Source organism: Thunnus maccoyii, chromosome 17 (genome assembly GCF_910596095.1).
Source record: "Thunnus maccoyii chromosome 17, fThuMac1.1, whole genome shotgun sequence".
Lineage (NCBI taxonomy): Eukaryota > Metazoa > Chordata > Actinopteri > Scombriformes > Scombridae > Thunnus > Thunnus maccoyii.
The window spans coordinates 10,454,042-10,697,834 of record NC_056549.1 but is presented as its reverse complement, the minus strand read 5'-3'; the positions used below and the strand labels follow the sequence as shown (position 1 = coordinate 10,697,834).

Genomic DNA, 243,793 nt, shown 5'->3' with positions numbered 1-243,793 from the left:
TTTACATAAATTGTTTGTCCTTGTTTGACCTTGAAGATGGCCTAGTAGCCCGCAACCTACTACCATTTTAGGCTACATAATGTTTTTATAAATTTCAAATATGAAATAGCCATTCTTCATTCTTCTGTCCCGATACACCCAATAGCACCCTCAATCTAACAAATCTAGACTAGTGCAAGTGGCTGTTTCTTGATTTAATTCAAGAGATTAGGTGCTGCAGAAATGCAGGAAATTTGTTTTAAATTACTTTTTTGTCTGGTCTAGGTCTAATTTTTTCCTCCAAGAGACCTTCTGTTTACATACAGCGAGCCCGGTAGCTAACTATATTTATGTAATGCTCTTGACATGTTAACACATTTGTTACCTCAAGTTCTCTTTGAAGGATAGACAGCCTATACTGTCCTCTTTGTGACACCCAGGAACAGGTCCACAATCATTTTTTCTTTCTTTTCTTCTTCTTTTCAGAACACAAGACCACCAGCATTGCACATAGCGCTTTTGTAGCCATGATTGACATATTTCTTGATCCTCCTCCCTGACGACCTATGAACTTGCGCAAGTTCATGAACAATGATTGGTCGGGGTCATACTTTTAGTGTTGCCAGTCTCCTGGCCAAGACACAGCAAGAATTTATGGCACTATAATTGCCTAATCTGACATGGTGACCATAGTGGAAGACAAAAATATTGTGTAGTCTGATCCCGGCATTAGAGAGAATTCGGTTATCAACATTTGTTAGGCTCATTGGATGGTAGAAGCTACAGACATGATGGGGGGAGTATAGCTTTTTCGAGCGAGTGCAAATACATATTGGTGAATGTTGTTTTTAGAGAATCCTGAAACTTCTTGTAAAACTCAGGGCTGGCCCTGGGGCTGTCACACTCTGTAGGGAGTTCATGGCATCCACCACCTCCTCTTTAGCAATTGGTCTCCCCAAAGCACTGCCATCTGTGACAGAAAGAGAAGGGAGATTGATGTACTGTGGGTACATCTATAGGTTTTAGGTTTCTCGGCTCCATTCGAGGACATTTCTTCATCAAAAGCAAGCAATAACGTCAACAAAAAACCTTAGTTTAACTGCAGGAGTGAACTTTAAAATATGAATTTAGGGAGATTTGGGTAGGGAGCTATTCATCTTCGATCCTCTCAGTGTGACGATGTCACTGGAACCCTAACTAGCCGTTCTTGGATAATTTAATAAAACATAAGATGAAGAAAGAGACAGCATTCAAAGGGTGATATGAAGGTCTGAGTTTGTTTAAAACACTAGGCACACTAGACCTAAGAATAATAGTACATCTTCATTTTGGACAGATATTCTCAAAGTTAAGTTATTCTGTAAATTCTGAAACTCATAGTATTTAATGAAATAGATGCACTTATGGTGCCACTCCACTGGAATTCCTTATAGTAACTAAATCAGGATGGAAATAAGGAAAATGGACAGGAGATATATTGTATAAATTGGACTCTTTGACACCTGATGGGTATTGATCTCATGTTACTCTCAATGACCTGTTCAGGTTGTTAATGTAATGTCCCCCAGCAGCACTTCCAGGTCTGGTGTAATTTTTTTTTTTTTATGGTGTCATGATTTGTTTGTCACTGGTATTTCCCTTTTTTTCTCCATCAGTCATCTTCAATCAGAAAATGGAACTTAATTAAATGAAATTTTAAAAAATAAATAAATTACCTCATGAATTAATACATATGCACTGAGCTGAAATGTAAAAAAAGACAGCAACAACAAACTAGCTGCATAATTATCTAATACAGAGAGGAAAAAACAGCTATGCAAATACAGCCAGTTATCATCAGTAAATATCTCAATTACACAAACTCTGGCACACTGAACAAATTTCTTTATTGTGAATATGCACAAACACAAGTCAACAAAAGTGCATTTTCCTGTTCAACAGATATGTGTACAGGCCATCATTCAGTACATTGTATATACAGCGTTGTGCATTTGCCATTTTTCTGCAGTATATGTCCAATTTGTTTGCACTTTACTGATGCATGCCATAAAGTAAATGCCAATCAGCCATCTTTTATCTGAGCTTTATAATTCCCCCCTCTGATTCTTTGTGTAAAACACAACCCTTTAACAACCCTGCCCATATTATCCAAACCATTCTTCCTTCCAGGCCAGTTGTCTTCTAGTTCTTTTTTTTTTATTATCATAAACACACAAATGCTGCAAGCTGTTCTTCTTTCTCAAGCTCCAATTAGCCTAATCTGATTTTTATATGCAATTTTGCTAAACTGTGGGATATTAAAGTAAGTCCCTAATGGCCAGATTCATGTGGAAGAATCTCTTAATGTGTGACCCAGTCCATCTGTGCTGCATTATTAAAGTGCACCATATGTCAACAAGATAGAAATGTAGGGAAGTTATATGATGTGAAAGTTACAGAAGTTCAAGTTTTTGACAGTTATACAGTTTGCATAATGACAGCAGCTGGACGAAAAGCCATATTCATTGTTAAAACTTTACGAACAACTGGTTTTAGTATTCTTCTATGAATTCCCACAAGTCGTTGCTTAAGTTGTCAGTTCCAGGAGTAGACATTTGCACAGTCAGTGATATACAGTGTTTGTGCCATGCAGACCATAATTCAGAGCTGCATACCCTTTTCTGAGCATTCCAGTTGACCTGAAGCCCGTAATGCAACATGTACACGGAGAATGCCATGGGAATTGGGGACAGAGACATAAGCCAGTTTTCCACCGCATGGAATGGCACAACTCAACTCTACTCGCCTCTTTTGGTTTTCTATTGGGCAAAAGTGGTGGATACCTGGTACTTGGTACTTTTATCACCTCCGTTGAGGTTCCAAGTGAGCTCAGCTGATACTAAAGGTGACATGAAAACACTGTAGACCACTGATTTGTCAGAGAGAATCATCGCTAGAATCATCGCTTGCACGACCAGGGACATCCCGTGGTGGAAAATGACTGAATGAAAAGGGAAGAAGAGAAATGCAAATTAAACTATAATAGCGTCTGTTTCCGGAGTAAATCATCTGTTGAGTGTTTGATGGTTATTTATTTGTGCTTTAGGACGTAACCACCATGAAACAATCAGAAATTAATGTTTTATTTCTCTCTTTCACTGCTTTGTTCTCTCTACCGCCACTCCCTCTCCTCTCTCCAAAGTGAGGAGAAAAAAAGTCTTAATCATTTTTGTAATAAATCCAGTACTTAAAAGTAAATAGTAAATATAATAGTAAATAAAAGTTTTGTAATGAGTAACAAAGCGGACTGTCTTTGTCTCCATAGCAACGGTGGCTGGGTAATGCAGTCTTCTGCTATCTAAAACTGACAAAAAAACTTGATTTCTCAGGGTCAAAGGATAAATAATTAAAACAGATGGCCACAACATTAACCTATCATTAACCTATTGTACTGTTGAGTTATCAAGGACACTTTCGTGTTTTTGTGTTGAGAAATGTTGCAATATCATTAAAAGAAAACCTTAACAAAGGGAATTGACAGTCAGGAAAATACTTCCCAGCAGCAGGTCCTCCATTCTGCCCCCCGGACTGATGCGGACTGATAAAATTAAAATAAAGAAATAAAAACAAGGATAAAATCTTGTGATTAAATATTGAGTAATGTAGTGGTTATAGTTAAAAAAAAAAAAGAATAACAAATGAGAAAAACCAGTACAGCTTCTGTGCTCCCGAGTCCCAACTGACAACAACATGGCGCAGGCATGAAAGATACTTCCAATTGAAATATATTAATTTGAAAGTCACACTGAGTGTCATGAAAAAAAATGGAAAATTCATGCCCATGTACATGAATCTATAGATTATACTTTGTGACTATTTCATGTACTGCAGTGATACTGGGTTGCATCATGATAGTGGTATCAATCTTCTCGTTTAACTCTCAGCAAGAAAGCAAATAAGCATATTTCCTGAAATGTCGATATATTCTTTTAATGACAACTTAAAGGAAGGGGTCAAATAAGAACATAGACGTCATCACATACAGTCTCAACTCAAAGTCATCAATTCATTCCCGGACTGTTGCCCAGGAGCTCCCATTAGACCCACACGGGTTTCGTCTGAACCGTTTCCGAAAATGTTGCAGTCAGAGCTTTTCACCATTTTGCCTTCCAGCTTTGCTCTATCAGCAGATGAATTTTCTTGATGAGAACAACAAAACATCAGTCTCTGGAGGTGGAGGAGCTTGTGGTGGGAGGTACGCTGGAAGATGAAATATATGAAAGGGTTGTATACGGTGGAGCTCTTAGCGAAGAGGCAGGGTAAAAGGGTTACAAATGGAGTCATGTGGCCCTGCTCCTGGGAGTGAAACATGCTCCAGAAGCTGACAGCCACGTAGGGGGTCCAGGCAATAAGGAAACCTGTACTGATCATCACAGCCATCTGAAATAAGCACAGCAGATGGAACGGAGGCAAGAGAGGAGAAGAGAAGGGAAGGAGGAGAGAAATAGTACAAAATGAAACATCCGCAATAGCTGATAATCTCACTGTTTCTCTTCTGGTCACTGTTCTATTTATCCTGCTACATTGTTCACTACATTTACATACAGGTGTGCACACCACACTTTACTGTAAACGCCAGCAGTCACATCATGCCACAGACCCACCTTCGTAGTTCTGTTTTTCGTTTGTAATGGTACTTTTTCCTGTGTGCATGATGGTCGTGACTTTGTTGTATTTTTGTTTCTTTTTGTGTTAGCACTTTGGGCTGTGAGGAATGACATTTCGTGCCTGTATACTTGGTATGTGGAAATGACAAATAAACAAACTTGAACTTGCAGTTTTGACAGTTCATTGAGACTATTATTTCAAGCACTGGTGAAATAAATATGTTTGATGATACAAGTGAAAGGTTGTAAAGCCTGAAAGCAAAAATGCAGCATCATAATAACAGATAAAAGTTACTGCATCACATCAAAGAATTAAAACAGCTGGACAGTGATTTATGGTGAGTATTCATCATACTGATGATGGTTTTAGTGTAGCTAAATTTGTTTGCATAAGGGCAAATAAAAAATACTGGAGTGATCTAATATGATTCATTATATGTCTATACTAGATCTGTGTGATGATTTTGTTAAAATTTCCACTACATTATGTTAATCTGCAGTAACAACCTAACATCTCAGCACTGGTGATGGATAGACGTATCTTTAGAAACCATTGTGTTACCATGGCTACAAAACAGCAGGCCATCGTTCTGGTAGTAATTCAAATCAAGGAGATAAGTGAGGTGAATCGAGCCACTGTCCATCTCTTTGTAAGTGAGGGATGCAATTGCCTGACATATGTGATGGACAAAAAAGGCAAACGGTACTTGATGAGCAGGTTTATTAGCAATCCACGGAAAATTTCTACTTCACAATTCCCTATTGCAGTTTAATGCATAAAGAGTTATTCATTTGTGCTTTGACTATTCCACATCATTAATTTTCTTGTCTTCTCATCAAGGAATATCAAGGGATCAGAAGAGATCAAATGAGTTATTCCCATGTGAATATGAACTGCAAACCCATGTAAAAGATGAAAAAGCAGAGATTAATCTGCGGTCTGTACATTAGGGGCTTTATTCAACTCAGCACATATCACATGCTTGACTAACCAACCAAACCATAAAACATGACTCCCCCTGCACACAGAGATTTTTCAGAAGATTCTGAAAGTTTCCATATGATGAACAATTAAGTCCTCTGATTAAAAGAGAGTTTATTCTAACTGTTCGAGACCATACATTTCCTTAAAATAAAAAGATAAATGCTCAAAAAGTGTATTCTGTTTAGAAATTATGCACAGTGCAGGTTCAGTACATTCCACCTGGCGTTACATAACTTTGAGATGGTTCAGGGGGCAGTGAGGTTGCTAGATGCGGTAAATTTATTGACACGTAATAGATTCAACCTTCAGTGGTGTGGCTGGGGAGAAAGAGCAATAGAGTGAAAAAAAAAGACATATATTTTCTTTATTAAGTGGCCTGCCTTTCCACAAATGAAAAAACAGACTTGCCAATCAGGCAGTGCTGATAAATCCACCTCTTTGATCTACGGAGCACATTTAAGTATTTTGGTTAGAAAAAAATGCATTCGTGCGGGAGAACAAAGTGAAAATGAATATGACAGGTACAAACATGCATACAAACACGCACACACTCAGACGCACGCTCTCAACAGCCATGTCCGCAGGGCATTTGCTGCTACACAAACAAATCTGTTGTGTTCACAGAAACCCAGAAGCGTAAAACCCCAGAGTGGTGACCAGTCGGTGACCTTGTGCGCTCTGTCAAGCAACATCGGCACATCAGGGAAACACTTTCTCTTCTGATCTTTGTCAATCCCTCCTCTATTTCCTGCACTGTCATATTCCCTGCAGCCTGACCAAAGTTTGACTGCTGTGTTTGTGATAGATTTATGGTAAAAAGCAAAAGATTGGATTTTTAATTTGCTGCAACAAATGAACAAGTCAACACTTTCAAAATCAATTTTGTTATTGATTTAAAAGCTGGACGGCTTCGATGCTACATTCACAGTCAGTCACGACCTTTTAATTCAGTTTTAAGAATTAATAAAAATAGTAATAGCTTCAAAAATAAGCGAAGAATTTCAGGAAATGTGATTGTTTACCTTTTTATTTGATGTCACAGGTTAGCCCTCCTTCTCCCTCACTCTCTCTAATGCACACACTTTGACAAGCTCATTATTATGCACCCACACGTACACACAAATGCGCATAAGGAAGAGCACATATGTGGACATGCAATGTAAATGTTCAGATCAGATGCACACCTAGGGCTTGCAGATTGCACGAGGCATCTAACATGCTACTGATCACCAATACTGCTCACTTACAGAGGGAATGATAAGAGAGGGAGTTCTGCTGGTCTCATGAGAGCAACCACTCTTTATCTAGTTTCCTTTATTCTTAATCTGTAATGAAGTGTTGTGAGTAGCACAGTGCTGGTGACAATGGAGGTGGAACAAAAAAAGCGCTTTCTACCACTTGGGATATTTAGGGGCTGCTAGGGGCATATGTAAATTTTAGGCAATATCTTTTGTATATATTTTTTTATTATTGTAAACAAATTACATGAAAAGACTAAAACCAACAATGAGTTTATCCTACTAACAAGTAAGAACTGTGTAGCCAAAACCTAATATATCTTATTCTTCAATGCTCTGTTACCCAAAAAAATGAACCACAGCATTGCACTGTTCTTTCATTGCGATGAACACAGGCACTGTAGTTTATTTTGAGTCTGTCCCACATACACCATGATGCTGCCTTTAATACTTCCTGAAGCACTAAATGAGTGTCAAACATTATTAAGTGTGAAAATAGTCCCCAAGAATGACATTATTTACTCCCGTTGGAGTGCTAAAACATCAATTCACAGCTGTTTTAGGAGACTACTTAGCCTTTTTCAAGAAAAAAAAAACAGTGCTTACATATGTGACACATTTTTACATTTTTAGTTTGTCATTAAATATTTGTCATTGTATATTTGAAATATTGCTTAGAGTTAAATGAGAAGATCAATACCACTCTCATTTTTTGTTTGTTAAATATGGTGCAAGAGCCAGCAGGCAATTAGCTTAGCTTAGCGTAGCATGAAAACTTGAGGCAGGGGGAAACAGCAAGCTTGGCTCTGTTCAAAGTAAAACTAAATTGGCCTATAAGCATGTCTAAATTTGACTTAATTTGCATGCTGAACATGCTAGTGTGGTGATTTATTGAAAGGTTATTAGAAATTGTAAAGAATTCTAAATTAGTCATAAAACATGAAATGGTGCATTCGGCAATTAAGCTACCTACCTAGCCATTGTGCTAGAATATGTTGTTGATGTTTTAAAGTGTGCTGTATCTGAGCCGACCATGGTGAACCGATTGTATGACTGACCAGCATGTATAATCCAGGTACATATTTTAATGCTACTGTATTTGTCATATCATTTCTACTGTGTAACTTTGACAGCTCATACCCGTGTGAGCTGTGTCTGAACCAACTGTATTACTGACCCGTACATGTATTCTGTTCCTATCCAGACAATAAACAGCAGCACAGAAACAGACTCATATCTTCCACTACCCAATATACAGTAACACAGTGCAGAGTCTGGGCGTTGCTTAACTTGTCAGTTTAAGCTGTGTCTGCCAGAGCTCAGTTATGTCCAATTACTTTGGTAATAAGAAAACTATAAAATAAAACCAGCCTTATCCTTTGAGCAACCCTTTCCCATTGGTCCTCACATCCTTATTTATCTTGAATATTTAAAAAGCTGCCTCAAGTGTGAGGGGGGCAAAGGGGGAATGGTGGTATGAGGTGATTATTGCGTATCCACTAGATCAACTTTGTCAATGTTGTCATAGCAATCACTTTTATGTCTTCGCAAACCAAGTAGATCTATAAGCCTGTCAAATAATGCGCTTTGTCCAGATATAGCCTGAACATGACTGCAGTTTATGACAAATGATTCCCCCAGATTCCCCCCTACAGTTTGATGGGATGACTATAAAGCTTCAGCTTTATAAAAATCATGAAAAAAACATACAGCAGACTGGATATCTATTTTCAAAACATGTCTTCACCTGACAGCACATAGAAAAACATAAAATGAACAAGGCTGCTGCTGGGAAATATCTGCCAGCTATGAGGTTTTATGGGGAGTTTTGAGTGATTTAGACATTTAAATGCCTGGGGGGGACACATCATAGTTCTTATTTATAATATGGGTTGGCAATATATATTTGTATCTAAAAAATAAATGAATAAAAACTCTCTGTGTATATATATATACATATATATGATATCTAACCCAGAGCCCCAAAAAGACCAGCTGTGGTGACAAGTTTAGTTTCAAAATAGAGTATTAAGACTGACAGATATTCAGATTGTTGAGGTCCTGTTTCTTTTACTGATATTTGTTACTTATTTTTAAAACGTGTTTTCATTTCTCACTTTTTTTTTATTCCTTTTGCTGTTTACTTGCTTGCTTCTGTAAAGCACATTGTACTGCTTTGAAAGATGCTATTTATTATTTGTGGCCTGGAACATGCGTATAAAAGTCAATTTCTGAAACTTCACACACTCATCAGTTGTCTTTTGTCATGGTTCTGTCCCAGACTCTATGTCCCTGCACCAGTCCAATACTGCCCTCAGAGTTTTTCCCTGTTTTTTGAGACTGGACTGGGTGGAATAAGGAAGGATAAGATATGTTGTAGATTATATGAAAGGACCTCTTGAGATACTGTTGCTTATTGCATTGAACCTTCATCCAGACATCCAGACATTTTACTACCTAGTTCGTTATATATGTGCTCGATTAGAAGAGCAAACAGAACTGAAGTGTAATCTGAAAAACTTTTGCCTTCACCTGGTTTTGAGAATGTATTTCAGGCTGGTTTCTCTGAGCTGCCAGGTTTTGTTCTTATCATTCAGTTCACACTCCAAGTGGTGATATATCAGTTTTTCGGTAATAGAGCCAATCTATGTTTTGGACTTTACGGGTTACATGTCTCTCAGATTGTCTTGCAGCACACTTGGCTCTGTAGCGCAGGCTGCTTTTGTTTGCATTTGACCTGCTGGCGTTTTAGGCTTTCTTAAGCCTACTTAGTGTGTTTTTCTGGGTTTTAGTTTCTGTTTGCCCTGTGATTTTCCTCCTTTGTTGCCAGCCTGCTTTTCCCTCCATACTTCCCTCAACACCTGCCCTGCATCAGTCTCATTGGTCCTGCCCTGCTCCCTGTGTCTTTCATCAGCTCCTTCCCTGTTTTCCTGTTCCACCTGCACCTCATCCCTTCATCAGTTTAGTTTGTATTTAAGCCCTGGTTTTCAGTTTAGTGTTGTTGGATCCTCTGCTTTGTTACATGTTATTCAGTTTTGTTCTGCCTGCACTTGGTCTGTAATAAACATATATTCTTCAAATTCCTGTTGCCTGCAGTCTCCCGCATTTGGGTCAACCTGCTCCACTACTCCAGTCTACTACAGTCTTTAATTACTGTTAGGGACTAAGGACTTTTAATCACTATCTGCAGTTCACAAAAGAGGCCATGTAAGATTCTTGTCACCTGAGAATGTTGCAATGCAAATGAAAGAAAACAGGACAGATTCAATGCAGCATTGATTGTTTTATACTTACAAGAGTGATTTTCTTCTCAACGTTGCCGTATTGAAAATCATTGCTCTGGATGGATTGGTAAGCCCTGTGCAGCTTCCAGGCAATTCCAAAATAGGTGAAGAGAATAGTCAGACAGGGGAGGAATGTGCAGAGTACAGAAAGGGACATGATGAAGGTGGAGTGGTTTAGGGACTGCCCATAGCCCGTCCAGTCTATCGAGCAGGCAAGTCCGAAAGGCTCCGGCCCGTAGCTGCCCCATCCCAGCAAAGGAAACAATGCCCACAGGCCGGCATACAGCCAGATCCCACTGATCACAATACTGATGGTTCGCCTCTGGAACTTGACACCTGTGCACAAACAGATTTTAAATTCATATCAGTTTGTCAATTTTGTGCAAACTCTTACAAACATATGCAGTAACTAGGCAAAAAAGTGTGTATGTAGTCTTCTGTAAACCTCAAATGTGCACATCACCTCTTTCAGTAGCACTCACCAGCATGCAGTGAGGAGTCTGCAAGTGATAAAGATGCATTACATGCTACAGTTACAGTTAGTTCAGTCAGATACAACTGACCGTTTATAGCAAAAGGTTACACTGTTTGATTTGGTGGAAAATGCTCTGCTGTTTGAGGGAGCTTCTGAAAATGAAGCTAGAGAAAAATAGGAAAACTAATTTTCCCCTAGCAAACACAAACATGTATATAAGAGGTTAATAAAATCAACAACACCAAATGCTTAGTGCACAAGGAGGTGGGGGGGGGGGGGGGGGGGGGGGGGGAGGGAGCTGTTCTAGCAAACAGCATTGCCACAAGCATATCAGAAGAGTACATGCCTACCACTGTCATAGGAGAGACATATAAGAATGTACTGGGGATGCTTACGACTCATATGACCATCCCGGGTGAATCTAGAAGCCTTAAATCATCAGCAGATCAGAACATTATGAGTCTCAATAATGCAGGCAGAGCCTTAGGCTCTTTGGGTTTTTTAAAGCTTACTGGAATGTTTGTTTTGGAAAACTCAGTACAGGCTGCCTCTCTCCAATATGTATTTGCAATGATCAATTGTGCAAATAACATGAGGTCCAAAGCCTCCTTATGTGTTTGCTGACATTAGCATGCAGCTTGTGTATTGCCACTTGTGCGCAGCTATACCCATATCAATTTACTCTCATAACTAAGAATTCATCTTCAGTCAGACATCAATCCCACTGCAATCTCCCATCTGAAGTGCAAACTGACACCTGCTGTTCTTCTGCTCTATTACCTGTTATGTCACTTATCATGGTAGGCACTTATGTAAGTATGATTTTGTCTTTCATTTTCTTGCATTGTTTGTATATCTCCAACAAATGAAAGCTTGTGAAGGAAACTATCTGGTCCGTAAAATACTGGATATGAGAGAGGAAATGGAAATGAAAGTCAGCATATGTGGCTTTACAAGCCTATCTGGATATTTGGATGTCAAACTGCTCCCTGGGGGTGTTTTTTATATCACTATTTTAATCCACTGTAGCTATCTTCAGTGCTTCTTTGTGGCTGCTAAAACCTGAACTAATCACTCCATGTATGCTGTATATTCTCAAACCAGGTTTAGCTGTATTTAGCTTCATGTAGGCTATCATCTCTAACATCACGTATTTGAATTATGACTAAAATCATGTTAAATTTAATGAATTAAAGAATTTTTCCTCTTGCAGAAATGAAAAGCCTTAGTTTATTCTGTTAATATCCTTTCACACTTTTATGCTGTGCCTGTGGCAGCAGTGCAGGCTGCTACAACATTCAGAGGTTGCAATGCTGCTGCCTATTACTCAGGAACAGAGGTCCCATTGGTTATATGCCCACAAACAGATAGATAGAAGCTTGTAGATTTTATTAGTGTAATGACAGAACTCATGATACCAATTCATTTTTTGGGGGTCAGATATTGTCCTACTTACAATTCTATATCTATACAGACCATTCCCGGTAAGGGATACTGTAAGAGACAAGAATACTTAAGTTGATAGTATTATCATTCCCCACAGGTAACCCAGGTCAGTTAATATGCTGTGTGTACTCTATGACATTGCTTGGTGTTATAGAACAAACGGATATCAGTCTAAATGTCAGTTATAGCATCAGTTGTATCTATTATTCAGTAGACCATGCTGCGTGTACTGGTTGCCTGGGATCCTATTAAAACCAACTGCCTGGCGAGAATAAAGCATTCAGTGAATGGAAAGAAGACAGAACTCCCCCAAAAAGTGAGTCTTGTTCAGTGAGCTTAACTAAGATACGACTGGGAGTTAGTCAAACTATTACAGATCAATAAATCATGGGTGTAAAGATCAATCACGTAAAGTCCTGACTGTTAAATTACTTTTGACTTCGGCTCATGTAATTTGTTCAGTCTAATCGATAATACTGGTCAATAAAACGGAGGCTCATGTAATAGTTTGGGATCAGGTTTGGAAAATCAAAAGGTTTTCTTTATCATCAGATGTTCAGCTTTACAGCAGGGGATAATTCCCTGTGACCTTTGGTAAGATTGACTGCTTACTTCCAATATTGATTTCTTTAGGCCAACTAGTATTCACACTAAAAGCTGAACTGCTCTGATCTTCAAATCCCATCTGATTCTACACCTTAAAGCAAATTACACTACCTGTCTTGGGTGGACTTCCTGTTACCAGGTACCTGACCATCCCCATCACAGCCAGAGTCATGATGCTGGTTATGCTGAAGATCATGCCCATTAGGCCGTAGTAGAGGCATGAGGTGTCGCCTCCAATCCAGGCATGGTTAAAAGCAGAGGAAATGGACAGAGGATACATGCTGAGGGCCATGCCAATGTCCGTTACGGCCAGGTTCACTGTCAGCAGCTCTGGAGCTTTGAGCAGGGTGAGACGACGGGCTGCGTTGACCAGGACTGCTGCATTCCCCGAGATAGACAGGATGGCTGCAGGAAAGAATGTGAGAAGAATAGAGAAACAAGAGGCATCTCAAGATGTTTTAACTTATCCCTGTAGAAAAATTGGCTTCCCCTCATCCATTAGTGAAGGTCTGAAAGCATCGTCAGCATCAGAGCTACCACCCTGGGTCAGATAAGCATGCTTCAGTGGGAGCACTACCCAGATGGAGCTTGAGTGAAAACAGGTTTTAAGTGTGTATAGAAAGCCATTGATTACTTGGGGAACGACATGTTTAAGCCTCTCCAAGTGTGTTACTGAGAAAACCCCCTACATGACATCTCTTGTTATGACCCTGTTGTGTTCTACTTTAATTAATTTGCTCCGTTTTCCCTCTTTTCATCTGTTTCCGAGAGACATTTGTATTGCATGGAACAAGAGATTTTACAAATGTGATGTAAAGTGAGTGTACATCAGCAATCTGATCAAACAAAACACAACAATGATGTACTGTATGCAGTAGTTGATTATGTAGTTTTGCTGCGGATAATCATGCTTTTTGTCCTCAACTAGCAAAGGAAACATAGTTGGGAATGGCACTGCTATGGTTTCATGATGGTTCTTAAAAAAATACATTGACATCTTCCAACTTCAGTCCCTGCACTCAGCCTTTCACAACAAAGATGAAGATGCATCAGAGCATGCATTTATTGCTCACTGATCATCATGCACTCACTTATTTTCTTGTTCCTAACAGGCTGAGGAAGAATGTGAGGTTTTAATATGTTGTGTATTTTGAGATGTGATTCTTCTGTACTGTTGCATTGACGCATTATTTCAATACTTGTGACCCGCCCCCCGGTAAATTGAACAATTGTTTCTATTCTTCTGACATCAGTCGCTGTGGGTTTTTCTCCTCCCTAAGGCTCACTGACTGGTCGGTTCTCACACCACGCTTGGTTAACTCCAGACACTATAGAGCTCAAAATAGTGTGTGGAGGCTGGCTGTTTGTGAGATGTTGAGACTGGCAGGAATAATGATAAATGTTCTGCTATTTACTGTTTCCCCCGGCAGACCCATGCCACAAGGGACATATTATAGAGCTACTTCTCTATGTTCACAATCATTTGCAACACTCACAAAAAAGCAAAAAGAAAAAAAGGAAAAGAAAAGAGAGAATTTCAAATCACATATAGGATATGTATGTGCATATGCATATAATGGCATAATCTTGCTGGTCAGATAGACCTGAATCTGCTGAGTTAAGAGTCGTTCTGTGGAATCGGTGCCTTTTGTGTCCCTAAGAAATAATCAGTCATGATATTACTATAACAACAAATAACTATGTAATTTAAAATTATAAAATTACTGTCTTCTCTCCTCAAAATAACATCAAATTAAAGTCAATTAATTATTATTTGTATATGATCTTATTTTTAAACAGTGTTTTTGGTATAAATATATATTCATTTTGAAAAATATGTATCAATTTGTTGGCGTCCCCTGATTTCATGTCAACACTATAACCGTCACCAAAAAAGCAAGTTTCTCTCTGATGTACTATTTTTATGTTTTACCTGTATAAGGTTTGACCAGGAGGGATAACCATTACCATACTTACATATAAATCTAAACAATTATTTATTTCTCATAATATGATCAATATCTACAAGCAATAACCTTTCAAAGTACATAGCATGTGTTTTTTTTGTGAGCAAATCTTTATTTGCAAATGGCGCAGAAGTAACAGATACAAATAATTCAAGTGTTTTGCATTTACATAAATCCCCCCCCCCCCCCACCCCCCCCCCCCCCCCACCCCATCCCCTTCATCTTCCCTCCTCATAGCAGCATCGCTCTTAATGGCCCCCCTAACAACCCACCCTTAGGTCTCCCATGGACAGCTCAACCATATTTAATTAAGAGAGGTGTAACGTATAGTAATCCTCTGTTCCGGTGCTTGAAGTGGAAAAATAAGTAGCAGTATTCCCCTTATTCCCATGTTGTTGTGTGTATCAGCAAATAATTAAGTATTACATTCTGAATTTCTACAGTGAATAAAAGATACTAGGCAGGGACAGAGCTTGACTCTCAGCTCAAAGGGGGTGGAGCATTCTCAAGGGGCCCTTCTGATAGACGTTTTAAAATTCACAACCGTAAAATAACTGATATATCCTAACCTATTCATAAACACAAATTGTCACTTATTGAGCCAAGCAAGCTTATGTCGAAGAAAATATACAGTGAAGCCACTTTGTCAGACAAGCTTCTTCTGAAGAACATAAAAAAGAAAACTGGTTGCCAGTCATGTTCGAATGTTTCAGCACCGAGGACAATACATGGTGCTCTACATGCATCGATTCCTTGCGTTGAATCTTCTGCACACCAGAGAATACTTTCCGTCGCTGGCTTGTATGAGCACTGTAGTCAGCATAAAAATGCAGGTTCAGTATAGCATCATGATCTCCATGCTTGAGCAGGATCATGGTCTGTGGGATTTTTTCCTTCATGTGAGGGCTGTAAATCTAATGTGCTCTTTCTGTCTCGATACTTTTGGTGCCAAGTGAGGGTATCCATTTGGGAAGCATTTCCTGAAGAAATGCAATTGTGTTGTTACCCTCTCTGTAAGTGGCAATTCCTGTGATCCTTATGTTTTTTCTCCTGTTATGGTAATCAAACAGGTAAAAATTGTGCTGGAGTTCTTCAAGCCATGAGGTGTTGTCAAGTACTTTGTGTTTTATGGCCCTCGTCTCAGCTTGTACTCTACTAACTTAAGAAACCAAACCCCTAACAGCATCCATGTCGGCATTTAAATCTTTCAGCAGCTTTTTAACACTCTTTGACACTCTCAACTGCGTTATTAAATGTGCAGGTGACAACCACCTCTATGTGATCTTGCTGTTTGGCTAAGGCTAAAGAGATAGCTTCTTCTATGCTAGCATTGGTGGTTGCAGTCCTGTTAGCATTCTGTTGTTTTCGCTTTGCTGCTGGTGTTTGGTCAGCAAGCCAAACAGTTTCTTGTTGCTTGACATCTTATATAGTTTGCATGACCAAAGTACTGACAAAATGTGTTTTTGTGACCTTGACCTTTTTAGCTAACAATGAGCAAATTACCTTGAAATGCTCAACCCTGTTACTGTCAACCGTGGTACTTTCCCAAAGTAACAGATTTTGAAACTTTTTATCAGTGTTTACCAAGTTTCACTGTCTTTAAAGGTTAACCTTATAAAATTAAAACATTTTTAAGGGTCATCATGTATGTTTTATTGAGCTATTATCCATATCATTTAGTGAGGGTAGCATATGAACATCACCACATTTTTAGTTTGATTCCCATGCATCCTGTAGGTATTTAATGTAATGCAGTGATATTTCATATTAATATTAATGATGCACCGATTGAAATTTTCTTGGCTGATTCTGATTTCCAATCTGACCTACCGATTCTGTCTCTCTCCTCTGCTCCACTCTGCTCTCTGTCTCTGTGTCACGGATGTATAAAGAGCTGCACGTCTGTGTGTCTGCTTGACCGAGGGTAGGGCTGAGCTGCACACACACAGAGCAGATAGGCCACAGTGGACAGGATGACGCTCTGCATTCACACAAAATCCAGCAATGCGGCACCTTCCTGCAGGGTTGTGTGGAGGGGTGGGCTTGTTTATTTGTGCTTTAGAATGTAACTGCGGTGAAACAATCAGAAAATAACATTTTATTTATCTGACTCACGGGTTTGTTCTCACCAGCGCTGCTCACTCTTTTCATTCACTCTCTAGCTCGCCTGACCACCACTGCTTTGGATGCTGCGTGTTTACAAACACCAACAGACAAATCCTGCATAGTATACCTTTAACTACATCAGGCAGGAGCACCCAGCTGTAAAGATGCTGCATTTTCTAAGTGATGGTCCCTGCACACAATACCGGCAGTGGGGTAACTTCTACCTCTTTAGCACAGAAACTTTAGAAGAGATTTCACACAAGGAACATGGAATTTCTTTGAGGTGAACCATGGAGAGATTGCTCCTTATGGAATACAAAGGAGTGCTAAAGAGACAAGTAGATGACCTTCTCAGAAAAAGCCTTGACATAGCAGATGCGAGGTGTCTGTCTGAAGCATTGGCCAGAACAGACACATCCATCAAGCTGTTTTATGTGGAGGAGGAGGATATTGAGAGGGCAGTGCAGACCATGCCTCAGAACATCCCACTTGTTACTTCAACAATGCGCCTCCATCAGGTAGTCACACAGACAAGATGAGGCTGTGACGTCAGTTGCATGTGTGCAACCTTGAAGAGGCTTGATTGTGAAAGCCATGGCTCCCAGGTCTTCAGTTTTCCCTGTGACCAAACTCCAATTCAACCCAGTGTAATTGAATGGACCAGCCAAGAGGTTATCGGTAAGTGGTGTGTGGTCAGATACGATAGTGACTTCTACCTAAGGATTGTGATGACAACGGATGAGTCATACGCCCAGGTCAAATGCATGCACCGCATGGGGGAAAATCACTTTTTTGTACATGTTTGAGAGGATATCTCTATGATGATATAGTTTGTTTCATCCCTGCCCCCCTGCTAGTCACTGCCCGCTATATGGAGATCCACTGAGACATATGGTCAGATCTTATTCAGTAAAATGATATAGCCTTTACTGTGAAATATGTTATTGCCTTTGCTGAAATTTGTCACCTCTTTCACTGTGAAACTGAAGCTATTCACTTTGATATATGATGATAAGTTTGTATTGCTGTTCACAGTCTCATAACTGCTACAAAAACATTGTTATATGGTTACTATATAAGTTTGGTTTTTTTTTTACCTCATTGCCTTTGATGAAATTTGAGAATGTGTACCCTGTCATCCCTGTTACTCTGGTCAGTCCTGTACCTTAATGTCAATCCTGCTGTTGTCATTAATTGTATAAAAAATAATAATAATTAAAAAAAATTCAAATGGCCTTTCAACTCTTACCATTATATCTTGGAGTGGGCCAATCTTTCAAGAATTTTTTTCCAAAAATTTATTTTTTCTTAATAGACATGTGATCACCATCCAAAAATAGGGGTGCTCTTGATCAACTGAATGAAAAATATCATATTGAAAAAAAAATCCGAAATATGAAAATAACCTCAGTGAAAAGAGGGACCAATGTACTGCTCATATATGTGCAATCTATTACATATTTCAAATTAGAAATATAGTATATAGTAGAGCTTATGCCTGTAACAGGGTTGACAAAACTATCAAAACAGGAGAAAAACAGTCATAAAATATGAAATTACACAGCATGAGATGGCACAATACAATTTTTTGTCATTTTAAGCTGTCTTTACTCCTCGGCTATTTAAAAAATGTTGAATTATTTATTTTAAATTTTAACTTTTCAAAGTTGAAAAGGCACTGATTTCGTGGAATGACCCTTAAATGAGAAGATCAACACAACTCTCACATCTGTATGGTAAATATAACTCCCATTCGCAGCTAGTTAGCTTAAATTAGCATAAAGCCTGGAAACAGGGGGAAACCGCTAACTTGGCTCTTATGCAGGAACCAAAATCTACCAACCAAAGTTACTGCGCCCAGAAGTTGTCAAGCACATAACCCCATGTAAAAACACAAGTTGTTTTTACACTTTGGCTTTTGTACGGATTAAACAAACAAGATATAACGTTTTGATTATGGAGCTTTTCTTATAGCTTTGTGCTGTATAATACAAAAAAAGAGTCCGACAAAATGTTTACATAAAATTGTTGTAGCCTGTAGGCTTAGCTAATTCTCAAACTAAAAAATATACTGTAGCTTTCTCGAAAAAGAAGTTAAAATAGTCATAAATTTTGAATTTTCCAACATTAACCACATGTTGTGCATTTTTCATGCATATTTGAAAAGATAATAAGTGCAGTATATGCCTTGAGAGCCCAAGTATTCCCCTCAAGATCTGTTTGCCCCCCCATCCCTGCTTTCCACGCTAAGAGGAATGCAAGTGACTCTATATAACTATAAATATATATCAAAACATACAGTAGTCACTGCCAACAATTAATAAAAATCAAAATTATTTGGAATTTACTGATATAAAATTAAATTTGAAATCATGTAGTGATAATATGTAATAGTAACCAATAATATGTAAATGCAAAATACATCTTTACAATATTTAATATTTTCTGTCACTGCTGTGCAGCAAAGTGCTTACAGTGCATCTGATTCTAAAAATAGAAAGATATTTGACCATTAATTACAAAATTACTGCCAATGTTTTCTCCATTAAAAAGATTGGTGTGTGTGTGCAGGGTTCAACCTGCTTTACATAATATCTCTCTCTTACATAAGCTTGTGGAAATTTGATTGATACAATATGCAATATTCTGCTGGCATGTGTTCATTTTTTAAATAGTCCTTTTAATCAGTTAAAAAGCATACAAGGTTTTTGTCCCTCAGGCATGCTAATGGAATTTTCTCTCCTAGAGCAACCTTGAGTGATACGCATTCATGTCTTATTCATGAACTTTCTGTCATTATTATATCAGTGCAAGACATCAGTTTCAACAGTTTCAACATTTCTCAGTAAAGAACAGTTGTTTGCAGTCTAAATGAATCTGCCACATTTCTAAAGAAGAAAACTGAACAGTTGAATGTGCATCCTTTTGAGCTAAGGCATGGCCCTGAAACCCAAGTCAGTTAGTCAAGCAGGATTAGTGAGATTTGATTGCTTTAGCCTTCATCTGTATGGATAAATGGGAAGAACTAATCAGATTTTTAATGAGTGGACATGGTGTTATTAATATGAACTGAGTCTATTGGGAGACTTGTCCATTGGACATTAGACATTCCTCTGCTATTCAGAATTTCAAGTTTCTTTTCTGAGGTTTTGCAGCATAGCCTAATACTGTAGTTGCACCTAAACCCCTTGATTCCTGGGCTTTATCATGCCTCCTAAAAGTGTTCTTCTCTCTGGTCTTTACTTTCAGTTTTCTGATATTTTGACACACACTGACCATTACTGAAATTTACGAATATATTAAATGTACTACTTTCAACTTGTGAAAGTAAAACAACTTGCATTCATCTTATTTAAGTTCAACAAAGATACTGAGTCAAATTAGTTAATCAGGTAACTCAGAGAAACCAGGTTATGCAGGTAATCAGTGAATGTGTTGGCTGATTTTTTTTGTAGAGCAGGGTACAGAAGCTAAATTTTCTTTGTTTGCAATGAGAACTGTTATTGTTTATGTTTGAAAAATGTTTCACCACTGCAACTTTTTTGGTGTCTTGTAAGTCCATGTGGGCTGGACACTGGTATGTGCATGACACAATGACTGACTAACTGACTAACTAACTTTACATGCACTGTAACCCTGCTTATTTTAACTATATTGACAGAAGATCCTACTTTCTGAGTTTTTTTCTTATGAGTTTTTTTTTCTAACTGATGGCACAGAGAGGGCAGACAGAGTGGCGCTGTTCTTCACAGCGTGAAAGTGTGTTAATGTAATTAATGATCAAATGTTCAGCAGTGGAAATCAACTTATTTAGACTTCTGGAGGCTACTTTGTGTCAGTTTCAGTTTTTTTTTTTTTTTTTTAAATGCAAGGACACATTGATTTCAATGAATGCATCTTCTTCACTGAGAATACTGAAGTTCATTTTGAGATATTTCCTTTGAAACAACTACGAATGGAGGAAAAATCAAATATCTCAGTTTTCTTCCTTCATCAATGTAAGATGAAAGAAGAAAACTGCAATGGAATAAAGGAAATAAACTTAATGAATGTAGGAAATTGTCTATTAACAATCAAATTGTAAATCCTTGTTTATTTGTATTGTTGTATTGCATTGTAATTCCACATATCTTCTTGAAGGAATTTGACATTTACACTGGTGGATTACTGGGGACTCAGGATGATCCTCCAGTGGGTGTATGGTTGTGTGCCGTGCAAATGTATGTCACACAATGCAAATAATCACTTCTTTATTTAGCTTCAAGCATTATTACAGGATAATGTGGTTAATCATGTGGTGAATGATCTTTACAGACCATCAGTGTGCATAAACTCCTCAGACTCTTCAAGCAGGCAATAATAAAAGGCTCTCATGGTTGTGTGGGAAAAGACTCTCAGAAAAAACCTGGACCAGTTATCAGAATGCATTAGCAATGAACATCAGTCATAAAAGGCAGCTGCTGTCTTGTAAACTCATTAAACAAATTTATTATGGTGTAGTGTGAACGACATAACTGACATAGTACTGTAGTGTATTCGAATCACACAGGCGCGCACACACACATACACACACACACTCTTCAATGGCTATACTTTTGAAAGCTAGACTTTAAACTTAATTTATTTGATGTTTTGCGGTAGACATTTTGAGGTGATAGACTTGACTGGAGACAAGTTTCACAAACTATTGCCCCTTTGTAAGCCAAAAATGCTCTAACCTGTAATAATATCAACAATGTCTGTCTTGTCTTGTCTTTATTCAACTCAAGCTTCCAAGCAAAATTCAGAAGACACAATTCTGCAAAGTTTACAGGTATCTGGAGGATACAATTGGATTTTGCCTGACTCTGCTATCTTAGTCAAGCCTTAAAGTTGCATTAAATTTATTTTTTTTTGGGCACTAGGAGGGCAGAAAGGCATGACAAGCAGATGGGCTAACGTGTTAGCAAACAGGTCCGTCTAGCAGATAGGGAGGTGTATTAGCATTCTTTGTTTCTGACTACCTATTGAATGTAACCCCAATATTCACTCTCCTTTAAGCTCTAAATAGACCCTTTTCATGGCAGCAGGAAAAACACAGGTGTAAATAATAACACTAATGATGCCTCCATTCCATTAATTGTCCCAGTAAGCCATGTCAGTGAGTGAGCATACACAATACCAGAGCCTTGGAACAGGTTTAATGTAATGCAGCCTTCATTAATGTTATTAATTCCATCTGTGCTTTTCCTGCTGTGACAAGTCAAAATGTCTGCCGTTGTCCTTTAGCTTGCTAGATATTTGAGTATGTTTACCAGCCACCAGTGATGGGGGAAACAAAGCTTTCTGAAGCACTAAATCAATATGAAGCAATTGCATTGAAAATAGTTCACTGTTTTGAAGCATTTTATACATTCGAAATGGTGACATCTGCTGGGCGGCTATTGGTATTGCATCTGTATGGTTGAATTAAATCTAGAGATCAAACAGTCAGATTATAAACGGTTTTAGTGCTTTCTTTATTGTTGTTTTGTTAAAAAAATCTATATTAATAAAACAGGGCACTTTTAAACAGAGTCTACAGACTGAGACTCTCATCTCATATCCAAATACCAGCGCCACACCATAGATATAACACTAGATGCGATGTGTCATAATGACTTGCCATTCTGGGATGGCACCATATGGCAGCCATCTTACTTGGATCCAGTTTTAAACTTGCTATAATTGGAACCTATGGTGAAAGAGGCTTATGTTGTCTTTATAATCCTTGTATTTTTCTACCAATACACCAATAATGTTTTTATTCAAAGTAAAGAGCGTAAGACAACTGTGCCTGTCTAGAGTGAGCCAAAAAACAAAGATTCTGGTAGAACTTTGATTATTATAGCTCCAAGAAAACAAATCATGCTTTCAGTCATGAAGATAATCACATAATTGTACATTTATATTGCAGAAAATGATTTTCAATTTTGCCTGAACTTAATAAGTAAGAACTGTCTTTGGTATTCTGACTGGCTAAATACTACATTAAGCAATATCTTTTATGTAGAAATCCTAAATTGATTCAGTATTATGGTCTATACTGGCATGAAATGTAATCAGAAACACAAGAGAGAGACACACCTACTGTAATAAATTGATATATTTATTATATGTCATAGATTGTACATAAAGATATATTACTCCCTCTCTCTCTCTCTCTCTCTCTCTCTCTCTCTCTCTCTCTCTCTCTCTCTCTCTCACACACACACACACACGCAAACATACACACACAACTCAAGATTGCAACTGTTTATTTATAGCATTAATTGTTTTGTTTTTTATACATATTTGCGGAAAGCGTCAATTACAGAACGGAACAAAAACATGAACTTGTGTTAAATAACAATAGGTCTATAACATCTTCAATTGCTGTACCTATTAGATTGCATTTATTCATGTATAGCCTTTATTTATTTATTTATTTTTTACCTGCTACGCTATTTCAAAACACGTGAACATGTATGCATATGCAATAGCCTATTTTCACATATCAGTAATGTGTATGACCAGTGCGTAAGATTGAGTGGCATCTAGTGGAACAAACTTGGCAGAAATGGAATATAATATTCATAAATATATTTTAATCAAGTGTATAATCCCATAAAAATAAGAATTGTTGTGTTTTCATTACCTTAAAATGAGCCCTTTATATCTATATAGACAGTGGGTCTTTTTCAACAAAGCTTGTCATGTTGCAAATTTTACACACTGGTCCATTAACTGCTGTATGCATGGCATGAATTTCAAAGTCTAGTCCTATTTTATCTCAACTGCACCAGTTTCTCTGAGACGGCAAACCTATCTCAATTCATCATCATACATAATATGGCTACTGTAGGCCTATTATTATTCATCCATTAGACCCAATTAAATCGTGGGGTCTCCATATGCTCATTGAGCCATCACGTGACCACATGACAGTTTGAAAAGCACTTGACCTGAACTGCTGAATTACAAATCTCCTTTCTCTGACTGCATTACTTTACCTGATCAAGACATGGATTATTTTTTATTTGCTTCACTGAGAGAAAAATCGTGTAAAGGCATGTGTTAAGCTGACAACACGTGATGTTGATGCTGTAATACACTGTACAGTATGATGACTGATAGCAGGATTCAAGGCGGCTGCTACTGTTGTGGTGATTTGCCTGGGCTTCACTTTTTGTGTAGATTGTAATGTAACTGGCTTACTGGATTTGTCTTGAGCTAAATGGGATTAAGGAGTGAAGACAAACACTTCTCCTTGATTGGCATGGAATCAGCTGCTTAACGGTCAAATGTTAGGGTAATATTATTAACTTTTTTTTATAATGTTACTAAACGTGATTATAACTTATCTGTTTTGCTCAGATCAATAGATCAATGCTGTTGAGAGCTAGCAATCTGCAATAACTTTGCTAGTCCGTTAAGTTCATTGGCTGTATATAAATATTATATAATATTTATATACAGCCAATGGTTAAGTTACTTGGTAGCTCACAGTTTACTAACTTTTTTTAGTTTTAGTTGACCTATATGTAAAAAAAAAAAACCCAAAACTCTCATCTACTCTATACTGACATGTGGAGGTGATGACAGCCTCCCTGGTCTCTTTGGTCCTTTTAATAAAGCAATTAGGTGGCTCCAGATCTGAAAAGTGAAGTTAATGCGGAAGTGCCTTAAACCTGTGTTCTTTTTAATGGCCAGCAGGGGGCGACTCCACTGGTTGCAGAAAGAAGCCCGATTGTATGAAAGTCTTAGAGAAAATAACCCAACTTCTCTCTTGATTAATTACCTCAGTAAACACTTTACTAATGAGTTTATGGTCTCAATCGGTAGTTTCAAGTCTTATTCAATATAGCATGATGTTCATTTTGTAAATTATGGTACCATTTAGAGTAAAATAGACGATAAAGCAGCGTATGCTTTAGGACGTTGCTACCTTGTGATTGACAAGTAGTTACCAGGGCGACAACGTTGATAACGTGACGTAACCATGGTGAACCCCAGATTTTACAGAGTATATGCAAAGCTGCTCCTATTTCACATTGTATTTTCATTTCATGGAAGTTAATTGTAACAATTTGGTCGCCTAAAAAAGTCTTGTTCAGCATTTGGTTGTACTAAAAAAACCCTATAAGGAGTCGGCTGTTCAGTTTTTCTGGTAAGTATATTTTGTTTTAATGGTTTTAATCCTGTATTTCGCTAGCAAAAAATAGCATTAGCATTAGCATTATCATAGCTAACAATAGACTGTCAGTGCACCGTGCTAACCAAGCTAGCAGCTAGTGCAAGGGTCAGCTCCACCCTCTCGTCCAAATATGGTCACTTCTGGCTCCAAAAAATCCAAAATGGCGACGCTCAAAATGCCAAACTCGAGGCTCTAAAACGCAAATTCACCGTGGATGTATAAAGAGAAGTCCACTAACCAATGGGTGACGTCACGGTGCCTTATTTTTATACAGTCTGTGGATGAAGAGAGGCATCGAAACATCTTGCAACGATATTTTTTGCTTTGAAAGGTCGATACAGCATCGAGTAGTCTGCTTCAATCCTAACATCTCTACTAGCCACTTGGTAAATTTGTCTTCCATTTATTGCTAGGTTGGTAGTGCGCAGTGGCTGGCTGGAAATTGCCATCTTAACTATGTCACGGATATTGTTTTTCAGTGTTTTGTTATGTAATGTTTTACAGATGACATATTCTGGTATGATTACTGTACATGAAATGAAATGCAAATAGGTTTAAACCACTTCAACAAATGTAAGTTAATTTCCCTAAGGGTTAGCCTAATTGCAATGAGACACAGTCACGAAAAGCAAGGCCATCATTTTTGTAATTTGCTTCCTACAGTGCGGACAGATGACATTTTCGAAATTTCATAGTGAATGAGGGTTTGGGAATTTGATGTTCATACCTGTAGTAGGCCAACACCTGTAGTGACTGTAATTTGCCGTATGATTTGCACTGTAGCTGGCAAGTGAAGATAGCTACAGTGAGAAGTCACAACAGTAGTTGATAGAGTTTCCTCTGAGTCCAATATTTTTTTTCTACAGTAAAGTACATTTCAGTGCTGTTTATGTTTTGGCTTGGTTAAGTTTTTGGTCAGACTTATCATTACTAGATGGAAGTGATAACAAGAACTACAGGTATTCATGTCGGCAAAACTCAGATGTGACACTAATCTGTATTGATGAGTACTGGCTCAGTTAAAACTCTGGCATTCATGACTTACATGATCTAAGGAAAGTGTGTGTCATGACTACTTATTGTTAAATACTTATTGTCTCAGGGGAGGGAGGCTAAAGGGTGCAGTGAACAATACAGTAAATGAAAAAACAAAACAATGTGCTGAAATTGACTGAAATGTTCCATAGAGCAGCAAAATATAATTCTCTCTGGGTTTGGCACTCACACTTTACACATCAGTCACATAATTTTGTGTAGCTGTGTTGTTTCTCTCTGCTGATTGTGTTCGTCTTATGAATGTTTTTTGTTCTCAGGTCTCTCTTGGAAAAGAGATCTTAATCTCAATGAGACTGTCTGATTAAATAAAGATAAAATAAAATGAAATAAAAAAAAATCAATGTTCATTGATTTTACTGGCTTTGGTTTAGTTATCCCAGCTGTATGGAAATTTGGGATAAATCCAGCTGCTGAAAATACCTGCATGTAATGAACCCATGTCCATAATCACAGCTGATTCTTATTTTACTCCAGGTCTCTTGACAATAGCCTGTGACTGATGGGTACTGGATCACATATTGAAGTGTACTTCACAACCACCCCAACGGAAATGGCAACACAGGTGACCAAGTGCAGCTGTTTGAAGTCATGACTCACTCAGGGATTGCAAAGCAACACCAGCAGCAAGGAAATGAAGTGACTGAACTCCCCTCGGAGGTATATATATATAGATACACACACAAACACACATTTCTGTACTTCTGTGTGGAAATGGAAGTGTCTGCCAGCACTACGTGAACAATGGTTAATGTTGGTTCAGTATTTCAGCATGTTGGGTATTCATTGGATTTTCAGATCAAAGTAACACTGAAAGGTGGCATACAGTATGAATCTTACAGTCATCATTTCAATTCAGATGCAATGCACTGGTGATATCTTATGTATAATAGCATGATGTGAGAGTAAGTAAAATTGACATGACAACCAAAGTGGATGAGATACAAAGCTCTAATTCTTTGACTGTGAAAAGGATAGGGTTACCTTACATAATAATCAAATGCAGTGTGCTTGTACACCAGGTGACATGTTTAAAATGTTGATACTCAAGCCTTACCACCTCAGCTGAGTTTAATATAAGTTTTGAAGTTATAGGAACAAATATTAATGCAACTAAAGTGATATTGTATGGCTTATAAAATGAAACAATCATAAACAGGCAGACACTGAATTTGCACACTGAATTAAGGTTAATGAAGTAGTTCTTTCTCATGAGTCCTTAATGGTGTTTACCTTAGTCCCTGCATCTATTTGAAAGAGAAAGAGTCACTTTTCAGAAAACTATGAAAGCTCAAAATATTAGTTTTAGGAGACATTTCAGACCCCCCCCCCCTCACTACAGTCAGCACATTATGGCAGTGAAGTAATTAAGAAGTGTACTTACCAATTATTAACAGGTACATCCCTGCCCAGAAATCAACAGTAGGTGACAGTTTGGACATGTATTTATCATCCATGTTTGTCCAGTCAGTGGCAAAAACCAACACACAAATTACTTCAAAAATGAAAAAAAGAGAAAAACACCTTTAACAGCTTCTCATGTCTAGTCCCAAATGTATCTGTACTGAATGTTTGAAAAACTGAGCATATTGTCTCCTGTCTCCTCTGTCAGCCCACATATTCTTTCGGTGCGGTGCAGCATCTGACACCTAATATACAGGCATGACCGCATGGACAGTTTACCTACGGTACACAATGGCAGAAATGATCGACAGACTCCCCCTCCACCCTCCTTGTGCACAAGCCACACTGATATCCGCGCAATTGCAACTGTGCGTTCATGCACGCGCGCGCACACACACACACACACACACACACACACACAAACACAAACAAACACAAACACATGGAGCTAATGCAGATTATAATTATTAACAATCACTTCATGACACATTTTACTTGTCCCTCAAAAAACCACTCCACTAATTAATTAATGGATCAATTGCAAAATTACTTAAAATTAAATTAGGCTATACGTGAAACATAATTTTTTGTAGCTTAATTAATAAAAAAAATGAAGAAGGGACAGAGGCTTTATTGTCTGCTGTGCTTTTATTGAAGATTGAATTGAAGATAGAATGGGATTAATATCTTAGTCAGGGGGATTTATGGTGCAAGCCAGGCCGCTGTGTGTCCACGAATATAGTATAATATATGGGAGGTTGCATGTGTATGCACATGTGTATGACTGAGTCTTAGTAGGAAGGGGTTTTTGTAGATGTAGAAGGTCTAATTACTTCTTATGCAGAAACATAAACTATAACATAAACTTAATGCTTTACAATAGAAGAAAACCCTTCTCTGGTAGTTTGTGTTGATCCACTATAGTATGTATGTATCCGTGGTTTCTGTTTTATATGAATTCGTTTTTCAGACTGCCTTGGCTGTCTAGAATGGACATGGTTTTCCTTCTTTTCCTTTACATCAAGGTTTTAGAAGTTTAAGAAGTGTTTTATACTGGCTCAAGGGATAACTGAACCCTTAACCCTGCTCAATATAGCCTGCAGCATGTCTATACCTTGCACCTTCTCCACATTTATCCAAGTGATCTTTGCACCTCTTTATGTGTGAAAAGGGCAGTGAAAACATCAGAGTTCACATAGCGTCACTGTGAGGTATAAAAGTTCTGTCCATATTTGAGGGTGTAAGTGATTTTACTATGTACAAATGTCATATTGTCCTATATTTTCATATGCTGCAGTACTACCTGGAAGTGACATACTGGTTTAGGCATTAGCAAAACTGTGTGAAGAGAAGGAATATACAAGTCTTTAAACAAGTCTTTGTTTAAAGAGCTATACAAAAGCAGACTATGTTCAAGGCTCATGGACATTTTACAAGAATTTCTGAAGACTCCGTATACTTGTCAGTGAGTGTTTTATATAGTCTGCATGTACATGTACTGTATCTAAGTGTCATTGCCTGAATGTGATAAAAGCAGTCACAGCTTGGCAAAGAATGTCAGACCTTGCTAATGGAGTGAGTTTAAGGTGATAAAAAGCCATGTTTTGAGTCATTCATATACCTGTAGAAATAGGTATATTGTACACATATAAATTAAATAAAAAGGCAATATGTTAAATGGGCAAAAAATACTAATCTCTTGCGATCATCTCTGTATTTCCTATTTAGTCTTTGTATATATTTTAATGAGGTGCAAGTAAATGAACGTTATTACAGTGGCCGAGGGAGCTCAATGTACTACAACTTAAAAAAACACAGATGAACAAAAACATTTAAATAAAGAAAACATCCTAACCGCTTTGACAATACATACATATGTTACATTCAGAAAAAAAGCAAATAAATGAAATAAAGAAACAGAGAAACATAATTTGACGCTACGCAGTATACACGAATACAAATACTGAAAATGACAGAAATACAGAAATGCTGCAAGTTGTACAAAGAAACAAATGTTTTAAACACTAAAAACTGATCAACAAGCTAGTAATTACTGTAGTAAAATGCTAATGCTGTATAGCCTATACCTCCAAAACTAGTGATCAAAATAAATAACCAGAAACCATACAAAGAGAGACAGACAAAGAGGGAGAAAAAAAGACTGCTGTTTAGCTGTATCCTTTCTCATAGAGATCCAGAACACAGCAAGTCATCAATATCATAAGCAATGTTTATGTAAGTATCACCTGGAGAGTATCTGGCCTCTATCCTCTATCCAGCCCTTGATAGCATCCACATCAATATCACCACATGACTCCTCCAATATCACCAAATGCCTTCCACTTCAAATCTGCTTACTGTAACAGACATGCAGGCATGCACGCATACAGTGACACCTTCCATCACCATGCCGATAAGAACGCTTTGTTATCTGTGGCCTATTTATAGCGCTCAACTTTTACAGGCAAGTGAACTAATACATAAGGCATTACTGCATGGAAGGATCGGGTGTGGTCGATGAATGATGATACCTTCGAAATAAAGGTTTTGATTGTTTCATTACATTTGTAGTATTTTTGCAGATTTGGTTAATGGATAGGTTAGTTCAAGTCTGTCTTAAAACAATACTAACATGCCTATATGTACATTGAAAGATGCATGATGCATCTGCATGATGATGATGGTGATGATGAAGGGATGCCTACCTTAACCCACTTCAATGTAAGAGATACAGGACAAAACCCATAGTCCTTGTTCTGTGCTGTGAGCTAAGATTAGGCTTCAGCAGTCAAAATCACAAGTCTGAGTTTAGATCGGTGTCATCTAAAGCTAGTCTTTTTAGTACAAAATTCTCTGTAACTTTGGGAAATCCCCACTTGATTGATTAATCAAATGGAGACTGCTGAAGCCTCATCTTAGCTTCGGCTAAACATCTACAGTTCGAGTCTGGCCGGGGGACCTGTGTCACACGTCTTACCTTTTCTCTCTGTTTTTTGTTGCTCTTCAATGTTGATTGTCAAATAAAGACAAAATTCCAAAAAATAAACAATAACCACAACAACTAAAAAAAAGACTTTGGAATGTACAGTACTGGGTAAAGGTTTTAGGCACTTTAGATGTTTAGATTCTACATCATGCAATACCATCAGGGAGGTGTCTGACTGATCCTAAATGAGTCATAAACAACTATCTTTAGTGACAAGAAGAACAAGGTGTTTTACAACAGACGGTATGGCCTCCACAGAGTCCTGATCTCAACATCATGGAGTCAGTCTGTGCATAAAGAGACAGAAGCAGCTGAAAGCCTAAATCCACAGAAGTTCTCCAAGATGCTTGGAACAACCTACCTGCCCAGTACTGTACCTTGAAAAACTGTGTGCATGTGTACCGAGGAGAACTGGTGCTGTGTTAAAGGCAAAGTTCTGTTTACTGAATTTGGTATGAAGTTAATTGACAAATAAAAAGAATTCATGCCATTATTTTTGAAAGCATCCTAATTTTACTTGAGTGCCTAAAACCTTTGCACAGTAATATTATTTACTGATAAATGTTGGGGAAATACAGAGCTGTTGAAAACCTAGTTAACCATTAAGCTGGGATGATTGTAACCACACTGAGTACACTGTCACGATACAGCAGATGCACATATCCTCGTATTTCAATAAATAAGTATAGATAAATAATAGATACTAATAATGATAATGTTAGGAACATGGAAAAACTGAAGACATATTTTTCTTTTTGAATTTTCTGAAACTGTATAATTTGTCAGATACTAATGACGAGTCCTAAAGTTGAAGATCCCACAATCTATTAAATAAACCACAACAATATTATTTCCACATCTACTGTGGCACCGTAAATAATCCCTGTTAAAATTTATTGGTGTCAGCATTCTGTGACCACTAATGCAGATAAAGTTTCAATATTTATTTTTCACATAAATAATCACACTCATGCTCTTAAAAAACCCCTGAATACTTGAGGGAGGCATGATAAATTTAGTTTCCATGTGAGAGAGTAAAAACAACTTTGACAGCAGCGATGTTTTAACAGGGCAAGTGAATTTTGGCACCACCAAAGGCACTTTCCTATATTTCTTTTTCAGAGGTGTACATACAACCTAGCTTAATCAAGGCTGCTGCGCACAAAGGGGGTATTTGTTTAATCATTTTGGCACTGACAGAGGTATGCACAGACAAGCTGGACTCCATTCATACAGCCAACGCTTGTGTGTTGTCAGTGCACATGTGCCACGGGATCTTAAGCAACGATCAGGCTCATATGTATCACAAATATAGATCACAGATGTAGATAGGAGCCCGACCATGCAATGCTTTAAAAAACCGGCAGTAAAATCTTAAAATCTATTCTTTAACTCACACTTAACCAGTGATGGGCATCAAGGACTGGTGTGATGTGGCCACATCTCTTAGAACGTTTAAAAGCCTGGAACCAGGGTTTTGTATTAGTTGCAGCCTTAAGATTCACCTGCTAAGACCTGAATAAAGTACATTGCAGCAGTTAATGTCTGGATGACCTACTCTAGATCAGTAAATTAAAGGAATGACCTAATCTTGGTTAAATGTCTAAGCTGAAAAAAACAAGACTGCACCACATTAGTCACCTGAGCATCAAAAGACACCTCTGAATCAAAAATGACACCATCTTTTTTAATATTAGATAAGGCACACACAACAGATGTTGGTGTGTTAATAATGCTAGTGCTGGGGCCAGAGGGGTTGATTATAATCATTTCTGATTTGGAGTCATTCAACTGCAGAACATTTTGGACATCCAATTCTTAATTTCAGCAAGGCAGAACATAATGAAAGACTTTTTCAGGACATACAGTTGTGTATCATCCACATAGCAATGAAAATCAATGTTAGGTATTTGCATGATTTGCTCTGCTTGTCACTGATGCCAACAGTTTCAGATGTCTAATCAAGACATGTTGGTCCACTGTGTCAAAGGCTGAGCTGAAGTCAAGGAGAATTAAAACGGAGTACAGGCCTGTGTTGGCTTCAAGCAGTAGGTGATCCTAACCAGAGCACTCTGTAGAGAGTGAAAACCAGATTGAAATGTTTAAAAAAAATTGATGTTTGTTCATAAAAGATATCAATTGTGTAGAGACAGTTCTTTTTCTAAAATCTTGGATAAAAATGGCAACTTAGAAGTGGGTCTAAAATTATTTAAAACACAGGAAACCAGAGAGAGTTTTTTTTTGTTTATGGGTGTATTTTTCCATCATTCCTGTATGGGTGACTTTAAGTAAAGTAGCAGCCAGCTGGATTGCAGTTGTCTGAGAAATCCTTGTAGCCATTGATCCCAGATTACATTTCACTCACTCTGGATGCTCGTTTGATCAAGTAATAGGACAGACAACACTTTAGAGGTACAGTATCTGCCCTGCAGTCATTCAGTATGAAGCTGTCATTTATGTTATTTGCAACACAGTCACCCATAAAAGTCTAACCCTTACCTGTCAGACACAGCCTTAAAAGTGCAGTGCCATAATGACTTGCAGTAAAAAATAGCTACTCACTCAATGTCAGCGCAGTTTCCACTTTTACAGTATGCCCGCAGCCTTTGAGCAAAAGAGAAACCATGAGAGGAACCTGATCCCTGTTGACACAGTGTTTAAATGACAGTATTCCACAAACATGGAGGCAGTGGGCTTTCTCTTGGGACTTGTACAAGCCCACAGCTCCTGTGTACAGTTTAAATAGCTTGTAGATGATTAGAAGGATCAAATGGCCAAGGGATAAAACCACAAAGGGGTGCTCTGCTCCGTGTGAAAACATTAAGGTGCTCATTATGATTACTTACGACCTGTTGACTCACTAAAATTGCTGTGAAATTGGCCATACTGTTGAGGAATGCTGCGCCCAGACAGACAGTAATTGCATTTCCTGTTAATCTCTGAGTTTTTCTCTCTCTCTCTTTCCCTCTCTGTCTTTCTATGTGTGTGTATGTGTGTGTGACTGAACACCTATTTCAGCTGCCCTTGATCATTGAGTGTATAACTGAACTCACCGTTAAATAGTCAGAAGAAATGAATCAATATTGCACACATTACACTCGAATCAGGTTTTCATTTCTCGATAGGTATGGAATGTTTTTCATTATATTTTTATCATCATCATAAAAAACAGCTATGCCTAGACCTCACAAATTGACCTGACCCTATTAGGTTTAACTCAACTTTACAGAATTTTCTGATGCCATTGATTGCCACTGGAGCATTCACCTCAAGAAAAGTGATTTGAAAGCAGAGTACGGTGGTGTATGTACACATATGGCTCATATAAAAAGCTACTGCTGATGGGAAATGCAACTCCAGAAAATGGTTGACTGCATCAAGGCATTCTAATGGTACTGAGCTGAGAGAACAAGCTCACTCCTCCGTGTCCTGTTCGATATAACAGGGGTTTGGATGTATGCCATCACAAGGGGCTTGGCAGGATGCAGTGACTCGCTGAGGTTTGAAACCCCATTAAAAATTGTCACTTTATTTTAAGCAGCTGCCACACTTGTGAGTCCCACATCCTTCTGGAAAACCAATCAGAGCCCCAAAGCTGACTGGGGATTGGCCAAACGACATTCATACTATGATTGTCTGAGTTGTTAAAGATTGTTTCCCCTAGATGACTTTAGGGTAATGAAGCCCTTTAATTTTCTCGTCAGCTGAATTAAAGGCGTCTGTCCGGCGTGTTGTGTCTTGAGACGCTGGGAAGATTATTTATGAATCTTTCACTGCATACCTGACTAAACCATGATGGCTGTGTGTGTCGGCCAACTCTTAATCCCTACTAGATTTAGTAAATTTGCTACAGCTTGACAGCTTGACACTTTATAGCATGAACTGCATTTTCGTTGCCCACTGGAAGATACTTATCGGTGTCTTCTTGTCGTGTATCTGTCCACACTGTACATTTTATTCTCAGTAATTGTTTTATGGACATGTCTGCTTTATAGATAATACAGAGAGGATTTACAGAGAAGAGGATAAAGCAGGACAAAGGATGGGACCTGGACACAAATCAGTATATGCCAGGCCTGTGAGCATGCAGGGGACCAATAGTACATCGTGTGAACGAGGTCAGTGCCATAAGTGTATGAAGATCATCAATCATCCAGGGGAGAGCCAACCCTTTCACCAGACAAGAACATTGATAATGGATGATTTTTCAAAACCTTGTTCAGTTAGATTTTTTACATCCAATGCCAATATTTTAAAATTTATCGCTTTCTGCAATATTTGTGCATGGCAATGTTATGTTCAAGGTTAGGGCCTGTAACAAGACACAAAGTCTGATCTTTATAAATGGCACACTTAACATTAGCATTTGGCAGAGATCATGTGGTGTGGAATAGACCATAATTCCTAGGAATACTGAGCTGAGATAGGATGACTGGAAGTATTGTTTCAAGAGGCTGAGTGAAAACTGATTAAAGGGATAGTTCAGATTTTTTGAAGTGGGGTTATATAAGGTAGTTATCCATAGTCAGTGTATTACCTGCTGTAGATTTGGGTCGGCATGGAAGCTAAGCAAAGTACTGCTGTGGACGGGGGCAGCAGCAAAACATATTTTAGCCACCTAAATAAAGGCCCACCTAAAAAAATCAATATCAGTTTAAACCTGCAGTGCAGCGCTTTTACATATAAATGAAAGTCCATTACATTCAAGCCCTTGCCAAATGAGTTTACACAGTGCTGATTAAGCCTATCACTGCCAGGTAAATCTCTCTGTATTTCACATTATACAGAGTTTTTAGGTGTCGGATTTGTGCTGGCCAGATGAATGCATACTGTGCATGCTCTATGGGCAAAGCGTGCACACTAGAGACTTCACCAGCCGAGTGGCCATTTTATAGCAGAGAGATAACTTGAATAGGGATAAAATAATTTAATTCTCTTCTAGACTTTCCAAATGTTATCAGACTGAATGGATCAAATTCTGATAGTGAAATGAGTCATTTCGTGGGGGTTGTGTGACCCAGAAAATAATTTATCCACCGTTTTACAGTCGCAAGAGTAGGCTACGGTGAAGCCTAAAACATAAGCATGTGTCGACAGTATTTTTGCAATTACTCTCACTGCCAAAAGGGGGAGACCAAAGTCTTGCGCTTTAGCTTTAAGTGTATGCTATACTTGGAAAATCTTCACAGCTTTACCTTGCTGTCAGACAGATCTTTTCTTTTCTCAACCATAGAACTTCTGTATTCCTCCGCATGCCATGCACTGTATTACACTGCAGCAGCACTTTGTGACCCAAACAGCTGATGTGCAGCGCAATACAGTGCACGGCATGTGTGGGACTACGGAAGGTCTATGGTCGAGAAAGGAAAAGGCTGTCTTACCGCAACGTAAAGTGGTGAAAATATTCTAAATAATGTACAATTAAACTGATATTGATTTTTTAGGTGGGCTTTTTTTTAGGTGGCTAGCATACTTTTGCTGCTGGCCCCGTCCACAACAGTACATTGCTTAGCTTCGGTGCCGGTACTCCTGCCTGTCTGCCGACCCAAATCTATCGCAGGTAATACACCGACTATGGATAACGACCTCATACAGTCCCACTTCAAAATAATCCGAACTATCCCTTTAAAAACCTTTGTCTGTCAGCTGTTTGGTGCTAGGCAGATATAGTAACAGAATTTATCAGAGCTTTTGAATCACAGCAATAGTTTTGCAGAAGTTGTTGCCTTAAAACCAAAACAAAGAGTTGAAAGACACTAAAAAGGTCAGTAGAGCTGAGATGAAATGCAGAGAAAGGGGATAATTCTAAACTGTAGGTTTCTCACTATGAGCGTCCCATTTAACATTATACATAGTAATTTCATTCATTGTTAATGTAAAAATATCAGTTAGAGCAGCTTTAACTTAAAAAAGTTGACTGAAATTACATGTAAGTCTTACAGAATGGGATACTGAACAATACCTCAACAGTGGCTGTCTATTCTCTCTTTGTATTTCTGTCTCTGTCTGGATCTCTTGTACAGCCATACACATACATACACAAAGTCAGACAAACACACACTCATGTATGTGGAACGGTTTTGTCTCGCTTGCTGGACATCAAGCTGGCAATTTAGTCCTTATAGCATGCAGATGGTTGGTGTCACTCCAAGGTAAACCTCGGCTCTGCCAGACAGAGCGCGCACTACCTGCCAGCAGCCTCCACTCTATCATGGTCTAGTAGCGTCCACCAACCCTATGCTTCGCAGTGGGCGTCAGCCTAGCAAATCCATACACACAGTCTAGTTCCTGTTGTGCTTCTGTCCTCAAACGGCTAGAGATGAGTATAAACAAGCCCAGAAACCCAGATGTTTATTGTTACAGGTATATGCAGTCAAGGCCTAGCGACAGGGGGTGAAAACGCGACTGTTTATTTTATATCCAGTTCTGAAGTGTGCCTGGAGACACACGGAACAGGATGAATAACACATTTAGGAGGAAAGAAAAGACAAAAAGCAAAATAATCAACACTGGAGCAGAAAGATGGAGGGGGTGTGTGGAGGAATTTTGGCAGATTTTTGCAGCAGCAGCACAAAATAGCAAGACCAAAAAGTTACTAGAAACATGTCCCCTCAATGCTTGATAAAAAAAATATTTTAGAACTGGGAGAAATGGGGGAAAAGAAAGGCGAAACGCTTTTGTTTTTGTCTATGAAAGTAAAATGTTTAGCTAGGCTGAGTGCCAGCATGGAGGACGGCCTGCTGTAGTTCCCCTGTTCTGGTGGGCCATGAAGCAGAGGTCAGCTAAGTCTGCTGAAATCAAATCCAGTGTCTCCCACCCGCAACAACAATGTGGCAGAATAGCCTAAGGGTAATGACATGATTATGTTGTTGTGTTCTGGGGTAAATCTAACGAGAAGTTCGAGCCCTGCCCTCGCTGTCTCTCTGGATTACATAGACATGCAAGGCCTGCCTGAGCAAAAGCCAGGTGCCAAATCCTATCGCCTTGTGTGGCACAGAAAGAGCTGAATTAGCAGAACCTTGGCTAACTTTAGCCTGGTGTACTAAATGCGATTTCATACCTTCTTTCATGTTTGAAACCTGTTCGACATCTCTGTCAAACAGGCCTGTAGTATTCAGAGCTGATGACAAAAGCAGATATACTGCTCTGTCTTTTAAATGACATTATTCCTGCATAATGCTAATGAAACAACTCCCGGCTTTCAGTTTTTGCGGATCAGATGTAGTTAAATCAAACCTTTGTTGACTTGATAACACATTTGCTCAATACCACATGAATTTTAACTTCTTGACTGGAAGATCGCTTGATTCCAAACAGGACATATACGGTAATGGGGCCTACACACTGTACAGTGGATATAAAGCTGTTTGAAATGTTACACTGTTACAGGACCCTGCTTAATCAAAATGAGCCATGGTTTTCAGATGGTATTTAGATATGTAATGCTAACAAATGAGGCTTTGCTATTATGGTAACAGGCTCTTAATGTTATTTCAGCAGCCAAGTCCGTCTCTTTCTAGTGGTTAGAGGAGCTTAGACAGTTTCCTGAGGCATGGACTAAGCATGTTTGGGTATGCACATTCTCTTCTTAGCGTGTAATAGCAATATTATTGCCATGAAATATTGGTATGCAAAGTCCACGAATTCAGGATTCGACATGGCACCAGTTTGTATCTTCAGTGTGTTGTAGGACTTCTGTTGCATTTGAAATTGGAGTCATATTTGTCTGCACGTCTGGATCTTCTTAAAGTCTGCAGACACCACTTCACCACAATAGTCATCTGGACAAACATATCAAGATAATTGACAATGACTCCTATCAGTGATTAGATTTAGAATATCTCAAACCGCATATGATGTAAAATTCATCCCTTAGGCACTTAGAAAAAAGCGGTTTAATCTTGTTTTGTTCTTTTTTGTTTTTTTCCTCCACCTCACACACCTCTCCGCTCTACATCAAGGAGTGCATTTTTTCAGTCACGCCCCTGTGCTCCTGACAGGTAGCGGCTGCATGAGAGGACAGTTTGTCCTGCAGAGCTATGCAAGCTGCAGGGGCCCATGTTTGGCTTGGATGCAAATGAATAACATTGTATGGAGAGAGGAAATTAAAAATGCAGGGTTGTAATTTACTGGAGAGTGGAACTGATTTAAAAGCTTTTTTTTTTACTCGCCGCTTTACTTGAAGTTTTCCAAATATGCCACAGCTGAGTGTGAACTGAGCTTCGTTGTACTGGCAATAACAAGCCAAGCAAAGCTGCCAGCTCTCTACCTTACCCCCTCTTCCCATTACTTCTTGGCAAAGACAGGACCATGCTAAGGTAAGCCTTCATGAAATCCAAATGCTAGACATGCCTAACTGATTTCACATCTCAAGTAAAATGCAGCTTTATGCTATCATGAGACATGCAAAGGTATTTCCCCCTGCAGCTAGACTATGTGTGTACTATTTGCTAGCTTGCCACAGCGATGACTGATATCATGCTTCGCCCAAGCAACATTCTCACATTATTGGTCCCACAGTGAGCATGTGTTGCCTGTTTGTGGTCGCTGTGGGTGGTTCCCTGGTGTGACACAGGTAACAACAGATTAATAGTGTAATGAATTTAACTTTACAAGGTAATCAAGCTTCCATGAAATTGGAACACCTTCCTTTCACCTCTCTACTTAGGCTTGCCACTGACTCATAACACTAAATATTGAAGTGTTCTACATTTCTTCTCCAGTATCTCTGATTGGGTGTTGAGAGCAATCTTAACACCGACTAATGACTAATGACAATGAAAGAATTACATATTAGGAAAGAGTACCTCACTCAGGCTAGCTGCTGAGTTAAAGGAAACTGCACTTGGATTTTTTTTACGGCTTTCTCCCTTTATAAACCTCAAATTTGCTGCTGGGTAACTCAACCACTTCCTCCCTTCCTGTGAGATCAGGCAGTCAAGCAGGGTGAAGCCAAGCAGTGCAGGGGCTGCTGTGGCTTGCAAACAGCTGGCACAGTACTCACTATACCTTTGGCACCTGTGGGTGGGCGTCAACACTGTTGGCTAAACAAACAAGGCCATCATCCAGCTCTTACCGCAGTCATGAATGGAGAATGGATTCAGAGCGCCACCTGCAGCAGAGGAGGCCAAGTAGCAACAGATTTTGTTTACTTTTTCTTGTGCTGTAGTGTCAGGTCAAAAGAAGAGCCTGCTGATATCAAAATTACAATTCTACTACTCAGTGAGGAGGATTGGTATTGTTTTGGTAGCACTGTGATATAGAAGATTTTTTTGTTTTTGGTTTCGATCTTGCTGCTTTCCTGCAGATGGCGATGTTGTCCTGATTTGAGATTGTACTCTTGCACAGCCAAGGCCACTATGTGTGAGGCCTTTTTCCTAATTGGTAACTTTTAACAAGCCTATGCAAATGTCTCTCCCTGTCTCCATCTCCCATTCCCTCTTGGCCCCGGGCCTGATATCAAAGACTTTGTCACATGATGTTGAAAATAAAGTGCAGCTTAGGGAGGAGGTGACGAGTGGGGGTGGGGATTTTTTAGCTGAGGTGTGGCCAAGTTTCAGAGCCCATACGCCCACACAAGTGTCTGGGGAGAAAGTCAACTTCTAGGACAGAGAGGTAAACTAGATGGATGAAGTGGCAACTGATCTGTTTGCCTAAAACAAACACAAACTGGAATTTGCCTCCGTGATGGTCACATGGAAGACGTTAGGGCTGCAGGGGTGCACACCATTACCACCAGCGGAATTTTCCTAAAACAAGACAAGAGAGTCAAGGGCCAGATAGACAGAAATAAAACGAGCAAGTAGAGAAGGGGACCCTCCAGAGAGGAGTGAAACTTTCCACAGGTTCGCCATGTTTATGTGGGGCTGGCAGGGCCTGTGCTGAGGAAAGGATGCTGGGGAAGTCAGACTTGTTGCTGAGCAAGGTTCTTGTTCTCTTCCTCTGATCCTCTCACAGACTGCCTTTCTCCATCTTTTTTTCTCACTCAATGTCTCCCCTTCTCAGCTGCCGGTCCCTTCTTTGCCCTTCTCTACTCCATTCCCTCTGTTCTCACACCCAAGATGTGCTGATGTGTGTCTAAGAAAAGAGGGCATTAACAGCCTAGAAGGCAAGCCTGGGAACTAGCCAGTTTTCCCACTTTACACACCCCCACCCCTCCACTACCTCCCTTGTGATGACACAGCTTTTTCTTTTCCTTGATGGGAGCCCAGAACAATAGTGGACAAAGCTGAATCACAGACATTTTTGCTGGAGTAATAATTTTCAGACAAGAGATTTTAAAACAAGCGCATTTCATGGTGGCTGAAATAAATCAATAAGCGCAAATAAACGCAGCACAGTAGATCTTTTTTGTGTCAGGAAATATATCTGTATTACAATTTTAATGAAATTCCTGTTGAATATATTTAATTTTGATTGAGAGATCACTTTAAAGATAAGCAAACTCTTCCATAGCTTTCATACAATGACCATAGTGTAACCTCTGTCACCATCGCCTCATCTCCATCAGCACACAGACGTTTACTCTTCAGCTCTCAGCCCTGCCTCAGTCTCCAGAATGACAGGCACACTTGGAACTTTTGTATATGATAAACTATGTGATATGTAACCCCCACCAACCTCCCCTCCACCTTTTCCTCTTTCCCCTGCCTCTTCACATCCAGATTTTTTTTCTTTCCTTCCTTAATAAATCCTCCTCTCATATTTCTCCTTTTGCCCTTCACGTGTCCCCCCCCTCCCCCCCAGCTTCAGCCCCAGCGGCTGGCTCTCTGCCCATAGCTTAGGATGTGAGTGCCCAGCGACGCTGTGTGATCCCTGGGGATGGGGAACCAGTGAGGCAGGGGGGCTGCTGATGGTGGTCAGAGTCTGAATGAGCTGAGCGGCCGCAGGAGAAACCACAGCGTGTGTTTTTGTGTCATAGCGTGTGTGTTGGTGTGAACTCTCATCCCATGGGTCAACATACGGCGTCCTGCAGATCCAATAATGGCAGAGCAGACGCTTATACACGAACATACGCTAATGCACACACACACATTATGTGTTTGTGTCTGTTCAACAGCTCACAAGCGTAAGGCATCGCTAGTTTACTGCTGTTTAAAGCATTATGCGTCCAGCCAGTCTGAAGAGTGAGCCATTAGTTAGAAGTAGCTGTCATAAAGAGATTCCCTTGTCTAATAATGAGGTTTGTTAAGTTAGACCAAACAGGGCCACTGCTGCACACTGCGGTGAAGCTTGACCACTAAGCTTAACGTACTGAGCACTAAAGAGGCGAGTGCAAAATTAAAGTTGAAAAGAGTCTCTAATCTTAATGCATTGTGCAGTATAAACCTGACAGTTTGAGTCCATGGAGATTTGAAATGGAATGTTTGGATGACTGAAAATACATTAAAATACACTGCCAGTATCACTCAAAGTATAGAAAAATGGTATGTAAAAAAAATCGACCATTGTTGTCTAAGGTTACTGAAAGTACTATGGACCAAAAATCAAAAATATATTTGAAACCGATTCTGTGTTAATATTTTGGTACATCTTTATTATATAAAGCTCATACTGTATTTGTAATATCTTTTAAATCAAGAAATTGTTAAAATGTTCACAGATGTGGTAGAGTAATATAAAACATGCAACCAGGCACGTTTATAATGGATGGAGGCAATGTCATAGATTGCTGAGATGTGTGTATTAGATGTTCATGGCTTGTTGGCACTTTGGAAGTGACATATAAAATGTGTTTGTTTTTTTATGCATTGGAATAAACACCATATGCCCCAGTAGTATTAGCAGCAGGTTCACATTTTGAAGTTTTTTCCCACGTCTCATTCAATATTTTACATTATACACAGCTTTCAATAACAACTGGTCCGTTTTTTCTGGAGATTTCTTCTACTACAGGGGTTGACAATTAGAGGAAAGTTTCTTTACTTGATGTGCAATGTGTAAGTGTGTGGGTATGATGTAAAAAGATGTGTGGGTTATATAAAACAGGGTTTAACGAATAATGTTCTTATGTAGTATAGTTTTTGATCTTTCTATTATAGTACCATGAATACATTGAAGATGTATTCAGGAATTAATTAATTAAATATTCAAACAATCCTGCCTTGATAAATACTATGCACACATGTTTTCACTATATCCTGATCTTGTTTCTATGTAGGTGGCAGTGGTACATCTCCAATGCAACATAATGCCATGGGTGTTGTAATATCGCCGGCTTCATCTATCTGTTAAAGCAATGGCTTTTTATAGGTGTCTTTTATGTTAATGTTTATTAAATTTGCACGACATTTGGCACCTGGTGCATGAGAGGGAGCAGAGCACAGCAGTGACATAAAAATGTTATGATAAAGAGGAAGAAGACCGAAGCGTTGATTGATGACCATCTCGAGTGCGAGGGACACTAAACCCTGTGTCTCGCATTGAATCCACTAATAAATTACTTATTAAATTAATAATCATCACTTCTGCTGCCTGTTTTATAAACATTCACATTGTCGTTAAATGACATGATGTAGAGATCACAAGCTCTCATGCAGGTAGCATGAATGAACACTGAAAAAAATTGGGAGAGACTGCAGATTATTAGTGTGATTGTATAAAGGTTGTAGTTTTTTTTTTTATCTCTTTTGCCCTATTTGCACTGAGAGGGGAAAATTTTATAGACTGATTTGATAAGAGAAGAATCTCCTCCACAACTTTATTAGGCTCTTTCATAAATGATTCATTAATCAAGTGATTTTATTTTTTGTGTGCATTAGAAATTATGATAACATAAAGAGATCTATTACAGTGATCTTAGAAGGTGGGACATGACTCCCTCTCTTTCTCTGCATGTCTTACTTGTTGTTCTTCTTTGGTCTTGATGTTAATCAGACGGCATTCAGTTCAGACTTGTGCTGTTTTAAAAGTGATACAGAAATGTTGCCACGTCTGACCTAGTAAGACTGCTGTCATGACTTTTACATAAAAGTGACCAGATGCCTATTCAGACATGTGACCGACATGTTAAATTGCCATCAGATTAATTTGAAGGGGTGCATGTCTTATTGGGGCTAAAATGTCTCGATACAGAACAAATAGGCATCTCTGTGCTTCATACAATGTTTCTCTTCACTTTGTATAGCCAAGAATGGTTCATGATGGTTTGATAGTAACCACTAAAGAGGCAAACACAGTTGCTCCCTTCTCCTGTGTCAACACCCCTGATCTTGGGGTGGCGGTGGAGGGGTAGCAGTGGTTGTTTGACCTGTCATTGTATTAGTCCTGGCAGGTCTTAACAGGATTAGAACCCCCCAGTCTGCGCTAAAAGAGCAACAGAGAGAAAGTCAGAGAATAGTGACATAGAGAAGTTGTGCTTGTCATAATACACACATGTGTGAAGTAGACTGGATTAAAGTCTGACATATTCAAGGCCTGTAAGGAGTTTACATTTATATTGTGTGTGTGTGCGTGTGTGTGTGTGTGTGTGTGTGTGTGTGCGCGCGCGTGTGTGTGTGTGTTTTCATACATTGCTCAAGATAAGAGGCCCTGAATGTGGTGAAAAGCACCTCCCACGCCTCTTCACATATTCATTTGCTGTTTGTTTTTACAATTGCATTGTGGGACACTGTCGCCTAGCTGCCCCTGCTCCCAACTGTCAAACAAGATTATTGGATTGGGGTTGCCCCCTTCCTTTCTCAGCAACAGTGCTGAAGACTATTAAAAGACTTGGACTACAGCTTCCTCAGCCACACACACAAACGCACAAAGACACACACTTGCACACACACAGGGAAAGGCCAAAGACAAAATTTTTACGCAACACCACAGCAGAAATAGAGACATGAAGCCATAATAAATGAAAGTCTTTTAAAACAAAGACTCCACTATTTTGAGTACAAACATATCCAAGAAAGACTGTTTCCTTTCTTCAATGACCGAAACAAAGACTCCTTAAAAATTGCTCTTTATGGTTTTGAGTTGCATGGAGAAATTGGATTGGGGTTCAAAGTCGACTCACTGAAGGTCTTCCCAGTACAACAAGAACCATGACGCTTGAGAAATAGCATATGGCCTGAGACAAGAAAACATACTAAGTATTAGACTGGGTTCTGGAGTACAAACCTATGGAGGTACAAGGAGTATATCAGTTCTGGAGAGGTAAATGTCTCAGATTTACAGATTAAAACCTCCTAAATACTTATCAGCATGTGGTATGCTACCTCCTTTCCACTGCTCCTCTTAAATAATCTGGAAAGTGCATCAAGTGCACGCAGTTACCTTACCATCAAAAGCCCTGGATCATAATTCAGAGAGAAGTCCAGTCCAATTAATCTACATGCTTACTTCCCCAGCCAAGGCCAGGGTCGATGTGATCAAAATGCATGATTTGCGAGCGGGGTAAGCCTCCTCTGAAAGTGACCAGGCAGAAATAAATCCCACCAGAGACTCTTGGCCTGCTCCCCTGCATCAAGGCCTCAGGAGTTTGTTGTATTGCTTCTTTTTGAAACTGCATTGCTTGTAATGCAACTTAATTCTAAAACCTGCACTGTGGCAGGTTTGAAAAATGTCCTAGTACACTGAAAAACATCCCACCATAGAGAGTAGACATGTCACACATTACTCCCAGTCAGCCATAAATGATGTCACATCCTATTAGCCTTCCCTGGAAGTAGATCCTTTTCCTGTGTGAGTGTGTGTGTGTGTGTGTGTATGTGTGTGTGTGTTGGTTGGCTAGCTGTGGTGCTAAGTCAGAGTCCAGACACCTGGAGAGGAGAGAGCGAAAAAGAGAGGTATGGGAATAGTTGCTTCAACACAGGGAAAGGGGGGCAATAAAGGAGGATAAAGGATGAGAAGCCTGCTAGAAGTTGTAGCCGTAAATCAGCCTGTCTCAGGTCTGAGATTCGCAGAGGATCGACGCACTTGATTTATGAAGTCTTTATAACCGAGGGAGGTGGCATTACACGCAGCAAAGAGTTACAAATGGAGAGCCATTAACCTCTACCTGTGGCTGTCAGATTGATACAGTTTCCCTCTTATTCGGAGAAAAACTACCATCTGAGGCTGAGCAATGAGCTCTAGGAGTTATAACGCTCCATAAAGGTTAGATATTCTATATGGTCAGTGGTGGAAAAAGACCTACATGTAGCTCTCTGTCATCACTTGGTTGGAGAAAGTGAACCTTTTATTTCTTCTCTTTGAAAAGGGCAGTTGGACAGGTTACTTAACTCTTTAAAGTCTGCTTCCTGTGCATATTTCACACCGCAGCCAGTGGGAATCCTCATGAAAATGAAAAATCTCTGGAGCCGAAACAGCCTGTGTGTTCTTAATGATGAAGTAAGGCGACGGAGTAACACCAACAAAAGTGAAAGTGATAAATTCACCAGCTATGCTGTGAAAACACATCAAACCGAAAATCCCTTTTCCAAACATTCCAAGCTCGTTTGAGCACCTTTGCAGTTATTTGTTTTTTAATTCGTTCTCATGCATTTTAATAGATCCATTACCTATAAATATCCGAACATACACAGGGACGTATCCTTAACGGGGACCAAGAATAACAAGCCCAGGAAGGCTGAGATAGAGGGGGCTGTGTGTTCATTATGATATGCAGCATTCAATTGGCACATTAATTAAGAAGCTCGAGGCAGCAGTGGCAGGATGACGGACAGGCCAAGTCACTGGAGGCACGTCTGATACTCTGCCAAGTCCAGGCCTCGCTGTCCGGCTGCTGATTTATGGACAGAGCCAGAAGTCGGAAAAGTATCCAGGAGTCATATTTTTAGTGGGCGGTAGTGCTGTGCACATGTGCAGGGGCTTAAGCCGGCCCTGTGGGACGCCATTCATCTCTCATCACTGCCATGTTGATAACATCCTCCTCTATATGATACACACATCCCATCTAACACAGCACACATGCACTCAAATGCACACACTCAAGAGTGACCTGGTGGTGGTCAGCTTCCTACAAGTGGAGTCACATAAATACACAGCCAGTGTTTAGATGACTCTGGGTCTCTAGCATACTCTTTTTGTAATCCTTTTGTGAGATTGTGATTTGTGGATATTTAACAGGAAGTTATTGAGGAGTGTATAAAGCCCGGTTTCCTTCCTGCTCAGACAGCAGTGTAATTTGGCCATGTTTTAACAGCTCTACAGCTCCCTCTGTTTGGCCCCTTTTTTCACAATATTTCTCCCTCATGCGTCACTTCAATCCTTTTTAATCTCCACTTTTACAAAGCAATGAAAAATGAGAGGCCATTTTCATGCCAGCTGTCCCTTGATGTATTCTGGTCGTCAACTGCACATGTGCGAATAATGCTTTTCTGCTCTCATTTGAATATCAGAATGGCTGATTATGAAGGTGGCATGCGTGAGCACAACCCTTCAGGGGCAGAGAGCAAAAAGAAAAAGACAGAAAGATGAAAGGAGGCTCGAGTTAATAGCTATGGGTCTGGCAATGCATATGACACACAGGATTCTGAAATTATTCAGAGACAGCATCAGTAAACAATGTGATTAAGATGGTTACAATATTCAGTAGTTCCTTTATTATGCAGACGTTTGTGCTTAAGATACACTGTCAGTCTTTCTATCCAAAACAATATAAGGTGAGATACATTTATGGGTAGTAGGCTAGATCATGTGAATATTTCAACTGTTTTAGTATTAGGAAAGTTGTTTTGGTCTTTTTCTAATATTGGGTATTCATGTGTCATTTATTTAGACAAATCGATGACCATTGCTTTTTAATATAGTTATTTTATTTACTAAGTATGTTTCTGCCTGGATTGAGGGTAGTTTTTTGCTTGAATATTGTCTTTAGCACTTAGCTTCTCCTGTAGACTTGCCAAACATGGGCGCACTGAATATTAAACGTCAGGCTGCATCCCGGGGGTAGCTCAATTTGTTTCTCAGTGAAGTATGTGACTAAAAACACATCTAGTGACAGTTAAACCAGTCACAGCCGTACAATCTGAACAGTATACTGTGCAAACTTGTTTTTTTTATAAATCTTTTGAATTTTGTCGTGTTGTAAATTTGTAATATCTTTTGTGTTAAACCGAGGAAAATGAGATTAAAAACTTTGAATAGCAAGAGGTAATTAGATTTTCTAGTGGTCTACCACAGAAACATTGTATATTTGTATTGTATATTATATATAACTCTGTGTAAAGGGTGAATGAAAAAAATTGTGAATTATTCAAGATGCTATGTTTATTGATATTATTTTTTAAAATTGTTTTAGTTCCATATAGTAGCTTTAAAGTGGTTGTATCTAAACACAAAGACATATGCCATTAGAATAATTTGATAGATGTTATTATGACAAACCATTCCACACATATTGGCTTTAAATACATAATAATAAATGTGACCACATTTCCTACTGTCCGGTTTTTATGTCATCAATTCATATTCACGTATTCTCTCCTAACGTTGATCCTTTATAATGAGTTGTAAAGACAAATGCAAATGCAAACACACACACACACACACACACACATACACTCACACACAAAATCAAAAGTGAATTGCGTGTTACACAGCACTACATTTATCATACTAGATCAACACTTGGGAGTCATCTGATCTCAACATATAGAGAAAACAGAATGGTAATGTTGTGGTGATCGAAACACGCTGCATTTTTCATCAGTGTCAGATACCGGCAAGTGACAGGAGGCTGGAAACTGGCAGGAACGCTTGGCTCCATGACTGCACAGTAATGACCAGATGAAATGTATTAATGTATGCTGATCTGCTGCTGGTTCTGCTCACAATGTGTTGCTAAACCAGATGCTATTTGCTTGCATTCAACTTCCCTTTTCCTCTGAAAACCGGTGTTTTCAGCGTTGATGAATATTGTAAACGCGTAGGTGTGTTGAGAAGACGTTCTCATGATAAACAGATTCATTTTACTTCAATAAAGTCAAGACAAATGATATTAATATTGCACACAGTACTTGCTACTGAAAATATACAGTAATTGCTTTCATATGAATCCCACGCACAGCCTGCTGTACCAGGCTGGCACAATCTGATTGTTGCATTTTGGAAATTGATAAATGCTCTAATTTCTGTGGCACACAAACATGGAGCAGAATTATAATAAAATAATTTTGCCCTGCCCAATTTAAATAAATCATTTTGAAGTGATATCAGAAGAGAGCCAAAGATGTAATTAAACCCAGCTTTCATATTGACAAATGGAAAAAAAAAAGGAAACTGACTTTATTTCATTTGCCACTGGGATGGTGCCTCTTTAAGAATGAAAACCGCAAATTGCTCTCAACAATTCCTATACCTCTGGAGTTGACCACTTTAAAATTGGCCCGTTCAGAGATTATAAATATGGCTATTTGATGGCTCTGTTATTACGCCTGAGAGGGGGGAAGAGAGGGAGGGCTTGTGGCTGTAAGGACGGATGGTTTCTCTTGATGTGGGCGAGAGCTTTGAGCTTCCACACCACACGCTTCTGTGCTCTGCAACAGGAAAAACACAGGAGATCACTTCCAAATGAAAATGCACGTGCACGCGCTCATACACACTCCATATGCAGTCGATAGAGTGAAGTGATAAACAAAATAAACAGCTCGTCCCTCTGCCGCACAACACCCTAAGTGTTAGGCCGATGACAACGCCGCGTCCTGTTGCTATAAACAGTAGCTCCATAAATAATGTTTGCATGTTGGCGTTTTAATAGGTATACCTCTTTCCGTATGCGCTCACCTAATTTCATTCCCCTTAATCTTTAATGTGGGTTTTTATTGGGCCTTTGAACCGAAACAAAGACAAATTTTTATTCCTGCCTTCATTAAAAGACAATAAAGTTTTGCATCTTTATCCATGGTTTATCTTAAAATTGGTAATTATTTTTATGTATGTTGGTTGCCATCCCTTTTCTCTTTGTGTTCGTGTGTACAGTACACATGTGCACATGTGTGTATGGGACTTACATTAGGCCACAACAGCAAAGGTTGGCAGGAGCCTTGTATGCATCATAAGTCTTTATTGTCCCTGGTGAGCAGCATTTCCAGTAAACAGGGCCGTTACGGAGGCCAAGTCCCCATTTGTGTTTGTGTGCTACGAGGTCAAGAGTGGAGTCATGGAGTCAAACGGTGAATGGCAAAGAAGTTAATGCCACAGCAGGAATCCTTAACAATCTCGTTTTAACAAGAACCTAGGCTTGTTTTCTCTCTCTCTCTCTGGCCATCTCGCAAGTACACACACATTTCTCCCTCTCTTCTCCTTGCTGTGGGTAGTTGCTGCTAGGCTGACTCAGCCCTCCGCACTATTCTTGGGTCCTGACGAACAGTGTTGATGTAGCCTGTCTGATGGCCACACGCCATAAACCAGTCTTTGTTCCCTCTACCACTTCTGCTGAGGCAACGGCGTTCGCCCTCGCCTCTCCTCCCAAAACTGCTGCTTGACCGACCGACCAATTGATGAAGCGTAAGCAAACCACTTTAGATCAACAAAAGGAGTTTATCTTTCAGTAAGTGAGTGGGCCACTGTAGTGAAACGTGTACTACGCGACTGCAGAGGCCTGACATTAGATTAAAAATGACCACAAGTATCCTGATGTATTCCCGTGGCCTTCTGGGTCAAGACAACGTGTTAAGATGTTCCTCAGCAGAGGCCTCGGGATGATGATGAAAATCATTAATCAGCTAACTAGTCTGGTCGCTAAAGGGAAGAAGTGCTTTGATCCAGTATTGCCAGAGGCAGGAAGAGACTTCAGTATCTGAGTTGTCCAAGAGGAAATAGGATGGAAGAGAATGGTTTGATTGTGTGGGATCACTCCGTAATGAGGTTTATTATCAGACAGACAAGCATTAGACAGCTCTTACGACCGCAGTCTTAACAGTTAAATACATGACCATTCATTGTGGAGCTCCTTACCCCTCTCACTTTCATAGTTTCTCTGCGTCTTTCTCGCAGGGGCCAATTTGCTTCATTCCTTGAATCCAGTCAAATAAATACGGTAATAAACCGAGGGCGAGAGGAATGGCTCGGCAGTTTGCAAACTGCCTGTCTATACTGTCGTCCATTAAGATGTGAGATAAATTCAAAGCATGTCTGATATTAGCGCGGGGCGGCAGGGCTCAAACTCAAACCATCTGTCTGTGTGTAATCACGCAACGCACAGAGAGGGAAGGGTGAAAGGTATAACTGTCGCTGTGGAAGGCACACGTTGCTAATTATGGGTGTTGAGAGAAACAAAAAAGAGACTGCGGCGTCCCCGAAAATAGCGTAACCGTCATCATATTATCACATCTGAGAGGAAATTCACGTCGGTCCCCACTCTCAAAGGGACAAAGGGACCTTTAAACATCCTCGCCGTTACGCGATGCAGACACGAAGAGAATTCTGGGCTTGTGAAGCTCTGAACGAGGATGATTGATGGGATGCCTGAGGAAAGGGAAGAGACTTGATAGATAGTGTGTGAGAGTGACACAGAGAGAGACAGGGATGTGCTGACAGAAAGTGTTGATCTGACAGCAGCGAGATCAGGAGGTGTTTATCTGGTCTCTCTCTATGACCCACATGTCTGCATGCTGGGAAAGAGAGCACACACACACACACACACACACACACAGATCTGGCTACTGTCGCTCATCAGTCATCTTGGTAAGCAGACTCTGCCTTTTGATAGTTGACATGGCTGCCATCAGCTGGATGTGGAAAAAAGCAATAAGAGTGAGGAGTTTGAAATCTTATGCTCCATCGAAAGTATAACCAACTTCAGCAGATTGTGTGGAATGTTTGAAATGGAATGCAATCCTTAAAATAAGAGCCACAGACTACTTTTATCAGTTATATAAGGCTTAACAGATGCCAGCCACTAATCTAATGATGAATATCAAGTGCAGACTTTGTCAAAAGCTTTTATATTGAAGGTGTTGTGATTTTAGCAAATCTCTAGATCATTTTACCTCCTGAAATTGAAGGAGCTCGGGTAGCTGGTCATAATAAATTATGTCACATAAATCAATCCGCCGAGAAAAAAAAAAATAACTGTGGAAGAAAATCTCCATTCATGATGGGAAGAATGAATGCATTGTCTGAGCAGCACTGTACTTCACTGTACAGCGTTCCGCGTTAAAGAGACAAATCACCCCAGGCCTTCATGAGTGAAGCATAGTGGGAGGCCAAGATGAATACAGTACATTTCCCCTCTCTGTTTCCCTTTCAGCTAAAACATAGCAATTAAAAAGTCCCCATAGAAGCAGAGCTTGAAGGAGCCAGCAGCTCAGTGAGAGACACAGACCACGGCCTCTGCTCTAATTGAAACAGGGCCTAAAGTCTAACGGCAATACCCACATTTATTTATTTTCAGCCATTTAAAATGTCTGAGATCTTTGTCTCGGAGAGCTAATTGCTCCTTCCGACAGGAAGACAGTGAGTCAATGGGTAGTTTATGTACAAAGAGATTTTAATCTGATCCCTCTCCTTGTTTTCAGCCTCATGGAATCAGTAGAAAATATGGAAAGTATGAGAGTCTTTTCTCAGTGTTATAACAATACAGGATAATCCCCGACTGTTTTACTAAGGTTGGTAAATATTTAAAGTGTTTGCTGGGGTGTAAACTTTTGGTTATTGCTCTTGCAGCAGTAGAGAGTTTGTTTTGTTGTTGCCTGCATCTCTCCAGTCCATTACATCATGAGATCATTTGTTTGAAAGTTTGATTAGGGGTCTCAGAAAATCCACAAAAATGCACAAAATTGTCCGTCCTTTTTGGCCTGGCACATGCTGAATAAAAGCAGAAAAAAAAAAGAAAGCTCTGGGTGAAAGGAATGTAATCATGGTGCGTTCATGGCTGTCAGTGCACTGAAAGATCTTTTTAAAATCCCATCCGATGAGTCTCCCAGACCACTCCAGTAAAGTAGAAAATGGGAAATGTTATACTTTCTCTCTCATCGACCACACACTCGCTCGACTAGCTAAGTCACAGTGGAGCAGAGGCCACTTCTGGAGTAACCAGAGCTTTTGATTTCTTTGTGCTCCCCCTTTTTCATTTTTTCTTACTGTCTGCATTGTAAGACCTCTTGTGTGTATTCTAAGCATGTCTGCACACAATTTTACATGTGTGTGAAATTTTTTTTTCTTGCAGCTAACTCTTTGTTTCTCACTGAGCCTCGCTGCATCTGCTGCTGAATTAGCTGAACATCAGGTGAGCGGAGAGGAAGGAACCAAAGACATGGTCACTGGCTCTCGTCTGAGCACATCTGTCTGCCAGCTGTGCATGTGTTTACACCTGACCCCAGCCAAGTCACCGTCTGGGTCGCTCCCTCACTCTCCCCTTCGCATTACCTCCATCCACCACCACCCCACCCCCCCCCCCGTAAGGTTTTCCTTCCTTCTGTCGAGGAAACACTTCAGCCCTGGCTCATATGAGCTACTGCAGCAGTGCTCAGTGCCTCACCTCAATCACACACACGCCACCAAGCAGGCCCAGGCCGAGCTACCGCAAACTCTGAAAATTGGTTGCATTCAAAGGTGATTAAAGTAATCAAAGCAAACTGAGGTTATTGAAAAAAGGGGATCATATAAAATTTGCGGCAGAAAGCTAAGCCAGCGAGTGGTGGAAAAACTGTGATGGGATGGGACAGATTTCAGAGAGAGAAAAGGCAGATTCATGGTGGTCATATGTGTCATGGCTCACATATGACTGATACTGCAATTACTGCTTTTTCCCCAAACACAAGCATTGCATCATGTGCTTCTGCTTCAGCAAACAATACAAGAAATATACCATCATATTCACAGAGACATTTCTGTCCTTTCTTTATCCAAATGAAGCTGTTTTGAGAAGACAAGTGTTTACACTCGCATGGACAAGGGTAAGTCTCGGTTTGACTGATTACTAAACAATGCTAATCGCCATGATAAAAATGGAGCATTAAAATCAGCATTCGATAAACACGAGCCAGGGAGTCACCAGAAGATAGCCTTTGATACAAAGGGGTTTTTCCCCCCTCTTTGTTTTTTTTTTTTTGCTGTTCTGTAGGTGGCCAACCACTGGGCCGAGTTTGGAGTGTAGTGAGACTTTGGTTTAGAGAAGGACTTGGGGTTTTAGCTGTCATTTTGTGGAAACAAACAAATCTTGGTAATCAAAGTCACTGTTTGGAGCGAGTCAAAAGTCCCATTCCATCTTCTCTACCAACCATGGGTTGTTTCATTAAAGGAATTTGTATAGTATTCTAAGTGCTCTTTAGATTCCTCTGTTTACACTTCTCTGTTATGTTACAGCTATTGTTGGCCTCACAATTTATTTTTATTCTTTTTAAAAACCCTAAGAGTTGGCTGCTTATATACAGTTATATAACAGAAAATGCACAGAAACTACATAAAAATGACAAATAATGTAACTTATGGACCATTTAAACAATCAGTACCATTAAAAATATAATTCTGATCAGAAAATATAATTTAAAATATGATCTCTGTCACTTATATAACATTATAATTATTTACTTTTTCATGATAATATGAAGATACTCTGAATCTTTTGGGTGCCAAATAAAAGTACTCTAGTTTCCATCATTTGTTAAAAGTTAAACATTTTTTTTACCCCAATTATGTAAAGTCAGTGACTAAAAATACATCTCATTGAATCCTGTAAATACACTGTAATACTGCCGGTGTTGCTTCATGCGGGAATCATCACATTTTTTCTCAAAATCACTCCCATGCATAGGCCTTACAGTCATCGTCAGGGGCCAGGGGGTCTACGACAGCCGATGGGGGCCACATGGATGAGCACGGCCTGGTGAGCCAGACAGTTACGGATCGCTTGCTTTTAATTAGTGGCTTCACATGCAGTCCGTGTGGAGCTGCAAGCCCACCGCAAACGCATGGAAGATGTGACAGTTCCCCTTTTGGGAGACACGGCCCGGGGAAAGGCTCCGGCATTACTGCAGCGTCTCGACTAAACACAATGCCCAATGTGCACGCCAGACCCACGGCAATTAGCTTCTAAGGTTCCCCCTCGTTCTTTGCCTTCTCTCTTTCTTTTTAATGTCGGAGCTTGGAAAGGCTCAATATAATCAAGTCAAGAAAAGTTTATTCTGTTTAGAATTCCATCTGGTTCCAGGGGGGCTAATTTTAGCGGCGCGCAGGAGCGGTATGCAGTGAGGCTGCATGTACCATCCTACTTAGAGCGGTGGGGGGGAGAGCTCAAGGCAGACACCCAGGCTCCTAGGCAATAGACTGGCCGACTGGTGTTTCTAAACACTGCTGTAGCCGTTCTCCCATCACTCAGCACACCCTGTGTTCCAACAAAATGTGTCCCTCTGGCACTTACCACAGGATCCAAGACTCTTTCACCCCTTCCACCCCCCGATCCCTCTTGCCCCCTTCTCTTTCCTCACCCTTTCTTTTTGCACTGTATTGGTAACTTTTACTGTGTTTCAGTGGTTGACTATCACTTCAGCTGAGGGCTCTGCAAAGAGAATGACTGCGCTCCAAGCTGTGATACTTTGTGGTGATAGTGCTGATTGGATGTGGCACTTGAAATTACCTCGGTCTGACTACGCAGTCATTACGTACGCCTGCATCATTTACAAGCAAGACGGAACGGCACAATTCAATTCACAGGGAAAGTATTGTCTTTGTTTCTCTATATGATGTTTGCAGGATTGTGACAAAACATAACTCTAATTTCAGGGTTAAAAAGCAATGTCTCCGGCCTCTCAAAATGAACATGTACATATGGACTTTCCATTTAACAATATGTTCAAACATAATGTATTCATCAGTACCTGCACATGAGTAGAGTTTTACATATTACATATATATATATGTATATTATATATTTAAATTTTGTGTAAGTACAATTACCACAGTGCAGCGTGCTAATTAATCGCCACTTGCAGACGTATAGTCAGGTAAGGTACCACACCTGACTGAGCAGCTTTCATACTGTAAGGATCTTTTAGTTTGGTGAAAAATTATGGACTGTGTGACTGTGTGGATGTGGCTGCCTCATCCTTTCAGTTTGAATTTGACTGCACTGAGACGGGGAATAGAGGCAGACTTGTCCTCTGTCAGGCTTGCATTACACCAGAAGGGAAGCCTTTTCACGCCTAGCTGAAGAAACTTGAGAGAGCTTATATACGAGCTCTGTGGGACTCGGAGAGTCCAGTAGTGATTCAAACCGGTTAAGAATAACACACCCTCACCTACTAAGTACTGTTTGGGTTAATATTTTCTCTTTGGAAAAAAAAACTCTGGTCAGAGCACTGATTTGTTCCCGTCTCTGGACTATCATTTGTCATTTCACATTGTATGTCAGCATTTCACCCTCTGAAAACCCTGTGAATCCCTACTGACCATAAGTAGATTGTTTATGGTTTCACTAATTTGATTTCAGGGTATTTAATGGATCACGGACAAGGGCAGCAGCCACATAATCACTGCATTGAGGCATTTATACCCTCCATAATTAACAGCCTTATAGTGAAAACATCGTGGCTTTTTAACCATGAGATTATTTGTGCCCTGCTAATCAGAGAAATGTTTATTGCTCTCAACATACAGCTCAGGATATAAATATCAGTAATGTGTTCATTTCACATTTTTATGGTGGTGGTAAGAGAATTTTGTTTCCTGTAATTAATTAAGTTTAATTTGTGCAAACAGTGTAAATGGCTATTTAAAGAAAGAGAATGAGAATCACAGAGAGAGAGAGAAATAATACTTGATGATACATTCAAATACAGTACGCTATTAATAGCTAAGTAACCTACAAATCTGCTCCAACCACGTGTACGGATAAAAACAGTCATTTGTCCTTGATGTCGAGTTGTTCCTATAATTTTTTTTCTTTAAATAACCCCAAGGCGAAGTATGGATCGGTCATCAGAAAATGCCGTTATTAATCTCTGTCTGCAGTCTTAACAAATGAAGGCTACAATCATATGGAAACAATCTGGCCCTTGCCCTCGAAGAGACAGAAAACAGAGCCAAATGAAGAACATCCTTTCTCTTAAGACCTGTAATTTGTTTTTATTACCTATTAGGTAAAACACCTCATTTATCAATGTCAAACTTCTCACAAAATGATAGCTGTCCACATGTAAATCAGCTAATGCGATGTATGGTTCAGAATTAAGTGGGCTCTTTCTTATGAAATGCTCTACTCTGTGGGCTCAGTGACCCAGCTAAGCCACCCACGACCAGACGTTTTTCTTTCACAGGGCTGAGCTGGAAAACTGAGCAGAGAACACTTAAAAACAGAACTGATTAAGCACAGACCAAACTGTGTTTCTGTACCCCACACAGTAGAGCCAGGGACATGAGTGTGTGTGTGTGTGTGTGTGTGTGTGTGTGTGCGTGCTACAAGTCCAGGAATTAACACCGCATAACACTGAATAATATTAAACAAGAAAAGGCTGACGAATGGAGAATAAACTCAAATGAAATTCAATGCATATTCTATAAATGAGCTGATGATTCAGAGATCTTCACCTATTTTTTTCAAGGTGTTCTGGATACAGATTAAAAGTATTTTTTTTTTCCGTGTACTCCATCTGAAATAAACCTGTAACCTTATAACCACACAAAGATGTTCAATGTCAAGCTGCATACCCCCCTAATGCTGAGCTACACATTACACATACGCAATAAAACCTTTGATTCAGAGTACATTCGGTCCATCTACTGCAAATAACTGGCAACTTTATTTCTTAGTGACATATATACATATTTTTTCTGTTCATGAAAGCCTCATATAGCATTGCTTATAAGTTAAAACATGCCAGTCAGGCCGAGGAGGATTTTGTCAGCATATGTGGGAGTTTTTGGTGAAATCGCCCTGTCCGCCACTTTCCACAAGCGCCTTTATGATTACTTATTCAACTTATTACACACTATGCCATCATAAGCAACTCGGACCACTACTTTCAGCTAGGCAAAAGCATGATGAATGACAGGTCTCGTCTGAGCTGTGCCAAGTAACACAACTCAAAATACATGATACGGAACCATCCAATACTACTGTAGAGCATATCTGTCAGTCTGGCAGACCTCTCCAAAACAAGGACCACACATTCTTTATTAGAGCCAGTAAAATGTCCCAAAGACGTGGCTGGACTGTGCTTTCTGCCTAGCTACCATGAACAATAGTAGGATTGTGCTGCTCCTCTCTTTTTCTTTTTGTAGGCCTATTATTTTTTCAAGCATTTGTTATTCTCACTTAAACTACAGGCTGGCTCCACAAGTGGGCCACAGCGTCTCAGAACCGGGCCTGCTCAGGCCAGGAAAAACCCGGCGGAGCCAGACGAATAAAAAGCCAAAGCGCCGACGCCGTGCGGCTCCCAATCTGGTTCCTGTCAGGGGGACATCAAGGGAACACCCGCAACGCAATCTCCAAACGTCTCCCCTTCCTTTTCTCCCTCCCTGCTTCTCTCCTTCCATCTCTCCCCACCCTTCAAGCGATACGTCTTACAGATGACTGAACCATCGCCAAATGCTCCCAAAATGCTTTTTTTTCCTCCTCCATCCCTCTTTTTCCCCCTCTCGTGTCTCTGTGTTTGGAGCCAGCCCACATGGATTGGGATCAATTTAGGATGAAATGATAATTACCCTGTCAGTTTCAATTCTGACGTGATGAAGTGAGAAACAGGAAATGTAATAAACATAAATGGAATCTCAAGCTTTTGATTGGGAACGGAATTGAATCAGACTCCACAAACTTGGTCGAATTGTCAATTCCATGCCATCCCTGCTGAGAGACAGTTATACATTTATGCCTCATCTCACACCAAAATGCTGGATGAAGCATATTGCTGCAGATAATTACTGAATTCCACATTCAATACCGAGACTATATGCCTGTTACTGTTTAGTTTGGAACTTCATACATAAGAAATGATTCGTGTCACATCTTTCTAGAGAGAAAACTCAGAAGCCTTTTCCCTCCTCCAAAACGCTCCTTCAGCAGAAGCCACATATCTCAGTATATTTGATCACCGCATCCAGCACCTGAACTAAAGTGAGTTTGTCGTTTTCTAGCATATTTGGCGTTGCAAGATCAGTGATAGTGCGCGGCTAACGGTAGCCAGCTCTAACCCTGACATGTTGGCTGTTCCACAGCTGATGTATGGAGCTGATTCCTGGCGGGCCGCGCTGCGCTGCCTGGATTTGTTTAACCCGGCAGATCAACCTTCAGACAGGAGCATGTGTGCAGGTAATGGCTGCCAGATGAGGTGAGGCCAGCTCTTAGAGGCCTAGTGGATGCTACAGAGGAGGAACGAATAAAACACACTTGCACATGCATACAGCAACAAGCACAGCCCCTGGAACTGTTATGAGAGACAACAACAAATGTGCAAATAAAAGAGTCAATATTTAAAAGCATCACAACCCGCTCCCTATTTAGGCGGTTCATCAAAAGTTTAAGTTTTTGAATTTTCAAAATGTTGATACAAACCTGAACTAATTCTAGGCAGCATTTGCTGTTGTGATGCCAGTGTGGCTTCAAGCTTGAGCGTCGGCATGCTTACAGATGCCAGATAGTAAGAAGGGAATGAACACGGACTAAAGGCAAAGTTACGAGGCGGCGTCTGGACATTGGTCTGGGGGAACGGCTGCCTGACCAACCACAGTCTAGCAGGATGAACGGCCCCCTGTAATGAGGATACACTAGAACTAATAACTCTTTCCAGCTTGCATATTCATTCACAAAGCAAACAAATAAATGTCAAAGATTAAACACGGCGGGGGCATCTTTGGCACTTGCTACGACCACCCAAGAGGCCACAAGGGCTCCGAATGACGAACTTAGCCGATGACCACTCAAACAAAAATAAACAAAAACAACACACTCTAACTGGGGATGCAAATAATTAATTGGGCAAAGGGTTTAGTGCTAGAAAAGCTAATATTCTCAGTGAAAGCATCTTCAGCAGGGAAGATGAAAAAAAATCTGTCTGAGCTGTAGATGTTGGTGATTTTTAGAATTTTCAGTTTTAGTATCTGATTATATCTCTTTCACACTGTTTTACAGTGTGGCTTTTAGGGGCAAGCTAAAAGTAATTCTTTCCTCTAAACGTCATCATGTTCTAAACTGGTCAGCAAGACTGTAAATTAATTTGTTCCTTTCGCTGTACAGACAGTGAACTTGAGCAGTAAATTTCCAAGAGTAAGCTCGGAAAGGATGAAGGAGATCTATCTTACAAGCAATAATTAGTGAGTATGCCTCCTCTGATGGGTCAAATAAATCGCATTAGCCGCTACAACACAGTGATTAAAGGTCTGCTCAAGGACCTTTAACAGAAATGTAACTCTGGAAAGACGTACGGCGGACAGCGAGGGAGGTAAGATGTAGAGAAAAACACAAAAAAAGAGGAAACTGTACCACCCTGGCTCATGAGGCTGCTTTTATGAGCTGGCTTCTTGTAATTAAAAAAAAATGAACAGTGTAGCTGATATTTCATTTGACCTTCTGCGTGAGCGGTCGTAAGGCAAGGATACACCGGGGAGCTCCCCACATCTCCTGCAGTCTAATTTATAACGGCAACCCACCAAGCAGCAGCAACAGGAGAACAAACTAGACCCAGGGGTTTGATAAAGAAGCTTGGCGATGAAAAGGCCTCCGCTACCAGCAGCCACCCTCCCGCCTTGCACAAGCCAGAGAGCAGGAGAAGGGGAGTCAAGCCAAACTCTGCACCTGGCCTCTGCAGAGTCCGCCAAGTCTCTTTCCTGTTCCTGTTTCCTGTTATGACGTGTTTTTTTAATTTTTCTTTTTTTTTTCTTTTTTTTTTTCTGGCTCTGTAGTTTGGAGCAGGTAAAAGGGGCATTCAAGCATTGAAGCCACCTGGGACAGCAGGTTGAGGAAAGCACAGGGGAGTTCTGCTCTGGAACATGTCTGCAGGCAAATTATTCTGCCTTTACTGATTAGTCCGGCCAGCCTCTCACCTGGCAAACACAATATCACCATGTGACAGAACTATAACAGAGGTAACACTGTCAGTTAAGATATGTGAAACAGGGTCATGTTGTTAGCAGACATTTCAGGTATTATTATTATTCATATTAATGGATAATTATATTGGAGGGTTGGGGGGCCTTAATTATAACCTTATATTATTATTATTATTATTGTTATTATTAACCTACGTTATGTTATTATAATTCTTACCTAAAAGTCTAATATTTAACAATATTAGATTTTTTCTTAGCTGATGCTAATGGAAAACAGACTTTTTACAAGCATTTAATATCTGGGATATCTCGTGGGATTATGACCCACCAATTACTTTGGGACTGATTACATGTTTTTAATTTTGGTAGTATTGTGACACTGTTGGTACATTAAATTAGACCTTGCTGCTCTACATTGTTAATGTTATTTTGCACAAGTAGATATTACCTTTAAAAAAAACAAAAAACAAGGATCTTTCTTGAACATCATCCTATCTTCTTTTCATGTGTTTTCTGTGCCTCTCGACTTTAAAACCTGTAGGAAAAGGCTACTAATGTTTTGGTAAATTCACTACTCACATAGACAAACATAAATTCACTATACAGAAAACATTTTTATTATTAGAAATGTGTTTTTATTATTTCCAGTGGTGGAAAGTACTATACTTGAGTACAATTTTGAGGTACTTTATTTGAGTATATCCATATTCTGCAACTACTACAACTTTTACCTCCACTACTTTACAGATTAAGATTTTTACATACAAAACATACAGTTATTATACAAAGTATGATGCATTGCTCTGGATTAAACAGCCCATTAGAATATAACGCAGTAAAAAAATTACTTCAACCAGCTACTTGATTAAAATGCTGCTTACATGTTATGCATGATCCAACAATATGATAATATGTAATATATATAATGTGATATATGTACATAATTAATACTTTTACTTTTGATACATTTTCCTAATAATACTTGTATTAAGTTTTTAAAAAAAAAATTTAATTCATGATAATCATTGTTTACTCATTCATCCATGCACTTTAGCTGTGAATAAAGCCCTTTACTTGAACACTGGGTGGCACTGTGCAGGCTGATGCTGAGATCTTGGCAGCAGCTGATCAACAAAGCTGGAGATGGAGAGAAAGTGTAGCAGCCAATCTAACTGGTGGTCCATTCTCTCACCATCCTCCTGCATCAGCACAATGCTGGCTGAGATTTGGGCAATATTTAGCCATGAGAAAATATGAAACCGTGTTTCTATGGCGGTAGGCTGGAGTACACAAAAATCAGGAATGAAAACATTTTGGAAGAAATACCCCCCCTTCAGAAAACGGACTCACATTTCAGCAGCAGTGTACATAATAATTAGTCTGACCGCTCTTTTCCTCCTCTCTCTTCCTCTTGTCCTTATCCTGCTCCTCGCTTGCCTCCTCCATAAGACAGAAATAGACGGTTAGATTCCCATGCAGGGTGGCTCTGCTTTTTATTTAGGATGTGCTTTCACTGCATTTCTCTCCGAGTACTACATGTATAATGCTAATCAAAAATTTATGACAAAATCCACATCACATAAATGTGAGCTGTGCATGATTTTGTTTTTGAGCAACTAGGACGTTTGTATGTAACTACTTGTAAACATCAGCCTATATGTGTGTAGGTGTGTGTGTCATAGTATTAGGCATTAGAAAAGGAGCTTATTATTGAATGGAGTCTCTGTGAGGTTTTCGAGGCAGGAGGACATCTATTAGGAGGTTAGCAAAACACTATCAGCTAATACGACTTGTAATTACACCAGCAGTGAGGAAACGCAGCAAGCTAACACCAGTATGGAAACAATCTGACAATGCAAACACTGCAACTAAGCCACCGTGTGTGTATGTACATTTGTAAGCGTGTGTATGGGTGACTGAGTGCACGTATGTGTGTGTGTGGACAGAGGCCCACTCGCGCAGATTGTGGGTGTGCGAACTGTCAAATTGGAGTTGGGTGGGTGGGAGTGGAGGGAGCACATCTGGAGGGAATTTATTGTATAATTCAGTCTATTATTGCTGCGGTCGGTGCTTAAGGAGCACGCACACAATTACCGTCCACTCTGCAAGGCTACAAGTGGCCTCTGGCCTAAACTAATAAACTGTGGAGGAGGGTGGAGAGAGGAGAATTCATTTGAGGTTATCATCATCACACTCCTCTCTGCTACCTCTCACTCTGACACTTAGCAGAGTTTACAATAAATCAATGAGGAACACCTACTGTTCAGGCCCAGATTATGGTCAAATTAGATTTGAATCTGGGTTTAAAGGTTTGAATAAGACACACATTGCCAGAACAACACATGCCTCGTGAGGTTTGTTGAACCGATGCTCGAGTGTGTTGTTTTGAAGTATCGAAAATGTATATTTAAACTACTAATTTAAACTAAAATACTCTTGCTTATATCCTTTTCCTCTAATCTTTAATGTAAAACAATTAAAACACTGGTTAAGATGCATGCCATATAACCGCTACTTCCGCAGTTCGAATCTGGCTGCAGACGTTTGTTGCATGTCACCCCCCCCATCACTCTCTCCCTTTAATTCCTGTCATCTTTCCACTGCCCTCCCCCTCCAAAAAAAAGAGAACAATTGTAAAATGAATATTTCAATCTATGTAATGTATAGTGCTGTAACTAGTGATTATTTTCATTAATCTGTATATTATTTTCTCAGTTAATCAAATAATTGTTTTCTCTATAAAATGCCTCAGAGCTGACATATTGAGATTCCTTGATTTATACTGTCTAATACTCAAAGATATTCAGTTTACTATCATAAATGGCAAAGAAAAGCAATAAATCCTCACATTTGAGAAGCTGGAACCAGAGAATGTTTGGCATTTATGTTTGAAAAATGACTCAAGCAATTATCAAAATAACGCTGACTAATCTTTTGTCAATTGACAAATCAAATTTGTTCGACTAATGGTTTCAGCTCCAGTAACGTAATCACACAAACTAATGTTCCTTATTCACCGTTACAGTTCATGTCATTATCTGAATGCTTTTTGCAGCCCTCATGCTTCATGTGAAATATCCTGGGTGGTGCATTAAGTAGGTGCACGAGCAAGGGAACTCTATTGGTTTATGAGGTGATGTCTTTTCATATACATTAGTTCATATCATAAAATGGTCTGAAATAAAACCCACCTCGTCTTTTCCATTTCAGCAGCCTCTAGGAATAGACTGGTGAGGCGTCTAGGATAAAGACTTTACCAGGGGAAAAATCTGCTCAGGCCAGGCAGTATCTGGCTCAGCAGCCCCGAATGACCCGCAGTGTGTGTGTGTGTGTGTGTGTGTGTGTGTGTGTGTGTGTGTGTGTGTGTGTGTGTGTGTGTGTGATTTAGGAGCTCCTAACAGCGCTGGCGAGGAGCTCGTAACCCAGAACAATAAAGCGCTTCCCCTCCAAGCCTCCCGGCGGTGACCTCCGCTACAAGTTAAAGGTTCAACTAGCTACACGTGTCAGGGTTGTGACCTCTCACCCCCTCAGCGTCTCAGTCACTGCCTCTTTTTTTTTTCTGCCTCTTCTTTCCTGCTTTTTCACTATGACTATCTCCTTCTCCCTGCCACTTTCTCCTCACTGACAACCCGCCTACTGTACACCCACACTCTTTCCTCCCCCACAACACCTAATAACGTTCTCTCTTGCTGTCTACAAAAGTTTGGACTATTTCTTAACTGATTCATTAACTTACCAATCTGCATTTCTTTTTTTTTTGTTTTGTTTTGTTTTTTTCTGCGCAATCAAAAATGAATTCAGCTCCTATTTTGCCTATTTTGGCCAGGCAAGCTTCCAGAGTTGCATTCTACAGCCTGACAAAATTGCAGCTTACATTGCTTCACAGGAATTGCAGATACACAACACTTACAGTAGACACACACATGATGGTTCATGCAGGATGTTTTGTTATTCTCTAACCTGATTTCATAGGAACTACCTGACCCACCCTTTTTTCTGATTTGTTTTTTTTGCAACTGTCTGCAGAGGTTCTACAGGTTTTCATAGTTTGACATTTTGAGAAATGAGGCTTATCTGCTTACTTGCTTAGAATTAGATAAGGAGATTGATACTAATCTTATATCAATATGGTAAACATAAGGCTTCAGCCAACAGCCAGTTAGCTTAGCTTAGCAGTAAGTGTATTTGGCTGCTGTATGGCAGTTTGTGTTAGAGATAGATAGATAGATAATTCTGATCATTTAAATTCTACCACAGTTGCTTGAATTTTTTATTATCGGCTCTTGTTTTACAATACAACCACAGTATTCTGTCTCGCCCAAGAGGTGTGATGTCTGCCAGGTGCAGCGTAGTCCCCAGCCTGTGGAAACTCTACAGCAGAGGTTGGCAACGTTTTGGATGTTCCGTGCCACTTTACAATGTTTAAAGAAAAAAAAAATAGACCCGAATGCCAGTTCGTTTTCATAATGAGCATTTATCTATTTATTTATTTACTGCTGCATGTCTTCCCGTTTAGATTCTGCATGCCAAAAGATCTGTGCTCTACATACACTGTGTGGGTGTTTAGTGCGACCCTTGTCCCTGCTTTTCTTTGCTGAGCTGCATGATCTCCGGTCTGTATTTGGATACTTTCCTTCGGACACAGGACGTAAATGGTCCGTCGTCACTCGGCTGTGCGTGGGACTCAAAATTGGCTTCATATGTGAGAATATCTGTCGCACATATATGTGGATCCAAATGCTGAAATCATTGCAAAGACCACCTTCTTTAGAAAGTCAAAGCTTTCCCAACAGGCCAGAATGGAGGCCTCTTGATCAGTGTCGGCAGTGTTTTGCGCAGCTGTGTGATTTTAGATGCCCGCAGTGATGATGCATTGAGTTCTATCTGCTGCATTACAGACTCCTCAATCCCCTTCTACTGAAACAGGGACTCGCTGTTCTCCCTCAAGTGTGCCGGGGTTATCAAAAAGAAAACAATGTGCCGTGTTGCTGGAGGTCCTGAAATATGGCTCAACTCCAGCTCAAGCTCTCGCATGTACATGCTGACGTCATTGTGGTTAACAGTTTGATACCCTGACAGTTTCTTTAGGTGCTTGAAGTAACGAAGGTTCCACTTTGAATGTCCCGTGAGTAGACCCCAATCTTTGCCACAAATGCTGTCCATGCATCAAACAGAGCCAGCACTGTCTGGCCCGCGCCTTGCAGCTGTAGGTTGAACTTGTTGAGGTGGCCCGTGATAACCGTGAAGAACATGAGTTCTTCACAAGCCATGGCACAAGCCTTCACAAGCCTTTCACAAGCCTTCCCTGCCATGATGGGGGCTCCGTCGGTGGTAACAGCAGATATTTTCTTGATATCAACTCCTTTCTCCTCAAAATGATTAGTGAATGCTTTTGCCACATCCTCCCCTATAGTGGTACCATGCATGAGCTTTAAACAACAAAGTTCCTCGCGTATCTCTCCTTTGTCGCAAACACTGCTAGATGTGTAACGTTGTTTACATCCACACCCTCGTCAAGAGCTACGCTGAATAACGACACATCTTTCAATGCAAGAGTTTGCTGGTGCCTTACGTTTTCAGCCCTGTTGGTAATGCGACTTTACTGTTCTATTAGAAACAGGCATTTCTTTGTTCATGTTGATGATCGTGTCTTTGTTTGGTAACCCATCAAATATGACCTCTGAACTTATGAGAAAAAGCCCCCTTTATATACTCTCCATCAGAGAATGGATTCCCATGTTTGGCAATGCACTGCTCAATTTTATAGCTGCCCTCTAGCTTGGTTTTTGGCGGTACATAGGGTTGTAAACACACTGCTTTGCTTCCCATACTGGGCCACTGCCCTCTTGATTGATTCAGCTTTATAAGCCTCATCTTTGATGTTGTTCTCGTGCTTTGTTTCAAAATTATGTTTTACAATTCAGTGTTTCCCTTAGGTTGACTGCTTTGGAGCGGCGAGGGGGGGGGGAGCGAAGAGAGGGAAGATGACCAAAAAAATCCACAATAACGTAGGGTGTTATTGTGCTCGCACAGTGTGTGAGTGAAAATCATCAGTAGCTCGTTGATATTAATGATCGTCTGAAATTTTAGCAGCGGCACTCATAATTTTGCAGAGGCGGTGCGCCGCTGCTGAATGAATATAGGGGAAACACTTCACTTGAAGTTCGGCACAACATTATCTCAGCAGAGTCCTTTTGTGAAATAAATCCAATTTGAAAGAGGCGAATATTAGACAACCTATATTTTTTTGCTTCTGTCATCATCAGTTGTTCTTGAAATAAAGCAAAGAAGAAAGCTAGCTAGCTATCCTATGTTTTCACTACCGCTGTGATGCTGCTTTTGTCGGTAGGTCAGAAGGAGGTGGGAGGAGGGGCATGATAGACCACGTTAATTGTGTGCACTCACTTGCTGTCAAAAACAATGGTATATATTGAGACTATTTTGAGAATGAATTATTTCAATATTATTTTAAATCAAATTGTTCATTTATTTCACCATTAGACTTATATTTTATATTTAAATTTTTTTTTTTATTAAAACAAGTATATGAAGAATATTTTTTATTGAATTGCTGCCCATGTGCCCATGTTACTGGACTCGCGTGCCAGCGTGGGCACATGTGCCATAGGTTGCCGACCCTTGCACTACAGTATTTAACAATATTGAAATAGCTTGGGATGAAGTGAGTATTGATTCAGGAATGTGCTTGTGGCAGATCTCCACCCCTGATAATATAGGGTGTTTTTTTTCCCCAAGTGGTTTTGCCCACTTGTTTTTCTCTCTGTTTTTTTCACCCGTTGCAATGCTCTGTCACTCTTCCAGTAAATGTGTGCATATGTGTGTGTGTGTGTCTGTGTCTGTGTCTCTGTGTGTGTGTGTGTGTGTGTGTGTGTGTGTGTGTGTGTGTGTGTGTGTGTGTGTGTGTGTGCGCGCTTTAAGGAGGCTTGTTTTTATTCCGGTTGCTGTCTGTGTTTGTCGTTATACTATCTTTACAAGCCTTGGGTATTGAGTTGGAATGTAAAGTCACACATGTCCAAAGAACACAATAAGGTCTGCTGGTTACACTTCCTATGTGCAACCTCTGGGCTATGCATTATCCCCATTTATCTGGCTTATTCACATTACTACTATAAAAAAATGGTTAGCTTCTGTGGCCTATTGTGGTAAATGCCTACAGTGTGTGCTTCTGCCTTCAGCCATTACTATGTTTTCCTGGCCTGTTTTACAGTGAAACTGATTTTATAAGTTAAGACTAAATTGAGAATATTTGTTTTGGTTGCTGTTTATTACGATAATAATAGTGTAAATAAGATTTAGAGATTCGTTCGTTAACTGCTGTAATAAAGTTGTGCGGAATGATGGATTTTGTAGGTTCTCCAGGAATAAGAGAGGTAATTTTCAAAGATTATTATAGAACGGCAGCAAAGAAAAAAAACAAATTTGACAGCTATGACGTAAAAAGACACACTCTAGAATATCAAAGGACTGGAGGCACTTCAGAGGGAGATTAAACATGCAAAACGAGCAGGCAGCGTGTGTGTCCGTTTTACTACGGTTAAGTATACTTTATTCATTAAATACTGTGCCACAGCGTACAGTAGTCAAAATGATACCCTACTCTTTTGTCTGTCCCAATGTGCAATTTACACAGCTTGGTGATTTGGTCAGAGGGAGACCACACGATGAAGGGCGATAGACCACAGACCAAGTGGCAAAAGGACAGGAAATGTGCGATGAAATGTGCAATGTAGTGGATGAGGTCACCCACACGCAGCAACTAAAAATCAAGAGACTCGCAGCCTCTGAATTAAAGATAATAATTTTTGTGACCTACAACATTTGTGCCGCCACCGCTGAAAAATGTAGCCTATACTCGTCGACTTCCCCCCCCCACCCCCCGTTCTCAAAGCAAGCCTGAGTGCACATTAATTTAAGCTGAGTGTAGAGAGACCACATAAGAGGAGGACACAAACAGAAGCCAATTAGAGAACGATGGGAAAAAAACGACAAGAAAATAAATGTCACGAAACAGCTGCGGTCACTACTTGTGCGACAGTTAACAGGCTTTCATAAAAAGGGGAAAAGAAGAAACTCTCTACATATCTTGACAACTACAAGGGGATGTGGAGCAGCCACCAACACGCATTCCTCTTTTAGTTGGCTTTCTGTTTTTATTTTTCGCCTTTCTGTCACTTAAAAGGACTCAGGGTGTCTTTGTTCTCTGGGTAGCGTGGAAAAGCAGAGTTGGGTGTAATTGAGGTTTTTTTTTTTTTTGTGAGGATTGTGTGATTCAGAAGGCTGATACAGAGGATCAGAGAGCACCTGTGCTCACTCAAGTCCGCTGGCCAGAATATTGTAAAATACTTCTCAGTATCTACTCTCTTTACGAACATGAGAACGCGTCTGTGTGCGTTCTTTTAGATGTATATAGAACGTGTTTCTGTGTATCCCATCTTGTCGTTGTCAAAACTGTGACAAGCGTGCATGCTCAGTGTTATCCCATTCAAGTCGATTTCTTAGCCTCACCCATAGCGAGCAAACGGTCAGCAGAAAGACAGTTACAGTGTGCAAACCCCAGCTGCAGTCAAGTTTCAAAGGCTAAATGCTGTGTGTGGCAGAAATACACTCCAAATACAATCACTCAGAATCTTACTCTGTCAGGACCCATAAACAGTGGCTCCACAATTACCAACAATTACAGAGTAAACTTCCATCTACTGTTACCAAATGATTTTTTTGTGTTTTTCGGGGGCCTTATAAATGAATCTGTGTAAGAGCTGTTTGTTTTTTCATTGAGTCCAAGATCTTCTAATCCTGGAGCCCTTCAAAGTATTTACAGGAACAAGCCATAACAGGATCAGCCTCTGAACAAGGCAGGAGATCAAAGCGAGGGGCTGCTGCCGACATAAATATGGAAATAATATGACTCAGTGGGAACATAGGCTGTAGCAGAGCCTAGATTGGCAGACAAGGGAGAAAAAGATTGGTAGACACACGAGAGAGGAAGAGACTTGGTTTGAAGGCGACGCTGATTTTGTACATTTCTGTTTCGTGTAACTCAATTACTCGAGTTCAGTAGGTTTTTTTTTTTTTCAGTATTCCCCAGGAGCAATTTGTCTCGCAGTTTGCTGATTTTTCTTTGACCCAAACTCTACGTTGTGGGGGGTTCAAACCAGAAGGCTTTCTCTGTTGAGTGAGTTATGCCGCTTCATATAAAAATACTAATAATAACAGACAACAGAGGCATGCGGCAGAAACTTGGCAGATTTATTTATATGCAGGTAGTCAGAAACTTGTTAACAAACCATGACGCATTGGCAAACAGCACTCCATCTCTCCATCTCAAGGAAAACAGTAGCTCACAGCCCGCAGAATTCTGCTGACGGAACACTGGACATGACCCATGTTCATTTTCATAACCTTTGAAAATCACAAAGGAAATGTTGACGTCTAAAATCAACTAAAGTTCTGAGGAGTTGCTGACATAAACAAGACATAGAGCTTTAAGTAGTTTTAGGTAGTCTGTATATACAGAATACATACAGCAATTACAGACACATGCTGTACACTGCTGACATTCATTTATCAAGTGTTTTTAGTTTTTTTTTCATATTTATATAAGCGAACAAGGACTAGAACTGAACTTTTGAACCAAACACAGTGACATTGACAATGATACTGCATGCTATTAACTTTTTTGTATAATATACCACTTCTAGAAGGGCTGTCATAACCGATTTTGTTGATCTCCTTTTCTTTGTTTGGGTGTATCCTTTTTATTTTAATCTCTCCTCTCATTTTTTCTCTATCTCTCTACCCCCTCCTTACCTCATCAATTTTTGTCTCTCTTCCTCATTTTTTCCTCATACTCTAGACTCGCCTGTTTTCCTTTGTTTATTCCCTCTCTCGTCTATCTCCAATAGACAAAACAGGGAACGGTACGCAGGTAATAGGATTGTTTCCTCCATTTTGGACTCTCCATCCATTTTATTTCTGTCACCTCAAAGGTCAGCAATGTCAAGGTGATGTACAGTCGGTCAATGGCATGAATCTGCATGTCAGAATTCACTCCACATGAAAGCTGAATGCGGCAATTCCACTGAAACGAAATGATTTTTGTCACTGTTACAAATGCTGTAATGCGATCTGAGATAAAGACTGTACAACCTATTTTTTAACATGAGCTTTTTTTTTTCAAGACCAAATGGAGTGAAGCCTGTGAGTTAGTTCAGGCCAGCAACTCAAGTGCATTGCTACAGTCACACATGATATGCTCTACTTGCTGCATGACACATCCAACGCAACCTTTGCAGTAAGGCGGTCTATTTAAGCTGTCAGTGCTCAGCCATGCTGCTGCTACACTGCTCATTCTCAAACTCTGCTGTATCACTGCAACAACTGCACGCATCTTTAAGCAAGAGCACAGTTTTGACTGGACGGGACAGCAAACATGTTTGTGCCGTGTTCTCCCCGCTGCTGACGGTGGCATTCTTGACTCTGTTGTCAGCTGTTAGTCTTATCAGTGGTGTGCCTCAAACATGTACTTCAAGCTGATCTTGTGCTGATTGTTTCCTCATAAAAAAAAAGTGTTTCCTGTGGTGTGTACATCAGTGGTTGAGGTTAGGCCTTAGGTTAGATTATGGTTAGGCGTCACTGGGGTGAAGGCTAAAATTGGTTTTAGGTTAAGGTAAAGGGTAAAACACAAATTGATGTGGAATTTTACTTAACACCAGAAGTAAAGTTTCCCCTTCTGTTAGTGGGTTAGGACCACAGAAGCACTTCCCTGGGGGGTGGTATGTTAGATATTCCTCTCTCAGTACTCTCAAAGGCTGTGTTCAGACAGACACAAAATGCACATTTATTAATTTCAATACTTGCGTTGGGTCAGCCAGAATGTCAACATAGAGGGTTATGATTAAAAAATAATGAAGGGTCAGCCAAAAAGTTGAACTTCTGCCACAGTGTAATGCAGGGTCATCTGACAAGGGACTGTGTTCAAGTTCACATCTCTGGTAGATGCATTTGTTACGTAAATACCGGATCCTGCTATTTAAAGTACCTTGTAATTGTTGCAACAAACTATACTATGACTGTCACGGATAAAACCTTCCAGTAGTTGTATAATCCTGACTGATAGTATTATAAAGTATTATGCGGTGTCTGATAAGCCTCAAAACATACTCCAAACCAGCCTTTGTTTTTCAGTGTCTTGCCGGTACAGTAACAGGGCTGTTTTTGGTTGTCTGAATGCCGGTTAAAGCTCAAAACTTTTGTCAAGCTGTGAGCTTTAACAGCTCTCAAACCAAGATTGACAAAACATAAGTTTGCCACATCAGAGAGAGCCCACATATTGAACCTGAGTCATCCTTTTGTCAGCGTAAGACCAAACCATAGAAGGGTGGTGTGTCAAATTATTTCACTGAATTATATTTATGCTCCGCGGGCAGTCCTGATTATTCACTAAAACTTTCTATTAATCATCAGTTCTATTGGTTGATATTGTATCCATTAACTTCTTTCCCTGCTCAGTTATATCACAGATGTTTGAAATAATATTATATGTTCAGCCCTACACCATCTTATTGTTTTCTGTAGATTACTAACCCTCTAAAGTTTTAAATAATTATTTGTTTTTTTTTCACTTCCATAATCACAGTAGATGTTTATATGTGTGCTCAGTCTTGCGTGTGTGTTCACGTCTGTGTGTGTGTGCATTGATGTGTAGCTCGGTGTGTGTGTTTTCTGTTTGTGTGTGTGTGAGCGAGAGAGTGTGTGTGTGGGCGCGGGGCAAGAATTAAAGAGGCCCTGGGATGAATATGCAGAGCAGATGTAGCAGCCGAGCTCAAAGGCTTATGCCTGGAGCCCATTTGACACTGTAGGAAATGTCGTCTGTGGCAGAAGGCAAAGCGTCTGTGGGGTCACCAGGTTGAACTAATAACTGAGATCTTCAAAATGATATAAACATATACAGAAGTATAAATGCTTGACCCTTCCAGAGGAGCGTTTCTGTTTAACAGAATAATGGAGGCTGTTGCCATAAGTCTGGGAGTGCACTTTTATGACTTCCCCATTTAATTTCTGTTCCTAACATAAAGGCATTTGTAATATAATAAATGCCAGCAACTTCTAGGGGGAAAATCTATAATTCACTCCAGTTGGGTAATTTATTCCATTTGTTTAGTCACAAAGGGCTTTGGTCCGGATCAGGAAACTACAGAGACAACTGTCTTTCGAAAGCGAGCAGACTGGCCAGTGATCAGTCAGTTCCTCCGGAGCACAAACGAGGAAAGCGTTTCTCTGTAGTCTCAACAACGCCTCCGAACTCATGGGCCGTTTCTACACCATAAGGAAACTCCATGTCAGCGTTTCATCTCAGGACTCCCACTCTCTCACACAGCTCTACATCTTTCTCTGTCTCTCCCATGCTCCCTCCCTCTTCGTTTTTTTTTTTTTTCTCTCTCTCGCAAAAAAACACACACACACATGCCCATAAACAAGTAGAAAAAAAACATCCATTAAAATTCAGTGAAATGAAGCTTCAGCACCACAACATAATGCTAAGCAGCAAGGAAGAAGTGTTTGATTTAGCAGCTGGCCTGCATGCAGACAGTGTAGTAGGAGACTAGCCATTTAAACGGTGAGCTGCAGCCTAAAGGTTAGAGTGACCAGAAAGTTGCTGAAAGGCTGGAATGGCTGTCAGGCTGCCTTGTACAAGGTATTTCACCCTTATCCACTCCAGCCGAGCTGCTTTGTGGCCAGTAGTTGATGACTTTGGATATTTTTGCAGCTACCAGGTGTGAATGTGTGTAACTGTATAAATGTGAAGGAAGGTGTTGCTGAAAAGAGTGTGTATACTCTGCTGACTTTTGCTGGAAAAATAAAGACTTAAGAACAGTCTTAATTTTGTCAATGAAATCAATGACCTTTTTAAAAACCCAAAGTGCCTCTGAAAATGAAAACTGTGACAAAATGTATTACATTAACAAATAAAAAGTAAATGATAACGTAAAAACACGGATGAATAGCCAGATTAACTCATTACTGTTTACTTACTTACTTACTTACTGTTTATTTATCGACCTACATGCATCTGCAGAATCACTTTATATGTTCATGATTGGTTATACAGTATTCCCCACTGCCCAAGACTATTTAAAGCTAAATTGTAAAGCAACAACAACAACAACAAAAAAAACCCCATCCTGGATAAAGTAAAACCTGCGTTTCCAGCATGCCACAATTTATTATTTTGACGTTTTGCTGCACAGCTTTTGCTCTGCAGTAGAGAGCACAGGTAGCTGCAAAATTGCCAAGTGAGCAAGAATGATAGTGGGTGAACTACTTGAGTTTTGAAAGTGAAACGGGCAAGGCCAAGCAAACAGCACCTTTTCTGCTAACATCATGATAGACAAGAATATACATAATGTGAGCATCAACCATGGAGAAAGCCTTTACAGTGCTGAGAACACATAAACATTAAAAATGCACCACAGAAATTAGACTAAAACCAGATAAAAACTTTAATTGAGTCGAATATTCAGGGTTTTTTTTGCGTTTGGGATCACTGGCCAGCTGCTCAGCGCCAGATACTATTTCGGGTTTGTGTCACAGTCTTGAGTGATTGTGTTTATTTTTCTGGCAACAGAGGCACCAAATGTTAGTCTATGTAACTGAACAAAGACTGCATAAGTAGATTTGGTGTGGGACTTGGTATATTTGGACATCCACGCTTGTGTACAGTAGAGGCCCTGGAGCGCATTGCGGTGTGTATTTGTTTGCACCTGTCTGTCTCTGTAGTTATAACCTAGAAAGATGCAAGCTTCCATATGGGATAGAGACTAGAATAAGCTTCTTTTAAAAGTTTATCATAGTAATAAAAATATGACTTTTAAAACTCTTTAAAACATAGCTCTGTGTAACATCTGAGTTGTATTGGAGCTCACTGATCTGACTTAAATAATCTGAAATAAAGGGATAGTCAGTTTGAGAACGGACTCGTATGGCATCCTTCTGTGTCTGTCTTATATCATGTACTTATCACTGACCGATTCCTGTATAGTCAGTTTTACATCTTTCTGCAATCCATGGCATGGAGCTTCAGCTATCTATTGAAACCATGTGTCTCATATTAAAGACTTCCCTTCCACTTCAAATAAATCAGCCATAGTTGAAGTTCTAACTTTATTGCAGTTGTATTAGGCTGCGCCATCCTTCTCAAACTACTGCGTATACTCTTTTATTTCTGTATTAGAGCTCCTGTTTGCCTATTTAGACGTGCTAAAAGTACAACAGCTAGTTTCTAGTAATGTCGTTTTGTTGCAGAAGAAGTGGAAAATTCCATGTTTCCCTTTTTCATACACTCACCAAACTTAAATCTTGCATCAAATTCAAGATTTGCTTTGCTTAAGTTGATTTAAAAAGAAAACCCTTTCATCCTTTCATGACTGAATGCTCAAATAGTGGAAGGATCTATATTTAGGAGCGCTGTTTAGAAAGGAGCCGCCACAACCCCAAGTCACCCCACCCCGCCCGTGTCCCATCTCACCCCAGCCCATCCCCACAGTACCTCAGTCTACCCACTGCTTAACCCTCCCACTCATGCCTGCGCTCCTTCGCTCCCAAAGCTCTGCTGATACTTCTCTGTGATGAACTAATCTCCGAGGTGAGGGTCAGGCTGCAGGAGAGGATGACACGCCTCTGACTCTCCTCATCCATCCAGGCCTTTCATTACTAACCCCCATGCAGCTCCGTCTTCCGTGAAACCCCAACCTTATAGCCTCAGCCTCAGTCTCAACCTCAGCCCAGGGCCCTTAGACAGCCAGGCAGCCAGACCCCTCAGAGAGGCATGGTGCCTTTGTGTGGCTGCACTCCCCAGATTGTCTGCCTCCCATTATTCCCCCATTCAAGCTCCAAATCAAAGCCAGCTCACATATGAAATGCTTTTGAGGTTTAAAGCTTAACTATACCACTAGTACAACTACTGCAGCTACTATTACCGACACTGCATGATGGATCAATATTCATGCATGATTCCAACTGTGCAGAATTACAGGCGTAGTCCTCTGATGGCAGCTAATAATTCTAATATCAACAATATGTTTGTGTGTCAAACTAATTACATTGCAGTGATGGGAGATAAAATATGCACTAATATAATTTATTTGCATTAATAACTGCTCAGAATTTTGTGGCATGTCGTAATTAGAGTGTACCTTTTTTTTTTCATTCTCAGTTTGACAAGTGGTCAGTCAAACGAAGTGCGAGAGGGCTGGAGACTCCAGAGTACAGAGGGATTTTTGCAGCTCGCTCTTTATTTAATCTAGCGCAAGTGGAAATGAAATGACAGCTGTACCACGCTCATATACTCCCCTAACAGCGATGATGGATGCTTTTTGATTCTTTTTTTCAGATGTTCATTTTGCTATGGTGCCCTTTCAATAAATATTTTTAAGTCTGTCAGTTAATTCTGAAATTCCATCGATGAACTCTGTCCAGAAAAATAAACAGTGCAGCCACAGCAGTTGGCCTGGATGGGGAGTTGTTATTTTGTTCGGCCTATTGGCAGGAACTCTCCACAGAAATATTGCTTATTTTGCTTCGTTTCAGATTCAAGCTTCTGACAGTTTATGTGAAAAACTGCAAACTGTATTGCCATTTAAACACAACTGCTCCGCTCTGTAATTACAAGCTCCATTCACACAGATGAATGGGACAGACAGCCACAGAAAGAGGATTGTTCTTACAGGTTTTTTTTTTTTTTTTGATTGCTTAGGTACTATCTTTGAAACTATAGGCTATTTTTTGCAAAACTCTACACACTTACCACAAAACCTTACATCAAACCAGCAAAACATATACATCTCTCACAAAAGCAAACAATTCTCACAAAGCTCTTCAAACTCTTTTAAAAAGTTGTGTTTTTGCGTGAATACAGAACACACAAACCATCATTTGAATAAGCACATGAAGCACCAACTATGTACTGATAGTATAAACAAAAAACCTGTGGCTTTTGCTTTTTGTGTGTAGGGCGTAGGAGTTTGCAATAAAGTTTTGTCATACATGGATGTGTACTCCAAACATAACACACTATTAATACAAATAAGGGGAAAAAGTTATTTTTTTTTGTCAACATTTTCAAACACTCCTCAAACAACAAAAGTGAAGAAGAAGAAAATAAAAACATTCGTGTTTAGGCTAAATCTCGCCCTCTTTGTGGTTCTGGCCATAAGACTTTATCGACATCACATGTGATGTTGTCTTGAGCCAGGCAGTGTGGAAAGTATCGCCTGGAGTGCTGTATCCAGGCCTGGCATGACCCCTGATCGATGTCTCCACAAGCCTCCTCCGTTACCTGTAGAAGGGGTATGCACTGGTGGGGCTGGCGATCATGCACCTCCCAACGCCATGCAGGGAAGAATTCTTCAATAGGATTCGAGAACAGAGAGTATGGGGGGAGGATTAAGGGCGATGAAAAGTAGGTGACCTGTTAACCAATCGCAGCCCGGTGGAAACTAACATTGTCCCAGATGATAACGTACCTGGACTGTTCTGGACCATTGGTCATTAGGAATTAGTCTATTGTGTCCAGAAACGTGATAGTGTGCACAGTGTCGTATGGGCCTAGGATTGCATGATGGTGAAGGACGCCGTTTTGACTAATAGTCGTACACATTGTTATGTTGCCACCATGTTGTCCCAGGACATTGATGATGGCACGGTGTCCGATGATATTTCTGCTGTGGCCCCTTGTTTATGCATTTATGATGCACTGCATCTGCTTCGAGCTCCATGATTCTCTGAAAAAGACAAGACAACGTAGCACAGTACAAAAAGACAGAGATCAGTCAAAATGATGTAGGACCATACACTTCCAGATCCAGTACCAATGATGGGATACCTGCACATATTCATATCTCAGTTGTTTTACACGGTCTGAGTTTCTTCATCATCCTAATTCTATTGCATTTCAGTAGATGATACAGTGCAAAGAGACTCACTCTGTTGACATTTTGGAATATGGTGTTATCTGCCATTATGTGGTCCTGCGGTTCTCTGAGTCTGATGCAGGTATTTGCAATGACCATATTATATATACTGGTTTTCTTGCAGTTCTGTAAAAACATTTGAATGGTTTTAAATCGAGTACACGACATATTTCTGTATCAGTTAGACTGCAGCACTCACAGTTACTAAAGTTACTACATGTAACAGTATAGCCGCTCAGATTTGGTTGAACCCGTTGCCCAGGCTTCCTCATGGTCATCCCATGGTTGACAACATGGTCAACCACAGTCACTCTGATTTCAGTTATTGTGTTCCTGACTCACATTCCTCTTCCTCTTCCACATTCCCTCCTTCTTCCCCATCCTACTTCACCTCTTCCTTCTCCTCTTCCTCCTCCTCTTATTTCTTCACCTCTCCATCCTCCCCCTCCTTGTCATCCTACTCTTTCTCCTCGTCCTCCTCTAGTTCTCACCCCTTCAATATTGGCCTCCATTGTTGTCCAAACCAAATGTTTACCTGCGGCTTATTTATAGTGTTTAAGCTCTGATTTGTGAGTGAACTCATTATCTAAAAGTGTTTTCACATGTGGAAATGTGGAAATTCAACTGGCAAAATAGTGTAGCAATGTAGAGACCAGTGTTTACAGTTTGGTAAAGGAGAGTGTAAAGCAGGGGACGTGCATTCAGATTGGCACACCTGGTAAATGCATTGGCTACAAGTGTTAATGGATTCAGAGATAGTGCTTCAAGAATCACTGTTAGTGTTTAAGCATGTAAGATATACACATTGCTAAGATCTATAACAAATTGTGGTCATATTGCAATCAAGGAAAAAAAATGAAGTTCTCCTCCATATTATTTGTATTAATCCCTACTTGCTTTTTAAAGGTTGAACTGGAAACCATGGAAATCCCAAAAGGACAATTTGTTGAATAGTATTTGGGAAAACACTGTGGTGAAATTCAATGTCAGTTATGTCAGTCATAGTTCTTTATAAAGGATGTTGCAGTGTAGAGATGTTGACACAATCACCTCAAAAATGTCCTGCGTCAAAAAGGCAACTTTGTCGGGTGGTTCAGACCCAATCATCGGGCTTTGTTGTAAAAGTCATGAGTGGGCCAGTGGCCATAGTGGCCCACAACCCACTGAGTGGGCTCACTCCAAAATAGAATGGTACATTCCAAACCAATATAACAGCGGCAGTGCACCATCACAAGACCGCAGTAAATGGCAAAATTATTGTGCATACTTTCTGAGGCACGCCTAAAAAACCCCAGTGTCCACATGCACTCCCGCTAACATCAGGTAGTACTTAAATGTCCTTCGCCCTAATGTATGACTAAACATGCTGCCCCTTCACCAAGCTACCCTGATATGCAGAGAGGGACACTGCCATGCATGTGCTGCTTTCTCACCAGGCAATAAAGACACCCCGGCCTTCAATAACAGGATATGGTCTGCATTTCTCATTTTGCAAATGTGCACAAACAGCTCTTTAAAATAAAACGCAGCTTCTGTTTGATAAAAAAAGAAAAAACAAAGAGTCACAGAGCAGCCGCCCATGTCCTGGGAAACTTTGCTTTGTCGCTGTAGCATTTTCAAATGTTTTCCTCTCTAACTGTGCAGTCGGCTGCTTTCCCACTCTTGTGTTGTAAAAATCAGGAATGTCCCTGTTATAATGAAGCGCCTCTCTGAAAAGACAGGATGGGAGAAAATTGAATTAATGTTAATATGGCCATTAGGTTACCACCCAGCAGGAGAAATATGGCAAACCTCGGCCTCAGTTAATCACTTTGTTACACTCCAAACTTTCATCTGCATAGTTTTGGCCAGGAGCAGGGGGAGAAGGCAAACCCAGAGCTAAACCAGAGATCTGTCTGCAGCGTAGTCTGTCTTCCAACCACGCACTGAAAGCTCCTGGTGAACACACAAACTCTGCTGTGAGGTATCCTTGAGGAAAATATCCATTTACTTCACAGCAACACACAAAGGTGTGCCTCAAACTAGGCTGAAATAGAAAAGCTGACACATGCCGGCAGACTGGCTGCGTCAAATATACCTCCTGTTGCGAGTTCTCAAGGGTGAACGTATCTGCCAGTAGTTGTTGGCCTGCGGAGAGGCCATTGGATGAAAAGGAGTAGTGGCTTGGACTTAAGCTGTCAAAATTTTTAATTTAATCTTGGAAAACCTCCCCTCATACAAAAAATACGTAATACAGAGTTTTATGTCTGTTTGGCTTTAATTTGTTGCACAATTTATGGCCTGAATATTGAATTGAAACAGGTCCTTTAATTAGCTGTGCCATTATGAACTAAACAGCAACAGAAGCAATGAAATCGAGCATGTGGATGCAGCCACTGAATAGCTCAGATGCAACCTTACGTTCATTCACATTTCACAGATCTGAATCTCCCTGTAGCCTGTCAGAGTATTTGTATATATCCTAGGAATCATCTGTTGTATATCAAAAAGATCCACAGTTTCATCTGACAATGGGAGTAGCATCAACATCAATGTGTTCCAGATCTGGCAACCTGATAGCCTGCCTTTCTTCTGCCTGTAAACAGATCATCCATTCAAAGCCTCTACATTTTACTTAAGACCAGCCCAGGCTCAGTGTCCACTGACTGGTTCCACGTGTGTGCAGGCGGCACTGAGGTGTGTATGCATGTGGTCGTGTGTGTGTGTATGCGCAGACTCCACTAAGGGGGTCATGAGTCACTGGAACAGGGACGTGACTGATGCCCTCCCTAAGTCTTACTCTAATTACTGCTGAGGTGTTGGTGATTGCCCTGGTGACAATCCTGAGCTCGACTGGTGTGCTGTTTCAGCCCGCCAAGATGACACTGTCACAAAACCCAAGTCTGTAAGCTGTAATTGTGCATTTTCAAAAGTACTGCATTAGTCAATCACTACACACCTTGACGTTTGGATGTGCGTAGGTCGTGGCGAGCAGCGACCCTGTCAACTGCTCTAGTAATTGCTGCTGAGTAATGTTCTTGCTTTGGCTCGAATAGGGAAAAAAACTCACCAATAAATCTGGAGGCCATTTTAGGACGTCACCCAACAGGCTATGAGTTCACATGGGAAAAAGCTTGACTACTATAAGCCAAAGAAATGGCAAAGTTGAAACCATACAACTTTAACAACATCAAATTAAAGCTCTCATCAAAAGTTGGCCGCCGTGGAAAGAGGGTGAGAAGGCACAAAGTTGGCCAACAAAGCAGCACAGTTAGAGGAAATACCCACACCGCTGACTGCACAGAAGCACAGCCTCTAGTCATTTCCAATGCTTGCAAAGACAATGGGGATACGCTGAGGCTTAAGTAATAAGCCCAAAATGACTTCCAGAGCGGCAGGGCCTCTTCATTTCAGCGTGGCAGCGATGCAGGGAAATCAGAGCCACGCGAGTTGAGGGTTTCATGGAGGATCAAAGATCGTGATTAGCCTACACTGTCCATCTACCATTATGGGGAGATCTGCCGCCGATGGCAACCATATGCTGGCCGGATTAGCCTCTCCATCACAATCACTATTCAGGGGGAGAAGAGGAGAAGAGAAGAGAAGAGAAGAGAAGAGAAGAGAAGAGAAGAGAAGAGAAGAGAAGAGTGGAGGAGAGGAGAGGAGAGGAGAGAAAAGTGGAGCAGAAAGCAGAGGAATGGAGAGGAGAGCAGAACAGAGGTGAGAAGAGCCCAAAGAGACGTGGGAGGGGTGAGAGGAGTGGAGGTGGAGAGGTAGAAAACATCAAATGTCAGTCAGTGATGTGTGGCATAACACGTGTGCCCAATATGCAGGAAGCCTTTTGGCAGGTTTCCCTGACCTATATAGTCCGGAAGTTGGAGAAACTGCAGGCTGAAACAAGTCTTTCAACTTTTAAATGAGCCACAGTAGATGCTCTGTACTGCACATTTGGAATTTTAATAAAGCTGATACAAGTGAGCAGTGAAATAGTGTAATTTCTCAAGCTGTGCTTAAGGAGAAAGGTCATCTAATCCAGTCAAAAGTGTGACATTTCATTAAATACAAAATGGAAATTTAAATTTTCCTTACTTTTTAAGTAAGGGGTAACACCCGACAAGTTGTATGTTCCATGATTGTAATGGTGATCAGGGGCTCACAGCATTGGCTATGTTAGCTAACAGTTAGCATTTTAAGTTGTCCGTCATTTAACAACATTCTACATTTCAGAGGACCCATCGTGTTTTTAAGTTTGTATTTCTTCCGCTACATTAGCCCAGTTTGCTAACGTTAGCATTGACCCTCACTAGAATTTAGTTTTCTTTCATTTTGTTTCAAAACCTTCAAGTCATCTGCAACTTCTGCACACTCAGTGTTTTCGTCTATCCCACATTACGCAATCGTAATCTGTCTGTCTTATATGGGTCCAGATGTGGTGATGGCAAATGACCAGACTGTAAAAAAACAGTAAAGGGTAGTCTGGTAACTTCAGCCATCCGTATAGTACCATGTAATTTAAATCACGACACGGAGCAATATACAAAGTCACAAAATAATGTAGGGGGTGCTGAAATCACAGATGGGACTACGGGTCGGGATATGCTTGAAGAGGACTAGTTTGGTTCATACAGTGCGTGTCCAATCATGTCGGGAGGCAAAAGTGTTTGTAGTTGTTCAGCCACACTCAAAGGCAGGATGATAATCTTGCTTACATAGAAAGGGGCGAGATGCAATAATCATTAAAATATGGGAATAATGGCACACATTTTCGGACTCCCCCCCCCCCCCCCCCCCCCCCCCCTCATCTGACAAGCACTTCTGATGAAGCATACTGGCAACTTAAGCATCGGCTAAGGCTGCGTTTAGACCGACATTAGCTCTGTGTAAAAAAATGCAGCCCTCTCATTCATTTGAATGGTGAGTTGACGTAGCGGGGGGGTCAACACAGAGGGCTCCAGCATCACGACAAACAGTCGTCCGACAAAAAAAAGTTAACACAGGTTCAATTTTTGCTGCGACACAACGCAACGAGACACAACCACGGTCTATAGACACAACGCAACGCAACACGACGCAACGTCATTTGGCAAGGTGCTGTGTTGGCCTGTCGCATACGTGCGAGTGCATTTTCCTGGTGGATTACTTTGTAACGTGAACACTGTGTTTCTGCTGTTTACCTTTCCATCATCTCAACGAAAAAGAAAATAGTTGCCGCCATGATACTTTCCAAACTTTCTAAACTTTCCAAAGTTGTGAAATCTTGTCTGGGAGTATTTGTCATCTGATAAGCCTGTTAACACATTAATATGTAGCTCTAACTGGACTTCCTGGATCGCATTTCATTGTCTCATCTCACCAGTACAACACAGCCCACTGCATTGTTTTATCGCAAGGCTGTTGTCAGTCTGAATGCAGCCTAACAATGTTGGTCCCCCAGCTGGTTAACTGCTTGTGCTGCTCAGCCGTTGGAATTCATCTTACAAACTATTTTTAGTGCCCGTTGACTAAGATATTGCACCAATCAAATTACAGACTTCGTCAGTCAGTACCAAAAACAATACATTTTTCCTTTTGGCAATTAATTTTTTTTTTACAAAGTAAGGACACAAGTCAAATCATACACTGAGGTATAATGATTTCTTTGCGAAAATGAATTGTCATTTCAGTTCTACTTTAAGAGTTGAACCGTAGAAAATGAAAAATCTTTATAACTGTTTGTCAATTGTCTCTCTATCATTCTCTCTTCTGTCTCCTTCACCCGCTCTCCCAGCTCTGTGCCTGTTCCAGATTACTCAGATGAGCCGATGAGTCGTAAGGTTTAATGGGCCTCTCCTCTCTTTCATCAGCAGAGAGCCCAGTCATCACTACTGAGTGGAAAGCCTATGTTGGCTTGGCTGCTTTTGGGAATAGGAACGGGATTAAGTGATATCATACTGTTTAGCAGGGGATCTTCATCCCTTAGCAGCAGCCCTGAGATTCAGTCATGCCTTCAATAGGTGGGTAGTCATCGTGTCCTCCGATTTGGCTCTGCAAGCGGTGATATCTGCGTTGGTGATATTTTATCTCACAGCTGTCATGACAGTAAATTGAAATTAAAATGAAGGCATTTGTTAGAAATGGATGAGTCACTTGTATATCATAGAGGCACATTCATGCAGTTATATTACACACACACAGCATCTGCGACAGTCTGTCTTTCTGTTCTCCCCAGCTGAGAAAGTGAGTGGGTGGGAATACTCAGCCAATTCTCTTGAGGCCTGTTTTGCTTGAAGAGTCAGTTATCTGATGAAATAGTGTTTTGTGAAGCAGTAGTTATGGTTTATATTTTTTTATGTAAACCATTTAGTCTTGTTTCTTGTAATGGCACCAGTGGCGGGAGGACACTTGGCCCTGTGAAGTTTCTTAAAAGCATTTTGCACTGAGATCATGTTTGCACATTAGCTTATGGTGAAACTTAGATGAACTTACTGTAGCGCAAAGATGCTTAAGGGAAATCTGGCCCTGGTTATAAGAGAAGGTTAGAGCACATAACTGCTGCTGTGTAGAGACTTTATAGTAGCAGTTCACACTGGGGCTCAGATGGCTCCCTTGTGGCGTTTTAGCTCTCACAGTTAGTGTCAATTTTTAGAGCCTTGATACTGTGAAACCTGAACTCACAGAAGACAAGCACTATTATGCATAAATAGAGCGTCTCAGAGAAGTTCATTTCTTGCCGAATTTCACTTTACGCTGGAATAATATGACAGACATGTTCTCGTTCGTTTTGAGGTTTGCTTAAATTAATGAAATGAGGAGATACTGTACCTGAAACAACACAAAAGCATTGCGGTTCCTTTTAGAGGAAAGAATATTTGTGAATCTGGAGGGGTGGTTTGTGCCTGTGAATAAGCAGACCCTTCCATCCACCATTCCACTCTAATTAGGTGCAACAGATTCAATATAAACGTCACGGTATTTCATATAATCCTGCCCATTAAAATAAGAACCACCATTAGGGAACACTGATGTAATGACTGTTATGAATACAAGCAGTTCCAAATGTCAAATGTCATTTATCACGGCCACCCAAGTTTCTCCATGTTATTAAACCTATAGGAGGGTTACTTTAGGAGGATTATCAAACGTGTTCTTTACCAAACACACAAGCATAGAAATTGTAAAAGTGGAAGTATTATAGGTATTAAAATAACACATTTCCTAAATTGGTTAGTATAGTGTCTCTTTTGAAGTACTCACTTAAACTAGGCTTACTAACGCTTCATGTTTCGCCCTTCCAAAACAAACAATGCCAGGATAGAGTTGCGAAGTGGGAGGAGCCGCTGGTTCCCCATTCGGTATTCCCATTTCAAATATTTCTTTCAATTATATCGTCAGTGTTACCTGACGTAGAAACATGGGACATGGATTTTTTCAACTTTGCTTCTGAGAGAAATCACGCATTTTCCGTCAGTTTGGTACTAAAATACCCATGAGCTTTGCAATGAGGAAGGAGCCAGTCAGAGTCGCGAATCAGAGCGGTACTGAATTCAAAATGCTTCGTCTGTGCACTTGAGAACAAAACACAACATAGTTGGCCCAGAATTTAAAAGTACTATAGATTATGTTTTCAGTTTTCTCAACAGCGTAATCTTTGGCTACCTACCACCATTACCGCCCAGTGCACGTGACAGGAACTTTGTGACTGGATGTTTCTTGCCAAAACGCACTTAGTCGAGTCGAAGTTAACTTCTCCCCAGAAGTTTTTGTACCTTTGACTTTTTTAATCAAAGAACCAAATATTTTATAACGTAGTTGTTAATCTTTTGTACGGATGATTTAACTGGAAGAGTTTCATGTACATCCAAATAAGATCCAAATAAGATCACAGACAGGATCAGTGCCAGTTAGCAGGCTTCTCATGTTTGATTTTATCAGCTGTAGTCAATTAACCTTCATTTTGTGGGTTAGCTTACCTATAAAATTAAACTGTTGGCTGTTGTCTGGCAAACAATACAGTGTGTAGCATCAGCTGCCTGCGCAACTCATTTTTCAGCCTTGTATGTTTTAGGTAGATAGCAGTTGAGTACTGACTGACAGCTGTTAATGTAGCTTTTGTCACTAAATATTATTAACGATAAATTACCTGAGGTTTCTACTGACAGATCAACTTTTAGGCCTAAGTTCTTTGAAGCTGACATCAAGTAAAAGTCAGATATTATTTTTTGGTGAAGAAAAATGGATGTGCTTTATTGATCATTCTATTTTATCCTTATGGTTTCACAATTTCCTGAAAATGTTTTAACAGACATTAATTATATGTCTACAATATATAAAACATATATTCTTATTTCACTTTGATCATTTTGTAGCAATCAACTGATTTCTGTTTACTGTAAATATAGAAATGAGTAGAAAAATATTAATGGACCCATTTGCTCCCCTCCCAGAAAATCCTGGTTCAAACACTGTAAGTCTGTACACAACTAAAATAATTCTTAAACACACACACGGCTCATTACACATCCTCCTTGGAACTTTTCTCGAAAAATGCAGTTTGTTAATGACAACATGTTTTCTGTTTATGACTCTTGTGTTTTCTAAAATTGCACACAGTGTGTGCATGTGTTGAAATATTTTTTAGGTTTGCAAGCACGTATCTGTCCATGAGCAACTGCAGATTAACTCTGCATCATCAGTTAATGAATAACTTGTCATTCATGACGGAATTTACAACTTCTTTCAGTGCATTTGTACCAGGAATTGTATAGTGATTAAGTGTTGCTACATTTTCAAGTGAAAAACCAGAACTCGGGTAGATTGATTCATTCCCCTCATGCTGTAACTTTAGTAGTGCCTTCTGGAAACATCTATTCCTGTGGCTGGCTATCCAAAGGACAACACAAAAAGACACTTTAGAACATTTCATCAAATTTCATGACATGGAGAAAAATACAACAAGACAAATATTATTTTTAAGTTTATGACAGTTGACATTAACATTGATATATGAAGTGTAATGTGTAAGTTAGAAACTTCTTCAATTCTCAAATACGGCAAGGAATCTTCCAGAGGAAACGGCTTTAAAGATGAAATGTTCCTTCAAACTATTTTGAATGAATGTTGGTTCATTAAATATACTGGAAAATCACATTTTCTATGCTGGTCTGGAGCATAAAAGTCAAAAGGGAGAAAGATTTAGAATTCCAAATACAGACTGAGACAGATTTTGTCTTGTTTCTGTTATTTCAGTAGGATCAAATGGTTATACTGTACTTTGCTTGAGTTGCAGTCAGTAAACAGTACACATTGGACAGGCCGGAATGCTTCTGCATTTCCAAATGTAAGTTCTGATTAACTTCATAAACTTTGAAAAATCTCTTCCAGCGAAGAAAGGCTTATAGTTGTTGTGTAGTTGATGATGTCTGTGCAGACATAAAGTGGGTCTTCCCCACCCTGACTCTTTGGGAAGACACCATGGGGAAAACTGTAAATCTATCATGTGCAAGACTTTCAACAATTTAGTCACCCTTTGAAATTTGCCTTGATGAGCAGTAATTGCCATCCAGACCCTTCCATCATCTGCACACTTTCATGTCCCCTCAGTGGGTCTTGAATCATGGCATCTCGTGGTCTCCTAAATGGCCCTTGGGGTGTCTGATCTCTGAGAGAAGACCACCAAAATTGCAAAACTTTGGCACCCAAGAAGGCCCTCTGGTGTGCCCATTAAATCATCTTACCCTATTCCCATCTCAATATAGCCATGTATTTCTGAACAAGATAAATATTTGACTAATACATACTGTAGGTGCAGCACTGGGCTCAGGCCAAAAACACCACTATCAAAACACCAGTGAAAGAGGAGCATTCACCAGTCGCTGATTATTGCAGATGCAGCGTTTGCACATCTCTGATAAGCCAGGATTCTGATTTTGTCACAGTGATTGAAGTCAAATACTACATCCTGAGGAAAACATCTAACACTGACCTAAAGCCACAAAGTCAGCCTTTGTATTTTGATTATTTATTGGTACAAATTAAGACCTTACAAAATAACATCTCGACATCTAAAAACTATGCCTGGTACTTACCCTTTTGGCATAGCCAAAGGACTATTTGATAATGAAATAGAAAAATTATTGCTTGCAAAATGTCCTTGGTTTCAAAAGAAACGTAGTCTAAGATTGTTATATTCAGAGCAGTTCCTTCAATTACAAACTGTTTCAAAAATATCAGATATAATGTGGAAAAAATAAACACTGATAATTTGTTGAGAGACAATTTTGAAATGTTTACGGTATCTCAGTTACATAATGCCTTTTGGGTTGTCGTCCAATTGGAGAGACACTGCTGGCTTTCATTAGCAGCAGGCATTTTTCTCCATCATATTGAGCGATGCTGCCAGAAGTCTGTGCTTCTGAAAACATTGCAGGGCTCTGCCAACAAGTAACCCCCCCCCCTCCACCTCTCCCCTCAAGGCGCAGCCAGAGCGGGGCCAGATTGCTGAAAGGCAGCACAGGCAGTGTGGCCCTTCTCCAAGCCTGGCCACTTTGGAAATCGCCACACGCAAGTGCTGGCCTCCCTGTCGGTGGCGTGATGGGGTCACCTCTGGGGCCTGGGGTGGGTAAACACACATGACCCAAGACAAACTTTCACAATTCCGCCAGGTGTGCAAACAGGAGGCCGCAAAAATACCCGGAAAAGTCTGACCATGCAAAAACAATATAACTGCCTCTGATGAACTCCTACAAATGCAGAAGGAGAGGCAGAAAGACCGACCAATCCAGGGCGGACCCGTCGTCAGCGGAGAGGGCATGTTAGCATTGCGCATTGAAATTCGTCACGTCTTAGAGAACGACAGGGTTTGATTGGTTTGGATGGAAGACTCACCTGTTCTGATTGGCCCCTAGTGTGGAACTCATCCAGCCCACCCACTCAGCTGAGAAAACTCAGAACTTCATGTAGAAATAAAATGAGAAACAGCAAAAAGAGGCATTTTTTAGCTGTGTAGATTAAATCTGAGCAGGCCTACTTTTTGCCTCGTCTCTAGAATTCTAGCTCAATAAAGCTTCCCACGTGGCCGACGGTCTATTTTATGTCTCGCTCCTCCGAGGCTCTCTAGTGTTCGTTTCATGGCCTTTACCAGCGATCCAATCCACTCAGTCCTGATCCATTGTCTCTTGGGCCGGTGAGTCCTGAAGCTGACCTCTGTGGGGAGTCTTCCAGGCACCACATGTTGGTTTTGCGTCCATATGAACTCTACTTGCTTGAGCAGTTGGGCCTATGGCACCAACTCTGAAGGACACAGCAAAACAAGGATTTAACTACAACCAGATGCAGCACTGTCCTCCCAGATCATCCGTTATGCTTTGTGTTAGATCTTCCTCAGATAGTCATGCTGCCAGTGGAAGGGGATGCCTGTTTGTTTGTTCGCAAGGGACAAGTTAAGCGTCGCAATGTATTCACAAATATGTTTTAATGCTGGCTTCAAGCTAATGCCATGGCACAAACTTAAACATCTGGCTTTGCATTCCTGCAAATGTTATTTTCATCGGTGATCTCAGAATTATTCACAAATGATAATTAATGGACAATCCTACAACTGACACGCATTGTAATGACAAACAGATAATTATTTTTTAACTGCAGTAAATCTTTGTCATAACATGCTATTTGAGCCGACCGATTTCTTCTTTATAATGATATCATTGTTACAGCTTACCTCTGCTCACCCCTACTGCTAGACATTGAGTAAGCACGTAGCAGCCTGCTGGTTATACTATTAGCAATACAGATGAGAGATGTCTGCATGTCTGTAAAGTCAACCTGTAATTATCATGGCTGTATATCCCCGAGCGAGAGACTAAGTCAGATTTATAGATTTATTCTGTCTTCAAATTAGCATCATGCCTCAGATTCCAGCATTTCATCTTGCAGCCTGCTGGAATGTTTAGAGAGTACAAAAGGCAGTCATTGTAATTCACAAATACATAACCTCATGTAACTGCAGCAGTACTCCTTTCAGTTTCTGGAACAGTTGAGAACTGTTTGGACTTAAAAGCTAAATCTAATTCTGTATATTGTTCAGAAATAAGACCGTGTTTCAACTCCAGGGAGACCAGCTACTGGAAGATGAGAGTCACTAGCTACTACAAATGCATTAGGCCTTTTTTTTTGCCAATTTAGGATTCATGAATGATTTTTCCTGCTGTATTTAAATGTGTTGCTACCACAAAGCACAGTTCAGCACACCCTCATTCATAAATGGCTCCAACTTTCCACATTAAAGATATGTACTAAATATTATTCTGTGAGTGTTCATCAATTCTTATATTTGGTCATTGGAAAGACATATATAAACATTTCATTTTAGAGTTTTTAGTTTTAGAATTGGGCAGCCAACAGTGTGACCATAATTACATTTAATATACATCAGTATATTGTTAAGACTTCAACATGAATGCACCCTAGTACAGGTTTTAGTAGATGACATTAAACATATATTTCATTCGGTGACCAATCGCATTCACAAAACCGTAGTTGGTTTGATTTAATTTAATCTGGAGATTACTTTTATTATCCAATAAAGTAAAATATATAAATAAATAAATATAATCCAATAAAATAATAAAAATAAAATATAAAACTCATAGAGGCGGTTTCTCCCACATAATAAGTACTTTTACTTTTTATACCTCTTAAGTTCATTTTGCTGATAATACTTGATGACATTTACTTACAGCAAGTAATAATAATAATAATATTAATACATTTAATTTTAAGCGCCTTCCTCGTAACCCAAGTAACATTTTGAATTCAGAGCTTTTTTCTATAAATGGAGCATTTCTACATTGTGGTATTGCTACTTTAATTAAGGATCTGAATACTTGTTCTGCCACTGAAAACCACAGAAAGTTAATGAAATTTACTTCAGGTATGCATACAAAGTCAAATTTTCCTCTGTGCCACATTTTACAACAACATAGTTCATCTACTACTGTTTAACCGGGCTTTGGAGTTCTTTGCTTTCAATCGAAAACTACTCCCAGAAGTACAGTAAGCTTTAATTTTTTTTACAAGTATATAATCTGCATGCATGTTTTAACGGCACAGAGGAATGTAGTACTGTTTTTTTTCTTTCTTTCTTTCTTTCTTCCCTTTTTTTTTGTGCCACCATAATCAGCTATAATGTAATGTCTGTGTGTCAATATGTTTTTGGATTATCCGAATTCCAGCATACATTATAATGTGATAGGTGCACCCTGTTTGAAGTTAAGTGTTTTTTTCCATGAGAGGTAAATACATTCCTCGGCTGGCTTGTGCTGGATTGATCTCTGCTGACTCAGAAGAAAGATTGCATACCTACCAAACAGCTAATAGACAATGCCCCAGGGTTACTTTGGTGCACGTACAGTACATGTGCAGACGGCTTTGTGTGGAGAACAATGTTTACAGTTCAGTCCTTGGGGTGGCTACACAGACTCTCATTTGTGTGCTGTGTCTGCAGTCTGTAGTGCAAAATAGAGAGAGAAAAATAAATAGCAGAAGTGTACATCTTAAAAGAAGATAAGGTGATACACATCAACTTATGCAGCCTTATACAAAATAGCTTAAATGTCTTATTATGATACTGTCTAAGTGTTAAAAATGATGGTACAAAATATTAAATACTGTAAATGTCACATCTGATATAATTGTACTATGCTAACAGTTTCTTTTTTTAATTCAGTATAAATCTGGGTTGACTTGGAGTATTCCCATCTGATTTAAATTTCATATTCAGACATCAGTAAGATATAAAGCCATAAACTATGGTACAGTTTTAAATGATTATCCTAAGACAATACAGCCAGTGAACTCTGGGAGCTAGCCTGCCTGCCTGTGCTCCAGGCTGTATTATGACTGGTTCAAGTCAGCGTCCTGCTCATACATCTTTCTAAAATTATACACCACAATGAAGAAAAGCGGCCACTTCTAAACAATGTCAAAAATTCAGATTTAGATCCCCCCTTTTTTTTTTTATCTTGTTATTGTGTTACACAGGGACTGAAAGACGAGTCACAGCATTATGAAATCATGTGAGGAGGGCAATTATCTATCACAAAAGCCCCACAGAAAAAAAAATAACCCACCGGCTCGAGAAGACAACAGAGCCTTTTGTTTGCCCCATTGTCAGTGACACAGTGCCGAACTCCTCCTCATAATGGCTTGTTTCTCCAGTGAGCCGTCTGCTTTTATCAGACATACTTTGTTCTCGACAGCAAGTAAACTGAGTTTCTGAGACACATAATGGGCAGCTTATGTGTAAGCTCATTCAGGTTGCGATTGGCTGTTGTGACCCCCAGATTTGAGTCACAGCCAGAGCAGAGTTAACTTATTCGTCCTCACACTCGCCGTACGCATGACACACAGTCATTTCTGTTATTGACATTTGCCTAGAGTGACGGCATCATGTGACTGGGGGCGTCATGTGACTCTCAGCCTTGTAGTGGAGTTGTATCATCAGTGCGATGTAATTATCATGCTGACTTAGCAGTTCAGCCACTTGAACTCTGTTGACCTCGGCCTAGCAGCTATTGTAAAATCTCTCAGCTGTTGACAACTGACCACACAATAACAGGGTTTCCAGTGGCCACAACTATACTGTACCAACCTCCCTGGACATGAGCTGTAGAGACCGAGAGAGAATCAGAGTTAGAGTAGATCATCACCGAGGTCCTCAGTCATGGTCAGCGAGTCCCTGGTATGGAGAAGCCGCTGTAAGTCCCTGTTCAGGTCTCCACGGCTGGACCTGTCCTCACCTTTAACACAGCATGGCATATATAAACCGAAGAGCAAAACTCGTGGAGGACCAGTATGCATTTCAGACAGAGAAGCACCATAAAGTTCCACAGAGGTGGAGAAATAGCAGGAGAGTGTATGTATGCCAAGTAAGGAAGATATATATAAGTCCACCTCCATCTACTTAGCACACAAATTAAACCAACTTGTCAGTGAACATTTAGAAATCATCGCTTGGGTCTCAGCGGGCCTCGCTGTTTGAACTGCAGTGTAGGTAGGCACTGTTTATCCTGGACCAGGACCTTGATTAAAATGAGGAATGGAGGAAAAAAGAAATGGCTCAGTCTCTCAGTGGTCAGCCACAGCCTCCTCATCGCAGTCTCCACCAATGATCTGACTTTCCCCTTTTTGCAGTTTTATGTAATCACAACTCTAAGAGCTATTTTTAATGTGTGTTTAGGTTGTGCGCGCGCCATTCGATATTAAACATTTCCCCTTATTACTTAAAGGCCGACTTTATTTTCCCTCAAAGCTGTGACTCCAAAAACAGCTGTCCAGACACCACAAGAAAGGGCCTTAAGTCACTGGAAGATGTAGATACCCCTGCTGGATTCCAAAAGAAAAATATCTACTTTTCATTAAGATTATACCATACCGTACCTTACCAAACAATTCACATAGAACATCAACATCCTCTTGGCGACGCTGTGTCGTAGATTAAGTTTCTGCACTTCCATGAGTTTTGGACCATGTTGAAGTGAACCTCTCCATGACTCTTGCTTTATTCTATGGCTGCAGGTCACCGTGCCGCCTCAGCAGCACTGTAAGGAGATATTTACGTTCACACCAGTGGCACAGCGGCCAACAGAAGCTGATTGCAAGTGGTGTTTGTTTCCAATGAAAGCATGTTAATTCGGGCTCGGCCGCAGTGTAAACTACCTTGGCGTTTTACAGATGTCGCCTGTTAAAGTGAATCACTGTACCTGCCTGTTTGCCCGGCCAGGCCGTTCTGATGCCTCGCCAGAGAGAGTACACAACACGAGCCAAAAGGGCTATTAATAAGCCCTTCCTTTTCTAATACTGTAATACCTACACGTGCGTAATGTCTGCTCTGGGCTAATTATGTCACATCATTTTTAGCTTTCGCAGAGAGACGAATACAGACAGTCTTACAGCCTCAGTCTGAGTTAATTTTAACTCATCTTAGGTATCATTATCCCCCAATATTTTTACAGAAATACTCTGTTGCAAGAAATAATTTTCTATGAAAACAGTCCACTTCGAAGTTCATCTGCTTTGACAAAGCGAAGAAACCATCTACCGTATCCAGCAGCACTACGCTACGCACACTGTGTTAATAGCATGTGTAATTTTAAGCATGTCCCAACACATGATACCTCTATTATGTTTCTATGAGAGCTTGTGATAACAAAGTGAGTCCATTTGAAGGTGTGTGGTCCTGAGTGGTAGAAGAGAGAAAGTGTCTGGCAGGGTGGGCCATCGACCACAGTCCTCAGGGCAGACCTTGGCCAGATCTCCGAGTATGTCCAAGCTCTTCAGCTCCGCACACACACACACACACACACAAGTATAGTAAGTATAGTATACGGCCACCAGTGGAGAACCAGTAATGAATGAAATATTATATTCCACATCATATTCCAGCCTTTAACATTATTACTTTCACATAAAAGCAGCTCTCTCTGTTTTTGTCAGCAAGGAGTACATATATTAAAAAATTGTCTCTACAGCAAAATGAAGACTTCTCCAAACCCGTGGTACATCCCTCAAGAGAGGTGGCTTTTTTTTCCATGTTATGCTGTATGAAGCTCCTTCCGCTGCTTATATATAAATATATATATAGAGAGAGAGAGTGTGATTAGATATGTTACATCCATTGAAACATTTTTGTTTCATATGAACTCTAGATAACATCACAAAATTGGTAACACCACATTCTCTCTTGTTTGGCTCCTCTCACAACATAGTTGGTAAAATCCTTCCAAAAAATTTCAATAAATTCAATAAATACCTTTTTTAACTGAATACTGTTTATTTACCAGGAATCATTATTCTTTTGAAAACAAAACCAGAACCTTTAATTTGCATGTTCCCTGGATTAGATCTGGGGTTAGTTGAATTAAGTTTTTAGACTTACTCATAGGTGAGGGTAGCAGTTGTGGTCAAGGTTTCTGTGATGAAAAGGGTTTGTTGTGGTTTTTTTAAGGTGAGTGAACCACTGACCTGACCGAGAGTTGGGCAAGTAAAACAATATTTGCTCAACTTTAACTAAACTTCATTACTGTTCATTATCTGCTCCTTTTAGTTACAATCTTTGCATTTCTTTTTTTTAAAAAAAACTCATGCAGCGATATCTGAGACTACAACATCATCATAGTTCGGATTTTTCGCCATCAAGGTTGTTTATCACATGTCATGCCACCCAAGAAGTTATGTTTCCTGCCATGTGAGTCGGGTTTGACATTTATGCTTTATTTTTCATTCCATGTTTTAGATTCAATCACGACGTGCAAATTATATTCCCATCAAACTGCGTGTAATTTATTGTGGCTCGGCAGAACTCACAGCGGTGCCGCACTCTGTCCTGCTCTTTAGTTCTTCTGACAGCAAAAGCATCCATTTGCAATAACCTTAGAAATGTTTATACACAGTTTTAGACATTATTCTTGAAAGACTCAAGTATCAAGTACCAAACTAATCCTACATGCAAAGCTTGTCTTTGTTGTTGCACTGATTACCCGGAATATATATGCACATGTCTAACAATTATTAAGGAAGACTATTGTTGAGTCATTTTGAGTGTGCTTAGTATGAAAGAAAACTGTACGGATGACACGATACATTAAATCTCTGAATGGAAATATGCACTGCGTATGTTCTGTGATACACAGTGTATTTGCAAGCTGCCAATAGCAGCATCTGAACAGCCCTTCCCTAAGGATTCTGTAACTCAAGAGGCATGTTCTTGTTTTAGACAGCAAATATTTACAAAGCACCGGGCCAAGGAAAATGTTTCACTGCACAAAAATAAGGTAGGTGGCTAAGACTTGTGGAATTGCTGTTGTGCCGTAGAATTTGGGTGGATTGTTTGTATTTCATATTTCACATTATTATTATTCACTTGTTTTCCTCAACCTACAATAAGGTCATTAAGATTTGAAAGAAATAAGGGTCAATAATCTGTTGCTAAATAATGAAACGTGTTTAATTTCACCAGCAGCAATTAGACAAATAAATAAATGTAATAATTTTGCTTTATTACTTGGTTAAATGTATTAAATATTTTTATTTTAGTTGCCAGAGTGAGCAACCATGACTTATAATTACTAAGATGAATTAACATCATTTGGACTTTAAGCTGTAATTTTTCCTAAATAGTTGTAATAAGAAAGTTCTCACTACATGCTTTCTAAGTAGTTTACATTAAGTATAGAATTACTATATTTACAGTTCCTGAAAGACAATTACTTAAAAATTGTTTTCAGACAAGCTGAATCTATGGCTCAAAATCTGACAGTTCACCCAAACAAAATGTTTACTACACTTTATAGTTGTTGCTATAGATCAACAGTTAAAGGGTCAGTTCACACAAATAATCCCCCTCTTTTTTTTTAACCAAAACTAAGTTTTGGTTTTATCTGACAAGGCTTTAAGAAATCCATCTTTGAGATATCTGCTGCCACTCAAGCACATCAGAGGTTAAAGTCATTTTGTTTGTGGTGCAAACAGAATGAAACAGCAACATGTCTTAAAAAAAACAATGTCCCTGTTACTCTGGATAATCCACAGAACACAGTTTCCCTTCAATTTAGGAGCAATTTATGTCATAGAAAGTTGTTCTAATGAACTATTTTTACATTTAACATTTTTTTTTTATTTTTCAACAGTGTAAACAACATTCTGTTCACTTCCACTGTATTGGGACAGAAATCTGTAAACTTTTGTATCTACATGGCTTGATACAATCAGAGGTACATGACAAAATCAGGGTGATCTGACTTTAAATCACAAGCTGCAACTGCAAAAACGGTGATAATTAGTATGACTGGAAATTGCAAATTACTGATTGAAAGATAGTAAATTTCCACTGGCATTAACAAATCATAAGAAAAGAGCTTAAGGGACAATTCCTCTCTTTACTGCTTAGTCATACTTGCCCACTGGCAAGTGACAAGATAACAGAGATACTTTAACACTTTCGAACCTGACTGAACTCCCAGCCTCATTCCACACATTCCTCTGCTTCTGTACTAACACCCCGTCTGCGTTTTTCATCTGTTGTAACAAACACCTGTGATCGCTGATCAAAGACGAACCGTGGCACAGTGCCGGGACGTGTGAGGGTGTGTGCTGCATGTGCATGTGTGTGGGAATCGGTGGGTGTTTTTGGAGTGTGATGATTCATAGTTGATTGTTATGAGCTGCCTTCACTACACTACAACCTGGCAGGCCATTCTTGCACGGTGTTTGTGTTATAGTGCGTGTGTGCGCGCGCGTGTGTGTGTGTGTCCTCAAGTGTTACCGAGACTGTGAGAAGGCATCTCTTTCAGAGGGAAGACAGGTGGCCATGATTTACAGGCTCTTACAGGAATCGCCCCCGTCTGTCGCTTCTATGAGAGCCAATTAAATCACGGTACAGGCTTGCATGTGCGTATGCGCATGCACACACGGATAACATGACTACTGTCTGTGACACGGCAACGTAAAGAAGTGTGAAACAGGAAAAAAGAAAAACAAATTCAGGCTGCAAAAAGTGACACAGAAGCAGCCCTTCAGACACGCTCGTCTGTAAATAAGCAGAGTTTCACACCACCTCCTCTTTTCTCCCTCTTTCTCTTCACACACTCACTCACCCAGTCTTTCTGTCTCTCTCTCTCTCTCTCTCTCTCTCTCTCTCTCTCTCTCTCTCTCTCTCTCTCTCTCTCTTTCCCCCATTCTCCCCGCTTCTCCGCATACACAGACAAACACACCCATGCTCAGACACACACACACACCACACACATATACACACCCAGTCTCACACCGTGAGCCAGCCAGCCATTCGCTCCTCACTCACACCCTCAAATCTTACCAAGCTCAGCTCTCCCTGCTCAGAGGCAGACAGGAGCAGCACGGCAGCCTGTTAAAGGAGTTGAGGGAAAGAGCAGCAGTGTCAGAGAGAGGAACAGAAAGAGAGAGGGAGGGGGATGAAAGAGTGAAGGGAAGCAAAGCAGAGAGAGCGCTGTTCCCCATATGCTGAGGAGGCATGGGCGGTTGAACAAGCTGCCCCCACTGAAGCCTCCTGACTCATGGGAGCGTCAGACCCCGATCCCCCAGAGAGCCTGGAAACGCTGCCGAACCACGCGTAAGAGAGAAGGAGGAGGGAGAAAAAAGAGCCGAGAGGAGAGGAGAGGAGAGGAGAAGAGAGGAGAGGAGAGGGAAGAAAGCCACAACGGTAGGCTGTCCCACTCAACTGCTGTGCCGTGATGACGTCAGGGGGCATGTGACCCAGGCTCTCCAGTGACGGCACATGGAGGGCAGGAAAGAGACGAGTTTTAAAGCTGGTGCCGTTTGGGTTGTGTGAGGGCTCTGCTCGCCTCCCAAACAACCACAGAACCACAGACGTGCGGCTCGGGGTTGGTGTTTGAGGGCGACCTGGAGTGTAAATGGTTAATCGTCGCGGGCCAGCACCAGTCACAAGGACGGCGCTAAGCGAGTAAGTACGTTCCAACCACACTCGCCAAGCAAGCAAGTCCGACACCATCTGATCTATCCGCAGAGGCGATATTTGCCTCTGCAATTTTTTTTTCTCTATAAAACCAGACCTGGTTGTTACTTGTGGTCATCCAAATAGTTGATACGTAAAAGCATGTCTTGTGGATGGCTTTTTCATTTTTTTTCTTCATGACATGCTGCGTGCTCTTGGTTTAGGACGTGTCAAGGGTCACGGAAACCACAGAGGAACAAAAGTGGGGCTTGCTGCAACCAGAGGCAGCTATGGCATCTAACAGCCTTTTCAGCACAGTGACACCATGTCAACAAAACTTCTTCTGGGGTGAGTACTGCCTCGCTGGTTGCTGTTGTGTCTGGAGTTGGGTTAGGGGCTCAGGTCATGGGGAGGACTTTGGGTCAGGTGTTGAGGGTTGGGTAAAGGAATGAAAGGGTTTGGGTCTGGGGGGTAAGGATCTTGGATGTGATCGAAGGATTCGGGTCCAGATGAGTGGAGAGGATCAGCTAAGGTCATTGAGGACCTTGCTATCAAGGTCCAAGCTTTTGTGGTGGAGGAAAGACCCAACTATCATCAAGGCTTTTGTGGTGCACAAATACAAAAAAACCCGTCCGCATTTCGAGATTCCAATATTTACTCTACGCGATGTTTATAAATATTTCTGAAAGAGGGAGATGACATGTTGTGCAACATACCCTTAGATTTACAAAGCGATGCCATTGCGGAACCAAAAACAAAAGCATGGGTGATATTTTTGACAAACGTAAACAGACGCTGCACAAGAGAGTTTACAGTTGAGCATTGAAACAAGATGTGGGATTACTGGATTGTGTGTGTTGGGTGTCTCTGTTGTGTGTAAGGAAGAAGTATTGATTAGTTTGCCAAGGAAGATCTGTAATCGCTTCCTGAAATTGTTCAGTGGCGCTGCTGTCATTAATCAATGTAGATTTCTGCAGCCTCCAGGGAGAATTTAATCGACAGACATGAATCCACATTGAACATGAAGTGACTCCAAGTTGACTTCCATATTATGAATTCACAATTCAAGAGCTGCAATCACTTTATTCTGACATGTTGCTTCTCCACAAATTACTAAAAAGATAAAAAAAATGATTTTTGTTTTGGTGTAATAAACTCCAGATTTGTGCGTATGTGTAACAAAAACCCACCTGAAACATATTTTCTCCCCATGAAAATATTTATATTTTCCAAGACTTGCACAATGACACTTTTCAACTCAATTTATTCTTCACATTTTTTTATTTTTTATTTGTTCAATTGTATCTTCATGCTCCTTGGCTCCCAAATTGGACCTAAAGGAAATAAGCGCACAAGAGATTCAAGACTTGTGCACAGTAGCAGTGTCGACTTTATGATTTTCAATTACCTGTGAAGGCCAGCTCGCATGCTCCAATTTGTGGCCTCTGTTTTGGGTTTGGTGTATTGTATTGTGACAGCTTCTCTACACAATCTAATTTAATCAGCAAAATAAATGATGTTTTAGGTTTACCAGATGAATTTTCAAATTTAAACAAACATTTTCATTCCCGTGCGACACAAGGAGAGACAAGCTCAGTTTAATAGATCCACAATCCCCCCCACCCCCCACCCCCCACCCCCAACCCACCCTCTCTCTCTCTCTCTCTCTCGCTCCGGTCCATAGCCTCGGCTCCTCTGTCCAAATCAAATGTTTAAAAGATGTTTTTAAGAAGTCGCTCCGTGGTCAGACACAGCTGTTCTGGGCTCATGCCTCACAGCAGCAGGGTGGCTCTAATGCGCTCTGAAAGCCGGGAGAGAGTGAGCGTCTTCTACCAATCACCACCACCTATTACCATGTTAACCCCTGACCTGTCGGTGTGTCTCTGGGGTCGGAGCGCGGGAGAACGAGGAGAAGAGCAGCACCGCAGGAAATTGAAAGCATGCTGTGGTAGAGGCGGAGAGAGCGGAGAGAAGAGCAGATGTGTACAAATGTTCAGGTGGCGAGACAGAGGGGAGAGATGATCACTGATCGATTCATGTAGAGATTTTGTTGATTGATATTGTGCTGCGGCTCAATGATGTTGCCCATGTTTATGAACATCTGGGTAGTAAATCTGTCAGTGCAACCACAAAAAGTCCCCTTGACAGCAGCGCAGTGCAGTTTTGCGAGACCACCAGCGCTTTTTTGTTGTATTTATAATTTAAAATAAATAAATGTATACTCCCTCAGAACTAGCAAAAAAATTGTGGATTGGCGTTGTAATCATTTTTATCTCTAACAAACAAAAAGTCACTGAATTTGAGGTAAAGTTGTTTTTGAGCTGAATGTGATTTTGAGTGTTAATTGAACTTAAATAGGGAGAAATTATATATACATAATGATTCTAATATGATTTTGACAAATATATTTATATCTGTTAATCTTGATAAAGAGAGCTATGGATTAGTTGTCTTTTCCCCCATCAGTCCCCTCACAACTTAAATCCATTTGGTGGATGTTGATGTAACTGAGCTTTAGTCTTGCCCTCTTGTTATTTCTGTTTTTTTTGTTTTGTTTTTTTAAAGTTCTCCTCCTCCTATGTTTCTCCTGGATCATTTAGTCTGGTGTCAGCCAGTTTGCTGAGAACACAAGTTACAAAATATTGTTTTGTTTGTTAGAAAGCCACATTACTCCATCCCCGTCCTTAGAGTTGTGTTTAAGGACATTTTTAATTTAGGACTCAGCGTACATTCCCAGCGATAAATTGAGCCGACTTGAGTCGAATATTCCAATTGAGAAAGGGGTCTCATTAAAATTTGTCTTGGCATTTACATCATGCAATTTTCATTTAATTGCCTCAAATACATTTTTTATAACTGCTCATACTGGCAGATGGGGAGGGCAGAATAATCTTCAACATGTGTGGCACCCACTCAACCACCATGTCTCTCTGGGGAACATTTAAGTGCCTATTTTCTCTATTACAAACTTAATTACATATAGACAATTAAGTCATGGGACCAATTATTGTTCAGTAAAGTTGTGCAGTCACAGACGAAAAAAAAAAAAAAAATTGCTTACACAGACGGACCCAAATCAACACGATCAAAAGAGAAGCAGGACGATGTGGGTAAATATCTGAAGACTCCGGGCGGAAAACTTTCCCCAAAGAAAATCTCTGATAATTTGCAGGGAAACCGTATATGTATTTGAGAAAGGCAGCTTCTGTTGCATAAGTGTTGCCTTAGATCTAACCACAGGCCTGCTTCTTGGAGACATCTTAAAAGTGAACCAGACATCCTTCCCCCCCCCCCCCCCCCCCCCCAGCCAGGGAGACGTGAAGCCCACTCATCAATAGGTAATTTGAAAAAGCCAGGGGGAAAAATCTGAGCGCTTCACTGGCTGCTACTGTGCAGCGAAGACTCTTCCCTTAACTCTAGGCTCAAAGGAACTCTATTTAGCAATGCTTAATTGTACCTCTGAGGCAAACATGTTATTTAATCCCAGCAGGGTCATATTGATGGAGTAAAATGGTGCGTGTGTGTTTGCGAGCTGCACTAGCTATTAGGACTTATTAGTGCTAGAGGTACACATTAGTCCACGTAATTCCTGAGGGTAATCAGGGAGGTGCAGCGTGTTAATGTGATCAGTGTTTAATCAAAGATAGATTAATTGGTCTGTATTTTCAGTCATCTGTAGTAACAGTGTATGGTGGGTTGATTATGGCCCTAAATAGGCTGTAGGCAGTTATTAAGGTCTAAATGAGAGTGTCATGGGAACACCATAACCTGTTATTCTAATGGCCTGAAAATACATCTCTCTCACTGTTAAAGATGTGAAAGCTGGGGGTTTTCTGTGATTTTTTAAAAGGTCTAAGGCTATTTTGATAGTTGTACAGCAGTGACTGTAAGAAAACTGCTCCAAAGTCTTCATTTCATATAAAGCATGTGACTCGTTTTCCAGAAAATTAAGAGAAACCTTGATTGTGAGGCATTTTTTTATATCGTCAACTGGCAAATTTTGTTGTCTACTACCAGTTCTTGCACAATTTCAGTGTCTCTTCCAACCAAGAAGGATATATTGAAACATGGGAGAAAAGGAGTCTAACAAGGAGAGTGAGATTACATTCACTCCTGTAATATGGAGACTGCAACAACAAACGGAGAATACAGTGTAAATACTCACACGGCACTGTGTGTTATCCCTTGTTTTATCCTCATATTCAGTAGCTCTGGGGCTAATTACACTATTATGATAAGGCAACCCGCCAATTGACTGTGCTTACTGGAGGTTTCTACTATTTAAAGTGTGTATAGACTCAAAAACGATCTTCTCGAAAGATAAGGAGCGACGATGCCTAACTGTTCAACGCTTTGAGCGCTAACATCTCTTCTTAACAAGGCTCAGTTTTCTCATAAATCAATGCAAACGTCCAATACATCTGCAGTGTTTACTCAAGATAAATGCCAAATTAGTGTGTATTTTTTGGATGGCTCTTCAAACTCCCACATGCAATACATAGCCGTGATTTTTGAATACACCATAATTACCAGGTAGCTTAATGCCATTGCGTTAGCCAGTGAAGCTTTTAATGCTGCGCTGTGCTATTTTCACACTTAACAAGATCCCGCGGCCCTTCATCCATTTCAATTGCATCATGCTGGGTGAATTACTGTTATCCGATATAAGCCCTCAGAGAGGAAGTAACTACCTAACACTTTGAAAATTGGCCTGTCTTGGAACCAGTTCACGCTAATGAAACAAAACACCAGTATTATAACCAGGAATCATATATGTACCTCTTTGACTGTGCTCTCTTTCTGTTTCATGTTCTGTTTTTACTTCAAGCATTCAGATTTTATTTCAGTTATTTAACTTAGAAGATGGTTTTAAGCGGAGCTGATACAGCAAGCCACAGGAAACCTGAACAGCATTGTTTAGCAAACCCCTTACTCTTTTTTTTTTGCAATACGGCTGAGGCGGCTTTGCTTCCACACTCCATGTTTCTATAAGGGGGAAATATGGAGTGTCGAGCCTCCTGGATGTTTGGGTTCAGCCTGTAACGATGTGAGTGAGAGCGCGGCCACAGCACCTACACAAGGCCTTACCTGTTCTGCCCCATGCCGGAGAAAAGGGCAGGTTTTTCCCCTTGTTAGTTCAATCTTAAAGGAATGCGGTATCCCCTCTGACTCAGGCCGAACTCCCAAATATATAAACCTACTTACCAGCAGGTCATGAAAAGAGCAGCACAGGTTGGACGTGTTAGCTGTATTTTTTAAGCAATTCTGATTATTTACGTGAGGTGACGCATAACGTGCCAGAGTGTAAACATGGAAATGTAGGATTTAGCTCCGTTTTTTTTTGAGTAGTAAGTTAAACGAGATGAGTAAAGAAGCATCAAAGAGTTACACCAAAGCTCTGACTATGATCAATACCTTGGCAGCAGATCAGTGGCGCTGAGTTGAGTGCACCTTGTTACGACGTGTCTTCAGACGTCGGTATCAACGCTCACTTTCTCTCGAGTCATAGCCATTTATCACTCAGCACGCATTTAAGAAACACTCATGGAGAAATTTTGTATTTGTAAATGGGAGTTTAGTATGTAGCAAACAGCAATGACAGTTGGGTTGTGTAGTTACTCCTCTACAGGTGTAATACAGTAGAGTATGTATACATGTACAGTGCTGTGTGTGTGTGTGTGTATTTATGTTCACTAAAAAGGTGTCTGTGACAGGAAGATCTGTCTGCTTGATTAATGCTCTCACTCAAACTGGCACCTGGAACCAATCCCCCTCTTTTGCCGCCCCCGTCCCATGTAAGTGTGTGTGTGCATACCATACACTGTGCCTTTAGAAGGGCTGGGGGGGTGGTGGGTGGGTGTTGAGCAGGAGGCGCAGATGGGACCGGGGGACTCAGAGCGGAAGAAAAGAAAGGTGTGTGCAGAGGAGGGAACAATAGGTGGACGTGCAGTGGAGGGTATGGGGTGTCATTAATAACACACAGGCCCCATCCTCCTAATTTGCTCAAATTACCTACCTACACATAGGGGCACCCTGCCAGCGCAGAGGTGTGAACACAACAGATCAAATACACCTGAAAATCAGAGTGCCCACCCACTCAGCAACGCCCACACAAGCCTTTTATGGTGGTCTGACAACTCTGAACGGTTGCGTGGAAGAGACGGGGTTTGCATGTTTCTTCTTTCATGTGAGAGTGAGGGATAAAATGTGAGAAAATTAGAGAGTGAGAAAGAAACATAAAAAGGAATAAAAAAAAGAAAAGAGTAAGTGAGACGGAGGAAGAGATACTATACAAAGAGGAGGATCGGTTTGCGTTCATGAGGCATCCAGTAAGAGCAACTCAAGACTGACTCTTTCAAACCACCTCCCATCTGGCACTGCGGGGGAGGCCATTTACCAACATCCACCCTCCTCTTCTCTCTTTCTTTCTTTCTTTACGTCCTCCCTCCATCCTTCCCCTCCCACCCACGCTTTCAGGAAAAGGGTGATGACAAATGTGACGGGGCGGCAATGCTTTGGTCACCGCAATAATCAGAGTCACCAGCGCCCTACCACCTGTGGCACACGCACACAAATACATGCAAGGAGACGTATTCAAATGTGTGCACAGACACTGAAATTGAATATGCCCCAGAGACACAAAAGGGGCGAGGAGAGTGTGTGTAGGTGTGTGTAGTGGGATGCTAGTCTTTGAACTTTGAATAGTGTGTATAGCTGATATTGACAAGTCTCTGGGGAGAAGGGGGAAGCCAGAAATGCTAGCTCCTGTTTGTAAAGTGGCCTCCAAAGAGGAAAAAAAAAAAAAGGAAGAAAGAAATGACTTGCAAGCAAGTGTGCAGATCATTTAGATTAAGATCCAAAAAAAAATTAAGAGGTTATGTGGTAACACTTTAACTCCCCTATTTAGCATTTATAAGCTGTGAATAAACAGGTAATAAATGGTTTAATACACTCTGTGGTGTAGTTTTAAGTAGATATAAGGACTTTTTAAGTGTTTTATTAATGTATTTCTAAGCTGTCTTAGCTTTTCCTATGAAGCATCCATAACTGGTGTATAAACAGATAATGGATAAGTACTCACAGTATAATATAGCTATGATTATATTTCATGATGCTGTGTATGATTACACATATTATAAAGCATTTATAAACTGTTAAATACACACAATCATTCACAGGCTGGTTTAAAACTGTTTATAAGTGAAGACATGTTTGGCTTGAAAGGTTCATTCTTGACCTCAGAAATAATAAAAAAAAAACATTCTTAACTCAAGGTTCACTTACTAGATTTTTTCCCAGGGCTTTCAGCCACATCTCATGGTCTTTATCCGTGGATGAAGTTTGCTCAGTTGTCGTGAAGAGGGCAAGAGAAGAACACAAGAAGTATTTATAAATAAGTAAATGATATATTGATAGATAGAATTAAGATAAGTACATCATTGATACATATAATAAAGATAATTCATATAAGAAACAAATACTTCATGTTTCATATTCATGTTCCATATGATTACAACTATATTATATTATCAGTCATTCATTAAGAGTTATAAATGCTTCACGTGAAGAGTTATGGTCATTGACAAAAATGTTCTTGTATGTATTTACAACTACATTATAGTGTATTCCTGCATGAACCATTTCTGAAGTGTTAATATACTCCTTACAAATGCTGAATAGGAGCAGTAAAATAAAAGTATTACCAGTTAGATTTTCTGTCTTACAACTTTACTGCAAATTTCCAGCAGTTTGCGTGACTCTTTCAGGGAAAAAAGACTAAAGTTTCGAGCAATTTCTGCTTGTACAGCAATGTTACAAATCAGCAAAATCCCCCAATGTTACAGCTCAGGTTGTTTCAAAGCTCTTTCCTGAGACTGAGGCTGGCATCTTCTGAGAACTTGTAGCTGCTGTTTTTATGTTGATCCCTGCGCTGTTCCAGTTTACACTTAATCAGTTAAATACTGCTCCGACAAGCAGCTCTTTCTGATCAAAGTGGATATACATACATACTGTCTGATCCTCACTGGAGCAGGCTTTCAGTCTGGAATTGAATCCTGTCACTCACACAGACAGCTGCCCTCTTACAGTCGTCTGTAGTTCATTTTGTTGTTGCAGTTAAAAGTTTTTTCCGTCAACTGTTGCGCTGTTCATTCTATTTTCTGTCTTTCCCCAAAGGAAATAGGTCTCTCTCTCTTTTCTCTCTTTCTCCTTTTTGGACGGAGACCAATAACAGGCCTTTTCCACTTCACTTCTCCTGATGCTGAATGAGCAAAGGAGGATCCCAGAGGAGCAGGAATATTTTATTAGAGTGATATTTTGAAAGTTCCTCTCCTCCTCTGTCTTTCTTCCCCTCTTGTGATAGAATTTTAGGATGCTGCAACAATTCCGTCTGTCTGTCTCCGCGTGTGAAAGAAAACAGCTCACGCAGAGCAAAGACAATTCAAAGTTACAGCTAAATGACAGGCTGGGCGCTCCGGTCTTTTGAATTGCATTGTTTTCTTTTTATTCCTGCTTGGGAGGAGGATTGAGGAAGAAAAAAAAAAAAAAAAGAGAGAGCCCAATTGGGACAGAAAGCGTGCAGTTTAGTCTCAGGAGATTTACGCTTGGCACAAACAAAAACAGCAGTCATTTTTTGCTGACAAACACTATTTAATGCGAGGTTTTTTTTTTTTGTGAAGTTCTTTTCTTATTTATGAAATCTCAGGAAAGAAAGGGTGGTGTATGTATATTGTAGCCTTGATTTACTGTAGCTTAAAGATGTATGAGGAAAATAAGGGAGTGAGGGATGTCAGAGTTCTTCAACTGACTTGGGAGCAGTGATTCTTAAAAAAGAAAAGAAGAAGTAAATTAAAAAGATGTCACTTTTAGGAAATGTATAGTCCAAACAGCCTTTTAAATACCTACAGAAAATCAATTTTATTTCACCTATTCTACAACATGTCACTTTCACGTGAATACTACATTACACACATGATTACACCTACACACAATTACGCGCACACAGAGCCAGACAGATACACACACCCTTTTCCTGCAGGACCTTGCAGATGCAGCAGAAACAGTAGAGTCGGTCTCTCTGGTAAACAAACAGTGAGAGGCTGCTGGGAGTCTTCACTGGGCCTCCAAATTATAGTCTGGTTAACCAAAGTCTCAAAAAGCCAGCCCCTTTACTGCTACACACGTACTGTACATACACACCCGCGTCACATGCATATACGCACATATGCACATGACCTCTGCACATTAAATGCATTATAGAGGCTCACTCAAAAAAGCATATACACAATCAGGTTCTAATGGTACCATTTCTGTGCTGCAATTGAGCCAGGGGTAAAAGATTTTATAGATATAAGAGAGACTGAGAAGGAAGCACACCTGAGGGTCTGTCATAAATATTACCCAATCATCGGGTTCACAGTGTGAGATGATTACTGAAGAATCCCTTGCGACGTAAACACTAGTTTAATATTTATAGCTTTTAACCTTCTACACCCATTTTATAATTTTAAGGTTTTCTTTACTGGCAGAAGTTACTTTGCGTAGCCCGAAAGTTGGCTTGGAGACACCAAACGCAGCCTCTTGTATTAGAATAGCTCTGTAATAATGCCTTGTGGTATGTAAGATGTTAAATATGTGCCTCTTTTGCAGGAATGATGCTAAAAGAGTTTGGTGGTACATTATCTTATTTTTTTTTTAACAATAGTTCAGTGAGAGGAGATTGGATACTTTAGAGCATCTTTAATTGTCTGTAAATGAGTTCCGCAACTACTGGGGACAGTTTTCAATCTCTGGAGGATGCAAGAACATATCAGAATGATCTATGACGCCATTAAATCTAGTTTAAACATTTAAGATGATCAGTTCTCGTGAAATTATTCGCCATAAATCTCATGCTTCCACAACGACAGTGTATTCCAAGCGGACAATTTAATTGTCAGCCCAAGACCACATCCCAACAACCCCGTTGCCAGAGAAGGATTTTTTATGTGTGTGACGTTCAGATTCTCAGCTCTGCCATAATGCAACACCACAGAATAGATTGTATTTGAAGGACAGCATTTCACAACGTAATTGATGTCCCCTGTGGGACCCAGCAGTCGATGAGTCTCGATGCTCAAGACTCAATTTAGGCGCTATAAAGCTGGCGTCATCCGATTCTCAGTTAGGGGCAGAGCAGACACGACACGAAAAGGCCCTGTCCTGGAATAACCGGAAAGTTCTGACTTTGTGTGGAAAACACAGGTCACATCATCACACAATAGTCATTTATCTTCTGTGAAATCATGTTTTCCCCCAACTTTCAAGATGTTTTCTTACACTGAACCCTCTTTTCCAAAGATGACTGGAATTGATTTTGTCTGAGGACATCTCAGGCTGGAAGCTATGAAATTGAACTCCATCCACCCATCCCCTTTCCCGTCCCTACACCCCCACCTTGTTGTGAGTCATTTCTGACCAGTAGCCTAATATGCTCAGCGTAATTACAGGCTAAGGTTTTAGGCAAAGTCCCATCTCGGAGCGAGCTGCATCAGCCGTGACACACAACTTAGTTAGTTAACTCCTTCGGCAGAGCATGCAGAGCATCAGATGTCACATGTTGAGGGCTCTCAAAATTGACACAAGCCGACACTTCTCAGGGCCCATTTTGACGTCTATATGGTTTGGATCTAGTGCGTATGGCTCAAGGTTGCAGAGTTCAGGCTCAGTGTCTTGGAGCGACTCTGAGCTGGACTGTGATCAGGAGGAGATCAGGAAAAAGAGAAGAGAGAGCGAGATCCAAACCCTCGGAAGCAGAGTGCTGTTGCTCGATGCACGCCCAGTGCTGTGGCTGCTTGTGCTTCCTGCCCAGTAGTTTTTTTTCCCCTGTTTATCTGATTGGCTGTTTTCATAGTGCTGGACATACTGAATTACTGACTGACAGTTTTGATATTGATTATCCCCCCACCAGTGACGGAGCAGCGACGCAATGCCAGGATTTCATCTTAAGGTCTTTGACAGCGGTACACTTACTGTCAGAAAAAGGCCATTTACGATACCCGTTCTGTGAAGATGGCCAAGCAAAACGGACATTATATTTACTACATTTAAACGCTCCAAGGCAAAAAATGTATATAATAAATTTCCAGGCGTGGGTTTACTCCGTCTATGGTTAAATGTTTATGTCTGTGTGCAATTGAGCATCCATGACAGACTTTTTTCCCCCCCTCCATCTGGCCCTCCTCTATTGCTCCTTACATCGATTTGGACCCAGTGCACCTTAACATTCCTCCACCCTGCCTCCATATACATACATCCTTGCCTCCTGTCTCCTTCTTTTCCTTCCCCGTCTCCTGCCGCTGTCCATCCTTCCTTACCCTCTTGCAGTCTCGAAACAGGAGCAGTGGAAACAGGCGAGCGATAGCCGATAGCCCCCCTGCGAGTGCTAGTCTGGGCCGCTGCCTGTTTGCCTCTTGCCGTGTAGTCACTCTATCTATCTCGCCTGTGACTCCTTAGCTCACATAAATCATCCTCAATCATACTACACAGACAGCCAGAACAGAGAGAAATCTCCCCCTATAAATCTGGTATTAGTTTTACCTCGCATAATGAACACAGAGCTAAACGGTCCTGGAAACATGAGAACAGCATGTCTTGCAGATGTACTATAAATATTTTGATACTAGCCGGGTAGTTTGCAGAGGGGAAGTAGACCAGTGAAACACAGAGGAAGGGAAAAGTGTAAAGTGGAATGTTGGCCTAGCCCAAGTGTCTGTATTGTCTTTAGCACCTACAGAGGGTCTCGGTCCAAGAAAAACGCTCTTTACAGGGTTCCTGTTCCCAGCCGTGGTCCGGTACCACTCCTGGATACGCTGCGTTTCCTTCAAGCCAATCCTTCAAACTGGTCTCCATGGAGGGGGCTCATTGTTTGATTAATAGCACGATCAGACCTGATTGAGTGATAGATGGTTTGAAGGGAAAACCAGCACGCCTTAGGGACACTCTGAGACCAAGTCTGGGAAAAGCTGCTCCAGGGAAGGGTTTGATTGGTCGAACAGCTGAATTAAAGTGAAGGGCTAATAATAGCATAGCTAATGACACAAAGGCTGCATAGAGTGGTGCGGCCAAACATGGCTGATGACTGTAAAGATATTTTGTTGCAGCCATGTGAAGACAAACTGTAACATACACACACATTCATATACAAAAGTGGAAAAACTGAAATTCCCCCTGTTTTTTGGCATGTTTCTGGCCTCGGCCCCGGGCACTGTCACCCTACCCCATCAAAGAGCCACACACACACACACACACACACACACACCCACACACACAGAAAACCTACAAATAAACTCTTACACGTGCAGTGTTTTACACACATGCTGCGCTGTGACAGCAGGTGGTGTGTGACACGTCAACATCTGAAGGTTCCCTGGCAGACGGAGAAAGAGTCTCAGCTCTGTGCCCCAGTCGCTCAGATCTATCATTGGGACTCTTTAATGGCAGCCTTCGTCACATATTACTGCTTTATTTTCTCCTCTCCATCTACCAGCCCACAGAAGTTCCTTTTTTGTTCCTATTTTTAAGTACAAGTGATCTCAATTAGGGACCTCCATGAAGGCGGTAGGCGGCAGACAGTCAGAGCAATAAGAGCAGAGAGGAAATTGTCTTTATACCCCTCCTCCCTCCTTCCCTCCCTCCCTCCCTCCCTCTCTACCCTCCTGCCACAAGCAGTGAACAGCCGCCCCCTCCATGTCTCCATCTCTTTCCATGCTGCTCTCTGCCTTTTCAAAGACAGAGTGAAATATCAGACTAACTATTCCTGCATCTCTTTCTCGCTGGCTGAGAAAGAAACACATTAAACTGTAAAGGCACAGCCACTTCGATGCCTAATACAAAACTTGGAAAACTCTCCTCGATAACGACTGCTCTGGGACATGCACACACACATGCGCACACACACACACACACACGCCGCAGAACGTGCCGTCCTTGTCCTAACAGTTCACGGTGATGTCACGGGCTCAGTGACAAACAGTCATTAAGGGCTTAACTGTGATCTGGGATCAGTGCGTGGATGTCAGTCGGTGAGGTTGTGATGATGAGGTCACTAGGAATAGGGTTTCTTGCCCATCGTTATCCTCCTCTGCTCTGTTGTGTTGTGCGCCGCTGGCTAGCTGGTTCACTAATTGACTGCTTGGTTGGCCGGCTACCAGCCCATCTAACTAATCGGCCGGCTAGTTTTGCGGCCTGATGTCTGCTCTCTTGGTTTGTTTGGTGATTGGCTAGTAGACTGGACCTTTGGCTGGTTTGCTGCCTTGCCTGGTGGGCTCGCTGATTGGTTAGTTGGCAAGCCGGTTGGCTGGTGGCCGGCCAAACATGGAAACATCCCGTTAGAGCTGAAAGCCTGGGCCTCGTCACTACCCTCCTCTAGAAAGCTATAATTAAATGTCTTGAAAAATGCACCACTGTGAAATGGAGCCTTAATCCTGAGCCTTAAGTGGCTGTACTTTTCCTCTTGAATGATGAGAGTATACTCTTGTGAAAAGAAGAAGTAGAGAGGAAGAGTGTTGCTAACCCGTGTTTTTACAATTTATCTTTGTGAAGCAGTTGCAAATAAAAATGCACGCAAGTGCATGAACCCACACAGTTGGGTGTGTCCTCATTTATCTGTTGTGCTGAACTGTTGATGTACTATTTGCTTTTAACACTGAGCTCTATGTCCTGACATCTTTCCTGGTGAGGTGTTAATGGTTGAGGATACATGGGCCTCTCAGTGTGTGTCTGCATGCGTATGTTTGTGTTTCCAGAGAGCAAGAAAGATATAAAGAAGTTGACAGATGCACAGATAAAAACAAGAGAAAGATTGTGCATGGTTAGTTTGCTGACAACACCATAGACAGCATGTGTGCGTAGTCTGCGTACATATTAGTGGTTCGCACAGCCTTTGTCATTCCAAGTGGGAATGAGTACAGAAACTTTTATTACACGCTTGATATCTCGACAGGAAAATTAGTCAGCTGAGTTTGATTTTTATTGAAAACAAATAATTGAAACTGAGCGGCAGAAATACAATATTACCATAAATCATAAAGCGAACATCCTGCTCAATGTGGTATACTGTGGTTCTTCACTGTTAGTGACTTCTCCTACTGTGCAGTGACTCCAAGCCAGTGTAACACAGTAGATGAATAATACCAGAGCTGAGAGAGACGATCCAGCTGTGCACCAGGCGAGCAGCAGCCCCACTGAATGAAAAGCTTTACGCTAGATTCAATACTACTTAATATTAAGTCTGTTAATACTGAGTGAGATAGGTCAAATATTGTTTAAGTCCAATGCTGCATGAAAGTTCCAGCATTCACATTTAATCAAAAGTTGATTTTGGGGCTGGGTTAAATCCAGGACACTGAAGCGGGGGAAGTTTTTTTTTTTTTTTTTTTTTTTTTTCTTTTTTTTTTTGGGAATTGAACAGCCTATTCTGGCACATTAACGCCTTCTCTGCTGTCTCCCTCACATCTCTGGGACTTCAAACGGCGGATTTGAAACTTGTGCAGAGGTCGCCCTACCTCTGAATGACAGAGAGCCAGACAGCAGGCCGTACTGTATGAATGCAGGCCGTATCCTGTAGGGAGCTGGAAGACAGATGCTGGATGTTCAGCGGAGAGGCAAAGCGGAGTCAGATGGGACAAACACTCTTTGATGAGCTGAGCTTGTCGGGGTTTAAGTCATGACCAAACTGGGGTGGGGTGAGGTGGTTTTGGGGGGGCGTTTGGGGCCTGGATCAAGCTTGGAAAATCAAGGGGCTTTTCCTGCTGCTGTCTCTTATGGGACAATAACAAGTTGTTGAGTGCAGAAACCCAAATTTAAGACTGATTAGTTGGCTGTAAAAATATGAGTTTAAGTTGACTGGCTTGATTAAACACTTTCTTTTTTTAAAAAAAGTGTGATTTAAAAGTGCCTTTTACTAATAAACAATACAATACAACAGTTCCAAAATTAAAGTCCAATTCAAATGTTGAGTCAAAATAGCGTAAAACAACTAATGCATTAAATAATGGGGTTTGATTAAATTGAATGTATGAAATTGAGTCAAAGATTGTTATTATTTCATCCGTAACGGTTCCAGAATTAAATTCCACTACAACATTTAGGATGTTTTCCGCATTACCCCAAATGTATTCAGCGCTGAAAAAAAAAAAAAATGATATTATCGTAGCTGAAACTTAACTCTGTTGGAATAACTGGCTCCAGGGTTCTTGCAAGGCCATGTTTATCACTATTACAGATTTAATTACTACTATTCACATTTATCCATCCATGAATTGTTAGTTGATCTTTGAGAATGTTGGACAATGTGAACCATATTTCTGGTGTTTGGGGCACATGGAGGGGAAGTGTAACTCAATCACTCTTTTTTTTCTCCCCCTCCCGTCCACATGACGAGGTGCCAGATGCGTGTCAGTGCTTTCAGACTTTATATATATATATATATATATGTATATATATATTTATATATATATATATATATATATATCCCTCCCACATCCTAACACACACACACTAACAGATGTGTATGCATGTGTGCACACATACATACATACTTATGTAACATAAGAAGTCAAGTTATTTCAAGTTACTTTTAGTACTCAGGCTGTAGTCCTGTGTAAAGCTTTTTTTTTTTTTCTCAACACAGTAATCTTATTGTAGGATGTATAAGGCTATATCCAACTTTACAGCATAAATACAAGCTGCAAAAGCCCTGACAGGATCCAAAAAACCTGACAGCTGTGCCTCCCAGTAGTCCCTTTTATTTTCAAACAGGCCCGGAGTATCAAAGGCCTTTGTCTTTAAGACTGCAATAAAAGCCTGTTTGGGAGCAACCGAAAAGGAACACAGAGTGGCATTGCTCATGCTGCTGTGTGATGTGGCACTCAAAAAAGACTCATTGGAGACTGATGGGTAATCAGGGCAGAGGGTGGGGTGGGTGATGAGAGCCGGCTGAGATATGGAGTTTCACAGAGGGTGGATGATGCCCTCTACAGTAGACACAGGAGGGGCAGGCAAAAAAGCAGGCCTGCTCACTGACTGCATTCAGACCAGCGTCCACATTGAACATAGAACATAAATATATAACATTTTAGCACAAAAACATAAGGATAAAATAGATTTTATTTTTTTATTTGAATAGATTTTTTTGCTCACAGTAAGGAGTTATAAATAATACAGGGGTGGAACGATGGCATTAATGCTTTTTAAAATAGTATTTTCATCCACATGTTGTTTTTTTTTTTTCTCTTTACATTTTTTCCTCGCGTTGGGAAATGTAGAAATGTGGAAGAAATATTCAGATGCTTTAAGTAAAAGTAGCAATGACACACTGTGAAAATACTCAATTACGCTTGAAAATATTACTTAAGTATATATGTATAGCAGAAAGTCTCCAAAGTAAAAGTACTCATTATACTCAGTACTGTTATATATTAGATTATTGTTGGGTTATTATTACTGATGCATTAATGTGTAGGTGGCATTCTAATGTTTAGTTGGAGCTAATTTTAACTATTTTATACACTCTAGGGAAGTTTAAAATAACATAACAACATAATAAACTCGTATGTTTTGTATGTAAAATACTAATCTTGCAAAGTTAGTGCTGTCAAAAAAAATAGCAGTGCAGTAATGTTTTCCTCTGAATTGTAGTGGAGTAGAAGTATAAAGTTGCAGAAAAAATAGAAATTGTAAATTACAAGCACTTTAAATTACAGTTCTTGAGTAAGTGTACTTACTCCTTAACTGTCATTTTTTGGATATGCATATGAATGATCACTGAATTGTGCATAAGGACTCAGAGGGTTATTTTTTTGGGGGGGGGGGGGTCTGATAGGTTTAGTCTACATGTAATAAAATTGTATATAATATTTTTTATCAAGCTGTCTGTGACACATCAGATTGTGTAATTGTATTTTACATGACTAACTTTCTCAAAAGCGCAGTCCGTTTTTTTTGTTTTGTTGTTGTTTTTTTTAAAGAACTGGCCACACGGGTTGGATGAACTTAAACTCCTAAAGCCCGTGTATAAAGCAGAATACCTGTACACCTGCACAACAGCTCTCCCCTGCGACCGAGTGAAACGCTACTCCTGCGCCTCTACCTGACTCACCGCTCTCCGGTGACTCACTCGCTCCTAACCGTATGGAGCGTAACTCACTTCTCACCCGGGCTCGGCTCTCTATCTTCTCTCTCTCTCTCTCTCTCTCTCTTGAAACGATCCGCATATTGTCAGGACAAAGTGGTACCATACTACGGACTGATGCGTGTTACTTGACTGGAAATGACCACCTCCAGAGTTAGGAGCGTGTGGATGGTCCAGGGGAACGGTAACATGTCGGTATGTACAGCAGGCTGTCTGAAACTCTCAACTTGAATAACGACAGTGAGAGAGAGAGAGAAAGGCGTGAAACGTATAGCCCCATGTGTGTTTCATGAAGGTATAGACATTACACGGAGACCTGTCCGGTCGTCTATATAGGCGTGATAGATTATGGCGGAGGGAATGGATCCGACTCCAGACACCACGTGTTGGAGTCGCATCAGCGCAATAATTGCTGGGCGCTTGAGCTATATAAACCACAAAAAGCCTGAGCACGGGAAACCCCGGCCTCCAAACACTAACCACATTTACGGCTACAAAAACGGGATTCGTTTTTTCCGCCTCCTTCATCTCACCGGCGATGATTTTTTTTTCCCGACTTCATCAACCTTTTTAACCCTATAGACCTGCGGCTCGGCCGAGAGACTTTTACGGAAAAATATGTATAAATTGCAGGCGTCGCGGGGTTACAGGCTAAACAGCTCTGTTAAGTATTGTTAAAAGCCTATTCCTTTGACTTTGAAAACTTTTTTGTGTGTGTACATAGCCTGGGGGCTTTCAGAGAGTCTTTCAGTTTGGCACAAAGACTTCAATGACGCATCTGGAGCAGCGCTTTGACTTTTCAACTAAAGGAAGACAGACAAAAACTTTTTTTTTGAGCATCTGGGTCGACTCCTCCATTTTAGAGCTGCTTTTTTTGTAATTGTATAGCTTATTACGCGCTCGTACATTTATTTGATGTTATTTATATCCACACACGAGCAACTACGCCTGCGTTATGGCGCATGGACGCTTCCCCCGAGAAGTTTGAAAAAAAAGAGCTTGTCATTTAAAACATCATCAAGTTTTCAAGGGTTGTTTTTCTTGACGGAGAAGTATATTTTATGTCGTTTGAAGGCGCCCACTAAAGTTTGTAGTGGAGAGAGTTTTGAAACGCGGTGTGCGCTCACCAAGTCCCATTTTCCATTGGCAGACGCGCTGAGGTTCAGCGAGCAGCGGCGCACACTCCGAGTTTCTCCCTGAGTGTGTGAGAGAGAGAAAGAAAGGAAGGAGGAAAGAGAGGAGCTGGAGAGCCTTTGGTGCCTTTTTTGATAATCCACGCTGTTGTGATGCGAATTCCCGTAGATCCCAGCGCCAGTCGGAGGTTCAGTCCGCCGTCCAATAGCCTCCAGCCAGTCCCAGGGAAGATGAACGATGTGAGCTCCCCAGCCGGCCAGCCGGACGCAGCAGCGGTGGTGCCAAGACTACGTCCCCACGAAAACCGCAGCATGGCCGAGATCATCGCCGACCACCCGGCCGAGCTGGTCCGGACCGACAGCCCTAACTTTCTCTGCTCGGTCCTGCCCTCCCACTGGCGGTGCAACAAAACGCTGCCTGTCGCCTTTAAGGTGAGTCCCGCTTCAGTGATAAAATGCTAGATTAAGAGGTGGGAAAATTACTGCATGATCCGGTTAACACTATAAGAGAAACCAAAAACTAATTTTAAAAAAGGGCAGATTTTTTTTCTTAAAAGACCACATCTCAATATAGATTTGTTTGATAGGCTACTGCTTTCTTTATGTGGGAACGCCGAACATTTTGGATTTTTTAAGTGATGTGTTATCGGTTTATCTTCTTTGTCACTTAAATTTTGGGAGGATTTTCATTGTTATCAGCTCAATTGATCCAATCCCAGTTCCTATAAATAACTATCATGTCTTGTAATTACAACCTTTTAAATGGTTGTAACATCACCAGTTAATCACGATGAATGTGAGGATGATTAATGGTCTGTCATTTTTAGCAAACATATTCACTAAATTAGTGTTGAAATGAAAAAAAAAGCATAAAGGAAACGTGGGCATGTGATGTTTTTTTTTTTTTTAAATAACTTGAATGAATATCAAAATGTAAAAATAAATAAAGAAATCACATGTTTATGTTTTCCTCCCACATTTTGTAAACAAAAGGAAAACAAAATTATAGAGTGATTTAAAAAAAAAATAAGTGTATAATAATAATGGCTCATTTAAAATTGCCACAGTGAAAATGTAGTTTTCAATATGATTAATTATTATTTTCCATTTTAAGCAATTATTTCCATATGTGAAAATTGTGAAAGAATATACAACATGTTATTTATAATATTACAGCTGCATTGTGGCCTATTATAACCACAATTTTAATGATTGTAATAAAATATAGTTTATTATTCTCTTCATTTGTGTTTCACTGAATGTTTAATAAGCAGAAATGTGGGGATAAAAATGTATATTTAACGTGCAGCAAAGACTGATGGTTTAAACATTTTAGGCCTCTGTAGGCGTTTTTGAAGCCTTCATCATTTTTTTTACTCCCATGATATTTCACAGCAAAGGGCCTATTAATTACATGACAGATATTTCTCAAAAGATGGATCAAAGACACTTAAAGTGGAGTTTTGTAGCTGCAGTCCTGGCTCCAAATCAAATGTGACACTTTTTAATATATATGTGTTATTTAACCGTTATTATTACCACAGCTCTGTAATTATCGCAGCTCTGTAGGCCTGCTCATGCTCTTTTATCTGCATCCAGGAATCTAAATGATAACACGAAGCCTCTTTGCTTTTGTTTTAAACGACTTGCATTTGAGAGGAGATTCTAATCACATTAATCATAATATCAAACTGCTTCAGGAGAATAAATTAAATCCATTTATCAACATGATTTGGAGGAGGATGATATGATGTAAAACAAATTTGTCACATTAGCTAGATTCATTTCTGTACAAGTGAAGCTGAGAATGAAACTGGGGTTCGGGTTCATACAGCTTTTTTCTTATAAACTGAGCTGAGTTAAAGATTCTTTTATTATACTTTTTTTCTACAGCCTTTTTACTTATTTTCTTCAAGCATGGATTGAGGGAGAAAATATGTTGTAGCATACTGTAGCATATTTTCTCCATTTTGGGTCACCAGGTGAGCGAGTAAAATTAGAATATTCGCTCAAAACGTCGATCCAAACAGTTCCTGAATTTCTGCCCTTTGACCCCCTTGTACCTGACAGGTGGTCGCCCTGGGAGACATACCTGACGGGACCGTTGTCACGGTAATGGCGGGGAACGACGAGAACTACTCTGCCGAGCTGCGGAACGCCTCAGGTGTGATGAAGAACCAAGTAGCGCGCTTCAACGACCTTCGCTTCGTGGGCCGCAGTGGCAGAGGTGAGGCCTGAAACACTCTGTGCTCCATTCACTGAGCACTACTACTCGGTAGGAGCTATTAGGTTCAGTGGTGTGGATTAGTGGTCACATTCCCTACGTGGCAACCACATAATGATCTCTCTAACTCCAGGCTCGTCTCCCAAAGTCTGAGTGGTGAATCATATTGCTACCGCTCTCTTTGCCTTTAAATGAGGGTCCTTGATTTTTTTTGGAAAAAAGGTTGGATGTGCTTCAGCTGCGTAGAAAAACATTGATCTGATAAGAAGAAATAAGTCTTGTTTTTCTGTCCTTTCCTTTCATCATAATGTTCACCTGACATGACCCAGCTCAGTTGAGGCTTATAAACATGTTGGGTGGTGCCACAGCCCCGAGGCTGATCACTCTCTGCACATATCCACAGGCTGTCAGAGAGCGAGGCAGCAAATGGCATTCCCTAAATATTTGGCATTGCCAAACTGACTTTTTTGCATAATTGGCCGTCTTGTTACTAAATCATCTTATTTACGATCAGAGATTTGGCACTGAGAGTGTCCTCACTCTTCTCCTCACGCATTCACACTCTCTAAACTTCCTGGAAATATTTTCTTAGAGACTTTTTTAAGAGAGTGGTCACCTAAGATAAGTTGATGGTGATAAGGCCTGTCAACAGCTTCACCCACGCCGCTGTGACTTTTCTTCTCAGTTTCCTTTTCTGTTGTGGTTGTCAAAGAAGTGGAGAGACCCGGATGTTGCAGGAGGGAGTGAAGGGTGATAAAGTATAGTGAGTGGAGAGTGTGGTGGACCTGTTGCCATGGAGACCGTGTGTGCGTCCTTCTGCTGTGACACAGAATCTTGTCACAGGAAGTGACATGAGAGCCAGGGGAGATCAGACTACAGGGTGTCTGAAATGAATACCCTGCAATGACAGAGACAAGTGCAAGACAGGATGTTAGATAGTTAGAGGTCATGCACAGAGCGAGGCAGCAGAGATGGACAAGGATTGATAGTTACAGGGCTGAAATGATGCAACAGCATGATGATAGCACGGATGGATATGACAGGCGACCCAGAGTACATCAGATACTGTTGATAACATCATTATAGTTAATAGTGTAGAAGTATACAGATTTGCCTTGATTTAGATGGATCACAGGTAACAGATGGCAGCAGCAATGATGGTAGAGAGCACAGGAAGGTGACACACTAGGTGTCCCACTTTATCATAGATCACTAGTGAGCCAGCGCTGCTTCACCCACATGCCCCTCAAATCAGGTATGTGGGACACCTGTTGCATCTGTGATCTGCTATCTCCTTCAGTTCCTCTTATCACTGCTCTGAAAGGCATGTTTATAGTGAACTAGAGTGCGGAGCGGAAGAGGGGAGGACACGCACGGGTAGATGGCTGCGACTGAATGGACAGCTGCTCCGATGAGTCGCTGCAGCAACCTGCCCCCCACTTCCTGTTTCCTTGCACGTAGTCATGGTTACGTGATGCGTCTGCATACCTCAGATGTTAGTGCTGCTGCTGACTTGGCTGTTGTGCTCTGATTCATAGCATTCCTCGTGCATGCACATAGGAACATGCACACTTTCACAGACGCACACTCAACCCCAAGGCAGCAACTGCTGGGGATTATCGAGAAAGGAAGTGACTATTAAAATGCCTCTCGCCCACTCACACTGGGTTAGACAGGGAGAAAAGTCTGGATAACAAGATACTGGCTCCTTCAGTCAATCTTTCAATCTGCCAAAGAACCTAAATAGACCCTCTCAAAGATCCAATGTTGTCTGTTGTTAATCCTAAATCCTTTAATCTTTAAAGTCGATTTTTCCCAGTTTGTATTGGCTATTATGTGATCACAACCACACTTGTGACTTGGGGATGGTGTAGCAATGAATGCAGGTCATTGTCTCCGCAGATGGCATGTCATTTGATGTTGTTTGATATCACCACAGGCAAGAGCTTCACCCTGACAATCACAGTATTCACCAACCCACCACAAGTGGCCACTTACCACCGAGCCATAAAGGTCACCGTGGACGGACCACGTGAGCCCAGGAGTGAGTACAAATGCATGCGCATACACTTATGGGGATATGCATTCACACGCGTCGAACAACATACAACTTCCTGTAAAGGACAGGTTCACAAATTTTCAACTCTGTCCTAGAACAATAGCCGGGTGTCCATATGTAAGCTCAGCAATCTGAGTATCAATTACAGTATTTTTAGTACGAAATTCTTTCTTTGTGTTGCTATTTCCTCTATCTTACTCATCAGGGAAACACTGTCTCTTTCACCCTGGGAGATATACACTTCACCCTGGGAGGTACACATTGGAGGCATATGAGGATAGGATATTTTAATGCCCAGTTTGAACAGGAGGAATGATTACAGCAAGCAAAAAGTCTTTCATTTTACATAGGGGCATGAGAGTATTGTTTTAAGACAAACTTGAAAAATATGAACTTATCCTTTAATTTGCCCTTTTCTCTCTATTTTTTTCCTAAAGTTTTGTCTAAAGGGTTACTCCAACAATTTTGTGTTCTGTGTGCCACTTTCATAAATATAGTTGATTTACAAGAAACAGGTTTTTATAAAGAATGGTCAAACTCAAAGTAGCAGAGGCAGCCATATCCTAACGTTTAGTCCCTAGTATGGATCAAGCTCCAAACACTGGATCCTACATTTCCTATAATGCAACAACTCCATCATTAGACCCTTCTTACCTTCTAAATGCACACTGCGTTTGAATATCACATCTCAAATTTGTGACACAGCTCAAAAGTCTCAAGCCTGATGGCAACCCTGATGATGTCATCAGGGTTATGTTTTGGTTTTTTTTACATTTAAAGCTCCCTCCGGAGCCATAGAAGACATTGTACAACTGTTTTCACAAGGTGAGTGGTGCTCCTCGTGATGAGTAAATGTGCAGAATCGGGCAGTGTCCCTTTAACTAAGCTGCGGGTGTAGCTAACTGTGCACCTGGCCAATGGCAGCGAATACGCAGCTAAAATGGTGGCAGGCTAATAAAAATAGTTAATTAACAAAAAGAGTTTTACTGGAAAAAGCTGTGATTGCGTTAATTAGCAATCAACAGGCTTTTAATTAAGTTGACGTCTCAGAAAGCGGCTCAGCCTCCCATGTGACGGTTTTAGAGAAACAAGAGAAATAAAAAGTGAGGCAGAATCTTCCTGAGAGGGTACACTGGGTAGCAGAGTGCTAGCATCAGCTCATTTTAATGGGCCATATATAAAAACAACTGAGCAGGAAAAAAAAACTTTACTATAGCTGTCAGTGCCAACTGGTCTGGCATGCAGCTGTTTCCCCAACCCTCCTCCCTATTCATAAAAAAAAAAAAAAAAAACATATTCTCATCTCATGGCGTCTCAATGAACAATATCACATCACAAACAACCCTCCGCCCACCCGCTTGCCCCGTCACATATGGCACCAGGACGCACAGAGACACAGAGGAGCCGAGAGACAGTAGGATTAGTACCACCATCAGTCTCTGTTGTAGGAAACCTGTCCGTGGTGCCAAAAAACGCCTCACACACTCAACATTCAGCGTTCATCAACACGCACGCAGAAACAAAGGCACATGCTTGTCCTCAAACGCACATGTATTCACAATCACACCCTCCCACCCACCACCACCCCCTCCCCCCCCCCCCTCCCCCCCATCCCGCTTGCTCTCGAGCCATCTTGTTTGATCAAAAGCATTTCCTGTGCATCTGCTGTCCCCTGTCAGATGACTTTCAAACAAGTCCTGTTATTTGGTGGCGAGCAGATGGAAGTCGGAACAGAATTTGTTTAGAAAAGCCCCAGTTTGGTCTCAACAAAGTTGCAGTCTAAATCCATGTCCAGAGAGACTTATTGGAAGCATGGACATATGTGTGAGGTTGAGTCACTAAACTAGTCAGAGTACTACCTCATATTAGGTGAGGCAATTTCGGCGTAGTGAAAAAAACTTTATACTTTCATAGCATCCATTGTTCTCTTTTCTTCTACATTACTGCTCAATTTGTGGTCTTAGAGAGGGCTCTTAAGTGGAACAGAACTTATTTTCTTTTCAATATCTTCCTTTGCATATTAGAGCTACAGTCTCAGGACACTAATTTAAGCAATAAGGACTATGTCATCATACGTAACCCCTGAACTTCTTTACTTTGCTGTTAAGTGGTCAGAATTGCTGCGCCGGTGTAATTTACCCAGAAACTTCAGCCAGAACACGTCTCCCTCTCAGGGGTCATTAAGCCAAGGTCGGAGGGTGGCAAAACACACATGTGCCCTCTCAACCGTGCCTCCCCTCCTCCAGGTTTCAGCACGGAGACTCTGAGCTAAGAGCAGTGGCTGTCTCCAAAACTGTGATTCTATCTATGAACGCTTCATTGACACATGGGGTCTTTGTCGGCCATTACAGCTCTATTTTGTGTTAAACGAGTGGGTAATTAGGAGGTCTGTCGTACACACCGGCCCAGGGAGGGGCCCCACAGGGAGGGGTCCACACGGAGACACACGGAGAAAGAACAGTGGGCTGTCTTTAGCTTGACATACACTGGCACTCTGTGGCCCTCCTCTGTAAAAGCACTGTGTTGATTCTGGAAAATAAGCTGACAATAACACTAGATTATATATAATAGTTTCTGTAACCATTTTGTGCACTTTAATTGATTTTTTTACACTTTGCCTGCTGTTATTGGCAGTTTTTACTCCCTGTTAATGGCTTGCCTGGTTGTGGGTGTCTGATTCAGGAAGGATATTTTGTGTTGGAGTGTTTGATGCAACTTATGGTAGCCATATGAGTCTTCCTGAGGGATGGTATTTCCCCAGCGGTTCCCCATTCAATATCAGTAAAGTGGGACCACCCATGAATAAATGGGGCTCATATCTCTGAACTGTGGCGCTGAGCTTTAGTTAATTAATTGCGTGGTCAGAGTGAAGAATATCAGTGAGGCCTAGTTTAAAGATCTGTGGTATGATTTTCTTTAGAGGTTTACAGTGTGTGTGTGTGTGTGTGTGTGTGTGTGCGCACATGTGTGTGTGTGTGTGTGTGCGTGCGGGTATGGTAAGTGGTTAGTCAGGTCCCTCTGGCCACTGTGTTATTAGCGGGAGGCTAACTCGGTTTCTGTGGCTCGCATTGTGCTTAATCGCTTGACAGCTCTTGGTTACCCTGTGGTTTGCCACTGCACCGACAACTCAACACACAACTTAAATGTGTTTGCACATGTATGTGTCTGTGTGTGTTCATGCATGGAGGCATACGCGTGTGTGTGTGTTAGCTCCCGTAGATATGGTTGCAAATGCATGTATGTCTGTCCTCTAGCGCCTGTGTCAGCATGCGTGTACCCACATGACACATTTTGCAGAGAGAGTGTGTGTTATTGGTGTCATTAGTCTGGTGTAGCCACAGCGCTGATTTCGAGTAGAGCTAATAGGCCTCATTAAATGTCATTTTGAGCTAATAGACAGGGAGTGGTTGTTTAAACCAATATGCTTTTATAGGTGGTTCTGTCTCCTTTCAGCTGCTCCTGACGGTGGCTGCAGCCAGCTGAGACAAACTTCCTGAGCGATAATAGCCGAGCCGTAATAATACAATATACAAGGCTTTCTGTCCAAACCCACTGTTCTCATTATAGTTAATCAATGACAGACAAACATAGGAGGTGACAAAAAACATTGTGGCATCACACATACTGTGTCTTGCTGTGGCATATTGCAGTGGTTATTGTGCATAACTGAGTGTGTGTGCAACATGTGCGTTGTGTGTCAGTGGTGGAGGTTAGTGGTCAGGCGTGTCTCTGGTGTTTGAAGCCACTGGGTCTGGGGGGTTCTGGGCTCTGGGACGGGGTCGTGTTTTGGTTCGGTTTTGGTCAGGGTGTTAACAAGTCTGGCGAGGAGGCCCTGGTTATGTACAGGCCTGCAGATAATATTAGTGGTTCAAGAGACCTGTCTGCCAAGCCAAACGCTTTCTGTGACTTGGGTCTCCTCACACACGCACAGATACTTACACATGCAGATATACTTCCCTGTCATTCATCATAGTAACTTAAAGAATAGTAATAACTGTATTCGTGTTGCACTTTTCAAAATGAGAGTTGCAAAGTGCTTTGCATACAAAAAAGTAAGAACAATATGTACATTCAAAAACAATAAGAAATCAAACAAAGAAAAAACACACTAATATACAGACAAAAGGTAGAAAACAAATTAAAATCACACTAGAAGATAGAGCGGTTTGTAGCAGGCTAGAGACCCGTTCCAGAGGATGTAATCAGCACAATTTTGTAATCAATTCTGAAATTAACTGGCAGCAAGTGAACAGAGGTTCAGATAGAGGTGATGTGGTTGCACTCCCTTGAATTTGAATTTGCGTTTTGAACCAACTGCAATCGAGAGAGAGAGCTCTGGTTTAAATATGATTAAATCGAGTTACAGTCGTCCAAACAGGATGAAATAAAAGCATGGATAACTTTTACGTCAGCAGAGGATAAAAAGAGCTCATTTTCAATATGACTTCTAAATGAAAAAAGAAAGATCGGAATAAATAAATGTAGCTGCAGGAATTTATTGGACAACCTGCATTAATCTTGTCAACACCACCCACCAGTACACCATCCTTGCGGTCCACTTAAATATGCGTACTGTACTATTTCCCCCAAAACCACTACAAAGCTGAGTAGTAAGTGCCGTGAACAAGTGGCCCAGTGTACTTACTCGCTCTTGACTAACTCCCTGGTCTCTCTCCTCCACTGCTACCTGGCTTGACTAGACAATAACATAAGGTGAGAGGGAGAGATGATTACAACTAATTGGGTGGGTTATAAACATGATTATAAATTTAGATCCAGAATTGTTGGAAGATATGCAAAAAGCTGTACAACTTAAACAATACCATACTGGTAATGACCAAGTAGTTCTTTATTCAACTAATGCATGGAGCTGTAGTTCACATGCCTACCACATGAACATGCATGCTTACTGGACTGCAGAACAGTCAGTTTAAACATACTGAAGGCAGAGAAAGGTCTGGAATAGGCTACATGTAGGCCTATGTGACCCGACAGATAGTAATAACAATAATCCATATCATATATATCATAATAGTTACCATATATCTGAAAATAAACATAGCACAACTTTTTTGCCCATTGTTGGAAATGAAAACTATTTTTTCCCCGTACTTGGCTAATTCATAAGCAGGCATACATTTTAGCACAGTAGAGGGATCAATCAAGGGATCCCTTAGCCTAATAATTTTAACAATATTATGATACAATATGGATGTAGGTCACTCATTGCTTAGCCAACGCTAAGGTTAGAATAGTCAGCCGAAGTGCAACACCATTACGGAAACATGCAAGGCTACAAAAGTAATGATATATAGCTTATGCTACGCTATTTGGCATGGACTGACTGAACACCAGCGGTAGCTGACGGTCTCACTTTATGATAGCGTTATTATTATGTTATCTTATTATAATCGTCATTAATCAAATTAATCATTATTCATCATAGCCTTCATGGTATAATACACATTCTACCTCCCTGCGCTGCGTTATTATGGATCTACTTTTAGGGTTAGGGTAAGAATATCAGCGTAAGTCAATCAGAGGCAGAGTAAGCCATGTCTTGCCAAGAAAAGCAGTGGGGTCCACAATAACGTCCCTGCGCCCTCCTTGAGAGTCCCTGTTTCTCTGCATGCTACTCCCTGCTTACAGCTTCGACTACACTCTCCTCCTGCTCGTTCTGGTCCGCAGCTTCCCTGTCACACGCTTGCTCCTCTTCCTGCTGCATAATGGCGGGTACTGCTATCACCGTAGATGTTGAAGCTACAGCTGCAGCCCCCGCAGCAAACATATCTATGATATTTGCACATTTGGTGGCATCCGCATCTAGATTCTTCATATTTTTTGGCCAGCAACTTCTCTGCACCCCCCTTCTTTTGTTTTTGCTTATCCATCTTGACAATTGACACCCTCCTTCATCCACAGATGTTTGACTCTGAGCCACGGCATCTGACACAAGAAACAGAGAAAACAGAGGGAGAGGGGTGGGGCCGGCTGAGTAAGAGATGTGATTGGGCCAGCCTAGTGTCGTTATAGAAAATGAACCAATGGGCCGCTGCCCCTCCTTTATGGGCTGGTCGTTAGCACTAAAAAAAAAAGAAAAATTTTATATCGGCCCCAAGGTGCGTCAGCCCACCGGGAAAATGCCTGATATGCCAGATTACCATTCCAGCCCTGCAAGACACCCATAATAGCCAGGTGTTATGGACACATAGAGTTGGATGTTGTATGTATAAAAATGAAAATTAATATTATATTTGCCAATATTGTACTCAAGAGGAGGCATGTGATCAGAAAACAGTAGAGGAATCAAAATTGAGCCTTGTGGCACACCATAAGGGAGGTGGGCAGTAGAGGATGAGGCATTACCAATAGCGATAGATAATGTTCTATAGCTGAGGAACAAATGGAAACAGAGTAGAGCAATATCTGAAATGACTACCCTCATCTCGAGTTAAAAAAAAAATTAATCAAGATGTAATGGTCCACCGCATCAAATGCAGTACTAAGCAGTAAAACCAGAATGGAGCAGTCGTCAGCATCAGATGCAACCAGGAGATCATTTGTCACAAACACCCACACACCTAAACAACCTTATGGAGTGGTTGGAAAATAGGCTGCTATCTCCAGTACTGCTGGGCTGGAAACAGTATGAGTAAGTGAGATGCCTTCGTTAACATGTCTGTCATGACACACATTGTCATCAAAGACACATGCTATTACATGCACTTGTAGGGTGCTATTACCTGCTGTAAGGCTCGGGCTTTGTTTCTTACAACAGACTTTTATGCTCAGTGCTAAATTCTAAGATCTGTACAGATGCTAATTACATTGTACCACAATATTTAGATGATGTCAGCCAGTTTTCATTTAATTTCTGCGGTGCATAATAATACAAGGCCTTTCATGTCTCTGGATTATCATGGCTTGTCAGTGACTGCCTTAAGCAACTTGTCCAAAAAATAGAACATACTTTTGCACAGCATCCAGGTAATTACAGGAGGATTTCAGTCTCCCTTGTGTCTTGAGAGAACTCACTCCTCTCTTCTCCCTCGCAGACAAACACACACATCGACACACACACACACACACACACACCTATCTGCTGCTGCCTTACTCGAAGCAGCTTTTAACAATGGGAGCCGGACAAATAAAACTCGCCAAAACATCAGGAGGAAAAGGAATGAAAAGAGGGGAGGGAGGTAGGGAGGGAAGGAGGGAGGGACGGAGGGAGGGATGGAGGGAGTTAGGGAGGGAGGGGAAAAAGAGAGAGGATAAAAAAAAATAAAAAAAAACTTCAGGCTTTTCCAGAGGCAGTCAGTCAGTTGAATGTCTTATGAAGTTCCTTGAAGAGGTGCCAAGGCTCCGCAACGCAAAACACAAAATCATTCAGTGGGAGGGAGAGACAGAGAGGAAGACAGAAGAATAAAGAGTGAGAAAGGGAGGCAGAGAGTGAATCATGAAAACAGATAAAGATTAAGAAAGGGAGTCCACAGTTTGTTGGCCCCGAGCTGCAGCAAAAAACATCTCTGAGGGATTTGTTCTCCCCTGTTCTGAATCAAAACACTTTAATGCAAGCAGAGAGGTGCGGAGGGAGCCTGTCTGAAAACCACACACAAGCCAAACTGCGTGCGTGTGTGTGTGTGTCTTTGTATGTGTGCACTCTTTAAACTATGCACAATATCGTACAAGTGTGTATATAATGTGTTTTTGCGTTCAATAAATGTATCGCCTTTGGGAATAGTTGTGTATGTCTGTGTGTGGACATAAGTGTGTGTGTGTGCCCTTCCCTTGCCTGGCTTGCTTCCTCTAGGCTGGAACGCATGGACCACACAGACGGCTGGCAGCGCTCCACGACAGCCTGGCTCCCCCTTTCTCTCTTTCTCCTTCTCTCCTTCGCTTGCTGCCTCATCTCCCACACCTCTCTCTTCTCTTTCTCTCTCTTTTTCCTCTTTCCTTCCTTCCTTTTTTACCCCCCCTCCCCAATTCTGCTGTTTTTATCATCTCTCCTCTCTTCTTTCTCCCTCCTCCTCTTTATACCAGACCCCCATGGTAGACGGGCGTCTGGCTGTCATCCACTCTGCGCTTTTCCTCTCGAGCCACGCTCTGCCAGCTTCAGATTGCCACCTGAAATAATTCATTGTTTCTGACCGCTCACAAAAACAACATGGCCACTGTGAGGGCTCCAAATAAAAAAGTGAAATATGGACCCTGTGTATTCATTCATCGACTTTACTGGCTGTTCCAACATGAGATGACTGACACACACATACACACACACACAAACACAGACGGGCTGATTCAACCCAGGCTCCATGAGCATGGGGGTTTTTCTGAATCAGCCCCAAAGATACATTCATCCGAGCTCACCCGGTGATCATAAACCAGACTGGAAGGGCTTAGAGGGCATGACGTGACACCAAATTTATAAATTATCCCATTTATTCAGGATTTTCTGGCTCTCCGCATTTTCCTCACATGTTACTTAGTCAGGCAGCAAGCAGGAGAATTTCCTGCTAATGTGTCTGCAGTAATTGTTGAAACTTGATGTGTTTGAGGTGGGGGAGGAGGTTCCTTAAAGCAATAGTTTGCTGTTTTGGAAATATGCGTATTCGTGTTATTGTGGAGATATGAAAAGATAGATACCGCTCTTGTGTTTGTCTGTTAAATATGAAGCTACAGCCAGGTGACGTTGGCTTAGTTTAGCATAAAGACTGGAAATAGGGGGAAACAGCTAGACTGGTTCTGTCAAAAGGTAACAAAATCCACCTACCAGCACCGCTAAAGCTCACTAATGAACATGTTATATCTTGTTTGTTTAATCCATGCAAAAACATTTTGTTACCTTTTAATAGAGCCAGGCTAGCTGTTTCCAGTCTGTATGCTAAGGCTGCTGCCTGTACCTTCATATTTCCAGCGTATTTATATATTTCAATAAGCATTTTCCGAAGTGTGGAACTATTCCTTTTAACCTTTTAGCCCTTGGAGCCAAGTTTCAAAAAGTTCAGTGGTATCCTTGTCATCAGAAATCCCAGTACAAACCATTCACTATCTAAAGTAACTTGGGTATTTGAGGAATATTTTCAGCCAGGACATATGAGGGAACAGCTAACCATCCGTCTGTGCTCAGATCCAATCTAATGCTACCATTAATTACAGAGGACTTATATTTTGTTTGCCTACTTGCTCTTACTAACTGTTATCAGATCAGCAGGGGCGAGTTGAATCCAGACTTATGTCTCTGGGACGGCTGAAATAATACTATTCCAGGATCAGTGTGCAACTGTGTGATTAGAGATACTATCTATATAGGTGTTATCTAATCATTATTAATCTTTTCGCGTGTGTGTGTGTTTGTGCATGTGTGAGCTTGTACTGTTTGTGCATGTTCAAGGGTTTGTGCATCATGGATGTGCTCACATGTGCATGATTGCATGTGCAGAAGTGTGTTTGCATGCGTCCGTTCTCGGGTGTATTTCTCTGTGTGTGAGTCGCTCACATCTGGTCTGAATCTGTCCATGTTTCCGGCTGCTGGCTGGGCAGGGAAGTGGCAGGCGCTATCAAAAATCTCCGCTGTTTTCACAGGGATGATGGGAATCTCAGGGACTTTCCCTACGGCAGTGAAATCATCCGCCTTTCCCGCTCCTTTAAATACCCCTGGCTCATTCCTCCGCCCTGCTAGGGTTCCGATAAAACAGCTGAGACGTCTTGTGTTTGGCAACAGTTGTCGTCTAAAAGGTGTAATTAAGTCATGAAAAACTGTATTTACTGTCAGGGCCGCTAAACTAATGGACTTGAGGTCTGGCTGTTTGGAGTGTAAATTGGACTTAAATGTGGTGGTTGACATGCTGCATTCTTATAGGAGAAAAATATATTGGTTTCCTTTAAACTGGGTCGCATCCATGACAGCATGGACATCCAAGGTGGAAGCTGAGTTATTGAAGAAACAATACAATATAAGCAATAGTGCTGTAAAATTTAAGTGATCAGCAATAACTCATGTCTCTCATAGAGTAGGGTTCTTAGAGTAATGTAGATCAAATTTGTCTGCCTCTTCAAATATTCATGTAAATATTTGTCTGTCTTTTGGGGTCTTCCTCAAAGATGTCGAAATCCTGAAGCCTCTCTAACTATTTCACCATTCGCAGCACTCTGTGCTCAGCACTCATCATAAAGCCTGTGTCTCCTGACTGGTGCAGACCCATCCAGAGCTCTTAATTTACTGGTCATCAGGGTCTCTTCCTCTCCATGTGCCTCCTCCCCCTCGTGCCTGTCCCCCTCTGTCTCCCCTAGTCTCCCATTGCTATTTATTCCCATCACTAGGAGACGGGCTGTGCACAAAGCCCGCACTGTGTCACGAGGCTTTTTTAGAATAGAAATTTGGTCTGTTGAAAATGGAAACGCTATGATTGACTGGGCACAGCTTGCACAGAGAGATGAGGAATGCCAGCGAGAGGCACAAATTATTTGCAGGAACGATTGAGAAATATTATTAATGAAATATGGATATGAATTATGTTATGAAGTTAAAAGTCTTCAGTGCGCTGAGGTTTTGAAGTAGCCGATATAATTCGCGTTCCAAAGCAGCTATGTAAAGAAGCTGATGATGAGATTGTCTGTTTATTTTGAACTCAATGATGCCAGTCCGGTTACGTCATTCTAATAAAAATCATGGTCTGTCTGACTGTCACTGGCGGCTTTTTCACTGCCGCCATTCTCAAGTCATCACGGAGAAGCAGTATGTGGTATTAAAATTAAGTTGTTCCAGAATGAATTAATTTGTTGGGAGTCAGATGGTTTGTAATAGCATTTCTGAGGGTAAAAAAAAAAAAAAATCAAAGTGGCAGTAGTGGAAAAATGCTACGGTTAAAACGAGGCAGTTTTAAAAGACTATTTCTTTGTCATTTTGTATTTATTTGACAGTGAAAATGACAGAAAAATCTGCACTGGGAGAGAAACAGTGGGGATGATGTACAACAAAACTCCCTAGCCGGGGTGTTATTAGTGAATGTGTTGGACTGTTAGTCCACAAAGACCCCCTGTGAGGCAATTTTTGTGGTGTTTGATCTTTGTAGTGGTGATTCAGTAATACAAATGACAAATTCCTTTTGAACATCTCTCCTCTCCTCTCCTCTCCTCTCCTCTCCTCTCCTCTCCTCTCCTCTCCTCTCCTCTCCTCTCCTCTTCTCTCCTCTCCTCTCCTCTCATCTCCTCTCCTGTCCTGTCCTCTCCTCTCCTCTCCTCTCCCTCTCTTCTTCCTCCATAACACCCACCCAGTGCTACAGCTTTAGTGCCAGGCCTTTGTTCCCAGCCCAGGCAGCAGGCAGGTTGGGCAGGATTCTGAAGTAGCTCGCTGTTTCTGCCTGAGCCAGCTGGAGCTCTGCCAAGCACAGCAGGAGTTTCTACTCTCCTCTGTTTGATATTTACTTTACCGCCTTTACAGGGGAACTAGTGCGAGACCAGACAGACGAACTGACACAGAGTTGTGTCAGAGGTAAAAAGGACTGTGTGTGCACAGGCCTCTTTTTCTACCCCACCTTTGCTAAACTATAGTCTATACCTGGGCTCCGGGCAGGTTTTGATGTGGTTCGGGGTTGATAGGACTGCCGGGACAGGGATGGGCAAGTGACACAGTTTCTTGTGTTTATGGGCACACATTTTGTATTTGCAATGTGCGTATACCATATTTGTATATTGGAGTATAGAGTTACAGGCCTGTAAGGGTGATGAGAATAGAATCAGGGATATAAAGGGTGTAAAATTATCGGCAGAGGAACTCAGCAAAAGAGCGGGCATAATATATTTGGCATAGATTACTGACTCCTGTGGGGATAATGGGGTGATGGCGTGAGAGCTTGTGTTTACCTGAGGAAGAAGCCTCAGGTTAAAACTAAAAACATACATGCAACCTCTCACTCTCAGTACCTCTTTGTCTTAACTCTCTCTTTTTCTCTCATGCAAGATGATAAAATACCTAATCCAGAGCCTTTGTTAATTAGCAGGATGCAGCATCCCATTCCTAAAAGCCTCCGTACCTCCTCTTTGTTTAAGTGCGCAAACTATGTTTACCGAGTAAGACACACAGACATGACATTATATCCTGTATAATGTCATTAAAATGTACGTTATACAGGATAACAAACAAACTGTAAGCCAAGAGAAAACAAATTAAGATCATTTATCATCTGCAAAATTGATGTTGACAGCATGTTTCATCTTACATTAATAGAAATATGGTTTGCATGCAACATCACTAAACACTGATATCACATAAAAGTGTTTTATTACAGCTTGGATCCCTTTATTACAGCCTGCTGCAGCTCTTTAAAAGACACTGTTTTTGTGTGTCTGCAGGGCATCGTCAAAAGCTTGAGGACCCTCCCAAGACCGGCCTCTTCTCAGACCGCCTCAGTGAGCTGGAGAGGATGAGGGTGAGGGTGGCCGTTCCCACTCAAGCCCCACGGCCCGCTCTCAACACACCGGCCAATTCCTTCAATCCGCAGGGACAGACGCAGATAACAGGTGAGCTCCCTGACCTCAGCTGTTATCCATGGTGGTGATGGTGCAGGGTTCAAACACCATAACAACAAGCATCCGACCTCCTGAAGTGTCACTGAAACTCTATTAGCTTACTGCTCTTAGATTAATTACATGGTTAGGGGTCGGTAATGCATAAGGTGTTGAGTTTGTTGAAATACATTCACGACACAAAATGCTTTTACTGTACAACCTTTGCAGCAGATGTATATTTCAAAATGTATTTCATCCTTCAGAGGTGTCATACTATAAATTGAATCATGATGATATGAAGAAATTTCAAGAAAAATTGTATTCAAAAATAACAAGAATTAAAACATTTATTTACATGTGTAAAGAGTTTTGTGTGACGTAATACACAACTTAATTGCTTTGAACATCAGTTTGATTATTTTACATGTAATTAAAAAAATATGCATTTGAATTTATATCAATATCAGTGAAAAACTATAAGATAATAATTAATATCATGACATTGATTTCAGCCCTACATGTAATGTTTGTCAAATGCCTTGTTGTTACATGTTTTAACATTGTATTATATGCACAAAATGGAGAAAAGAAAATCCACGTCAGTCACTAATTAAAACATTTAAGTCGGAGGAACATCTGCAATACACACAACTACTATCTCTGAACTAAAGGGTATCAGTGATCAGGCCGAGTCATAAACTGAGCAACATTTATCTAAGCTGAAATATCAAACCCTCACTGGAGCCATAAGCACATCCTGATGGGAACAGCGGTTATGCCGCAGAACGTCCATTGCAATATGTTACGTTGCCTCTGAGATCGTCTGTCTTTCTCTACTCTGTCTCTCTCTCACAATATACATCCTATAAGGTAACACCATCTCTCACGGTTGGGGATGGCTGCTACCTGATCACCCGTACCTCTGCAGACTCGTCACAGCTTGTCATTTAGCTCTTAGTTACTCTCTGGCATGGCTTTGTAGTGTTACTTAGAGGATCATTTGAGGGATTGGTTAAACAGTGTGGCAGTGCAGCATTGAGTGGAGATTATTATTCACTGGATAGCAAACTGCTGCTCAAGTGCAAATAGTTTGAGGTTAAGCTTTATATCCAAGTGCAGCTTTATTAATAAGAGAGATTCCCAACGTTTTTGTCAGACGAATACTGGGTATTATTTAACGCCAGTAATTATGTAAAAATAGATATTGTTACAGTAATGTTTTAATACAACTGAACTGTCAGTAATGCTACCACCGGTTTCAGAAGTTGGAAGTTCAACCATAGTCAATTACTTTTAGCTGTTTTAACCATTTATCTATTACTTTTAGCTAAATAGCTAATTGTAATGAATAAATGGTGTAAATTTTGGGCCATTATCCGATAGTTTAATTAATTCTGCTATTCATTCATTATGTTTAGCTAACCTTTTCAACTGTTAATCCATTACATTTAGGAATCTAATTCAACCATTTATCTGTTAGCCAACTATTTTCATTTATCCATTACTTAAGCAAACCATTTTAACTGTTTATTCATAACTTTTAGCTCTCTACTTCAACCATTTGCCTGTTACTTTTAGCTGACTGTTTAGGCTGCTACTTTTCATACATTCAATCACAACTCGAGGTGTTCAAGTGTTACAACTAACCCAATATTTGGATTTTTGAATTGTAGTTTATATTTTTTTCAAATTTGTTGCAATACTCCACATATTTCCACATATCCCCTGGCAACTGCAGAAACACATCCTGGGCTCCAAGCACCCCCCGGTTGGGAATCATTGAACATTTGATCATAAATTTTATCATAACCCATAAAAATAGTTTGCACACAATGCAATCTCGATCAGCTTTCATGCTCTACACTTGTGCTGCAGCACACAGACAATGATAAAGTGTGCACGGCAGTTATTTTCATGGTTGTCTGCTGGTCTGTTTACACCCTGGGTGTGTGCCAGCAAGGCTCTCTGTGCCTCAGCTGCAAGCACAATGTTTTATAAGGCAAACAGGAAGATCTTCTCTTCGAAGGTAAACATTAGATGTGTCATTATGGAGGATGTTGCATAACGTGCCCAATTGATACTTACATCTAAACACAAGCACAGAGAAACAGACACTAATAATGTCTGCACTTGTTTTGAATGTTATTGTCGATTTGGTAGTATTTTAGAGAAAATTAGAACCACAGTAACATTGTTCAGCTGATGGGCCACTGGTAATTATTCTTTTCTCTTTTCCTGTCTGTTTTTTCTCTTTCTGGGTTCTTTCTCTGCTTCCTCCCTTCCCCTTGCTTCATTTCTACCCATCAGACCCACGTCAGTCCCAGTCCTCTCCTCCCTGGTCATATGAACAGACGTACCCGTCCTACCTGAGTCCCATGGCATCCCCCTCAGTCCACTCCACCACCCCCCTCTCCTCCAGCCGAGGCACGGGCCTGCCTGCCATCAGTGACGTGCCTAGACGCTTGCCAGGTAGAACCACTACTCTGCCACTTTTCCGAGCCACAGTTGACTCGCCTGACCGACTGTATGAAACCACCCAGTCTCTTTCTCCCATCGCAACATCCTAGTGTGCTATAAATAATCCAGATAATACATTTTCTTTTGCGAGAGTGGGAGGGAGTGGGAGAGAGAAAGACAGACATGCACACATGTGATTTCACACAGAGACAAAAGCAAAAACATAAACAAAGACTTGTTCATCTATGTGCTACTATTTACCAGAGACTAATACAGCACAGCGAGCTGCTATTAGCTCATTCTCAAATGAACGTGAGGAATGAGGCATGTTGTCAGAGTCTGACTGCCTCTCCAGAGAGCGGTTTGGATGGCGTTTTTTAAATAGTGGAGGAAAAAACGATTGTTTCCTTTTTTCCTCGCTCCAAGCCTTTGATCCCAGAGGAGTATGGGTAATAACAGGCCCAGGGATAATAACAAGCTCGTGACTGACAAATAAAGTGTCTTTATAGCGATACGCCACTCTCACAAGGCATTCTGGGTAATTGCATTAGCCAGTCTGTTTGCCGTAACAGCAGCATCTGTGTTCCAATTTGTCTCTGCTTTTCCCCCAAAGTGAAAGCTCCTTTAAAATCCCTACATGCCGCCAGACTAGTTTTCTCCCCCGTACACCTGTTTGACTCACTGCCATGTGAGTTTTTTTTCTACCCTACATTTTTTTCCTTCTGTTTCCTTGTGCTAACGTACTGCACCCTCGTCTGTATGTGTGCCCCAAGCGAGGGTGAGTGATTAAGCGACGCGGCCGTGTGACTCTGCATTAGAAGGGGTTTAAAATCCAGCCAGCTGCCTTGTCAACTTTGATTAGTTTGGTCTTTCCCTTCAGCTTTCATCTCGCGAGCGTCAGGCTTTGTTCTCAAAGTGACACAAGCATGTGCACACGCATAAACACAGGTCCCAACCCCCCGCCTCCCCTCCCTCTACCCACTTGCACACCTCGAGCGCTTAATGCCTCCTAAGTGATGTGACTAAGGCTCTCAGATCTCTGGAGATCATGTTGACACCTTGCCAGGCTACACTGAAATAGTATCCAGCCACAGAACATACCGACAAGTACAAGCAGAAGCTGATATGGACGCTCCAGTGCAAACTCTGCACCATCCCACCCCTCCACACACACACACACACACACCTTTACACAATCCAGCTCATGTGTTGAAATGTTACAGTTGCTCAGTGTCATGTGAGTTGACTGTCCAGGGACTATTTATGTGTATGTGCAGTGATTAGGCTATCATAGAGGGTATTATATAGTGTCAAACAGGATATGGTCCGTTGAGTTCCGGTCCGTCAAGCTGTTTAGTTGGTTCATCAGTTGTCCTAATAAAAACGTCTCAAGTAAGGAATAACGTTGTCCGTGTTGATTCATCAGGCAGTAACCTGAACATGGTGTCAGATGTAACGCCACTTGGAGATGGATCAAGGCAAAGTTTAACCCTCCTGAAAAACTTGGAATTTACTCGGACCAGTTGCCAGAGTGGTGGCAATGGTTTCAGAGGTACCATATGGAGACAGGGGATGTACAGGTTAGCATGCTGCTGTGTACGCTAGGCAAGGAAGCCAAACAAATTTTCAACACTTTTATGTCGTTAGCTGATGATGGCTATCACACAGTGTTGGGAAAGTTGAATAACTACCGAAAGTTAAGGTTATTCACAAAAGGGCTTGTTTTTACCTCAGAGCACAAAAGCAAAGAGAATCAGCTGAGGAATATATTCGCACACTCTACGAGTTAGCTGAGACCTGCCAGTTCAGTTTGGCAAAAATAAAGAATATTCGGGATAAACTAGTCATTGGGATTCTAGACAAGAAATTGTCAGAAAAGCTACAGTTGACAGCAGACCTAACATTGGAAAGAGCAGTGGAGATAATGAGCAGGGTATAATGTAGCCAACAGGCTAGCGCTAACATGGCTAATGCTAGTTATCTCAGCAAAGTGGTTCAAAGACATGCACATGCAGTACTTCCTCAGCAGCACAGAGGAAGGGGAAAGAAGCGGGGCACTGTGATAAAGGTGGAAGATAAACAAAGTGCTTTAGGTGTGGTAAGGATCACCCCAAGCATACACACTGGGCACTTCGTCATCGTGTGCCGTTCTGCAAGAATGAATGAGATAACCAGATTGGAGCAGGAGGCCAGTCACGGTGGCGGACATTTTCTAGGTGAAATCAAAACAATCCACATCTACATTGCAGATTCCAATACGCCAATGACTATAAAACTAAATATCAGCGACACTCCTGTCACCTTCAAGATTGACATAGGTGCAGAAAACAGCATGATATTGGATGAAACTACCACAAGCTCAGACGCCAGTCTCATTTAGCCAGTGATGACACAGCTAAGCTCAACTGTTTTGGACTATTCACTACTTCAACAAAGTACAGAGGCCAGCAATACAAGTTTGCCATCCATGTGATCAAATCAGCTAACGGCAGCAACCTGTTAGGTTGCAATGTTGCAGTGGCAGTGGGGCTGGTGAAATGGGTGGACTAAATTCAACGCACATTCGGTACAGATCTGGGGCTCTTAAAGATAAAGCCTGTAAAAATATGCCTGTGAGACAATTCTGTACCGTACAGTGTTAACACTGCGAGGAGAGTGTCTGCCCCCCTGCTCCCAAGGTCAAAGCAGAGCTGGAAAGGATGGTCAAGCGCGGCATCATCGAGGAGGTCAAGGAGCCAATGGAGTGGCGCACCCTCATGGTCTCAGTCCCTAAGAAAACAGCTGAGGTGAGGATCTGTATTGACTTAAAATGACTGAATATGGCTGTGAAGAGGGAGAAGTTCGTTCTAGCTACCGCAGATGACATACTGTTGGAGCTGGCAGAATCCCTGCTCGACATGGCAAGTGGCTTTTGGCAAATTCCGCTAGAGAGTGAAACAGCCAAATTGACCACACTCATCACACCCACGGGGAGATATTTTTTCAAGGGGCTCCCATTTGGAATCTCCGATGCACCAGAGATTTTTCAGAGGGAAATGTTAGTGTTGTTCCGAGGCCAGGAAGGAGTTGAGGTCTACATGGATGATATCCTCATCCACAGCAGGGATGAGAAGGAGTACGAGGAGAGACTCCAAAGCGTCCCGCGGATCCTGGAGAATACATTGAAGCTCGATGACATAAAGTGCTGCCTGCGCCAAAAACAGCTGATCTACCTGGAGCACCGCATCAACGAAGACAGCATCAGGCCTGACCCCTCAAACATAAGCACCATTATAGAGCTACAGCCACCATGCGATGTGCCAGGCCTGTGGAGGTTCCTGGGTATGGTCCAATACCTGGAGAGATACCTGCCCAACCTGTCAAAAGTGGTAGGACCCCCCAACAACCTGCTGAAATGTGACGCTGCATGGACCTTGGACGCAGCACAAGCCAGTGCATTCAACGAGGTAAAGCAACTCATCACCACCAAACGGCCTGTCAACCTCAAAGGGACATGCGTTGTATGGGGATGGCATCGTCATCCTGCACAGGATGAGAGGTGACATACTCCACCGTTTGCATGACGGCCACCAGGGCATCACCAAGTGTCACACGCAAAGGGTACGCATGAGTGTGTGGTGGCGGCCCCTGCTGGAGAACGAGATCCAAGAGCTGGTGACAACGTGCCCTGAATGCATGCAGATAGAGAGGAAGGAGCCTCTAATGACAACACCACTACTGCCAAGGCCCTGGCAAAAGATCGGGGCAGACATCTGTGAATATGCAAAGCAGAACTACTTGATTGTCATTGACTATTTTTGTCACTATCTGGAAATAGCTACAGAGAGCCCACAAATGAGCAAACAACCATCACCACCCCAGCCCCTCCTGTCAGAGAGACTGTTCCATCTGGAGCCTGTAGGACATCTCCCTGATCAAGCTCAGGTGACTTCCAGGGGAAGAGTCATCCATCCGCCTGAAAGATTTAAAGACTTTGTATTTACTTGATGCATAGCTCACTAAAATGGAGCAGTATAAACTCCAGCAGCTATGGAGGTGACTGAGCAGTCTACCCCATAACCTCAGGTTAAATGTTGATGTACATTGTTTACGGTACTTAACTACATTGTTTACATGAGGCCTGCATATGCAACATCACTAAATGTGTGATATAAGTTGCTGAATGTTCTTCTAACCTACACTGTGAGGACTTTGGACTCTCAAGGGTCAATTGCTATTTGTTCTGATTATTACCTGTCCATGTTGTTTAGGAAGGAACACTGCAAGAGATTTGTAATTACCTGCATACATCTATGTCTATGACTCAAAGGAGGGGGGGGATGTCACGTGAGTGGGCTGTCCAGGGACTATTTATGTGTATGTTTACATGCACAGTGATAAGGCTGTTATAAAGGGTATCATATATTGTCACGCAGGATAAGGTCAGTTGAGTTCCTGTCTGTCAAGCTGTCTAGCTGGTTCATCAGTTGTCTGAAGTATGGAATAACATCATCCGTGTTAATTCACCAGGCAGTAACCTGAACACTAAGAAGCGGTTGCAGAAGTTCATCAGTCAAGTCAAACACTTATTTCGGAAGTGATGCTCTAGAGTTTGTAAAATGCTTCCAAATATTTAGACAATGTTCCACTCTGGTTTCATTTAAACTAATAAATTCGATCTGGCTCATCATCACAGGGCCCCTTTGAGAACTAAAATAGGTCCAAATGTTAAAAGCAGGAGTCAGGAGTTTATTGAACAGTGCCGTTCATGTCTGAGATCACACTGCTTCTCTACAGCCGAGACAATCACCTACTATTTCTATTAGAATCAAACAGATCTTGTGGAAAGAGGAAGTTTAAAGGCCTTAATTGGCAGCATATGCTATCTGACGCTAGCGACAAACCCGGCTTCGCAATTCCTCCCTGCACATAAACACTGCGTCCCCCCCTCCTCTTCCCCGCCACCCCCTGTCCTCTAGCAGCAGACATGGTGACACGGAAGACGCCTAGTGATTTATGATAAGAGCGCCATGGCTGGACTAAACCACTGAGAGGAGACAAGGGGGGAGGGAGTGTGAGAGGGGGAGGACCTACTATTCTCCTTAAACTCTGCGCCCAGCGCGAAGCTCGCCGCAGCCAGTTAGTGGTTTTTGGGTATTTTTTAAGGGATGAAGCGAAGAGAGGAATGAAGGGTGAGATGGAGCAGCTCCTTCTCCTTCTCAGCTCTCTCTCTCTCTCTCTCTCTCTCTCTCTCTCTCTCTCTCTCTCTCTCTCCCTCTCCCTCTCTCCCTCTCTCTCTCCCCTCTTCTCTCTCTCTCTCACTCGCGCGCATGCACACGGACACACACGTACACACACACGCTGGAGCCGATGGGAGGCGAGGAGAGGAGCCACATCAGAGCTCAGCCCTGCCTCATTATGGATCTCATGGAAACTGTTTCTGCTCAAAGTGTTTCCACATGTGCAGCTCCTGATTCATCCCAACTGCTTTTTTATGTGCATACAGTATTCACACACATACACCCCCCCACCCCCCACCCCCCAGACACACACACACACACACACACACACACACAGTGCCATTTGCACACACACATTTGCATGCATAAACAGTTATACAGATACACATAAACATGCGCCAACACACACACAGAAACATAAATATGCAGAGGCGTAAACATATTAAGGCATATGTATGCGTGGGACTGCACTGATGTGTTTGTCAACTTTATCAAGACTCAGATGTTGAAGTGAAAAACACCAGTGGAGACGATGAATAAAACAATATTTGTAGATAAATGCTATTCCATATCTGTGCCCACAAAATCCATCAGCCAAAGTCTTTTCCAAATTGGTTAACACACATATCTGGCTCAAAATATCTGATTACATACAATTCAGTTTACTACCGTTTCATTTCTCAAGGGACTTATTCGTTAAACTCAATTACTCTACAAGACAAAGTGCTAAATCGCATAAGAGTCCAAAGCCACAATTCACATAATCAAAACTGACAAACTGGTAAGAAGAAATGTAATTATTTAGGCTTGTGTGATTGTATCTGCTGTACTGTTGATGCCAGAGAATCCTAAAAGAATTCATGTGTTTGTGTGTGTGTGTGTGTGTGTGTGTGTGTGTGTGTGTGTGTGTGTGTGTCTTTAGGTTCCTCTGACCTGAGCCCGTTCCCCGGTCAGTTCGAGCGTCAGTTCCCAGGCCTCTCCTCCCTCACAGAGAGTCGTTTCTCCAGCCCTCGGATGCACTACCCGGCCACCTTCACCTACACCCCGCCCGTCACCTCTGCCATGTCGCTGGGCAGCGCCCACTACCACACCTACCTTCCCCCGCCTTACCCGGGCTCCACCCAAAGCCAGAGCGGTCCCTTCCAGACCAGCAGCACACCCTATCTCTACTACGGCGCTTCGTCCGGCTCGTACCAGTTCTCCATGGTTCCCGGCGGGGATCGCTCGCCTTCCCGGATGATCCCACCTTGCACTAGCGCCTCCACGGGCACTTCCCTGGTGAACCCCAACCTGCCAAGCCAGACGGAGGGAGGGGTGGATGGCGACGGGAGCCACAGTAACTCCCCGACTGTTCTCAACCCCGGAGGCCGCATGGATGAGGCTGTCTGGAGGCCATATTGAAGAAAACAAGGAGGAAGAAAACAAGAAGTCAACTGATGTCATGGTTTGGAAGCACAAAGCCTTTTTTTATTGAAAAGGGGATTTTTGAGCTCTCATCAGCTAAGAACTATCTCTACCTTTTGCTTGGAAATTAAGGTTGAGGTTAAAAAAAAAAAAAAATACTTGTACGGACTTGTCTTCCTGGAATGTGTTTTGACCAAGGCACTACAAAGGGAGTCATTCTCACAGCAATAATGAGAAAGACACTAGACAATTTTGGTTTACTAGGCGCAAGTGGATGAGACATTATTCCAGTTTTATTATAATCCACAAGCTAAGGGATGCTTCAACAATATTTGTAAAAGACTGCCTCTTTTGTATAGTGTTTGTATTTCAATAAGGCTTTTTGCAGAGCATGTTTTTGTACTACGACAATATCAAGATGCAAGTTAAGCACTGAGTAGCAAGTGATGAGAGTAACACATATGTTACCTTAAGTGGTATGGACAGTAAATTTGCTTTAAACCAATTAATTTAACTTGTATATTGTGGGTGAAACGTTGATGTAGATTGAGGCGTTTTCTTAGTTTTAACTTATAAAGCCATAAATTATGTATTGTATTTGAAAACTTGAGTCAAAGAAGTGTAATCTGAATATTTTTGATGCATCTATATGACTAAGTTAAAATGATTTTTTTTTTTTTTTTTTGATAGGTAATTTAAAGAGTGAGAGGTTTAATTTTTTTAGTACCCAAAGATTTAAATCGTTTCGAATATGAAATGTAATTTCCAAAGAGTATTGCAACATGTTTCTTCTGGTGTAACTTTCAGTTTAACTGCTCCACACGTTAGGAGCCCAACATCCTTGCTAGGCGTTGACATACATTTGGCTCAGAATTAAACCTTTGGTATTTATTGAGCAATAACTCGTATTGTGCCTCTTGGCAACATACCATGAAAGAGAGCTTCAATGGGGGAAAATAATTATCCGTTGGGGAAATTCAGCTTGATTTCTCGAGTTTGTCTGGTTTGACATGCACACAGATACATGCGTATTTTCCCGTCCAAATAAGAAATGGTACATTCATACACGAATTGACATGTAGCCCAAAGATGATTATGCTGGTGCCACGCCTAATGGTACTTTGAGTGCACTCAAAAGTAGCAGGTCAGACTTTTAGGGTTCAGTTATTTTGTGATAAAGATAAAGAACTCCTCAGGACTGGAATGATCCTCGGATGATCGCACAGACTTGCTATATCTGCACGTCCTCTTCACAACCAGTCCGGCTGAATGCTCTTGTCAAGATTATAGGGAAAACATGCCAAGGCTGTTATAGCTTTCATATCATGTGGAAAAGATAGCTTTGAAAAAGTTTGTCTTAGTGTGTGACACACACGGGTACTTTTTTTTTTTGTTTTTTGGTTTGTTTTGTTTTTTTTTTGCATTTTCTCTTTCAGTCTTTGAGATTGAAAATGAAATATCACAGTTGAAACAGAAGAGACTGTGACATTCCTTCAGACGTATTTATTTTCCCTTCTTTTTTTTTTTGCTTCTGTTGACATGGTTTACCAAATAGATCTGTACTGTCCCTCACTAGTGTCATAACCTAAAATCATTCTGTGGCACCAGGATGAGGGAACGTCTGATATTCCAAATTTAAAATTGCTATGTGAGATTTTTAAAGTGTTGGAGTAAAAGGAAAAAGTGCAAAAAAAGCCGAGGTGATTGGATGCAGCTGCTGGCAGCAAACTGGTAACCAAAAAATATGGGAGACTTGTGTATGTTTGTTTCATAAAGCACTTATTTCTTGTTTTATTTCTAGCAGCACTTGCGGCTGGCTGCCAGCAGGGCTCGTGGTTTTGGTCCTCAGTGCAGATATAACGCCACTGGAGTCATATGAACACACACACACACACACACACACACACACACACACACACACACACACACAGACACACACATATACACACGCAGAATGGATAACACTTGGCTAAACAAGCCATTTTCATTGGAGTTGGTAGGCAGTTGGTATTTGTTTGAAAAAAGCATTTTTTTTTTGCTTTCATACAATATGATATTCAGTGCATGTAGGTAATATAATAACCCAATTTTAAAAAGCTGAGAAAAACATGGCCCTGTCCAAGGATCAGACTTCAAGCTTTTCATTGAAGGTTTGCACGCAGTGCCTCTTTTCCCGTCTCTGCAGAGGATGTTCGGAACTCAGTTAATGGAATTGAACATGTCACACTACATTTCCCCAACTGCTTCAGCCCAAACGAAAAGTATTTTTGCTGTTACAGTGTAACATAAGAAAGCAAATAAAAACCTTTTAGATTGTTGTGATTTTATAGCTTTTTTCCAATTACAAATTGATTCAGTGTCTCCACGGTAACTATGCACATCTGTAGGAATTTATTTAAACTCCTTTCTCTCTTTCCAACTTTGAACAGGAAATGGTCTTTTAAAAACTGTTTACACATCATCGCAGCACTGACATCCCATTCTGTCCTCATCTGCTTTTGTTTGTGTTGTGTTTATTGTTTGGGTTTTTTTTTTTTTCCAGAAAACAAGAGGTCCATCCTTTCTTTTTTTCCCTCTTGGTTAAATGTTGCATACAAACTGTCATCAAAGATGCTGACCTTGTATTATTTAATGATCAACATGTATGATATCCAGGAACCGTACTTTTACCCTGCTCTTATATAAAGTTGACTTGTTATGTCTATTGTTATGCTTCTTCTCTCATGAACACTTGTCAGGAAATTTAAACTGGTACGTTTCATAAAGGTGTTCCATAAGGTGAGTGTTTTGTTTTGTTTTTTTTTTCTTTAAAGGGACAAACAGACCTGACAACAGTGAGTGAAATTGGCATTGTGATTGTACATTTTGTTTATTTTAAGAATAAAATAGGAATTTTGTAACTTAAATTCTCCTGTTAATCTCCTCTTTCCACTGAAATCACACTTTTAATTCAATTTTAATATAAAAGGACATCCCCTGACCACACTCTTAATTCTGCAAGAACGTACACAAGTGTCATCATGCGTTTAATCTTCTCTGAAACAGCTAACAAGCAGATCTCAGAGAGTGTTGCGCGTAGGAAGCACTTTTAGCGGTGTCATCTCTGGTCTGCCGCTCCGTCTGCACCAACATTGTCTTTGGACGGGGAGTAAGGCAGGCTGGGGCCCCGGCACACTCAGCCAGACTACTACTGCCACTGCCACTGCCATGGCTTCATTTCAAAGGTACACTGGGAAACCAGAGAGATGGAGACAGGATCGGAGACAGGGAGAACCAGGGAAGCTGTTTTACATTATTCCAAGACATAATAGAACCAATCTAAGTGTGCGCACACACACGTACACACGCTGAACGAGAGAGAAGGGAGGGCTCCGCCATCCCCATGTGTTTTTTTAAGGTTTCAAATTGGGAACATTCTCGGGATTTCCCTGAATATAGATTGCGTGGAAAAAGCTCCCGCTGGTTTCAGGTTCACATTCTCAGCGTTCTCAGCCATGTCTAGCAATTATAATAATGAACTCCGGAGGAGCAACGGGACCCAGACACCCAGAGAAATTAGCATAATGTCCTGCATGCACGGGAGACACAGCAGCACCGAGGCAGACTCACTTAACAGAGTTGGTATAGAGTTCTCATCCCTGTTAAATTTGGTGGTTGAACATGATGCCAGCGATGATGTGCTCTTGATTTTTATACCAGGTTGTGAGTAGTCTGCAGCAGCAGCACAAAGCACACCGCACTCCCTCCCTTATAATATTATGCAATTGTGCAATCAGCAGAGAGGAATACAAACAGGAGTTTATGAGGAGACAAAACCACTCCATTCAGCTGACTGTGCAAACACACACACACATACACACACACACACACACACACACACACACACACAGCTGACAGCCCAATACAAACTGTTTACTTGACCTCTACAAACGTTTCAGAGGAGCAGCTCAGGCGGGAAGTGATCCTCTGGGGTCTCATACCACTCACAGAGCTGTATATCTCTTCCTATGTTTTTGTCTCCACTAGCAGGGCTATGTGTGTGTGTCTGTGTGTGTGTGTGTGTGTGTGTGTGTGTTTCCACTGTTCTTTTCTGCCCTTACACAGGAATGCATCTTGATTTCTCATTTGGGCCTGAGATAAACTCAGGGCAGGGGGCTCTCCAGTGTAGGCCCTGACTGTTGAATGAGCATGACTGACCTCAGTGAACCTCTCTAATCTGATGTCATCTGAGTTTAACTAATGGCGACGGGCCACTTTAATGTCTCAGAGGTAGACCATCTTTCAGATCAGGCCATGCCCACCATAAAATACACAAAATTGATCTTAATTTGATCTGATTGTAATTGAGCAACCCTTGTCCTAGTCCAGAAGAATTTCAAACTGAGTCAACAATAACTGTGTACTTTGGCGCACTCTAGTGGCTTTTTTATTTAACCTTAGGGACCAGGGTGAGGGGCCCACCCATACGGTCCTCTCTATAGCCAAAGGCAGTCTGGATGTGGCCAAATAGCGCTTATTATGTTAGCGGTACTCAGAGACCAACAAAAGTTCCAACACCCTGCATTTTGTCTCTGCAAACTTCAGCCTGTACAAGAGTTTTTTGCTCTTGCGTAAACGAATGCCAGATATGAAAAGTTCTTCACCCTTACAGAGAGGGGTTGTAAACAGCGACTTGTCTTTTGACCTGTAATAAAAGAAACGATCAATTGGCAGGCAAGCTGCATCCAGGCAGCAGCCCAGAACCTCACAGACATGGTAGGTCAGCGCTGTAAGGCAGCCTGACATCCTGCACCAGAATCCATTCATCACTAGATTAAAGCATGCCTGTGTCTTTAGCCTGCTTTGGAAATATTCGATTCCATGAACCCATTTGCTGCTAAGTGAAACACAGCTAAGAGAAAAGTGCACTTATGAAACGTAAAATGCCTACATTTAATGAGTTCTGCCAGTTCAGATTATGCAATCTGATACTGGCCACACCGCCTGAAAAAAGGGAATTACTGTGAAAATGCAAGTGTCAGGACCATGGACAGCGACCAAACACACAAACAAAAGGCCTCTTTGTCCAAGGCCTCCGCTTCATGTCAGTGTTTCAAATTATACACCATCTCAACTGTCAAAAAATGGCAAACTGTTGCGGCACAAGCGAGTGTACAGAACATAAGACAGGATAAACCTCAGCTCGTTGCCAAATATTCATGCAAAACAGGCCTTTTCCATAGGTTTCAGCCAGGCAATAAAATTTCAAAAATTTGGGCAGGGGCCCCATCTTCGCATGAAACCAAGCATGAAGGAGCTCTATGTGTTCTTCCTGTCAGATGAAGGGCTGTTAAAACTTTATCAGGCGAGTGTTAATTGAGGACTAATGGACTGGTAATTCCGAGCAGTTACAGAGATCCAGTTCAATGCTGAATGACATACAACCCTGGTGACATTTAGATCATGTTGGGCTTTTTGGAAAATCCACCACACGACCATAGCCATCTGGGGATGCCAGGCGAACGTGGGATGAAGGATGCCCGCCATCGTGTCTGGTTCTGCTTTAGACATTCATCCTCTCTGTCTCCAAGGATCATAACTCGTGTTAGAGGCAGGTTTTATGGTTTATGACTGGAAAATAAAATGCTGCGTGTTTCCTGCAGGCAAAGCGATGATTTACAACTCTGAATGATAAAGTGTTCGCTCGCCTGACAGTGCGGATGTGTGAGGGCTGCTGAGGATCCAGACATGTCCGACATGTGGATGTGAGTGTGGTCGTATAGCGAGTGTGGCCACCACAGTGCGGTTATATACATTGGAACACAGCATAGAGGGGAAAAGTTCTGGCTCACTAGCAGGTATCAATACCTGACATCATCATCTCGCATAATTAGCACAGTGTCCACATCCTTCTTCAGTGACCATGGATTATTTCATGTGGTTCAGAACTGGAACTGAAACCCTAACCAGTAAATTTAACCAAGAGCATAAATACCCCTGGGCTCTGCTTTCTGCAGACATGGTTACTCATTTCAACTACATGGTCTCCTCTCCAAAAAGCCAATCAGATATGTTTATTGTTATCTTCTGCCTAAATTTAGGCCTGATTATTTAAATACACAGAAAAATGTCTTGATCACCTGGCTCCAAGCTCAAACAGTCCACACTTCAGGCCACGACAGGCCTGTCCCAGCCCCACAGCTCTTCCAGTGATCTAACACAGGGGCCTGAGTGTGCCAAGAACTCTCTCTGGTGAGGTCGTCAGTCTTACGCCGAAACCGCAGGCGCGCGCCAGGCAGATCAATAATCCCCATCAAGCTTCACCACAAGTCACTCAAACCTCCAAGGGCAGGCGAGCGGAGGAGGGTTGGGGGACCTGCTGAGAATTTGATACTTTCTTAGATGCTCTCTGTCTCAGAGTGGAAGAGATGAGGACTCGTCTTCTGCAGCTCTGTCTCTCTTTTAAACATGATCTCATGTTATGACATGGTTCCTGTCGATGTCGGCCGTGCTCTGATTAGACACTTCCTTCTCAGGCCAGTAGGACCTCAGCTGTCACCTTCTGAATAGGTTGATGTTGATGTCACATGTCAGTCATTACCCAACATTAATAGTAAATGGAAGGAGTATGTCAGTGGCCAATAGCTTTAAATATTTTTAGCTATGTTAGCAATTACTCGGCCCACCACTTTGGCCCTGACTGAAATATCTCAAAAACTATTGGATGGATTTCTTTGAAACCTTGTACAGACATTCATGGTGCCCAGAGGATGAATCCGCCTGACTTTACTGTAACTTTTCCTCTAGTGCCGCCATGAGTTTGACATTTTTGACATGTCTCAACAACTACTGGATGGATTGCTATCCAATTTGGTACAAATGATCATCCCCCTTTCAGGATGAATTGTATTAATTTTGGTGGTCCCTCAACTTTAATCAAAGTTTCAGTTTTTCCAAATTATGGCTGAATACTTGCAAAACATTCCCATCAGGTGTGTGAAAAAAAATCCTAGCAGGGGAAACTGTATAACATTACAAAACAAATGAAGTCTTTTCTGCTGCTATTGCAGTTAAACTACATGTATAACACATTAACTAAATAGCGTTTCTTCTAAAATAGCGAGACAGTATGAGGTAAAATCAAACTTCACCTCAGGCTGAAACATATGTGTCTGTCTCATGGGTGCAATATCTATGGTAAGCAGCGGCTAAATTTGACTTGTACTTGCATGGGGCATTGAGGGCTATATGGCAGTATTTCTTACACTATGGGTCTGGCCCTTAATTGGATCACAGGTCTGTTTCTGGTAGGTCCTCACACGTCAAATGCACCAGTTTGTTTTAATCAGCTCAGGTCTCAAAGCAAGACTCAATTTACACAATTTATGCCTGAGCTGAGAAGGTTTACTAAACCTGGCTATAAAAGTACGCTGTGTGTGAGTCCCTGTCAGCCTATATGGACTGTGCTATGGTGGCCAAGGCCAGCGACTGGTAGATCCACTGGGAGTGTAATAACAGATTAATGTGGCGTGCCAGGCCCCATGACCAGACGTGTTTGACGTTAATGCTCCACTGTATATTATCCAGCTTGCAGAAATGTTGGATGTGAGCGATGGGATCCAAGGACAGGGATGTTTAGGTACTAATTACCAAACAGCAAGGCACAAGTCTCGCTCCATATTTCCTTACTTCTGTGGAAACACTAGGCAGGCTCCATTTATTTTCTTTGACTGTTGTTTCTGGCAAGGCCGTGTCTCAGTAAACACCACTCGCCCACCATTGTAAATCCGACAGGCGCAGATCTTTCAAGTTAGACTCCTTTGAGGAAAAATGGAGACAGATCGGATGGCGGCGCTCGGGTTTTCCGTCTTAATGAGAGAGTGGAGAAGAGGGATGGCGTTTGATCCCTGGCATGGAAGCCTCTATTTAAGCCTGTCAACGGTCATCACTCTCTCTCTCTCTCTCTCTCTTTCTCTCTCTCTCCTTCTTTCTCTCTTCCTCAGTCTCTCTCGCTCACTGTTACGGATGGAGAAACAGACCTGCACCACTGGATTTGATCAACTCAGTCAGGCACACTTAACCCTTTTCAGGACCAGGATCCAGGCACCTTTGCTATCACTCAGACAAACCGTTCACCTCTCTCTTCATGACAACCTAGAGAGTATCAGTGTTGATTGATCACCTAGCTGGAAAAGAAAAGAAAAGGCAGAAGCAGATCTGTGAAAATATTATTTTATTTGTAGAGCTTCGCAATGAGCAAGCCTCTCAGTCATCATGCTCCAATTTCATATCATATGTTTGTCCAAACCACACAAGAGCCTTATGGTTCTTCAAGGAAGTCTCGCTATAGTTGCAGCCTGACATCAAGCCAAAGACGATAAGCCCCAAGACAAATTTCCATCCTCCTCTGCGTGGACAATGAAACTTTTGAACTTGAACTTTTAGGCTCTGGATGTTGATCGACTCCTCAGAGCGGAGGAAATGTCTCTTTGATGAAGGGCTGGAGGGCAGGGCTCCTGACCATTGCGGACCTGGCCTGGAAGACGCTTTTCATCGCAGCACTAATGGCTCTACCTAATCAGGCCTGATTGGGCTGCTAAATAAATACTCTCTCCATCCATAATATCATGTGTAACTTAAGACAAAATCAATACCTAGACTGAACACTAATAGCTCGAGGCAAAACAAATGTCTCAGCTCTGGCTGCAATACATTTTTCATAATGAGTCCATCAGTGACATTGGCATGGATTTTTTGATACTTCCAAATAAAGGCACATAGTTGAGGCAGCTGGTTTTCCATATCTTAAAAAGAAGCTCTATATCAGCAAGACATATCAACACAGAAAGAGATTCATGCATGCAAACAATTCAGAAGCAAGCTTCGTTTTGAGCCATGGATGCCCTTGTCAGATAATTTTTGTTCTTTCTGAACTAACGTCATTGAGCATATCAAAGTATTTCTTAAATTCATCTTTAAGACTTACTCTCAAAATCAATCTTTCAGAAGCAGGAGTGATTTTTTTTTTTTAAAGAAATGTATAAGCTCAAGGAAACAAAACAACTACAGCAACACCAATTGAATAACAATCAAAATGAATCTGCAGATTGCAACAGTCATATTCAGCAAACAATTAGCATCAGTCATCAATCATAGATGAATCAAGGTGTCTCCCCGGGAGCCAGAGCTCAATAATAAACACTGGAGTCAGACTAGACTTCTGTGGGCTTAGGAATAAATAAAGTGAACGACCCTGACATCAGCAGCTAGTAAAATGTTTGGCCGCGCGGACCGGTGGAGTATGTATGAAAGGGAGCTTTGTGTTATGAGAAATAAATACAGACAGACACAATCATGTTTGAGTGAAAAGTGTTATGTCACAGCAGCAAAATTTGAATCGGGTTTGGAACTTGTGAATAAACTTAAATGTGCTTGATTTATCTTCCGCTCCACTTTTCTTTTGCCCATGTCTGTTTCTGTGATTGCAAAACCATATACACTATGTACTGAATCGCTGAAATCCATCACATCTGGAGTTGCAAAGCAACATGAGCCTTTAACACAGACATCTGCGCTGTTTACTGCAACAGAGAATAATCTCAGGTTCTTGAAAATGCCACCAATGAAGACTCAAGTGGACAGTCACATGCATGTTTGAAAGTGATGTTTTTTGTGTCATTTGTTGCCAGTTTATTTTGTTTGAGCTTGGGTCGCTAGACGAGTTACTTGGCCAGTCTCCTCGCCACATCTTTGTAGGCGGTCTCGATCTCAGAGTCAGCGGCGCAGGTGTTAGTGAACTCATCACGTGCGTAGGCGTTGTTCAGGTACCGCCACACCCCTGTCATGTCTGAGGGGATGTCGTAGTTACGGTACTTCTTAGCAACAACCTAGAAGAGAAGGAAAAGCTGTAAGTTTAATGTGAATTAAAGACAAACTTAATTTATCTCATCAGATATTTAAAATCCACCCCTGGGCGCTCTAATACAGTCAAACTATATCAATTCTAGGAGTTATTTTTGTTACGAGGTGTTTCAATTTACATTCCCTAAACATGCCTCATCTACAGCTTTTTCAGTTAATAAATTAAAGAAGGAATTTTTTTCATTTTTTTTAAGCTGATGATGGCAATAGACAACAAGTTAAGGGATCACAAGAGTTATTGGGGTTACATCATCTAGGAACCACGGATGTCTGTACTTAATTTTCTGTTAATCCATCAGCAGATGTTGAAACATTTCAACGGATGAGTGACTATGAGCCACTGGTGGCCCAAGAGGAAGAGTCAGAGGATTCCTCCGCTGGGAACCGTGAATATCTGTACCACATTTAACGGCAATCCATCCAATAGTTGTGAACACACTTCACAAAATAAAAGTAAATCTAATGGTGGCTTTAGAGGTAAAGACAGAGGATCACTAATGTCATTAGTATACATCCTCTGGGAATCATTTTTGTAAATTTCATGGTAATCAATCCAATAATTGTTGAGATATTTCAGTTTGGACCAAAGTGGTAGACCGACTGACACAGACATCTCTAGAGCCACGCTGGTAGTGTGGTTAAAAATCGTATGTCTTTATGGCTGTGTGTATAGATTGCTCCTCTCCCTTTAGTGTGTTAAATCCTTAATTTAAGTCCAAAGTTTCAATGTTAATCTATTAATTTGTCAGTCATGTTATACAAATAAATGAATGCATTTGTGTTTCACAGTACTATATTTTGCTGAAGGGCTTCAGGCCTATTGTGATGTTTTTAAAAGGTGTTTTGTGATGTTTAATTAATCTGTTTAATCAGTGATAGTGATAACAGCTGTGCATCATTAGGTGCTCTAACACATGCTGTTAAATTTGATGCACTCATGGTTGTGAGTGTGTGACTGTAGCAAATTGTGATTATCAGCATTAACAGAGAAATCCTACATCAATGTTTGTTTGTTGTTCTGTATCAGTTTGCTTTGTATCAGTTTAGCTCACCCTGCTGTAACGAGCCTGTGGTAGGTTCCAGTTAGGTGAGGCTGAGAAGGCCAGTCACTTGCTGTGAGGCTGCAGGTTTTAGCTGTTAATTTTTCTTCAATTTTATTATTTATTTGTCATATTAGACCCAGGACTGCCATTTATGAGTGGATTTATAGCCTTAAACATGGGTCCATATCAATCCATGCACATCCAAGACAATATAAATCAAATAATCATCTCTTTCTCAGTGTTACCTGTTATTTTCCGCATGTACATTACTTCTTTACCTTGACTATGTGCAGTTTAGGCAGCAGGTTGCAATCTGCGAGAGTGAGCTCGTTCCCGTCCAGGAAGGTTCGGTTTGAGCCCTTCTCCTCCTCCATACTGTCTGCATCGATCTCATCAGGCAAGGGGCTGTTCAGGTAGTCATCCAGCTTCTTCAGGGCTCTGCTCAGACCTTTCTCTAGAGCTAAAGACACAAGACACACATAAATACACATAAGCATGGATGCAATATTGTCACAGGGTAAGTGACATAATTAAATCTATATATGATACGTGCATGATTGTAGGCTCACAACCTGTGGATACCTCAGTGTAGAAAGAAAAGATTTGTGCTTGCTGGTACTTAATAATCTCACTAGGTGGCAGCAAAGTAAACTCAGTGAGTCCAACCCTCAAATACTGGACTCTGCTACTACCTAGTGGAGGAATGTAATAATGGCAGTCATGTATTTTTTTCCATCTTGTTCTACTGAGTGTGTGTGTGTGTGTGCCTGTGAGTGTAAATGGCACAAAATGAGCAGCCCACCAGCGTTGGCCTCTGGTTTGGTGTTCTTGATGTAGGCTGAGAACTTGGCGAAGATGTCATTTCCAGCTGTGTTCGACTCTCTCTGCTTGGCCGCCAGTTTGGGATACCTGAGCAGACGGGGGACAGAGTCAGGAGACGCAGTCAGAGAGGCAGACCAAACCATCTGGATAGTATTAACACCTGGGCTGGAGCTCAGCTCAGACTGAAAACATGTTACACACACTCACACCGAGTTGGCCGCCCACCCCGTAAGCTTTCTCACACTAAAGTCCATTTATAATGTAAAAAACTTTACAGGCAATAAAAGAAAGATTTAGTTAATCTGCCGTTTTTTTTCTCTGCAAGTGCTCACACACTGGCTCTAACTTTCTTTTGGAATGACAGTCACAAAAAAATATGTAACTGTTTTGCCTTTTCCAAAATTGGATGGATTCTTATTTGATATCCTTTAATTTAGTTTAGTCTTCAAGACTTAAATTACTTTGCACCCCCGTTGTGCAAAAAACACCTGAGACACACATAATGTTTACTCAGATTTATAACAGCCATAAACAACAAAGTTATATGCATCATATCCACTGACATCAGTCCTCTTCAAAAACAGCACATATTCATCTTTTATTGGCCTGAAATGTTTCCTGCCCTTTCAACAGTGCTGCTGAAACAAAATAAATCTAGCCAAGAGCAGCGTGTGTAGTCAGTGATATAATCTGATACTGTAAACTATGTGTTGTAAAAACGTCCTGTTGAATTACTTTGGAGGAGAGAGCGTTTCCTCAAGGAACTCCTCGATCTTGTTGATATCGGTCTTGACCTCTCCGTTGAAGGTCAGGAAAGGAGGGTGTGTCCCCGGAGCCAGGTTGTGCAGATCCGCCGGCTTCCTGCAGAGGACGCATAAAGAGCAGTGTGTGTGATGACAAACCCGGCGAGTGCGTAAGTGTGTTTTTGTGTTGGGAGCTTACAACCCTGTATCCTAACCTCTTGAGGTCGACGGTGGTGACATTGAACACCACTCCTTTGAGCCAGAGGATCATGAAGAGGCGCTGAGAGAAGGGACAGTTGCCGATGCTCTCTCCATCACTGCCTGCCTGCACACACACACACACACACACACACACACACACACACAAGATGACAGAAAACATGTCAGAACCAGCTATTGTCTGAAAAATGACCACAGAGTTGAATCTATACCTCACAGTCTCAACAGTCTTTAATGTAAGGCTACAGGACTGCAATACACTCTGTAGAGGATTCTGTTATTGTTCCATCTTGTGCTCCTTTTATTCAAAACACTCTTCATCCCTGTGGAGCAAATTGCTCAGAGTCTTCCTCTACAAAGTGGTCACAGGCTGAAAGCTGGAAAGGATTAAATGTCTTGCATCAGGTCACAGGTTCACATGGACGGACAGTCACCCTGCTCGCTACAACAACTTGCATTCATTTTCACAAGGACAGCTGTTGTGGGAAAATCAAATGTGTGACACTTTGGTCACAAGATTGCAACCCTGATACTAACAATCAAATACTATTTGGATTAGATTATCTCAAACTTTTATTTGATTAGTAAGGTTCTTGAGAGAAGCATCATGGGTTGTATAAATTAAAACACAACGCAAACACACATAAATACGTCATCCTTAAACCTCCGTTGCAAACTGATGATAAGGACAGAGAAGCAAATCTACACTCTGGAGACCTGCCAGCATTCTAACCTGGCAGTAATATTCTACTTGGACCTAATAGTTTCCATGTAGATGTGGACTTGTAACCAAAGCAGCACATTGTTGTTGTGAAAGCATTTTACCAAACACCAAAAAGAAGAAAACAAACTTGTCTTTTGTCTGTTAGCTTTGCATTTATCCAAATGGTTTTGAGATAAGTTCATCAATAACTCTACAATACTTAATCCTACAGAAACACCACATATTTTTTTTCCCAGACCACTACTGATAGAATCACTTCCTTTCCATCATATATTTGCAGTGAGATCGAGTGTCGGCATGTAGGGATACACAGCAGAGAACCGACAGTGACACCTGATCCGCTGGCCCAGCTGAATTATACATAGTGTGATTCCATCACCTGGTTCACTGACCACCGGGGCACAGAGTGCAGGGTCAGACCTGTAGGCCCGCTGTCACAGAGAGACCAACAACACACAGCAAAATAACTGCACTGACCACGAGGTCAGCAGGTTGAGCAGAGATTTAACGAGTGGAGTTAGTCTCCCTCATTTAATTATTTGAATTAGATTATCTAATGATTTTTTTTTGGGGGGGGGAGTCTCTAAAATAACGTTGTGTAACAAGAAACCACCAGATAAATTTCTGTGTGTGCATGTGTGTGTATATTACATATCTAGAAGACTTAACATAGTGAGCTAAAACATTATTATGCACAAAAGTACACAAATATTGAATAGACTCTGGGATAAGTTGATCAGAGTCCATAGTTTATTTAAAAAAACAAGTGATTCCATTTTTACTATGTAAAATATTACGATTTTTATAGTAAACATCTTGAGATGGATAATACTACAATGTTACAAAGATGCCAAATTTTTGTAAGCACACACAGCACATGCGCCCAGTTGTACACAGCTCCTAGCAAACACCAGAAAACACAGATGTCGGTCTAAAAGTAGCTGAGCCAACTGTATGCACGCCAGCCATTGATGCTCAGTTGCTGTCATGCTGCCCGAGTGCATGTGATGCTTCTGTCAGTGCATTGTTATGGCTAGCCTCAGCGGCACGGCGGTAACACAATACACAGCAGATAATAGCCAATCAACATCTAGAACACGGAGGACAAAAGCTGTCTCACACAACTGGGCCTGCAGGCACATGAGTGCTTAGAGCTGCTGAGCGATCTGATGATGAGAGGATCAGCTGGACGCAATGCAGCTTCATGCTTCATATGTGCGCCATTCATCTTACCAAGGCAGTTTATACAAAATGATTCCTCATGTTTTTATGTTCCTTGTGTACATAAATTTGTTTGCAATTCATTAATACTGCAATATTTGGCCATTAACTCGTTCAGCTCATCTGTACAAATGGACTTTGTTCCAATAAAAAGATCAGATAACAAGGCTCAGGGTAATAATTTGAGTAAATTATATGTTGCTGTTCCAATTGCAGTGTGCAGTTTTCTTATCTAAAGCATTTTATGAAAGCCATTTAAATGTTTTTATTTTATTAAATTGAACTTTACTGTGCAATTTGTCCAATAAGTACCATGTTCTCCAAATTCCTGAGCTTTATCACAGCATGCCACTACTGAAAATTAGTATTAGAATTTATAGACTTCTGATTTTAATCACATTACAAATGACTAACACAATGATGTTTTTCAGCTTCTTCGATGAAAACTGTAGGGAAACTATGTTTTACAGGTTAATCTCTTACGTATCTGTCTTAAGTTAGAAGGTTATTTATCAGAGTCATAATTGGGGCACTGACATATAGTGATATAGTCGGTGCTCATGCCGCTACATGCTTTTCTACAATATATATGTAGATCTTTTCTCTCCTTAAGTGCAAAAAAACAAGCTAGTAGTCCACAGAATGCCTCAACTCAAAAATGATATCTTGAGCAGGTTGTACAAAAGTCTTCTGAATAACTTCTGTGTGGGGCTGAGTGTGTTAGAGGAGTTGCAGTCATGCAGGATGATTCTCTGTCCATCTAGGTCACATCTCAGATGGCAGGGAAAAAATAATATCAGGGTTGCAGCTACTATGGAAACCACTCTTTATATAAGGTTTGTGCATCAAAACTGGCTCCACACGTCACTTTAATTCGAGCCAATGGTAAGTTTGGTTGCATTAAAATAGCAACAGTTCAGAACTTCTTACAAAACATATGGTGTAGATTTTGTTTTGAGTTTGTATGGAGAGATCAAAATAGTATCTAGCACAGTTTTTTTCTGTTTAAAGGAGGAACATTGTGAATGGTGACGCAAAATGTCGTCAGTGCCGGTGAACTTTCGGTTACCAAGCTGACTGGTTTCCTAGGAGGTGATTTGGCTGAAAGCAACCTTCACACCAGCTAATTGGGTCAGTGCATCCAGGCAGCACATCACAGAAGCTTCCACCTCACCTGCTTTAGGTACATTCATCTGCCTCTAACGTTTCTCAGGGGGGGACTCTATAGACAGCAAAACAACATGGCTGTATCGACTAAAGGTGGCACTCGCACTTGCAGAAAAAAAATAATTCCAGGAATACTTGAATATGAAAAAACACAGCGGTTGATTTGATGGGATGTGAGTGAAGAAAATTTGCACTTTCTTTAATTTTCAAGAGAATTATCCCACCATGTACTGCGAAATCAAATCTAAAAACAGCATCTTAGCCAATTGCAATTGTGTTTGAGATGAAGTAATGGTACCGCAGCAGTGCCTGATGCAAGCTTCAGTGTCACTGTCATAACAATCCTGGGTCAACATAGAGCGCAGTGTACCAGTGCTGCTGTAACTCTACCTCTGCTATTGGGTTACATGGACTTTCCACAACACATAGCGGTACTGATGCTACGCTGAAAATCCTGCTGTTATACTGCCTCTATCTTTCATCAAAACTGAACTTTAGAATATACTGGAATACTTCTGTCTCTGTCTTACCTTGACAAAAAGTTCGATATCAGGGTCTCTTTCTTGACCGTTAGTGGACATGACGCTTGGTTCTGGCTGTTACCTTTGTTTTTTTTGTTTTTTTTCTTTCTAAACTACAGTCCTTTTTATTATCCTTAGAGGTCTACATCCTCTAGAAAAAGAGGAAAAAAGCTGAGATATCCCTCTGAGATTATCCAGTGATCCCTCACACCTAAAAAAAAAAAAGCTGCCTTGGTTCTGTTCCCCCTTCAGTTTCAAGTCCCCAATTCAAGATTTCCAACAACTTCTTGTTCCGTAAAGGCAGTTTTCTTCCTTGTTCATGTCCTGTAGGGAAGGCTGAGAGTCGGACCAGGTGGCAGGTACAGCCCCGTGCTCTGATTTAGACACAGATGGGGAGCACAGCAAGCTCTCACTGACACAAAGTGGAAAACAGGTGTCAGTCTATAGCAGGGGGTGGAGCCCCATCTCTCTCTCTTCCCACCACTGATACCCGCCACCCCCTCCTCCATCACCTCATCTTTTATTTGTCCCCTCTCTTCCAACTTTGATAACCTCATTTTGTTATTTTTCCTATCATTACATGCCCTTTCTTTGCTTTATTTTTCCAATGAGACATTTCCAAAAAACACATCATAAACTGTTATATCATCACTCTCAAGTAATCCCATTAAATTAAAAAAAAAAAGTTACTTTCAGTCACTTTCTGTGGCAGTCTATGTCAGTATTTGAGTGCCTGAGTGGCAGCATTCATATTTAATTCGTGTTCACACTTGCTTGACTCCGGCAGAATAAGGCAGGCTATATTGGATCACCAGTAGGAGAAGATTCATCTGTGAATTATTAATTCTTGTCTTTGGGTTTTAATGCAGGAATTGAAAGGAAAGGGGCTAAATGGGGAGACAAAAATAAAAGCGGGTAGGACCGTGAAAAACTCTCCATCAGCACACGTCGAAGAAATTGAGTAGCACTCACTAATCGCCTCACTAGGAAAGGCGCAGAGATATACTGGGAGATGTACCCAAAAGAAATTACTCATCGGAGAATCTGCGAGCCAGATTAAAGTAGAGAGACAGACAGAGAGAGAGAGAGAGAGAGAGAGAGATGGGGCTGCTATGAGCTAATTTTTCAAAACTGTTTCTATTTATAGAGCAGCCCCCTCTCCTGGCAGTCATACCGACATACAGCACAAACCAATTACTGGGCCGCTGTGGAAGAAGGAGTTCTTCTTCAGTGCTCAGGATGAAAACTGTTGAGTTGTTTCTAAATGTGTTATTGTTGGTTTTGAGGGAGAGTCGAGTTGATTTGTATAGGCCTTTATCAAAGTTACAGTCTCAACAAGCTTCACAGCAAGCACACGATGAAAACAATACATGATAATGAGTTCTCTCCATATTTCCTGCGTCTTTTACCACTACAAACCTGAGAGGACACTGAATTTAGCTGTTTGCCATGATCGTTAATGAGGTCGTTCTAAATTTGGGAAACATGCTTATTTGCTTTCTTGCCAAGAGTCAGAACGAGGAGATCGATACCAGTCTCACATCTGCCTGGTAAATGTAAGGCTACAACAAGTAGCCAGTTAGCTTAGCATAAAAACAAGAAACAGGGGGAGACATCTAGCCTAGGTTATATAACAGTGATATTGTGCTGGAAAAGAGTGACTAAGTTTATTTCCCAAAAGTTCAAACTATTCATTTGGGGATTTCGAAATCCTTGATGGTAATGAAAGGCTGAGGAGAAACGGCCTTGGTTTGTGTGTCCTCTTGAGACAAAAGGAGGCTCATATCACTGACTTGGTGGGCTAATCATTCACCCAAAAATCAAAGAGTAACAGACATTTTGTATCTTCCCTGAGCCAAAGTGGAGAGAGGGAGCGTTTGAACTCTTTTTCTCCTCTTGCAACGACCCCAAAATCTTGCCAGTACAAGTATTGTCTTTTGTTCATTATCTTCTGTACTTTGATGTGATGCATAATATGAACATGATATTATGGCTGTCCAAATTTTAATAGTGAGTACTAGATTTTATAGCAAGTATTATCTAGCCATGTTGTCATATAAGATAGAAACATTAGGTGTAAATGCCTCTTTGAGATAGTAGGTGAAGCTTATTCTTTAGTGGCCTCATGAGACTCCTCCTCTCCTCTCTGTGAAAGCAGGGGAGGAGTCTCGTAAGCTTTCAGCACAAACAGATGATCTCCTAACTCTCCTCCCTACTTTTATAGCACAGCACAGCTTGTTTTATGGGAATTGTTGATGATTTAACTATTGGGAAATCCGCCTGCGGATCGGATTCACTCGGATAGGAAGGCCAGATAGTGGATAGAGGGCGGGGTGGTATGTGGAGTAGGGGCCAGGGCCAAGTATGTTGTCAATTTCACGGTGAACTCTGGTCTGTGTTTATCATAACTGTTATATAACGAGATCTAGATAGTATATCTGCATGTGTCAAATGTGATCTTGTCCTTTTCGTACCGTAAATGTGTTAATGCGCTGGGGTTTCCGCTGAACTCCCAAATCACCAATGTTGTTTCTAATTATCGAGAAAATGTGTAAAGGTCAGTTGCAAGGACTATATATATATTCTAGACTAGAAGAATAAGGTTTTGTATGACTTGATAAAAGACATAACATTCTCATTTATTATTTCTACTTCCAATTTTTCCCTTGGTAAAAGTCGTTACAATGGGCATTTGATATGTTGTTCTTATAATAATGCAATATTCATGGAATGGAGCAAAATATTGTTGGGTTTGGCAAAGCTAGAGGCTAATGCTTTTTCTGGAATTTGCTCCACTCTTCACCACAACTGTTAGAAGGATTATTTTAAGAACTGGCCATCCGAGTCAGATTGTAGCAATTATTTTTTGCTCATTTTCAGCACCACTGTTTTGATTGCATACATACATTTTTATCTGACAATGTCAAAAAAAAAAAAAAAGACATGACTGCTATAAGAGTTTGTACTAATATACTTCACCAGTGTTTCAAGGGCTTTGGTGAGTTCAGACAGAACTCCTTGAGTCCAGTCTACGGACTCTCAATCTCTGTTTCCCAATCAGCAAAGTGACCCCTGCGTGTACCGATAGTACACCTTACAGACTTCCTCTATCAGAAACGCAGCAAAACACACAGTTGGGATTTGCTCAAGCATGGAGTTCACCCCCGGTTTCTATGGCCCTACAGTAAACAAGTTAATTATTACATCAGACTGCCTTGAGATTAAAGTCACCGACAAAGGTCCTGATACACTGAGATCACAGTTTCTATGACATTTCTGCATCAAAAAATATTGCTGAACATATTCCTGGTAACTATTAGAAATATTGGTAGTGTATTAGTTCTTAACCACAGACTAAAACCACATGCACCACCATATGCTCTCGCTATATAATATATATATATATATATATATATATATATATATATATATATATAAATATGATCATTACATTTCAATTTTCAGTTAATAGAGTATTTACACCACTTAGCTGATATGTTTTCAATTTTTTTATGAACAATTTCTTTTAGGTTTTGATTTTCATATTCAAAAAGTGTTTTTATTTAAAAATGCGTACTAAATATGACCTACACGAGGAAAGTCCACTGTCTTGATTTTGTTGTTGTTGAACTGTGATTGTGAAATGCCATATTCCACTGCTTGAGATTATGTTATACAATTACTATCACATCTCGCTGTTATAATAATAAAAAAACCCTTTTACATGTGACTTATGACTTAAGAAGCACCTATTATTGTGTAATAACCATATTTCCGGCTCAGGCATTTAACAAATGGCCAGGTTACCAACATCCACAAAAACAGATTAATGTTTCCAATTAACTATTGGATGGGGTTGAAGATAAATTGCAATATGTTATGTCATATATATTGTAGGTATTGCAATACTGCTGAACTATATTTAAAGAAAACATTTAAAGAAAGATATCCTTACATTTCAAGTAAAATGCACAGGAGGAAATATTATGAGCCTAATTGTTTTATTGTCATAATTGCCCCCAATAACCTGTAATATAGCTATCGTTGTCTGGCTGCAATCATAAATCATTTTTGCTCCATTCCAAAATAAATGTAGAATATGTTAACTTGTCTGAACTTTTTCAAGGGCTAAATTAACAGTAAAACACATGCTCACACCGTCCAGCTGGAATTAAAATGTTCACTGTTGTGTTTTATGTCCTAATCCTGAGTAACCAACGCAGAAGCACAGTGAAGGATACACACCATGGCTTCAAGGAGCCTTTTGGCAAATCTCATGCACAGTGCTTATTTCATCACTGATGGAAGTAATAACCAACTTTATTGTTGCTCGACCTGCTCTTACCTTGACAAACAGAGAGATGTCAGGTAGGCTCGGATCTGCTGGCGCAGCGCTGCTCTCATCCAGGGTGACATTCTCCAGAGGTTTGAGGCTGTAGTCGACAGACTCCTCCGGGCTGGACTCAGTACTGTGGTGGGTGTACGCCATCATCATACCATCTTCTACGTTATCCTCCTCCAGGATCCTCGGCGGGTCGTCGCATGGGTCCTGGGAGGACGCTGAGGAGGCAGAAGAGCGCCTGGATCCGGAGTGAACCTCGCCGTTCACCTCCTCCACCTTTATCACTACAGGCTCTGGCTCCATCTTTAGTTCTTCGGCCTTCACCTCCTCTTTTTCCTCTGCCACTTTCTCGGGTTTACCCTCTTCGTCGTCGCTTGATGAAGAGGACGAGCTGCTGTGTTTATCCGCGTCTCTGGTGTCCATGTAGTCCGGAGAGCTGCGCTCTGCCTCCGCAGAGGTGTGAACCTGCACCAGCTGCTCTTTCGCCTCACCTGAGTTCTCTCGGTCGGGGCTTTCAGCTCCATCACGGCGCCCTTCATGCACAGCTACTATGTCATACGTGTTGTCCATGTTTGCTGGTGTTTTTTTGGCAGACCTGGGGTTTAACCTGGAGGAGTGTTGCAGAAATGGTGGCACACAGTCCGCCTGCCTCTGACTGACTGAGCAAATTCCAGCGATAACTCATAAAAGACCTTTGATCCTGCAAGTTAACAGGTGATTTATGCAGAGGCGGAGGCCTGTTCCTTCAATAACATTTAGGCAGTGAGGGGATTTCAGTTTGAGTAAGTGCACTAAGCAGATACACACTTAAATGTTTAATTCTAACTTTTTAAAAATGTGTCTATTATTCTGTGTTATCAAACCCTGTTCAGTCCCACACTGTAAAAGAAGTGTTTTAAAAGTCTACATTTCAAGGCAACAAACTTCAATAAAAGATGGACAACTTATGTTTTGCCTTTGGGTTTTTCCAACTTTCACTTCTGTTAAATTATTCCATATTAACAGAAGCTTCTCAAGTTGTAATAAATCACCAGGACTCTTTTACTTTTCTGGAAAGCAAGAGTTTAGCTTGCCTTATTGACACAAATTCCACTTTAAATGCTAATTAATATGTCAAAGTCCTAACAACTTGTAATCCTTATTTATACCAAATAATACAAGTTGCTGTTTTTACAAGGTACATGGATTTTTTTTTAATATATATATCTCTTGAACTATTTCTGTTTCTTATGGGCATCAGTCTGAAGAAAATGAAGACATAAATGGTGCGGGCTAACAGAACATGTGTGAAAGCTAAATCATCATATACAAACAATTACACACAAAGAAAATCCGAAAACGCTTTCAGTTTCACATAAGTCCCTTTAATTTCTGAAGACTCTTTAATTGCATTTACATGGCAAAGATAGTTAATTTGTAAATGATATTAAATATCCATTTTTCAAATCCAAGGTAGTATTCAACTGATCTCATTCTTCTCTAACAATTTCTAATGAATTATGCAAATATATTGTGGATATATTTCATTTCTCTGTCAACAAGTCAGGGGAAATTATCAGACAACACTTTTCTTTCATAAAATAAGACAATTATCAGAAAATTAACAATTTCCATACAAATGCGTTCAATTTAAGAATTTAAATTTCGTAAAAAGTATATTATCACAGTGATGTCTGTCATTTTATGGGCACAAGTATTCGTTAATGCATCTAAAAGCATAAAGAGAAAATTGAACCAATTTCTTAAAATATGGTGTAAAACTATTAGAATAATTTACTGGCATAATAATTTACTGATTTGGATTCTACTTGTCTTCCTACGATTATGCTGATTAAAAAGCTTTTTGGCAAGAGGCACCTAACTCTTTTTTTCATTATTTCAAACAGCAACTACGAACAAGAAGTGCAAATTATACATGACCTAAAAAGCATCCAACTACTGCCCCTTCGTTCTGTTTCATGTCTATCCTGTAGTGCAAATCAGGGGAACAGTTCTTGCAAGTCATGCCGAAATAGTCTTCTCAACCAAGCAACAACAAAACCCTTAAAATCCCTAAGACAAAATACTGACCAATAGCAATTGCACTTCACATTTCACCAACAAATGGACATGGTTATGACAGTCAACAAATAAAGAGGAGGGTGATACACAGTCTTCTATACAGAAATATACCCCCCCAACAGAAACTCTACAAAAAACTAACACACAAACGATTGCACACCTTAGAGAGATGTTCTCCGTTAAGTTAAAAGGCTAATGGTAACTGACTGCTAAAAGAGCGAGGACATGACGTGATCGGCTCATGGGAATGACCTACACATATGAGCCTGGCACATTGAGTGAGATCTTCAGTGGAACATCTGCTTCCAGGAAACATTCAAAAGTAACACTGTCTGAACCGAGCCATAATTCCTGACACTAGTTGAATTTTGAATACTTTAAAGATTAATCACAGTATTTGTATTTCCACTTTCGCTTTCTTTACCTTACAGACATACAAATCTGTTCTGCATAGATTTGAAAATGTCATACAAACCAAATTTACTTATGTCCATGCCTGTCCATTACTGTCACAGGTTAAGGTGTCAGTTTGCTTCAAACAAAGTGCTTTTCAGATTGTTTATATAGCAACTGAGACACACTTCCCTTCACACCTTACAGATGTCGGAAATGGGTGGACTGTGTCTGACAATTCATGTAACTTTCCAAAACCAATAACCACATAATCACACCCACTTCACGCAACTGGCCGTCTGTGTGGAAGTGAGAAAGTAAATCTAGTTTGAACTTAGTTGAACCCTTAAGCCGTCCTTTTTTTTCCATTCCTTACATAATTCTTTACGTTTTCCTATGTACAAACAAGCACAACACTATGAATGCCATCAAAGAAAGATTGTCTGAAAGTGTGCGCTGTCATCCCCATTTCAACAATTATTGCCTCTCTATGACAGCAGGCTTTTTGAGTGTGGTGTGCTTTTGCCTTCAGATGTTCTTCGGACGACACATTGTACAAGCTAGTTCGTTTTGAGCAGACTGACACCTTAACGTTATCCATGTCATGGTTTTGGCCAACAAAGGTTCAGACTTTCCAGAAACGCAGGTTAAAATTCCACTCTGCGCTTGGAATATTTACTCATTGAGTGACAATGAAAATGATGAGATGATATTAGGTAAAATTCACAATCAAAGCAAAGCCACTATAAAGCCCATGTAAAGGTTTATTATCTTGATTAAGCCTGCACCAGAAGCAAACCCCAGACATTTCCCTTACACTCAAGCAAGCACCTCTATACATGATTAGGAGGTTAGATTAGATTCCCTTGATCTCCAACTAATAAAAAGAGCAGCACAGTGGCATTTAGTGGTGTAAGGGAGGCCTATAGGGGATGCTTCTGGACAGAGTGGACTACTTTGGGGAGCAATACCTCCTCTTCTTTTATGTCTGCCATCCTTTCTGTTTCTTCAGCTACAGGTGCAAGTCCTCTTGCAGTAAGGGCTGTGACATCTCCCTGCTTCTGTGTCTTAGTGAGGGCAGCTGTTTGAGCGTCACTTGTCTGATGTAGACCACCAGAAAGCCCACCACCAACACCACACCAAGGAGAGAACCAACAACAGGGGCGTAGGAATGCCCGTTGACCCTGGGAGGGATGCTGGGTGCGGACAGAGTTGGCTCCACAGACAGGAGGTCCTGAACGTTTAAGAGGGAGCCGTTGTTTGGTAGAGGGTGGATGGACAGGATGTGGCACATTAGAGGGTAAAGGTCAACAGAGCGCATGGAGGTCTTGACGTAATTCTGGCGAAAGGCTGGCCCACGGGCCACAAACACAGGCTGCATGCTACGTAAGGTGTTGTCATAGCCGTGGTTTCCCACTGGAGAGAGAAGACAAGAAATGTATTTGCATAAGGAGGTGCAATACTGATATTAATTATTTTTGCATTGTAGCTCCAGTTTCCACATGGCATCATTCATAGGCAGTGCTTTTTATTAGCGATTTATGTGATAGGATAAAGCTGATCTATCTGATGATTTAGTACCATCGCTGCCTCCCCCAGCTGACTGGTTACTGCTAAATCAATCACAGCAACGCACAAACAAAACTTTAAGCACAAATACATCCTCACCTTTGTTCAAAGCTTAGACTGGCTCATTGCTGCTCTGTAAATGTGTAAGTGCCATCGTGTTTCTGAGTAAGTGACGTTACTGATGTTTGTCCACCATTCTATTACATATCTCAGACAAAGATATCCTGACGTTTAATTCATTGTATGACTCAAGCCCAAAAAAGACTGGATCCTACATTTCCCATATTGCAAAAAGGCACCTTTTTTGTTTGTAAATGCCCATATCTTTCAAAATGCAGACAGGATCTACACTAGAACCACTGATATCCCACTACTCGCCCTGTAATGCACTGAGCAGCAGAGGGTGCCATTGCTTGACTAATAAAGTCAAAGTTACAAATATCAAGACAGTACCATCCAGACCTACTGCTCTCTTGTAAGTCGAACAGCTAAAGGAACAACCTTTGACAGAGTCAGCAGGTTTTCCTTCCAGCCGCAGACTTCACCGGGTCATTTTACTGATTAACAAGCCTTCAACCAGAGAGGAAGAATTAAGCAGAAAAATTAGCTGGTGTAGTCTGTGGATCCAGTGAAAAGCCCTCTGCCCTTTGTAGTACATACTTTGAGATCATTAATCTGAAGAGGAAGTGTTGGAAAAAAATACCTGCTTGAAAACTGGATTGAGAAAAATAAATGCTCTTGGAAGCGGTGTAAAAATGACCTCCAAACCCACACACAAACAAATCTGCCTTTCATTGTTAAAGGGGACCCATTATGCTCATTTCCAGCTCTATATTTTTTATTGTTGGATTCCACTTGAGCAGCTTTGCATGATTCACAGATCAAAAAACTCCTTATTTATATTATACTGGCCCTTTATAAAGCCCCTCAGTTCATCCTCTGTCTCATAACAGGCAGTCTTAGCTCCTGTCTCTTTAAGGCCCTACTCATGATGAGCCCATTCTGTTCTGATTGGCCAGCTTTCTGCTCACAGGGATTACTTCTACATACGTTTACCTCATTATTTGACACATTAGCCAATTTTAGTGTTAACATATGACATTGTAACATTACACATATGACCGAACATAAAGAAAAGCATAATAGGTCCCCTTTAATCACAGCTGGTGTAACATGAGCTTGTTTTGGTTTGAAGACTGAGAAGAATCTCCTGTGAAGCTATTAATAGAGCCAACTGAAGCTGCTGTTTAAAACAACTGAAAAAAACCTGTTTCATATGTGCAGCCACAAACTTCAATATATTGTCTCAACACAGCTTTATGAGGTGTGAAAACATACTCATGAAGGGTGCGGTCCTGTTCTGCACGATGGTCCAGCCTTCCTTGGCTTCTATGAGGATGGGCATGATCCTGGCGTTGTGTTGATAATGGAAGTGCTCGGGAATGTCTTCCTTCTTGTACACCACCATGTATGGGTTTGCATCTGCAAGCTTACTGTACACCTCTTCAAGCTTCCCTGCAAGGCAGATGATATATTTTAGGATAAGTAGCAAAAAAGCAAGAAAGTCAACATTTGAGACATTCTGTTTGTATGTATACATATGTACAACTAAGACTAATGAAAATTTGAATTTGATTCTTGATTTAAACACCATATTCACTAAAATGTACCTTCATTACATTATTAGAAAATGGTCAAATGTAACTAAATTTAATCAAGTTTCCTCATAAATTACATCAAAAACATTAGAGAAATTGTTCAACATTTTGAGGAATACATTTATATTCACTTTCTTGCAAAAGTCAGCATTTTAGCTAGGAAGTCACTGCACCCAGCCGAGAGGTACCTCCCCATTAGGGATGTCAGTTTTATTTAATTTTGTGTTCAATAGACCAACACCAATTAACTGGCAACTAACCACAGCAGTTGGTGGTCAGAGCTAGCTTGTTTGCCCTGGCTAGCTTGACTTTTAGCTCATCCTTCTCAAATTGTTTTTCACAGTAGCTCTTGATGGCATAACTTACTCGGGCGCAAGGTACCGAACTAACTCTTTCAATCCCTCGCCTTCTACCACACTGATTGGCAGCATATCAGTCTCAATCATTTGGATGTTGGCCTCAGACTGGCGAACATCACACTTTCTACGCCCGGCTAGGAGCGACATGATCTTTGACTGCGACTGCGAGCCATCCTTGGACATGGCAGCTGGGTGCTTGATCTTAATGTGGTACAGTATAGTGGTGGTACTAATAAACAATTTACATTTGACTTCATTGCCTTTCTGTAGGAAATGGTCCCATACTGAGCTTCATTTAGTGCGCTTCCTTTTTTAAACTCAGACTGCTAGCTAGCAGCAAAGCCGTTAGCGGAGTGTGAATGCAAATTAACCTATAGACCGACATGTGTAACCAGTTGAAAATATTCTCTGTGGTTAACCGAATAACAGTTAACCATTGACATCCCTACTCCCCATAAAATTGTTTTTATATAGGTTTTTGTAAGAATTAAACAAATGAGATATAACAGGTTAATTAGTGAGCTTTAGAGGTGCTGGTAGGCAGATTTTATTACCTTTGGACAGAGCCAGGCTAGCTGATTCCCTTTGCTTCCAGTCTTTGTGCTAAGTTAAGCTAACCACAGGCTCACTATAGCTTTATATTTACCATGGAGACATTAAAGTGGTATCAATCTCCTCATCTAGCTCTCAGCAAGAAAGCAAATGATATTTCCCAAAATGTCAAACTATTCCTGCTGTTGAATGTGACAGATGTTAAAAGTGATACCTTTTTTGGGCAATATTCCCACCACCGGACTCTTATCCACCCAGGTGTACAGGTCTCTGCTCACATATTCATCCAGTTCTATGATCTTATCACTGAAAAGCTGCGTCATCCCATGGTCACTGGTCACTATGAGGTTCACTTTCTCATACAGCCCGGCCTTCTTTAGCTCATTCCTGAGGAAGCCTAGCTTCTCATCAATCCCAGCGATGATTTCATCCATGAGGGAACTCTGAGGTCCCAGGATGTGCCCACTCTCATCTGGCTCCTCCCAGTACAGAACTCCAAAATCCACGGCCTCCTCTTTGGGTGCAGAGAACCACTCAATAATCCGTTCTACCCGGGTTTCAAAGGGGACTGAGGCGTTGTATGGGAGGTACTGAGTGGGGAATGTGCCATGGATCTTCACATCAGACCCCGGCCACATCGCCGCCCCGCTCCGCCCTCCAGATTTCTGGATGGTCACCCAGAGAGGCACTGCTGCCTCCCACCACCGGGAATCATAAATACTGTCCGTCTCCATGGAGAAGGACCGGTTCAAAATGGGGTCAAACATCTCATTGGCCACAATGCCATGCGTCTCAGCATACAGCCCCGTCACCAAGCTGTAGTGGTTGGGGAAGGTTTTGGTAATGTAAGCACTCTGCACCTGCTCTACTGTCACCCCTTCTACCGTGAGGTTGTGGAAGTTTGGTGTTGGGACCCGGTCAACATAATCCCAGCGGAAGCCATCAAAGGAGATGAGCAGCAGCTTGGGTCGGTCCTTCACACTTTGGGTGGTTTGCTGGTTCAAGTGATGAAGGGAGACCAGAGGCAGCAGCAGGACCCACAGGCAGACCAGAGCACTGCAGTCTCCTCGCAGCAAGCAGCCAAGCATAGTGATGGTGTGTGATGACTCAACCTAAAATCAAACACAACAACTTCTTAGGAAGAACTATGTGAGTTTGAGTAAGCAATGAACCCTACTTATCTGGAAACATATGTTCAAAAATATGTGTACACCCCTGCCAACATCCTTTTGTGAATTTTGATTCTAGGGCTATTTTGAGGGCAGCTAAGAGGGTTACGCCTCCTGGTTCCAGTTAAGAGGAATCATGTTGCTACAGCATGCAATGTTATTTTAGAAAATAGAGTGCCTCCAACTAGTGCTGCAAGTAACGATTCTTATGATTATTGTTTAATCTGCTGATAATTTTCTTGATAAATTGATCGATTTATAAAAAATAGCCATTTTTCATTTCTCAATTATAGTCCAAGGTGACATCTTCAAGTGTCTTGCTTTATCCAATCAATGGTCCAGAACCCATAGATATCAACAATCATGTATGACAAAGAAAAGCATCAAATTCTCATAACATGAGAAACTGGAATCAGAGAATAGTTGTTGATTAATTTTCTAATTGATTAATTGACTCTTAATTAAGCTCTAACTCCAACTTTTTGGTGACAGTTTGGGGAAGATGGTCCTGTTACAACATGTCAGTGTCCGGCGCACAAAGTCAGTGTCATAAAGATGTTTTTCTGAGTCCAGTGTGGAAGAATATGACTGATCCCATCACACACCGTTATGATGAACTGGAACGCTGACTGCAAGCCAGGCCAGCATCTGTAAACAACTTCGTCTCCACATAAATGCCATAGTTTGGAAATGTGATGTTCATCAATTACAAATGGCTGTAATTGTTCAGGGGTCAACCTACTTTATTAAGGTGTCCACATACTTTACTCCACACAGTGCGCTTCTTTGTCAACAAGCCGTGCAAGACACAGAAAGCCTGGCAATATTGATTATATTAAACACATTAAACAGTTAATCAACAACTATTTTGATAATCAATTACTCATTTAAGTCATCTCAAGCTAAAATTCTACATATTTGCTGCTTTTTTTCTGTTTTACATCATTATAAACTGAATTTGTTTGGGCTTTGAACTGTTGATTGAACAAAACAAGCAATTTAAATATGTCATCTTGGGTTCTGGGAACTTGTAATTGACCTTTTCAGTATTTTCTCACTTTGTATGTGTGAAATTATTAATATATTAGTTATAATAAGAATCCATCGGTTAATGAATAATGAAAACAATCAGTTGCAAAGTTGTAATATAAATGAAATACATCAGTAATGGACTCAATTTGGACTCTATCATGTTCGCAAATAACCAAGGCAATATCTAGTCTTGCCATAGGATATTATTATTATTTTGTTATCCACCTATAACATGGAGTTAGAGAGGAGCTTCTCTAAACAAAGCACTTTGGCAGAGAAACGTATTTGCTCTGGAGACATTACAGGTCAGGAGACAAGTGATGTCATTGGAAATGTGTCAGACTGTGGATATAACGACTGAAATGCATTTACACGAGCGATTTACGTGCAAATGACTTCATGACAGCCTTCTTAATAACAGTCAGACACATTAAAGATGACACAGGATCCGTATTTGAGCCCGGTGCTGCAATGCTAACAGCTAAAACACGCAGCTCTGTCCGCAACAATAAGACAGCCACACATTAGCTGCAAGTCCATTTCACATGAGTGCATTGACTGAGGCGAATTCAGAACAGAGATGAGCTTTGATGCGCAATTTCAACAAGCAAAGATATTGTGCTGTCAACAAGCTTACCTTGTTATCTGATCCCGCACTGGGCTCGCCTTGCGCTGCACACCAAAGATAAACAGCCGGACTCGTTTGTGCCCGGAGGAAGTCCCGCCTATTAACCTGCTGTATTCTCACCCTTCTGTGTGTTTATTTGCATGCGTTAACGCAAACCAGATCATATGAAGACAACAGGATGTCCAGCGTTTGCTGCAAGCGCATGCTTCGGCTTCACGGACAACCGCATCCCCCCCAAATTCACTGCGATCCACAAGCGCACAGGTCTCTATGACGTAATGTGGGATGAAGGGGGGGTGGAAGGGGGTCCGGGATTATAAATAGACATCCTGGTGTCAATCAGGTGGGAATCGTTTCACTCTAAGATTTTTAAAAATGACTCAACATTATTTTTTTCTAAATGAAATTTGTCTATGTGGTGGACAATTACATTTACAAATATATAGATTGCATATTAATAATGCTCTATTCTTAAATTGTGAACTTGCTGCTTTAATTCCGTCAGCAATTATATCTTTATAATAATGCTGAAACAGTGCAATGCTTTAGCCAGCCTGCAAATACAGTCTATGACAAACATTGTCCACAAGGTGTCAGTCAAGTCCCGTCTCAGAGTCTGGCTGCACCTTGTGTCATAAAGAAAGATGGCATCTCAATAATGTGGCTGCATGGTGAGAGTGGGACTATTTCTAACCTACTGACAAGCTTTTCCATCTCTGCAGAGAGAAAGGTCCCTTTACTAATGCGCACTGCTCAGTGCATCATTTAAATTATCTTCTATCTACAGTTTATTAGCTTTATGTCATTGCTGTCAAAGCAAAATATGATTTTCATCAATGATTATGATTGAAATATACAAAAACAACTAATAAAAAACATGGGCCTCAGGATGAGATTGTTCTCTTCTTGTTTTGCTGATTTCAAGGCCAAGAATAAAGTTAGAAACTCAATTTTGATAAAAGTCCATGAAGTGCTCAGAAAAACTAGGAAAACTGTACATCCATAATTCCATGACTACTGGGTAGCTTTATCAGCTGATGAAGATGTTGTGATATGACTGAAAGCTCCACACGCAGTCAATAAATTCACCTTGAGATGAGATTGTTTGTTCCCAACGTCAAAAATGAACAAGAATGAAGAATGAAGAGGTTAAAGTGTCAAATAGACTTTTATTTACAAAGTGGCTCTTATGTGCTGCATAGTCACACCAGTGTATGTTTGTTTATACACACAGACCATTGACTGTATATGAATATTATCTTTGTATAGAGTCAATTGCATAGATACAGACAAGTGTCAAAGAAAAAAAATGAAAAACTACATACAGGGTTTTAGGGCTCACTGAATAGTTTGAACAGGAAATCTATACAGTTGATGCTACATGTTAGTAGTGCTCTAAACCACCATTATTAAAACACCAACAGTGGGAATATCCTTTGTAAGACTGGTGTTCATCCCTGCAGTGGTTCCAGAGACAAGAATCTATGCAGAGAAGCACTGAAGCTGTTCTAGAGGCTCATGTCGGCCCAAAACCTTACCAACAATTTATGTTCGTTTATCCTTCAATTCGTCACCCATGCACAGTAAACACAAACAGAAGACTCAAATCTCATTCAGTATACACATACATACATGATTAAATATACAGATCTTGAGTTAGATGTGTAATTGTTTTAATTTAAGCCCGTTTAGTGCATAAATAAACACTAAAAGCTTCTTACTACATTTCGTAAGGAGCCCAATGCGCATACCAAGCAGATCTGATAACCCAGAGCAAGGCCATTAAGAGACTTCAACACAATGTTAAACAATCTTTAAATCTATTCTAAACCTTTCATGCAGCCTCTGGAGACATTTGAAGACTGGAGGATTGGGATCATGTTCTCTAGTCGAGTTATAACGCTGGCGTGGGAAATTCTGAATTCATTTTCAGTGACTTAACACTTTCAGATGGCCAAACAAAAGCACATTGCAGTAGTTTAATTGACAGGTAGTGAAGGAGTAAGGGTTAAGTTGGAATCAAACTTCATCCCAGGACTTGCTGCCAAATGCACTTAAGGCCCCAGAGCAAAGTATCAGGCTCATTATTTCACTGTGAGAAATCTCAGTTCATTAAAATGACAAAAAATCAGGTTCAACAACTCTTCTCCCAGGCAGTTATTTTATGTCTTGTCTATTCTTCCAAAGGTTTTCTTGTAGTAGGGTAATCAGTCATGTGACTTCTCACTTTTATGTCACACATCATCATACATGTTTAAATCGTACACATAATGCAAAACGTTGCATCATTCCAACCTTCTTTTGAGTATATTTACAGTATACTCAGTTTCATATATAAGTAATTACATAAACATGTAACATATAAGTAATTCAGCAGCTGATGTTTTGAAAAATGTGTAAATTAATTCATCTCATCCATCAGGGAACGACACATTTATAGGTTGTTATATGGTGACCTAACAGAAAATTGGCTGAGTTGTACTTTTTTTTTTTTATCATCGTGAGTGCACTTTATTGACTCAAAAGCACCCTTTCTGTCAAAATAAACAGCAAATCTACAAAAATAGGGTGAAACATGGAAAAATAAAAATGATAATATATTACAAAAAGAGAGCATCCAAATGAAAAACAACTAAAACACTGATATAATAAGTGACAAAAAGGTACAAACAGAAAACTGTTAATCCGTTATTGGTCGTATTAGTGTCACAGAACTGTTCTCAATTTGAATACAAAGTTGTTTTTTTTTAAATATTTCTTTTCAGTGTGGATTCTTTTTATTTTATGTGTTCATGGATGTATTATACATGTTCCTCATTGTGTTTTCTCTTCCATTTAGCTGACAGTGTGAATCTATGTGGGAACAGTGGAGCAGCCATTACGCTACCTGCTACTGTGTGTTCTGGGGTCGACTTCTACAACAGTTTGTGTGTATTCACGTCCATGTAGACATGAAGAGGTTTTGTTTGTTTGTGCAGGAAAGCTCTGTCTATTGTGAGATTTGTAGCTCTCTCTCCCTTTCTCTACCTATTATGATGTTACACAAGAATGTCGAGGTATTGTCTTTGTCGATTTCTTTGTAAAAAAAAAAAATGGTGTCATGGGTTTGAATGCTGATAATGGTGTGATATTTGCTTTGATGTATGCACTTAAACATGGTAGAATACAGTGAAGGCCAGAAGAGGTTCTAGATGTTCATTGTTGCAAACATAGGTAGGATTTCCATACTCATGGATGCACTGAACATTAATACAAGTTGATAAAATAATAACGTTCTTCTGGTTATAAACAAGGTTTGAACATCTGTTTCAAAAAACATTCAAATAAAACACTTTAAAATGTTTAAATAAAAATGCTATTGTGGCTTCCAGAAGTTTTCTGAATTATTAAAAATGTAAACAACAGACAAATTAGGGTTTTAACACAAACTAGTGCATGAAAAGAGGCAGCCGTCTTTAACATGTATATTCCACCGACACAGTATTGTGAAGAACAAGCTAAAACAACCATACGACCTCCATAAAAGTCATCAAACTTGCAAATGAGATTCTGAAAACACATTGTAATCTTGACACTTTATCCCCTCTTGTGTAAGTGTCTGTTTAACTGACAGAGACTTTGTGACTCGTGAATTTAGTTGCATGGCACAGTCGAAGCAATAATTGCTATGTACAAACAGACTGTGCACACTTTGTAAAGGGTAAGGCTAGGGTCATGGTTAGGGTTATGGTTAGGGCAAAATAAAAAAAAATAAAAAAAACAGGCACCTGTGCCGTACACAGGGTTGGGATTAATTTTACAAAAGGAAACAGAGTTGCTGTTGCACTGAGAGGGTCACTTTGGGCTAAACAGAGAGACATTTTTGGGACTCTGGAGTCAATCTGAGGTGATGTTAGGCCTTATTAGGGTTGTCAGCTGAGCTTTCATCTTGGTAAAAGTAGGTGATTTACAGTATTTGCTAGGGATGCACAGATCTGATGTGCTGGATCAGTGTCTGTGCCAGTACTGACTTTATGAGGTGGATCGCAAGTATCGGCCATGAAGTGTCCAATCCACATTAAATACAGTTTCTTAGTCACTATCATCATTCAATTCAATTCAGTTCAAGTCAATACCTTATTGCCATTTCAACAAGTTGATTGGAATTTGGAGCAGAGCGGCTCAAAATACAATACAGTCCATGCATATCATTTCTTTCATACCCGATAATGATAAAAAAGTACACAAGTAAGCCGTAAAAGGTAAAAAGAAACAAGAGTAAAATATTCCCACTCCCCGTCCTGACCTCAGTCATTACATACCACCCTAATCACAGACATAGATTAAAAAGGACAGTGTTTCCGCTATCAGTTACATTCATTCAGTCGCGTCAGTTTTTAGTGCCACAGCAATGCCTGACCTCATGTTACCTTAGTTGGAAAAATATTCCAGTTATGCATTTAGCTACACACTTTAAACGTGAGAAAAAAAGGAGAACACTTGTATCGGATCCGTACTTGGCATTAGCAGATACCCTGAGTTCAGGTATCTGAATTGGTATCTGGAGAGAAAAGGTCAGATTAGTTCATCACTAGAGAAGTATTTGTACATGAGAGTTCACTTTTAAAGAAATATAAGAATTTATCTGAAATGATTATTATGCAAAAGACAATATAGGTACCAGAAAAAGACATTACACATATTAACACATTATGTCCTGGTCAAAGAACTTTGGCTCCTTTATGGTGTTATTAGAGTTAATATGTACATTTTATTCTGACTTCTCTGGGTATTCCTAGTCCTGGTAGAAAGACACAGAAAGAAGCACTGCAGCAGATTAAACGGGGTACTATGTACTTTTCAGTACACCTGTTTGATATTCTGATATTTTACACACTGATAAAATTTTATATAGATTTATAGGGGCCTTATTCATTGCATTGTTTTATTCTCTGAACTCTCATGTTCCCAAAGGAGTGCTGTGACAGGCTATTTGATGTGCAAGAATGTGGTATATGATTTCTCTAGTTTTTTCAGCATGGGAAAACCCTACAAGACACAATGCCCGCCAGCTTTTCTGGAGCTCGTCTATTGTGCCATAGTGCCCGTTTTTCTGGTCCTTTGTGTTTTATTTACAACAATCTCTCTCACATCCTACATTACCCAGATCCACCGAGAGCTGGCCCCGCTTTCATTGGCCTGTCTCCACTTTCCCTTTCAGCCATCGCAGTCCAGGGGGATCTGCGCACAAAGAGCGCGTAGCCAATCACAGGTGAGCTCTGATGAATCTCAGCCAATGCCCGTGACCCTCTTATTTACATAGAGACGGGATCAGCCAATCGGGAGTCAGCACAGGAGAGGATTTTGACCCCTCTACCCAATGGCAGCGTGAGGTATAGAGTTTTGGGGAGTGCATATAATCAACATATTATCGAAGGTGCTTAGATATCGATCCTGTATTTCGAGGTAGTTCAAAATCTCCTCTCTTGGACCTGCGGGTTTGGCCATAATTTTCCTGTGCTTGGTGGGGAATAACACACGCGTAAAATGCCGAAGAGAAAGGTGAGTGTCGTTCCTGCCATCCAGTTCACTTCACTGTAGTTTTCTGCTCTTGCATTTGAGGAAAATAGCGGTGCGCGATTATGTGGCGACGTCGAGGCAGGTGAGGTGATGCCAAAGTTTGAGGAAGCGTCTTCTCGCCCGCAACCTTTCAGGTGTATTTAACACGTCTTTGCTTGAACAGGAGATATTCCCTCAGTAGTATTTAATGTTTTTACACTGTAATTCTGCCTGTGTTCATCTCAATGGCCGTTCTTGTGGTCGTTTTATTTGCCACTTCCCTGTCCACGGTGCGCACTGGTGAATGTCAGAGGGACCCGCCGGATGGATGGATGCGTAAATCCCGTAGGAGACGTGCGTGATGATAATTCTTCTAGGCGCGTTTCACGCATATATGAGACTTATCTATTCTGGATAATGTTTAATCTAACAGCGAAAAAAAAGAAGAAAAAAAAACATTGACCAGCTGTCTCATTTTGAGTCTCTAGCGGTGATGAATGTGGGCGCCAAGCCGATTGAACAAACCCATATCCAGGAGAGAAAGGAATAAAGAAAGAGAGGATCAGAGACAATTGCTGCTGTGTTAAAAAGAGACCGTGACACCACCTAAACAGCATTGCACGACGAGCTCTAGTGCATTGTATCAGTGCATACATGGAACCTGGCTTTTCTACCACCTAAAAACTGCCATTGTCTGCGCAGATTCGCCTTTGAGGACAGAGAATGGGGGGCCTCTAGGGGCGGAGGTCGCCCACATGCAAATGATGCGATTGCCAACCTGCAGGCTAAACCAACACCGAACTCTCCCGTGCACTGTCCTTACCCACCTGCAGCCTAAATAAAAAAATATAATAATGAATAATGTCTGATTATCTAAATGAAGGCTGGCAGCTCTCCCGGCGTCTTGTTATTAGGCAGGAACCGCGTCTTGCGTAAATGAGTCCATGTTTATATTCCAATTATTCTTTGGGGAGCTCAGTTCTTGGCATGTAAGCAAGATGCCTTCATTAACATGGAACCAGGGAGCTCTCAGCATCGTCAACATCCGTGGACGCAGATCATATGATATTGCAACTGGCACATGAGCAGCAACAAATCATTTCTGAGCAGTTAGATTATGATCATGATTAGATTATGAGAAATCTAAGTTAGGACCAATTGATTATTTCTTTAATTTTACACAAAATAAAATAAAATAAATACATCATTTATTTTGAGTGATGAAATTGAAGACATTTGAAATTCTAATAAATCTTTGTAATGTGCATAAATGAATGAAAAAAAACATCCTAATAGGCTAGTAAATCAGTAAATCAAGTATAGGAAAGTATATGAAAGGGCTTGTTATGTTTGTATGACGTTATCCCATGTACAGGACTTTTAAACTCTGTTTTGAGTGTTACACATTTATTACGTTACTATATTTGTGAATGAGATTTCTGTTCAAGACATTTATCTGAAAAAAAAAGAGCCTCCGACACTTCAGTTTCTAATCTTTACACCTTTTTTCGAAGCTAAACACTTGGTGTTTTGCATTATTCTTCTGTATAATTCACCCTACATCTGTATTTTATCTCACGGAAAAGATACAGAACAGTGTAAACCCTGGTGAACCAAATTTAATTTCTTATTGATTGAAGAAATATATGAAAACAACAAGAAATCACAAAATCCTTCACTGTAGGGGGTCATATGCTGTGTGTGTGTGAGTGCGGATGGATGGGAGGCTGACTTGTGGATGTGCACCTGCACACTCGCTCTGTTAACAGTCTCTCTATTCCTCTGTTGCATCCTCTATAGTCTCCAGAGGGTCCAGAGGGCAAGGAGGCCCCCAAAGTCACAAAACAAGAGGTAAATGTTGCTAGTGTGTTTGTGTGCTGTGCGTGGGCGTGCAGGCGTATGTTTGGATGCTGTGTTTTTTTCTACTAAAAGTGTGTGTTAATGTGTGTGTGTGTGTGTGTGTGTGTGTGTGTGAGTAAGTGAGAGTAGACTCAAGACAGGTTAATGATTAGGACACTTGTAGCAGTCACCAAGCAGATCAGCTCAAGATCAGCCCGCAAAGGTACAACTGATATCTGTCTCTCTCTCTGTCACTGTCTCTCTCTCTCCCTCTCTCTCTCTCTCTCTCTCTCTCTCTCTCTATATCTCTCTCTCTCTTGTTGATCATCTCTTGCTCCGGTAGCCCACCAGAAGGTCAGAGAGATTGTCAGCGGTAAGTTTCCGTTCTCCCCGTCCCTGTCTTCACCTCTGTCACTGTCCTCTCCTTCCTCTCCCTGCCTTCCTTCGTCCCGCCTCAACCACCTAAAAGGCTCAGTCAGTCTTGTGGGCATAATAAGTGTCATATTACCAAGGCTCAGAGTAAAGTCCTCACCCAGTTTATGGATTTGATCAAGGCAATCAGTATTTACAAATTCCATAAACGTGCTCTCTGAGGATTGTGTCTGGCTTGGTATGCATGTCTTTTCTCTGTTGTCTTTGTCCATTCTCAGTCTGGTCTGTTGCAACACCTTGTTGATGTGTAGGGCTGCATGATATTGTATCTTATGTTAAAATATTGTTATATTGGTATCAAGGTAAAAGTAACCAAAAATCATGGAAAATGTCCAATTTGCATCCAAACTTATAGTAACTAGAAAACATATCAGTATGATTACATTTTTAATCTATGATCATGCAGCTTTACCATGCAGGCCATGCGTTTCTATCTGTGTTGTACTTTGCATGTTGAACCCATCTGCATTGAGTCTTTGCACATTTGCATGTGTACTTTAAGCTTTTAACGCAACACTTTTCAGGAAATCACTACGTAAACATGCTATCAGTGAATCTTTGCATGTTCCCTCATGTGATATTTCCCTGTGGAACTCATTTAAAGTGACTTTTAATCAACTAGCACTGATATCCTGTTGACACAATTTGTGCTGCATGACAAAAATAAAAATAAAGGTACTTTCTTTATTGTTTTCCAAATTCTGAAAACGGACATATAATTGTAAATGCTCACCACCCCCGGTCAGAGGATAATTTACTCAGTGTCTTTCATTTATCGTATCATGTGCAGAGTGGCAGTGATTTCTAAAGAAAAACAAGAGATATTCTGAGAAAAAAATCACATGATTTAATTTTGTCACAGCTTAGTTAGCTCGTGGCTTCAGGGTAACATGGTCCACACTCTGCAGCCTAGAAAAACTGCAGTAAACTTGCTCATACTGAGTGGCCAGAATTTAATCTCCAATCTGATACAGCCGTTGTACAGTGGTCTGAGGTCAGTTCACATTAAATAGAGATAGATATTTAAAACTGTATTGATTGAGGATATATTCAGATCCCACTGCTTTGGCAAATCAGTAGGAATACTTGAGTAGTATTAAAAATGTATTCCAGCACAGTCTCAAGTGTTTTCTGCAGTGCTAATTTTCTAAGCAGTTGCTCTTGTGGCTAAAAACATCAGTGCTGTAAAGGCTCTGTGAACTGTAAGTGTACAAAGGAGAGATTTCTTTAGGGGGGGGGGACTGAAGATGAACTAATATTGCTCCAAAAACTGTGGACTGTGAGCTTGGTCAGTCCTAACTGGCTTCTGTCTAATCTGCAGAAGCCTGCCCCTCCCAAGCCTGAGGTCAAGCCCAAGAAAGCCGTCGTCAAGGTAAAGAACACACACACAAAGAAAAATCCTGCAATCATTTTTTTATATCCCTATAAATTTGCAACAGTCTGAGGCACGCCGTTGCCCCTTACTACTACTTTATGTGCACAATCAAGGCCGCTGGATGTGAAAAACACTCACATGCCAACATACTTAAAAGCTACACCTGCAGGGTTGATTATTTTCCTTCCAAAAATGTAGGAATTTATTGGTATTTATTTTTAACATCAAAGTTCTGGTAAAAAAAAAAAAGATAATAATATTATTTGAAGCACAAACATTCTTTAGTTTCACTATTAACTGATGATATGATAAACGTTCTCTTTCTTCTCTGTTGTGGGAGACATATTCAGAGCTGTGCTCTCCACCAGAGGATCTTATTACTGTAGGCTGTGTAAACATTGTCATCTTGCAAGCAGGAAACAGAAGAATATCAACTTTTTTTAACACTAAAGATTGTTAATATCTGGGTTGCAATCAGTTTCACCGGGTACCCCACTTTATCTGGGTATTTCAAAAACAATGATTGTTACACAGATGAAAGATAATTTTCGAGGGCATTCAGAGAACATTTTTCCACATGTGATGATACCATCATTTCGTTTTTTAATACAGTTGTATGTTCTTATTTCTTCAACGCAGAAGGTGGCCGATGATAAGGGGGCAAAGCCAAAGAAAGGAGGTCCTAAGGGCAAGAGGGACGACGGCCCCGCCCAGAACGGAGACACCAAGACCAATGAGGTATGAGGAGGGAAAACTGGGGAAAAATCACATCCTTTAAAGTAGAAAATGTACATTCAGTCGGACACAGACAAGAAAATAACAATCTTTATTCCATTATTGTGTCAATGTGTGTATAAATATACACATACATACACATGAAACTCACCTATATTCCTCTATAAACCACTGCATAACCACATCTGTTTCCTACCACTAACACACACCTCTTTCCACTCACACATTTGCACGCCTACACACACACACACACACACACACACACACACACACACACACACACACACACAGATCTACGTGTCTCGTCCGTCTGTCAGTGTGTCTTCCATCAGAAGCACGGCTCCCTCCTTGATGTCAGTGAGAGGGCAGTGTGAGACAGTCAGAGTTAAGGGTATGGCCGAGCGTTTCTAATCCGTCTTTGGTGTGTGTGTGTGTGTGTGTGTGTGTGTGTGAGCACTAACACATTACTTCACAGCAATTGTACAGTAATTGAGCAAACATTTACCCAGTGTGCTTTGCAGTGCTGTGTATATTAGAGTATTTGAGAGAGAAAGTGAGAATGAAAGAGACCGCAGCGAGAGAGAGAGAGAGAGAGAGAGAGAGAGAGTGAAGAAGTGAGGATGTGTGGCATTTTTCTCACTGTGTGCAGTGAAGTGGGCCAAGGACAACTTTTTGCACAGGAAGCAGGAAGGTTCAGTGCTGCTCACAGAGCTGTGATGTGAGAGGTGATTGGCTCACTGTGTTTGTAGACAGCTGGCTCCACCAGTAGACAGACAGAGGAAATAGACAAGAGATGCTTAGTGAGATCACACCAGCCGGATTTGATTCCCCTGTTGAGCTAATGTTGATTGATGGAGACACTAGAACAGCAGGAGTCATGGGTTTAAGTTAGAGCTTTTTTTTTTATAGCAGTTTGTTAAAAAGATCTTGGATTTGGAGGTACAAACATCAGCATTTAGAATAGCAGAATGTAAGAAAGCACACTTCTGTGCTGATAAAGTGTGTATTTATCAAGTAAGCCAATTTTGTAACAAACAAGATTTTCAAATCATGATCACAGTGCTCAGCTGGCAGCTTGAAGCCGGGCCAGTCGGAGAACTATGGTGAGTGGTCGCATTTCAATTCCCAAAGCTTGTAAACACCTGCTTCACCCAGGCTTTTTAGATCTCAAATTAAAGGATCATTTCACTAAATCACAACAACATATTTTCTCACTTAACTGTAGTGGTATTTAGCCATGCAGATAGTTTCATTTTGAGAAGTTTTGTTTATACTCATCAAAAATGACTCAGGTTCATTGTGAACTTTCATTTTTGGAACTACTAAGAAGTAGTCCCAGAGAAAACTGAGATGTCTTTTTTCTATGAAGCTAGAGCCAGGAGACGGTTAGCTTAGCATATAGACTGGAAGTAGCTGGAAACAGCTAGCAGGTGTTGGTAGATGGACTTAATTAACTTTGGGGCAGAGCCAGGCTAGTTGTTTGCCCGTTTCCAGTATTTATGCTAAGCTAAGCTAACCATACTTAGCATACAAACAAAAGAGTGGTATCTTTTCATCTACCTCTCAGAGAGTAAGTGAGTAAATGTATTTCCCAAAATTTCAATCTATTACTTTAAGTATGATTCAGAAGTTATATTGACCTTTTTCTTTCCACAAGTGTATTTAAAGAAGAGTTCAGGTTAAAAAATTTTATATTTACAGAACAGTTGCTGTGTGCTGTGTGTGTGTGCTTTTTTCAAGTAGCAGATTTATTTAGTTGTCTGGATTACTTTGCTTAGGAAAACCCAAAACCCCTTTAAATCTGGAACATATAGGCAGATGCAGAGTTATCTAGATAACTCAGCATACATCCTCCTTGGAACAGACGCATCGCTCGTAAACCACAGACAGTCAGGTAAGTGGCACATTCATCCAGTTCATCCAGAGCTCATGTTTCAGCAAAGGAGAACACCTTTCATCTTTCAGCTGCTTAAAGGCTGATTTGGTCACATGCAGAATGAGTTTGGACTTAAACCCAAAGTGAATTCCTGCTGAGCCGTGGCAGATCAAAACAAGCATAGAGAGAAAGTTGTGTGATGGCTTATTTGGACTCCATCTGTAGTGAGAATGGTGGTAACGCATCCATCTGTGTGTAACTCTCTCCCCTCATCTCCCCTCCAGGTAACTGAAGCAGCAGAGGAGGCGACTGAGGAGAAGGCGTAAAAGACACGGGCGACTTGTCCCCCTCTGACTACATGGCAGCAAAGCATCTTTTTTTACTGACGATTTTTGTACCATGCTGAATTTTTTTTAGACTTGTGATAGTAGAGATGGACAACCAGCAGCCCCATCCCATAATGTTCACACACTACCTACAAAATGTTTTTGCTTGATTCCCTTCCCTCCTCCATTGTGTATTGCTAGGGACTGAAGTGGTATGTTTTTATTAGACAGCTGCAAATGTTCTTCATCCTGCCTGAAGGGGGCCGTAAATATGACTGTTATGATCTCTAAAAACCAGCTCTGCCTATATTTGTAGTTATACTTTTCTACAAAAGATGATCATTACTATTGGCTCTCTGATAATAATGAGGAGATGCTTCAGTTTCCCCTGCCCCTCCACACCTCCCTCCCCCCCCGGATGGTAAAGGTGAAGATTTGTAGATGCGTGTCAGCAGTTTGAGTGCAGAGCTAGAAGAAACCAGGCTAAAAGCGGGTTCATAGTCACCATGGAGAACATCTGCAGCTTTTTAAAAATGTTTGTCTCTAGAATCACGACCACTGTGTTTCCCATAGCTCCTTTTGTATGTGTGTGCTGGAGTGAATGTGTTGATGGGTCTCTGTGTTTGACTTTGTTAACTTTGCCCCCCTGCCCCCAACCCCCCACCCCACTCCCTCCCTTTCTTTTTCCCCCCCCAAAACGCCTTGTCCTGCAGCAGAGTGACATAGCAATAATGAGTGGTGCTTCTGTTCTAGACGGCTCTATTGGCTTTGGACCCTCTGGGCTTCTCTGAATTTCATCCTGTTGGAAGAATATTTTGAAATAAAAGAAAAAGTTGATGTCATGTGGGAGTTGTGTTTCTGTCGGTCTACTTACTTTTTGGTGAATAAAGCTACTGTGTGTGCAGAATTAACTTTTCCATGATACTTTTTAGAACAAAAATCATTTCAAGGGAATTTGCATGTATATTTTCCTCGTTAGCGAGACAACAAGTCCACAGTTGTTAGTACACCTACACCTGCTTTTTTACTGTAGTTGGGAAAACTCAGGTAAATCCAGTAAAGCTATTTGCACCTGTGTGAGTTTAATGTGTCCACTAGCTGTATTCGAGAGCTCCTTTTCAATGTATTCATGTTTAGAGTTATTTTTTTACACCAACACAAAGCAAGCACTGTGTGTCTGTGTATATCTTTGTGTGTGTGCGAGGTCGCCAGGGGCACGTGGCTGTGTTAAATACAACTGCTGTGTCAGGAAGTGAAAGGTCAGCATTTGCCAGAGTGGTGGGACCGATGAGACCATACGGTCTCTTCATTGCGGGACAAGCCATCACTCACACTTTTGGACCAATGACCGGTTCCCTTTTTTTAACATGTGGAGGTGTGGAGTGATGATGTCTGGATTACCACAAATACTGAAGAGGCCATTTAAAATGTATTATCAGGAGCTGCTTTTGATATGATGTAACAGCAGTGGGAGTGAGAAGCTCTACATTGCATCAGTCCTGATTCCACAAATACTTTAGACAAGTTATTTTTTCAAAAATGGAAAATCCACCATTCAGATGATGTGACCTTTTAACCCCACACTCCAAATAGCTGAATCTAGGAAAAAAGCTGCACGGGTACGATATCGATGATTAAAATCAATCAGCAACAAACAATTCTGTAGCTATAAGAAGATGATAAAAAAGTTTACAGCACAAAAAAACTCTTGAAAAAGCTACAAGGGCAGTATAATCAGGGTTGATACGAGCTATAACCTGACAGTGAAGCAGGAGCATAAAGACTTATACCTTTCTGAATCCTTAACACGGAGGAAATAACAGTTTCATCTAACCAGATCTCCAAACCTTTCAGCAATTCTCACAGTATATGTACAGTATAACAAGTTTGGTGAGGTGTGGATTTATTTGGTCAAGGATAATTAAACATGTCAAACTATTATGAGGTGCAACTGTAATTAAGGTAATCTTTATGACTCATAAATTCAGGCGGGTGGTTATATACCAATGGACTATGTGTTAGTTCAGACAAGCTCAAAGCAGGTCAGTGGTCTTGTGTCTGGTCACTTATAATCAACAAATGACTGTTCATGTTTTAGGAAGAGAGAATGTGTACCTGAGGACATGTCTCCTCATTATTCATGACCTTTGACACCTCTGTGGACCCATGTTTGGCTGAATGATACAGAGTGAGGCTGCCTCCTTGTGGCCACGTCAGCCAGCACAATTACAGTTACACTTGAGGGGTCAGGATGAAAGGTAAAATGAGAGCGACTGACTTGGCCTGAAAATTCAAACTTCACCTCAGTCCAAGATTCAATGTTTTTTTTTGTTTGTTTGTTTTTTCCAAGCCCTTATGCTGACAGGTTACAGGATGGTTTAGCAGTGGTGACACAGACTGTTCCTCAAGCAGTCATCACATCAGAGGTGGCACTAATGTCTAAAGAGTGTCTACAGGAGTTGAACTTTCACTGAATTTGAGAGCATGCACAAACACTAGTCATCAATCAAATATTTAAATGTCAGGATTTTTATTACAATTCCAAAATGAAAGTGCTAGTCAGTCAGCTGTACTTGTGATTACACCCGTATCCAAATCTAAGGGAGTAAGTGACAAATTCATATCTGACATGACACGAGCACATTTGGCACAGCTAACCGAAGTGTCAGACTCCATCAGTGGAGGGTCAGAATGCAAAAAGTGTAGAAAGTGTATTTCCACCTATCTGCCAGAACACTTTTGACAGTCTATCCGGTATAGTATCTGTATTATTTTTGATTGGCATTGCCGAAATTAAACTAGAAGTGCAAAGCAAATAACATCATAAATAAAATGAACTGAAAATACAATTACATACTGTGCTGGAAAGGATTTGAGGAAAATATGGGGACTCCAAACTCGCCTTTGCAAAACCAACACCAGTTCAGACATGATAACATGGAGGTGTAAATATATTGATTTACTTATTCTCACCTCATTGTATTTTACAAATAAAGTGATTTCAATGAGCGGCACAGTCTGTTTGTGAGAGTCGGTGTCTCAGGTGTGCCTGTATTTTAGGAGAAAAATATTCAATATTAAAAGAAGAATTAAATTCATCTAATATTCTTCCTTTTCATCTAAACAAATACATCTTACATAAATTATAAAGGGTGACAATTAGTCAGTCATTTGTTTAAGAGGTTTTTTTTTTTCCCCTTTTATATCTAACATCTCCGGACCCACAAACGGGTCTGTTATAGGTATCTCTAACCCAGACTCTAACCCTAACCCTGGGGATTTAGGTGACGATATCTATCCCCCGCACTCACCGCAAAAAGTGACCACACATTTGTAGTCTTAGCTCCAACTCTGTGGAATCATCTTCCATAATCTATTAAATTTGCTGAATCTTTGGACTGTTTTAAATGGCGCCTAAAAACCCATTTATATCGGTAAGCCTTTATATAGATCTCCCTTCCTGTTTTCATGTCTCGTTTCATTTCAGTTTGGTCTGTTTCTCTCTGTGCTGTGTTATATTTTACACTTTACATTACACTATTTTGTTTATCTATTTGTTTTTATTTTGCATGTGTTTGTCAAGCGCTTTGTAACTGCATGTTTTAAAAAGTACAACATAAATAAAGCTTTACTTACATGCTCAATATAATGAAAGAAGTGGTGTGTATACCAAAATGCATGGTTTTTAATGAATATACTATAAATCTGAATTATATGCAATCATAAAGTACAAAGGATATTTCTTTTTTAGGTACATCATCTATGCACAGTAGTTTACACTGAAGTGAAACTAAAAATGGGGGAAAAAATGAAGATACACCTGGTTAGTGGTGTTAAAAATACACTCTTGGATCCTCTTAGGTGTAAAAATCTCACACTGAGTTTTAGGGTTTAGGGTTTCCTGGGTTGCGTGAGCAAAACACGTTGTTAGCCTCACTTAGGAGGTAAATTGTTGTGCAGTTTAAAGCAATCTGAAACTAATTCCATCAGAATGTAAAGGGACATCTGCTAATTTTAATAATTTGCAGATTACTCATACTTTCATTGACGTCAACTTCAAATAGGAGGTAGGCTATAGTAGAGTTCAAAGGGTCAATAAGGGACTAGTGGTTTGTTTTTTTGTTGGCCACCAGCTGTAAAATTTGTCATAGAAATAATATATGGTTTATTGTAAAAAAACAAAACAAAAAAAAGAACACCTTGATGTTCTTCCTTTTTTATTCACAGCTTTTTAATGAACCATAGAGGAAATGTGTGTTGTCATGTATTTCCTTGATAACTATCTTGATCTTGCATAAATGTCTCATTGCCATTAAAGTCCAGTAACTCACGAGGTTTCATTCATTAAGCTGCATTCCCCTTCTTCTACAACCCTTCCCCCATTTTACTGCCTGGCAGTATTTGGAAGAGAAATGGACGACTTCCCCACCAAACGGCTCCCAGAGAGAGTGGGTGTGTTAGCTAGACATCTTGTTACACAATAACGACAGAGTACTAACAACCGAGGCCAACGACAAAACACGGAGTTAGCACAGCGAGTTGTATTATTTCATGTAACCTAGCTGTAACGGTTAGATCGGCTGTAAATCCCTCTCAAACACGGGAGCCATATTCTACATCCGCATCTAAAAAAAATACAGGAAAATATGACAGAATTTAAATGGGATCAATCCGCAAGAAAATTAAGAATATCTAAAGACGAGCCTGTAATTATTTAAGCGTGATAAATGCGATCTAGCTACGAAGTAACAATCATTCTGCAGCAATGTGTCCTCTTCTTTAGCAGGCTGCCATTTCTACCTCCCTTCTACGGTGGCGTGCGTGAAACACACAACACGTATTCTTCCGCAGAGGGCTTGCGCTTTTTTTCCGTTGAGGGGGAGGGGGATTTCACAAAACACCCCTCCACAAGCGACCGAGCGCCGCTAAAATTCACCCGGAAGGGTAGCCGACCTTAGGATAGCTTGGCGGTTTGTTCTACGCGGGAGGAAGGACGTTTTTTGCGGGGCAAACAGCTCAGTGCGCACTAGTTGTCGCTGCGCGGAGGAGCACTAGACGCAGCCGGGACTTTTTTCTTGTGAGCGAAGCTGAATGGAGGCAGCCTCTTCCTGGTGGATAAACAGTGACAGCTACAGGGCAGCCACCTAGACCCACCACACAGGCTCTGGCGCTGCCCTGGCAAACAACACCAAAATGGCTTCAGACAGTACACACATCGCGCAGTTGACTTCTGGTGAGTAAAGGAGATCGGCAAAATATGTCATGGTTGTTGTAATATCCCCCCAATTTCCTCGGTGCCCTCTTCTAACGCAGCTCCCGTCCTCTTCTCCCCCTCCAACCATACCAGAACTGTACTTCCTAATAGCCCGATTTCTAGAAGCTGGACCGTGTCAAAAAGCAGCCGAGGTTGGTGTTTTTGCATTTTAGGAGAATTTATAATATGTCCGAAATTGTCATGGGGTGTAATTTTGTATTTTTATGCTATTTTCAGACCCTGATAAGGGAGGTGGAGGAGAAGGAGGTAAGCAGTCAGCAGTACGAGAGAGATGCTTCTCTCTGCACTGTACTTTGTGGTGTTGCTTTTACTCTGATTTATTCGTTTTTGTTTTAAAACACCACTCGATACATTTATGAACTGGATGATCACACTCGACACTATTTTTCCATCTCAGCTGCTACCCAGAAGGCTGGACTGGACAGGGCAGGAACACCCCGGGACGTACGACAATTTGGTAAGGGAGCTCTATAAGTGAGGAAAAAGTTTTTAGAGAGCAAAATAAAAATTGAATTTCCCGCAATTTTTAAATCAGGTGGTGAAGAAAAAAACTGTAAAGGACTTTGCAGGGCGAGCTGGGTGCAGATAGGGGCCGTTTTGGGGACACCATGGGGTCGGGTCCCAGTCTCCTGTGCACCGTGGTGTGCGAGTTTGGTGCCATGCATGGCCAAAAGGTCCTAATAGTTGTTGGAAAAATGTGTGTGAAATGTTGATACGTCATGAGTGTTGTGGTGTAGGAGCGCCAGGATCCGGAGGAGGGACTCCCTGCGCCACAAGCCCGAGAGAGATGGAGGCGCTCTTGTCCTGCAAAGAACCATAATTTGTGTGCATGTTTGAAAACACGCAGGGGGGCAAGAGTTGGGAAAACAGGACTTCTTTTTTTTTGGAGGAGATTATAAACAGTATATTCAGTAAAGCTGGAGTTACAGCTCCCATTTGAAGAGGGGGAAGCTGCTGCCTTGGTGCTGTGGAGTCATTTTTTTGGAGAGCAGTTTTTTTTTTTTTTGTGGAGGATTGTGGTGCAGCAGCTCGGATGGAAGAGAAGAGGGTGATGACTTTATGTGAAGATGCGAGGTAACGTTGAGCTGATATCTTATAATCGCTCTATTAATTGACGTGCTAATTGCATCACTTGTAAAACCAAACAGGACTCGCCTGGAAAGCGCCGTTTACGCATGGGGGCGTGGAGAGAATTAATCATGGCTTATAAATTTTATTTCTTTAGCAGCTTGCTGAAAGTGTACAACCCGAATCTTTTGCTGTTGTTTAAGTTTATATTAGCGATTATTACAAATATAACGACCCACGGCCTGTTTAATCTACTCGAGGACCTACATTTTTGTGGATTTCTCCTGTCTCGTGCGTACAGGCAGGCAGTTGAACATCCAACACCAGATCGCATGAAGTGTAGATCCAAGAGAAGGGGGAGTGTAAATGTATACGGTTTAAGAAATTATTGACAGTGTCTTTCTGCCTGCCTGCCTGTGTGTGTGTGTGTGTTTTTTTTTTTTTTTCTCCCTTCCTGCTTGGCTCACTCTGGCTCTCCGTTCCTCCTCCTCCTCCCATCCCCAGTCGTTCAGCCTGCCTCCTGTCTATTGTGCATAATTTCCTCTATTAAAAAAAATACTGCGGAGGGTTTTTTTTTTTTACTTTAATTATTAGACCAAATGGAAACATGGTGTTTTAAGGCATGAGGAGCCGGATCACTGTTGGATTTGTTTTGTCCGAGGTTGTGAACGGTCTGGGTTTGTAGATGAGGGGGTTGGGCAGTTAGGAGGAATCAACGCTGACTTCTTATGATATTGTAATAATTAGCACGATTAATTGTGGCTAATTAATTAAGGCGGTTTAATTAGATATAGGATTACTTCCTGTTTGCGTTTAAAATTGATCAGGAGCACAAAACACTTAAACATGGGCCTCTTTTTGAATGAAAATAGAAACATACTGTCATTATAACCATATTTACACACTTTCATTTTTAATTTTGGACATTAATGATGAGAAAATGTCAACTTGACATATTATACAAATTAATAGAATCCTATGTCGTGTAACATAACATTTTAACTGTAATATATATTTATTGATTTATTTTGAACCTTTCATTGACATGTAAGGTGATAACTGTTCAGAAGGTTACTTGCAGTCATGTGTGTAAGACCATGTGCTCTCTGGTGCTGCTGTTGTGAGCGTGGGGGGGAGTGTTATCCTCTACCGTTCAGATGCAAGTAAAATGGAGCAAATTGTTATTACATATCAATTCATTTGTGTGTGTGTGTGTGTGTGTGTGTGTGTGTGTGTGTGTGTGTGTGTGTGTGTGTGTGTGTGTGTTATTCGTAGCTCTGCGTGTACCTGAGAGGGGTTCGGGCACTGATATGTGCTTAGAAACACTGATCACGTCTCTGAACCAGCAACGATGTTGAAAGCAATTAAGGGGTCATTAATTGTGTGTGTGTGTGTGTGTGTATGTGTGTGTGTTTCACAGAGACAGAGAATAAGTGTTAGTGTCAGTGTTGCTCACATAAAGGAATGGAGATAATGTGTGTGTTTGTGTGTGTTTGTGTGTGTTTGCGCGTGTGTGTGAGTGGAATAATTTCAAGCTTATTTGACCCCGTTCAGATATTTAAATCAGATGTGTCTGTAACAAAGCTGATTACTGCATGTCTGATTTAAATTAATACATTTAAAATGATCCCGCAATCCTGAAATAAACACCACAGTGTTGCATGCTGCATATTCATCTGTCATCCTGTAGAGTATTGTTAGTATTTCAGTCATTCACGTGTTTCTTCAGAAGTAGGCCATGTAGCAGTGTCCCCATGTGTCAGTGGACTGAGGGGACACGCTGTGTTTATAACAGTGTGGGTTTCAGTGTGTCTCACCATTTGTGTTGCATGCCACGCCCCCCCCCCCCCCCCCCCCCCCCCCCCAACCCCCTTCACGGCTGGTGTACTATGCTGCTGTAAACAGTATCCACATGCATCTTAAAGACAAAAGAGATCAAATTTTGGTGTTTATTTTGTTGCAGATGACCTTTTTTTTTTAAAAATGTTGTGATATATAATAATAAATCATTTTATCAGACGGCTCGTTATGTACAGTATTTAAAATGGTAAATTTGGCCTTTTTAGAGCGATAAAAAGTAGGCCAACGTTTTATTTATTTTTTCATTATTAACCCAGTTTGTTTAGTTTTTTATTTCAAATCTTTTAAACCTACAGAGAGTAGTCATTGATACATTTCTATTTATTCACCATTCCTTTTTGAAATTCTTCAGCACTCAGCAAACTAACAGGCATTTGGGATGGTGGTCTTGTTTTTTTTTGCTTCTACAAAATCTGCTGAAAATACTTTTTTGTGTGCATAAGAGTTTGAAAAAGATGTTTTTGTCTACAGGCTGCAGTTGCTTGTAAATTCTTAATCATTCCTTTTTTTAAAAAAAAAAATTTGCCAGCCATTGTTTTGTTTTTAATTGAGCAGGACCTACTGAAAATGTTTTTTTTGTTAATCTCCCAAAGTGTCTAAAAGATCTTAAGAATTTTCAGTTTTGGTGTAATCAGATTAACATGGTAACACATGAATCATTTGGCAACAAAATGAGTAGAGCAAGTTTCTCTTTAGTTTCTTTTTTTTGTCCCAATCTTCACCTCGCTTGACTGGTGTTTTTGTGTTTATTTACCAGCCTGAATAGAAGCTAAGTGTGAATATCTTTGTATTCAGGTGAAGCTCTACCGACACATCAGTCCAGACCACCTGCTGCAGGTCTGCTCCAGAGTTTGTCCGCTGCTGGAGAGGGAGGTCCCTGCCAGTGTGCCTGGACTCACCAGCCTGCTGGGGGCCGGCAGGCAGAATCTCCTCCGTACCGGCAAGAGTGAGTGGCTACACGTGTGCACATGAGCTTCTTTAATGTACACACACACACACACACACACCCTCAGGCATAGTCTGTTGTACCTCTCTGCTTGTTTGTGACCTCATGTTGTACTTACGTGAGAAGAGGTGTGCACGCATACAGAACGAGCCATAATAGAGTCTGTATATAATGTGTGTATCCGCTCTTTTGTGTTACTCTTTCTCCAGGTTGCAAGCATGTTGTGTGGAAGGGCTCGGCGCTGGCTGCGCTTCACTGTGGACGACCACCGGAGCCACCAATCATCTATGGGAGCCCACCTAATATCGGTAAAGAAAAAGTTAAATTTTACAAAAGAAAAACCAACATTCAGTCATTTTTACTCCTTGTTTGTGCCTTGATGAGTCAGTTCTTACATACTACACCGTATGTTTGCCAAGGTCTTTACTGCCAGCAGCATTTGACAGCAGTGTTATTATTGATTTGCCTCAGAATCACACAGTAGATGAAAACAGTTGTGGGCTATTTTCTTTTCTTTGCAATGTTTTATTAAATCAGTGAGATTTCATTGATCAGCTCCTCTCTCTCTCCCATATCATGATGATGCCCTCACCCGGTGTATATAACCTCTCTCGCCCATCCAGTGGAGACGAGCTACGGCCGTCGACTGAACGGCTCCTACCGTCTCAGGCAGCTGGTGCCCACGGCCGTGTACCAGCACATGAAGATGCACAAGAGGATCCTGGGACACCTGTCGTCCGTGTACTGCGTCACATTCGACAGGACGGGCCGACGCATCTTTACCGTAAGGCCATGAACTCTCCCGCGCGCATGTGTTTTGCATGTGTGTGTGGTTTCGTGGCGTGAGCTCAGCTCGTGTCACGCAGTCTGTGTGTGTGTGTGTGACATAATTGGAGCAGAGCTGGGATGCGTGTGTGTGTGTGTGTGTTCTGCTATTTAAGGAGCCTGCTGAAAGTGATTTCAGTGACATTTGTTGCGCTGTGTTGTTTGTTTAGAGTCACCCCCTTGTACGCTTTGTATGTTTGATGCTTACAAGCTGTCTTTTGCTTACCAAGATGACCAAGCATCTGTATTCACTGTTGTAACAGCTCTGTTAAGAGGTAATTACTGTTTACCTTACCGTGAGGGGATTCCTTTACTGAATGACTCACAGTCCAATTCACCCTTCACGGGAGAAAATTCACACAACTTCAGGAGAATACTTTTGCTTTAAAAGAAATGAAACAAGGAATTTCCGGGGTCAAAGAGGAAGTTGACCTTTGCCCTCTGGATGCCCCTTGTGTGTGTGTGTATATATATATATATATATATATATATATGTGCTGTGTTAACTTCCTTTTCCTCATGGTTGTTTTAGAGAGTTAAATATTGAATGAACAATTGAGATAGTGTTGATTTAATGTTGCTGCCCTTCTGTTTGGATCCTTGAGTCAAACATTGCCTGCTGCTATACACCATTTTCAGCTTTCACTTCTTAAATCTCTAAAAATGGCTGTCTGCTGAGAGGGGGGGGGGGGGCTAGATTGACTCTCTCGGTCTCTCTTTTCTTGTTATCTCTCTTTCCACCGTTCTTACCCTCCCTGCTCTCTCTCTCTCTCCCTCTTTTTCTCCCCCCCCCCCCCCCCGTCCCTCATCTTGCGCTGCCCCTCCTTTGTTCCTTTCTCTATCTCCCTCTCTCAACCCCCCCCCCCCCCCCCCCCCCCCCTTGCTATTTCTCATCATAACTGGAGAAAATGTTTCCTCTGAGGCGCTGGCTAAGTGCCAGAATTAAAATTCATTCTTGGTCTCGCTCCCTTTCTCCTTCTCCCTTTTTCTCTATGTTCGTTTCTCTCTCTCTCTCTCTCTCTCTCTCTCTCTCTCTCTCTCTCTCTCTCTCTCTCTCTCCCTCTCCTTTCATCACAAGATCATTTTTATTTATATATTTTTTTTATTTTTGGATCACTTCATGCACAAGTCTTGTTATTGAGGCTTTGCTGCAGTGGCAGGCAGATCAATTGATTACTGATTTTTTTTTATTTTTATTGCGATGAAGCCGGTACGCTGTGATCGTTTATGATCAATGAGCCAAGTGCACGTAGGTTCGGTGAAACAATTGATTGCTGAACAGCCATATTGATTTGTGTAATATAGCTTTAGAAATAGTTGGGGGGGGCTCATTATCACAGCCGCTGAGAAGGACAGATTAGATTGATCAGATTGGATTGTTTGTGCCTGTAACTGTGGATAATAATACTTCTCATTTGTAGCAAAAGTTTGTGTCGAGTAGCTTTTCCAAAAACCCTGAACCTTTATTTCTAGCCCAGCTCTCCTTCGGACATATTAGTTTTTTTTCTTCGTCCATCTTGTCACAGCTATAATTTGTCCTTGGGCTTTTTTCTAAATCACTTAAGGAACGCTCGCTGTTTTGATCAGTCCACACAGAATAACAGCTACAGTCAGACTCTGTTCTATCTGGTGATGGAGAGACTGATTATGATTTTTCAAAGGAGGTGGGATCGGTGTTTTCATCTCACATTTCCTCTAAAAATCTATGCTGATGCTGATAGCGTGGCCTGTCTTATAAAATGTTTGGCAGATATAAACGCCTGGATGTCTTAGCATGATCTACAACTAACTAAAACGGTACATTCTGCAGTCTCTCCTTTATTCCCAGCTTGTAAAAAAAAATACCCAAACCAAAGTTATTTTTGGAACAAACATTAAATCACATCACGCTGCGTTTTTTTGCATCTCGACACTGGTAACCTGTTGGTTTTAAAAAATGATTCTGAGATCTTAATCAAGGCACAGATGGGTCTGGCAACATGTTGAATCACAAACCCTTTAACCCCTCATGAGCTGGATTACAGCCAGAAATTCTCAGCTGGGTCCCCGGAGGCTTTTCTGATGTCTTGATTGAAGGTCTTGATCATGCATTTTAAATCCAGAGACTAAAGACTGTGTAGTGAACTGCTTTGAGAGAGAACATCTTATAGGTTTGACTTCGTATTTTATCAGTTTTTAAGCGTACATGACCGTTTTCGTCGCGTTGCTTTTGTTTTCCTTGCTTTGCTCACATCGTTTTTTCCCTTAATTTAATACCTGCTACTAAGAAAGCTTCTCCTGCCAACAGTTTCTGTGAGAATAAGACATCTCGGTGAGGTCTTACCGAAGCCTCAGCCAATACACTTTGAGATTACTTCTTCTTCAGTGCGGTTCTACTTAATTTCAGCTGGAGCAAAGAGGACTCACAGAGCAGGCCGGTCTTATCTCTCTCGCTGTAGTGTGAAAAATCTTGTGTCATCTCAGACCTGAAGTGTTTGGGTTAGCGCGTTACTCAGTGGGTTTGTTTGTATGGCTTTGTGCTTAAATGCCACGCTGAAAGACACTAATTTTACTTAGTTGCATACTTTAACCCCATCATTGTGAATAACCAAATGGAGGTAATAGTTTCAGGAAGCATTTACATAATTGCAGGAAGCTGATCTTCTGAATACCTAACATATTCCAGCCTACAGGATACACAAACACTACAAAAGAAAAGAAAATTGAAGGACTTTTTCCAAGCTTATTGTTCTGACCTAAACCTGACAGTTAGATTAACATATACTGTTGTAAGATTAGATAAGAGGTCATTTGGTTTGCTCACTCTTATTTGGTCCTTAATCTGACTGAGATAATCTGGAGTTGTTTATAAAAGTTGCAGTACAGCACTTGTGCAGATGACGATGGAGTGCTCGGAAATATCCGTTGTCACTTTTTCTCACACTGCAGATTAATCACCTCTATTTTTGCATCTTAAGAGCTTCATTCCCTTTTCTGTTTGGGTTCCAAGTTTGCCAATCTGCTGACAGTCTTAGGCTGCAGCGTGCCCAGATATATTTTTTAAAGTCTTTTTGAAGTCGACATATTTAATTTGTCTTACTAGAAGTGTGCCTTTGAAGCAGACACGCCACTTCTCAAACTATCTAAAATACTCGTCTTCACTCATGTCTGATAGCCATATTGACTGCGTTTTCTCGCTCTTCCCAGGGCTCGGATGACTGCCTCGTGAAGATCTGGGGAACAGATGACGGGCGTCTGCTGGCGACGCTGCGCGGCCACGCTGCTGAGATCTCCGACATGGCCGTCAGCTACGAGAACACAATGATCGCTGCCGGTTCCTGTGACAAGACCATCAGAGTGTGGTGCTTGCAGACGTGCGCCCCTTTGGCCGTCCTGGAGGGACACGCAGCTTCCATCACCTCACTACAGGTTTGTTGATGTACCTGTCTGTAATAGTACATAAAAACTTAATTCTATATGTTTAATAGAGTTAGAGTATTACTGTGGGAGGTTGCGTAGTTCAAGCAGCTCTTATAGAGTAAAGTCAACACATAATATTCCACATTTAATCAAAAATAAAAAGCATAATCTGTTATAGAAGTCTGTTCTTTAGAGGATAAGAGAGTCACTAAAAGAACATTTAAACCATGAGACACTGACACTGCACTGCAATCCACTGTAGGTTTTACTTGTTAAGTAGAGTAGAGTAGAGGTCACGGAGAAACCTCCAAATATGGATGACTGGCTGATGTCCAGTATCTAATAAAATGTCAGTATTGGCTTCCTCTGCAGGCTTGATTTTACAATCAGAAGTGTGCATAATGGACTTGATGTCTCAAGCAGCAAGATTTGTTCTTAAACTTTGAATTATGTGATTGTTTACTGGTGTATCTATGTATTTTTAAGTTTTTATCCTGATCTCTTATCTTTCCCTGGATGCTATTTATTTGGGTTAATTGTCATTTGTGACCGTTCATTATACTCAGCTGTAACCTCTAATTGGTTGTATTTGCAGTTTTCTCCTCTTTGTTGCGGCTCCAAGCGCTACCTGTCCTCCACCGGAGCTGACGGCACCATCTGCTTCTGGCAGTGGGACGCACGCACGCTCAAGTTTGGGTGAGAGACATAGTACATTAAAGTCTCAGCCGCACAAGTGCCATTCACACCTTCCTGCATTAACATATTTGTCAAGCATTTGGCTAAAATGTCATTGTCATATCTGTGTTTGTTACACGGTGGAAATTAGAGTTTACTGGGTTTTTTTATTGTGCTGTGTGTTATGTTGACAATGCAGATATACAGTTTTACCACATGCAGATCATTCTTCAGTACAGTATTGATCTAAACTACGCATGGAAATAGGATGTTGCAACGTTCACAGTTTGCTTCACAGCTACTATCAGTTTCAACTTCCTGTTTGAGGTGGATATCCAATCCACTCTTCTTTAGTGCTTAATAGACTGAATTTCACACTGTTTTATATATACTGAATGTTCCATATTTAAAAATAGATACTTGCAAGTAATACGTTGTGTAAAGGAAGCAGGATTCAGCTGTAAAACCTGCTCTATTAAAAACGTACAAACCAATATATTCAGGCAGGAGCGGTGGATCAGTGTGTTTCATGTTAAACATTTATTTCTGTGTGTGTGTGTGTGTGTGTGTGTCCAGTCAGAGGCCCAGTAAATTCACAGAGCGCTCCAGACCTGGCGTCCAGATGATCTGCTCCTCCTTCAGTGCAGGTGAACACAGCTCGCTTTGATTTTCATGCATGCTTTGAGACCATCGGAGGGGAAATGGCAACAGAACTGGAAAAAAAAAAAGTGCACAATTAGCACAGATTAACTGAAGAGCTAGAGCAGCGGACAGACACTCAAGTGAGCCTGCTGCTCGTCAGTAAATGTGGAATAAGCGTACTTCACAGTCGTTCAAAGTGTATTTCTGTTTTGAGGTGCTATTGACCTCGAACTTTTGATTAATTACTTTAAAGTTAGCAAAGTTTGCCTGTACAAATACAGGACAAATTTGCAGTTTGATCCTTGAAGTTTATATTAACTGTTATATTATTTATGATACATTTGAAACACTAGTGGAATATATGAATTTTGGATACTACTTTACCTGAGGCAGGAAATAGATACAATACATTTTTAAAAGAATTGCCTGTGTTCACTAACTGACCGAACGCTGTCCTAATTCTGTATGTGTATGTGTGTGTGTGTGTGTGTATGTGTTTCCTGTTGTGTCCAGGTGGTATGTTCCTGGCAACAGGAAGTACGGATCACATCATCAGGGTGTACTACTTTGGTTCAGGACAACCAGAGAAGATCTCCGAACTTGAGTCACATACAGTGAGTCAACATGGAGCCTTTTTACACACCGTTTAACAGTAATAGTATATCAATATATGTTTAAAATTGTACCATTGTACTTTTAGATGTTTATAAAAACTACATTTTGTATCTACATCAATCAACAGGTTATTCTTATGGGTCATTCACTAGCTTATCCCAGACCTTTTAATCGTATCTCGTGGTCTTCCTCAGCAGATTGAGTTTGTTCAGTTGTCATGGAGAGAGTCGTCATCATTCTCCATGACAACTGAGCAAACTGCATCCGCTGAGAAAGACTGTAAAGGCAGTTGAAATCTCTGGAGATCGCTAGAAGTATTGACTTTGAGTAGTATTGATTTTTTCTCTCTTTTTTTTTGTCAAAAATGTGAGTTATTGATAAAACAAAATATAATTGTCATGATTTGTGAGACTGGCAGAGGAAATGCTTGTTACTCATTGGGTTGTGTTGACTTTTAAAACTGCATTTTTCTCACCCAGGACAAAGTTGACAGCATCCAATTTTCACATTGCAGTGACAGGTACGCTTGCACCCTTTGTCTGTGTGTGTGTGTGTGTGTGTGTGTGTGTGTGAGCTACATAGTCGCTGTGGTTTATTTTTGTGTGTGCAGTGCTGTTTGTTTTTATGGAACCTCTGGGTGTTGTAATGTGACTTGATGGTGTCAGCAGAAACACCACCTTTACTTACTATCTGTTCTCTTGTACACACATACACACCCAGGCATACACTTGCACATATCACGCACTCGTTGAGTGTTAAATTGTGTGTGCCTGTGTGGAGTTTGCAGAAAAACAAGCTCAGCTGTAATTCGCCAGGGTTACTGTAATCTCAAGAGAAGGTAGACTGTCTATGCTAGAAGGGAGGGAGGGGTGGAGGAGGTGGAGATGGAGGGGGGGGGGGGGGGGGGCTACATAGCACTTAGCGTTGATATGTGTAGATGAAGGGAACTGTTGTACTGCAGAAAGCTGAAATAGAACCGACTGTTATATTTACAGTTTAGCAGCTGAATGAATCTGTGTTCACAAATCTGTGTGTTTTGTAGGTTTGTGAGCGGCAGCAGGGATGGTACAGCACGAATTTGGCAGCTGCAGCCTCAGGGCTGGAGGAGCATTCTGCTGGACATGCAGACCAAATTACCCGGGTATGTGTGTGTGTTGGGCGGTCAAAGTCTTTTTCACCAGCTATGTCTGTGCTTAGAGCTCAGAGCTGTGGGTTGAGGTCATCCTGCGGGTTATAGTCAATCTACATAGAGAAAAAAAATCAATATCGTATAGAAAAGTCATTGACCTTTAAGCGTTTGTCTTGCAATTATTTCCATCTGCATTTACTTATCCAGAGAATGGTTAGTTATCTTATAATGTGCAGCACATAAATAATTAAATTAAAGAAAAAAACAACACTTTCACACCTGTGGCATAAAGTGCGACACAGTGATTGATTATCCGACTGCTCCCAGACACATTATAGATTTTCTGCAGGCGTCACAGACAGCAAATGAATGGAGATGACACTGACAGACCAGTTAAGTCTTTATTGTCTGAATGAACACAACAAACACGAGACAGCTATGAGAATAACTACAGATCGTAAGATATCTATACAAAACTGTAATTGTGTTTGTGATAAAAACGATCATTTTGAGATAATAAAATGAGCATTAAACAAAAAACACCAAACGCTCTAACTTAGTTAAATAGAAATCTCCCATTTTGCATGACTGTGCAAAGATTCACTTTGAAAGAAAAACAGAGCACTGTTCCTGTACTGGTTCCAGACAGTCTGCAATAGCACAAAAAGTCTAAGTCAGGAAATCGTACAAGGAAGTGTTGAAATGCTTTTGATGTGCTGATTTTCACATTTTACATGTGTATACAGTAACAGCTGTTGTTGTGAGTCATTATCTTAAACTGTAGAGACAGAGAGAAGGTCTAGCTGTCAAATCGGCCTGGCTGCCCATTAGTGGTGTTAAAAAGGACTGAGGATAATTGATAAATATTCAATAACAGCAAAGGACAGGTGATTAGTCGTTCACCCTTTCGATCAATAGTTTAGAAAGAGGATGCATTCTATTTTTAATGGCGTTTTACAATATGTCTTTTATTTAATATCTGCGTATAAAGCAAACTAAACCAACTCGATCGATTTAAATGTGACATCAGTGTATCCACATGCGATTGGCGTTCATGGGTCGAGCTTGTAAGCAGCGTGAATCACGGCGTGTCTGCTGTCCCTCCAGGAAGTACAACCCTCCGCCGCTGGAAGACAAGGTGACCAAGCTGAAGGTTACCATGGTAGCGTGGGATCGTCACGACAGCACGGTGATCACGGCAGCCAACAACCTGACGCTGAAGGTGTGGAACTCCACCACGGGAAACCTTGTCCATGTCCTGATGGTATGTAGTGATTAAACACAGCACACACACACCAGTACACACACACACACACACGTAAACGGACTCTTAACATTCTAAATGCCAGCGTGCATTACACATAAACAACATATTAAGGGTCTAACTTGCGTTGCGTCCAAAATTGCATACAATGCACTACATACTCAACATGTGTACTATCATTCAACATACTTTTGTGTGAATGAACAGTAGTACGCATCTTTTAGTTGTAATTATCACGTCACTTCCTGAGAGCCTCCTTGCCAGTTGAAGATGCGTAACCATGGTAACCCGTGCCAACCATTAAGTCTGAACTAACTTAAAAAATATATTACAGCTAGCAAAAGGAAACTTTACTTAAATTGAAGGGTTATTGACGTTATGCCAGAGCCGCCTTAGTCGCTTGTCCGCCATTGTCTGTTATGTTGTTGTCATCGTCATCACTACTGCGTTGCATTGTGGGATATTTATGCCGGCGCAGCGTGCAGTGCTAATATTTCCCTGGAAATAGTATGCACTTCATGTACTATTGATTTACATACACATACTGTTTTAGTGGACTAAATGGCATGTTAGTACAGAGTTTTGGATGCAGGGTTGTACTTCTATTCTCTTGTTATCCATGTATAAGCTGCTAAAATGACACACTTAGAATATTATCTGTCTCCCACAACGGCAAACCAGCTTGACGGTTTGTCACAGCCTTTTGCAAATATTCATGTTTTGCATGTTTTAGTCTTTTTTTTTTCTTTCTTTTACCTTACCTGTTACCTTATTGTCACATGGTAATGTAGTTGCTGGCAGGAACTGTTGAAAATTCTCCTGAGCGCTGCATTCACTGACACATCAACATGGGACGTTTGGTATTTCCCTAGAAAGCATCGCATATGAACCCAAAAGAAAAAAACAGAAACTGTATTTTGTTTCTTGCATTAAACGGTTGCTTTTTGATAGCTTACTCTCTAACTAATCTTGCTTCAAGCACACTTAAACACACTCACAGGGAGGGAGGGTACTATATGTGACACAAAATATGCCTAATTTGTTAACGGGCTAAAACATGCAAAAATACAGGTATAATCTAATAAGACACAAACGCTGTTAAATTTTAATCTGTCTTTATTTATATCTTCGAGTGTCTTAATTTAGACTTTCACGTTGTTTAATGACAGGGTCACGAGGATGAGGTGTTCGTCCTGGAGCCGCACCCCTTCGATCCGAGGATCCTTTTCTCAGCAGGGCATGATGGGAATTGTATTGTGTGGGATTTGGCCAGAGGAGTCAAGATCCGCTCCTATTTCAACATGGTGAGACTCTTGACTACGCTTTCTATCTCTCTCACTCACTGTCTAGCAGCCACACGTGTCCACGTCCGCACTCTAGCTGACGGTGTCCAGATCCTGATATTTTTCCCCTCACATGTCACACAGATGTAATGTTTTCTCACGCAGTGAATCAGCAAAAAGGTACGCTGATTAGGATGTTATTTCCTCACAATCTGCGTCTTCCCCCACCACACATTCTTTCCCTCTCTTTTCCAAGTGTCACTCTTTCTTTCACTTTCTTTTCCTCTCACCCACTCTCGTTTGTCAGCTCTCCCTTTCTTACGTTTCTAACCTCGATTGTGACGTTTTCTCTTTCACTTAATACACTTAGCGTAGTCATGGGTACATGAGCCTAGGATAGAGTGAAATCATGACACCATACTCATGTGCATATGCTGCCGTACATATTCATCTAGCATGTTAATCATTGTAGCCACTGTTGTATTTCCTGATCTTGTCTCTATGGTAACCAGGAACAGCATTAATCACGGCTCCAGAACAAGTGAGTCACTCTGTGTGCTGGTCGGCCAGTACTTGTGTTGATCACAGTTAGTGAATGGTGTTGATTAATACAGAAAAGAGTGTGACGAGATCCATTTCTGAAGAAAAATCTAAGTGTTAAAACAACAAGTTGTGGTTTTTTACGGGGGTTTTTCTTGGAGTCTTGTCGTCACCTCCCAGAAGTCACTGTGCCCAGCCAAGAAATAGTCCGGCTTGTAACCCCCTCAAGTTGTAATTTTTTACACTGTGGGTTTTTGTACAGATTAAACAAAAGTGATATAACATGCTCACTAATTAACACATTATATCACTTTTGTTTAATCTGTTCAAAAAAAAAAAGGAGTGTAAAAAGAGCTAGGCTAAATGTTTCCCCCTGTTTCCAGTCTTTATGCTAAGCTAAGCAAACTGTCTCCTGACTTTAGGCTTACACTTAACAGACAGATATGAGAGTGGTATCAATCTTCTCATTCTCTCATTTTTAATGGAGCAAAGCCTGTAAGTTCAGGCTGTTTATTAACTTGAGTCGCACTGCTACTCACATGTAACATATTGGACTCACAGCATCACGTATCCAACACACCTTTTACAATAAGGCTGTCAGTTTAAATAAACATAATCTGCATATTTGTGCTTCATCATTGCTGGTGCTACTGTTGTCCTTCTTCCAACTATTTGAATTTGTTAGCTAGCGAGCATGTGCCTGTCCCACATATACCAAAGTAGCAGATGATTTAAAGTGAGCTTCAGGTTCGTCTATGTGAGTTCAGTGCAGATGCTCAGTCTCTTCACTGAATAAGGGACAAAGTGGAACAAATTCTAAAGAAATGTTTTCATATTATGATTTAAAAGGGATTATTGTGAGAGTGTTGAAATTTCCACAGAACCAACAAAAGATAACAGCTGGCTGACGGTCAAAACAGCTGTGGTCTTGCTTCTTTGATTTTCTGTTGATCAAGTTTCAGTTTCAGCAGGTGGCGTTCTGAAACGTCGGATAGAGTTGGATTTCAACAAAATCAGAATTGCTGGAAATAATAATGCTGAAAAAATGCTAAAAAAATACAACACACATGGATGTTTATAAACCCTCTGTTTGCTGAATCATAATTGTGTTATATTGATTTCTTTTTAAAGAAAATCTTAGATAGAGATTTATTCTTAAAAGTATTCCAGCAACTAATGGAAAAGTGCTTTTGATCTTGTGACTGAGCCGTACAACCGCTACCACTGTCTGGAATTCCCCTTGCTAATGTAATACTACGATTTACAGTGTACACCTATTTCCCCTCCCACTCTCTCTCTCTCTCTCTCTCTCTCTCTCTCTCTCTCTCTCTCTCTCTCTGTTGACAGATTGAGGGACAAGGGCACGGAGCGTTGTTCGACTGCAAATGCAGTCCAGATGGGCAGCATTTTGCAGCAACGGACTCCCATGGACACCTGCTCATCTTCGGCTTTGGCTCCAGCAGCAAGTATGACAAGGTAAAACAGCCACAAACAGGTTCATCTTGAATATTTGTGCCTGGAATTCCCCCAACAACACGTAATTGAATGTTATCAGTAACTACAAATGCCCCTGTCGTGCCATTTCCTCAGATCAAAGGTTTAAAAATCATATGAATCATTAAATTCTCATTAAAAACATATTGAAGTATTATCTTTAATATGTACTTATAATATACCTTATTACTTTCCACCTCTGCTTCAGATAGCGGACCAGATGTTCTTCCATACTGACTACCGGCCACTGATCCGGGATGCCAACAACTATGTTCTGGATGAGCAAACTCAGCAGGCGCCACACCTAATGCCCCCTCCCTTCTTGGTGGACGTAGATGGGAACCCCCACCCTCCAAGATACCAACGGCTGGTGCCTGGCAGGGAGGGCTGCAGGGATGAACAGCTGATCCCACAGATGGGGGTCACGTCTTCAGGTACAGACACTGAAAGCAGACCCTGAGTTGTAGTTAAAACTTCGGGGTGCTTGTACACTTCAGAGTAGATCTCTGCCTGGGGGTGACACTGTCGTCTTCTCTCTAATCATAGCCCGTCTGTCAAGCCGATCAAAGACACTTCTGTCTAGCTGATCATATTGCTCTCATCGCCTGTTACTTGACAAGAATGTTATCTGTCCTCAGATGTGCTTAATGAGAGGCTTTTACTGAAACTACAGTAGCATCAGCAATTAAAACCAGAATTAATAAAGCAGTTAAAAATCCTTGCAGTGATTTAAACAGAAACAATCAGTAGTTAGTGAAGTACATTAGTAGTGCACAGCGGAGATAGGTAAGGTAGACAAGAGGATAAAGAGGAATCACTGAAGTGACAATTGGATACTACGAAGTCTCGGAGGTTTTTGCCTCACGGTGTATAGAACAGCGTTAACCTTACCTCACCTTGTTGTCGGCTTTTAAAAAGCATTCTGGGTATTGAGGTGACTGTGCAGGATTTTGGGAAAAATCCTTCGTATTTTGTTCCTCTTTGAAGTTGGCAGTAGAGCACTGTGATGTGCAGAGTGTAGGAATTTTTAGCTTGGCTGTGCTAAATAGAAATAAATGCAATAAAGACGTGTGTACCTACAGTTTTCTGTGTGAAGATTGTGGAAGTGTTCTTTAGGACTGTAATACAGGTTGTTTGTTACAGTCTCTCATTGTTTCTCTTTCACTTTTTATGTCACTCACTCTTGCTCCATTCCTGTCTGTTTCAGGCCTGAACCAAGTGGTCAGTGAGCAGGCGGTGGATGGTCCCAGTCCTCTGGATACCATGATCCAGAGACTGCAGCAGGAACAGGACCAAAGACTAGGCACTAATGATTCCCCTACTTCTGCTGCTGTTAACACCAGAGCCAACAGAGGTAAGACCAAATGATGACAGTGATGTCATACTATTGTTGTGTGGGCAGCTTTTATGTGGTATGCACTCTGGTTCACATGCTATGCAAATTAGTTGCAGTGTTTGTTTTCACCTTATTTGGGGCATTCCCGATGTCAATTCAATGTCTTAAAGTCCGTGTAAAGCAATAATAAATATGTGTTCTGAGTTCGTCACACCACAGAAAAATGTGGAATTAGAATGATTGAAAAAATTGCCAATTATATAAAATAGGTTTCAAAATCATTGAAAAACAAGCAGCATTCACTGCTCTGAAACGCTGGGGGCGAGTCTGCTGAAGGAGCTGAAAGCACGGGTCGACTCAACAGCCTCTAAGTTAACAACGCTCATACCAATTTCCTGTATAAAAATACACAATTTAAAATAGGCCGTGTTTGTAGGTGTAAGGCAACCAACTTGGATGATATTTTAAAAAATAAAGTAACATTAGGAGCCGCTGTTTTAATTCAGCACATATTTTGTAGGTAAATGTGGACTTGTGTCAGTAAAAATGTAACTTAAATGACTAGTGAACAAGTGATCCATCACCAATCATTATGTTAAATTGTAGTTTTTTTCACTGGAGTTTGATGCACTTAACGTTACTCACTTCTCTACTGATAAGTCCTCGGTGGCTTCATCGTGGCCGTCACCAAAATCCTCTCCGCTGTGCTTTTTTGGTGAAGTGCTGCCCAGTAAGTGCTCTCCCTCTGGTCGGGGACCTCACAGTCACACAGCCGGTGTTAAAGCCAAAAGCTTGTAAAACTACCCGGTGTAAAAATAGTAACTATGAGTAAGTGCGCTCTAGTGTTTATATAGTTTGGGGGGTTGAGGGGGTCATGTTAATAATAATAATAATAATCACCCCTCTACGTCATAGAGCCGCCATTTCAGTCCCGCCCAAAAAAATCTGAACACAGAAATGGTGAAAAACAGTTTTAACGCCGTAACTCCACAGTTCAGCATGTATAACGTGTTTAAAAAGAAATTTTCCTTTACAGGGACTTAAATCGAGTTAAAAATATTATTCCTAACTTCTAAACTATATTTGAAGCAGGTTTAAACAGAAACTGAGATACCACTTTAATCCAGATATGAAAAGTACACCACACAATACATAGTACTTACTTATAGAGCAACTATATTGTGGAACTAAAAAAAGATAATAATAACATGCATGGTTTATATGAAATACTGTATATAAATACATCATTCCCAATAATACAGAAGAAGCATTTTCAGCATTTACACAGTAAACCTGAAAGATTCATAATAAAGGGCCGTCCACACCAAGAACTATAAATATAACACTAACAATAACAATGTGAGCATCCACACTTATGAATGATAACGTTCTGTAAACAGTGGCGTCAAGCACACGCTGGCGCTCCAGCTGTGTCGGCAGTTTAGGAAAATGGATATTAATGACTTGTTACTGCTGTATGTCGCACAGAGAAAGAAAAAAATAAGATCAGAAGGGTTCACAGGCTGATTCAATGTGTCGCTCAGAAGTATTTTCGGGACACCAGTTGCTGTGATGTTCCAGTATTTACAGACTGAACCGCACCGACCGAGGGTAGCAGATGCTGAAGTGTGATGTGCAAATGTGCACAAACGTTGCGCCGTGGCAGGGACACACAGTATGAGCACAGATCTGAAGTCATTGTTATTCTTTTATATTATAATGGAGAAGAAAGTTCCAGCATCATTGTGTAATAAAGAGAGAAACATTTCTAAAGAAGTCACCCCTGGGTGTCATTCTGCTCCAATTTACAGCGTGTTAGTCTGTGGTGAGAAGGTTAGTCATGAAAGATGACAAATGCAGGTTTGGGTGTTTTACTGGAAATTTCAGGCTAGATGGAGATTTTGTCGTGCCGTCTGGTTCAGGGGATGGATTTTGATTGGCTGTCAGTGTTTCTATTGTTCATCAAATCACCCTGAAAGTGATCCCCAACGATATCGCTCACAGCTGTCGTCGTCGTTATAGTTATGGTTTGGACTCTGCCATCCACTTGAGTCAGAATGATTTTTAAAACTATGTATTTACAGTTATCGTTATAGTTATGGTTGTTGGTGTAGACGGCCCTTAACATTTATCCATTAGCTAATGAGAACACAGATCAAAATCATCCATGTGTCCTTGGCTTTAGTGCTCCTTACATACACATTAGCATACGCTATGATAGTTAATTGCATGCAGCTGGCTTTATTTAAAAGAAAGAAACTGCAACCAGACATGCAATAAAAACAATCAGTCTTTTTATTGCTATTTTGATTATCAATTAATCAGTTAAGCCATTTTTTCTGGCATTTGCTGCTTCCAGCATCTCATGTGAGGATTTGCTGCTTTTCTTTCTCTTATGTGATAGTAAACTGAATATATTCGGGTTTTTGGACTGGACTGAAACAAAGCAAGCACTTTGGGCTTTAGGAAATTGTACAAAACTGTACCAACAATCAATTGATTAATCAAGAAAATAATCTGCAATTTATCACTAATGACAATAATTGTTAGTTGCAGCCTTCTTCCCATTTATTTTAAAGCTACAAATTCTCATTTAATCAATTTTGAGATAGTTTAATCACTCAATTTCGCTTATAAAGTACTGACATGCTACTAAATGATGGACGACAAATGCAAGAGTCTGGTGTCAGCCGTCTCATCTTCATCAAGTATGTTAATCAATGGAACAGTTTCCCAAAAAACAGGTAATGCTGTCGATAAAGTAACTCAGGCCGAGCTCTAACTTCTCTCTCTTTGACGTCTCCTCCCTCAGGATCGGTGGGTTCGCCAACGGAGGTGCACTCCCCGCCCAACGTGGGTCTCCGCCGCAGCGGGCAGATCGAAGGTGTTCGACAGATGCACAGCAACGCCCCGCGCAGCCAGATGGCCACAGAGGGAGACCTGGTGGCCTGGAGCCGCAGGGTACTGGTCCCTGAGCTGGAGGACGCCTCTGTCAGGTAAAACAAACACACACACACGAAACAGATTTCATTGAGGCGGAACCTGTTTTGGCAGTAACAGTATAAATGTGTGTCATGACTTTGCGTGTGTGTGTGTTTATTGTGTAGGAGACAGGTGAACTGGCGTGAGGCTAAAGGGGAAGAGGAGATCAATATTTACCAGTCAGAAAGGAGGAGACGCACCATCCATTCTCTCCCCAAGGAGAGCAGGGTAAGTCAGTTAGTACTCACTCACTCACTCAAACATTGTTTTACAACATCTTTAAAGTATATGATCATGTTTTTCCTTTAAACTTTTTTTATTCAGGAGTTAATGTCTCCAGGACGTGGCACTTCAGCTTATTTTTAATCAAGATTTTTTTCCTCATTTGCATATTCTGACCTCGTGTCCCTAATTATTTTCCCGCTATCAGTTCTTAAATCACTGGAGTTTAGATCGCTTCTGTCCTTCACATTCACCACGCTCCTCTCTGTTGTCGCAGGTTCATCCGACATCAGAGTGTGCTACTGATGAGGGGAGGAGGAGCCAGGGTAACCACGGTTATCACACTCGAGCTGCCATGGAGGAGACGAGCCGCCAGAGCGCCGAGGCTGCGGACGACGACGACAGCACCTCTGAGGTAGATACAGTACTGTCGCTGCCTGGTTTTGAATTTAGTTTTATTCTTCATGGGGTAATTACTGTATGTGGTAAGCCCTTTAAGAAGTTCACAGACTGCTGGCGCTATGAACATGATCTTTTTTTTCATCATTTTCAAAAAGAGTAACTTCAAAGCAGACAATCAGTCCAACAGTGTAATAAATACTTAAAAATGAAAACAAGAAAAAAAAACAAGAGTCTAATCCTAATTTAGGTGGACCAACCCCAAAGAGGGTCAAGCATCGAAGGGTTAAAGGGGGTGTAGCTCTTCTGGTCACCACGTCATCTCTTGCTTATGTCCATAGCAGATTATGTCTAGTGACTACAATGAACACACTCCTTCCTTTTCATTGATTCTTTCTGTCTTTTTGTGAATCTTTGTGTTGATCAGAGTGTTCACATAAAAAGCCGTGTGTTTTCAGGGAGAGGTGGAGGTACGGCAAATAAACGGACACTCAGAGGAGGAGGAGAAGGAGGATGAGGAGAAAGAGCCCTGGCCGGATGACCACAGTAGCTCAAGGTGGGCTACATATAGTATCTCACGCCGATTTATCACATCAACTATTATCTACAGATACGCAAACATATTGTATGAAAATCAAAACATAAACAAAGTCAGATGCATCTGTACATTTTATCTTTTCTCTGTGATGCGTCTGCAGCGACTACTCCAGCGATTACTCAGACTGGACAGCGGACGCGGGGATCAACCTTGAACCGCCCAAGAAGAGCGTCAAAGTGAAAAAGAAAAGCAGCGGCTCGGAGGAGGACGGAGAGAAGAAGAGGGATCCGAAGAAAGAAAGAAAGAAAGACAAAGCAGACAAAGATGGCGCATTACCAAAGAAGAAGAAGCCAAAGGAGAAGAGGAAGGTTTGTTATTAGTAATGTAATGTTGTGATTCAAAGTATATATATATAAGATCTTAAGATTTACAGAGAAAAACAGTTACATATGCAAAAATTTAAATCCCTGGAAGCGATGTGAGTGAGTATTGATTCTGTTGTGTGTCATTCAGAGGACAGAGTTTCAGGAGGAAGGGTTAACTCTGGAGGAGTGGCTTCCCTCTGCCTGGATTACAGACACGGTTCCCCGGAGATGTCCTTATATACCCCAGATGGGAGACGAGGTACACACCCCCTTGTTCCTGTTACAGCGTTTTCACCACATGTGCACCACATGTCTGCTTACACCAAAACACAGGCTCAATGTTTTACGTAGCAACATGACCAAATGTGTAAAAAGCCACGTTTGCAGCCACAAAGCTGTAATGCTCATTAAACATCAGGAAATTAGTTGAAAGAAAAATTGAGTTGTGGATCCTTATCACTAGTGGAGTAAAATATTTACATTTTGGCCTGAGGGTGATGCTAGTGTATGGTGTTACCTAAATTAAAAGTTTTTTGGCCACTCTGGGACAAGCTGTGAACACAACATTGACATATGATTACCTTAAAAGTTGGAGATTGTGTTAACAAACAATTGCCTTTATATATCCAACAGATATATTAGCAATTATTTAGAGTTGTGCTTCATGTGCTTAATGTTGCACTATGTTAACAAGCTAGCTGCTAACATTGTCCATTTTTGCAAAACAATGAGCTGAAAAAGTCTATAAAGCTCTGTAGAGCTGAGGAAGCTGCGGAGTCACGTGATCCATTGTTAATATACAAATATTGATTATAGTTTTAACTGTGCTTTGTCAGCCTTTTTTTTTAGCCTTAATAACTAAGCTGTGAGCTGTATGCTAGTATTAGCATGCTAATGTGTCAACATCATAGCATATTTCATTATCACCTCAGATGCCGACTTGAATTCCAAAGAGGGGAAGAGCTCATAATATGTCTGTACCTAATTTCAATATATTTCATTCAGACAAACTGACCACATTGTTGTCCGTAGCTGCTAGTGTGGCTACAAATATCCTTTCAGTATGTAGCAACATGTTTCAGATTTCTAAATAGAGTTGAATGCCCCAGAGTCAGGAAATGTACTGACAATATATACATGACACAGTTTGAGTTGCTTTATTCTGACTTAATATTTGAAATGATGGATGTGTGTGTTTGTGCAGCTGTACTACTTCAGACAGGGCCACGAAGCCTATGTGGAGATGGCCAAACAAAAAAAGATTTACAGCATCAATCCCAAGAAGCAGCCCTGGCACAAGATGGAGCTACGGGTAAGGAACACTTTGACAAAGATGGATTTAAGACTCTGAAGAGAGACATTGCTCTTTAGATCCCATGTATCTAGAGATTTATACAATCTCTTTATTTTACCTTACCACTGAAGATAAACCCCTTATAGAAACAGTATAGCCATGTAACAAAAAATCAATACGACATTTAAGAATACTAAAGTAAAAATCTGTTCTAAAATTAAGACTACCCAGGAAATCTCTCTGTAAAAACAACATCTTTGATGCATTAAACATCATATGCCAGATCCTGTTTTGAGATCAAGAGACATTTTGGGGATGTAATATTCGCAGTGATATTTCTCTTTTAAGGATGTTGAGTTTCAAAGGAAAAGCTAAACAAACAAAAAACCCACAATCTCCCCAGTAATACAAGGAAATACCCCATGAATTGCTGCAACTGCCACCTACAATGATGTAATCATTCACTGTTGTTTCATTGTTATCACCAACTCAACACACACACACACACACACACACACATATAGGCACACAGTCATGTACACCTGTTAGTGGCATTTCTTCTTCATTAGAGACACTTGTCTGGTTTCACTTTCATGTGGACTTTAATCCCTTTCCTGTACTAAAAATGTCCCTCTACTGAAAGAAAAATGTCTATATGAAACCGTCTAAAAAAAGCACCATCAGACACTTGAACACTTAAAAGTAACAGCGTATAGGATTGCATTTTTCTTTTCCATGCGTGGAGGCTGAAATAGCAATTTCTGTGAAGACTGTGAGCCATAATGCATTGCAGCAACAGTGTGCACCTTTGTGAATGTATTGCCTATAGCGTGTGAAATGTAGCGTATATCTTCTTTTTGTAATTTGAACAACCAATCATGACAACACTAAAGCATTATTGTCTCCCAATCTCATTTTTTTCTCCAGTGTCATTGCTAACACTCTCTGCACCTACATATACACTGACACACTGAAAAGAAAATGTATCAATAGAAAGTTAAAAGTAGTGCATTGAACTATGTTTAACTTAAGGAAATTAGTTGTGCTGATTTGCTTTGTTTGTTTTTTTTATTTGTGTTGTTCAGGAGCAGGAGTTGATGAAGATAGTTGGCATTAAGTACGAGGTGGGTTTGCCCACACTGTGCTGTCTGAAGCTTTCTTTCCTCGACCCGGACACCGGCAAACTGACCGGAGGATCCTTCTCTATGAAGTAAGATACTCAAAAGAGCTTCAGAGGGTCTGCGGCTTTTAAATAAACCTGACATAGCCAGCGCTGCAAATGAGCAAATGATCTATAAATATTGAATATCAACTTATCATCTGTGAGAGTAAATGTTGACATATCTTGACTCTCTCTCTCTCTTTTCATCATTTTCTCTGTTTTCAAAATGTAAAATACCAATGAACAGTTGCCTAATGCTGTTATAAAATGTCAGCGTTACAACATGGGGGGTTTATTTTACCGAACAGTTCGTTAAAGTGCAATCATCAAAATAAGAATGCTGAAAAATCTCATATAAAGTCGTACAAAATGTTGCATTTTCTTGTGTAATTGAAATGTAAAAGGCACAAATTACCGGATACATATTTGAGGACCGAGCATTTACCGCATATTTATTATGAAATGGGATTTTTTTCGACCTGCTTTTTCTAATGTGTCTGGTACCCTTGCTTTTGTTACATGGTAGATTTCCTACATTAAATTTTTCCATTAAAACAATATAGAGTTTTCCAGTGCCAATACTGTGTGAAACTGTTTTCCTAAACTATTCCCCTAATCTAATTTCAAATATAACAAGTCTTTTCTAAATTAATTCCTATCTCGACTCAAGACAAGACTCCTAAACCATTAATCCCAGTAATCTTGACTGACATTATAAAGTAAAACTGTTACCGCTATCTGCTACCACCAGTACGTGCCTATTGTCTTACATATCTGTTGTACACAGTTAAAGTCATGATGATACTTTTTTTTTTGTCATGTTTGCGTCTGCAGTCTTAGGCTTCATTTGTACATTTTTTGGTCACGTTGCAGATACCACGACATGCCTGATGTAATCGACTTCCTGGTGTTGCGGCAGCAGTTTGACAACGCCAGAAAGAGGCAGTGGAGTATAGGTCAGCCGGTTTTGTCTTGTCATGTGTGATAATTGTATGAAATATATGTCGGATGCGCTCACTATTTCAGGTGCACTCGATTTATAAAGTCAGCTGATCTTTGCTCTGTTTTGTGAAGACCTAAATAGCTATGTGATCTCTGTACAGGGGACAGGTTTCGGTCAGTGATTGACGATGCCTGGTGGTTCGGGACCATCGAGAGCCAGGAACCCTACCAGTCCCAGTATCAAGACAGCCTGTTTCAGTGCTACAATGTCTGGTAAGATCTCTGTTTGGATTTATTCTATTTGCAGTAAGGTTGCACAGATAGTCACATATTTAATCAATACAGTCTCATTTCCATGATGATGCATTTGCATTAGCAAGTAGATCCGAGTGTTTTTTCTCATTTTTACACATTTTTTCTCCAAGTTGCATCATCAAATGTTTCCAGCATTAACCCACATGACAGACCGCACAGGCAGAGGGGGACAGAAATGAAAAGAGGAATAACAAAAAAACAAAACCGAACTGAGTCAGAATCAAGGACACCTCGATTATGATGATGATGATGATGATGAGAAAGGGGACTGAAGTTCTAGGAAAATCCTTGTTTGTATCACAAAAAGGGTCAGGTCGTCTGTTTTTAGATTCAAAATGGTCACCTCTTTACTGAGAAAATCCTGATTCATGTTTTATCCACTGTTGTGCTGCACTCATTTCCAGTACAGGGCGAACTAAAAAAAAATGCAACTCATGAAGCCATATTAATCAGACAAATTTCACCCAGGATTTAAGACACTGATTAATCTAAAGGACTGAAGTTGGCTACAGCAGAAGTGTGAAAAGTTTGACTCAGTTTCTATTTAGTCAAGTGGAGAGAGCACAGTTAGTCACTTGGTATAAAAGTGAATCCCGGGATTGAACGAGTGTGAGATAATGACTTTCCACACAACACAAGCAGGATACAGAAATAATAGACGGAATAGCTGTATGTGATTGTGCCGCTGACACCTGCTCTCATAACCCTAACACCAAGTCTTCAGTCATTCAAGAAACCTGATAAAAGCTCCGTGGATGACGGACTGGATTTTGCCAACTAAAAGCCCCCTTTGTTGTCAGCGACACTCCAATTTGAAGCATTAATAATCATATTGTCTGTTTGAGTTGTTTTCTCTTCTCCGTACTGAGTGCTTCACGGTGACACACTATTTGAAAAATCCTTGTTGGAGGAGAAGAACATCACTGCTTGCAAAATAGTATTAAAAAAACAAACAGACTAGAAGCAGGCTTGTAAACTAGATGCGATAATGCTGATGACTCACATCACGACAATGTCCCCCATCTAGCTGGGATAATGGAGACACAGAGAAGATGAGTCCTTGGGATATGGAGCCCATCCCTGATGATGGTGAGTGCCTGTAATACACCCACAAAACAAACAAATTTATTTTCTTTACAAATTCATAATTTCAAAAAATTTAAAACTGTAAAACTCTTTCTCTGTGTAGCCACGTTCCCCGACGAGTTGGGCACGAGCGTACCGCTGGTAGAAGAAGAGCAGAAGGAGCTTCTGTACGTCCCTCTGGATGGAGAATGGGGCTGCCGCACACGCGTAGAGGAGTGCGAACGCATCATCAAAGCCATCGACCAGCTCTGCACACTTGGTATGATGTCATCACGCCCCTTAGAAAATAACAGTCCACTTCTGTCATGTGAGCCAGGATGATGTGAAGTTAAGGCGTGAGGGCACATTTCTTATAAAGCAACACGAGTCACCACTCTGAGCTCATCAGCACGAGGCCAGTAGGGTTCTCGGATCATATGTTAAAAGGAATACTTGGTGCCAGATATTGAGGTGCTTGCTTGAATTCCCGTTAAGTGATGTAATGTCATATTAAGCACAGACCATGTACTGTATTACTGCAATACTTCCTGTGAGAGAAAGCTGATCTGAGAGCTCCCTCTAGTGACAGTTTGGAGACTTAACCACACATGAGCGCTTCATGCTGCAGTTGGCTCACATGACAAGATTTTAGCTTAATTCTTTTAGGTTTCTTTTTTAACATCTAAATATAGTATAGTATCAGGATCAGCCAGAAAGTCTTAAAGGTAAAGGCATGAAGATGTGAGACATGCACTGTCATTGTAATATCTGATATACTCATGTCCTTGTGTTTGGAAAGAGACAAAGATGTTCAGCTCTGTTAAATATCCTCCCTCAAACATGTCATCCTCAGATGTGGCAGCACCATTTGCCTTTCCAGTGGACCTACAAGCTTACCCCACGTACTGTACAGTAGTGGCCTACATCACTGACCTCAGCACTATACGCCAAAGGCTGGTGAACCACTTCTACAGGTACCGAAACATCTGTTTAGGATTTTAGCATGTGTATGTGTCAAAGAGAGAGAATTCACACACTCACACGTATTCGTATTTCCCTTTCAGACGACTATCCTCTCTGATGTGGGAGGTTCGTTACATTGAACACAACGCCCAAACATTCAATGAGCCGGGATCGTTCATCGTCACTACAGCCAAGTTTGTCTCTGACCTCATGCTGCAATTCATTAAGTGAGTATGTCCTATGTGTGGTATCATTAAGTCAGAATCTTATATGTTTTTTGAGGAAAATTAACTGCTCAGCATCTGTAGCTTATATATTTTATTATTATTATAACAAAAATCAGTTATCTAGCACTGTAACATGCTTAAAATTCAACTGAAAATGGCAGACAAAGTCAGACAAGTATTGAGCTTTTTGGGTACATGCACATATCTTAAGAATGAAGATAGTTTTTATTTTAAACATTTGCCCGAGTTAGATCACAGAGTAATTTCTGCTCTCTTCTCTTCTTGTTTTGTTCCTCAGGGACCAAAGTCTGACAGACCTCATGCCGCTCTATAAAACTATGAAGAAGGCGACTTTCTCTGACTCTGAAGATGAGGTGTGTTTGCATATAAACATGTGTACACAGCGATTTGTCTTGTCTGTCCAAACAAAACAGTAATTGCTGATATTAATTAAAGGGTTTCTCGCTAAACCAAAATATCGTTTATGTAAGATGAATATGATAGAACACAATAGGTTTTAACTGTATTTTTTCCCTCATTTCCTCTGTAGGATGATGAAGAGGACGACGAAGATACTAATACACCTGGAACATCCACACGAAATCACAAGGTCACACATCGAGTTATCACCACATAGACAGAATGTATGCTAGACTGCATCTAAAGAAGAAGAATAGTCTGTTTTGTATCAGCTTATTGTCTTGTCATGTTATGTTCAGGCTCGTCGACCAATGCAGCGCCAACGGCGAACCCGACCTCCTTCATACGACCCTCAGGCATGGAGGGGACGTTGCAAGGAGTTGCTGGACCTCATCTTTCAGTGTGAAGACTCCGAGCCCTTCAGAGAACCTGTGGACCTACAAGAGTACCCGGTACTTATCCGTGCTTTCTATGTTCAGAATTGCTCCCAAATACATTCGGCCTCCTTAGAAACAAACTGAATTATTCTGGTTAAGCTCATCGTGAGTTTTCCATTAGGGCCGTACGGGTTTGTATTTCCAGTTACCTTTTTTGGTCCTTGCTACGCAGTCAGCCTGGGACACAAGTGGCTACAATTCAGTTACACACGGGGTGGTATTTGTGGCTAAGGGATTGTATGTTCTGAAGAACAGCCATCTTCATTCACAGCTGAAAACAAGATTAAATCTAATAGATGTTTGAATTGTAAAAGGGGGAAAAAGTGTGAAGGGAAAGTACCCTGAGACTTCTGCGGTTTCAGTGAGCAAGAGTTTTGTTGTTTACACAAAGAGGGGGATTTTTTTTTTTTTTTTTTTCAAGAAAATTCCAGTAAGAGATTTCAGCCTGTGTGAAGGATATGGTACCACAGAATCATTTGCCAGCTCAGAATCAAACTGCTTTTTTTTATGAATTTCTGAAAACTGTGATGTGTAATTTTGTCACTTCTTTACCCTCCCTTTTTTCGTCTTCCTCCCCTCTTATGCTGCTCTTACCTTTTGAAAGCTGTAATTGAAATATCTTAACTTAACTCCGCTTCTCTCAGGACTATCTGCAAATAGTTGAATCACCGATGGACTTTGGCACTGTTCTCAACACGTTGACAGAAGGAAAGTACCAGTCTCCCATTGAGCTCTGCAAAGATGTCCGGCTCATTTTCAGCAATTCCAAAGCTTATACGCCCAGTAAAAAGTCTCGGGTGAGTGAGTGAGACACACATGCGCACACACACACACACACACACACACACACACACACACACACACACACACACACACACACACACACACACACACACACACGGTCTGGTTAATAGGTCTCATATTGCTCCCTTATTTTCATGCCTTAATGAGCGCATGAAATAAAATTCTTACATTACATTACAACACTTATCCCTTTTACTCATAGTGTGTCAGTGATTAAGATTACATATTGTACTGTGTTTTCAGATCTACAGTATGAGTCTGAGGCTCTCTGCACTGTTCGAGGAGCATGTCAGCTCCATCCTGGCTGACTACAAGGCCATCCACGGCCTGACAGATAAACTGACCAGACAGGGCACAGACAGACAGACAAGACACACTACGGACAGACAGACACGGCACGCCATGAAGAGAAGGAGGAGGAGGAGTGAATCTCCCGCAAGCAGCACTGCATCCAGGTAGAATGAATGTTTAATATTTAAACTAATTCCTGTATTTACAGATTTAAAGATATCGATTGATTTCTTTGAACCGCTCTTTCTTCCCTTTCCTGTATTTAGCCCAGAGAGGAAGAGACGTGTGTCGTCCAGGGTTACCGGCAAAAGGGAGCCATCACCAGCTCCTTCGCGACCCTCCTCCCTGAGACATAACGTCCCCCTGAAACAGCCCCCTCAGCTGGTTAACGGGAAGACCGACACCCCGGCTGCAGGGCGTACACGCAGTGCCGCTCGCCACTCTACACACTCTCCACCCTCCTCATCCTCTTCACACTATCCTACAAGCAACACACCGAACACGGCAGGTGAGATCATTGATACATGCGACTTCACACTAAGAGTAATTATAAAACAATGTTTATTACCAAGAATTTATCTGATAACATTATTTACTTCCTTTATTTATTCCTTTTCGCTCATCGTCAGAGTCTACTCGCTCGCTGCGGGCTCATAACTCCGTGTCGGCTTCAACGCCGCCAGCTGCTGAAAAGGTGACGCCCTCTCCAGCTGTGGAAAGTAGCAGTGGAGGAAGCACCCGACGGAAACTCAGGACGCCTGTACGACACACGCCGGGTAAGAGATGATGTTTGTTTAAAGTCAAAAATTTTACTGTCACCTGGCTGTTATTGACATATTTCCTTTCTTTTGTCCTGTAAACCCCCCTCAGGCTCTCCTGCCAGCCCTTCATCTCAGAGCACAGTTCACCTGAACGGCCACAGTAGTCATGTGACCCTCGGCGTTGGGAGAAGGGGGCGGAAATCCAGAATGGACCCACCGGTGAGTCCTCCAGAAGACACAACTCCGGCGAGCCCTTCCAGACCCCGAGGTCGCCCACCCGGCAAGAAGAGAGGCAGGAAGAGCAAGCAGGAGATGGAGGAGAGGAGAAGAAGCGGCAACCACAGGAGCTCCACCCCTGACGACGAACTCGACCAATCCACGGGCGACGAAGGCGGGACGTCTTCGGCGCAGGAGGCATCAGTGCTGTCGGACTCTGGTATGGCGTCGACGCCTAGACGGCGCGGCCGGCCCAGAGTGGTAAGAACTGAGGAAGCGACTCCTCCTGCTGAGTCACCTGAGCCTTCGCCACTGAGGAGGAGCAGCAGGCGAACCAACGAGGAGGTCACACCTCCTCCTCAGACTGCTCCTCAACGATCCAATCACAAGGAGTCTCCAAAGGAGGAGGGAGCGGAGGGAGCAGGAGGGTCAATGCGCACACGTAACCAGGGGCGACGGTCAGCCTGGTACATGGAGGAGGACTCAGAGGAGGAGCAGAGGCAGCTGCTGTTTGAGGACTCATCAATTACCTTTGGCACCTCCTCAAAGGGCCGTGTCCGCAAGCTGACAGAAAAGGCCAAAGCCAACCTTATAGGCTGGTAACAGAGACAACAGAACAGACACAGGACGTGAGGAGGAGGCATCTGTCAGCTGGCTGCCGCGACAGAGAAGAAATCCGGATGAGATTTCTTAGCTTATGCGTTGGAGGAGTGCAGGGCTGAGTCGAAGAGGTCATGCTTGGTGTTGTATGCATTTGTGTGCGCGCGTGCATGTGTGTGTGTGTGTGTGTGTGTGTACGTCTGGAGAGCCGCTAGTCCAGCTGCTGCTATTTGAAGCTGTGGCTATGGAGAGGCACAACAGCGCAGTTACCTGTCCACTTCTCCTTCCTCTTGGCCCAGTAAGCACATCTACTACTGCAGTCGATGGCTTTTCTGACAACGCATGTTCATTTGCTCCAACTCCTCCTACATTATTGGTCCATGTTGGATCCTACAGATGCTTACTGACTCCTATGTTGGTGGTTTTTTGTGACTCACTCCTGTCCGGTGAACCACTCTTCACTTCCGTCTGACCTTAAACACTGTTGGGTGTCAGACCGAGCAAATCCGTTGTTTAACAGAGTTTTAGTACTTGAAAAAAAAAAAATCATGAGGAGAGCTGGATGTATCTTATCTTACTCTTACTATTTTTGAGGACTTTTCAAGTGTCTCTGCTGGGTTGGTCAAAGACACCCACTGAGCTGAAATAGTTCAGTCTGTGACGGACTACAGACTGCTGGCCTGACAACGTCTTTTGCCCCCTTTTCCCCATTATTCCCACTGTTTTTTTATACGACCCCCTCTCTGCTTTTTCTAAGATTTGTACGTGATGATCGGCTCTCTGTTTTGGAAGTCTTACACATTAGCTGACCTGAGGGTGTCTGTCTGCGCTAAAATACCAAATGGTGTACCTTTGCAGGTACTGTAGATCTGTAGGTTTTGTTTACTATTGATGTGTGCGGTGTGTGTGTGTGTGTTCTCTTTTTTTTTTTTTTTTTGCATGTTATTTAGAAAGAGAAAGCATCTCTTTTTTTTTTTTTCTTTAGACGCTGTTTTTACTGTGAGAAGGAGATAAAGGATGCATGGGTGAAAGGGGTCATTTATATGTTTAGATAGATCATGTTTCAATGCGTCTTCAACATTAGCAATACCTTGTGCCTTTATGTCTTTGGTGTGTGTGTGTGTGTGTGCGTGCGTGCATGTGTGTATGTGTGTGTATAAGCGTGCTTGGCCTCTGCCCTGCAAAGTACATGTACCTATATGTGTACAAACTAAGTTGTGACTATGCGAGTGGGTGTAACTGAAAGAGTGTGTGTGTGTGTGTGTGTTTTTTATAACACAATTGAGTGTCATTCAATTTCAGCGTACAAACAGTGGCATACAGTTTGATCGTTGTGAAACCTCTCAAAGAAATGTATTTATAGCAGTTCAAAAAAGAATTTACTGTTGTTGTAAGCATACCATTATTCATGTCAATGTATTATCCTATAACCAACCTATCGTCAGTTTATACCTAAGGTACAGCCAGAGGAGCTTTGGGGCGACTAGCTTTGAGATGCACTTACCACAGACCGGTTATCAATGCAGTTGTAGGGAGTTAACCCTGTGTATTTTCACTTGTTAACATATAAAAATGAACTTTTTAAATGCTGATATGTTTCTATGGCGACACGCACACATGCGCGCGCGCGCACACACACACACACACACACAATTCTGTCTCGCATGTTCTAGCACTTTCTCATGCCTAAAAGCAAACAGGATCGAGCCAGATCAAACTGGATCAGACTTAACTTGGACGGAGAGCGGACCAGAGAGAGAGACAGGTCTTATGTTCATCTTTTCTGATTGTGTGCCTTTGCTACTCTGGCATATTGAATCCTCGGTTGGTTTCTCCTTTTGGGGTCTTTTTTTTTTGTTTTGTTTTTTTTTTGGACTTGTTGGTTCTGCTCGTCGCTGGGTTCAGAGAACTGGACTTTGGGGACTGGACTGGACCTGACAGGCTTCTATGAAAGAGAGAAAAGACTGAAAAAAAAAAAAAAACAATCTGACAGGAGGCAAATATATTAAGTCACTCTCTCTCTCTGTACACACACCTTGATGGATTGAGTTTATAAAAAGATGGCGGCCTCACGTTATGACATCATTTTCTGTTTTCAGTAACCCAGCACAGAGGAAGTGAATGCCAAAATCTGAAAGTTTCCACTCGTGTTGTGGGACTAACTGGGGAGAACTGGACGGTAGCATCTACGTATATACACCCGGTTCATGTCATAGTACTTTACCGTCACATATTACTGAACATATATCTCATCTGTTTATCATTGTTAATACTTTTTTGTTTGTTTGTTTTTTTTTGTTATGGATTTGTCAATGCCAAATTCTGTCTTTGGGCACTGAAGTTTTAGACCATGGCTTTTGAATGTGTTTATTTTTCTGAATCACTGTCTCCACAGTGAGTGTGTTGAGCTCCTTTACAGATGTTGTGTCAACTGTTTTTTTTGGGGGGGGGATTTCTTTTTTTGTCCGTGTTCCTGCCATACAGGACAATAATATATCAGTGGCTAGATCTGTGGAGTTGTATTGTTGGGATGGTGTTTTATACTCTACCGCACTTATTTGAGGATACAATTTTCAACTTTTTTTTTTTTTCAGTCAGCCTGGCTTTGTTTATATTGTGTATATGAAGAGTTTTATTCTAAACTGAGACAGTCTAGAACACCTTCTTCCACAAGTGACTGTTGACATGAAAGTAAATGTTTTTATTAAAGATAGGAAGCTTATTATCTTTGCCCACAAAATGATGCATTTTACGGACAAAAGATTTTGTGGGTATTATGTGTTCATTAATGACTTTTTATGGCTTTTCATTCATTAAATTGTTCTATAAACTCTTCATAGGCACATAAAGGATTTGAATTTTTTTTTTTTTTGAAATCTCAATCACAAATAATCCTATTTACATATATGCACAGATTATCATGGTCAGAGCGTGGAAACTAAATTGTAGGCCCAGGCTTCTGAGCTCACTTTTAACATGAGCCAACTGCAAAAACAGTATGTTTGCCAGATAGCGGTGGGGACGTAGTAATTTTGAATCAGGAACAGTTGGTTGCTATGATGCGCCAAGTACACAGCAGCCCAGTTAATAAGGCTACGGGCAGGGATGTGTTATTTCCCCTCTGGTTTCCCATTAAAGTGGGAATACAGTTGTTGTATCAAAGTGAACATCAAACCTGTTCCTGTACTTATGTCAAAGTTACAGAGCTGATTTAAAATTGCTGGCCGGGTTATTTTAACCATATTAGTAATACTAACAACATCCAATCATTTCAAAGGGGCCTTAAAATGAAGCCAGAATTGGTGTATTAATTCATTTCCACTTACTTCACATCAGTCACATCTGTTCTGCCCGTCTGCTTGGTCCACAGCGCTTCACAAGGTGGACCTCGTTAGGTTTTTGTTATCAGCTCGCTGTTGGCGGCGGTTTCCAGCTTGACTTCGCAAGTCTTACCTTGACACACATACTGCATTATGGAGCTCATGTATGTATCATTTACCACGGGCCTGTGCTTACGTGTGGCAGAGTTGTGCTGTTTTGTGGCCTCTGACCAGCCATCAAGGGTGCAGAGGGGGGGGGGGGGGGGGGGGGGGGGGAGGAAGTCAGAGGTTAAAGGTCACAGTGTGTGAAGTGGCTGCATGTGAGCATTTCGGGGACGTTTTAAGGGGGATGAGGGATGGGAGCGAACAGAACGGGAAGGGAAAATGGGGTCTTCTGTTTCACACGAACTGATTGAAGAGGATGTCTTTGTTAGTTTGGATACTTTTTATATATAAAGGAATTAATGCAAAAAAGAAGCATAAAGCTAGAATGTATGTGTAGGGGAGTACTGCTGTCCTGTTAGTCAATACCAATATTTTAAGTAAATAAACAGTTGTGTTTCCATATCCACTTTTCCTTTCTCTTTGTTTCAGTGTCATTTCAAAAGATTACGTACACTTGTTCACAGGTTCAGGGATTTAAAAAATAAATTGAATTCATAACATTCACCCCATTAAGAAGAATCTGGTTTAAGTCATAATACATATGGGGTCTCTCTGAAGATTAAAGCATGTTTTTCTAACTGATTTGTAGTATAATTTACTATACTATAAGCTAATTTTTTCATGTCAAGGACCCTCATTTAAAAAGATTTTTGTTTTTCAGATGTTTATTTTTTATTTATTTATTTTTTAAAATCATATTAACTCATGCAGGCAGTTGCATACATGGATGTTGAATAAATGAACAACTCTTCCACCTTGTGTTGCCAAAGCGTAACTGCGTAAAAGCCAGTTCCCCGCCCGGAGCTCACAGGCTCGGCTCCGCCTGACGTGGCGAGCCACTAAAGGTCCGCCGGTTCCTTCGTGGGCTGCGACGATTGGGCAGATTACCTGTTTGGCATTTTTTTAGTAAAAATGTAAATACACAGGTGGTGGCGGCATGAGTGAGCGTGTGCTTTATGTAAATAAAACAGAAGTGAAACCGTGTCACTCTGTTCTGGTTTCCAGGCGCAAACAGACTCCCTCAGACGCAATGTTTGGCAGATAGTTGAACATAAGACTTTTGGATATTAAGACGAGGTAAGGGTAATAATTACTAAATAACAGTAATGAGCTTTAACAATAATGCTGCTTTATTTGCACTTCCTCGACAATTCTGCTGCGCCACATAATGTTTTTACTTCCCAAGTCAGCTTGAGGTCGAACCAGATTAATATCAGGGCCTACTAACTTTACAAACAGTGTGGCAGTCCAGAAAAGGAACCCTTTTACCGACATTTGGAGGCTCCTTCCTCTAAATATATGTCTTTATATATGTTTAATTTGCGCTGATTGAAGTTTGGGTCTTCCACCTGCCACATATACGCACCTGACGCGTGTCTCCGTCCGCAGGTGACAGCGGCGCAACATTCATGCCTCAGCTCACGTCTACCGCTGTGCTGCAGCTCGTGTTGCTGCTCTCCGCTGTGCCCGCGCAGTACTTCATCTCCCGGTGGAGCGGCAACTCTGCGGCGCAACGCTACCACGCGACCACACGGTAGGACCTGATCCGTGCGTTAAAAAAAAAAAAAAAGGTCTTTATGCGTCAGTGTAATGTGTGACAACTTTGTAAGGGAAAGAAAACGTCCGTGGAAATTCTTGAAAATTCTTCTTTGTCTGTTCTGGGTGAAAAACTTCACAGCTAGAATATTATACTAGGAGAGTATAAGCCTCTAATGCACTTATAAACACCTTGAATTAATGGATAACCATGTTTCAGGTTCCTAAGAATGTGTAGAGACTGGAGAGCATCTTTCTTCAATGGTACAGCATGGATGGAGTGGGCAAACCAGCAAATATCCAAAGTCACGTGAGTATAGAAGTGTTTACCATTGTGATTGTTTGAGACCACAAAACATGTGTTATGATAAGCACTCTTTCCTGTTAATCTCTGCTTCCAGATTTTGTGTGTTTTTTAAGTTGTTGTCAGGACACTTCAGAATAAAAGAGGAATAAAGATCGATAACTCAACAATATTTTTGCTTTCCGAAGGTCTTTGGTTGGTTTTGGGCAGGAAGAAGAATTGGCTCCGCAGTCGTTTGCCATAGAGAGCATGATATATGACAATGACCAGGGATTCTTTGGAGGTTCGTGTCTGTATACGTGTTTGTGAAGTTTTGGTTAGTGGACGTAATACATAGAAGAATCTGTGATTACTTTATCTGGAGCCTGTTTATCTTATCACCACAGTTACAATAGATCAACAGGACGCACAGCCACACTCTTAGGATAAACTGAAATTTCGCCTCTCATATTCAGTATTTTTGAGAAATTAATTAAGACTTTTTTTTTTCTTTATTGGTCTGGATTTCCACTTTGCACCCCCCTTTATTTTATCTTTATCCCATTTGATGCAAGTACTAAATCCAGTGTTAATTGTAACGTTGAGCACCGTACCACCAACTTCTCTTAACTCTTACATATATATTGTTTGAATTGTGTGAAACTTCAGTGATATGACACTTCTGTCAATTTAAGGTAAATGTAAAGCTTATTTTGGTCAAAGCCATGTGATCATACATGAAAAAGTTAAATCTGAAGCATTTGATACCCCAAGCTGTTTCCTGTCTTCAGTTTAATTGCACGTCTACAGGAAGCAGCCAACAGCTTGCTCGGGCAGGAAGGAAAAATAGCGAGCATCTCTCTATTTTTTTTTTGTGTAGTACTTCTTTTACAGCATATTTATCATTTTACCTCCATAAGACAGTAAATAACCTCTGGCTTCAGTGAAAGCTGCACAATAAAAATTTGCCTCACGGGATACACTTTCTTTCTCCTCATACCTGCAGCCTCCAAGGAAGTGCGCAGCCCCAGGCCCCCGTACGTGTTTCTGCGGGTCGGAGAGGTGGTGTTGGAAAGGAAAGGCCATATGGTCGGTGTGGTGGTGAGCTGGGACCCTGAGATGCGAGCCCCTCCGGAGTGGGTTGACAGAGTGTATGCCAGCTCTGAGGTTAGCAGCCACAACTCTACACGTCACTTCTGACCAAATTTATTCGTACATTTTACTGCTGTTTTTTCACAGAGTGTGTTATTTTAAGATCTGAGTATTCATCCTCACTACCAGCGGCTATTTGGCTACTACTGTAATTGGCTCCTATTTGATTTAATTTGATTTATTGAACGGGACAGTGTGCAGTATTAAGCATAAATGATGCACTGCACTGGAGTTAGCTTGAAGCTAATTTGCATCCGTAGTTCACCACAATCAAAACATACAACAGCACAATAACAAACAGTACAAAGCAAAAAAACAAACAAACACAGAACACACCATACAACATACAAAGCTACACACAACAGCACATCACATACACCCACAAGGTAAATTAAAAATGAATAATGTAAACTAGGCTCAGTGGTCACACAGCTGATTCGTCTTTAGTTGATTTTTTTAATTTGGCCTTGAATGTATTGATGAAACTACAGCTCTTCATATAATCAGGTAGACGTTCCACTGAGTTGTGGCTTTCACAGAGAAAGCTGACTGTCCAAATGCAGTGCGACCAAACGGTACAATCTTGTATGGAGGATCTAACAGAACTTCCTGAGCGAGCAAATTTGAGAATAATCTAAAATGGTCAAAGCTCAGTAAATGGTATTTCTGCAGTACCCTGCAGTGATGGAAATGCATTGGCTTTTTGTCCAGAGTTTTTAGAGTTTGTTTGTATGAGGACTCAAGAGGTTTTATGGCTGTTTCTCCAGCCTGCCCCCAACATGTGATGCAATAAGACTTATGGGAAAGAATCATAGCATGCATAAATATCTTGGCTGCGTCCAAAGAGAGACAGTTTCTAATATGTCTAAAATTTGTTATGTTGTACTTTATGGTTTTAACCATTTTTTTAACATGTTTCTTAAAGTTCAAATGTGGATCCAGTGTCACACCAAGATATTTAAAATCAGTAACTATGTCAATTTTTTCACCTTTGATGAGAATATCAGCGTTAGGAGGTTGTACCATAGTCTTACCCTTTGTCTTGTTTACATTTAGACTTTGAATTCTTGCATTTTAAATGTATAAAGTGGAAAAATCTGCCAGTTCACTGACTCCTGTGACTATGTGTGTGCATGTAGGGCAACACAGCAGAGAGGACACCTCATTACAAGGTACTGTTCAGCGGGCCTGGACCCTCCTCTCTGTTAATTGCATATCTACCTCAGACACAACTGGAGCGCATCACAGGGATGAGGGTATGTACTCAAAGACACAGCACACACCGATTCACACACAAACACACACACACACACACACACACACTCAGTATGTCTTGGACTCACTGTTGGATGTTTCTAGCCGGACATTCCCACTTTGGAAAGTTACTTCACACATTTTGATGGGAACCGGTTCATCATGCAGCCCTGGCTCAAAGAGATCTACCCTGAGGACGACATGGAGGACGCTTGACTGCTCGGTCTGAAAGATCTGTCCAAAAGACAAATTCATCTTCTTTCTGTGGTGTTGTTGAACTTGGTCTCGAGGTCTTTTTTTGTCTGTGGAGTCTACTGGAATCTATCAATCATGGGTTGTAATGAGTGGATGCAAAATGCCAATGTTTTCTTTAGAAATACTGAATTTACTGACAAAGAAAGGTCAAGCTTTGAAGAGACTGAGGATAATTGTTTAATCCCTCCTTGCTGGATCTCAATGTGAGGGTGTCGTTTGGGAATATCTCTCATAGCTCTAAGAATGTATTGAGCAGTTGTTCAACCTTTTATTTCTTTGAGATGTACAAATATACAGTATTTTAATTTAATGTGCAAAGATTTAATTTTAAACAGATCTGTTTTGATTTTTTTAAAAGACAGATCTGAATGTCTGGAATGTTAAAGTTAACAGTAAAAAGACAGCATTGCTTTGAAAATCTTTTTTTTGATTGGTTGAAGATGGCTGAAGTGGAAAAAATGCCTTTAAAAAAACAAAACAAAACTATATTCAGCCATTAAAACTATGAAATAAAGTGTTTTAAACTGTGACAATCATCTCTGTGGCTTCATGAATCAGTGGCAAACGTTTTTTCAGAGTTTTTTCCTGCTTTTGTCTCTGAGGCTGAAGGAGACAGACACCCGTGAGGAGGCAGTGATTGTGGGTGTACGGGGAAGGTGAGGAAGGGGCGTAGCACCTTGCCCTCTCCTGCCTCCATCGTCCTCATCCTCATTCCTCCACTCCCTTGTGTCCTCCTCTCTGACCAGTAGGGGGGGTCCCAGACTTTGTCCCAGGAGATGACTGACTTCGCTGGCCTTCTGTTGAGCGTTTTCAACCGCTGAAACGCAAACACGCCGCCTAGAACACGGACACAAAATGCACATTAGTTACAACTGACAAATCAAACTAATCAAATACATTTAATCAATATAAGGACAAATCTTTCCTGGTGAGAGATGTGCGTTTGTTTTTTGTTTTTTTTACCTCAGCTGACTCAGACATTCAGCACTGTGGTAGAACTGCGGTGTTCCCACACAGACGCTCTTGTCCAGCTTCTCCAGCAGAACGCTGCATATTCGCTCCATTTTCTCAAAATCTGAGAACGTGACCGTGACCTGCGGGAACCAAGACACAGCGCTGCACTGATATTCTGTTACAATATTATATACAACTCAATACACATATAATAAAGGGCTGGGTATCTTTTAAAAAATTACAATACCAGTACCAAAACTAGTAGCTAAGTGATACCAATATCATGTCAACAGAGGCATTCAGTTGCGTAAAATGCCACCACTCCTCCCAATCCAAATGATTTTTACACGAATATACTTTAGAAGTGTTCAAATTATTGAAATATTCATTAAATTACTGTACAAAACTGTACAATGAAGTATTATCACCATAGATTGTACGGGTTGTACCTGCTGTGGTATGGGGCCAATCACACATCGCATTAAATTGAATAATGCTTGCAGTAATTGGCTGCGAGTAAAACCATACAGATACCTCTGCATCCATGTGATACAGGTCTGCCTCTCGGTGGAGAAACCTCCTCACTGTGGCGTCTTCGTCCTTTATGCCATGTTGTCTAAGCAGAATGAATGCATGAAAAATTATTACCCTACATTCATTGTAAACAAGGTGTGAGTATGCTAATAAAACACACACACAAATTTACTCAAGTACAGTACTTATGTAATTGTATTGCATCTATTGGGACAATGTACAGTTTTAAACATAAATGTTAACATTTGATGCACTGCACCGGAGTTAGCTTTAAAGTTAATTTTCATCTGCAGTCATATAACAGCACAATAACAAACAGTACAAAGCAAAAAAATAAATAAATACAAAATAAAAAGCTACACACAATAGCAAATGACATACATACACAATGTAAACTAGAAATTAATAATGTAAGATTGTCAAAATAAAAACAAGATTATTTGAGATTATATGAGAAAACCATGAGATGAAATTTAGATTCAGTGGTTACAAAGCTGAGTAGTTTTTAGCAGGTATTTGAACTTAACATGAGTATTTTTATTTTAAGCCTCTTTATTCTTATATTCCATTACATTTCAGAGGGAAATATTGTACTTTTTATTCTGTTTGCATATCATTTACAAACAGATTCACTTTGACAGTCAAGATTTAACATCCAAAACATATGATCTTCTTATAAAATATGAAGCGTTGTTAATGAGTAATCTACCCAACAGTATCTCAACCAGATAAGACACTAAAATGCTGCTTACAGATTAATGCCAAATTAATAATAATAATAATAATAATAATAATAATAATACAATAACATAACACTCAAATTAGATGACTTTGTCAAAGTATCCCCAATCTGATAAGATTTTTGCTTTTAGATGTTTTATTACAGAAAGTGTATGAAACTCATGACCAAAATAGTCATATATTCTGTCATTGTGTTACTTATGGATGAAATTGTAGTGAAAATAAATTATTCCCCTTTTTGTTGGGGACCCCTGAGGGTCCCCGAACCCCACTTTGAGAACTACTGGTCTACTGGGTACTTTTACTTTTGCTACTTTAAGTACTTTTTGATGCTAATATTTCTGTACTTCCTGTTATATTTGCATAGTTTAAAAGTTATTAATACTTCTTCCACCACTGGCACATTGCAGAGAGCATCAACAGTTACTCTGCTGTTTGTTCAATGGATAAAAACTGATACTGACGTCACATGTAAGTATTATAACACCAGCTAGCTAACATTAGCCTAATATACTGTTAGTCTGCTTGTAAAAGTGTTGAAAGTGTTGAGTAGATTTTCACCTGAGAGCTTGTAAAATATATTCGAGCCGCCGTGAGACGCTGTTTGTGACCTCGTTGACTGACTCCTTGCTGTTTCCGACACTGACCCGCACCGACACTCTGTCCGCCGGGCAGCAAACCTCCGCTGTTCCGGTTACCTGGACCTCTCTTACCCGGTTACCGGAACTTTGTCGATTTACCGCTCGCACTTCCAGCTCCTGCCCTTTCTCACTACCGGTGAACTCACGACCAGAAGCCGGTACTATGGCAGCGAATACACGGCTCGGGTTATCCATGATGGAAGACGCCAAACTAACTTCCCGCTGCTATGGAAATAGACGCAATGCACGTCGGGATTTGTAGGCTACATCGGTAAAAGAACTACAAAAAGTGGAGTGCCCATTTTTAGTCAAATCTTTTCTAATTTGTAATCGAATCAATGTTATAATTAACCTGTTAGGAATTTCTGGGGGGAAAGTTGATCAAATTATGCATATCACTGAAAATAATGTTCATAATGCAGAGGCATACAGCTGTTCTCACAGGCTGAGAAGTACTTTGTTTGAGCAGTATGACCCCAATGTATGAATCTGTTAACATCCCCTATGAAGAGCTTCTGCAGCAGATCATTAAACTAACTAGGGGCCCCATACTCTGGGGCCCCCCCACAGGCCCCAGGTCAATTATATGTTTCAATAGGAGTGTGATAATATGTTTAATTGTAACTTTGTTTGGGAATATGCACTGATAAAATACAATATCAAACTTATAAGGACCTTCACATGGGTCCTGCTTTATTACCTGAAGCTTTGTCTTGGAGGAGTTAAAACTCAAGCTTTAGCTTCCTTTCACACATGCAGTCTATCCTTGAAATGTTCAGGAACATTTCCTGCATGGGGTCATGTGTGAATGGGATCAGGGATTGATATTCAGGGAAATCTGTACCGCCAATTTCCCACCTTAAGACCTAGTAACATTTCAGGGAGAAAATGAAAGCAGAAACATCACAGGGACAAGAACATAAAGGGTTGAGACCCTCATTATCTCTGATATTGTGCTTGCATGGTTCACAAGTCTAAATTGATTTGCACTTAATAAAATTACTACATAGCAAGCCTGGAACCATATAAATGTCATATGATCCACTAAAATAAGGGTTTGAGGAAGTACAATTACCGGTGTAGCTGAAATTAGATAGTATTATTAGCCTGCTTTTATTGTTTGATTGTTGATTCTGGGCATAAATTGACTGTTGGAAGAAAACAACAAACCTGTACAGGCAGAGGATACGGATGTCTGGGACACGCATGATTTAAGCGCAGAGCTCCGCCTGCATAGACATGTCAGGTCACACACACCCCAGTGAGAAGTTCTACGCAATCTGCTCTGAAAATATGCAGTAGCTTGTCGTCAGCCCTAGTAGAGCCGATACTGATTGAAATTCTGTCTCAGGCTGTGTGAGGAAATAAAGCACCAAGAGGATTAAATCATCAGATAGACCCAACTATTATAGAACGTGCAAGAAATTCCTCCACTTGCTTCAATGGAGGAGATTAAACAGATAAAAGGCCTAAAACTAAGATATATTTAGTGCATCAATGTTGTGCACAATGAAGTAAGCTCTACATTAAGCAAAAGCTGCTCCAAAATGTTACAACATGTGAGCTTACTTCCCTGAAAAATCATCCTTGCTTCCTTTGTTCTTCATTCTTTATGGAGTAATAAATTATTGACAGAATGAGGGTAAATTGACAAACACATTATTTAGGAATATGCAACATAAACTGAAGATCTGGGGCCGTCATTGTATGTACAGGTGTATTTATTGTGCTGTATCTTGTATGTTATGGTCATTTTGTACACAATAGCATCCTTTAATGTCATTAGAAGTCTATCTTTTTTTGCATTTTTGGAATGTATTACTGAAAAAAAAGTAGTCTACCTTATTTTACCCAATTTTCATTTTTTTCATTACATGTGTGTATCTTTTTGGATGACATTGGTGTATTTATTCCTTTATGTTGTATATGGTAACTTCCTATTTAATAGTCTATGTATTTTATATATTTTGGGAATTTATGGATATAACTGCGTGTTTATTAGCATTTTTAAGAAGTCAGACTGTCACATGATTTAGTCCACATTTATCACATGTGTGATTTGTTCTCTTAATTAGCCTACTTGATGAGTCATAAGGAATAACTTACATGAAATGCGTTAATTGTTTGCCCTTCTACCTACTAGCTACCACTTGTAGAAAAAGCCTAAGAAATATCAAGAAAACTCAAGTTGGTCAAGAGCTTAATTTTACCAGCACCCGACTGATAATGCTATGCAGTGGATTTATGTTTTTGTTTTCATTGAGGCTTAGCAGTGCCAATATTTTACAAATATTTTCAAAGAGGACCAAGTTAGCTTCCTTGAGCTTCATATCCATTAGACCCGCCATTGCTGAAACATCGACTGTCCACCCGCAACATGAAATTCAGGTAACTAAGTTCTGACTTTTGTTTAATAATTTAATGGCTACATTTGTTCTTACATAGGCTTCACATACATGTGTCAAATACATATGGTCTCTGTCTCAACGTTCGCCTTTAACCTTCTTTGCTGCTGCTGGCAACAACTGGTCAAAGCTTTGGAGTAAAGACTGACAAACAGGTGCAGCAGGAAGAGGCCATACCTGCTCTAAACACAGAGTAGCACAAGTAGTGTCTAAAGACTCACACAGATACTATGAAATATAATTCATAGCAATAGCAATATCAAAAATATAACATAACCCATCAGTTGGTGTAACATGTTACAAATGTGTTTAACTAATAGGCTGACATTTATAATTCAGATTCAAAAGTACCTGTGCAATGCAGTGCTTCCAGGGGAACTTAATTTGAATGGAGCCATCGAATATGTTACAAGATTAGTGTGTGTGTTGTGTATGATTTATGTCTCTTATACAGAATCTAATCAATAACAGTATAGATTCAGTATGTACTTTTTTGGGAAGCACATTGGTACACTCTTTGCATTTCATTGTAAATAACAAGTTTTGTTGAGTTCAAACAAGGGCTTTTGGTGGGTATTAAGAAGATGAGTTGACTTCTTTTTGCTTAATTAAGCCCATAAATGTCTGTGTCTGGCTCTTTACATGCTTTTAAGCAAAAGTAGACTTGAAAGTTAAGTAGGCTTCCTTAATACCTTTCAGCACATTTAGACTGGTCCTAAGAGACACTGAACATTTCAAACGGGTCGTTCCTCGATGAAGTGTTGACCAACGTCCAACAAAGTAGAAATGTTGAATGGAAAATGGTTTTGATTAGATGACAGCTAGTTCATATCAAGATTTTACCTGTAGTTGTATCATCAGCTGACATAATATTGTTTCTTATAGCAGCACTTGTTGGAAACATATTTTTAAACATCTATTCCGCAGATTTTTGTCACACTTACAGTCAAGGGGGGAAGGAATAGTTTACACAATCTACTGCAAGTGCCACTAGGGTTAGTCAGTACCTCTGTTTGATCAATAGGTGGCAGCAAAGTATAACAGTAATAGAAATAAAAAAACAGACACATGAAGTGATTGGATAAGAACAGGCCTTTATATGCAGCACAGAGTCTACAATCAAAAGTGTAGATACTTTTGTAGTTACTTTTTATTACTTTTATTTAAGATTTAAGAGTTCCACCATTTTGGGGAATAATTGTAATTACCAATAATATTAATTTAACTACATTTGATAGTTGAATATGGAGGCTTATAATTGTTGCATCTGGCCTACTCTGTATCCTATTATAAAATCACTTCCAAATACATAAATAGGTTAATATAATATTAATTTCCTCACATTGATTCAATAGTTTTTAAAAAAAATATAATTCATGACTAGTGACTTGATTTTGTAAGAGTGAAATAGAAATAATGGTAGAATAGATATGATACAAATTAAACAAACTGTATTAAAATAAAATAGATAAAGACTATACTGTCAGTGTATCTTAAATTATTTGTTTCTTTATTTGATAAAGGAAATATTGCTAAATGTTACTTGATGGCATTGTGCTTAGTGTATCTGATATGAATCTGTCATGGCAGCTTGCAAGTCATGTAAGCCGCAGTCTCTCTGTGTACTGTAGACCCATTGTGTGCCCTCTTCTTTCATTTTTTAAGGACTTTTGGGAACAGCAGAGATTTGATCCAATTCTGGACGCTGGTTTCTTTAAACAACAGAGTTTGTTTGGTTTCCCCGGAGTATTAAACTGTGAAACGGGCTTTATAATCACAACCTAAAAATACAAGGCCATATTTGTTGTTATTGTCTCCGGTTTCGCCGGTCCCCCGGTATGCTCTGTGAAACCCTAGATCTGATGCGCAGCTCCGGCCAAGAAAGATGCAGCACCCTACAATAGGCTGTTTTCATACGAGAGAGAATGAGGAAGAGGAGGAGACCCTTTTACTGTTAAATCTCTCATGGTAGTCCAGAGCCTTTTCCCTTAGTGGGCTACAGGCCGTCACACCATTTTCACCCGTCTCCCAGCTATCTGTTGCTCTAATCACTTTGAAAATGTATCTGTTCTCTCTCTGCTGTTGCCCTTTCTCCCCCTCCATCTTTCTGTTCAGCAAGATGTCTCTCTTGAAAAATCTTTACAGCAACATAGTTGAGGGCTGTGATGTTGTGGTAAATGAAAATGGCGGTAAATTATTTGTTCAGCTGGCGATCATCATAAGGTTACCAACCACTTACATAAACAAGAATCCATTTTACTCTTAAAAGCATTAATTCTTCTTCTTTCCCTCAGTGTTTATTCAACTACCATCAGTTTAATAGTTCTTACCATCATGTCTGCTATGAAATGATGTTGTAAAGATTTATGTTAACCAAAAAAAAAGTTTAGTTGTATAAATAAAAAGCTGGGTAAACTGAACTGAGGTGGGTTTACCCTCCACTGCGTCCTTGGATGTTGGGTGAAAAGAGTCTGGGGGTCCTTAGATGGAGACTGTGGCCACTTAGGGAAAAAGATTTGACTGTAATGGTCTCTGAATCTGTTGATGTCTCTCTCGCTCTCTCTTGCTCTTTCAGATGAAGTAATAAAGTTAGCTGCCTTGGAGGGCCTCCATGTCTCTCCATAGACCACAATCAAGGCCCGTGCAGTTTTATTGCAGTTTTATTTTCATATTGTCCAAGAAATCTCCAGACTCCCTCCTGTGCCTGTTGCCATAAATCGTATATTTTGACTGTATTTCTTCCACTCTGCGTTTTTTATTTATGGGTGAAGGCGATAAAACATGCAGCGTGCACTCAGTGTGTCCACAGCTGTCATCTGTCTAGGACTTTATTGTAAACGGAAAAAAAAAAAAAAGTCAAGTTTCATTTTTTATTTCCCAACACAAATCTCCCTCCCTGTTAAAAACAGATGCTGATAGAATGAGAAAACACAATAAATGGAGATTTTTCACTGTTTACGTCTCCAGACTCTTCCGATGAACAGTTTTATTGGTTATAAAACCAACAGTATTCAGCTCTGTTTAACAAGAGTTTCAGGTGGTGATCATTGTTTCATCAGCGGGAGGTACTCTCAACCTGTGGGCAACCCGAGCTGTGAATTCTCGGTCTGGATGAGACGAATAATTTCTATCTTTCACGTTGTTGCCGTTGTGTTATATCGATGTTTCACTTATTTAGCTTTCATAGTTTTAAGACTGAAAATTTTAACAGCTGTGTAATGATAGCAGGAGTGTAAACAGGATCATAACATTTCTACATAACACTATAGATCTGCATGCATGCTCACTGTCAAGTGGACTTACTGTTAAAAAAAAAAGTTAAAACTTCTAAAATCCTTCTGTCATACCCTTAAATGAGTATAATAATTCCCTAAACTCAGGCCAGATAAGCACAATAACTACGAATGGGAGAAAAGATTAGTGGGTTAGGATATGACTGAATGGAATTGGAAACAGGACTTCTACCATCTCTCATCAGCTATGGAGTGATGCCCTTGGGTCCTGAGAGACGAGCAAGGGGACGAGTTCACGGCTGAGTTCTCTGCATGTCAGTGTACTGTCAGAAGTATTTTCTCATGCTGTCTCTCAGCTCCACAGCATCTATATCTGTAAACAGCTCGTAGTCAAATAAACGGTCCTGTCCTCAACCAGTCTCCACTCCCATCGCCGACCAGACGTTTGCATCAACAGATTGTACAAAGCACAGGTGTAATTAATGTAGTTAATTAATAATGAACTGCATTCCATTTAGTTCATTTCCCACCGCTGATTCTCTTGCATGACTTCCTAGGACACCTACATGGAACAGAGCCATCGTTAATGTAATTAGTGACACCTGTGCTTTCCCTGCAGTGCAACTTAAAGTGCTGCTGTGAGAAGAGTCTATGCATGGCCTTTGATGAATGGTAAGTAGCGTATGGTTAGTAGATGTAACATTTAACATGGCTGCCAGAGCATGCCCTGCCTTGCTTTAAATGTTGTTCTGGTGTACACACATCAGGACACACTTTTTGTAACCATGGCAACTCACATAGTTATGACAGCAATATTGAAATATATCTTTTTTTTTTGTGGAACATTTAGCGAGCATACCAAATCTTTCCTGTTCATTTCCATTTGTGGTCTCTTTTATGGTTCACTGATGAGAGGTTTCCATGTTAGGCCTATGTATGCTTTCAGACAATCGTGCATGCGCACACAGACACACACACACATACACACACACACACACACACACACATAGAAACACTTAGAGCACCGCTGAACCTGTTGTACAGACCTCATAAAGACTCAACATCTGTTTATTGCGATGCGTGCCAGAAGATTCTGCAGCACAGACACCCTCCCAGATAAATACCCACCCCGTTAAACACAAACATGCACAAAAAAAACTCTGCATCTTTTTTAATTACTCTGTCCAGACATACATACAGGTGTCTGGGCTAAGCTGTGCCCCTAAGCATTATTATGACTATAATAGTATATGAGTGTATGAGAGAGATTTTGAGATACATATGCATGTTTCTCAGTTCAGGAGGCTACAATAAGTGTCAACCAGATCAACAGGTGTGTGTTTATATATGTTGTGCGCCATTACTATTAATGACCTCTGCGTTGCCTTGGGCCAGTCCATACATTTTGTGACTGCCTGGAGAGTAGTAGCAGTGTTGAGGCTCATGATTTTAATTACCTGAATGATCTCATTTTAATGTAACTCTTTATCTCTCCTTTTTCCCTCCCCATTTCTTTACAATTTCCACCTCTTTCTCTCCATTTTGTCTTTTCCTGCAGATCTGTGTTTTTAAAGCCTGGTTGGGTTTCAGGGCTCTATTAAAACTTCAAAGGCAGTGTTTACTACTGTAACTGGAGCTAGTCTGCACTGAAGCTTGCACTAATGAGTGCACAGCATACACACCATACACTCGGACACACACACACACACACACACTCACAGAAAAAAATACATACACACAGTCAAAGTCACACACACACACACAGCAACACATGTTCCCCTCATGGAGGGTTGCAGCGAGCGATATTCCCCACAAAGTCCGTTGTTACTACAAGAATCATGTCTTTTTCAGTGCCAAAGATCTATCACAGACTTAACAACCCTTTCAGCACCCTGTCCCTGTTTGTTCCCTCTTTTCACTTCTTCCTCTCCCAAACAATAGACCAGCCAACTTTCCTGACAGATGAACTAGAAAGCGTGATTTTATAAGATCTCTGCTTTTCTACAATATCTCTCAATCAAATACCCAGAGCTATATGTCTTGAGAGTACAACAGTTGTTTGTAGAGACTGGTGAATACTTTAAAGTAAGGCCCGCACTTCAATATATGTAGATTTTGACACGTAATTTCTTACAAGAAAAATTAACTCATGATTATTTAGTGAAAGATGTAAATTATTTCTCAGAATTTTGGGCATGAAAACAAACTGTTAAGCTACCATTCACCTCCATAAAGTTATCCTCTGTCATTTTTAAGGGTTCATATTTAGCATATTTAGCCTATGTGTTTGTAAGAAAATGTTTGTTACTATATTGCTGTCTTATAAAAACTCATTTAGACCTTGGACCTCACTTCCTCCAGGTTACTTTTTAGTTTCGTGTACATCTTTATACGGCACTGTATCACCTCCGGTAATCAAATGTGCAAGATATATAATACTGTGTGCCTGAGATCCTGCATGATATGCAAACCTCCTGGACTTTTTTTGTGTATGTGTGTGTGTGTGTACACATAAACTCCTAAAATGTATGTGTACTTTAGATCTAAAGTGGACATGCTCCCACAGTGGATAAAGACCTTTAAGGACACGAAAATAACCAACGAAATCGTTAATGGTTTCACCGCATTACGTTCCACAAACCTTTTATAACAAATTAGAATTTAATAATGTTTGTTGAGTCTTGGGGGCTCTGCGGTTTTGACCTTCCTCTCCGCTGTGTCCGCGGATGTCTGACATTCCAGAGTAAACACAAAAACAAACAACCCAGACTGCGAGGCCTGGGATTAGACGGGTGGTATAGACCATGTGTGTGTGCAGGGACAATCTGTGTGTGTGTGGCATGAGTGTATCAGGGTTATTTGATTCAAACTTTTTTTTTTTTTTTTTTGTTTTAAATTCTTATTAAGTTGGGGTTTTACTGTAATTCGTTTTCAAGAAAGTTGGGATGTTTTTTGGGGTTTTTTTCCAGATTTTTATTTGAGTTTTTTTTTTCATTTAAATTCTAATTTTACTGGATATATGTGATGTTTTTTTGAAAGTATAATGAAATCCAGACTATTTTTTTTCCATCAGATTCTCCCCATTGCAAATGAAATTCATTGTAAAATTAATTGACGTAAATTTTATTTTCAGTACATCCTCTGCTAATTTTTGTTTTTTATTATTATAAGTGGACTGAATTCCACAGGGCTGATTCACTTTCAACCAAAAATGATGAATCAAAAATGTTGTACCCCACAGCTACACAAAAGTACAAATGTTATAAAAAAAAACAAAACCACTCCTTCATTCAGGCTTTCACAGTCTTTTAGTTTTCACTAATAATCGTAAGTGTGTGTTTGGTACAGGAGCTGAAGCCGGTGGACTCATAGGACAGAAAGGCGGGGTGGTGGGGTTCAGAAACTCAAAACACCAAACGTTTATTATTACCCCATTTGCAGCCGACTTGCCTTCAGGGGAGAATCTCCAGCAGTGACCTTTGGCCCTTGGAGCTCCCTCCGCGCAGCACCCCCTCTTTCTTCCTCCCGCTTCGCATTTGTGGTCCGAAATGTTGAAAGGAGAATAAAAGAATACAACGGAACAATATCTGAGGTCATTTGAGCTGAGGCTGCCATTCCGGGAACAGCGGAGTTTTCTGAGGCAATATTCTTTTATTCTTTTATTATGGCAGAGAATGAGAGACGAGTGAAAAACATACTTCACAGCTTTTTTCATCCGAGAGCAGATCCAGGGTGATAAAAGTGGACGCTCCTCCAAAGTTTTACAGCTTACCACTCTCTTTCCCTCCCTTTCTTCATTCATCCTACCTTCCCTCACTCTCCCCCTCTTTTCCTTCCCCTCCATCATTCCTCTTACCTCTTGGGAGCAGCGGGAGTCTGCTGCCCGTTGGCACTGCGGATAATAAACACCCCCACCCCGCCACCCTCCTGCACCTTGGGGCAGGAAACCCCATACATACGCACCTGCGCGGGCTACCATGACAACGTGGACCATCTGTCCATCAAACCGATGCCTGAAAGAACCTGTTCCAAGGCATATGCAAGAGAATAAACACACATACACATACACAGATGCAGAGTGGACTTGGGTCAAGGGTTAAAGAACCCCATTTCCTGTCCAGACAGACGAGGGCTAAACACCCCTCCTCTCACTTCCACTCCATGTCTTTCCCCCTTGTTTTCTCTTTCACCCCTTTCTTTCTTACTTTCTCTCTCCATCTGAGCTTGAAATGATTGGACAGAACAAAAATTTCAAATGTGATGGATGCGGTGTTTGTGATGGCAGCCTTGACTTAGTTGCCTGAGCTCATCCTAGTGATTATTAACCAAGTCTGTTGAGGGCCTTTCTTTCTCACAGGAGCTCTTAACCGTAGACCAATGGCTGATTTAATAATAAGCAATGGGGTAAGCTAAACTCTGAAAACTTACCATGTTTTTGTTCTCCTGACTACTCTCAAGAGCTTCATTAAAAGGGCATGATCTTATGTTACACAGATTTGAAAAGGCTTTGGCGAAAGATTCTCGTTAGCCACTATTGAAACCAGCTCCTCAAAAATAATTTTGGGCTCTGTATTAAATCAGCAGTCTACATAGAAAGAAAAAAAAAAAAAACTTCTAAGAGGTCTATTTCTTGTCAGAGCACACATGGCCAAATATATATCTAGATATGGTTTCGTGCATTGAACGACTTGAGGTATACGTAATTTATCCTCCGCTGTTTAACCAGCCTCAAAACTGGACACATCCCTCATAAAGTGATACAAACCGAGCGCGCCTTGTGTGTTTTTCAAGCATCCAGAATATATTTGACTACTATTTTACCCATGCCTGCTTCAGAGTGAGCCTCTGTGGTGCAGGGCTGGTCTGGTAATAGCCTGTGTGCTCTGCTGCGCTGAGATTAATGTGAAGACTTATTGATGTAATGATGGAGCCATGAAAGAGCACTCTGGGCCGTGGTTTGGGCCCAACACATGAGCCTAATGGACTCTGTGTGTATGTTTGTGTGCATGCGTTGTGTCTGCATGCGTTATGTGTGTGTGTGTGTGTGTGAATGTGGTTTTGGACAGAAACAGATGAAATTAATTGAGAGGTTTTGCGTTCATAAGTGGGGACCTCGAGAATTGAGTCTGTGAGATTGTGTTGCTCATAGCAAATACCTGACTTTAGGTGTGTGTAGATATGTTATGTATATGCGTCGGTGTGTTTGACAAACTATGACCTCAGATTTCCCTTTACTTGCCATACATGCACGGTCCATTGTATCTGTACATGTGTGTTTTGTGGCGTGGTTCTCAGCTGCCCTGTGCTTTCCCTCGGTTAAAGGGCAGAGCAGCTCATACTGAGACTGTAGGGCAGCATAGTTGGAGGCAGCTTGGGGGGAGGCTGAGTAAATATGACCAAAATTAAAGTGGTACCTTTACAACTAGTGCCCCAGGGTGTGTTTGTGTGCGTGGGTGTATCTGTGTCTCAGCAGATTCTCCAGTGAGGCCCAGCAGGTGCTGACAGGACCCCCTTCATCTCTCTACTCCCCCTACAAACCCCATTTTTTTTGCTCTGTGTGTGTGTGCATGTTAGTGTGTGTGTGTCTGGATACCAGTAGGCTTGATCTGCTCAGTGTGGGTCTGATTTTGAAATGATTGACAGCTGAGCAGTCACAAGGGCGATTGAGAGCAGTTGTGGGAAGAGAGAGACCTCAGAGCCTTGCAGCTTTCATCCCTAAGGGGGATTTCTACAGTGGGCAGAGAGAGACAAATACAGAGAGAAGAGGAAGAGAGAGTCTAAACAAATTAATAGGATACACAGCGATGCGGATTGAATGAATAAATGAGCATGAAACACTTTGAAAAAGAATCATATCTAGCATGTTTGGTTCTCACAGGGGCCTGTTGGTCCAAAAAGAATGGACAAGATAAAAATGAGCTTACTTATGATAAAAAGCAGTCTTGCGTCTTCATAATCACCCTGCCTATTCCCTGATCTCATGGGTGGGAAACCCTGGGGACCATGGAGGTTTATGGGAAATGACTCATACTCAGGGAGTGATGTCATACATAGAAGACAGACCAAGCTCTCCCCGGCTGATACGGCAAAGGGAGGGCAAATACAAGTTGCAGGATCTCAACCACCAAACACTCCTTAATTAAGCCGAACTGTTACATCTCTCAGGCCCTTTCATATTCCCCTGAGTTCCCTCCTGTTGTACGTTCATGCTCGGAGTATTTAAAGAAGAGAAGAATTTAAAAAACATGCCATTGAAGAATAAAATCATTTGGCTCCGTCCTCTGGGTTCATTGAGTTAGGCTGCACGTCATTAACTTTGTGTTATGGATTCAAATTTGGCCGGTGGAGTTTATCAACGCTCCCCTTCTGCCAACCACCCTTCACTCTGCAACATCGCTTATTTTTTCTTCTCCATTATATAGTGTCTAATAAAACAGAAAAGCCACTAAAATAATCATTTAAGAATTGAATCATTTATTTATTTGAATTTGTTCTGTATGACCGCCACACAACCTCTTTATGTGCTACAGACAGCCAGAGGTTGAAGCGCCAAGGCAGCTGAAGAAAACCAGGCATGAACTAATAGGCTGTTACGCATCACTACAGCGCTCGGAGGAGAGGTATCCGTCATTGTGAAGCGGGTGCAGGTAAGTGAATAAAATATCCTTTTCTGAGACATTTTTTTTGCTGTGTTTATGTGAGTATGTGCGCACTAGAGACAGCCACGGTGTCTCTGCCAGGGCAGCGCAGGAGAGAGCGGGCCCGTGGCCATCTGGGTTTAGAGGTGTCTTTAAATTGCAGAGGTGTAAATCTACTGCCCATGTGCCGGAGGGGACGTC

The 243,793-nt window shown here is 40.9% G+C and overlaps 8 protein-coding genes across 18 annotated transcripts; 4 read left to right on the top strand and 4 right to left on the bottom strand.

Moving 5' to 3' along the window:
- Nucleotides 1-3,764: 3,764 nt before the first annotated feature.
- Nucleotides 3,765-16,905, bottom strand: opn8a (opsin 8, group member a). Its single transcript, XM_042391230.1, has 5 exons — nucleotides 16,860-16,905; nucleotides 16,457-16,489; nucleotides 12,771-13,064; nucleotides 10,143-10,468; nucleotides 3,765-4,398 (listed from the first exon to the last, which is right to left on the bottom strand). The coding sequence occupies exons 1-5, from the start codon at nucleotides 16,903-16,905 to the stop codon at nucleotides 4,006-4,008; spliced, it is 1,092 nt and encodes a 363-aa protein (XP_042247164.1). The 3' UTR covers nucleotides 3,765-4,005.
- Nucleotides 16,906-24,858: 7,953 nt separating this feature from the next.
- runx2b (RUNX family transcription factor 2b) lies at nucleotides 24,859-144,789 on the top strand. 9 transcript variants are annotated; one of them, XM_042390968.1, is made up of 10 exons: nucleotides 24,859-24,899; nucleotides 26,457-26,639; nucleotides 58,252-58,351; nucleotides 58,453-58,546; nucleotides 116,183-116,445; nucleotides 118,084-118,240; nucleotides 120,177-120,281; nucleotides 132,648-132,815; nucleotides 135,111-135,272; nucleotides 141,402-144,789. In XM_042390968.1, the coding sequence occupies exons 4-10, from the start codon at nucleotides 58,456-58,458 to the stop codon at nucleotides 141,878-141,880; spliced, it is 1,425 nt and encodes a 474-aa protein (XP_042246902.1). In that variant the 5' UTR covers nucleotides 24,859-24,899; nucleotides 26,457-26,639; nucleotides 58,252-58,351; nucleotides 58,453-58,455; the 3' UTR covers nucleotides 141,881-144,789. The 9 variants fall into 9 exon arrangements, with proteins under 9 accessions (XP_042246902.1, XP_042246901.1, XP_042246905.1 ...); XM_042390967.1 differs by lacking the exon at nucleotides 24,859-24,899 and adding an exon at nucleotides 25,088-25,312; XM_042390971.1 differs by lacking the exon at nucleotides 24,859-24,899 and adding an exon at nucleotides 25,088-25,339.
- A 6,722-nt stretch (nucleotides 144,790-151,511) lies between these two features.
- clic5b (chloride intracellular channel 5b) lies at nucleotides 151,512-163,439 on the bottom strand. The gene is made up of 6 exons (XM_042390599.1): nucleotides 162,589-163,439; nucleotides 154,607-154,716; nucleotides 154,384-154,509; nucleotides 153,629-153,735; nucleotides 153,105-153,286; nucleotides 151,512-151,749 (listed from the first exon to the last, which is right to left on the bottom strand). The coding sequence occupies exons 1-6, from the start codon at nucleotides 163,153-163,155 to the stop codon at nucleotides 151,585-151,587; spliced, it is 1,257 nt and encodes a 418-aa protein (XP_042246533.1). The 5' UTR covers nucleotides 163,156-163,439; the 3' UTR covers nucleotides 151,512-151,584.
- Nucleotides 163,440-163,933: 494 nt separating this feature from the next.
- On the bottom strand, nucleotides 163,934-172,261 carry enpp5 (ectonucleotide pyrophosphatase/phosphodiesterase 5). Its single transcript, XM_042390729.1, has 4 exons — nucleotides 172,016-172,261; nucleotides 169,392-170,289; nucleotides 167,947-168,123; nucleotides 163,934-166,455 (listed from the first exon to the last, which is right to left on the bottom strand). The coding sequence occupies exons 2-4, from the start codon at nucleotides 170,263-170,265 to the stop codon at nucleotides 166,052-166,054; spliced, it is 1,455 nt and encodes a 484-aa protein (XP_042246663.1). The 5' UTR covers nucleotides 170,266-170,289; nucleotides 172,016-172,261; the 3' UTR covers nucleotides 163,934-166,051.
- A 5,088-nt stretch (nucleotides 172,262-177,349) lies between these two features.
- Nucleotides 177,350-184,969, top strand: hmgn3 (high mobility group nucleosomal binding domain 3). 2 transcript variants are annotated; one of them, XM_042390731.1, is made up of 9 exons: nucleotides 177,350-177,547; nucleotides 179,345-179,395; nucleotides 179,727-179,756; nucleotides 181,137-181,187; nucleotides 181,830-181,928; nucleotides 182,217-182,316; nucleotides 182,986-183,028; nucleotides 183,704-183,819; nucleotides 184,086-184,969. In XM_042390731.1, the coding sequence occupies exons 1-9, from the start codon at nucleotides 177,533-177,535 to the stop codon at nucleotides 184,091-184,093; spliced, it is 513 nt and encodes a 170-aa protein (XP_042246665.1). In that variant the 5' UTR covers nucleotides 177,350-177,532; the 3' UTR covers nucleotides 184,094-184,969. The 2 variants fall into 2 exon arrangements, with proteins under 2 accessions (XP_042246665.1, XP_042246664.1); XM_042390730.1 differs by lacking the exons at nucleotides 182,217-182,316; nucleotides 182,986-183,028; nucleotides 183,704-183,819 and having other exon boundaries at nucleotides 177,368-177,547.
- Nucleotides 184,970-188,949: 3,980 nt separating this feature from the next.
- On the top strand, nucleotides 188,950-224,368 carry LOC121882210 (pleckstrin homology domain interacting protein). Its single transcript, XM_042390267.1, has 40 exons — nucleotides 188,950-189,360; nucleotides 189,475-189,533; nucleotides 189,619-189,648; nucleotides 189,800-189,859; nucleotides 193,126-193,276; nucleotides 193,486-193,584; nucleotides 193,900-194,060; nucleotides 197,288-197,509; nucleotides 198,096-198,196; nucleotides 198,752-198,822; nucleotides 199,331-199,431; nucleotides 199,912-199,952; nucleotides 200,475-200,573; nucleotides 201,669-201,825; nucleotides 202,995-203,129; nucleotides 204,996-205,124; nucleotides 205,351-205,576; nucleotides 206,350-206,496; nucleotides 209,291-209,474; nucleotides 209,586-209,688; nucleotides 209,960-210,097; nucleotides 210,540-210,637; nucleotides 210,780-210,987; nucleotides 211,133-211,243; nucleotides 212,189-212,296; nucleotides 213,364-213,488; nucleotides 214,314-214,396; nucleotides 214,544-214,655; nucleotides 215,725-215,786; nucleotides 215,887-216,042; nucleotides 216,616-216,736; nucleotides 216,827-216,952; nucleotides 217,251-217,326; nucleotides 217,503-217,562; nucleotides 217,672-217,824; nucleotides 218,454-218,606; nucleotides 218,857-219,068; nucleotides 219,171-219,412; nucleotides 219,534-219,680; nucleotides 219,775-224,368. The coding sequence occupies exons 1-40, from the start codon at nucleotides 189,321-189,323 to the stop codon at nucleotides 220,482-220,484; spliced, it is 5,517 nt and encodes a 1,838-aa protein (XP_042246201.1). The 5' UTR covers nucleotides 188,950-189,320; the 3' UTR covers nucleotides 220,485-224,368.
- Nucleotides 224,369-224,767: 399 nt separating this feature from the next.
- On the top strand, nucleotides 224,768-228,749 carry si:dkey-261l7.2. 2 transcript variants are annotated; one of them, XM_042390271.1, is made up of 8 exons: nucleotides 224,768-224,880; nucleotides 224,972-225,043; nucleotides 225,356-225,500; nucleotides 225,723-225,812; nucleotides 225,995-226,089; nucleotides 226,792-226,952; nucleotides 228,077-228,193; nucleotides 228,297-228,749. In XM_042390271.1, the coding sequence occupies exons 3-8, from the start codon at nucleotides 225,376-225,378 to the stop codon at nucleotides 228,405-228,407; spliced, it is 699 nt and encodes a 232-aa protein (XP_042246205.1). In that variant the 5' UTR covers nucleotides 224,768-224,880; nucleotides 224,972-225,043; nucleotides 225,356-225,375; the 3' UTR covers nucleotides 228,408-228,749. The 2 variants fall into 2 exon arrangements, with proteins under 2 accessions (XP_042246205.1, XP_042246204.1); XM_042390270.1 differs by lacking the exon at nucleotides 224,768-224,880 and having other exon boundaries at nucleotides 224,890-225,043.
- A 103-nt stretch (nucleotides 228,750-228,852) lies between these two features.
- On the bottom strand, nucleotides 228,853-231,550 carry irak1bp1 (interleukin-1 receptor-associated kinase 1 binding protein 1). The gene is made up of 4 exons (XM_042390269.1): nucleotides 231,237-231,550; nucleotides 229,935-230,016; nucleotides 229,410-229,540; nucleotides 228,853-229,283 (listed from the first exon to the last, which is right to left on the bottom strand). Exons 1-4 carry the CDS (start codon nucleotides 231,509-231,511, stop codon nucleotides 229,019-229,021), a joined length of 753 nt encoding a protein of 250 aa, XP_042246203.1. The 5' UTR covers nucleotides 231,512-231,550; the 3' UTR covers nucleotides 228,853-229,018.
- Between the last annotated feature and the right edge of the window lie 12,243 nt (nucleotides 231,551-243,793).

Bases quoted from the DNA above. Each gene is read 5' to 3' on its own strand.
- si:dkey-261l7.2 (XM_042390271.1), top strand. From the start codon at position 225,376: ATGCCTCAGCTCACGTCTACCGCTGTGCTGCAGCTCGTGTTGCTGCTC. The intron at 225,813-225,994 runs GTGAGTATAGAA...TGCTTTCCGAAG, and splicing joins CAGCAAATATCCAAAGTCAC to GTCTTTGGTTGGTTTTGGGC. The intron at 226,953-228,076 runs GTTAGCAGCCAC...GTGTGCATGTAG, and splicing joins GAGTGTATGCCAGCTCTGAG to GGCAACACAGCAGAGAGGAC.
- runx2b (XM_042390968.1), top strand. From the start codon at position 58,456: ATGTATGGAGCTGATTCCTGGCGGGCCGCGCTGCGCTGCCTGGATTTG. The intron at 58,547-116,182 runs GTAATGGCTGCC...GAATTCCCGTAG, and splicing joins AGACAGGAGCATGTGTGCAG to ATCCCAGCGCCAGTCGGAGG. The intron at 120,282-132,647 runs GTGAGTACAAAT...GTGTGTCTGCAG, and splicing joins CGGACCACGTGAGCCCAGGA to GGCATCGTCAAAAGCTTGAG.
- clic5b (XM_042390599.1), bottom strand. From the start codon at position 163,155: ATGGACAACACGTATGACATAGTAGCTGTGCATGAAGGGCGCCGTGAT. The intron at 153,736-154,383 runs GTAATTCAACAG...CCGTCTGCTCAG, and splicing joins GAAACGCTCTCTCCTCCAAA to GTATCCCAAACTGGCGGCCA. The intron at 151,750-153,104 runs GTAAAGAAGTAA...CTTCTCTTCTAG, and splicing joins CTAAACTGCACATAGTCAAG to GTTGTTGCTAAGAAGTACCG.
- opn8a (XM_042391230.1), bottom strand. From the start codon at position 16,905: ATGCAGCATCTTTACAGCTGGGTGCTCCTGCCTGATGTAGTTAAAG. The intron at 16,490-16,859 runs GTATACTATGCA...ACAGAGACAGAG, and splicing joins CCTGCCTGATGTAGTTAAAG to AGCAGAGTGGAGCAGAGGAG. The intron at 13,065-16,456 runs GTAGGTCAGATT...TCTTTCCTGCAG, and splicing joins AGAGGAGAGAGACAGAATCG to CCATCCTGTCTATCTCGGGG.
- irak1bp1 (XM_042390269.1), bottom strand. From the start codon at position 231,511: ATGGATAACCCGAGCCGTGTATTCGCTGCCATAGTACCGGCTTCTGGT. The intron at 229,541-229,934 runs GTATCTGTATGG...TGGTTCCCGCAG, and splicing joins TGTATCACATGGATGCAGAG to GTCACGGTCACGTTCTCAGA. The intron at 229,284-229,409 runs GTAAAAAAAACA...TCCGTGTTCTAG, and splicing joins GAATGTCTGAGTCAGCTGAG to GCGGCGTGTTTGCGTTTCAG.
- LOC121882210 (XM_042390267.1), top strand. From the start codon at position 189,321: ATGGCTTCAGACAGTACACACATCGCGCAGTTGACTTCTG. The intron at 197,510-198,095 runs GTTTGTTGATGT...TTGTATTTGCAG, and splicing joins CTTCCATCACCTCACTACAG to TTTTCTCCTCTTTGTTGCGG. The intron at 216,737-216,826 runs GTACCGAAACAT...TTTCCCTTTCAG, and splicing joins CTGGTGAACCACTTCTACAG to ACGACTATCCTCTCTGATGT.
- hmgn3 (XM_042390731.1), top strand. The intron at 179,396-179,726 runs GTAAATGTTGCT...TTGCTCCGGTAG, and splicing joins CCAAAGTCACAAAACAAGAG to CCCACCAGAAGGTCAGAGAG. The intron at 183,029-183,703 runs GTGAGTGGTCGC...TACTTTGCTTAG, and splicing joins GGGCCAGTCGGAGAACTATG to GAAAACCCAAAACCCCTTTA.
- enpp5 (XM_042390729.1), bottom strand. From the start codon at position 170,265: ATGCTTGGCTGCTTGCTGCGAGGAGACTGCAGTGCTCTGGTCTGCCTG. The intron at 168,124-169,391 runs GTATCACTTTTA...TCTGCCTTGCAG, and splicing joins GGGAATATTGCCCAAAAAAG to GGAAGCTTGAAGAGGTGTAC. The intron at 166,456-167,946 runs GTATGTTTTCAC...TTCTCTCTCCAG, and splicing joins CAGGACCGCACCCTTCATGA to TGGGAAACCACGGCTATGAC.